Source organism: Rhamphochromis longiceps, linkage group LG16, assembly GCF_057381845.1.
Source record: "Rhamphochromis longiceps isolate RC_006_pf linkage group LG16, R_longiceps_female_GT1.1, whole genome shotgun sequence".
In the NCBI taxonomy this organism is placed as follows: domain Eukaryota; kingdom Metazoa; phylum Chordata; class Actinopteri; order Cichliformes; family Cichlidae; genus Rhamphochromis; species Rhamphochromis longiceps.
Genome location: NC_140572.1, coordinates 24,546,597 through 24,795,692, shown reverse-complemented (window position 1 = coordinate 24,795,692; position 249,096 = coordinate 24,546,597). Strand labels below are relative to the sequence as shown.

The 249,096-nt window shown below is 40.1% G+C and overlaps 7 protein-coding genes across 26 annotated transcripts in view; 3 read left to right on the top strand and 4 right to left on the bottom strand.

Moving 5' to 3' along the window:
* The window catches only part of dap1b (death associated protein like 1b), a 1,912-nt gene extending 61 nt beyond the window's left edge, over positions 1–1,851 (top strand). Inside the window, exons 1-4 of one of the 2 annotated variants that reach the window (XM_085384414.1) lie at positions 1–109; positions 884–980; positions 1,137–1,200; positions 1,316–1,851. The exon at positions 1–109 is cut by the window's left edge and continues 61 nt beyond it. In XM_085384414.1, coding sequence (XP_085240540.1) covers positions 40–109; positions 884–980; positions 1,137–1,200; positions 1,316–1,432 — 348 coding nt within the window. In that variant the 5' untranslated portion in view covers positions 1–39 and the 3' untranslated portion in view covers positions 1,433–1,851. Of the gene's footprint in view, positions 110–883; positions 981–1,133; positions 1,201–1,315 lie in introns of both variants that reach the window. The other variant, XM_085384413.1, reaches the window with a different exon arrangement.
* A 4,507-nt stretch (positions 1,852–6,358) lies between these two features.
* Positions 6,359–123,188, top strand: LOC146651204 (protein TANC1-like). Of its 4 annotated transcripts, none has more exons than XM_085383435.1 (26): positions 6,359–6,501; positions 18,394–18,487; positions 41,560–41,766; positions 52,034–52,138; positions 69,695–69,828; positions 71,732–71,921; positions 76,683–77,009; positions 85,215–85,337; positions 87,748–88,029; positions 88,321–88,475; positions 91,765–91,996; positions 92,107–92,273; positions 98,826–99,433; positions 102,980–103,088; positions 103,326–103,448; positions 104,654–104,890; positions 110,122–110,307; positions 110,946–111,024; positions 115,980–116,113; positions 116,297–116,420; positions 116,523–116,698; positions 116,905–117,037; positions 117,887–117,978; positions 118,454–118,600; positions 120,059–120,159; positions 120,249–123,188. In XM_085383435.1, exons 2-26 carry the CDS (start codon positions 18,427–18,429, stop codon positions 121,837–121,839), a joined length of 5,823 nt encoding a protein of 1,940 aa, XP_085239561.1. In that variant the 5' UTR covers positions 6,359–6,501; positions 18,394–18,426; the 3' UTR covers positions 121,840–123,188. The 4 variants fall into 4 exon arrangements, with proteins under 4 accessions (XP_085239561.1, XP_085239564.1, XP_085239562.1 ...); XM_085383436.1 differs by lacking the exon at positions 6,359–6,501 and adding an exon at positions 6,783–6,802; XM_085383438.1 differs by lacking the exon at positions 41,560–41,766.
* A 2,227-nt stretch (positions 123,189–125,415) lies between these two features.
* Positions 125,416–142,104, bottom strand: LOC146651203 (WD repeat, SAM and U-box domain-containing protein 1-like). 2 transcript variants are annotated; one of them, XM_085385233.1, is made up of 12 exons: positions 141,513–142,104; positions 140,217–140,404; positions 139,598–139,684; positions 135,536–135,629; positions 134,996–135,029; positions 134,787–134,827; positions 134,589–134,672; positions 134,282–134,388; positions 133,698–133,727; positions 130,907–131,083; positions 125,937–126,071; positions 125,416–125,802 (listed from the first exon to the last, which is right to left on the bottom strand). In XM_085385233.1, exons 1-12 carry the CDS (start codon positions 141,908–141,910, stop codon positions 125,612–125,614), a joined length of 1,566 nt encoding a protein of 521 aa, XP_085241359.1. In that variant the 5' UTR covers positions 141,911–142,104; the 3' UTR covers positions 125,416–125,611. The 2 variants fall into 2 exon arrangements, with proteins under 2 accessions (XP_085241359.1, XP_085241358.1); XM_085385232.1 differs by lacking the exon at positions 134,589–134,672.
* Positions 142,105–144,010: 1,906 nt separating this feature from the next.
* On the bottom strand, positions 144,011–199,013 carry LOC146651202 (bromodomain adjacent to zinc finger domain protein 2B-like). Of its 12 annotated transcripts, none has more exons than XM_085384190.1 (40): positions 198,825–199,013; positions 191,809–191,901; positions 173,141–173,290; positions 172,368–172,527; positions 168,976–169,158; positions 168,681–168,812; positions 168,224–168,399; positions 167,873–168,067; positions 166,845–167,510; positions 166,072–166,133; positions 165,543–165,958; positions 165,060–165,350; positions 164,576–164,636; positions 163,527–163,635; positions 163,290–163,391; positions 162,764–162,974; positions 159,594–159,686; positions 159,449–159,510; positions 159,123–159,188; positions 158,311–158,376; positions 158,086–158,130; positions 157,951–157,977; positions 157,179–157,244; positions 153,917–154,054; positions 153,152–153,406; positions 152,200–152,423; positions 150,715–150,789; positions 150,351–150,585; positions 150,202–150,264; positions 149,439–149,583; positions 148,672–149,327; positions 148,194–148,479; positions 147,874–148,029; positions 147,545–147,699; positions 147,189–147,394; positions 146,839–146,974; positions 146,281–146,427; positions 145,835–146,112; positions 145,474–145,617; positions 144,012–145,356 (listed from the first exon to the last, which is right to left on the bottom strand). In XM_085384190.1, exons 3-40 carry the CDS (start codon positions 173,144–173,146, stop codon positions 145,209–145,211), a joined length of 6,642 nt encoding a protein of 2,213 aa, XP_085240316.1. In that variant the 5' UTR covers positions 173,147–173,290; positions 191,809–191,901; positions 198,825–199,013; the 3' UTR covers positions 144,012–145,208. The 12 variants fall into 12 exon arrangements, with proteins under 12 accessions (XP_085240324.1, XP_085240316.1, XP_085240323.1 ...); XM_085384197.1 differs by having other exon boundaries at positions 153,917–154,057; positions 162,872–162,974; XM_085384187.1 differs by having other exon boundaries at positions 144,013–145,356; positions 153,917–154,057.
* Positions 199,014–204,592: 5,579 nt separating this feature from the next.
* cd302 (CD302 molecule) lies at positions 204,593–209,050 on the bottom strand. The gene is made up of 6 exons (XM_085385234.1): positions 208,897–209,050; positions 207,079–207,204; positions 206,842–206,958; positions 206,433–206,615; positions 206,297–206,317; positions 204,593–206,192 (listed from the first exon to the last, which is right to left on the bottom strand). The coding sequence occupies exons 1-6, from the start codon at positions 208,973–208,975 to the stop codon at positions 205,990–205,992; spliced, it is 729 nt and encodes a 242-aa protein (XP_085241360.1). The 5' UTR covers positions 208,976–209,050; the 3' UTR covers positions 204,593–205,989.
* A 2,701-nt stretch (positions 209,051–211,751) lies between these two features.
* rbms1b (RNA binding motif, single stranded interacting protein 1b) lies at positions 211,752–231,875 on the bottom strand. 2 transcript variants are annotated; one of them, XM_085384132.1, is made up of 13 exons: positions 231,537–231,875; positions 228,597–228,772; positions 226,340–226,398; positions 224,082–224,173; positions 220,095–220,252; positions 219,051–219,130; positions 218,371–218,486; positions 215,456–215,505; positions 215,281–215,368; positions 214,945–214,995; positions 214,434–214,499; positions 214,222–214,302; positions 211,752–214,129 (listed from the first exon to the last, which is right to left on the bottom strand). In XM_085384132.1, the coding sequence occupies exons 1-13, from the start codon at positions 231,585–231,587 to the stop codon at positions 214,058–214,060; spliced, it is 1,140 nt and encodes a 379-aa protein (XP_085240258.1). In that variant the 5' UTR covers positions 231,588–231,875; the 3' UTR covers positions 211,752–214,057. The 2 variants fall into 2 exon arrangements, with proteins under 2 accessions (XP_085240258.1, XP_085240257.1); XM_085384131.1 differs by having other exon boundaries at positions 214,434–214,544; positions 231,537–231,874.
* A 10,335-nt stretch (positions 231,876–242,210) lies between these two features.
* Positions 242,211–247,706, top strand: tank (TRAF family member-associated NFKB activator). 3 transcript variants are annotated; one of them, XM_085385386.1, is made up of 8 exons: positions 242,211–242,388; positions 243,328–243,481; positions 243,741–243,849; positions 244,057–244,127; positions 244,793–244,851; positions 244,943–245,061; positions 245,582–245,964; positions 246,643–247,706. In XM_085385386.1, exons 2-8 carry the CDS (start codon positions 243,383–243,385, stop codon positions 246,808–246,810), a joined length of 1,008 nt encoding a protein of 335 aa, XP_085241512.1. In that variant the 5' UTR covers positions 242,211–242,388; positions 243,328–243,382; the 3' UTR covers positions 246,811–247,706. The 3 variants fall into 3 exon arrangements, with proteins under 3 accessions (XP_085241512.1, XP_085241510.1, XP_085241513.1); XM_085385384.1 differs by having other exon boundaries at positions 243,340–243,481; positions 246,643–247,705; XM_085385387.1 differs by lacking the exon at positions 242,211–242,388 and adding an exon at positions 242,396–242,565 and having other exon boundaries at positions 243,340–243,481.
* The last annotated feature ends 1,390 nt before the right edge of the window (positions 247,707–249,096 follow it).

Sequence of the window (249,096 nt, the reverse complement as noted above, 5' to 3'; positions counted from 1 at the left end):
GGACAGTTTGGTGCTTTCACTGCGGAAAGTTTTTAAGAAATGGTGCAACAACTCCCCAAATCTGGAGCGAAGGAGGCTGCTCGGCTGAAAGCTGGCCACCCTCCGGCAGGTAAGCCGTGTCTCTCTGATAGCTGCCTGCTCTTTTTTTATTTATCTTTTAAAACTTTATTAAAGCTTGAGAGTTGTTGTTGTTGTTTTTCCTTTCCTTGACCCAGTTACAGAGTCGTTCAGAGCGAGTCGACCCCGCTGCAGTAACGTAACTTTTGCCGTTAATTTGACACGCAGTATGAAAAAGTGCGATAGCTGGAGCTGACTGGCTGCTGTGGCATTGGAGTACTAAAGTGCAAGAAGCGCTTTTGTTTGAAGGGAGGCCTGTTAGGTGCACCGTGCAGTGCTATTCGTGCAAAGCTGCGGAACAGTAGTTAACTTTGCATTAACAGCTGCAGCTTGAAGCGGTGTCACTCATCTGTTTACGAAGACGATCTGACAATGTGATACTTTCGTTTGTACGAACTTTTGTGCCATTACTATATATGTTTTGGGGTTTTTTTGGACGCCATGGCACATTAATTTTATTTCATATTATGAGGGACAGACTGCAGAAACTATCATGTGTCCAGGTTTTAAGAAAGTACAGAGTGTTTGATAGTTTTTAGGATTATAGGTCACCTCTGCACGATGAAGCGGACAACGAAGTGACTACTTTTTGAATGAATGCTAGTGTTCATAAGCTTGAACTGCAAGTGCAAAAAGTGAGAGAAAAGAGTTGAAAACCTTTGTGGTTTTTACTTTCCACTCTTCTGTCTCAGTTGCATGAAATGCACTGTAAAACACTGCTTTGACACAGATTGTTTTTTGTTTCTTTCCTCTTTTGCATCACTAGTAAAGGCCGGGGGTAAAAGGGTGGCCAAGAAAGGCATGGAAGAAAATGCCACCCATGCAACTCCAGAAAAGGACACCAGGAAGTCTGATAAAATCAGGTATGCTCACACTCTGCAGTAAATGTGCTTGAGCTGAAAACAAATTTAGCTTCAAACATTAGTGTGTAAGAATGCCCAGCAGCATTTCGATCATATAGGTCACTAACTTTGCTTTAAAAGCTGAGTATAACTCTGTTTTAAAAACCTGTGCAGCAGGTCCCTTGCCACCCCCAACAGGATGCAACAAGTTGGCATACTTCTAACAGGAACCCTCGACAAGGTAAACAAAGAATTAACTCTTAAAAAAGCGAGTTAATTCCTTTCCGAGCCAACTGGGTTAGTTGCAGTGCTTCAAAGTATTGTGGATAATAAACCTCCTTCCTGATGTTTTGCAGCTGAGCCACGACTTCCCAGAAACACCTGTGAGCGTGAGGCACAGTAAGGTGCGCCCCGCGGTGGAGAAGTCGCACTCCCCTCGGATCGTTTTCATCCAGCAGCCGAGGAAGTATTGAACTTTTTCGGGCATGCCCTAGAGGGAACCATGTTAAGTCAGCCGTTAAACACCAATGTGAAGTGTTAGACACATGAGGAGACTGAGACTGACAGGTTGCCTGTAAAGTGTTGATGGAGTGAAAGCTTTCAAGCTTCGTTTACTTAGAAGGAAGAAGGAAAAAAAAAAAAGCTCTTTGGGGCCAAGCTTGTATGTGAATACTATAAACCAGCACTTCATGCATCTTTTCTGGCATAATAATAGAATTCTATATTTGTATTTGTCATCTGATTGGAAAACAAAAGCATTTGGTGGGTATGAGTATGTTTGAAGGGAGGGGTTAAGTTACTGAGTTTTATAAGGGTGCTTTTAAGGGGAATCTTCACTTTGTATTGCATGGCAATTGTATTAGATTTATTAAAAAACAAAAAAGCGGACTGCAAGCCATCACTGTGTTATGTCTCTGTTTATTTCTTGGAACAGTTTTCTGTTCATTCCCTCTAAAATGGCCACAAGGGGGCAGCAAATGGCCATTTATAACTTTAATAAACCAGACTATCTGGTCATGGATTTCACAAGTCAATCTCTAAACTGCGTGCATCTATGCAATATATATATATATGCTTATTTATAATTATTTATTTACTTTTTACTTATTTACTTATAATATATGCTTGCTTCTATCCATCTGGCCTCTTTCATATAGTGACTGAACCGTGATATCGTAATGTTCCAGCAAGTCCACCCTCTATGTAGCCAAACTATTTTAATTATCCCAGTATGTGTGTGCAGTGAGTCGTAGTTAAACAGTGAGACGGATGAAAGGGGAAAAAGAAAACTCTTCCATAAAAGCTAGTTTGGTCTTGTAGGATTCACAGAGCTGATCTTTGCTTTAGAACATTTTGCCCCCAATTCCATTCGGAGCCTGTCCATGATCTATATCTTGACCATTTTTTTTGGAACCTTTTCCAGGGTTCAGTATCTCCATATGCATTTGGCAATACTACTGCGTAGTGGTGATTTTTTTCTTTCTTTTAATATGTTGGATAAATTGCAGAAACCACCAAGACTCCACGTGTCTGGAAAGTGAAAGTCAAAAGGGATTGCAGAAGTGTTATTGTTTTTAGTGTCAAGGCTGTGCTACAGGTCACCTCTGTGCAATATGAACCAGACAGGTGCTGTGACTGTTGGGTTTTAATCATTTTCAGGGATGCCTCTTGAATGCAGGCTAGTAAACTCAAACTGCAGGTGCCACATTTCACAAGGTAGATGGGGAGAGAGAGAAAAACAAACTAATCTGCTTTCCACTTTCTGCTCCTCAGGATGAGCTGCAAGAGACAGATGGTCAAACAGGAGTTTGAAACAGATTGGATAAAATAAAAACTGTAAAGAAATCTCTCTCAGCCAGAGTACTGCATGCTGAGCACACACAAGAATGACAGACATTTGTGTGGATTCATGTCAGAATACCAAAGTGACTTAATTGATGTATTTGTTGCTGGATATTTTCAGTTCCATGCAGATTTATTTCTATAGTGCAAAATCACAAAAGTCACCTGGTGCTTTGTCCTCTAAGGCAAAATCCTTACAATATTCTGGAGTAAACAGCAATCAAGTGAACCCACTTTGCGACAGTGGAAAGGAAAAAAAATCCTTTTTAACAGGAAGAAACCTCCAGCAGAACCAGGCCCAAGGAGGGGCAGCCATCTGCCGTGACTGGTTGGAGGGTGACGGGACTTAACGCAATCTAGCGGGGGGGAAAGGCAACATTTGAATGACATGCTGCAGTGGTGTTTAAACACGGGGAGTGCAACGAGATGAGTGGAGAAGAAGTGCTCAGTGCATCAGATGAAGTCTGAGTCTATTTTTCAGGTCTTATTGGAATCTGCACATTACAGCAGTTTCCAAGGGAATTGTGAACTCATAACCGCTGAAGACTTTCACACACCAGTTTCACCCGAGAGCATCATCATCAACAACAACAACAACAACAAAAAACAAACTCGGAAAATAGGTGTTTTATCTTCCTTTTTTTTACTGGAAGAAATGTGTGTCACTGTCCATGTTCCTTCCCAAAGTATATCATCATAACTGCAGGATAATAATACACAAAAAGTATTTTTCTTTTTTGCAAAATGCAGAAAATATCACAATGTAAAGATTTTTTTATGTAAGACCCCATTTTCCACCAAAACTAAGATTTCTGATCATTCCTTTTTCACAGCAGACTCTTGTCACCTCAGCACAATGTAGAACAATTATCATCATATCGCTTTATATTCTTGCTGTTAACGAATTGGTGTTAAAAAAGAACCAAAAACTTTTGCAAGATTGCGCTGAGATTAATGTTTTTCCCTCAGAACAAGCTGCATAAAACAATGTTACCTCATGAGGTCACCACAGACTAAGGTGCACTACGAACTTCACTTGCCACACCAGACTGAGTCAAACCGTATGGAAAACCTTACTCTGGATCTAATTGCAATAATCCAGTAACCTAATTTGACACGTGTGCTGTAGTTCGTGAAATTTTTTATATTTATTACTCTATGTAAAACTAGCATTTCGATCAAGCTGTAATATTAAAATGTTAAAGTCAACAGGTTTATGGTCAAACTATGATTCAGCAGTATGCACAAAGCCAATGAGCAACATCCTGCTTTCAGCAGCCACTAATACAGACCTAAACCAATTAGACTTCATTTACATAAAAGCTCTGACTCACGTTTCAACTTCCCTCCTTCTAATGCACATCGTCGAGGAGGAAATTACACAGCATACTTGCTAAGTTTGCAAACAGTAAGACAACTGGCAATTTAATGTATTTAGCTATCAGCTGACTATGAAAGTTTGGAGATTTTAAATTGCCCAGAGTGAATATTGTTGCTGAAAAAGGATGACCAGAATGACCAGAAAGCATTAATGCAAAGCAGTGTGTTGGTGCAGCAGCCAGCCCATCTGGTGCCATGTTACTCTTTATGTTCTTGGAAGGATTAATGAGGCCATGCATATATTTTACAGACAGTTTAATGTCCACATGTAAAATCGACAAATGCAAAGTAGCACATAGCTGCAATCAGTTATCAGTGCAGAGTAAAACTCCATTTAGGATCTGAAACAAGTATAGTAATATATATATTAGTATATAAAATTGTCAGAAACTGTTAAAGACTGTATAGACCAAAGCATCCAATTATTGCTTTTCTTCCAATTATACGAAAACGAAAAGACCACCCTGAAGACGTCTAAAGCGTAGCTTGTAAGAATACAATAGCTATACACAATAACAGTGATTCAGCAAAATGTTGTGGACAGCGAGGCAAGTTTCATCTGACTAGACACTTTTGGCTTGATTGCAGCATTTTAGGTTCTGCAACTTTTGGTCCACCTAAATAAATAATGGATTCTTCAATATTCTACAACAGATTTATTCCTGGCAATGTGGAAAGAGCTTGGGCAGATTTTGGAACACAAATACCTTTGTGTGGAAAACTAATCTCAGTTCGAGGTCCATTCACTACTTCCAACTTCATCACACGATTTAATTTCACTTAAACACCTTAAAGTTTCATTTTAGAGTTCTCTTCTTTCTACATATATTCCCAGAAGGCTTCTGGAAGAAAACACAGACAGCTGATGCACTTCCTCTGGATTCATCTCCCATTCAAGTGACTTCTTCAGTCTCAGACTGACTGCAAGTTTCTCCAACCAATCATTAAACTGAGCTTGGGCCTCAGTGTTAGGCAGTGGTGCTAATTTTGGCATTGTGCAACTGTACTCTTTATAAGGATGGGAAAAACCTGCATCCAGCTGACTTAACCCTCCTGCCATCCTTTAAAAAACTCACACCCATCACCCTAGGGACCATTCTCAGCCACGCCATAAAAAGACCATATATCCATATTTTATTCCACTTTAAATTAGCCAACCTTGTAAAACTACTTCTCCCTGAAATATTCATGTAAAGTTTTAATTATATTTTCGTTGTTTTAACCCTTCAAATCCCAGTGTTATTACATGAGCGCCCTGTGTTATAAGCCCCAAAAACCAAAAAACGAAACTAAATATTTCCACAAAAAACCAGTTGAAGTAATATGTGATTGTCATTATAAGTAGGCCTTTAGATGGACCAAAGATTGGCACCAACATACATTTTGACCTGCCATTATTTTTTTTGCATTTTTTTTGCAATTTAAAAATTAAAACTTCAAGGCCCTGAGTCTTCATTGACATCCAAGAAAAGAAGAAAAAATAAAATCATATGATGATAATTTGGGGTTGAAAAATAGTGTTTATAATGGAAGTCAATGGGCAGAAAATGGTCCCCAGGGTGATGGGTGTGGGGATTTCTGCTGCTCAGCCATTTTAGGCTGATTTAAGGAATTCACACTGGAATATTAACATTGACAGGTAAAAACTATCCTGTGGCAAGTTTGGTTATATTCCACTGAACACAGTGGAAATGGCAGCCATTTAACACATAGCAGTGGCACAAAAAGGTCCCAAGAAGGCAGGAAGGTTAAGAAGGTGCTTTTAAGACTTTTAAGACAAAGTTGGAGAGGCAGAGCTTAAGATGCAGAGGAGGGATGGTGGATATAGTAGACAAAGGATATTGAAGATAGAGCTGCTTCTCTGAGGAAGAAAACCTCAGAGAAGTGTGTATCTGGAGGATATGCAAAAGTTTGGTGTGACAGAAGAGGACCCCATTGATAGGGTGAGATGGAGGCATATGATCCACTGTGGCGACCTCTAAAGGGAGCATCCGGAAGAAGGAAAATGTGAAGTTTTAGAGAATTTCACACTCCTTAAACTAAATGCTTGCAGCTTGTATCTCTAGCATCCTGTCATGTCCATGAGGCATGCACACAGAAATGAGAGCAGAAGAAAAGAAGCGGAGGAGGAGGAAGGAGGGGTAGATCTGGTTTGTTCTCCGCTGCTGATCCTTCCCACAGATGACCTCATGCGAGAGAAGGAGGAGTCCGACGTCCCGTAGCCTACCTTGGTGGAGCAAGTGGGGATTGAACTCGTGTGGAGATACGCTCAGAGTGCTGGTGAAACTTTTAGGACTTTAATATCCATGACATTTATCAGGTAAGATTTAAAGCGTATTCACAGATTGTTTGTGTGGTCGTCGTCGTTGTTGTTAGTTTGTTCACCAGTTGGGAGAAGTAGTGTTAAAGCGTGAGAGTTTTAGTGGCAGTTTGTTGGGAGGAATGTCGGGACATGCCCATTGAGCAGTCTTCAAAACCAACGGGACTGACAGCAGTCATTGGGATTTTTATTTTCAGTGGCACAGACATATTCAGTCTCTTTGTTCGAGTTGGTTTCTCTGCTGCTTTTACTTTACGTTACTGAGATGCTAAATTAGGTCAACTTTAAGGGAAGTTATTCGGTAAGTGGGTTAAAAAAAATCGCTTTTTTTTAGCAGGTAAAGTTTCCATTCATTTGGATGTTAAACTCAAAGGAAACAACTTTAAAGCAACTAAAGTAAATTTAATCAAAGTAATTAAAAAGATTTGTTTCATAAATACTGACTAAAGAGGTGGCATTTTAATCGATTACTCGATGGCAATAATTTTTAAAATGGCCTCATCTGCAAAAATCTCTAAAAAATATAGTGACTCCATTGCAAAATTCTGAGCACAGTTTTCAGTAAGTAGCAGTAGTTGTTGTTTATTTCTGTTTTCGTGTGGAGAGAATTATAGAAAGGTCGGAAAAGCATCACTTTCCAGGCAGGTTTTTTCATGTCTAAGCATTTTAAACGTTTCTGGTGTCATTCTAAGGCTTTGAATGAAATACAGTATGAGTCAAGGATGGGATGGCCTTGGTCCACACCACATGGTGTGTTCAGTTGATATATGGGTGGATCCCTGGTATAATAATCCTTAAAGTCAGTCATGCAAATATATAAGAAACGGGAAACTAGATGTAAGGACTACAAAATTAATCGGATACAGCAGATAAAATTCATCCACTGGGGGAAATCATCCAACTGCCCACATGTGTGTCAGAATAACCGGGGAAAACCCATTTCAGAGTTGGACTATTCATTGAAGGTGAAGAAAGACCATTGCAGAGTTTCTGTATAGTCGATAAAATGTCAAATGAAAATAAATATTTGGAATTTAAGATTTAATTGGTGCAGATTCGCATGCTACACAGTGTTGAAGTGACCTAAATTACTTTATCACCAGTAATCCGATAAGAAGTGAGGTGAGGGTAGCTATGGACCAGATGTGGCCATCAATGTGTTGTGTAAACACTGTGCGCATCATCTTATGCACTGTCAACGTTATTTTCCCCTTTTAGAGGAAAAGGTTCATGGGCATTAAAAAATGGAGGCAGGAGGAACACTTGAATTCAGGGTTCTATTCATAGAGATTTCCAGTGATAAGATTAACTCATATCAATGTTCAGTGGATTGTGTTTATTTTTTAGACTGCATGTCTGAAAGTTTCATATAGTGGTTCGTGTCTGTTATCAGCTTGCTGAGGAAGAACAGTGATAATTGTATTGTCCTCTCATTAGGACACAGATGATTTCCAGAAAGGTCATTACTTTTCTTATGACCGTGTGGTCTTGCTTGATGCTAATGCTCTGTATTTTCTGATTGGATGCGGTGGTTTTGAAAGCAAAACCAAATCCAGATATAGCTGTAGGCCTAAGGCTAAAGGACTGTAATCTTTTCCACCCACATAAATTGAGTCATTGAAGTTTGACCACTGGCTGGATATGAGTTCTGCTGCTTTCAGCATATTTCCGTAGAGGAATCCTCCTGTAACTAAGCCAGGTCCTCTGAAAATCAAAGTTCCAGTTTTTTGTTTTCACCTCCTCAGAAATTGCTTGTAAATGTCAGGATGAAGCTTTGATCGTTGATCGCATGTGAAGTCATAGATTCAACTTGCTCTCTGATCACTGTCTCTGATAAAGTCTTCATAACCTTAAAGCCTTCAGGCGTTCAGCCTTGAGAGAAGCTGCCACAACATTTGCTATTTCCTCCACTCAGCTGCTTGTTTCATTTTAGCTCCGAGGGCACTTTGCCTCTCTAGTGTTGATTCCCCCCCCCCCCCCCCCCATTTCAGACTCAACAGGTGGGACAGGCTTTGCTGCCGACAATCATGCTGATGGTCAGTTAACGGGAATATGCTCTGTATTAACTTTCCGACATAATTTCAGGCAATTTTACGCTGATTATGAAACCATTAGAGAGGATTTGCATGCCTCTGTGCCAAGGCTAGAACTACCCCAATTGTCTGTTATGAGGTGTTTGAATTGCAGGGCAGTCATCTTATTGAAAGTCCCTCAAGAGTCTGCTTCCCACTCTCTGCAGAGCCTGGTTCCCATGGTCCTCAGCCAGTTGGCTTATAACAGATGCTGGCATCAGAGTCGTATTGTTATGGCTGAGGAGGGAAGGTTACTGGAGCCAGTGACCTGACAGACAGCACACACTGAGCTGGTGCTGATAATAAGGATAATGCTTTTGTCCTATTGAAAGGACCCAGTCCATGGTTCCAACAGGAAAGCCAGATTTTTAGCGGCTTGTAGGGTTCAGGACTCCATATGTGAGCCTACCGGATGGGTTCTGAAAGCCTTGGTGTAAAAATCTGGTGTGAGTAAGGGTCTTACTGCACATTAGCTTGTGTGTAGCCTTATGGGAGTGCCCTATTTTGTAACTACATTAGCAAAAAGTTTAAGAGTGCTACTGTGTTACATATAAGTCTCCATGAAACTCCATCCGTTGTCATGATTAATTGCAACTTATTTTTTGTTTAGCTCTTCCCTCACATGATTTACTTGCATGCTACCAAAACCTTCTGAAATGTGATTGCACAGATTTACTATCAGTGCAAATCAGAATGTTTCCTGTAGCAATAATCTCGTTTCTTGCTTTCAGAATCTGCATCTTCATATACAGATATCTGATTTTAGAGATTACTTTATCCCTAACCTGTTACACATACTTGTCTGTTTTGGTTTGGTGCGTTAAGACGTGCCAAAGCTGTCACTCAAACTGCTGGACAGCTTCCAGTCGACTTGTTTGCAGTTGCAAAGCGAAGGCCAATTGCAGGATTTTGTGACCGTAGCCATGTGATTTCCATCTACGTTTGAAAAGCTTAACGACGGTTTGTGTCTGATGAATGTGGAAACTTTCAAGGAAGGAATCCCCTCTGCGTTATATATCAAGAGGAAGATTATGATGCGCATTGTGTGTGGAATTTACAGAAAACACATGCGAGACACTTTTGCATCTCAAAGCCATTAAAGTGGTTTTAGGGCATGTTGTGACATAATGACATAAAGCAGAAACGGTTACCCCCCTTGAGCTCTTGGAACCTAAACAAAGCACAAATTGTTGCAGGCTGTTATGGAGTTGGTGCCACCCTGTGGGGTAGGCGCTCTGTTGAAGTTATCATAAGAACCTGCAAGAGTATTATACCAGCCTATTTTATGTTTACTCTTTAAAAGATGTGCATGTGTCAGACGCAACATAACATCACCATCAGGAAATATTCTGTCGCATTCTCGGTGCTGGGACGACAGATTATGTACACACCTTTTGGCAAAGTGGCAAAGCTGTGTAATTGCATTAGCTCAAGTTTCATAAAGGGAATGGCAGCTTGTGTATCAAATGACTTTCCTTACCATTTAATTGCCACATTTCCCCTCGGGTCATCTAATAAAACACTGCAGAATCACAGCCATTTATTTGGAGTTTGTCTTGTATTTCAGTAATGCTGTTGACATTTGCAGAATTTTATAGCCATAAAAAATGCCCGGCGTTTCCTGCAGTATAAGTTGAAAGTCCAGGTGTGAGAGCGAGTATAGTGTGTATGTTTTCCCATATCTGAGCATGTGGTTAGGCTGTGTGTGTCTAAATCACATGATTGTTTGGAGGTGCTTCTTGGTGCCAGCTGTTAGTGATTTACATTTTCAAGCTATTTTTGAGAACTCCAGAGATGCGGTGATAAAAAGAGAGAGGGTCATATATATAAACCAAAAGAACGTGTAAAAACAGCACAACACACTATTTGGAGTATTCACTTTATTTGTATTTCAAATGAATTTGATGATTATTTAGTTGACACTAGTTTAGAGTCTGTGGGAGGAATGTGCGATGACCTGTGTGCAATATCTCCTTTGCATGTGTGACTGGTGTCTGCAAATTGCACATAGTTGTGTGAGTTGTACTCTCATCTGTGTGCGGCTTGTTGCTCTCCTTCATTGTAGAGTGGGCTGGACCAGTCTGCAGCAAGCACCCGTGAAGGTTGCTGTAGACGAAGAAACCAGGAAAGCCAAACTCGATGGTTTGTTAACAGTTTTACTGTGGCCATATGTCGCCATTGTGGAACGTGTGCTGTTTTGCACTTGCTTTTATGTTCTCCTGGTCTACATAAATACATTGGTTATGTTTGGAAGTATGGAAGTGTTTGGGTTCCCACAAACCGATGAGCCAGTCGTCAACAAAGAGCTGCTGTGTGCAAATGTTTTGTACCCAGACCAATTGTATTCCTGTCATAACAAGGACTTAGGAAAACAAATCTTATTTGGATCAGTGAGATGTCAGCGTTTACCCGTTTTTGGTAAAACGCACACCTGAAAAACTTCGTCATTTTGGAGCCATATTGCCAACTTACAGAATGGTAACCTGTCTCAAGTGTTTATTGATATTTGTTTGTTCATTATTACTATTTTATGAAAAATGAATGGAAATACAAAAGTGCAAACACGGCGGTGAAGATCTGTCATTTGTAATGCTTTTTTTTGTTTGGTGCACTGGCGCCTTGCTATAATTCTTTTTGTGACTCACTGATTGATAAAACCTTAATAGAGATGTGTTGCGTGGACTTCCTGTAGACTTTGCGCACTGCTTGTTAATGTTTTACTCTTACTCAAATACCAGTCTCTCACAGAAGTGAATACCAAACTTAGTCCAAGTAGCAACGATTTGGCTTTATTTATTTTTACTGCAGATTTTTATTTCCACTTCACTGCTGCAGCAATTTAGTATCAGAGTGATAAGAGAGTTTAGTCATTATTGAGAACAAGAGATGAGGACGGAAATTGACGCAACATTGTTACTCAGTGTAGAGTTACATCGGAGGTGGTCTAACCTGGGAGCGAAGAGCGGAAACCATGCCGGCTCATCCGTAAATTCATAGTACCTAGTGATCTTTATCTAAATTAGTGCTGTTTTATGCAAATTCACTGCATGGTCTTGCCTTACTCTGACATTCCCACGCCAGGTTTAGTTTCCAGACCCCGAAATGTAACTCCATATTCAGAGTACTCACTAGCCCATTAAACATGCCTTAACGCTTCTAGATCAATGGTTCATGGATAAAACCAAACAGGTTCACTCATTTTCACTGCTGACACAGGGATTAGGGGTATAACCGAACACAAAAGGCACTGTTTTTACTCCATTCTTACTAACTGTCCTACTTATTCACTGATGCTAAAGTCAGTTAAACACTGTTTATTGCCATTATGTAATCTCAGGTGATAGACAAAAGGACAAAAGGGGGTAAAACACGCTCTTGAGTTTGAAGCTTGGCACGCACCTGAACTTTCTGTTAATGAATGGTTACTTCAGCTGCTGTAATAGATAAAGTTTTGTTTCTGCTAATTTTTTTTGTTTTTTTGTTTTGCCTGTTGGGAAAGATTTTCTTCTATTTTGAAGCTTCTCATGCCAGTCTTATAAGTAGATCAGATTTGTTATCTTTTTAAGTTTTGCACTAAGCCATTTGGCTCGTCATCCTCAATAAGAACCAAGCTTATTTTGCCCCAAGCTCGAACCTTGGATTTGCCGCGGCCTTTGATGAAATGATGATTTTCTACTGGCTAAAAGTAAACAAACAAAGGAGTACTGACCTTTTTTCTCATTGTTTTGAAACGTTTTCCCATGATATTTGTTAAATCTGCTGAAATGATCAAGCCACATGATATTACTTACAAGCCATGTAGTAGTTGATGTGATGGTATTACTTTGCCCTATTAGTATTATTATTATTAGAAATGTGTAGTCCTTCATTTCCTGTAGAAATGCACGTTGCCGAGTTCTTCAAAGGCTTCTTTGTGTTCTGGGAAAGTTTATGCATTGGAAATATGATACTATAAACCACTGCTTTTTCTGATGCTTAAAGGCATTTCTTGACTACAGAAACTTGAATATTATCTCTAATAACAGGAACATGAGAGCATTTAAGTCCATTTCAGCTACAGGGAGGTAGTAGGTTTGATTTCTAGTCCATTTCTTTGACACTGGTGTATCCTTAAGGCTGCTGCAACTTGTACACATGATTCATTCAGACTATGCAGACCTTTGAATCAAATGGTGACCAGAGTGCACTCATTGGTTTTGCTTCTGCTCTTTCTTTTCTCTCATAACTTGTTTGGCACAAATGGTGTCACCTCTTTGGGTTTCTCATTATTTTTGTATACTCATTTGTCATACTGGCTTTCAGAGTTCCAAGATGCATACATGCATACTGATTTTTTGACATTTGTAAGTTGTTTGATACCACATGCCCATTACAGAGACATAACTTGGTTTAACTTAGAACAGTTTTTGTGTATAGCAGTGTGATGCGGTGACTTTTACAGTAGTGAGGCAATTACTATAGACGTCCTGGTGAAAATGTTCAACTTTAGAACAGTAAAAAAATATTTTAATTTTTTAAATCTCTTTACTAGTTTACTACTAAAAGCTGTGAAAGGGGTGACTTTTTCTTTAAATAATTCAGCTGTTATAATGACAGTAATCCTTAATCCATGGCAGTTTTGGCCCTACTTGCCTGCTAGATACCATTTATGCTATTTCGAATCCCTGAACTAGATGGTCTTGTTCAGGGATTTGGTGTTACTATTTTTTGGAGCATGTTTAATGCTCACAAATTATATGTGCTCATGTATGCTTAATGGTAAAGACCATCAGGCTAACAAAGCATGCTAGTAAGTGCTTAGTACTCCATTTTCTTCTCCAAATATTACCACCTTTAGCTCAGGAAAAACCTGGATAGCAGACCATATGATCACCTGTGTAATTTGTTTGTGGGTTAATCACAATGTTTAAGTCATCTATTAATATTTCAAGGTATTTCCCCCTAATTACAAGATGAAGGCCTGCTTCCTATAGGCTGGTGCAGGGAAAAGGCTGAGCAGGAAACACTTGAGTCAAACCGGTAGAGAAGTGCCATAAAATATCTGTCCTTTTGTTATTTCTCTTCCAGTTGCTTTAGTGTGAATAACAACCTTTTGTTTACAGTGGCTGACACTCAGACTGCGCTTTCCTCTCTACCTACTTCCAGCACTTCCTCTTTCAAAGGTTTGTTAGCTAACTTGCCCCATTGTTTATGGACCCTTGAACTCACAGGCCAGGCTAGGCCTGTTTCCTGCACCCAGCGAATGGACAGCAAATAAAAGAGATAATTACGGATTTCACATGAGAATTTTGAAGTCTCACTAGTTTGCTTCTAGGCTAGCTTGTTTGATAAACCAGCTTGAAGGTCAGCCCAAAGTGAGAATTTCCATGTTGCTATGACAACAGGGTGGAAAACTGAGAGCAGTCAGTCATGTAGAATCAGTTGATGAAGAGAGCTGGCAGGGCTTATCAACAGGAAAGAGATGAACGCAAGGGGTGGAAAATAGCTGTTTGCTCCAATGCTGGAAGCTCATCTGAGCTTGAGGGTGCACTCTCTATTGTTTGCCACTTAATAAAGTGCAAAGCAGACTAACTCACCAGCATCAGTGTTTGTTAAATGTTCCCCCACCAGATGTAATCAGGACAAACAATCCCCTTTCTGTTCTCTATATAGGCATCTTCTCAGATGACTATGGTATAGCGAGCTGGCCCCATTAACCACATGTCACGTCGGCATTGTGCAGGTGTGGATCTTTCCTGTTTCGTAACCTGTCTGGATTTGAACTGTGTCACATTGGGAATGACCTGGAAAACAAATATATGGATAACCCGAGGCTCCTTTTAACCCACCCAGGCTCCAATTTCTTTTTTTTCTAAAAGGGAAGCTGCCTTGACATTATACCGCAGATTGGAGTCAGTTTTATTTTTGCCTTGAGCTTTTACAGAGTAACAGACAGCTCTCGTGTGAAGGTCTTCGTGCTGACATGTATGTTTGGTTAAAATGCTAGCAGTGGGAAAATCATGATGCGGTCTTTTGTGTGTATCCCTTTAGATGGTCTGTTGGAACTTTATGACAATTTGCCTCAAATAAACAAGAGCAGCAGCAAATTTACTGCTTTTTCACTGGGTAAATGTTGTTTCTGCAGACCCTTGAGCCTTGGTGGCACTTGCACTGCTCTGTTTTAATTTTGAGAGGCCCCTAGTAAGGGGCCATGCTAATATACAAACACAGCTTTGTGCACTGGGATGAACCAGACCTTGAAGGCTTAAAGAATATTGATTCCCATCGCTCTGCGTAGCATGCGGTTCGTGCTTCTTCTCTGAGGGGACTGTCTTACAAATGTCAAATTTATAGCCCTGCTATGCTGATCGAATTACTTCTGCTGTCGTGGGGATTAAGCTTTGATTTCATTAACCTTTTTCAGGATTCCCCACAACCAGTGCCAATAAAAACAATGCAAGGCTTAGGCGGCATTAACACAAAATGTTGTTCGTGATTATCCAGAAGACTTAATGAAGACACTTAGTTTGTTATGAAAATCATCCTACTTTGTCTGTTTTTTTTTACATTTTGATCTATAACAGTGTATTCACCGGTCACCTTATTAGGTTGGGCCTTCAGAGTAGCCTTAAGCTTTCATGGCAGAGCACAGTTGCTGCACATCCATGATGAGAATCTCCTGTTCCACCGCATCCTAAAGGTGCTCTACTGGATTGAACTCTGCTGTCTGTGGAGGCTATTTGAGTCCAGTGAACTCATTGTCATGTTCAAGAAAACATTTGGAGATAATTAGAGCTTTGTGACATGATGTGCTTTCCTGTTTGAAGCAGCCTTCAGAACATGGGCACACTGTGGTCTTAAAGGGATGAGCATGATCAGTAACAATATTCATTTACCCCCCCTACTCCTAACCAGGGCCAACACCAACACCAGCAGCAGCCTGAGCTGTTGATACAAGGCGGGATGGATCCGTGCTTTCTTGCTGCCAAATTCTGACCATCTGAATGCTGCAGTGGAAATTTAGACTAATCAGACAAGGCAATGTTTTCACTATCTTATGTTGTTCAATTCTTGTGAATATGTGTGAATTGTAGCCTCAGTTTCAGTGTTCTTAGCTGAACATTTGCTTTAAGATGTGGACTTCTGCTGCTTCAGGGTTTGAAGTGTTGTGCGGAGCTATGCTCTTCTGCATAGCTTAGTTGTAAAGACTGGTTAGTTGAGTTACTGTTGCCTTCCTATTAGCTCAAAGCGTTTTGTCCCTTTCTCCTTTAACCTCTGACATCAGTAAGGCATTTTTCTCCCAGAGAACTGCTTCTTTGTTTTTCAGTGTTTTCGTGGAAAAAATCCCAGTAGATGAGCAGTGTCTGAAATACTCACTCCACTCCATCTGGCACTGATATCATGTCACTTAAATCACCTTTCATCCAATGGTGGAACTTCCCAGTAAATATGGTCATCTTGACTGTATTTACAGTTTGTATCAGTTTCATTGCAGTAAGTCAAATTCATCGAGTTCTTGCCTCATGATTGGACGATTACCTGCCCGCATTTATCAATGAACATGTGAACTGGCCAGTGAGTGTAGATCTAATTGGCACCAATATCATTTTAAGGTTTTTCATTTTTGATGCTTTGGGGAGTTTAAACAAAGCAGTGTTTGTAACACAGTACTTTAGTTTACCAGCTGTTGTTCCGTGACCACCTGTGGCTGTTGCAACCTTGTGTCATAATTGTGTTGGGTTGGCTAGAGTGTATCTATGCCAGTGTCTCGAATCACTCTCCATTACACTGTATGCAGCAATCTTTCTACGTTTTCCCTTCCCGGAGCTAAAATGCTCACGGACTTTTAATAATGCTGTCATCATTGTGCTTTTATTTAAGCTGTCATTACGACAGTGATGACACATGGTTGGCTTTCTTTCAAGTAATATGTACATTGTAACTCCGCACCTGATGCAAACAGCTGATAGACGCATAGCTCAGAATTAGGAATGATTAACTGTATACCATGCCTGAAGAGGTGAACCTCATTCTCTCACTGGGTGCTGACTTTGTGTGTGTGTTTGTGTCCAGTGGCTGTGATGGGGGGGATGGAAGGAATTTGTCATGTTGGCTTTTAGAGTTTTAAGAGGGCGTTTCTCATTTCCTTTGGGTTCACCTGCGTAATGTTTATTGTTACTGTGGCGATGAGCAGCGAGCTCCCACACAGAAACTACCAACTCCTCCTAATTTTGCACTGTGATGTCATGAACTGCAATATCTCTGCCTCTACACATGCGTGAAGTGTTTCCAGCTGCGCGTCCTTTACCCGGAGTCGATTGTTTTAACCGATGCATGAAACTATACATTTTTAGACATAAGTTGTAACGGCCGCCGTTTTCTTTGTGAGTATTTATTACACGGCGTGCTGCGGGGAAAAGCCTGTTCTAACGTTTGAGTCTAAGGTTTATTTTTTTAGCACCTGGCGGCTCTTTTTTTTTTTTTTTAACTTCTCATCCGTAAATAATCTGCTCTTTCACGTGATTCAGTTTATTTTGAAAAGTCTCAACAGGATCCTGAGCTTTATTGTGAAAGGTTTATGTGGAACATAAACAAGCGGACACGCGAAGGTGTTACCCTCGCTGTTGCTAAAGACAACGCATAAAAACAGGCGCTTGTCCGTCAGTAGTGTGGGTATATAAAATATAAGAGAAAGAGAGAACTTTAAGAAATTAATATAGCCACTACAGTGACCATCAGAACAATGAAAAAATATTGTCGTAAACAGTTTATTTTGCGACACCACGAAACAAACGATAGCGTAAAATGAAACAATAGATGTTTTTATATCGTCATCCGATATATATCGTTATATCGAACAGCCCTAGTGTGCACATGTCTTATACTATGACAAATCAGGTGCATTTCTTGTTAAGGTTTGTTTTTGGGTATAAAAAGGTAAAGGATTAAAAAAACAAAATAAAAAAATGGTGTATAGGGGGGAAAAGGTTGATTCAGAAGCCTCTTTCAATAAGCAGTAAGAGGACCTAGATTTGTGAAGCCTGGCCTCTGGGTTAAGAACTATGTTTTGTTTGCACATGGCATATCCTTATTTGGTTGAAACCATTCTTTTCTCTTCATTGGAAAGATTGCTCTGCTGCTATTAATACAGTACTGTAGGAGCCTGTAATGTGTTCAGAGGGATGGTAACCAAAAATCCCACACAATTAACTGTTCTAGGCAACGCTGTGTTATGAATGTTTTTACTGTTGTCCAGCTACGTAAAGACTATAAATAATCCCAAAGTAAGCAAGAACATCCAGGCCAGACCTTGAGTTCATGTTATACCGTTTAACTCTAAGGTTTCAAAATGAACACAGGGTTGGGAGGAACCATGGATATCAGTTGTAAACACCCAAGTGCAGCCCCGTAGCGTCGATTGCATGTGGAATTCAGGACATTCGACCGACTGTTTTCCTGCATAACAAGATAGCAGAACTTGTCCTTTTCTGTTTAAATATTAGAGCATTCTTTCCATGCTCCCCTCCACTGATGACCTGCAGGAGTGGGAGTGCTGTGGGAACACTCCCGGGCGAGTGCCAGCTAAACAGATAGAAATGCAGATATACAGTACACTGTTTTGCCATTGCTGTGTTCCAAGCTTGAGGACACATTTGGCCTGTTTTTTTTGCTTAATTCTTGATTAAAAACAACAAAAAAGGCATCGTGTGTTTAATCTGTTTTCTTATTTGCACGTGAATACAGAAAACGGCCTCTGTTTTGTTAGACTGACAATGGATGCATCTCAGTTATCCTGTTGTGACTGTGGGTTAATGAATGTTTTTATTTGCTTTAACCCCAGGGGCTCTGCAGAAAGGATTCCAGGAATCTTGCCATGTTCAAGGCAGTGCTGAAGAAGAACAGAGATGGAGGCAAGGGGAGCAAGAAGGATTCAGGTATGTGTAAAATCTGGAAGAAAAACAGCTAGGATCCAGGAATCAGATACCCCAAACACCAAGACACTAAAGCTACATTCAGAGTTTATAAATTCATTCCTGACTAAGCTTTATGAAGTACCCTTCACAGATTGCCTTCTAGTTAAAGATTGAGAATGTGATAACCGAAGTGAGTTAAGTGAGCTGAAGAGAACAGAAGAGAAAGCTAAATCTGAAGTGTGCTCTTGGCAAATATACAAAACTGATGGTGGTGGGGCGGGGGGGGAAAATAACTTTTTCCATTTGACCTATAAAAAAAACAAAACAAACCAGTGCTTCATTTCTAGATATCTGTAAACACTGTTGCCATAACTAGAATGGTACTTGAGGAAAAACCTAAGATGTGCACTTGAACTTTAAAGCTCTTCCTGTACTTGTCCTCTATGCGGGGAGTTTTCCAGTTTTGGTAAAAGATGGTGTGGGAAGAAATGACAGCTATATGATCTCACACATTGTAGGTCACTGGTGACACAGCGCGCCATAGACGGAAATCACGCAGCCATTGCTACATCTCTAACTGTGAGATCAGAGCAGGATACCTTCTTTCTTTCTATCTTTGATTTGACTGGAGATGCAATGTGACCGTTGTGTCATAACAGATGTTTCACTTTGGAAGCTTACATCGGGCCTTTCCAAAATGACTAATCATGAGTCAGTCTTAGCAATACATTGTTTACTTGTACGTGCAATGGCTTTCTCCAAAGACGTGTCTTGAAATAGCAGGTTGACCATTTATGCTTATACTGCACCTACCAGCCTAGACCTGCTGTAGCACCTGAGGGCTTGCCTCAGAAGTCTGGTTCAAACAGTCTACAGTGTGCACGGTAGATGTCTCATAGCTCCTTCTATCGTGCTCTATCATCCTTTGTCTGATGTGATTGTTTCACTCAACAGCCGGTGTTAAAATTAAAGGGGAAACCGTGACTTTCTTTCCACAGACACACACACACAATACTTCACCACATCACCTCGACTGCTTTCCAGTACATTAAGGGATTGAGATCTGAGCACTGCAGCCTTGTATACATTTTCCTTAATGAAGGTGTTGCAACCTGTCTAGCCTGTATGAATCACTCAGATAGCGTAGTTTTCTTGTTATTCCACACTTAAACACAGAAGTTACTGGGTGTGTGAAGACCAAGAGCAGCAGAGTTTTATGGCGGGATAGAAGTCTTTATCCCCAGCCTCAGTTTCCCAGTTGGAACCCATCCATCAAGCTGAAGTGGCTCTGCCTCCTTTTCTCATGCTGGGACAATAAAAGTCTTGCCACTCCTTTCTGTTGTTTAGGGCTCTTATGGTTGAGAGGTCAGCTACAACTGCTACCTTTGCCCCACTGTTGTGCCTGCATGTGGCCTGTATATCTGTTATATATCTTTATTTTCTGGGCTTTAACAGTTTATTTAGTTACTTGACCTCAATGAAATGTAGGTAATGTCATAAAAAGTTGCTGGCAGATCATCTCTTTATAATCTTGCCCTTCCTGGGACTTAAAATGTAGTTAGGAATACATAAAACCTGATGATTGGATACACTACGCATTATGTACATGCATTTTTTAAATGATTATTTATTAGTCTTATAAGTAGGGCTGGGCCATATTATACCGTTCACGGTAATACCGGTATAATGTTAGGCTACGATAGGAAAATGAAATATCGCGATAGAATATGAGTAAAACGCGCATGCGCAGTGCCTTTGTTTTCATACGCACATGGCCGATTGTTGAGTGAAACAGATGAACCAGAATTGGTTTGTAAAAATGGTGCAACTTCAGTGATGTGGAACTGGTTTGGTGTTTGTCCGTCAGATACACGACAAAGCACATTTTTTTTGCAGAACATGCAAGCGGCCGTCGGACTAAGATGCCCTTAAATCTGGGAGTAATCTGGGTCCTAAACTCTGTATGCTTCAGGTCAAACGAACACTGCAGCATCACTAAGAGTTAAAAACTGTCTAAATTCTTTCATCTTTAATAAAACGATCAGCATTGCTGCTTTACCAGGTGTAACTATGAAGTTTAACTTCCAGGCATCCATGAAAACAAAAGTTATTACATTTAACGGAGTTATAAGCTAGCAGGAAGCTAGCGGAAGTTAGCTCGCTAGTTTCGCTAGTTACCTAAGCATGATATTGCATGTTCTGACTGAGAGATTTCTGAAAAAAATCAAACGTACAGCTCTGCTATCACTTCCAACATAAATGAAGACAGGAAACTAAACAGCAGTGACGTTTGTAGGGTTACTGAAGTTGGGCTAGCTGGTATATAATTATGTGCTACGTGATCGCTAGCGACACAGCTATGTTAGCATAACATAAACAGTGAAGCTGGAGGACGAACACTAACACTTTCCCACTTATAAAAGTTAACGTTAAGGTTCCTCATGGTTAGAGACAAATGCAATCGCATGGCAGGATGCTGTAAAAGGACCAATCTTCAGTCAGGAGAACAACTGAGATAATCCATCCACAATACGAGGTTAGTCATTAATATACTGCAGCAACATGGGAATAGAGCAGCTGCCAGAGAATTCAACATTAATGAATCAATGGTACAGAAGTGGAGGAAGCAAGAAGAATGAGTTTAATAAAGTTTGATTTATCTGACTGCTTTGTTTCGCTTAATGTGCCTTATAATCCCGTGCACCTTACGGTCCGAAAAATACGTACTGCACACTGCAGTTTAATGTTGCAAAGCACCTCTTTTTAACTTCAGTGGATATTATACATGGTTATGCTCAGGATATGTCAGCCCATTTCTACTGGAAATGCCTTTTGGTTAAACTTTCAGCAAGGAATTTGCATTTGCACTGTTACATTTTTATAAAGCTTTAATGTACATAAAAACCAGCTTCTTGTTTAAGTGAAAATAAATGGAAGGTTGTCTTTTTGCGCTAGTAATGTTGTGGAGTTGTATTTTGTCTCGCATCAATTATATCGTCAGTTATATCGTTATCGCAAATTTTCAAATATATATCGTGATAAATATTTTTGGCCATATCGCCCTGCTCTACTTATAAGTCTGGTTTTTTTTTCTGGCCCTCTAAGCGTCCTTAGAGGCTGGACTCTACAGACTTTCCTTTCTTCAGAAGATCCAGAAGGACAAAATGTCTGTAAAATGTGCTCAGCAGCATATAATGGAAATAAGTGGGAGGAACGACCTTGATAATCGTATAATTGCACGAGAGCTCAGCATATGTTGGTCATGACTTGGTGGCTATGGACTGGAGGCGACTTTAAAACAGTAAAGGAAACTTGGCCCCCATGCCAGATACCACTACAGTCATTAGCTCTCCTTTGGGATCTCCCCATTGCCAAGACCACAAAAACACACAGCTTGCTAATTTAGTCTCTCCATCTTGTGCTCCTCCTAGGTCCTTCCTCCTTCGTTTCCTCCTCCTTCCCACTTGCCTCTCCTGTAGTCAATCTGCAAGGAATCTGTTTGAAATTGACCATGTGAATCCCTTTTTATGGTCTGCCATTCCATGAGTGGGCACTAGTTTGCTGTGGGTAGTTGCCTTTTGATGTTCTCATTTTCTGAGAGCTGGGTAATTGTAGCAGGGACATGCTGTGTATAGGAATCACTACGGTCGATATTTGGGACACTGGGAAAATTATTGCATTATAAAGATTAAAATGTTGTTGTAGCTGGTGTTTGCTGGGAGGGTGCATCCCTCTATTTAAAGATCAGGTTGGTAGAAATAATGATGCTGTCTCGCCATGACACGAGTTTATATGAAATTGCTCTGCTTTGTTCTTTAATTTTTAATATAACAGCAGTCGGACTTAACAAAAATGAATAAGGAGAGTTATGTTCTCAAGATGCTGTTGCACGGTGGTGACTTTCCTTTGGGTGAGTTCCTTGGAGACAACTTTTTGTCTTAGTTGGAGTTCAGTCAAGTAATTAATCAGCTGGTTTTCTTTAGCAGCCTGTAAAGTACATAGTTTGTCACCATGTTTTTTAGATCATACCAAGGACCTTTGTTAAGACATGTGAGTCTACATTTTTCCACCAAGATTTAATGCTTTTTCTGGCAAACTGGCCTCAGTGGCCCATTTCTTTACCCTTCACAGAGGCCCCAGTAGCTTTCTCCTTTTGAAGCCTTACTGTACTGAGAGGAGTAAATAGTTGCTTTCTTCACATCAGTTCGTGCTGATATATCCAGGAAAATTGCATTTTTGGCTCGGCTTTAATTGCTGAGTGTGACCGTGTGTTACCGTAATACCTGAATGAATGCCCACTTACTTAGGCTTACTGCTCCATGTGCTGCTTGAAGCAGCTGCCACACAGTTGTCTGTCTGTTGTGGGTGATGTAGTGTTAATCTCACTAGCTGTCCACTCTTTGAGGTAACAGTTTCAGCTGTTTATTCCTCCGACTCCCGGCACATTCACCAGCCTTGTACACACAACGAATATGCAGTTACCAGCAGTTGCCAGGACTTTTCTCCCTTTGTTTGTCAGTATAGCGACAGAAGCCACACATGCACCTGGCTGGACCGGGAGGAGCTACTCTGTTGTTGACCTGAGACCTGGGGTCAACCCCTGCTTTATGTCCCCACAGATAATGGCCAGCCACTTGCCCTAGTTTGCAAATATTAGGAGGAATTGTGGGTCTAATCATTTAAATGTGAAGGAAAAGCAAACCCCAGATGTGGTTCTATTTTCCAGTTAAACCAATATACGAAAATGACTACGTCCCCCATAAAACGTGACAACTTTGTTCTTTTTTTTTTTTTTTTTTTTTTTTTTTTGTCAAGGGATATCAAGGGACTATTTGGTCACATTACTTTTATTATCAAGGTCTGATACGGCATAGAACGTGTTGGCTCTTCAAACACATGACGATAAGCAGCTTTACACAACAACAAAAATTTGTCACCGGTTCAGTGACTTGCAAAGTTTCTAAGTCTTTTAATTCCATTTCAAAGCGATTCACGGCCTGAGCAGACTCTTTGAATTTCAGGAAGATTAAGTGAAAAATTTATGGAATCTAAGTGATGTAAAAGACCCGCATTCAAAGTACTGGTCATTCTGTGTGTGTGTGTGTGTGTTTGAGAAAGAGAAAGAGAGGGCATTAAGAACTTTGTTGCCTCAGCTGTGGCGGAGAATGGTATGTGCTGTCTCTGCACTTTCTGTGCGCTTCTTGGGTGTTTTGACATAAAACAGTGATTTGTTGCTAAAGGTCAGACAACAGCAAATTGGTTAACAAAGCAGAATTTTTGTTTAGGTGGCTTTCTGATTTTTAAATACTGCTGTGATGTTGGAATAGATTAAATCTTTTAAGGCAGGCGCCAGAAAAGCGAATCGATCGTACTTTAGGGGAAGAGTTTTTTGGTTTGTTATGTTGTAAAATCTCACATCTATTGTGAATTTTATTGCAAGCTCTGCTCTGCATACTCGTGTATCACCTCTCTGTTGAGGTACAGTGTTAGAAGAACAGCTGGCATTGCAGAGATTCCAGGGAGTTCTCTCTGTTACAGCTGCCCCATTAGGATTATCTTACCGTTAGGGGAAGACTTTCCTCTGTAAACAATAACCACAGGTGGCTGAGTTATTTGTCCAAACATAAAGGAGCTTTTGATTAGGGCTGGGCCATATTATACCGTTCACGGTAATACCGGTATAATGTTAGGCAACGATAGGAAAATGAAATATCGCGATAGAATGGGAGTAAAACGCGCATGCGCAGTGCCTTTGTTTTCATACGCACATGGCCGATTGTTGAGTGAAACAGATGAACCAGAATTGGTTTGTAAAAATGGTGCAACTTCTTCAGTGATGTGGAACTGGTTTGGTGTTTGTCCGTCAGATACACAACAAAGCACATTTTTTTGCAGAACATGCAAGCAGCCGTTGTTATTGTCATATTTGTCGGACTAAGATGCTCTTAAATCTGGGAGTAATCTGGGTCCTAAACTCCGTATACTTCAGGTCAAACAACACTGCAGCATCACTTAGAGTTAAAAACTGTCTAAATTCTTTCATCTTTAATAAAACGATCAGCATTGCTGCTTTACCAGGTGTAACTATAAAGTTTAACTTCCAGGCATCCATGAAAACAAAAGTTATTACATTTAACGGAGTTAGAAGTTAGCAGGAAGCTAGCGGAAGTTAGCTCGCTAGTTTCGCTAGTTACCTAAGCATGATATAGCATGTTCTGACGGAGAGATTTCTGAAAAAAATCAAACGTACAGCTCTGCTATCACTTCCAACATAAATGAAGACAGGAAACTAAACAGCAGTGACGTTTGTAGGGTTACTGAAGTTGGGCTAGCTGGTATATAATGATGTGCTACGTGATCGCTAGCGACACAGCTATGTTAGCATAACATAAACAGTGAAGCTGAAGGACGAACACTAACACTTTTCCACTTATAAAAGTTAACGTGAAGGTTCTTCATGGTTAGAGACAAATGCAATCGCATGGCAGGATGCTGTAAACGGACCAAACTTCAGTCAGGAGAACAACTGAGATAATCCATCCACAATACGAGGTTAGTCATTAATATACTGCAACAACATGGGAATAGAGCAGCTGCCAGAGAATTCAACATTAATGAATCAATGGTACAGAAGTGGAGGAAGCAAGAAGAATGAGTTTAATAAAGTTTGATTTATCTGACTGCTTTGTTTCGCTTAATGTGCCTTATAATCCCGTGCACCTTATGGTGCGAAAAATATGTACTGCACACTGCAGTTTAATGTTGCAAAGCACCTCTTTTTAACTTCAGTGGATATTATACATGGTTATGCTCAGGATATGTCAGCCCATTTCTACTGGAAATGCCTTTTGGTTAAACTTTCAGCAAGGAATTTGCATTTGCACTGTTACATTTTTATAAAGCTTTAATGTACATAAAAACCAGCTTCTTGTTTAAGTGAAAATAAATGGAAGGTTGTCTTTTTGCGCTAGTAATGTTGTGGAGTTGTATTTTGTCTCGCATCAATTATATCGTCGGTTATATCGTTATCGCAAATTTTCAAATATATATCGTGATAAATATTTTTGGCCATATCGCCCTGCTCTACTTTTGATATAAGGTTCTCCATTCGAACAAAGGCAGCTTTTTTTTTTTTTTTTTTTTTTTTTTTTTTTGTTACAGGGAGGGAAATGTAAAATCCCGCTTGGTTGTATGTTATCTTTGCTCTGAGATGGCGTCGGTTCAGAATGAAAACACTCAAACAGACTTGCTTTCGCCCCACAATTTTGTTTCATTGTCTGGTTGCAGAGGATGTGTGTGTGATGTCGATGCGTGAGGCCCAGGTTCTGAGGCCTTTGTTCTTTGCTGCTTCGGGTGCAGTCTTCATGTGCGAGTTTAGGATCACAGTAAATTCTTTCACCGTCTCGTGATGTCTAACACTCCACTCAGACATTAACAAACACCACTAGGTGCAGAATCTGCCACAAGTTCCAGTACCTCACTGTCTGTATTTTTCTCACTGAACAGCTGGGTGGCAGGCTCTTCTCTATACATGTTATCCGCAGACATTTGGAGAAACGCTACCTGCTTGGCCTGTGGTTGTGAGAAAACTTAAAGAAAACCTCTGTGAGTATATGTAGCTACAGGAAGTGTAGTTTCCAGAGCTCATTCGCTGTGTGACCATTACAGATCAACCACTTAACAACCAGAAAATAAATGAGTGTCAAACAATCTGAAAATACATTGTTAATATCCTTGGATTTACCCATCATATGTAAAGCTCAGAACATTACAATTGTCTCTTTTGTCATAACCTCTTGATTTTACCACTTAAAAGAAAAACTCTTCCAGGTATGAGGCTCTAGATTGCCTATAGTGATAACCTTCAGCTTTTGTCTGAATAATCTGTGATAAATAGGCTTTTAAAATCACCTCTACAGTTGTGTTTGAATTCGTCTCTGTCTTTTTTTTATTTCAAAGAGAACTGGTGATAGGTGTGAAATGGGTTTTTGTTTCCCATTTTGCTCCCGGTCATGTTTATGTAGTTTTTCATGTCCAGGCAGTTGCGGTAGGACCTGAAATGGTGGAGAAAGAATGCACCTGATTTACAAAGGAGACCATTCAGTGCACAGACCTACACGGCTATCAAAGCACTGCACAGCCAGCAGGCAACGATTAGCAGGGCGTAGCTCAAACCACATCTTTCACTTAGACACACACTCATGTGCAAATGCACAAACACCCAAACACACATGCAGACTTGGATGCCCACAAACCTCAGGTGTATCCACATTAGACACTCCCTGTCTTTCCTTCTGAAAAGCAAAATATGGACTCCAGGGAAAAGCAGTGAGCCTGGTTGGCCCACCTCGAGGTTACTTTTTGCTACAACAAACATTAGGAGCAGGACATTTCGCGTCACATAATGAAGGACTTTTAAGAGTGATGGTTGTAATCATTTTTGATCACATTCCATATATATAGATTTTGGATTGTCAAGCTATTTTTGATTGTTGAAGCTGGCTAGCATTTTCCAGGAAAAGCACATATTAACAACCTGTACTTCAATGACAACCTCAAGTCTGTTGCTTCTCTTTTTTCCTTGCCCTGACACTGAAATGCACAAAATGTAACATTTTTTTTTTTTTAAAACCAAAAAAAGAAAGCTCTCCCCTGCTTCTGCTTTACAATGACATTTTCTCGTAGATCCTCATTAATCCTATCACCATTTAGTGGAAATTACTATAAGTAATAAACTGTTGTGGTGCACATGTGACTGTGGTCAGAAGAAAGACTTCTAGGAACAGCTGGAAGACACAAACTAAGTTCAGGTTATATTAACAGCTAAACAACTGTTATCCTAAACCTGTATTAAAAAAGTTTTTTTTCAGCATATAAAGATCCAAATCGGAGGCACAGACAGTCATAGTCCCATGGATGTCTACCCATGCTACTTGCGCCAAGTTTAAAGTGATAAGAGGTCACGGTAGTATGGCCTTTGTGACTTTTACGTTCATTCGTTCACAGCTTTTCTCTGAAAGAGGATACAGACTCAGTCATCATCAAAAAAAAACACGGTGACAACCTCCAGACTGCTCCACTGACGACTTCAAAATATGACTTCCCAAACTAAGGGGGCGAATTGCCCCCCCCTTATCCCACTCTCTTTCTGCTCACTCCTCACCCTTCACCCATCAGTCGGCAAACAGTTTTTTCTACTTCAAAGACTAGAAAAAACAGTTTATCAGTTAACGTGCCTGCGTGTTTTCACATGGTCTTTGAAGAGGTGATAGTGGCTGTCATGACAGTTCATTGGCTGGAGAGGTCAGCGGGCCACAGGTTTTTCTAATTACAGCGTGACCTTCCTGGGCAGACACATTCCTTCTGTCTGATTTCTTTTTTTTCCTCTCCTCTGTTTTGCTTTCATACCTTCCTCAGCCATTGTCTGTGATTTAAATAAGTACCTAAAGTGTTCCTTTTATGCAGTAGATGATCATGTCACCCATAGGAGATACTACAAAGTGCCAGCTGTTCGTTGCTTCGCTTTGATATTTTTCCCAAGCGTTTTGAGGGTTGGGTTCCTTCTCATCTGCTGCCATCTCTTTGCAGACACCAGCCCATGCTGTCACAGTGTCTGACTCTCAGAAAAGTCTGTGTGGGTGTCTGTTGAGAACTCTGTTCAGTCCTGGGCTCGGCGCCCCCCTTTCTTTCTCTTTAAACCTACTTTGCTCTGCGCTGCTCTGTTCTGCATTTCTGAACACAGATTTTTTTTCTTCTTTCCTTTTTTGTAATTGTGCCTGCAGATGAATGTCTTGCCATCCTTAGCTCAGGAGGGTTTTCAGCAGCCTGAACTAATGACCTTGGTTCCTTTGTGCCCACCCTCAAAGGAACAGAGGATAACTGCTTCAAGTAGGAGCAATTTGCATTGAGTGCTTCCTTTTCACATTTAAAAAGTCTTCTAATAAATGTGTTATTTTTGGATCGGTTTTTATTTGAAAACTCTGTCTGCTCAGAATTTGCTCAAAACTGACAAAAGCATAGAATTGAATTTGGAAGTATATGCAGTTGAAGATCATCCTAAAAAAGCACTGCTTGGTGCCCGAATGGTTTATCTACTTTTAAATATATTATTAATCTTTAAAATAAATGTGCTTGTTGAAAAGTTCCTTCTGTTCTGAGAATGAATTGAGGCAAGATTGATTGAAGCTAAATTTGCACAGATTTCCCACTGACAGTGAAGAGTACAAAGCTGCAAGCTTTTCGCTGGTCCTTGTTTGCTTATGGGATTAGGCTCTTTGCAAGGATTTGGTGAACAGCCTTTGTGCCGCATCCTTGTCCATTTAACATTACCGAACAGGCTGTTGTCCAGAGGTTACTGGTGTTCTCATGACCTCACCTGGCCCCAGATGAAGCTGTGCCTAATGGTCTGTGCTAATGGCAAGCTAAATCTGTTGTTAAACCACATCTCCATGGCAACCTAGGTCTCCAGACCACATTTTGCACTTGTGTCTGAAAATAAACCCCACTTTTGTCTCAGAGTAGCTTCTTAATATTTCTAACAGATAAAAGTGAGAAATTGTAGGTTTTTGCAGAAGTATCAGGGTGGAAAAAGATGTACATCTGTAAAGTCATGTCTATCCCTCATCAGTCAGCATTGTAATTCAACCACATTGCAGCGGTGTGGCTCCCCGAGCTCTGTTCACAGTATTAAAATGATTGATCATAGCTTAGATGCGTGTGCTAGGCTTGTCCATCTGTCCTATGTGACAGCTGTTTCTGCGAGTTGGAGAAGATGCCATTGCAATTAACCCCCATGTAAAACCCGTGCAAGAATTTTTTTATGGCATTACTGTGGAAAGATTAATGGGTCAGTTGCTCAGCAGCACCGCAAATCAACCCTTTTTAATTGCATCAGTAAAAAAAACCCAAAAGAACCCCTTCTGTACCTAGACCAGGGGTCGGCAACCTGCGGCTCTTTAGTCCTTATACTGCAGCTCGGCATGGTTTGGGAAAATAAATTAGAAGTATTTAGCTGAAGTGTATTTTATTTATGTTCATTCTTTTTTTTAACTTGTACTTCTAAATTGGAAGATTATTGTGATATTGAAATGAAAAAATAATAAAATATAATTTTATTTTTATATCGCTCTAAATAAGCGTCACACTCGCGGAAGCCGGTGTACCCGCCGAAATACCGTACATTTATCGAGACTTTCAACCCCAGGTAGGCCAATTATGGATCTTCGGATCCACATTATGTCAGCAGCTGTTCTCAACCGTGAACTATGTTAAAAACAAACACCGCTCACGCCTCACAGATGACAGCTTACAGTCCTGCGTAAACATGAAAGTGACTTCGTACAGCCCCGATTTGCAGACGCTGTGCGCAGAGGTTCAGGAGCAGAAGTCCCATTGTAAACCTATCACAGCAGACCCGACAATGTTTGCATGAACATGCTTTTCAGCATCTCTTTATTGACCACTTTTCATACACGGTTGCTGTACGCATACAGCCGGCTGTAACTTTTCAGCTCACAGCCCGACATATACCACCAACAACAGCATAGATGGCACAGACGTTAAGGCGGCGAGGCGTGATTGCGGGTGCCGCTCAGGTGCATCCGCCTCCCCTGCAGCGTCGCTGCAGACGACGCCCCGCCACACACCTTAACCTGGTAAAATACATATTTAGGCAGAATTTTGCAAATATCTATTTTTCTTTTTTTTTTTTTTAGCAGCATAGAGCTTTTTTTCCAATTATTTTTTTTTAAAAGTCAGGGCTCCAAAAGCCCAAAGGCGATATAAGGGTGGTAGCTCACAACAGTTTTTATTTGCTACATGGATCATTTTAGTTCAGCTGGGTGTCTTTTTGTTATATTTCTTTAAGAGTTCAAAATGTGTTAATTACATAAATAAAATGTAACTTTCTCTGTAGCACTTTCATAAGCAACACACCTTAGTTGTTCACACAAAGCATAAAGGTAAAAAACAATATATACAGTGTTAACTTAATTTTAGATGTCAAAAAGTATTTGCGGCTCCCAGTGTTTTCTTTTGCGTGGAAACCGGGTCCAAATGGCTCTTTGGGTCTTAAAGGTTGCTGACCCCTGACCTAGACCATTGACCAGAGAGAAACATAAGAACACTAAAGTCCACCAAAGAAAATCTCAGTAGACTGAAATTGTCTATAATTATTAACCAGTTAGTTGTGTGTAGCACAGACTACATTACCTTGATATTCTACATTTTGTTAGGTACACTACTGCTTGCCTTGTTGGCCTAAATCGATATTAGACATTAAAAGCTTGTATTTTCAGCATAATAAATTATTTTTAAATTGTTGTTTTATGCTGAAATAATGTCAGCTTTGTTGGTTTTTCAAGTTCAAACACACCGATCTTCTTCTTTTATATGATGCCAATTAGTTTGAAGCCAATGTAATGTAAAATTAAACATTAAACTTAGACTCTTAACAGAGTTTCTGAGTATGGTTGACTCCAAAGTTGCAAAAAGGCAGGGGAGTTCATAAAATGCTTTCTTTCTTTTTTTTCCTAAAGGTGGTCTTTTCCTACTACTGCCAAAGATATCGGCTCAGTCTTACACAGCTATCGATTTAGACCTTTTCTGATCAGTGAGAATTTTTTTCAGGTGAGAGTCTATTGACCAAACAATTGACTGGTCGACCCTGACGCTACAGCTATATTCTTTACAAGTCCTTCGCTGCACCTATTGAATATAAATAATTCATTAAGAATGCACCCCTTGCTGGGTTAGTGCCACTCAAGTAAAAAATTTTAAAGCACAGAAAACAACTTACTCCCTAATGTTCACTCAAAAGGCTGATTAGTGTCATACAAGGATGGATAGGAGGCGAGAGGGATATTTACCCTGTAGTCTGGCAGTGAACAGTGTCCCACTTATCTAGTCTGGGTACTGAGGAGGCCTGCAGAGAGACATTCAAACATGATTCTACCAGCATGAATATCAATAACTCTCCAGCCAAGACTGTCAACAGTGGATGTGCCATAATTTATTCTAAAGCTCTTATGAAATGAGGTCAAACCCTCGACAACTCAGCATGGACACTGGGCTCATTTGGATTTCCATGGATGGTAAAACATTTGCGTTTGTGTCATGTACATCTTTTGTTTTCTTTTTCTTTTGTCTTTTGGATGCATTATGCTAATCTGAAAGAGTGTAATTATTTTTTTTCTTTGTAGGAAATGCAACCAGCTGGAGCACCTGTGAAATAGATTGGTAGCGTCCTTCTGCATTCTGTCTGTCTAATTAGAAAACTACAAGTGGTTCTGTTGTTGTTCTTGGCAACACAATATGTTTCACATCGCAGGATTTAGGTTTGACTTAAATACCCTTTTATTTTCTATGTGCTACCAGAGGTCCTCAAAGATTCTCTGTACGTTCTTTTAACTCAAAAACACTTCTGCCCCCCCCCCCCCCCAAAAACACACACACACACACACAGAATCACTTTGCAGAATCACACCATCATTAATCTGTCAGATGCATAAATCTTTGTGGAGACCCAGACTTGTGCATTGTATTCATAAATTCTAGTGTACCCATTGTCATCTTCTATAAATCTTAATTAATGTGAAATTGCCTGCACGTGCGGAGGCTGATTTCCACCCCTTTTCATATATAGGCAGGTAGACACACATTGGGGAAAGGAATAAAGGGAAATGTGCTGTTTAACGGAACAAAAGCTTCTAAATTGGGGGGGAAAGATAATCAAGACTTTGAAATAAGACCCGTGATCCCTGTAATAGGCATGTAACTCTTAGGGAATGTGTCAGAAGGTGGCAACTGTCTGACACTCGTCACGATAGCCATTCCTGCTTTCACATACCAACCCCTACATGGTACAGGTTTTGGACCAGGCAGTCAGAGGAAGATCACATTCGTGTGTGATTTGCTGACTTCAAACATGATTTTAGACATGCAAGTAGTGCACCATTATCCACTTAGTGTGGCCTCCCTACTCGTTGTTGCACTATATTTAGAATCACTACCACTTTTGTGTCCTTAACAGGTGCCTTTTTTCTTTATTGCATTAACTAACAGATAACAGTTGGTAAGGAAAATATTTGGTCAAGGCAGGCCTACTATCAGCACTGAGTTCAGCTGCAGGTGCGGGCAACATGAGAGACTGGGACTGTTGTGGAGGGCCGCACCGTGTTTCTCTCTTTATAAGCTTCTTGGTGTGACCCTCCACAACAGTCCCAGTTTCTCATGTGGCCACTTGGGTAAATTATTTTCACCTCCCTTGGTTCAGAGCAAAGATCCCTGGTAGAGGTGCAGAGCAGACCATGCGCTCATGTACGTGCACGCACATAAGTGCACACTAACGTAGGCAAATCTGTCTTAGATGATTAAGGATCTCTATAAGATACACTTCAATAAATATTTTTATTGCTAATTTGTTTGTGACAAATAACAGAGCAGTATAATCAGCTGCCTCCCCAGTGACCCTGCATCGCCTCAGCCTTTAATTACCAGCTACAATCTAACTTCAGGAACTTCTCCTGGTGGCACATGAAGAAGTCCTGCACCTGCTGAAGGTTCTAGTTAGTGTTCCCTTCATCCTCAGAGCAAATCAGAAGAGCAGAACAATGAATAAACGCTAGAATTATAACTTTCTGTCCAAAATGGTGAAAGTTAAAGTTTGTCCAAAGACTCTTGACTGGTCAGCCTGTCTGTAGGAAAGCACAGGATACGAAGGGTGAAAGTTACCCAGTGACTGCACTATCAAAATAAGAGTGATTGAATTTTCCATTAGTAAACTGACCAGAGACTGTTTTTCTGTGGTTGGATGATTTAAAAAAAATAAAATAAAAAATTGGCTGTTGTGTTTATGTCAAACATTGTCTGTATTTTGGATTTCCACCTCAGGATATCAGACAAGCTCTGAGACTCTAAGATCTACTTCATTTTAGTATTTCTGCTAATATGTGGGTTGTTGTCTTTCTGGTCTGCTTCTCGGCCCCTTTATTGGCATTCCGGTTGCTTCCCTGTCACAAATCTTAAAATAAAACATGGCAAAGATATTGTCTGTTTCATATCTTTTTCCCATACCCACTTAAATTGGCAATTTGTGAAGAGGAATGGGAAATGTCATGGTGCCTGCCCAGTGCTACCCTTCACCTCCTCCTCCTCTTTCCCCCCAAGACCCACACATACTCCTCCCTTTCAGTCACACTTCCCCAGGGGCCAGTGGGGAAGGCATTCCAGAGCTCGGGCTACTGCAGGGCTGTGTTTCAGAGGAAAGAGAGCGAATCGCACACTCTTAGTGTTTCTAGCTCCAAAACCCTTTGCAGTCTTACTTTGCCTGCAGCATCTTAACATTGCATAAAGCACCTAATTACCAAGTACATATGCATTTAAAGCAAAGCTTTCCTGTTTCTAAAAAGCTCAAACTAAAGATTCTCCTCAGGGACCGCACGGATAGATAAGTAATCCTGTGAAAACAAGTAAGAGAAGAATATCTCTAGAGAGTTTGAAAACTTCATGAAATTTGATGGTTGCAGGCAAAATTAAAATCTTGCGGCATGGCCGTGGGGAGGATGTTAGTGCCTTACTTTAATTGTAGCAAACAGGAAGTCATTGAAATGGGAAAAATCCTGCCAAGATGTCACACATGACACTATTTCAGGAATGAACCTGGGCTGAAATTGGAAAAGCCGAAACAAAAAAGCCATAGCAAGAGAGCTAACAAGTCGGTGGGATTTATTATTTATCACTTTATCAGTCTATGTTTTACAGCCTTTTCTCAGGCTGCCTTGTACAGTATTTTGACCGTTTCTATGGCTACCACTGACTGAGTAAAGTGGTCTGAAATGAGAAGGGCCTCATGGGGAAAGCAATGATGCCTCCTCAGTGTTTCCCAGATTGGTTGCATTACTTTGCCGCAACAAGTAATTTTTATTTTTTTTTTGGTATTGGAAACCAGAAAGCTTTGCGTCTTATTAACATATTACATCCAATTTGTCCTGCGTCACTATAGATGACTTGTACTGAGGACCCTCCCCCCACTCTGTATTCTTTATTGTCTGTCTGTCTCTCTCCTCTCTGCGGGTTTCTGTGTGTTAACCATGACAGCTTTTGTGAGACTGTCACCTTGGTCTCGGAAGTACACAGTAAATCCACATTGGCACTCAGTCTAGCGAAAGAATTCTCTTCTTTGGTGGATTGTTCCATGGTCATCGTGCTTTGTGTGCTGACTGAAAGAATCTGCATTAATTATAGTCTTTCTTCATTTTGTGTGTAGGGCTTAAGATTAACTGGCGAGAAGCTGATACTTGACTGAGTTTGTAGTTTTGTACAGTATGTGTGTGCAGAGGGGGGAGAAAAACGTATCGTGGCTTGTTATCGCAACATACTGCATTGACTTATATCATAGTTTGCACCTTAAACTTTAGATTTTTGGGGCAGGCAAGTTGATAAATTAATAGAGACAATACTGTTTCTTTGGTAAATTGTTTTTTTGTGTGTAGCATATATAGTATAAGAACTGTTCACTGAGAAATGTGTCAGCCATCACATGGTATCACAAGCCAATGAGTCAGTATGCATCCCTCCCTTCATTAGGGTTTAATCTAGTTCATTGTCTGTGAATGGTGACAAGGTTGCTGTGAAAATTTGAAGCGACTGGTGTGGAAATGTCATTGTCCTGTCCTGATATGTTTGGGCATACTTTTAATTTGGTGTTAGAGAAAGGGTGTTAGCACTTTGTTACCCTGTTTAACAGTGAAGTGAACTACTGGATAGTACAGAGTAGAGGCAAATAAGCTACATAAGCAGTATACCTTTGTAGGACAATGCAAAAGGCCCGTGTCTTTCACATGGCAAATGCATTTGCTCACAAGGAGTGACGGATCCGATTTGTTTGCACAGATTTAAAAGGAGAAATGCACTACACAGACTCACTTCAGGTAATTACAAATGAGTCAGCAGTGTAAACAGAAAGGTAGAAGTGGAAATGAGATAGGACACATGAGGGGGGGGGGAGTATTAATTTGAAGTTGTAGTGATACGACTTTGGTGTGGATAATCACTTTGCATACTAGCCTTTGTGCATGACTATATAATGTAATCAGTTTGCATCAGAAAGAAACACGAAGGCCTAAATGATCCACATGCATAATTAAAATACTTTTGCACTTTTAACCCATACTCATATCAGTATTTATTCCGTTTTAAGAGTTTCCTTTTATGAAGTTTTAATGAAAATGATAGTTTTTCCTTCTTTATGGCATTCTTGCAAACTTACGAGTCAGCCAGTTGGAACATTTGTTGGAATAAGCATTAAAGGTTGTCATAGTTTGACCTGGTCAAATAATTGATTTGTATGCTAATGTATATTTATCTAAATCAGTATCTTGAAATAATATTGAACTGTTTTTATGGGTTGGGCATGTCCTCGTGGGCTCTGGACCTTCACTTTGATGAGGACGAAAGAACGTGCAAGAGACTGTAATCATTTTTACATCATCCTGGGCCAGCATGGTATAATTAGAAAGGGCTGATTTCTTGAACCACAGCAGGGGTTGAAATTGCAGGCCTTGCCCCAACCAGGGTTTTGGAAAGTAACTGAAATAGCACTGGCGAGTTTCTGTCCTTGTGTCCTCCTGCGTTACTTGGTATCGCTCAGATGGCAGCGCAGTCGCCATGACACGCTGCTGCTTATCCACCAGCACTGGGATGACACGCTTTTATGTGGCGCTTCTTGTTTTCAGAACCAACTACCAAAATTACAACTTTGTCATAATCTCTTTAACATGCATTATGGCTGAAATCTGTATCGGCCACGACCTGCTGGCAGCTTTTACTGCGTAACCAGGAGCGGACTTTGTTGGAATAGTGCTTCCGTCTAAATGGGGGCGGGCGTGTGCCTTGCCCTGCTGCAGTTATCATTAACCAGCGCAGAATCAGAAATGATAGTTCTTTCATTATTATTTAAAAAGTAAAGTTTTATTACATGCACTGCAACCCTAAGCTTTTCTAGACGTTATGCAATTGGCTGCACAGGAGAACGCAAATGTTATGAAAAGTAGTTTCACATTAAAATCTTCTGATTGCTCACATAGGGGCTTTTTTAAAACACATCTTATGCTTTAACAGTCAAGTTGAAGTTGAAGATTTTTATGAGGAAAGACAATAAACGATAGCTCTGTGGTCATGTATGTGGTGGACATGGTCGGTGCCTTAACCCCAGGCGCACTGGGGTAATTAATTGATGTAGGATTAGCAATAGAAATGCAAGGCTTGTCATATGGTTTGTGTTAAATGCTCCCCACTGGGGAGAAATCAACTTAGCTTCCTTGCATCGTCTCATCTCTGTTTGCATAACCCACAGTCACAGTTATATGCACAAACACACTCCCCTAAGGACCCTTTAAAGCGTCTCTGTCAGTGTGCGTGCAGTGGGTCCCACTCAGGTCAAGGTAACGACAGGTCCTGGCCTTCACTGGGTGACCTTTGAATCATTCACAGGTTTTTTTCCATGTCTGCAGGCATGCAGAGGTGTCATTGCGGCCTTTCTGCTTCCTGTCTCTGGCATTCTTCTTTGTTTAGGAGCCCTTTAAAAAACAAGACTGCTTTTTGTCCCCTCTGGTAAGGCAGAGGCGTGGAGTAAATGGGTCCCTGTTTCTGATTAGCCCAGCAGACCAGCGGAACTCATATCCCCAAAGAGAGACATGGGTTGCTAATAGTAGTTTCCCCTCTCGCAATTGAGTCTTCTGTGATTTCTTCAAACCTCAGGCTACAGACAGGAGTCAGCACTAATTTACTGAAGACTTGAAAACTTAACCGAAGCTAATTGACATTACTGTGGTTCACCACAACGGCAGTTACTATTTCGTTCGGTGTACTGACGTATGATCTGTATTGCTAGTTGGGTATTATCTTGAGGTTGATAAATTCATACATATTAATTTGTGGCAATGATGAGTGGGCAACTTTAAATCTGCAAAATAGATTACATTGCTATTAGCCGGCGCTGTGCCTAGATTGGTCTTTCCATGCAGGATTGGTTTTCACTGAAGCAAGACTTGTTTTTTTCCATTTAGGGATCAAACTCTTACTGAGGTACTGAGCAAAGTCATGGTAGAGATTGTGGGAAACAGTTTTTGTGTATGATGCACAGTATTACTGTGTTTTGATAGGTAAGGAAATATCTAGGCCTACGTGTGAGTTTATTTTTTCAAAATCTACTTCAATTGAAAAACTATCAGTAAAGTCTTATGGGTGCAGACAATGCACAGACTAGGACGGAGACCCCTGGGTGCACGCCCTGGGAGTGTTGCTTGGCAGCCACATGGAGAGTTGAAGCTCACAGCCAAACGTCACACCCCACTGAACGGGATTGTGGAGAGACCCTGAGCGCACAAACAGCAGCTGCAGGTGTTAATAATCTGCAAGCTGAACTAAACAGCCAGTGAGTTTGTGCTTTTGTGCCTCTGTGAACTGCTTTGATACCTTTGAGATCAATTTTAAATTGTGATATTTCGTTTTAAAGGGAAACAGAAAAGTGTGCACAATGCACTTTCATCAAGATTAGAGGCAGCATAACATGTACAGTCATATATTTTCAACGAGGATCGTGTTTTTAATATTAGTCATCAGAGAGCAGTTTAGCTTTTGCACCTATGAAGGCCCACCTGTGCAGGCACATGGTCTCTGGTAAGAGTAAAAAAGCCAGTTTTACCTCCTTGAAGTCTCAGTCTTGTCAGGTTTGGTTTATGAAGCTGCTAGAAACACATGAACGAGGCTGCGACACGTTAACTGAAGCTCTGTGGGTTAAGTAAAAAGTGTCTGACAAGGCTGGATATTTTAAAACAAAGATGAACTACAATGAAATGCGTAATGCACTAAAACCTTTTGAGAGCAGAGTTTTTCATTTTTTTGTTACCACAGCTTGAAATATAGTCATTTTCTTTAGCCTTTATTCCCCTGTTTGTGCCCGTTGTGATTTAGTACAACTGTCGGCCTAAAAACAACAGTTTCCAGTTTTAAACGTTTTATAGTCTTAGGTCAGAGACACTCAGCTGACATAGCTGGTTTGGGTGGTGGGCAACAAACACACTGTAATTAGCTGAGTGACAAAATGAAAGGATCTCAGCAAGATGAGGGACGCAACACTTGTTTTCAGAATAAACATGAAAAATAATAAAGGCTTGTTGTTTTCCCAGCTCCGAATTCATCAGTGTTATAGTCTTGCAGAGAGAAAAAGATAACAGTACAGATAAAGAGCTGGAAATGAAACTCTTGAAGTCACAAGCTTTTTCCCACAAAATACCTAAAATACCTGCAAACAACAGACAGTTAGTGAATTGTCTATTATCTCTACTCTGTGGTCAATGACACGCAACTGTGTTTGCACCACTAACGTAATGTTCTCATCTGTACCATGGTCGTGAGAAATTCTAACAGGCCCATGATCCCTGGTTTAAATATATATTATATGACCTTGTTTTTCAGGCATCCAGGTCTGTTTTGACTTTTTTCCCCCCACCTCTACCAGACATCCTTGTTTGTCGTTCCAGCAACCTTGTGAGAGACTTATCGGTGATGTCCTTTTACTGAAAACCAACAGTTTTCACTCTTTTCCTTAATGTCTCCAAATTTCTGCAGTCATTTTTTTTCACAGCTATTTCTCCTTCAGTCCTTACTATGACCTGAATGGACCCCAGAAATTTCTTGACTGTAAGAGAAAACTGGGGCCAAGTTCAGCAAAACTTACTATTAGTGGGGATGTTGTTTGTCAGTGGAGAGAGAATTATCAGGATTCTAACCAGCACATTTTCTGAAAGGCTGTAACTGTACGTATATTTTTCTTGGACTGTTTGATATGTTTTGTGCATTCTGTATCCTTGCCAGAGGCCTGTGAGATAGTTGAGTTTTACAGTTCCAGGGAAAAAATGTGAATTATTTTAGCCCTGAGATGCCGAAGCCTCTGCAGGTTGTTGGGATATCTCAACTGACATGACTCTTAAGTGTTGCTTGTAGGCTGGAGGCTGTGCCTATTGATTAGCAGATGTGGTGGTTGTCAAAAAGAGGGCTCGAGGGTGGGCTACACTGCTCAGCTTCCTGGGTAAAGCACATTCCAGGGTGCTGGCTTGGATGCAGATCTCATCGGGAAGGAACACTGCACGATGGTTGTGGAAGCTTGGACGTGCACTTCAGTCTCGCAGTGTTTGCCCATCCATGCTACATGTGTCTTTCAGGTTTCCTTGAGTTCCAAGGGAGGGTTTTTTGTTGTTGTTATGAAATATCCATTAGCATGTTATTGGTCTGTTTACAAGTGACAGTAAAATTTAGTGAAAGGCTGACAGCCGACTTGGTCATGAAAGCTTTTTAATGACCATGTTTTAGGCGTTTTTTTTGGCATTGCATTTCCATTCCTTTGATGTAATTTCTAACAGTTTTTGAGTCTTTGAAACCTCATTCATGTTCAATATTTTAATTTCAAAAAATATCAGTGAGAGACCAGAACATTTTTCTATTCAAACCTGTGGTACTTGCCTGTGTAACAAGGTTGCACAACAGTACAATGATTGCCCAGACACAAAATTGTGTGGTCATGATTTTAAAAAAGGGACTTTTGCTTTTCTTGTCAAAAGCTGAAGGATTTTTTTTTTTTTTTTTTTACCTGATAGCTGTATGTCTTTTTGACATTCAAAAATGCCATCCTGTGGGAACCAAACTGCTTTCTGCTGCAGGAAAGGTTGCCAAGGTTTCCTCTGAGGTTTTTCATTTCTGGCATTCAGAGTCAGGAAGGTTTTGGTACATGATTTCATTTGTGTCAGCCCCAAGGTCTATTTTTTAATCTAAAGTGTACACTAAGGGTTTTTTTTTTTTCATTCTAAGATACTTTTTTTAAAATAGCAAATTATAACTAGAACTATAAAAAATACATTTATTGAGCTGTCCTTGTAAAATTTTGCAAAGTTGAGTCTTTAAAACCCAGGAGACATGTACTTTCTAATGGCAAGACACCTTTTCACTGGCCCAAAATAAATTAAATAAGGGTGTTTAATGTTTTAGCAGTAAAACGGGGGTATATTGAAGCAGTATAGTTTAATCAGACAAATTTAAGAAGATCAAAAGTTCAGACATATTGAATATTCAGTGGATTCAGCATTTTTTCAGATCTAAGAGCAAGGTTTTGCCAGATTTGTTTAATGACCGTTAATTTAATTATGTGTATAGTTTAAAACAAAAACGACTACATCTACATGTGGTCAACCACAGAAACCTGTGGTTCTGAATAAAGCCACCCAAGCTCAGAAAATGTGAATTAGTGAGACAAGATGAAGCAAACCAGTTGGTAAACACAGCTAATAGTCGGCGATCAGAGTCATATTGCAATACATTGGTTGTTTAGTAGCCCTCAAAGCTTCAGATCTTTTCCTACACAAAAATCCAAAAGACACTAGCAGAGTAAGAAAATATGGTAAGCCTAAAGTCAGTGGGTCTATGTTGGGTGTCAAACATAAGGCTCAGGGGCCAGAATCGGTCCAGCAAAGAGTCCAGTCCTGCCTCCCTTTGAAAAACTTAAGGCAAGGCATAAATTTGAGCTTTTTAACTGTAGTTCTTTTTCAACTTTTCTTATTGATACAGACGTCCCCCATGGCTGTGCGTACTAAACCAAAGTTTAAAAACAAAAACCGAGCACTTTCTGTTAATTAACCAAATCTTTGTTTAATAGTTACAGGCAGTCTGGGCAACAAGCCAGCGGTAATTTTACACATTTATGTTTACAGTTTAATCGTGCTGACAGATTTCCTCCATTTACTATAGTCTTTGTCATGCAGAAAAACTGAAAGGTACAATTGAAAATGCTCTGCTTTTTCTTATATGAAGGTTTATCAGGGGTGAAATGTGCAGCAAATCCTCTTTACACTGACAAAAAGGGCAGTTTCACTGGTCCATCCCACTCAAGATTAAGATTTGTGCTGATTAGGCTTGACGAATATTGAAAAGGGTTATGAAAATATCAGACTTTGCCTAGATCAAGTCCTTCTTTCTGTTTCATGGCATGCAGAAGTGGTCGTGCTTTGTAAACGCAGTAACAAGGTTGTGGTTCTCCTCAACAGGTGACGTTCATAGCCATAGTGTCCAAAGAAGATTCCCGACTGAAGGAAACCCCCAGCCCCAGGGGCCTGGCAGTGGTCTCCCTAATGCACAGGATGAAGTTTTCAGGTTAAGCCTTGCCAAGGGAGTGTCCATGTCGCTCCCCTCCTCACCTCTGCTGCCTCGGCAGTCCTACATGATGCCCTTGCGCAGTAACAAGCGATCACCAGGTACTGCTTGATTAAATTCAGTGCTTGCTTTTCCCCCTCTACCGTCTAATTCTCTTTCCTAAAAGTTAACTGCATGATGCTTGCCATTTTTCATATTATGAATATTTTTTCAGATCTGTTGTAACCTTTAATGTTCCCAAGTTGAGTGAATTTGGTTATTTTTAGTCTTTCTATTTTTTGAAAACCCATCCAGTCACTTAAAATAGATCACACGTCAGGTTCCTTTGCATAACTGCTGACAGCCATCCAGGAGTGCTAGTACAGATTTTAACATATTTATCTCAAAATATAGAAATTGTGAGCTTTGTCATTCTTGGAAAACTAGGTCACACTGTATCGAAAGTAATGATAGCTGGACCACTCTGGATCCCAGCAGTTACTCTGTGGGCGCAGTCTGTTTACAGAGAGTTGTTTTTTCCACTTCACCCTTGTATTTGATCGCCTTGTGTCGAAGAGGAGGCCTCCTGCGACTTCACTGTGTGTTTACACTTTGCTGGCTGATAATAGGTGTGTGTTTACATTTGATCTAAATCCTCCAAAGCTTCTTCTGTCCATTGCGTTGAGGGCATCTTTGTCAGCGGTTGTGGAGAGCTTCAAAGCCAGGAATACCTAATTGTGGCGGAACTCGTTTTAACCTGAGTCTTTGTATTTTGGAGACTTTGCAAAAGGGAGAGAAATCCTTTAAGTGGCCATTGTGGTCCCCACTCACATGTGGCACTCATCTGTGGGCTATCAAGCCATTGTTTAGAGTGGTTACAGCTTTGATCTATTTAGTGTAAAGATGAGGTGATAGGAAGTTTGTAGGTTGTGAATGTCTCTGTGAAAAAAATAATTGAATAACTGCAGTTTTAAGGGTTGAAGATCGCATCGTATTTCTTTGCATTTCTTAGGAAATCCTGTTTGCTGTAGCATTTTTCACTGTTATGCACATTTTCTGCAATTCTCCCAAATCCCAGTACTGAAATAATCCTGAGACCGCGATGCAGTGCATTATGCAGATGTTCAGTGGAAACTGAAAACAATTGCAAATGTGCTTTCTTGTTTAAAAAACACAAATGCCCTGCGAAGTAGAGTTTTGTTTGTTTAGCTGCCACTCAAGTTAAATGTGTTCATTTTCCTCGGATGACTCAGGATTTGCAATGAGTGCTTGAAATGAATGAGCACAAGGGGATGAAGAGAGCTATGAGGCTGGGTTTGTGAAGGAGAAAATGGCCCAGGGGACAGGGGAAAGGGGACACTCATTAAAAGCATATTCCCTCTTGGGGTGCTCTGAGGCATGAAAAAGGGGGAAAAAGTGGAGGGACAAGATAGGATTTTATGGAGGACCACCAGCAGGAGAGGGCTGGGGGAGGGTCTGTTAATTCTCCTCCACTGTCCTCGCAGATAACTGTGAAAACCCATGGACGAGAATTATTAAACACGCTGCAGGAAGGGTTTCAGCTTTGTGACGATGATGCTGAATTTACCTTTTTGTTGAGTCATCAAGGTGTATATTCATTTAGTACGGATCACTCTTGAAACTAGCACGCGTTCATCTGAGTTACAGTAATCCGTATGCAGATGTTTGTAACAGCAAAGCATGAATTATTGGTAAATTCTGACACAAACATAAAGTTTACAAGCGTCTGGTCCTGTTTAATCAGAGCCAGAGGATGTTTTCATCCAGCAAACACATGTGGAGATCAGTCACTTCACAACAAAGGAACAGTGTTTTGGAAATGTATGCTTGACCTGCAAGTTCACTACAAGATACAATATACAGACGTTTCTTGAAGGCGAGGGGTGTACTGCAAAGTGAGATTACTAATTTACAGCTGTCACCTTAGAAAAAAAAACAGCAGCACTCAGTGATAAAATTGTTCACTTGGATCAAAATGCTTATTTTAATACTCCCAAAAGTAACAATTTTCTGTAGCATTAGTCTTTTGTCTTATCTGTAAAACTGTTGCTTTTTACTGTTGTATTTTTTGTGTTATTTACATATTTTTATCACCAAGTTATAACTTCTCTCATTTAAGTAAGGGACACTCATAGGGATCGTTTTGAGCAGAGGAAGAATCACATGACCTGAGAAACACCTATTTTTATATGAGAGTGCAAAGCACTGGAACACAAAGCCTGGCTTGACTGAAAAAAGTAGCTAACCACCGTTGTGATCCCTATTATCTCCAACTGGGGTTTAGGTTTTTTCAAGCTAGCTTGACAAAGAAAGGCAAAGAAAGCCTGACTGTGTTGAACTTCATTTGTAGTGTGTAATATTTCCTGCAGCTTAACATCTCTTACAGAATAAACTGCTTATTATATACAAACTTTGATAGTTCACATGTCATAGATCGGCTTGTAATGGCTATAATCTTCGTTTTGAAGCTAGATATTCATTTTTTCCTCATCAGAAAGTAATAGAAACAATCCACGAAGCTTCTCTAAACAGAGAGAGTTGCTTTTATTCATGTGGCACAACGGTAGTGATTTCATATAACATGGATTATTCAGTGTGTAGAGACGAGATTGATTAGATGTAATAGAAAACAATGTTGCTTCAGACAGGTGAGCCAACACATTTGATCTCCCCTTTTAAAAAATTGCAGTTTCATGTTTTCTGATCGATTTACTAAAAGGGCATAAGGACATGTTCCTATAACTACATAAAAGAGCTTTAAATGGCTATCAACATATAAGTGCCATGTTAAATATAATAAAGCCCGACCTGTTATATTAGGTCCCTTTACATAGTTGACTTGATGCAAAATGTCCCCATTTATTCTTCCTTTTTCTATCACTGTGGGATTGTTTGATTGAGGTCACGAGGAATATTTCCCATATGTATGACCTATATCTGAATACACAACGCTGCCATTTAACTGATTGATTAATCCAGCGATGTTACCTATTAGAAGACTGAAAAGGGCCAGTATATCTAATTTTATTGATACATACATGGTGTGTCTGATAGCAAGGCTTAGTTGCTTAATATGCTCCATCAAAGATCTTCTGCTTTCCTCTGAGAGACATTTCTCTACAAAACAATAACTTGCCAATAGTGGAGAAAAGCAGTTGATTAATTTTTAATGTTTTTGTTTTTTTGTTTTTTTTTAGTGGTGTGAAACTACTCCTGTCAGCTAGTTCAGGTACACCGCATTCATTTATACATGCAGTAAATCCTTAAGTGCATTTTTTCGCACATCTGTTTGGTCTCCCTCCCGTGCTGCACATCAGCGCTGCACGGGCAGGGGAAGTGGTTTCACAGATTCAGAAAGCATTTTGTGGCTGGCCTTCATTTCCTGACACATTGGATAATCTACTGCAGTTTGGAAGGCCCCAGCTAAGTGGTTGTTCTTTTCATGAAAACTTCACAGGGGACAACAGAGAAACATTGAGTTAATTAGGAGTGTGACGGATGCCTGAGCCGCAAAGTCTGGTGGCGTTGAGTGGCACGGCTTTGATCAGCTAAGCCCAGAGCTTAGCCATGAAACACAGCGCTCTGACATGTGTTGTACAGCACCTAGACTTTACTGTGTGCTTAAAGAGCCACTCGCAGGCCCGTGAGGTGATTACGCTCTTTTGAATGTACCTGTCTTGCCTGTATCCCTCTTGTGCTACACGACTGTCTTCTTTTCAGTTTTATTTTTTTAACATGCTGGTTGAGATAGAAAATTGGGTTCAATTTTGTTCTTGGGTTTTCGGGGGAGTTTTTTGTTTGTTTTTGTTTTAGTAGTTATAAATTCTTTGTGCCCCACCTTGTGACATTCTCCTGGGTATCTCCACAGTGACCTCCTCTGGTTATAGAAGGCTATTGTCCCATTTTTGGATTAAAAATCCTAATGGGCTGCTGATTGAGTTACGGGGGAAACCCCTGCACCCTTGTTGCATATGCAGCAGCTTGCAGCATCTCAGTGTTGGTCACAGGAAGTGTTTGAAAAATCATAAATAGCGGCTGAAATATTTTGGTCCCCATGATTTCCACTGAGAGGCTGAGGAATGATTGAGGCTGAGTTGATATGGACGCTCTTGTTGTACGTGCGGTAGCTGTGTGACCTTCCTGTAGGTAGATCCATGCTTTACCTCTTTGTCAGCCTGCACTGGCTCATAAAACAGCTATTCGCATTATTGTATTGCTTTTATGGGCAGTGGATCATTTTAATTGCCAAATATGCACTGTGGTCCCATGGGGATTGTTCTCTGGTAGGCTCTCGCGTGTATCAAAATAGGTTAACTGTTCTGATGGAACGTTGCCTTTTGGGGGCTTAAGGGATGATTAATTTATTGATTAGCTGAGCAGGCCTGCAAATCACCGCCAGAGAGTATGACATGTATTTGGCATAATCTCTCTACCTAGAAAAGCTTGGAGACTCGTTATTTTCTAACATCCATGTGCGAAGGTCACCTTGCTGATACCATTCCTGCTTAGACTCCTTTGTTTTCTCTTTCTCTACTGAGGAACAGTAGCTTTTGGCTTGCCAGACCTCGTCATGTTGCGTGTGTGTGTGTAGGTGGGTGTGTGTTTGTGTAAACTGATGACTTCATTGCTAGTGGTCTGATCCCTTGGCCTCGTTGTTGCTTATCTCCTCTTTATTTCTATTTTGTGGCAGTAGCTGTGCATCAACAGCATCCAGGCTGCTGTCTCTGAGTGGTGGCTAACCGTTTGAGTCATTGTGCAGTGTGTATTTTTTGTTCCTGTTTTGGTTGGTCCCATAACTTTAGCTCTGGCTGTAAGCGATAATAGCTCTACAGGCCACATAAAAATGTTCTGAAGATTATCTTTAACGTCTTTTCCAGAAAGATCTCAAATACCGCAGACATTAGGTAATGGTAATTTTGTAAAACACTTCAGGATGTCTACATAGATTTGCACGTTTTCGCAAAGCCTCATTGATAGGAAGCAGTCATTAACAAGATGTTCAAGTTGTTTCTGGTTTAGCTAAAACCACCTTGTCTAACAGAAGGCTGTTGTTTGCAGTTATACAGCTGCGGATTATTTTGAAACAGTTTTCACATTATTTTCAGCTTAACACAAATAATATTAAAGGAAACATGAAGGCGAGTACAGGTTTGATATATCAGTCTTCTGTCAAGAGGGTAGAAACTCTCTTCAAAGCCAGCTGTAGCCCTTTTGAGGTGAGCTCTCCTGAAGTCAACTCTGGGGTTTTGACAGTTACCAGACAGCCCTGGGGGAATATTGATGCCTTTCCGAGAGCTGAGCTGTAAAAGACCTTGTGAGGCTACAGGGATCCTTTGAAATGTTCTTCTGATGAGCACGCTATGAGAAGCGCTATCCAGTCCTCCACCTGACTGCACTTGACTACACCACAGGTTTAGCTTCTTATCACATGCGGTCTCCTCTTTCTTTCATCTGCAGTGAAATCTCAACTCACCTACTGCCCCAGAAACCAGTGCTGGATAAACTGTCATAGCTTCCTCTGCTGCTCAGTAGTGCTGAGATGTGTGCAAGATGTCGTCGTGTATTATAATAGATTGCCTTTTATGCCACTGTTCCACTACAGATATGGCTCCAGAACACTAGTTGGCAGTAGAGTGTCTGTTCAAGTCGATCCACTCTTAACAGATAAAAGTAGATGGACATGCAAAGGAAGAACTGATGGCACTAAATGGCACAACAACCAGTTGTTGCATGCCGCACTGATGAATTGATTACGACGCTGTTAAGATGAATATCGATTCTTTAAAAAAATAAAATAAAATTTAAAAATTTGACATAGTCCGACATAAATTCGACTAATATCGGCCAGTATATCAGTTAGGCTCTAGTTTGTGGTGTAGATTTAGCACAGAGGCATAAATTCCAGTTAATGCATATTTAAAATCACTTTGTGAAACAGGATATCTGAGAGTGGTGATGATTAAACATGCAGTTGTGTAGTACAATACAAAAATCATATTAACCAGAGAGGACTAATATTTCTGACTGCTAAAAGAAAAAGGAATCACAAGTTTGTGATTTCAGTTCCTAAAGCAAAATGCTTCTAATACTCTATCAGCTTTGTTGGTTGAGATTTTGGTACGAATATTAAAAAGACTATATTATAAAAGACTGGGTGCATTAGACATGGAGTAAACATGCAGAATTCAGAATACCATCTAGCATCATCTTGCCAGCATATATTCGTTTTCGCTTTTGAGTTGAGCTCGTCGTCACATTTGGAGCATAAAGACGAACGTTGTGGGACTGAGTTCATTCTCCTCGGCTGCACAAAGAAGACACACTGTCTCATTGAGAAGTTGAAATGTGAAGAAGTCAGAGTCCATCTTGAAGAATGCTGGGAAAGCTTCTTGATCACTTCCTAGCTATGAACAATCCTCCCTTTCAGTGGTGTTGACTGGACATTGTAAGTTGTTGGTGATAGGTATTTGACAGGCTGGTATGTGTATAAATGTGTGCATGCGCCTGCTGACTGATAGCTTGCTGGTTATGGATTCCTGTGTCTGATAGTGAATACCAACCAGTGGGTGCTCTGCACTCACAGACTGCAGTCTGTATACTTGCTTTTCCCTGCTTGTTTAACATTCATTTATGTCTGTGAAGGTTCTCAGTCATCCAGGTCATCGTAGTCTAAGGAGCTTGGAAAGAAAGGCGTCTGGTCTTCTTTAAGTTGCTTGAAAACGTTTCACCTCTCATCCGAGAAGCTTCTTCAGGAAGCTTCTTCAGTTCGAACTGAACCCCCCCTGGAAATTACGCCCCTGTTGAGGGTGAGCTAAACCTGGCCTGGCAATTTATCTAATATAGCAAATTAAACCGACATAACATGTTTGCCAGTCAACAAATAAGCTTGAAGTAGGGAAATGTGGTCAGTGTGGTCGTATTTGTTCAATGAATAAATTGTTAAATGTATTCTTCAGATTATTTTTTTTCAGACTTCAATCATCCAAACAAATAAATGGCACCAACAGCAGAATGAGATGTTTGGCACTGACAGAGAAGATTTAGCAAGTTTTTCATTAGCACAAACTCAACTATGCTGCTCAACCCACAAAGTCATTTTCTTTACAAATGTGGCACCATTGAGGCGAAATAAAAAGGCCAACGGTATAACATTTATTGGCCAGAAACAAATTTCCTTAGTTTCTGTGCTAGTTTTATAGAAGTTTTAAAAAAGGACTGTTCATGTGCGTGGGCTCACATTCATCAAAAGGAGACGCAGGCAAGCTCGTTCTCTTCTTCTAATCAAATAAGGCTTTTGTAAGATGCAAATACCTCAATAACCACGTACTTTGTACTTGGATACACAGTTTTAAAAACAGTTAATAGAAGTATGTGTCTTATTGTGCAGATGAACCTGTTGTGGAGGTTCTTGTTGTTAAGAGCTTTGTTCACTGGTTGTAGACTGAATCACCTGTAACTTCATGGAGTCAAAGAAAGTATTAGTGTGAGATATTACCAGGTACCCTCAGAGGTCTTGTGTAGTCCATATCCTAATGGATCAGATTTATTTATTTCTTTTTGTAATGTGTAGGACTATCATGGTTTTAAGCAGGAATGCCTTTGTGTCAATGTCATAATAATCAACCGAGATACAAAGAAAAAGCACTTTTAACAAGATTTGAAAGGAATGAAGGTCAAATGTTGTCATCCTGCTTCTGTTTTATACATAGTTATATTTGGGTGCTGTTGGCCACATGCTACTTTCCACACCACTCCAGTTTCTTTTTTCTCTCCCTTAGTTGCAGCCTCCTTTTGCACCAGTCTGCTGGTTTTCTCTGCTGTTTTCCGAGGGCATCGGAATGAGATGGCTTCCTTTTGTCCAGGGTTCATGAGGTGTTCTGGATTTGTTGTGTCTAGCTCTGAGATGTGATGTGGAGATATAGCGTAGTTGATAGCTCGGCGATATCGCTCCCTGGAAAAAATCATCACATCCTCCCTTGTTATGATTTCCTGTCAGTTTCTTTTTACAATTAATAAATTTACATTTGTGATTAATCATATACCCTTTGAAATTGATGCAAGTCAGAGTGCAACTCATTTTTGCCTTTCTCTTGTTGTCCTTCATGAGGTCATATATCAAAGGGCTCAATTTCTGTGACCTTCTCACGCCTGTTATAAATGGCAATTGCTTCTTCATCAGTGCGGAGCGTTAATGGAAACCTGTTAAATCTTGAGATGAGATTTTGAACCGAGAGGAAATTCTTCTGTGCCTTGTCTGATGCTCAAAAATGTGAGTCATGCCGGAAGACCTTTTACCATTTCTCTGCATTATCAGCCCTTAGATGTGGCCTAAAATTATCCATGATGGGCAGCCACATGTTTGTCATTTCTCGTGTGGATCCTGTGCTCCTCTTTGTAAACTGAATCTGAACTTGAACATATGGTTTAGATTACTCAAACTATGCCCCTTGTTGTTTTATATGAAATACAGTCAGTGGAACATATTAGCCAGTTCACTTTTCATCCAAGTTATTTACCTGAACTAAGTGTGTGTCTCGCATACAACGCTCTCCGTCCCTGTAGTCCCGTTTTAATTGGAGCCATGTGACTCCCGGGTAATAGGTTGTGCCTGACCATCTGCAGATGAATGGAGGTTTTCAGGATACTCTTTGGCTGTGTCTCCCAAATAACAGGCTGACTTTGATCGCTTTTGTAAATGCTTCACTAACCCAGTCCCTTCAGGCTTTAACCCATCTGTCTGCACAAATCTGTAACATCCCATTGCGTTTGAATGCCAATCCTTAGATTATAGTGCTTTTAAAAGAAAAATCATCATCACCTTTAAAACAGTTTCTTTGCTACATGGGACAGCTTCTGCGCAGCTTCTCTGAATGGACGCTCCATTTGGTTTTGGGCTTTTACTTTGAGTTCTTCTAGTGACAGACGAGAACACCCAGATTGTACATACAGAAGCTCATGCGAGGTATCAAAAGCCACCATTTTTCCACTATGCATTTCAAGTTGCATATCCATAGATGGCACTGTGCATCAAGCAGAAGCGGTTTTATAAATTGCTCCATTTGATTCACAGGAATTGTTTGGGGTTGGGAGTGACTGAATGTGGTAATGTGGAAATCGCAGTCTCTGATCTCCTGTCTGTTCTCTATGTTATGACTGGGGTTACACATACAGTTATCTGATAAGAGCCTGGAGGAGGAGGAGGTTTTACTTGCAGGAGGTCAAGGCCAAAGTAGTTGCAAAGAGTCGGGGCATGCTGTTTTATGGATTTACAGATCTAAATAACACAGTCACCTCCTGTTTTCAGATTTATTTATTTATTTATTTATTTATTTATTTTTTGTGGTTACATTTTTGATCTGCTCTTAAGTCTCGGTAAAATGTGAGTTCCAAGTAGAGAACTTAAAAATGTGTTTTAACCAGTGAATTGGCACTTTTAGGAAAGATCAGTAGGCCTTTGCTGCAGTGCTGCTCCACCAAACTGCATGTTTATTCCCAGCAGGGCTGGTTAAACGGCAGCTTTTACTGGATATCGGTTTTGTTTTTTTTTTTGTGCAAAAGTATAAATGTTGCACAAGCAGCTGCGCATCTATGAGGATGGGTATGCCAGTGGTGTGCAACATTTAAAATTGTTACATTAAATATTCTAATAATTTAGTTCTTTGCATTTCACACATTGTCTTACCTTTTATGGGAAATGGGGTCAGAGTACTGTCATGGTGTGAGTGCAGGGAACAGTGCAGCTAGCCAAAGTCATCGCCTTGTGCTCACAATGACGTTCCTCTAAGGGCTGTTCCATTGTCCCAGATACATCATCAGAGTTGGACACTTTGCGGTCAATCTAACCAAAAGATGCAACTATTGTTGCCACAATAGAAGGACACACTTTCAGATAAAATAATGGGGGGGGGGATGCTTTGTCTGTTTGGCAATTTTCTTCTCTTGCATTTCCAACAATGCACGTGTGCGCTTGAGCAAGGATCTTTAGTTCACTTAGAGGCTAATTGTTGTGGTTTCCTGCTGTAGTTTACATTCCCAGAGCCAGCTAGCCGCTTTTTTACCGAGAGTCTCCAGCAATGCAGACAGCATTCTGAGTTGTCAGACAGACCAGAGCTGCTATCAACGCAGGGAGCTGTCTGAGAGTGTGTGAGTGAGTTTTATGTAAGCTACGGAGTGCAGCTAAGCCTGTCCAACTAAGACACCACTACCTCTCATCTCCAGTGCCATCTGGAACATATTAATCCTGTGAGAACTCTCTCTCTGTTTTCCCTCGGTCTCTTCTGCATTTCTTTCCCTCTCTCTCTCTCTCTGTCGGATGCACGCGCTCTCTCACTCTCTCATTCTCCCTGTATCTTCTGTTCGTGCTGGCAGGTCCAGTTAGGAAGCCCAAATATGTAGAGAGCCCTCGCGTGCCTTCTGATGCCATCGTGTCAGCTCGGAGGAAAGCGACCGATAACAAGGAGTCGTCCCACAATGGTGAGTTTTACTTTTGCAAATTTTCTAAATGGCTGTTTTTGCTGGGGTTGAGGGGAAAAGTGCACTTAAAAACTGCCGTAAGAGAAAATTATGCATGTCATTGCCTGGGGTCCTCATTGTTGTCAGTGGCTTTTAAGAGCAGGGCTTTGTTATTTAAGGGTAGCATCAGTTACTGATGACTCAGTTTAAGTACACAGTACATGTGAGCCCCGTGCAAACACTCGGTAGTGCCGTGTTTATTCTAAACTGTGTGTTTAGATTACAGAGGAGTCAGTTTTCCAGTTTGTGGGGACATGTTGTCTGAGCAAAGCGCTGGATTTGCGGATTTCGGGGTATAATGGGGACAGGGGCTTTCATTTCTCAGGAACTATACATGAAAATTCTTGTGCTTCCACATGTTTGTGAGATGTGCTTTCAGCGTTATTACTGCCTATTCTCACTTTTGTTGGGCGTTGTGTTTGTGTTTAGGGGTAATGTTCCCCTAAGTGCTCAGTTTAGATTTCCAGTAGAGAAGACTGGGCTCAAATTCCTCCCATAGGCTTAAGTGGAGATGTAAGATGTGTAATCTTTAGCAAAAGGCAATGCACAAAGAGCGCTCTATTGTTATGCATGGCTCACATAACGTACATAGAATTTAGTAACTCGGCACAGCTGACTGTCGCATACTAAGGCACGAGGGTGTGTCTGACGTTCAACTAACATAGAGCTCAGAGTAGGCTACCAGCAGATAGCAGACAGTAAATAAATATGACCTCGTCAGTTTCCGTACCGTTACTTTTATTTACTAATTACAAAAGAGAGTCCTTGCTTGTGTGACTGAGCAGAAATATATTACTGGATAAGTCCTAAACCAATGTTTTTGAGCACAAATGCAAATGCCGTTCCAAAATCAACACCCTATTTCTTTTCTCAACACCTTTCCACTATTCCCCACGCCTCCTTATCTAATCTTACCCTCTTCCCTCTTCATTGCTTAATGATGCAGTGAAAAAAAAAATGCTCAAGGGGAGGTGATGTTAAACTACTTCAGATCACAGAAAGGACTTGTGTGTTTAGTATGGACTCGTCTTCAGTTTCATGGGAGAATAATATGGCATTTATTTTAGCACACTTTATGTTGTAGATGTGGAAGTTGGCCTTTTTCTTCTTAATAACCATTCAGTAACTTAAAAAATTAAACAGTAAAATCGATTTTTCGTAAAAGCATTAAGGCCCTTTGTTGTGATTGTCAAAATTATGGTCATGTCCTTCCTTTTATCTTCAGTTATTCATAAGTGTGTTTAGATCTTGGCTGTAGATTTCCTGGCCACAGCTTAAAGGTGCACATGTGTATATGAACACCCCACACTTCAGTTCATGCAAGAACAAAAACCTTTAATAAAGTCTAAGTATGTCTGTGGACCACTGTGAGAAAACTTCTTCCAGAGATCTGCATGTTTCCAGGAGCGCAGTGAATCTCAATATGTTTTAAAAAGGACGAAGTTTGGCGCCATCTGGATGCTTCCTTGAACGGGCTCTCCCACCAGTCTTGGACACTGAGCGTGAAGGGTCTTCTTCAGGTCATTTGGCAAAACCCACAGAGCTTCAGCAGTCCTCTGCAGAGATCGAGGGGGGAAAGGATGACCGTCTTAGCCGCAGTTCATCAATCAGGCCTTTATTGTAGAGCAGCTGCACTTTGAGCAAAGGCATGACAGCCTATTTGGAGCTTGTCAAATGGCATTTAAAAGACTCTGAGAGCACGAGGAGAAAGATTCTCCTGTCTGACAAAACAGACACTGAAATCGTTACGGAGAACTCTGAGCACTGCCTGCCGAACATAATCCACAATCAACACCCCATCGGGCACTGTTCATCAGCAGACAAATACCTTCCGTGTGGTTAAGCATGAAGGTGGCAGCATCAGATTAGATTGGGTGTTCCTGTTAGTGGCAGGGGCAAGAAGAGCTGAGGAAGGTATGAATGCCAGAAGCGGGCACCAGAGACTCAAAGTACATCCTTTCGGCACATCGATGAGACGAGATGAACCTTTTGATGCTTCCAAACCATAAACAGTATTAAAGATGGATGTGTTCTTGCAGTTCTTGAACTTATCAAAGTCATCCACAGAGGACAAAACTGGTGTAAAGAAATGGGGTCTATAGGAATTGACTCTCATTTGAAGCAGTGCTAGAGGAACTACACTTTCTTTCTCTTCCACAGCTTTTCAGCTCCAGAGGTTGCCCCTCATTCCAGATGCTGAGCTTTAATGTGTTTGTAATATCTCGTAATAGAGTTCTCTCAGAAGTGGATGTGATGCTTGTGGAGTGAAACTATAGCATAATGCTAGGATTAGATAAGGAAGTTGGACATTTTGTTTATTGGCTTATTGGGATTCATTTGCGTAGTTGTAAAACTGATATTGCTCTGCTGTCTTAAAACGAATCAGAAATATGCTGAACTTTTTAAAGCCTTATTTTTTTTTAAGTTGTCTGTATATTATATACACCCTGGTAAGCATTTGACACTTAGGGAATAAGCCCATTAACATTAAAAAAATGTAGTTGTTTTCTGCAGCACAGATAATATACTCAATACAAGTACTGAATAATGGGTTGAAGACTTTCAAGAGTTTGTTGTTTTTAGGACCCGGTTTTGATTTTAATTTAATTGAAATGCATATTAATGACAAAAATACACATTTTAACCATTAAAAAAAACATCTGTGATGCAATAACAGATGAAAAACTGTGATAGGGCTTTCTGTACTGAAGCTGTTATCTCATGCATGTGGCAGATGTACATGTGCAGGCCTCCAAACTATCTTTTTGCTACTAGATATACATGTATAGAATCATTTTACTGCAAGAAATGAGTTACAACTATCCGATAATTTAACTAAATTTTGCATTATGTTATTTTTTGGGTCTGCTCCCAGTGATAGAGATGATAGAGATCTGGTCAGTTTCTGACAAATTAGAAATGACTGCTTCTAGGACACTGCCCAGTCGTATGTAGTTTATTTTTATTGCACCACATACAACTGTTGGTATAAAAGCTCCCAGGCATTTAAGGCATTTCTGTCTTATTCTGTTCTCTGAGAGTGATTTTTTTTTTTTTTTTATATAAATGTTTTTCAGCTGAAGAAATAACCAGTCCGTTTTAAGGTCAGACATCTACTTACTTCTTCCCTTTATTTGTTCTGCGCACAATTATTCAGTAAATACTGCAGACAATCAGCTGATAGGAAAGAAGAAACTTTCCATCGGGTTCTTCTCGCAGCCGTAGTTGGCAGGTTAAAAAATGTTATAGCTGAGAAATTATAAGAATATAACAGCTCATCACCTAATCGTGCATAATCAGGCACTAATGGTGGCTAATTCTGATAGCCCAGATGCAGCAGAGTGAGGCTCACTTACAGTCTTTTGAATACTTTCTCCCATGTGGACAGAATCATGCATATGCACTATGGGTCACATGTGACAAGGACATTACCCACTATTGCTTTTTTTTTTTTTTTTTTTTTTTTTTTAAAACAGAGCATCTTTCAGCTTGTGTTGTCCTCTACTTCAGACAGAGTAAACTGTTGAAGCAGCATGAGACAACTTCATTGCTTTAATAACAAGGTCAGCATCACATTGTTGAGAGACTGCTGGAATAATGGAGTTTTGCAGGATGAAGACTGTGTGTCATTTACAGCACAAATAAAGTGGGAGCTCTGAAGAGGGGCTTTTACTGAAGGACGCCTGTCCTGAGTGTCCAGAACCACGTCCACATCTGTAGACAGAGACAAGTCTTTAGTGCTGCTGAGGCTGATTTTCAAAAAAGTTGAATGTAATTTTCTTTTGACAGTTTTTAATGCAGCGTGAGTTTTGTCCCTGTGTTGCATGGTTACTTCACTTGTTCGTCTTTTGGGTCGGGCTCAAAGCGTTGTCATTTTTCATGCTCTGCATTGTGGCTGAGCAGGATGGGCTGCAGGCTAAGAAAGGAAACATGCTTTTGACCTACTCAGGAGTCATCTCGCATGGCACTGTCTTTGAGAAAGGGTTATGTTTCCTGTGCCTGCGTGTAACTACAGAGGGTATTTTTATTTTGCCCGAGTGTCCGCAGTTGCCTTTGTCTTTGTTTATGTATGTGTGTGTTTGCATGCTTGAGTGTGTTTGCAACAGGCAGCCAACAGTCTGGTTGACAGAATTGTTTCAGCTGTGCTCTCGGAGTCCCGTCTCTGTCTCAGTCAGTCAAGACTGAACCGCAGGTCCTGTCCTCTCCTACAATTATGTCTCTCTTCAAATCCCTCATTTTACAACTCCAGTAAGACCAGTGTCCGAACACTTAACACCTGTTTGTTCATGTATTTATTATCTTGTCAGTGTTAAAACAATGGTCAGGCTTATTTGGCTAAGAATTATGTGAATTTGCACCTCCTAAACCATCTGGTTATAATATTAAGTTTGCTCCATTTTAAAATAAAACAGTAGTAATCTTAGTCTCGTTTCATCTGCACTGTGTGTGTTACTCATTTGTTAACACTTTCTGGAGGCTGTGTCACCCTTTGTGGTGCTCTTTGCACTCTATTATTACTAAACCAATAAATCCCAGCTTATGCAGTGGCTAAATTTAATCAATTATGAATACGCTCGTGAAATTGTATAATCATGGCCAATTGTTCCCAGTTCATAATGATATTCAGCCTGTCATTGTTCATAATTTGCTCTTCAGGAGAATAGTAACTTTGAGGCAGCAGAAATTAATGCGATGTGATTTTTGTTTTGGCTGGCACAGAGTGATAGTTTTGCGCGTTTCTGTAGCCAATCATGTTAATTGTTCATTCACTCTTTAGCTTTTTGATTAAAATCACCTTTTCACCGTATTTTTATTTTTTATTTTTCCTGCGCTAAATCGTAAAGCTTGATTAGGGTGGTCTGCTCATCTCTGCAGGATCTTTACAGCACAATCTCTTTGGCCCAAGGGGCTGAATCGCCATGTGAGGAAGCTTCAGCTCTGTTGGTCTAATAGTTAATGAAATGCCATCTGTATCTGCCATTGCAGCAACATTAATAACAGCTGGCGTATGGTGTCCAGCTGAGATGCCAGTCACACTATGATTACTACCTCTATGCCGTCTCCCACCCCAGATATGCTGTTATCTATAGTCTTGATCTCATGTAATGTCTCGCTGGACGCTCCATCTGCGCCTGCAGCAGATTCTAACTCTGGAATGTGCAATAAGACCACTCAACTTGCTTCAGGGGGGCACGTCACCTTGTACTCCTGAACTCAAATGGGGAAGCAGGATGCATGTTCTCATTGAGGGTTCATTAAACGGGCTCCACTGTTGTGGTAATGAAACTCCAGCTGCTAATGAGCACCGGCTGGATTGTTTTCTTGGCAGCGAGTGAGCTAAGGCAGCTCCGCAGATCCAGTCTGTTCTACTGATTCCCCCCCCCCCCCCCAAATTCCTCTGCTTCTCCTCCTCCTCCTTCAGTCTTCATTCTTCTATCAGGGAACCACACGGCTGCTATTTCACACCTGCTCATAAACTTCCTCCGGCAGCAGATAACGATGTTGCTTTGTTTTTGCCTCCATTTGCTGTACAGTTACCGGAATAACAAAGTGGTTCCAGCTACATCCCTGGTTTTCCATAACTCCAGGGTAGCGTAAAAAGTAAAGGACAAATCTGATGCTTTACCTAGAACAGGGAGGGTTTTCTTCGGCTAGCCATTTTACTTATTATCTGCCTTCCATTTAGATAAATAAAACTATTTGCCCTGACGTGTAACTGACAAAAATGTCAGCTGTCATATGACTGGAGACCTAGTGTGGCTCCCCTTTTGTACATAAAATCATAAACTTAGATGAGGTCCGTCTAGGTGGTACCAATTAATAAACTAGGTTAATAAAGTCGAGAAGAGTTAATAACAGTCTTGAGAGTAATGTTCCTGACTGACTACAGGCATCATTTGTGGATGTGATATTAGAGCCAGTGTGAAATTACTGGATATTTGCTATATTACAGCCAGTTTTATTCCATCTCACCAACTATTTTACATCTAGGCACTCTATAGCCTTGTTAGAAAAGTTAGAACTTGGACTCTCCTAATAGCTTTTTATTTTCTTTGTATATACAGACTTCCAATTAGGACTGTAGTGTAATGTAGTGTGAAGAGGTCCCATCCACTGGATTACCCCAAAGCCTTTTTAAATTCTCCCTTAAAGTACCGTAGAGTTGATGGAATAAATAAAATGTGCGTGTTTGAGGTGTGTGTGTGTGTGTGTGTGTGTGTGTGTGTAATGATAATTGAATGTGAATAATTGGTTCCTGCTCTAATTATTTGTTATATTTTAAAGTTGTTGTTGTTGTTGTTTTTTTAAAGCACATTTGTCACCCTAGAGTTAGACTACTCCTGTAATGTGGGATTATTAGGGTGTTGCCGAGGTCTGCAAATTGTTTCACTCTTCTAGGATCTCATTATTGGAATAATATAGCACTCTGAAACAAATTAGCTAATTATCATTTTGTTTACCTCTTTCCAAAGGTTTTTCTTGCCTTTGCACCTAAGTTATAATTGGCAGAGCTTAGTGATTATTAAAAGTGTCCCGATAGATAGATAACCTGTATTACTCTGGCACTTATCTTTAAAAACACATTTATTTGACCTTTCAATTACTGATTTATACCGATCAGACATAACATTATGTCCACCAGCCTAACACTGTGTTGCTCCCCCTTTTACTGCCTAAACCACTGAGGGATGGACTTTGCAAAGGTGTTCTTTGGTATCTGGGACTCAGATGTTAGCAAAAGATCCTTTAAGTACTTTAAGTTGCGAGGTTTGGCCTCCATGGATCAGACTTGTTTGTCCAGCAAATCCCACAGATGCTCGATTGGATTGAGATCTGGGGAATTTAAAGGCCAAGTTAACACCTTAAACTTTGCTGTGCTCCTCAAACCATTCCTGAAGCATTTTTGCCTTGTGGCGGGGGCCCATTATCCTGCTGAAAGAGGCCACAGCCATCAGGGAATATGATTTCCATGAAAGGGTGGTCTGCCTCTCTTGGCTCGCCTTCTTCCCATAGTGCATCCTGGTGCCAGGTGTTCCCCAGGTAAATGGCGCAAATGGTCATCCACTTGCCCATGTTTCGTGCTTTTTACACATTAACTTTGACGACAGAATGTTCACTTGCTCCCTGATATCGCCCACCCACTAACCACGACGAAGAGGTAATCTGTGTTATTCATTCCACCTGTCAGTGGTCATAATGCTATGTCTGATTGTGCCATGTTGGCATATTTCTGTAAGGAGGAGGAGAAAAGAATAACTCGTCTATATATTTGTACATCTTCAGTATGTATTTGGGATACATGTGTGGTTAACCTGGTGTACCCAAATAACAAAACCAAGCAAAAGAGCATTAACACGACACAAGACCATACATAACATTTGAAAATAGCAAAGAAGACTAGCAACAGTCCAGTTATCTTCTAATTATATCAACTTGACACGGAAATCAGAAGAACTCTGCTGCTGAACGCATTTAAATAATTAAGTCATAGCAGTATGTTTTCCTTGAGAATCTGCCAAACCACATTTTGACCTTCTAAACTATCCATCCATCCATTCGCTTCCGCTTATCCTTTTCAGGGTCGCGGGGGGCGCTGGAGCCTATCCCAGCTGTCATAGGGCGAAATTCTTCTAAACCTTCTAAACTAGTCAGTAAAAAGTCCTTTGTGAATTCAATAAGCTTCATGACATAATTAACAATGAGATGCAAAAATTGTCTGTGTTTCACGGATTTTAAGTATCTCAAATTGAAAACCTTTGGCAGGGGTCACAGAGGATGTGAACCAGGAGTTATTTTGCTCTACACTTGCTGTCAGAGTAGAATGGAGCGGTTGTCAGATTTCTCACTACTGCCTGGGATCACTTTCCTCAGGTGTGCCATGCCACCAGTTTCTCATTATCTCATAACATTACTTCATGTTTTTGCATTCTTCCTCTCCTCATTATTTTACAGATACTACAGTAACACTCAAATGAGCTGAATTCTGGATTGTTACTGAACAGGAGATGTTAATTAACTTCAGCTAGTATCTAAGTGCATCCTACAGCTGTCACAACAGTCCACTGCCTGAACGTTAAAGATATTTACTGGTGTTGGCCAGAGGGGCCGATGGCGCGACATGGCAGCCTCTCTTCTGTCAGTCTGCCCCAGGGCAGCTGTGGCTACAACCGTAGCTTGCCTTCACCAGTGTGTGAATGCGAGACTGAATGAATAGTGGCATTGTAAAGCGCTTTGGGTGCCTTGAAAAGCGCTATATAAATCCAAACCATTATCATTATTATTATTATTATTTCATGTGAAATGAATGGGAAATAATCAGTAGTAACAGTGGTTATTTAAGTACTTATTATGCCTCCAATAACATTCCTTTCAGGTTTATTTATTTAGTGTCAGCTCATTGAGACTCTAGAGCATGGGTGGGCAACTCCAGGCCTCGAGGGTCGGTGTCCCTGCAGGCTTTAGGTGTGTCCTTGAACCAACACAGCTGATTTAAATGGCTAAATTAGTTCCTCACCATGTCCTGAAGTTCTCCAGAGGCCTGGTAACGAACTAATCATGTGATTCAGGTGTGTTGACCCAAGGTGAGATCTAAAACCTGCAGGACACCAGCCCTCGGGGCCTGGGATTGCCCACCCCTGCTCTAGAGTATATCACGCTAAAGGAAACGGCTGTCCTGTAAGGCTGTAGTTGCTGTCACGTTAGAGCCATTGGAGAATGTAGTTTATAACGGAAAGGTGGCTCATTGCATCCATGAGCAGGCTTGACAAATCAGGAAGAAAAACCAGTGGCACAGCTGAGATGCCCTGGAGCAAGACACCCAGCAACAGATAGTACTTCCCCGTAGCTTATAGTTGAGCAAGTAAGGGCAAAACAGCACATCCGCTGTTTTTTTCTTTTCACGAGCTGCATCAAATTGTTTTGGGATTTTTTGTTTTTTGCCTGCCTGTCACATTCGTTGACATTTTTTCGTGTATCCATGTATTCGTCTGTCACTTTGTCAATGGTTAATTGACAAAATGTTGAGCATGATGAATAGGTGGTGATGACAACTATGAAAATGAAATGGAGCTGGGATTTCCTGTTTCGTATTTAGAATGAAAAGTGAGTAAAAGAGGCCATTCAACTAGAATCCATTTAAAAGTTGTTGACACGCTAGTGTAATCAGCAAACCTTCAGCTTTATTAATGCAGTAAATGTGATATGTTTATGTTTATTCATAGATGCATGCACATGATGGACGATGTTAAAACGCGCTCGCAAAGTGAAGGTTTTGTGTCAAGCTGTGGGTGAAGTTGGCTGTGCAAGTAAACAATTTTTTGGCACAGCGTATTGATTTTTCCAGAGAGACCACGGGTTAAAAGGGGTTTTATTGATTTGGCCCGTGAAGTTTTTATTTGTATGTGCTATGTCGTATCATTATGTCAGTCTTTCTGTCTCTTATGATGTATTCATGTCAGGTCTTTAACAACCCCGGCGCCATTCTGGAGCTGCTGATTGGTCCTCAGAGGCGTGTGGTTTTAAGTGGCTTTGAAGAACCTGTGATGGAGTGGTCTTGTCAGGGCAAAGTAATAAAGAGCCGGGTGATCGATTTAATCCAATGACGGAAAAGAAAAAGTTGCGAAGGAAAAACTGAGTCAACAAACAGGATTAGTTTCTGCACTATATTGTGGTTACGAGAAAACTTTGTAAACCCTTTGGAATTGCCGGAGTTTCAGCGTTGGTCACTCATAACATGTACTCTGTTCTTCATCTCACAGTTATGGACAAACAATCTCACTAAACTAAAAAGCACACACGCACTCTAACAGCTGTGCTTTTCATGTCTGTATTAAATACACGAGAGTAATCATTCACATTGCCGGGAAAAAGAGCAAGAGAAAAAGGGACGATGTGCCATGAACGAGGCAAAAGTCAAGAGATTTGGCCAAAACAATGCTAAACATCTCATTTGGATTTGTTTCTACACACCAGCAACCAAAACCTCATCTGAAGTGTTAAGCATGCTGGAGAGAACATTTTGGTTTGGGGCTGTTTTGCTACTTCAGGGCAGGAAACCTTTGGAGCGATCGAGGCAACAACGAATTTAAAATTGTATGAGGAAATTATACAGGAGAATGTCGGGGGAGAAGCGTAGGAGATATTGGATTATGCAACAAGTCAGTGACCCTAAGCATACAAGAAAATCAATAACAAGAAGGTTAGAAAAAAATATATATTTTACAATAACAAAGTCAGGGTCTTGACCTTATCCCATGAGACAGATGAGTGCTGCATGACCTGAAGGCGGCTGATCAATGACAGCATATATTGATAGACTGAACCATTTTTTGTTGGTAGCGATGATCCAAAATTGGTCATCGTTATTCATCTGGAAATTTCTGATGGAGGTTGTTGCTGCCCAGGGAGATCCTACATGTTACTAAATTGATGAGTTTTTTCCTCAAGTTTAAGTCTCTGACTGATTAAGCTGGTTTGACAGATGTATGTCTGCAATTATGAGTAAAAATCAAACCAGATTTTATGAGAAATTAATTAGATCCTATCGATTCCAAAAAGAAGCTACTTTCGGTTCCTACCGTAATCGCAAGGGGTTACCACAAGGGTTTGTATTTAAACAAAGGAACTTGTGTCTCCTCCTGGAATTGACCCGAGGATCTCTCGCAGTCCACAGCTTACATCATTAAAGCCAGAGCTCACAAAATACAGTTTTGCCTTTTTTTTTCTTTTTTTTCAGCAGCCAAACAATGTTGCACTAATCTCCAGAAGGCGAAGATTTCAACTATGTTTCACAGTCGTTTTCTCTGGCATGTTTCTAGTTGCCTCACATGGTTTGCCAGAGGTGTGGACTCGAGTCACATGACTTGGACTCGAGTCAGACTCGAGTCATTAATTTTATGACTTTAGACTTGACTTGAAAAAATGTTGTAAGACTTGTGACTTGACTTGGACTTTTACACCAATGACCTGGGACTTGAATTGGACTTGAACCGGTTTACTTGAAAAGACTTGATATTTCACCCCAAATATAAAATTTAACATGCATATTATATAGAGATTGAAAATGTGACGTCATTCACGGGTAGAACCGCAAAGGATTCTGGGAACTCGTGGCAAGAGGTACTAGCGCACGCAGGCTTTCAATTGAACTCAGTCACACAGCGATAAAAAGAAACACAAAAATGTCAAGAAGCTGTTGTATTATTAACTGCAATAGCCGGTCGCATGACAGCCACGGGAAGCCGACGGGTAAAGAGATCGGTTGTTATCGGATTACGTCGTTGAAGAGAAATTGTTCAAACCATGTTTCCGAAGTAACAAAGAGGCGAAGGGTGGCCTGGATTGCAGCCATTCAAAGACCAAATATAACGTCCCAGAACACTCCAGCTCACAGGTTAGTCTGCTCCAAGCATTTACACGAAGGTCAGTCTGCTGTTGTAGTTAATGCGTCATTTTCATAACATAATTGGTGATATAGGTTACAAGCAAGTCTGGCGCTGAACAGAAATTGTCGCGCTATGCTCCTTTATTTATTGTGCATAAATAGTAAATTGTCCTGACACAATATTGCGTTTCGCTTCTGTTATTATGGTACATTGACAAAAACATATGCTTTTATTCACAGGATAAAACAGGTTTTTTGTATCACTAATTGCCCAGTACGATTACAGCATACAGTATTATTGTCACTGCTACATTTCTGTGATGCTACCAGAAATTATTTCCACTACTAATTAATTATTGTTGAGCTCAAAGGTCCTATTAATAAACGGTTAACGAATGTGTATTTATGAAGACGATTTGTGAGACTGGTAAACTTATGATACGTACGATGGTCTTTCGTTCTACACGGTGCATTTCAAGGTCCTGCACCCATCCGTCGGTAAACTGTACCTGGGCTTGTTGCAGTGACCTGAAGTTACTAAACTTCATGAGTGTATGCACTCACTCCAAGAACCGTATAATTATAAATATGCATATAAATATGCTACAATGAGATAGCTGACTTCATCTAACTAGCAAATGTTTTCCAGGCTATGTTGGTGATGCAGTTTTTTTTAATGTGTATGATATTTTTGTCATGCGATTTTAATAAAGCCGGTCCTACAACCGCATCCAAGAATAACATGCGGCTTATCTCAGAACTGTCGGTGAAAATTATTCTTGGAGCTAGGTTTAATTGAGCTGCATTTTAAAGAGGTGCAATTTCACAATTTGTGTATATTTTCTAAGTTCACTATTTTGTCATGTGTTGAGAAAAACACAGATTTAAAAATTACATGGTCTAATATTTACATTTAGCATAACTGCAACATTATTTTTTCATTTTTTTTTTTAAAGACTCGAAAGTACTTGAAATTCAAAATTTCAGACTTGTGACTTTACTTGGACTTTTACACCAGTGACTTGAGACTCGACTCTGACTTGCCTGACATTACTTGAGACTTGACTTGAGACTTGAGGATAAAGACTTGAGACTTACTCGAGACTTGCAAAACAATGACTTGGTCCCACCTCTGTGGTTTGCACCTGTAAAGCTGTTAGTCTCGTAGCATCTTATTCCTAGCTGTTGTGGATCTGTGTTGATAGCCACTATAAAAGCAAAAGACAAGACTCTGACAGGCTAATAATAAAAAAATCAACAACCTGTCACTGCCTGCTAATGTACAGTAGCCATAAATGTGTGATATGCAAGGTGCCCCCTTTTAAAGACCCCAGACCCATTACCATTTTATTGCCAAATGATTAATATCTGTAACCATTAGGGGTGCAACGATATTCGTATCGATATTGAACCGTTCGATACAGTGCTTTCGGTTCGGTACGCATATGTATCGAACAATACAATTTTTTTCAATTTTTTTTTTTTTCAATTTTTTTTTTTTTTTTGTGTCCCGTTTGGATCTATAGCCATCAGAATTGTTGTCTTGAGGCCAAGAAAGATGCCAAGAGGATTTATTTTAAGTGGATCATCATATTGGTCCATTTGATTGACCTTTATTATAATTATGAATTTATTTTATTTTCAGTTGCAAACGGGACAGACATGACTGTGGGATAGGACAGGGGGAAAGAATGAAAGAAAGAGGGGGAGAGAAAGAAAGAAAACCAAAGGGGAGAAAAAAAAAAGAACAATACAAAATTTGTAATTTATTTTATCAACTTTCCTTCTGACCATGCTGTCTGTGTTGAGCGCTCAGTGAATCTGCATTTGACTACTCCGCCTAGGCTCGAGAGTGCAGCCTAGGCGGAGTAGTCGAACGCAGATTCACTGAGCACTCAACACAGACAGCATGGTCAGAAGGAAGAGCACAGGGCAAGCTAGCGAGACAGAAGTGGACCTCCCCACCCTCATTCAGATCTGGCGTTTGGAATTATTTTGGTTTTCATGTGACGTATGACCCTGAAGGTAAGCGAGTCATGGACTAAAGTAAAACAGTATGTTGGATGTGCCATGCAATGCTCAATTACATGGGTGGGAGCTAGTGTGTTAGCGCAGTTAGCTCGTTCAAGGAGATAATAATAATAATAATAATAATAATAATGGATACTTTATTGATCCCCATGGGGAAATTACTTGTTTTTCTCTGCATTTGACCCATTCACTCAGTGAAGCAGTGGGCAGCCCACTAAGCAGGCGCCCGGGGAGCAGTGTGTAGGGACGGTACCTTGCTCAGGGGTACCTCAGGGTAGCCGTTAAGTGGATTCGAACCGCCGACCTTCCGATCATGGGGCGACCACTTTACCTACTGAGCTATCCCTGCCCCAACCTGAGATTAACCTGAAAGCACTAGTGGGAACACAACGAATATGACTGCACATTTACACAGACATCATCCTAGTGCAAAGACAAAAACAACAAGCATGCATGCTACAAACTTTAGCCGAGTCATTTAGATAGCTGTTAGCACAGGATTCTCCTTATGGAGACCTGATATGTTTAATATGCTGCTGAGAATATAGCCCAGAAGAAGCGGATAGTATAGCTTTTATTTTGGAAAGAGACATTTCTCTGTAATAAACTCTCTTTTCCAAAGATGAGTGATTCCTCAATCAGATACAGGGCTCGCAATATCGCTAGCCCGACGTCCCGGGGCTATCTCTGCCCTGCCTGTCGGGCTATTGTAGGAAGGAAAAATATATGTCAATGCTTTTGCATTCTTTCAGAAATGTAGCTGGGTAATTATGTCATTGGGTGAGCCACTGTCAATATGTGACATATTGAAATCGTGTTTGAATTTGCGCTTGTTTTTTTGCTTTCACTTTGCAATCGCGCGAACTGTGTATAGAGAGCGACAGCACTGATCTGTGAGTGATGATAATTTGTGCACCAATTCCTCTGACATCGTCTTATTAATTGTTAGCTTACTATGCAAACATGACAAGTGAAATCTCCCGCAGCTTAAACATGTGAGAGGTTGATCGCGCAGAGAATCGCTGAGCTTATGTGAGTGCGGCAGGATATATATTTCACTACGATGACCTGGATGATTGAGAACCTTCACAGACAGATATATATTTTAGTTCTGCTGAGCCAAATAAGACAGGTCAGGGTGAAGAAGTGACAGCCAAAGAAAAGCTTACCACAAAACGGAGAAGTTATGACAAATCAGACTATAAGGCAAAAAGAAAGTGCAGCTTTATGGTTTCATGGACAAAAGAATTTCTGTGGCTGCAATATGACGAGCTAAAAAACAACACGCACAAGGGTTAGGGTTAAATTTAAAAACTGTACTTTTGTGTTAAAATATATATTTATAATTTTAATAAATGACAAATTAAAAAGGCATGAACATTTTTTTTTGTATCGAAAAAATATCGAACCGTGACACCAAAGTATCGAACCGAACCGAACCGTGAATTTTGTGTATCGTTGCACCCCTAGTAACCATCTACTAAAAGTTGATGAAGCGCATACAATATGTGGATGCATGCTTGAAATTATTCGACCACAACAGGCTCTCAGCATTGATGATACCCGTTCAGAGTGGGGTTATCAAGTTGAATTGTGGATGTGGGAAATGATCTTGTATGTTATTTTCTTTACACTTGATAATATTGCTGGGTGAAGGCTCAGAATTGACTTATATAATCATTGCGATGTGCATTCAGGACTGAGCTGCGTCTTTGCCTGAGCGATTGTAAAAGGCTCCCCTCGAGCATTTAAATGAGCTGGGTGACATTCCCTATTAACAATGGATTTTCAATGCATAGCGTTCCCACTTCATGGCATTTGCAATGGAGATGGGGTGATGCGAGTACAGCACGCATTAGGTTAGCATTCTTTGTCTGCTACTATGTGGACAAAAGCTTGAATTTATTCAGTATAGAACTTGTAGGCTTGTGGGATAAGAGAATTTTTATTTATATTCATTTATTTATTTATTTTAAGGCTTGTAGAATGTTTAAGTTTTTCTAAATTCAAAGTAGTTCTAAAGGACAGAGCAACTTCTCCTGAAGGCAGTGCCAATAAATAAATGTATAATAAAATAAATAAATGCATAAAAGATACACTTTAAAAAAGACAACCCGGTGGGCAGATGTGTCAAGGGGGGTAACATAAATCTTCTGCACAGCCTAAAGTTATGGATACTGTATGAACTCGTCTGGCAGTACTTGCGATGCATATATATCTTGTTTAACACGTTTTGTTCTTGGCTGAAGGAGGCAGGCACGCGACTAAAGTGCCAGGCCATAAGGGCTAATTCGGTTTCGTACCGAAGCCTTTGATAAATTGCTGGCATGGGGTGTTCTTTGACTAAATCCTTCTTGTAGTTACAGTAACACCAGCTGCTTGCATTTTAATTATGATTACATTTCCAGGGAAATTCAAGAAACTTTAGCGTTTATTAAATCTGTATTCGATCTGTTGCTGCGGTTTGTGCATTTTCCTTAATTGGGCACGCTTTGCATGTCTGGAGTAAAAGGTTAGCCTCTTCTCAATGATAAAAAGCCAATCCAGCTAATGAATTAGAAGTAGTCATTACTTACTTTATTGATTAATCTACTGATGATTTAAAAAGAAAAAAGTGAATTGTTTAACATGTCAAGAACAGTGAAAACTGTCGCAAATTTGCAGAATTTGGGTTCATTTCTTCAGGAAACTTATTTTGTTTCACTGAGGTGAAGCAGGATCATGACATCATTGAGTTTTTAGGAAAACAATGAACGCTCACTGAAGGAGCTGATTATTTTTCTATCGATCGACTAAGCAGTAAAGAGTTCCTCTAGTTAAGTATGTAGTGGGTATGACTTCAGGATTGTGTGACTGTTTATAAGGCTCAGTGCTTGAACTTCAAACGAGATAGAGAGAGATTGAATTTAGGGCGTTTATTGCCAGCCCCACACTTCACTGATTAGGCCTTTTTCCAGTTTTATTTTGGGTTGCATGACCCAGTAATTTCACCAGGTTGGAGAACTGTATGACCTTTTGATTGCAAGACTGGCTATTATGACAATTTATTTACTTTAACAGGTAATGCATTATCTGTGTATTGGCATTTGTATGCTATTTGCATGCCAATGGTGTTTGTCTGGTGGTCTGATTTTGACTTGACTCGGGCTTGGCAGCACATTATGCCACAGGACTTGTTTGTGTTTAATCAGATTCACGGTCAACATTATTAATAGCTGCGGAAGAATGGAGGTAAAGGAGAAAATGAAGTAGAGGAGGAGAAAGAGGTGCTGCCAGAGAGATGAATAATAAGCTTTTTGTATCTCGGACATTCTCACTCTTTCTCCCGACATCTTCATCATCAGTGTATGCTTGCCTTTTTGACATCACTAGATTGCAACATCCACATTTGAGTTGCTATCCACAATGGATTTTAGACGATAAACCCAGTATTTTGCATATACTGTTATTATTTATCTGCCTGGTTTTTGGTTTAATATGTAAAAAAAAAGGTCTGTTTGTGTAAACAGAAAGGTGATTACAAGTTGTCTCTTCCTTGTTGATGGCATCCCAAGCTTGAAATTGCAATCTAAAGTAATTTTAAGGCTTGAGAATGAAGACCACAGACAGTTCAAGTTGTGTTGCAGGAAGCAGAGGTCCACTCATTGATATTCAGAGGCTCTATAAGTGAGAGCTGTAAACAACCCGAAAGCCCTGGAATTGGCGCTCGAGGCATGTTGTAGGGCGCGTACTCACTCACTCACTCACTCACTCACTCACACCCAGTCTCTGCTTTCTTACAATGCTGGATATTCACATGTATTCACTTTCTTTTAGAACACTCACACACCAGCCGTGGCCGCACACGCTCACTCTCTCTTTCCTCTCTTTCTCGCACTCTTGCTCTCTTTCCTCACCTTCTCTGGGTCTGCACCACATCAGCAGCAGCTGGGAGAGTGCAGCATAGCATTTCAGAGCAGTGTTGAGGAGGGCAGGGCCAGCAGCGTGGCCTTGTGTGGGGCATCCAGTGTAGAGAGGGAATCTGCCTGCTAGTGTTAAGCATTTCTCTCTCTCTCTCTCTTTCTCTCTCTCTCTCTCTCTCCCTCTCTCTCTCATATCTGTAGATCTGCAAGCGGAGAAACAGCCAAGCTCCTCCTCCCCTGCCACTCAGGAACTGATGACAAGACTGGGCTTTTTACTGGGAGAAGGGATCCCGGGTACGGCACGCATACCTATGGACGACAAGAATGAAAAGAAGGTATTTCATTTTCTCCCTCCCCTCCAGCTCCTCACCGCACTACCAACAGCAGCTGCTGCCATCGCTGCAGCACACACAGAGAGATAGAGGACAGAGAGAAAGCACAAGGGGAGAAGCTAGTTGTGACAGTGTTTCACTTGAATGGATTTTTTTTCTTTTCCTCTTTTTTTTTAAATTTTTTTGCAGCTTGATTTTTTTTTTTTTCCCCGTGTTCGTTATGGACGGGGTTTTAAGAGGCACCTCTGGAACTTGTTTTCTTGGGACCTCAAGCAACGGTAACTGTCACACTGTTTTGTTTGAACTGTTCAATCTGTCCTGAAGAAAAGTAACTGCCTATTCAAAATTGGCTGCATGTGATTTTATTCCTGTGCATGCTTTTCAGCGCGGCATGCTAGTCTCCCAGTAACTTGAGTGCTATTCCAGGGGCTCTTGAGTGTGTAACAAGAGTGTCTGAGTCCGGGTACAGAAATAGAGTTGTGTTAGGTCTGAGCCTCAGTTTGTTTGGCTTTACTAATTAAGCTGGGCTGTGTGAAGAGCAGAACCCACCACGTTAGGTTTTCATCTCGTGCCTTGGACTGTTTTTGACACTGAAGTAGCAATTCTAGGAATGCAAAGACTTAGAAAGCATTTCATGAATTGTGTTCAGTAGTTGGGATGTAAAAATAAAGAGTTAGTTGTGAATTTGACCAATAGCATTATTCTGCTGTCAACAGATATCAGGAAAATTCTATTATAGTAAATATTTTTGGCCACAATAATTGTGTTGTGTATAAATATTGTGACAACCCTAGTTGGGGAAATACACATGTTATTTGCACCTACTTGCAGTAGCATGACAGTAACATAACTGTGAGTAGTATAACAGTCTACTAGCAGTATATTATGCTTGTGAAACCAACTATACCTGAAAGCCACCCCACCCCCCCCAGGCAACAAATAAATCTCCAAAAAAGGGTTTAGTTTATTCTACATGGGGAATAAACCAAATTGAATTTTATTATTTAATTCGAGCAGTTCTCACAACAGTAGGAGTGTTTTATTCATGCAGTGAATGATAAAATGTCTGCATGTAATTATTTCTCTGATTTGGCTTAGAACCCAACAATCTTTGGAGCGCTACTAAGCTGTATTAGGGACCATCTTTTGTGTGTTTTCAATTGTAAAGTCAGTGCTTTTGTATGCTAAATAAATGGGCCTGTGGTGAGAAAAGTTCAGTTTTCGTAATTTTGTTGTGAGACTAGGGCAAAACTTGCTTTAAAACCTACAAAGTCATAATCAGTTGTTGGAAGGTGTTGCTTTGCATCTCATTGGGGCAATGATAAGCTACACTGTATTGTGTTTGGATCCAGTTAAAGGAAGATGGGGAAACTGGACAAACCAGCTTTAATTTGGATTTCTACGGTTGTCGGTTATCTCAGACAAAGATTTAGCTGTTGTATGGTTGTCAGACAGGCTGGATGACCTAAAAAAAAAAAAAAAGGGTGTCTATTGTGGTCACACAAACTAAAGACTACTTCCCTTGTGAAATACTCTTCAGACTTATTTTGGTTCCTCTAGACATATGAGTGTGTAATTTTTAAGCCTTGCTCCATTTATAGTGCTTATGGCCTTCGGCTTGTGTGTCATGCTCGCATGTAAAGCGCTTGTTTATTTGCAAAGGAATTTTTTGCATTGCTTTCACATGATCCAGGTCAAAGTAGACAGTGATTTTTCTCAATACTCCTTCCAAATAAGGTTGGAAAATTATTTTTTGTTGCTTTTTTTTTTCTTGTCTTTTCTTGTTCGGGCTACAAAAAAATGTGAACTTGTTGCCAGCTGACTTCATTCTCCATTGACATATTTGATTAGTAAAGTACATTCTTGGTGTACCTTAACCCCCTTTTTTCATCTCTCTTCTCCGCAGTGCTCTCTGACTAGCCAGGGCATCAGCCCCTGCTCCACACTAACAAGCAGCACGGCGTCTCCCAGCACTGACAGCCCATGTTCCACCCTAAACAGCACCGCGAGCCGTCCCCCACTCAGCCGCTCCAGCCCCTGTGGGACCATCACCAGCCCCAGTTCCACGCTAGAGAGCAAGGACAGTGGGATCATAGGTGAGGAAGAAAAGCCTGTTTAATAGCTCCCACATTATTCTCAGATTGCAACTTTTATGGTACAAGAAAAAGGTTTAGTTTTTAATAACAATGCATGCCATACATGTCATCTAGAAATATAATTCAGTTTATTTAAACTAATTAGATTTTATTCAAGTAAAATCTAAGTCTCATTTTTGCATTTTTGATTTTTCTATCATCTTGGGATTTTTAGACTTTAGATTAGCTGTTTGTGTCGTCAGTGGCGAAAATGCTGAATGTCCATGTTTCTGTGCTCTGTAGTGAACAATGGGTAACAAGCCATTAGTAGATCCAGTCAATCATTTCTAAGCTGCTTGTTTGAAAAGAACCCCTCGTGCAGTTTATCCTGCAGTCGCATTACCACAGCTAACTTTTCCCCTTCTCGTGGAGCAGTGGCATCTTGTTCAAGTTGATTGAATTACTTGTTTCTTTCATTGTTTAGTTTGAGATGATTCACTGAATTCTTTTTAAAAAAGTTTAATGTGAACTTTCTTTTTAAAAGACTGCTGCCTGTGGGCGTTTGCCATTTCTACCTACTGACACAGCTCAGGTCCTCAAAGGTGGCCTGTAGAGTTTTGACCTGATGCTGATCTGTGAAGCAATGTTTGCATAAGTGGTATTGCACTGATGCCTGGCTGCACTAATGTGCAAATTAATATAATGTTGCTCCAAAATGTGTATGCCAGCTAAAGATGTAACACCATTGTAGTTATTAAAGATGACTGGTTTTTTAAGGAAGCAAAAGAAGATCAGATCAGATGAGCATGATGTGTCTATTGGAAACAAGTTCAAAGAATTGCCTAATGATGAGTTGCTGTGCATCCACACTGCCTGACATATTTTACCTTTACAAATAAAGCAGGTACAACAGATTCATATACCAAAACAAATGTCAGGAACTTCACCAGATCACAGGGCATTGATCCTTTCTCTCTCTCGCTTTTTTTTTTTTTTTTTACTCATCTCTGGAATTTTTCTTTTGTGTTGATCTTTACTCATACCAAGGCTGCTGGCTTGGGGCTGGCTATGAGCTCTGGATAGCTTTAACTTTAACAACATCTTCTTCTTCCTTACCTTCTTTAAAATATTCAATGTTCAGCTGGGTGAGGGTGATTTAAGGGTCTGTGGAGTTTGATGTTGGAAACACAGTGAGGCGGTTTGCCTCTAACAACAGGTTAGTGTGTGTCTGTGAGTGTGTGTGCCTATATGTCTGTGGCACTGTGCACATATATGAAACTAGCTGGCTTGTAATCAGACATACTGGAAGCTGATCAGCCAGTCACTACTCCATGTCGAGAAGTTGAATATCGTCTGATTCCGATCCCTGGCCAGTTGATCGGTCCATTTGTACTTTGTACTAAGGATCTGACAGATTAAACAACATTTAATGTCGACTTTGAAGGATATTTGAATACTCTTTACGGGGTAATGTGTACAGAAGTTCAGGGTTGCGCTGTATGCATTTAAAAATGTCTTACTTTGTTCATAATCTAGCAGCTATACACAGGTCAGAGGTGGAAGTAGGTGGCACTTAAATTTCATTTAAATGAATGGTCTTTGATTAAACTGTTACTTTTCACATCATCTCTTTTAATCCAAATTAGATAAATCTAAAAAAGAAATTTTCAGTGAAAATAATTTCTTTTGTGCATAGCTCAGAAATATGGCCTCACCATTGCCTCCTCATTTAGTTTGCATGGACCTGTGCAAATTAGTCCCCACCTCACCCTTTCAACCATGTGTCCTGCATGACTGAGCAGCTTGGTGCGAGATGCACTAGTAGCACAGCTCATAGCAATGACAAAAATGTAACACCAGCCTCCAATTTATCACTTGTAGCTTACCAGTGCCTGCACTGGTTTCTGGGTTTGATGAGAACATTAATAATACCAACAGCTCTGCTGATTCCTTAGTAGTCTATTAGTTTGCACTTTAGCATGGACACCCAGTCCCCTTTGCAGCATTGCTTATAATCACTAATCACTTCCTGTGAAGCTCTTCTAATTTTAATTTGCAATCTGACTTGCTTCATCTGCACTATGAGTTAGAACAAAGAAAACACACCTGTGCAGTGTCAGTCACTACTCGTTGTGTGAAACCTTTTGGGATCGAATACCATCTGTGTCACATTATATTCATCCTTCCCCATGTACGTCATTGGGTTTAGACAGAGCTGTATCGGCATGAGACGGCGTTAAGGTGACAGTTGCCACAGTGTGACGTTGTGCTGCATCTGTAGTAATAGCCCTAAAAGACGCCAGGGGATTTACTCAAGCTGACAGGAAGATGGCATAGTCTATTGATGCATTAATTCAACTGCCGTTTCTACTCACAAAGCCTCCAGTGCCTATAAAAATGCTGGGATTCCATTCTGAGTGAGGAATGAATAGCAAATTGTAACTCTATGATGCTGTATTTATCCACTGTTGAACCCCCCCCCCCCCCCCCCCTTTTTTTTTTTTTTTCCCCCTGACTGCACTCCTAGACTAGAGGACAGGGTGCCAGATTTTAAACTTTTCCCTTGCCCTTATGTTTGTCTGATATTCTTGAACTAATAAGAATATCGGACTTGCTGATGAAAATTATAGTTATGCAGGAGAAAGTAATGCATGCCAAAGCAAGATCCAACACAACAATTTGGATTTCCAATACTCCAGAGTTGACATAAATGATTACCATGATTCAGTCATTCTGCCCCCCAAAGCAATATCATTGCTAACGTGCTGAATAATTTATGTAAGCTGCGATATAGTATCTTCCAGCTTGCAGCTTTGACACCACCCAGGATAAGATGTGCACTGGTGCCAAATGTGTTGCTGTCAGTTGCACGCAATTACGTTACTTTAGTTAACTCAAAATGAGTTTTGTGAGAGAATGCCATCTCTGCAAGTGTGGTTGTTAACTTCAGTAAGCAGGTTTCAGGAAAGTTAGCGAAACAAGCTGGTATGAAGTAAAGTCATGCTGCATAAAACCCAGTTCTTAATGGAAATCGGTGCCTCCGTCTCTCTCAGCTCTTTGCTGTGGTCACAGACAGATTGCTGGGAGGGTGCATTAGCTGCTCAAACCCACAGACCCACACAGACATGCAGAAAGTAACACTAGTTGTGCATCAAAATCTGTCAGTAATGAAGACGTTATGAGCAACTATCAAACACCTGAACTTTGAAACGGACAGAACACAGTTTTGCAGAAATGCAGCATGTGCTATAACTATGGTCAGCTTGTTTTCCTTTCTTGATCCCTAATTCTACGACCCCTTTATTGTACACCCATTACAAACTATGAAATGCCATGTGCATGTAATTTTCGAGTCTAATTAGCTGTGTTTAGCTATCCTTTGAAGCTGTGACTGACTGGCTGCTTCACTGCTAACAGCAGATTCTTGAGCTGTATCTGCAGCAGAGGGCTTTTAAATCTGCAGCAGAGCGATGTTAAATTAAATTGTTACATCGGTGACTATGGCATGCTAGTCTGCTATGTACTTGAGTGGGCGGGTGGAGTGTTTTTGGGAAGGGGGTGTAAAGTACCACTGGTCTACAACATCCCACCCACACTCCTTAATAAAATTGTGCAGGAAGGAAAAGAAAGAACAAAGTCACAGTGCGTCCACAAGTCAGACTGATGCCTGTGATTAATGTTCTCTGTTCTTTGAAGTTTCACTTTGACTCTGATTTCAGAAGCACATTAATTTGGCTATGTTTTGCATTAAAAGCTCCTTGATGGAATTAGTGAGACTTTGCAATGTCTTAACATTTACAAAACAGCTCCCTCAGAAGGTCCTTCACGAGGGGCCTGGACTTGACTGCATGTAGTTGTTTATAAAATAAAAATTCAAATTTTCACTAAGCTTGAATAAATAATTACATATTCTTCTTAGCAAGGTCCTGTAGTTTAGCCAGTCAGATCACGATGACTTTTAATGCCGTGGTCCGAGCAGGGTTTATCGTGACTGCTGCCATGAGAGGACTTCATGTTTGTCCAGGAAACCAGCGCAGGAATCACAGGGTCCAAGATGTGTTTGTTGTATTAATATTAGTGGTGATGCAACGTGCTGCGCCATTATGAAATCCAGATTAGTAGTGTGTGATGCAAACATGGCCAGCTGGCTGGCCGGCTCCAGTCCACTAACAGTGCTGATGTTCCTGTATCCAGCTGCCTGTCATCATGGAGAGTTAGTCCTTTCCTTTGCTTTTAAGATTGTGGTAGGTCGCTGTGTTGGCTCGAGGGGAGATTAAAGGAGTTCTTCTTCTAGAAGAGACACCTGTCTAAACTGAAGGGGTAAAAAAAAAAATGTCCATGTTTGGTTTTATATTGTTATTCCTGCTCTTTTGCATTTTCCCCTCCGACTAGTTGTTGCAGTTGCTGTTTGCACTGGATGATTCCAAATCATTCAAACGCTGATTCTTAACAATAACAATACATTACGTTCTATAAATCTGTGCAATATTACTTTCCGAGTTTCACGAGTATAGGAAGACGATCGCTGTAAATATAAAATGAGCTTCTGAGAACTGTTGATAGGGCAATCAGCAAAACCACCAAGCCACTCAAAGCTGAAAGTTCCATTACAGCTCGGTGTCTCACTAGAGATTAAGACGGATAAATGTTCATCGCACATAAAGACCATTACTCAGATATATCTTGTGCCTCTTCCCCTCATTTCACCTCCCTCACTTGCTGAAAATCCCTTCTCTCTCTCTCTCTCTCTTTTTTTTTTTTTAAATTTAAATCTGCTCTCAGCCACCATCACTAGTTCTTCAGAGAATGATGACCGCAGCGGCTCCAGCCTGGAGTGGAGTAAAGATGGCAGCCTAAGAGGCAGCGGTCGCCATGGCCTGGCACAGAGCGTGCGGGCGGACACCTGCTCTCCTGTGGCCGAAGAAGACTCCAGCAGTGCCACAGCAACACCTGCAGACACCCCATCCAGGACAGACCAGCAGCACCCTAACATATCTGCGGGTGCTCCAGGGCCACCACACCCTCCGAGTCACTCACCTGAGGGACCCATTGCGTACCCGCCACAGACATCAGCTTCCCTCATGATGCCGAGGCCAAACTCTGTAGCAGGTAAGACTCCTTGGTTTTTGAGGTCTTGACATCTGGAGTTCAAGAAGTATACAGGAAATGCTCTGTATACTTTTCATCTGTGACTGCATTGTGTTGCCTGTCAAGATCGTAACCGTGAGATACGACCTGTGCCAGAGGCTGACATGTGGCATGTCAGTTTAATCCAAGCGAGTGACAGACACCGAAGAGTGAGAGCATCTGTAGTAGGTTTAGAAGAAATAAGAAGTCAATAGTTCAAAGAACGGACTGTGCTTTTCAGAACAGGAGTATCAAGGCAGAAGTTTGGGATTAGACAGCTGCTGTGTGGTGTGGCTCGCCACTGCCTCGCCATGTCAAACCTAAGCACACGCTCCGGTCTGGCTGATCTGTTCTGCATTCCTGCCCTGGAGCCTCCCTGTTGTGGTTCAGCTTACCATATCCACACAGCTGTCACAGTTGTTGATATTTCCCCCTTCACCCCCTTTTCCCTTATGTCTTTTCACCCATACTATTCCCAGGTCTCCTCATACCTTATTGCTTTTGACCTCGGCCTATTTTTGGTGAATCAAACAGCAGTACGTTTAGCATTTTCCTATATATAATTTTGCCTAAATGCAGTTTGTAGCTAAGCTGACAGTATGAGTCATGTACAGCTTTTATCATCCACTCACTCACCCACCTCCCTTCTTTACTCCTTATCCCATTCAGGGTTGGAGGCGTTGCCTGCAGTTTATCCTAGTGGGGTACGCCCTGGACAGGTTTGACTAGAGATGCGCAGGACCCCCCCCCCCCAAAAATTACCTTTCAAATGCAAAATATTATTTTTTATTACAAAAGACATGATCAAACTTTCCCTCAAGTAAGTTGCAAGATCTTCTCACACTTAGTTGAAAATAAAGTGCTCTGCTATTGCAAAGAGGCACAAAGAATTATACCCAGCTTTCCCTGACATACTTCACACTAGCAACATATTAGCATGTAGCTATAAGTTTGATTGCGACTATTTGCCTGCACCGCCGTGTACATGTTCCGCATGGACATAGACTCGGTGCATCTGTATTTTGACACGTAAGTGAATCTTGAACTAATCAGGAGTATATTTTATGGCTCAAATGTTAATGCAAGCTTATGCTAATGATTTTACTCCATAATTAGCAGGGCTGCCCATGCTTGTTGATAGAATGAATGTACACTTGAATAAACGTTGACGGACCAGAGTGGTATGTTAACTGTAAGGCTGTAGAAACAAAAGAGTGAGACTACATTAGAGTCCAACTCAAAGGAGCAAACAGAAAGAGAAGAAAAGACAAACAGTTTAGAGCACAGATGAAATGTTTGTTACATTGAATTTTGAAAGCAGACAATTCTGCCAGTGAGGGAAAATCACAGCAGGGGCAACCTGGGCTGAGCTGTGAAAAGAAGCATAAAAACATGAGTGACTCAGGTCAAACACCTGGCCTAGACAGAGACGACTCAAAGTTTAAAAGACCTCATGAGACTTTTTCCTCTAGAATCTTCCTTGAATATGTTGTTTTGCTTTACCTCTTTAGTCTGTATGTAGCAGCTGCCAATGTTTTGAAGTTCAGATACTTGACTCCTGCCTCCCTTAGGTTTATTCTTGATGAAATATAGTAACAGTTCCCGTGTGTCTACTTCTAGACTGTTTTCTCTCTTTGATAAAATCTAGTCCCAGTTCCTATTCAACATACCAGAGAAATGCAACTGTGTAATGTCCACTCTAGGCCCTTACAATTAGAAGCAGGTAAGCAATTTAACTTGTGAAGGCAGTAATGGAGTAAGATGGGATGAGGACAAGCTATAGAAGAAGTAAGGAGTAGTACATGGTAGGCTCACGGTACTGATATTTCCTTGCATACCATAGCTCATAGCTTGCGCATGTATTTTACACAGTGGCCACTGCTTTGATATTTTCTGCAGCCCACAGTTGGATGTGTTGTTCCCTGATGATTCTATTGTTCCAAGAGTCCGTACCATTTTTACATCTCATCATTATTGTGTGTGACATAAACCTGGACGGTCCAGGCGCACAGTGGCTCATAAAGCTTAACAGACCAGAAAATGTTTGGCTGTTTATGTGTGTTGGTTTGCGTGTGAGCACCGGTGTGCTTGTGTCTGTCTGTCCTCCCAGAGTTTATGGGCTGATGTCATAGTTATGCAGTGTTGCCCTCTGAGACCGGCAGAACACGCACCTTAGATTGGTTCAGGCCATAAATGAAGTTGTCTCATCGCGTCCTTGATGCTCTCTCCCAGGGTTTCGTCACACAGTGTAAAATCTTTCTTGGGGTCACAGGATAGCAGAGACGGCACTTCTGTTCAAGGAAATTGTATTCGGTAAAAACCCCCAAAAAGTAACGAGTCTAAAGAAGCAATGAGAGAAAAGAAGCTACCACGGCGAAACATAATATGTATTCATCATTAGTGCATTCATTCTGTGCCAGAACCTTGGTGACTATTGTTTGTCCTGTGTTTGTGAAACAGCATCTGAGATAATGAGCTGTCTGGTTAATCTATAAATTTCTCTTTATTTTATTGATAGATATTAAATAGGAGCACAGAGATTAAAGGCAGAAGCAAACAAATAATCATGAGTTCATTTAGGGCATAATTGCTTCATGCTACAGTATTGCTATTAGTTTTTAATTTTATCTTATGATTATCTCCACCAAAAAGACAAGGTGCTGGAAACATTCCTCAGAGTGATTGAAATTATGGCATGATATAGTTGCTGCTCATCCATGATGTGAATCTCCTGTTTCACTACATCCCAAAGGTGCTCTATTGGATTGAGATCTGGTGACTGTGGAGGTAGAGTGAGTACTGTAAACTCGTTTTTATAGACAGAAGATGAGTACACTTTGGACACAAGGGATCGACATGGTTAGCAACAATACCCAGGTGGCCTGTGGCATTTAAAACCATGTTCAGTTGGTACTAACAGGCTAAAAAGTGCAGAGAACCACCACCAAGAATGGATCAATGCTTTCATGTTGTTTAAGCTAAATTCTCACCTTAAGCATTCAAGTGTCACAGCAGAAATCAAGACTCACCAGACAGTTGTTTGTAAAATGGCTCGTTGTTGGACAAAGGTCACACTTTCTTAGTGTCAGAGTGTATTTTGGCCATCTGTCTGATGCCGATCAACAGATGCATTGCTGGGCCTCTTGAAGTCTCCGTAATTATGTAGAAGGAATGTCTGCATATTGCTGAGAACTGTCGTTTGCACTGCCTTGATGTTGCATGTAGCGTGGGTGTCCCTAGGTTTTGGTGGGAGCGCCACTTTTTGGTGCCAACATGTCCTGTGACAAATTGCACAAATGTTACAAGAACAACATGAATTCATTTAGATTTGTCTTTAGCAGAGCTTTATATTAGGGATTGTATATTACTGTCCACCTCCTAAAGGAAACTGTTTGTTGCTGAGGCAGATTTAAAAGGTTGTTAAAATTGTTACTGATTTTCATCTGGCATCGAAATATTGCATTTAAAGATCTAATACGTGAAATAATCTACGTGTAATCATGTTTACAACAGCTGTTCATTAAATCTAACAAACGTGGCAGGTGCATTGGGTGTAAGATGCACTAAGAGCCTGAAATAAATGGGAACAGCTTTTTCCCGGGCTTCCAGGTGCTTTGTGAACTTCTCTATATCAGTTTCTGTGAAAGTGAAGCCAGTCTGCCCTGTTTCCCCCAAATAGTTCCATCAAACCAAAAAGCAGTGCTGTGGTAAATTAAACTTGATGTCAAATTTCAGCATCAGGATTAGTAATAAGCACTTGTAAATTAACTCTATGCTCTGGTGTTTTCTTTGTTTTATTATTTGCAATCCACTATTTACATCTATCTGTCGCCTCTATTGTAAGATCTTCTGTATAAACTAGAGTTGTTGATGGAATTTCACCTCCTCTCTGAGGTGATATACTCAGTTTATAAGAATCCTAATTTTGAGTAATTGGAGTTGAGCTTTTTTCTTTTTTCCTCTATAAAGGCTTACAGAGTCAAAGGGCCATATTAGTGTTGGCCACTGGAATTCCATGGTTTTGAAATCTTAGCCTGAGCTGCTTGTGGTTAGGTTTCTCAGACAGGGAGATTTGAGTGAGGGTCACCGTGGCGGAGGAATGGCGCTACAATGCTTGTGTGGTGTTTAGCTATTCAGCAGAGCTTTGTGGTTTGAGACAAAGTCAGGTATGGCGCACTCATTGCTCGCTTGTACTCCAAAGTCATACATTCCTCTGGCAAAGCTCGTGCGCCGGGCTCTCTTCACGAATGATAACGGAGCCAAGACTGTGGACTGCAGGCAAATTCGAGGATATGTTGTTTGTCTACTAAAACACTGATGAGGTAACATCTGAATGCTTTTGTGTTTTATTAGAACGACTAAAATCATCTTAACCTTTTCCACATAAATACAACCTATGATTTAAAGATGTTTGCAAAGGTCACACAGTAATTACAAACTCATAAAGTGGCGTAGCCCTTAAATTTAATAATCTCACACTGATTTATCTCATTTGCTCTCATTTGCTGTCTTTCCCGGTAGTTTCTGAGACCATGTGGTCTATTGTATTGTTTTAGGCTGTGTGATCATGTTTAAAGACATGCCAACAGTGTGTGCGATGTCTCCAGGTAGACACGGGAGTCACTTCTGCTTCTGGCTTCATGTATATATTGATCTGTTTAGTGCAGAGTTTAAAATGAAAACAAAAAGAGGAAAGAAAGCCCATTCATTTTCTCGAGCATGAAAAGGTCACAGAGAAATCTTCTAACGTGCCCTTTTTTCAGATAATTGTTTGGTCCAGCTGTCACAGCAGGAGAAAAATAAAATCTGTTACAGATCAATCCGTTTGAAAGCCCCTTTTAAAATTGTGCTCGGCACTCCATTGACAGATTAGGGCTTATCAAATGCCCAATCTTAAAAGGAACAGAGCGTTAGCTAACCACAGAGGCATTTATATATATGAAATAGCTTATGGAGCAGTTACAGTGGTGGTTTGTTTTTTTTAAAGTAAATGTTGTTGATCTTAGCATAAGGCTATGCAATTATTACAATAATAATTATCCCTTAATATTTACCACATCACATTTTGGGTTATTTAGACCAAAATACTCAATTCTGCTCTACAAGGGCCTGATATCCACTTATGAGGACATTATACTGCTACTGTTCTCTCAAAATTTTAAACTAATATCCTCATATGTGGCTCTTATTTTTCAAAAAAAAAACAAAAATAAGGTTAAAAAGAAAATCTGGTAATTCTTTGTTTTTACATTCATCGGGCCCCAATGTGACCAAATATCAAAGAGAAATTAAAAATGCATGCCGTGGAAGAGTTCGGGTCTTAGGAGTAATAGGCAGACAAATGGACCAAACATCAGTGCGTGCTGATATCAGCCTCTTTGCAAATAAAACAACGTTTATTGATATGAGGGATCAGATTTTCTCATTTGTGTCTGAATGTTCAAACGTTCGTCATGAAAAGCTATTAAGGCATGTTTATACCAGCAAAATCAAACCAAATAAAAGGAAAATGGGTATTTGCATTGGCTATAAGCCGAGAACAGCCAAGAACTGATTTATTCATACAAAATCACAAAATGGGTAAAGTGTAACTGGCTACTATAAAAACAGGAAGATATGTGAAGGGAGTATTTGACTCCCTTCTCCTCTTTAGTAGATTCACCTTGTAAGGAGGCGAGAGGGAGTCAAGTTGGGGAGGGAGGGTGGGGGTGGTTAGAGCAAAGGAGCTCAGTCCTCTTCTCTGTTCTGTCATGGGAAACACAGAACAGGGGGTTTTCAAAGGGCAGATCTGCCCGAGGAAAAAAGAATCCCATTTTCATCAGAATACAGTCTTGACACATTTGTGCAGCTTCAAAGTGACTGCAAGTGCAGACTTCAAGGTATCATATGTATGTTTTATCAATGAGTAGAGGTGAGGAAGAATAGGAGGGAACTCGGGAGTAAAAAGAGGAGAAGAAATGAAGGGGAGGATTTGAGGGATGAGGAGGAATCGTGTGGGAAATCTTGGCCTTGGGAAAAAATGTTGATAACGACTCAACAAAAGAGAAATGTAGTTATGGTGCTGGGTGCGCTGTCTGCCACGGACGTGAATCAAGGAGTCTATGCAGCTATGCAGCTCCTTTAGCAAGTCAAATTCGGTATTACGTGTCTGTTGAATAAAGCTCTACTGTGCTATTTCTTTTATTCCATGCAAAACAAAGAAGGAAGGGGGGAAAATAGACTGACATCTTGCGGCCCTCCTATGTCAGCATGAGGATTTAGTGGCGATTTGTTGCATAAAGCTGATTTTTCTCTTTATTCTCTTTTGAGTCTTGTCCATACCTCCCACAAAATCCACGTGATACTCTTTGTTGCACTCATTTATGAGTCTGCTGCTTTTTCGCCTTCATTTTTTTCCACATTCCCCTCTTTTAACCCCATCTCTGTGCAGTCTGGATTGTTGATTAATACTGCAGCCGTTGGATAACAAACTTTAATCAACCACTGCGAAGTGAATCTCTTGGTTTTCCGTTTATATTTCCTCTAATATTCTCAATTTCCCCCTCTGCTACTTGCATACCGAGTTATTTATGTGTGTGTGTGTACGTGCAGCATGTGGACAGAGATGATGTACGCATACGTGTTAAAATTGTAGAGAGGGTGATGCTCTGTTGGAAGGCAGCGCGTTCATTTAGCAAGTGCCTAATGCTGTGGGTGCTGTGACTGACTGAACACTAGAGAGGAAGCAGCCAAGCACTCGGCTCGGCTGCCAGAGTGCCGGCATGGGAGCACCGGGGTGGAGGAATCGCTTTTGTGCCCTCGTCCACTGGGAACACTCTCCAGAGATTTAGCTGTGAGTTTACACCCTGCCTACTTGACTGTATGCCTGCCCAAGTATCTCGTCACTGGGGAGATAGAGAGGGCTTTGAGAATTCCCACCATCCTTCCTTGCTTTGGTCTTAGATGTAAGTAGTTGTAGCTGATGAAAAGTGGCATTTGCTTTACAGCAAAAGGTCTTCCAGGTCATGCGCGTTTGCTTTTATTGTTTTCTTTTCTCTTTGTTTGCAATTCCTTAAGCTTTATCCAGTGTAGATGTTTGTGTATGCACAATGCACTGCAGTAAAAGTAACATCAGGCCCTTCTCCTGTTCCAGTCAAAGTTGCGTTGATGGCAGCTTCCTCAGTTCCCGTTGCCAGCAGACCGGTTTTAATTAGCGGGACATTCCGGAGAGTAAGTTAGCGACCGAGTGAGGGAGTGAAGTGAGCGTTAGTGACAGTCTTTCCCAGCTGATATTGATAAAGAAGAAGAAGAGAGGCTTTGATTCTGCTCTTCACTAAGCCCAGGAGAGCGTGGATCGCAACGGCGATAGCATAGTTGAAAAACGAGCAGCAGTTGGAGGAGAGGCCTCGCCGCACTAATGCACATTTTTATTATGTTAACAGACCGTGTCTTAGACTTCAAATTAAAAGCTGAGTTGTAATCACTGGCTCATCAAGTGGTTTTAATCTGTAGACTAGTAGTTTCAGGAGATATCCTGTGTTTGGGGATGGAAATCATTGCCTGCTTTGAGACTTGTTCTCTCTCTGCTTCAAAATGAAGCTAAATCCTAATGAAATCTCAGTAGATTTGAACTCCATAACAACTCAAGTTGTGATCTGGTTTTAATTAATTTTATTATTTCATTTCACGTCAAATGACTTACAGATATTGTAGTTTGTAGTACACAAAAGTCCTGAGATTACACCTGTGCGTCCTGTAGATTGACAGTGATGAGTGCCAAACCCGCGGTGAAGCATTTCTATAACTCGTTGTAGTTTTATGAAAGGTAAAGGTAATCTGCCCTCTCCGTACAGCCTAGCAGGCGTGCTTGTGGGGATGGACCTCTCATTGCTATATCGTGTCCAGCTGTCAGCTCAAATCAAAGAGAATCGGTGCATATTGCTCTTGACTTTAGAATACTGCTATTCTTCCTGCCACAGTATATGCTGGTAGCTGCTCACACTGCCCCTGCAAATGTCAGAGCGCACTGGCTTTGTTCTTTCCTCACTCATCCACCCTCAGACATGGCATAAGTGCCACAAGGTTTTACTCTAGTGTGTGTTTCTGTCTTTCTCTTTATAGTTGTGATGACAAATGTACTCGGGAGGTACTAGACTGTCAGCTTCACTCTTTGTGTGTGTGTGTGTATGTCTTCTCTCTTGTCTACAGCCACCAGTTCCACAAAGCTTGAAGACCTGAGCTTTCTTGATGAACAGCGCAATACCCCCCTCCGGACATCCATTCGCCTACCCTGGCATAATACAGGAGGAAGGCCCCCTCAGGACGCTAAAGGTGACTGGGCTATTCATACTACTGCTGTAGGCACTCAGGGGAGATATTTGTAAAATAAACGTGTAAAATATCGCAGTACATAGGATAATGTTATGTGGTATGACTCTGAAAAACCCTGAAGTTAATAGGCAGCCAACGGTAGTTCTGAAGTTTCCAAAGTACCACGTCTGAGTGCAGAGCCAACAACAAAACTGTGCAAATACTTGAACACTGCAATGTAAACAATGCAGCACTTATGGGTATTAACATTATCCTCAAAAGCCTTTTTTTGGCTTTTAAATCATGCCTTTTTTCCCAGCTAACTTTTATCCTGGTTATGTGTTTTGAATCCTCTGAGAGATCCTGCAGATTAAATATTTCATGGGAACATGAATTACTGAATAAGTCATCACTGGATATATACTCAGACTATTTAGTCTTCCTTTTGAAAATGTCCTCTTTCATTTTCACTCAGTCTCAAACATGAAGCTGATACATAAGCATTTGGTCAGTGGTTCTGAGCAGGTTTTTTCTACATGAATTCGTACATACGCAACAATCTTAAACAATTGGATTCTTTTCTATAAATTTTATGGGAGATTCAGTTCAACTCAATTCAGTATTATTTATGCAGCGCCAAATCACAACAACAGTCGCATCAAGGCACTTTATACTGTAAGGTAGAACCTACAATAACGCATACAGATGAAAACCCAACAATCATATGACCCTCTATGAGCAAGCACTTTGGAAATAGTGGGAAGGAAAAACTCCCTTTTATCAGGAACAAACCTCTGGCAGAACCAGGCTCAGGGAGGGGCGGCCATCTGTAGCAACCGGTTGGAGAGAGAGAAGGAAGACAGGATAACATACATGCTGTTGAAGAGAGCCAGAGATTAATAACAAGTATGATTCAGTGCAGAGAGGTCTATTAACACATCTTGAGGGAGAAAGGTGACTGAAGAAGAAATATTCAATGCATCATGGGAATCCCCCAGCAGCCTACACCTATTGCAGCATAACTAAGGGAGGATTCAGGGTCAGCTGATCCAGCCCTATCTATATGATTTATGGTATTTGTTTTTCAGATTTGGGTGTGATGGCACCACCTTTACCTAAATTTTGCAACAGTAGGTCAACATTTCAGTGCAGTTCATTGCAGTTGTATTCATATATTGCAAAAATCCCAACATGTGCCATCTTAGGAAACTCAACCTAGTACGCTGAGGACCTTACAGTTCTGATTTGAGCAACATTTAGTGACTTCCTTTTTGACTGGGCGAACCCTCCGACAGAACTAGACTCGGGATGAGCAGCACTCGTTTGATTGCCATGAGAGGAGAGTGAAAAGAAAGGGGGGAAAAAAAGATGAGAAGGAGAAAAGCTTCAACTGTGGGAGAGAGAATACACAAACTGACATGCATGAACAATGAAATGGAGAAGAGGTGAGGATGTCGGTGCACCATGTGAGGCCTCCTGAAAGCAAAGGCCTGTCGCAGCATAATAAGTAAGGGGTGATTCAGACGTTAGCTGAGCGAGCTTTAACTATAAATCTATGAAAGGTTTTGAGGCTAATCTTAAAATTAGAGATTGGGTTTGGCTCCCAACCCTAAACAGCCAGCTGGTTCCACAGGAGCGAAGCAGCTTTAGCCTCTGCTTGTCATTCCGGCTTAGGATACTGAAAAAGCAAGTCATGGTCATTAGGGGCTTTATATTCAAGAAGATGGATTTGAAATCTAAGGGGATCCAATAAAGAGAGGTTAATAAAAGATAACTCTTTTTCTAGTTCCCGTCGATACTCCTTTTGCTCAAGTTAGTTTTTCAAACACTGTACTTATTTTGCTGGTATAGTAGAAGGTGGTGATCATTTCAAGTGTCTCAGAACCAGCTCGTTCGCTTTTTGGTTTCATTGTAGGGCACTAGAAACATAAACAGACCTACACCTGCCAATATAAACACTCTCAACTGCCCCTCCAATTACAATAGGCTTTTGTGAACACAGGCAAACTCGCAAGGTGAAAACACTAGCAGCTAACAGCAGTGATAGTTGTAATGTTGAAAGGCGCATTAGCACTAAAGGTAGCAGTCATTTAGTGATGTTAGTTAACAAGTGTTATGAGATCTAATTAGTGCTGAAGTAGACCAGATAAGAGTCCTCTTTCAGGTCTTCACTCTGATTCCACTTAATTGAAAATGTATCCTCTACAGTGTTCAGGGTTTTTCATGTATGTGGCTCCTTCTGGGAAGAAGAATGCGGGAGATGCTCAAAGCATGTTTGTAGGTTAACTGCAACGGAAAACGATTTATTACAGTAAAGTTTCCAGCATTTAAAAGAAGTAATCATTTGTTAACTTCCCGGAGACATGGGGAAAAAAATAGAAGTAGTGTAAACAATTTTAATCTGTTTCATTTCTTTTCCCGTTTCCTTCAGCGCGTTTTGCTCCCTACAAACCCGTGGACATCATGCTCAAACCTTTGCTGTTCGAGGTTCCCAGCATCACCACAGATTCTGTGTTTGTGGGCCGAGATTGGCTCTTTCAGCATCTGGAAGATGTCCTGAAGGCCAGCGAGTCCACAGAGAACCACGGTGCTGTGGTGGTGGGCAGCGTGGGTTATGGGAAGACGGCCATCATCTCCCGACTTGTGGCGCTGAGCTGCCATGGAGGACGCATGCGTCAGATCGCCTCCAACAGTCCCAGCGCCTCCCCGAAAAGTAATTAGTTTTAGTATTTGCCTTTGGATGTGAGCACTACATTAACTGCTCGTGTTTAGCTAATGTTATTATAATTTCATTTCAACATTAGCTTGCAAAGTGTGGGAGGGAAGTAATTATATATTCGTTGGCAATATAAAATCAAGTTGACTAATATTACATTTACCTTACAAAAGAATGCCCTCACACACAACTAATGTTATTAATGCTAGCATATACATATATAGAGAGATGTTAGTTTATATTAATGTAATAACTTTATATATTGGTGACCATGTGCATGTCTTCCAGCTGGCCCAGGACAAAGCACAGAACTTCCTCTCAGCCAGCCTCCACAGCCCACTCCACCATCCAGTGCTGCCAACACACTGAGGACCAGCAGTTGCCCAGGAACTCCCGAGATGCAGCGGCACAGGGAGGAGGCTGTCAAACGCCTGGCTGCAAAGGTGCGCCTTTCAACATCTAAGAGAGCTCACAGTAACAAAGAAGCAGGAATCAAAGAAGCTGAAAAAAGATTGCACTAGTTATGGTGGTGTTTACTCAGGGAAAAAATGTTTGGTGTGTGCACTGGATCAAAAAAAGTAATTTTAACAATTTTCAACAGTGAGTAGATTATTTTTTGTTTTTGATGGATGGATTTGTTGTTTCTTCCTTTCTTTTTTTTAAAAAAAAAAAAAAAAAAAGGAAAAAGAAGGAAAATCGACCAAAAAGCATCTCAGGTTTTACCAAGTACTTCTACAACAGCTTCAGTCTGACTTCTGAAAACTCCTCTTTAATAGTGACCACAGATAATTGTGATATATTCTGTTGAATGATGCATAAAATTATACATAACAATAAGGGTAGGTTGCAGTTTACTAGTCAGTGATTAGAACCTCCTCAGGGAGCAACAACCCACAGCGAGCCCTGTCAGCCATGACCTGAGAGCACAGAATGTAAACACACACCAACGTCAAACAGAGCCAGCTTCATCAATATTAGACGTCATTTAGGAATTTACAAACATCAACACACGTTTCAAATAGCAACACCATTTATCTAGGCGGCTATCAGTTATACCGACATGTATGGCACTACTACTGCTTAATTACTGGTTGGTATCCGTTCCTGTGTCAACTTCAAATAGGTGCTTAAATATATTGTAAGGCCGCCTGTTCAAGTGTTGAACTGGGATGTTTGAACATGATAAGGATCCTCAAAATTCCATGAAGCGGAGCAACACTGACTACTGAGGACAGTGCTTACTTTTTTGACAGATGAATATTCCATCTGTTGATTTTTCTGGCGTTACAAGGATCGCAAAATAAAGTCGTAAACTTCCCAGAGAGGCAGTATTTAGTGTCAGCGCTGTTGAGCAGAAGATTAAGTGTTTTCTTGTATAAGCTTGTCAACATTTTTCACAAGATATAAAGTACTGCACGGTAACAGCTTTACGTGTGTTCTGTTACTCCCCCACACCGTCAGTAACATTGTTAACCACTTGTCTGTGACCGAAACCCCCCCCCCCCCCCCCCCCCCCCCCCCAAACATGCATACCAGACACTGAGCATATTTCTGCACATCTTTCTCTTTCAGACTTGTGAAGTGGACAGACAAGTCCTCGATGTTTCACTTTAAAATGTTCCTCTCTCGATGCACGCCAACTAAGCAGTGTGCGGTTTTTGCCTACGACTCTTTTATTTTAGTTTTGGAATTGTTCGCTCTGTTTCCACTGAAATTTCTCTGTCGATTTTTCACTCCCGCATCTTTACTCGCACCACCTCTTCTTGTGTTGCTGAGGGTTCAGTCACATAGCAGGTGCACGTTCACTACATTTTGGAAATACTGCTTGCTAAAAGCACCATTTGATGACTTTGGCACTGCTATTGCCTTGTAGCAGGTCTAATAAAGATGATTGGGGGCCACCGGGATTCAGAGAAGATTTGTGATCCACTGTTGTAGTCAGTTGAGTTTGAATAGTGCTGTGATGGTAGGTTGTAAGGTAATTTAATAGGTGGCAGCTTTGTGAAGGACTTTCTCAGTGGATGTGACGTCTCCTACTGATTCTGCTGCGTTTAATGGTACTGATTACAACCTGTTGTCCTTCTAACACCTTTAGAATTTAATACTCTTATCCTGTCAGGGAGGCCTCCTAATTAGTGACCCTGTCAAAGGGGACAGTTCATGCACCAGACAGCTAGGGTAATGCAGTGAGCTTCATGTAAATGTCTGTGAAACTCAAGCAGTATCTCTTGAGCCAATTATGGTGAAAAGTGTTTCCAATAGGCGCCTTCACAGGGGCTCTGTTCCTGTGATGTGTGATGCACCGCTGAGCAGCTTCTGTCAGATTCTGCCAGTGCTTTTTTAATCATTGATTTAAAAGTGGTCTCATAACAGGAGCACTGAGGCTACTACCCTTTCTGCTTTATTCTTATTATCGAGACGTGCCTTTAGGTAACATTTCTGAAAATGCATTTATTGTTTTGCCAGCAGATGAGCTACCGAGGTTTGACTGCAGAGCCTTGCATCATCGTGTGTCGAGATTCGTATTGCTCATTGATGAGGCGGTAGTCTGCGTGACTTGTATGCTAAATTAAATCATCACTGCAGTAGGGGGCTTATTAAGAGTTGTGTTCATGCACACAGCAGGTTACTTGACTTTGTACAATAATAGGCATTCAATATATCAGTTTCCCTCTTTGTTATGTCACATTTGTGATGAAGCTCAAAAAACGTGTGACGCAAAAATGACAGAAAGGAGTGTTCGGACTTCTCTCAGACGTTTGCTGCTTTTAGGGTAAAGCATAACATCAGAGAAAAATTCTGGTGGTCGTGATTTTTGACAGTTTCTGGAGAAGATGTGAATCAGTGGTTGTGTTATTGTTTCAGTTGGTCCATCTTCTGACTGGATGTCACATGTTTTCCTTACTAAAGATGGGTTATATACATCCAGGGAGTTCAGCTATAATTTTTAAAATCTTACCTCCCTCTTTTCTAATTTGCGCTAGCTTTAATTGTGCCTTTATTGGCATGTGAGTTATATGTTATTATTTGAAAAAGAAAGAACCATAAATATGCATTTAGATCTGTGCTGTGGGGAGAAGTTTGGGTCCAAAACATTTATTGATGCTAAATGTTAAAAAAAAAAAAAGTCTCATATCTTGAGGCTTTAGTCATTTTTCTAGAAGCTGGTCATCGGTTTTCTGTGGAGAACTAAACAGCAACAGCTGAGGTTGAGCCGTCAGAGGAACCGATCACCTGCTCCTCCTCCTGTGGGCCTGGAAGTGTGTCAGCTCCTCCAGGTTGGACTGTAATTAGTACAGTCATCTTCCTTCTTCTCCACCTCTGTCCCTACATTTTCCTTTTAAATCAGACCTCCTTTGAATGCTGCGGAAACCTGCTCAGGTACAGAAGATTCTACCTTTAGATATCCACCTGGGATCTACTCACTTCTTTTTATAGCTTTCGTTGCCCAATCTCTTCATCATCCCTTCTGTGTGAAATAATGAAAGGATAAAATCATGTCTTTGACATTGTAGAGATAATATGTAGTTTTATGGAGGCTTGTTGGTATCAAAAGCCTCACTTACTTACTTTGTCATGGTAGTTTTTCAGTCACCAGAGATGTTGGTGTTTGTAAACGCTTTAAAGTTATCAAATGTACCCATCAGTCAGTGAATCATATTTTTAATTCTTCCTGATTCTCAAAAAGCAATGGCTTCACTCGCGTTTGTTCTCGTTCCTTTTGTCTTCCAGGTGGTGGCTTATCATTATTGCCAGGCAGATAACACGTACACTTGCTTGGTCCCAGAATTTGTGCACAGCATCGCAGCCCTTCTGTGCAGAGCTCATCAACTGAGTGCGTACCGGGAGCTGTTGCTGAAAGAGCCCCACCTCCAGAGCATGCTCAGTCTGCGCTCCTGTGTCCAAGACCCCATGGCTGCTTTCCGGAGAGGAGTCCTGGAACCGTTGGCCAACCTTCGGAAAGGTAAAACACTGTAGTTGTATATTGCACTATTTCATTTTCATCGTGTATGAGACCACTAATCTCATTTCATAGTATTTTAATATTTAGTTTATTTGTAAATGTCTTTGCAGAGCGAAGGATTCCAGAGGAAGATTACATAATCTTAATAGACGGGCTGAATGAAGCAGAGTTCCACAAACCAGACTATGGAGACACCATTGCATCCTTCATCACAAAAATCATTGCCAAGTTCCCCTCCTGGCTAAAACTGGTTGTCACTGTTCGAATCAACTTGGTGGTAAGAAAGAACTTATAAAGCATGGCTCTGAGTTCACTCAGATGACAAAATATTCACTGTTATAATCACCTCGAGTCAGAATTACAGATGTCACATTATACTGGTGATGAGTTTTAGTTTTAAAAAGTTTATCACTCTTTCTTCCCTCTCGGTAACTACTCGGCTTATCCGCACACTTTACGGCTGATTAAAGTAACTACTGCTAATGGCATTCACTCTTCTGTTGCTGCAGCTGCTTCTCTCACACACTCAGAGACTCGCTTCCCACAATGAACTCACACAGGTGCAGTTTGGCTGTTACACTGTTGAGTGAAGTACTGGATACAGGCAAGCTGTTAAGGGCTTGATTCTTAACTTAATTACCAGTTTCGTGTCTGCTCTTATCCTCTCCTATCTGCTTTCCAAGCGCTCTGAGCTGAAGCTTATCAAAAAGTTTGAACACTCAAGACTTCTGTTGTTATATTTTTTTTATACAAATTGAATGAAATTTGCTCAGGCTGGTTTAACTAAGCATCTTTAACTAAGTGCTTTTACAGTCTTACCTTTTAATATATTTTAATGTTATTAGTGCTAGTTTTCACTTACTTAATATACTGTATTTTTCGGACCATAAGGCGCACCGGATTATAAGGCGCATTAAGCGAAACAAAACAGTCAGATAAGTCAACTCATTTTTCTTGCTTCCTCCAATCCACATTGATTCATAAATGCTGAATTCTCTTGCAGCTGCTCTATTCCCATGTTGTTGCAGCATATTAATGACTAACCTGGTATTGTCGATGGATTACCTCAGTTGTTCTCCTGATTGAAGTTTGGTCCGTTTACAGCATCCCGCCATGCGATTGCATTTGTCCCTAACCCTCGGGAACCCTCACATTAACTTTTATGAGTGAAAAAAAGTTAGCCTTCATCCTCTAGCTTCACTGTGTTTATGTTATGCTAACATAGCTGTGTCGCTAGTAGGGTTGCCAACCGTCCCTTAAAATACGGAATCGTCCCGTATTTCGAAACAAAAGTACACGTCCCGTATTGAGCTAATAAGGGACGCACTTTGTCCCGTAATACAGTGAGAATCAAAAGTAGTCTATAACTTTTAATGGAATTAACGCTTTGTTTGAAAACATAATTCCCAGCCCCTCTCCTGCTTTGTGACCAATGAGCTGACAGCACACTTATGACAATTCGAGTATGACAATTCAGATTACCGCTAATCTCATTGGTCGAGGAAAGGTCGCTTACGGAGAAAATACCGGAAGACAACAGATGACCACAACAAGAAGCATGGTCAACAGGGAAACAAACGCCGACACGGCGGTGCAAGTCTCGGACGACAGTACACCTAAAGCTGGGCAGACACTGTGCGATTTTTTTCAATCGCGTTATTCAGCTCCTGCTCAAACTGCACGATTGACTCGCAGGGGTTAGAAGTTGGTAGGTCACGATGTACTCTCACACTATACCGCCCGATGCTCTGATGCGACCTGAGTGCTCACACTGTGCCTCCATAACATGAAGGTTATAACAGAAAATCTGTCGCTCTCTCTCTCTAAGTCTTACACTCACACAGACACACAAACCACCACCATCAACTTTGCTAAATTGCTAATGAAAAACACTCATCAGGCAGCTGTGATTGAGCAGCAGTGTAAATCCAACTATTTTCACGGTTGTTGTGGTCGTGATAATTTTGTGATGCCACATCGAAAAGGCTCGGATGAGCTTTCCAAAGTTCTACAAGTTGTGCCTCCGTCGCTTGTGTCCAGATCACACGCTGCACAGCCGTGCTGCTCCATCTTTTACACCAACGTTTACGTGTTTGCGCGCGAGCAGTGTGAGCGGCTGTGGTGAGAACCTCACGAGCGATTGATGATCGGGAGCTGGTCGTGAGGTGTTAATCGCTTCTCCTTACCCCACGTATACTACACGATGCACGATGAAGGCCAAAATCGGTCCGATCACTCAAAAATCGGCTCAAAATGGGCCTAAAACCGCACGGTGTAAGCCCAGCATTAGAGCAGCAATGTTTGTTCCCCTCAGAGAAAGGGAAGAATGGGAAAAGGAAAACACCTGGCTGGAAAAAGTTAATATGGGCATGTGCAATGAATATCAGCGCTATGTGGCCAGAAGTGTGATAATATAATTTATTTTGTGTAATAAACAACTGCAAGGATAGATGATTACAACAAATTGATGACTAATACATAAAAGTAATACATAGATGAATAATGATGATGAGTTATGATGCGTAATCATGGGAACAAGCGGGTTTACAAACAGGAGCAGCTGATTAGCATTAGAAAAGCTGAAATAATACCTCAACTGAAGCCAATTGTACTAAATGCACTAAATGTGCACTGTTACAAGAATGTTTTTCTTTCTATTGTTTTCTATTATTTTAAGTTAAGCAGGACAGAGTTCTTTTAAAGAAAGATTTACTTATATTCTCAAAAGTTAAGCATGACAGGCTTCTGTTTAAGAAGGAGACCTGTTTTATTGTGTTAATGTTGTCATTTTGAGCTAAAAATAAATGGCTAAATGATCATTTGTTTCACATGTGTTCATATCACAAAGAATACACATCTACTTAAATCAAATTCAAGTCAAAGGGTTAAAAAAATAATTTCACACACAAAAAAAGAGCTAGAAAATTCACCACACTGGGAAGGGTGAAGACAACTGGGTCGCCCGGCCCTGGCCACGAGGTGTCCCTTATTTATTTTTCAGGGAGTTGGCAACCCTAGTCGCTAGCATATCATTTTATACCAGCTAGCCAAGCTTCAGTAACCCTATAAATGTCACTGCTGTTTAGTTTTCTGTCTTCATTTATGTCGAAAGGGACGGCAGAGCTGTACATTTAAATTTTTTCAGAAATCTCTTAGTCATGTATATCATGTTTAGGTGGAACTAGCGAGCTAACTTCTAACTCCGTTAAATTTAATAAATTTTGTTTTCATGGATGCTTGGATGTTGAACTTAATAGTTACACCTGATAAAGCATCAACGCTGTCGAATTTTGAGAAAATTAAAGGATTTTAAGTGCGGCTTATAGTGCAGGAAAAAAAAGTATGCCGGTTGTAGCCAACAGTCCTCCTGCACTTACAGTTCACACTGGCCCTGTGTCCCAATCCATAAAACACTGTAAAACACATTTATTGATTTGTTGACCAGAACATTTCATATCCTAAATCAAAAAAATCTAACACTGTGGCAACCCTAGAAAAGAAATGAATCAAAATTCTCTCATTTTAACAAATGTCTAGCTGGACATGCCGTCACCTCTCTAGGCACTCACTCACTGTCACCAGACCCTGCACATTTTTACATTTTGACAAGTGTTTCCTGAGCTGCTCCCGCTTGTTATTCTACTCTTTACAGAGTCAGGCATATCCAGCAACATTCAGGAAAGAATTGAGACACATGACCTGCAGGGCAGGAGAGAGATGAGTCAGTCACTTTGAGCTGACACTAGGTTGACCAGTTCCAGAAATGCTATGGACTTGGATTAAATTCACGCTGCTGACAACTGAGGCTTTGACACTACTGATGAACTACATGAAAACTTATTTTCCTTGCTGGGGAAAAAAAGAAAGCACTGAGCCTTGGATAATAATGGGGTTTTTGATTGACATCTGGAATTTGAGTTATTATTGCTCAGTCAGAAGCCAGGGTCGAGTGTTGTCCATCAGTGTGGGCTGTACTATATAGTGAATTCAGCCTAGCTATTAAGAATTCAGGCAAGGCCCTGTCAGTGTGGTGAATCAATATATTGTAGCGCTGATATTTTGTATTCACCTCTTATGCTCTTCTATTAATGCATTAGAATTGGTTTTTTGACGTGGAAAGATGTTCCAGGTGACTGCACTTAAAGTAATACATTTCGACTACACTGCAACATCCATCCATCCATCCATCCATCCATCCATCCATCCATCCATACATACATACATACATACATCCATCCATACATCCATCCATCCATCCATCCATACATCCATACATCCATACATCCATACATACATCCATACATACATACATACATACATACATACATACATACATAAGCAGAACACTGCAACATATGTGTTGTAATGTCTTCTGACAAAGTGAAACAGTGTTTAATGAGAGGGAGTTACTGTTTGTGTGAATTTGCTAGGGTGACGTTTTTAGCCACCTGGAGGCTGGCAAAGCAAGAACAGCAACAACAACAAGGTTGCAGTCGGTTATCGGAGATGTGTTTTTGTTGTCCGTGTGGTAGATTTCATAGTAACAACTGTGCTGGAAAGGAAACGTGTGGTTTAAGGCATATGTAACAGTAGCTGTTTTTTTTTTATAACCTCTGTTAGTGAATCCTGTGCACATGCTGGTCTGTGGCAAAGGATAGCACATTGTTAACCATGCCATATGTGTCTTTTACTTTCTTGTAATCATATTTTTCTTGTTATATTTCTGTTTTGTTCACATTCCCACTGTAACCACTTAGCAGTTGTCTGCAGTAATGAATCGAATGGCACTGTTGTTTTAATGGGAGCTATATGACGACTTCGCATGTGAAAACCTCGGAGTCGGTTTGACAATGTTTTTGTAAATCAGGCTCCTATGATGTTCAGTAAGTTCCCTTTAAGTGCAATGGAAAGGCTGTTAGTCATGAAAATGTCTAATTTTCCAAAAATGTAACAGAAGTCAGTTAAATAGTTTTTAAGAGAGTTGGCAGTCTTTTGCAGAAAAACCCTGTATGTCCTCTCTTTTTATTGTTTATTTTTTGGGGGGGGCCTACGAGTCCACATATTTGGGTAAGATGCAGGAAATGGTTGCAAAATCACAAAGAAATTCCAAAATTGAATTCTCTATGTCCGGTGGGACGTGATGAGAAATATTACAAAAGCAGAATTCAAAATGAAAACAATGAACAAACAGGGCTGCGTACAACCACATGCCATGACACATAACGACAGCACAATGCTTAATAACAGAATTAATGATAAACTGAAGATATTCTACGATAACTGGACCATGCACAGCATTCAAAATAAAATAAATAGAGAAATAAATACAGTAAATAAAGAAAATGTATATAAAATGTTGTTTGGACATGATGGTTGTCAGTCCTGCTCCATGCAATAGACTATAATGACCATACACTTGCATTACTCAAAGGTTCTTGAAACTGAAATATGAGCTAATGATGATGGTTCCTACTTCCTTCAAAAGTTTTTAGAGCAAGTTCCTACAAAAGATCAAAAGCACAAACTGTACACTCCATGCTGTATTCTCATACCGTTTCCCCTAACATTAAAGCTCTGGACACAGCAGTCAGCAGCATTGCCATTCAGTGCAGACAGTGGTTACATTCGGCTTTGTAAGTTATCTGAACCATTTGGCCATCATTAATATGCAAAAGCCATCGGTAAACCTGCGTCTGTGTGTGTATGGCTTTGCTATCTAAGCTTTCGGCTACAAGTTCAGAAACTCTGCAGCTTAGTGTTTGTATAAGCTGCAATTTAGCTTGAAATTGGAAGCACTAAATGATCGACTTTAAAGCATTATCACTTCATACTTGTAATATTATGCGTGTACATTTGTACTTGTCGCTTGTACTCAGGTGTCTCTTGCAAAAAACCCCTCAGTGAATAAATAAAGCTTATCTGCTTTACTGCCTGACTAACTCGGGGCATAGCAAAAATGAATCATGGAAGAATAATCAAGATAGCATTGTTAAGACAAGAAAATATGAAGGCATGAAATGTTTCTTATTTGCAGACAGAATCCGAGTTGTGCATAGAGATGAAATTGTCACGCTATTGTTTTGTGCTTTGAACAGACAAATAGCATCTCACCTCGGAGGAAGGGTTCGATATATTGGCCCTTGCCTGCTAGACTAATATCTGGACAATCTCTGAGGTGTTGTTTGCACCCCCTCCCCCCAATCTTGTGGATTGTGTTCGGTATGTTTTATTGAGCGTGTGCATACATGTGCTTGTGTGTGTTTGTCTGTTTGCGCTGCCTTCTCATGATGAGGGAGAGGAAAAATGTTATCTTGCGGAGGCAATGTTTCTCTAGCCTCAGACAGGCAGAGGATTGGAGGATTAAGGTGCATTGATTTCTCCAACCCCTGGGACACAGATTGAAATGTGAGCCCTAGTTCAGACCTCTGCTTGCCCGCTAGCTACCATCCCATCCATCCCCTGCCTCTTAATACTCAGTTTCCCCACTCCTGTTTTCCTCACAGCCACATTTTGAACAGTAACAAGTGTCTGCTTTGGCCTGATAGCTCAGCATGCTTGCTTCCCCACTGCTCAAAGAAACTCCTCTGATAATACACGTACACAGGCAGATTTTGTTTTTCTTAATGGCAGCTCAGGATGCAAAGAATATTTTTGCTTTTAATTAATTAAATTATTTATTTATTGGCTGTGGTATTGAGTAATACAGCTGTGTCTGTAATGCAAACACTGCACCAAATTACTTTTTTTCATGCATTGACACTTTAATAGTACATTGAAGCTCAGATGTATGTTTTTATGTCACGCTCTGTCTTTATCTTGTCTTCAATAGGAGATCACCAGCCTCCTGCCCTTCTCCAAAATCTCCCTGGATGACTTTTCTGACAACAAAGAGATCAGCAATGACCTCAACGCATATATCCAGTATCGTATCAACGGCAGCAAGGACATCATGAACAATATTAGCCTGAACGGCAAGGCCGATCCTATCACAGTCGGCAAGCTAAGTAGCCACCTGATCTCCCGCAGCCAAGGGTCCTACCTGTATCTCAAACTCACCCTGGATCTGTTTGAAAGAGGCCACCTCGTGATCAAAAGTGCCAGTTACAAAGTCGTGCCTGTTTCACTGGCAGAACTGTACCAGTTACAGTGTAACATGAAATTCATGACCAATTCAGCCTTTGAGCGCTCACTGCCGATCCTCAACGTATCGCTCGCCTCGCTGCACCCCCTGACTGACGAGCAGCTGTTCAACGCCATCAACGCGGGGTTCGTCCAGGGGGAGCTACAATGGGAGGACTTTCAGCAACGCATGGAGCTGCTCTCGTGCTTTCTCATCAAACGGAGGGACAAGACGCGCATGTTTTGTCACCCTTCCTTCAGAGAGTGGCTGGTGTGGAGAGCTGATGGAGAGAGTACGGACTTCCTTTGTGACCCCAGGTCAGTTTTCTGCTAATGCAATAACTTCGCAGCTCTCAATTTGGTTTGCAGGCTTCTGTAATGCATTTAGAGTTTGCGTATGTTTCAGTAATGCATTTAGAAAAGGTTCTTGAATTGCACAAATAGGCATGTAGGACAGTAAGAAAAGTACAACTAATGCTGCAGAATAATATGATAAACGTGTCTTCATGTGAATGAAGTTTTGCATCTCAGAGTGCTTCTGAATTAGTTGTTTTAGGTCTCTGACAGCTTTAATCATGCCTAAATTTGGTGTCCATCCTGTCGGTTGTCACAAAGTTCTTACCTAAAATGTTTAAAGCAGTGTCCTGCTTATTTCCGGTCCTCAATTTTAATGCAGGAGAGCAGAATTTAACGTGGGATATGTCTGCAGAAGGGGAGAATAGCTGGCTCTGGATGTATTAGAGGCAGTAATTCAGTGTTTTTCTTCACATATCTGCGCAGAAATCGGTCCATAATAAACACTGCAGACTGCACCAAAGCTTCCATTTGTAAATAAACCCCTTTAGTCAGCAGTTTGCATACGCAGTCCTGCAACATCATAGATCAGATTTCAAGCAGGCTGTTTCACTTCTTCGAGTCGTCTTCTCTTGCATAATGACTCCATTGCATAACATTTGTGAGAATGTGAGAATACAGCTGTGGAAGTGAAGCATGTTAGATTAATGCTCGAATCTTGCAACAATGACATTCAGGCTTCACTGAATGTAATTTGAGATTTTGCAGAAACATTAGACTCCCTGAAGTCCTGTTTGTTGGTGTCAGCTTGTTGCATGCCAAAGTCTTCCTTTGTCTCGGAAAAAATACACACGGCATGCAGAAAAAAAATTGAGTGTGAAGTGATGTGATGATGTGAGCATTTACAGACACATCACAGCACTAAATTCATTAGCACAAGGCCTGTTTGCGACGTACAGCACATTCAAAAGGTCATCTCAGAATGCACCTTTGATACAGTGAAGCTGTTTGTAATAAAGCAGCACCTCTGCAGATAAATCCTGTGCTCTTTTGGAGCTGTCAGGATTCATCCGAGTTCAGATGCCTGACTGCAGACTTCACCCTCATATCAAACACATCGATTCTCCTTCCACTGCCTCTCCCCGGTCTGAATTGTTCACATGTGCTGGTACCGTATTATAATTGTCAAATTTCAAATAACAAGCCGCACCAGCGTTGTTAGTAGGGCTGGGCCATATTATACCGTTCACGGTAATACCGGTATAATGTTAGGCAACGATAGGAAAATGAAATATCGCGATAGAATGGGAGTAAAACGCGCATGCGCAGTGCCTTTGTTTTCATACGCACATGGCCGATTGTTGAGTGAAACAGATGAACCAGAATTGGTTTGTAAAAATGGTGCAACTTCAGTGATGTGGAACTGGTTTGGTGTTTGTCCGTCAGATACACAACAAAGCACATTTTTTTTGCAGAACATGCAAGCGGCCGTTGTTATTGTCATATTTGTCGGACTAAGATGCTCTTAAATCTGGGAGTAATCTGGGTCCAAAACTCCGTATACTTCAGGTCAAACAACACTGCAGCATCACTTAGAGTTAAAAACTGTCTAAATTCTTTCATCTTTAATAAAACGATCAGCATTGCTGCTTTACCAGGTGTAACTATAAAGTTTAACTTCCAGGCATCCATGAAAACAAAAGTTATTACATTTAACGGAGTTAGAAGTTAGCAGGAAGCTAGCGGAAGTTAGCTCGCTAGTTTCGCTAGTTACCTAAGCATGATATTGCATGTTCTGACGGAGAGATTTCTGAAAAAAATCAAACGTACAGCTCTGCTATCACTTCCAACATAAATGAAGACAGGAAACTAAACAGCAGTGACGTTTGTAGGGTTACTGAAGTTGGGCTAGCTGGTATATAATGATGTGCTACGTAATCGCTAGCGACACAGCTATGTTAGCATAACATAAACAGTGAAGCTGGAGGACAAACACTAACACTTTTCCACTTATAAAAGTTAACGTGAAGGTTCTTCATGGTTAGAGACAAATGCAATCGCATGGCAGGATGCTGTAAACGGACCAAACTTCAGTCAGGAGAACAACTGAGATAATCCATCCACAATACGAGGTTAGTCATTAATATACTGCAACAACATGGGAATAGAGCAGCTGCCAGAGAATTCAACATTAATGAATCAATGGTACAGAAGTGGAGGAAGCAAGAAGAATGAGTTTAATAAAGTTTGATTTATCTGACTGCTTTGTTTCGCTTAATGTGCCTTATAATCCCGTGCACCTTATGGTGCGAAAAATACTACTGCACACTGCAGTTTAATGTTGCAAAGCACCTCTTTTTAACTTCAGTGGATATTATACATGGTTATGCTCAGGATATGTCAGCCCATTTCTACTGGAAATGCCTTTTGGTTAAACTTTCAGCAAGGAATTTGCATTTGCACTGTTACATTTTTATAAAGCTTTAATGTACATAAAAACCAGCTTCTTGTTTAAGTGAAAATAAATGGAAGGTTGTCTTTTTGCGCTAGTAATGTTGTGGAGTTGTATTTTGTCTCGCATCAATTATATCGTCGGTTATATCGTTATCGCAAATTTTCAAATATATATCGTGATAAATATTTTTGGCCATATCGCCCTGCTCTAGTTGTTAGTGGATTACTCGCTCCCTCATCTGCTTGTTTGCAACCCACTAATTTGCGCTGCTGTTGGCAGCTTGCATTGGTCATCGGTAAAATGAACTGCTGCGTCTGTGCTCATGAATTTGTGCTTTGTTAGTAGATCACCCGCACAACTTTTGACTCCTGATCAGTGCTTTTTTTTTTTTTTTTTTGTTGTCTTGCAGCCTCACACTGATTTGCCCTGTTTTAATAAATAGTGCTTTTTGTGAGGGAGGGGGGGGTACTGACCTATGCATTTTGCAGATATTGCATGTTGCAATGCGAGGCAGGCTTATCTCTTTTAGCAGTACTTGCAGTGCTTACCTAATTGAAATGCTGGAGCCACACGCAAATGAGAGATTTCAGTCATTCACACTTCATAAATTGAATGATGTCACTTTTTTCCTCCCTGTTGCTCACCTCTGCTCACACGGCGATGCCTCCAAACGGACGAGAGCTGAGCTTCGTATTCTGGTCATTCACAGCCTTCCAGCTCCATCATTAAAAAAAACAAAGGCTTGTAGTCTGGTGCAGGAGATGCACAGAGAGACAAAAGCCTCCTGCACTGCCTCTCTGTTTGTGCCTGGGCACAACTAGAGAGGATTTTTATCCAGATCAAAGGGATTCCCAATCATGCATGCCTTTTTAATGAAGTTCTGCATTAATTAGTGCCTCAGTGACACTCTTCCCCCCTGTTGTTCAGAGGGTCATTGCCAAACATTTTTAGCTGATTCACACTAGCTCCAGAATACAATAGTTCTCCATGACAGTGCCAGGCTCCTCGTCATCAGCAGAATGAATCAGTACTTTCATGTCGTTTGAAGCAGAGGAACAATCATTCCTACTGTTGACGACTGAGTATCCTATCTGTTCCCTTGTTTTCTAACCCAGGACCGGTCACGCTCTCATGGCTTTCATGTTATCGCGCCAAGAGGGGAAACTGAATCGGCAGCAGACAATGGAGCTGGGACACCACATACTCAAAGCACACATCTTCAAGGTATAGATGTGGAACCTACGTGGTCTATGCATTCATCTTTATTTGAAATCCATCCCTTGCAGGAATTTCTTGGTGTTCACTTTCTCTTGATTTATGCACTGTGACAATGGTTCACCAGAGGATAAGCCGTGGGATGTGGAAAGCAACATTGACAGCTTATGCCCCTCAGATTCGCTGGTTTTTACATATGTGTGTTTGTGTATTTACTCATGCATTTATGCATCGGCGTGCGTGCAGGGTCTGAGCAAGAAGACAGGCGTGTCATCCAGTGTCCTTCAGGCTCTGTGGATAAACTGCAGCACTGACGGCCTTTCTGCAGCCCTGGCCTCCCTGAGGAACCTCTACACACCTAATGTCAAGGTAAGCCTTTGCTTCAGGTTTGCTCCTGCGCGTCTGTTGAATGCAGAACAATCGGCTTATTAGCTAACGATGAAAAAAACACATTATTGATAACCTGAAATGCCTAAATGCAACAGGTTGCTTTTGTTGAAATGCAAAGTAGAAGCTTCTTGAGGGGATATAGGAAACCTTTAAACACTATATATTAAACACACAGTATATGTATCCAATTTTCAGCATTTTCATAACCCTTTTGTTACATTGGAGTAATATAATCATATACACTGGTTAGGTCATTTTAAAGCAAATGCATCTCAGAAATAACTGCAACTTTCTTTAGATTTTAGTTACACTTTTAATCCCCGAATGTTGCTCCACGCAGAGAATGTTTTATTAATAACCGCTGTCCTTTTATATTGTTAATGTGTCCAATTATAATTTGACAGGTAAATGTTAATAAGCTTCGCGCACGAGCCAACTTCCTGTGTACTGCTTTTCAGTCGTGTTTCGAAGGGCGATAATCATTTGGCCTTTCCTGGAAAGGCTGTTCTGCCAGCATGATGCATTCTGGCTCGAAGAAAAATTATCCTCCGTACTTCTTTGCCGTTAGTGTTATTGTTTCAGAGGGCGTTCCATCACCTGGTGTCTGTTTGTGAGTTATTGTATAAATGTGTAGTATTAGTCAAACAGACATTTACAAAATGACCTTATTCTCTCCTCTGGGGGAGGGGTGGGGGGGTTAATTATGCTACAGAGGATCCAGAAAATAACACACACTTTCATCTCCTGTCGTCAAACACTCATTTCACTCTTTGGTTTTGTTTGACTAGGCCTTTATTATTGATTTACTCGTAATGAAAGCGAATACCACACTTGATAATTGCATTCGCTAGAATGTGGCCGTTTCATTTGCCGTCTGAAAAATCTGAAGATGAGAATAAGAAGTTTGATCTCTGTATGAGCCATAAAATGAGTAATGGAAACAATTCTGCTGCTCAAACATGGGTGGTAGTTCACATTTTTAAGTGTATAATTTAGCCAATAAAGAGTAAAATAGTTAAACAGTCATCTCTTCTTAAGAGAATAACATTTATTTTTAATTCAGATTTCTTTCACCTTTAAGTACATGTGATAAAAAATTCACTTCTTTGCAAAGACCTTGAAATAAATATTCAAACGTGAATGCTTTCTGCATTTTTTATTTATTTTTTTGCTTGTATGATCAGGTAAGCCGTCTCCTGATGCTGGGAGGGGCAAACGTGAATTACCGCACAGAAGTACTGAACAACGCACCAGTGCTTTGCGTCCAGTGTCACCTCGGTCACCAGGAAATTGTCTCACTGCTGCTCGAGTTCAGCGCCAGCATGGATGTTGTTTCAGAAAACGGCATGAGCCCCCTCTGCTTCTCAGCTGCTGCAGGACACTTGGGACAAGTCATGCTGCTCTGTAAAAAGGAGGCTAAGGTGAGGACTTTTCATATTGTGACTACTTGACAACTCTACTGATGTAGTTTTCTTGTGATCATAGACATTTGGTTTCATTTGGCCATCTTTCTGGATTTCTGGCTTTTTCATATGCAGGGTTTGTATGGGTGCTTGAAATCATTAAAAAAGGCTTGAATTTAAATATTGTCTTTTCAAGGTTTGAATAGTGCTTGAATTTTAGATGTGGTGCTTAAACGTGGTTGAAACCATATTTCATTCACCACAAATAACTGAATGAGTCACAAAGTGTGAAAGCAAAATTTCTCCATCTGGTCTGCCTTGCACCTCTGCGTGCCAGTCTGTTTCAATGTGTGACCCCGCCCTCCCCCTGGGGATGAGTGCACTAACTTGACGTTGCTGTTTTAATGAGTGTTTGATGGAAAACGACACTGGTGGAATTTGCACTCTGAGTCACATGACAGGTGAGTCCTAGTAAATAATTTTCGAGTATGTGTACATAACACATGCTAATTTTAAAACTATTATTATTATTTTGCTAGCTATCAAACGTGCTGGAGAAATGCACTGAGTGTGATAGTACAGTAGTTGGTTATGGCATGGTGCTTTATGGTATATGCTGTAAACATAGCTAACATTACTTAGCAGTAGCAGTAATGTGAGTTACTTCACTCAAGTAAAAGCTTTAAACGTTAGTCTGATACTTAACTAGCCAACTTGAGGCTTAAGGGAATAATGGTAATAAGAGGGACTGATCCATATGGGCACAGAGAATAGCCACTTTTTGTGGTACTGAAGTTCCCGGGCTTTCATTCAAAATCTGTTTATCGTGAGCACCCACCCATTAAACATAAAAATTATAAATAGCTTCAAGCTATTTCAAGCTATTGATGCCTGTGGGCACTATCAGCCACTGAGACAACAGACAAATTTTAGTGTTTTAATGAATGAATATTTCATACATTAAGGCTGCCTGTTTATTTAAGAGAGGTGAACAATACATTATAATTGTACATAATAATATCACAGATGATAGACTAAATAAATAGATTTTACTTAGATGCTTGTTCATTCTTAAAGTCTTATATGTTGAATTGAACTGAATGTCATCTGTTCAAAGGCTCTCCCAGTCAGTGCTGTTCTCCATGTCTGTCTTACTGTACATGATGTTATTAGCACAAACACTTTAAAAGTTACTGTGACTCAAACATAGAAAAATAGATTTTTTATTTCCCTCACCTAATATTTAAAAGTATTTTATAGCATATAACACCTTTGAAAATATGCTTTGGTTCACATTTAACTCCAGAAAATCATAAATCAAAATATGGATATTACCTGTCCACAGATTCATGGTGCAGTAACTGCTCTTTTAACTGTCTGGTGTCTTTGCTTTGTTTGGTGTTTGTAGACATGGTTTACATGAGTTTTTAGCTGAGATTCAGAGGTTTCTGTGGACACTACTCATGTCAGCACTTATATTTCTGACCTCGTGTTATAATCGATTAAACGTGATCTCCTCCCTTTTGCCCCCATTTTTGATGTTGTGGGTGCAAATGATCAGGCGTGACATTCTCATAATAAATCAGATAAAATACTGCAAAGAATTAATCCTGCGTTTGTGTGATTAAAATGTGTGTGCAGTGACACTGTTTTAAAGATTTGGCCTAAATAATTCTGGAGTGAATGAGCCTAAACATGATGACCTGACTAATGACACCATATCACCTGTGACACTCACACACGCACGTATGACTTTGCCAGTTTCAGCTGAAACAATTTCAGTGTTTCAAACCATGTTCCAGAGTTTTTAGTTCACCGTTCATGAGGTTTCAAGAAGAAAATGAAAGACAGATCTGAATGTTTGAAAGTGTTTTGGAAAAACTCTGTAAAGAATAGATGAACAATACTCAAAGGATAAATTCAACTGTTTTATTTTGTTAGATAAGTTGAAAAAAAATTTAAACAAGCAAGTAAATAACGAAACAAGGTAAAACGAAGTAAGTTCAAAAAGTTAACAAGTAAATAACGAAACAAGGTTAAATGAGGTAAGTTCAAAAAGTTAACAAGTAAATAACGAAACAAGGTTAAATGAGGTAAGAGCAAAAAGTTAACAAGTAAATAATGAAACAAGGTTAAATGAGGTAAGTTCAAAAAGTTAACAAGTAAATAACGAAACAAGGTTAAATGAGGTAAGTTCAAAAAGTTAACAAGTAAATAACGAAACAAGGTTAAATGAGGTAAGAGCAAAAAGTTAACAAGTAAATAACGAAACAAGGTAGAGGAGAGAAAACCCCAACAATCCCCTCTGAGCAAGCACTAGGCGACAGTGGGGAGGAAAAACTGCCTTTAAACGGGCAGAAACCTCCGGCAGAACCAGGCTCAGGAGGGGGCAGTCAACTGCCGGGACTGGTTGGGGGGGTGAACAGAGGTGGAGCAAGACGAGGCTACATCAGTTGAAGAAGCAGTATTGTCCCTCTACCGGAAAAAGCTGAAGAATCTTTTCTTCTTTTTCATGGACTTTTCCACGAGCGCCTTTTTGTCCAGGATGAGGGTTCTCAACTCATCGATGGTTTCTGTGTTTTGCCTCTCTAGTTTCTTGCATGTTTGTTCCACCTGTTCTAATGTTGCTTGTGTTTCTTCAAGCTTTTCTTTGAGGTCTTTGGATGTTGCCTCCTGTGTCAGCTTTGCCTTCTGCAGGTCTGCATTTCTCACTTGATCTTCTTTGTGCAGGCCTTCTAGCTGCTCATTTCTTTTCTGGATATCGCGGAGCGTACACTGCAGGTCCTCATGCGTTTTGTCTTGTTTTTGCTTTTGGGCCTGCATTTCTGTGTTTTCCCGCTTCAAGTTGTTGAATTCCAACAATATCCCCTTAATGAGCTCTGAGTTGTTTTTGGCCATGTGATCAATCTTTTTCTGCATGTGTGAGCATCGTTTTTCTAGTGTTTCCTTTTCTCCCTCCAGCTCACTTGTTTTGACCTTCAGTTCATCACAGAATCCTTGCAACTTTTGATTTTTACTCTCAAAGTCCTTGATAATGCACTTTTCTTCTGGCAGTCTTTCTTTCTGTTGCTCTTTCTCTTGAAGGAGGTCTTTATTTTGGACCAATGTTTGTTCCAACTCTGCCTTCACCATTCTGTACTTTTCCTGCATGCCTTGGAGCTCGCGCTGCAGGTCTTTTTGCTTTGTGTCCTGTTGTTCCTTCTGTTGGAGGACTTCTTTATTTTTTTCTTCAGCTTCATCAAGCTTTCTTTGGAGCAGGTGATTCATTTGGTCCATGTATTGCAGATCCCACTCCATTTTATCAATCGTCGCTTTCCTGCCTTGAAGCTGCTCGGACATTTCTTTAACTTCAGCGCTCTTTTTCTTGTTTTCTTTGATGAGGGATACAATCTGCTCTCTGGCTTGAGCAAACTTGATCCCCCAGCCCTCATTAATAATGTTGATGTCGGGCTGGCGCTGTAGTGTTTCTTCCAGGTGTTTGTTTTGTGCTTCCATCTGTAAGCACTTCTTCTCCAGGTGACGTTTTTCTTCTTCAATTTGTCGAATTTTGTTCTGGAGATGGTTGTTTTCATTCCTACTCTCCTGTAATGCCCTTTGGATGGATAAGAGGCCATTTGGAGAAATTGGCCGGCCACGCGTGGAAGGAGAGGCGGCGAAATCTTTTTGTCTCGGTTGCCGTAATCTTGGATACATGTTGGCGTTTGTATCCGATGACTCTGAGAGGTTTCCAAATTTTTCTGTAGTGAACGTTTGAAGGCTGCAAACACAAAGGCTGCGAAGAAACGAACTGAAAATTGCTGTTTCTCACCCCTATTTATAGAAAAACTTCAAAGGATCCTTGTGACATCCTTGTGACATCCTTGTGACATCATCACTCCTAAGCCAATCAGATTGTCACATGACATTTTGGAATGTGGAATGGGGATATGTTTTTTTTAAACAGTTTTCAAATGTAACTTAATATTTAAGTGTTTCTTACTTGACCCGCTTAGTCGATTAAAAAGTTAATTGCCACGAACACCCCTAATGTTATATAACAGACCACAGAAAAAAGACAGGTTTTTTTCTACGTGACAGAGCTATAATAAATGTTTTGTTTTTTTTAATTATCCTACTTTTTCTAAAAGGGAACATTATTTAAAGAAAATGTATTTAATTAAAAACTCTGTATTCATCTAAAGGGTATACCAAGAAGGGTGAGCTTCCTGCTTGAAAAGGAAATGACCAAAATAAATGTATTTCTCTGCAATTACAAACTCTGTGTAAACAGTCTTGGTGTCAAAATAAAGCTAACACTGGTGAGATGTCATCAGAGCTGTAAATATTACTGCAGATGTTACTATGTCAAAGTTACTGTGACTCAAACATAGAAAAAATGATTTTTTATTTCCCTCACCTAATTTTTAAAAGTATTTTATAGCATATAACACGTTTGAAAATATGCTTCGGTTCACATTTAACTCCAGAAAATCATAAATCAAAATATGGATATTACCTGTCCACAGATTCATGGTGCAGTAACTGCTCTTTTAACTGTCTGGTGTCTTTGCTTTGTTTGGTGTTTGTAGACATGGTTTACATGAGTTTTTAGCTGAGATTCAGAGGTTTCTGTGGACACTACTCATGTCAGCACTTATATTTCTGACCTCGTGTTATAATCGATTAAACGTGGTCTCCTCCCTTTTCCCCCCATTTCTCTGGGCATGTGTGCTTAACTAGTTAAAATAACAAACATCTGTCTCCTATTTTTGTGTCACAAAAATTATTAATTATTATTAATGATTAAAGACTTATTAATTTGTGCAGTTTTCTTGTTTTGTGTGGTTGTTGTTTTTTGTCAAGTGGAGATGAATATCTTTAAGTTGATTTGTTCACATTTGCACATCTTTCTGTTTTAAGAGAAATATGTGTTTTGAGTTTGTACACTATATGCATATAAATCAACCATTTCCTTTTTCAGTGTTTTCGTGTGGTGCATTTTTCTCTGTTTTAACAAAAGGAGAACAAAGGACTTTTAAGTCGACCTAAGATGATTTGTTTCAATTTTTACATGGTCTTATTGAGGTAATGCAAATTGAAACATTCATTCTTTTTTTGGTAATGTACTGGAAAAGCTTGATAATGGACTTTGAAAGTGCGTAAAAATTACTTAAATTTGAAAAATGCGTCTGAACCATGCATACGGTATATTTACCTCACAGGTTTTTGCTGTTTCTGTTTATTAAAACCAAGAATCTTCTTTTTGCCAGGTTGATCATGTAGATAAGAGTGGCCAGTGTGCTCTGGTCCATGCTGCCCTACGAGGACACCTTGAGATTATCCAGTACCTGCTGGAGCTAGAATGGAGTGCTGAGGGGCAGCAGCAGGACTGCTCTCTGAAGAGCAAAGCTCTGCAGCAGGCTTTGATTGCAGCCTCGAGCATGGGGCACACACAGGTCTGACTGACACACATGCATGTATTTTACCAGATCCATAGACATAAATGCCCTTTTTTTTTGTACTGTTTCTCGCTACAAAAGAAAGAAAACATGGATGTACAAAAAACATACTTTAAGCCACACAGGATCCTGGTTTTTCCAGTTTTAATAGTGAGACAAGACCTTTTCTTTCTTGCATGGTTTCACAACAGCCTTCACAAAGAATTTCTGATTTATTTTTTTTTTTAAAGATCAGAAGGAACTATAGATATATAAAATAAAAATGAGCACACAGCGTTCTCTGTGAATATGACTCAAAGCCAGAAGTACTGTTCAGAATTGCATGTAGATTCACAATCGATAACAGTGCAGCACCTTCAGCTGCCCCGGTGAGACGTAGACTCAAGGTTTAGTTTGACTCCCTCGTTAGCTGGAATTGGCTCCCAAGGCCTGGATTAGAATAACATAACTGGGCCAAGTGAAGTCAACCTGCATGCAGAAAAGACCCTTTTAAAGTTCAACTATTTGAATGCGCGTTTTTGTTAATGTTTTTTAAGATTAGCATTTTGTATACTGTAACCTCTCAAAGGTTTATTTGATTTTTTTTTTTTTCTGCTGAAACAGCATGTCATTAATCTAAGTTTCTTTTTTGGCAGGTTGTGAGAGGCTTGCTGGCGTTGAATAATGAGCACGCTGTGCAAATTGATAGTCATGACACACTGTGGGGAGAGACAGGTATGTTCTCATCAATCTTTTTGCATTACACGGCTCTTTTGTACTATCACCAGCTGTTTTTGCATTCTGAACCACACTGCTGTAATTGAATGCTGCAGTGGAAAGTCCTGTATCTGTGCTCTCCACAGTAATGCTCTCTGTTTGATGCAGAGGTCGCTCAACCCAAATGTGGGTGCATTTTAATGGCTGTTGTAAGTCCTCCTGTGCTGTACTTTCTGGTAAAAGCATTACTTACTCTTGTCGTGTAGCTTTCTGCTTGGAATTCAGTCCACACAGTATTTTCCTTTTTTTTTTTTTTAGAAAAATTGTCCCACTGAATTTTAGGAACAGTATTCCCTCGGTGCTTTATGTTAAAACAACAGCGTCGACTCCACAGTTGGTTTTATACGCTGCTAGTCCCACTCAGATTTAGAATGAGTAGTAGTTCCTGTTTTGTTTTTCCTGAAAGGATTATTTTGGACTTTTTAAAAGTTTGTCCTTCCCTCTGTGGGACAGTTTGTTTTCATTTGAAAGTGATTGAGGAGTCAAAGCAAAAAGCCATGTGGTGCTGCAGGAAACGGCATGAAGTCGGAAAAGCAGAAGGTGGCTGTCAGATTTAAGACGGGTTACTTGAAGGTTGTCTGACAGAAATGATACAGCAGACTGCAAGGCTGCATTGGCCGGGAAGCGTTCATGCATCATAATTTTTAGCCATTAAAGCATTACTACTTTGTCTTTAATGCAGTATTTTAACGGTAACTCATTACTTTTGCTGAACTCAGTAATCGCATTAGAGTGAGTACTTAATCATGTTATTACTTGTGTTCCACGAGTCTTCAATCTGAATAATGGCAGGGAAAAAAATCATTAAACATACAATTTCATCACGTGCACAGCATGGTAAATGGCCTGTATTTATATAGCGCTTTACTAGTCCTTAAGGACCCCAAAGCGCTTTACATATCCAGTCATCCACACATTCACACACTGGTGATGGCAAGCTACATTGTAGCCACAGCCACCCTGGGGCGCACTGACAGAGGCACTGACAGCAACCACCTGACGCCATTTTTAAAATACGAGACGAAAAAGATTGTCTTCAGTTTTTAAGTGTTTGACGTTTTTCGAATGTCTATAATCTGTGATGGAGAAAGGGAAAAATTTTATGTACTACATAAGATTTCTATTTTATGTCACAGTGCAGAGATCCAGATGTTCAATACAGATGGTTAAAAAGCACAGCTATGCTTTATTTTTCATTGATCCTAGTAATACTTGTGATGCATTATGTAAGAATGAGACACATGTGGTGTTAGAGCTTCAATATTCCTCACAATCATTAGTGCAGGTTGTGTTAAAACATTGGCCACATTTTTGTCATCATCATTATGAACATCTGCCCTGAGAGTCAAGTGTCCAGATAGCATTAGACAACAGTATTAGTTGTCGCTGCAGTCATAGTAGAATATGTATAAAGAAGAATTCTCTTTGTGTGTCTCTCAACTCTAACCCAGCAGGATTTAGCATTCAAAGTTGGCTGCTTTAAGAATGTAGGTCAGCTTCTTAGTGGAGAGGTTGTCCAAAGTGTGGCTAACTGCTGCTTGTTCTCTGTTAAATGACTGCTTCAGATGATTTTGCAGTGCTGGCCTGGGACAAAGATCTTTCCCTCTGAAATATAGATTAGATCTGCTTGGAGCAAAGTAAAATCCAATAGTACACGTGGCTTTCCAGTATTTGACTTTCAGCTCTTTTTAACAAAGTGGATGTTTAATCATTGCTATCACCTCACCTCTTCCTTCTAAAGTAATAACATAGTGGGTCACAGGTGGCAGTAGTCAGAGCTGTGGCTCCGCTGACCTGAAACACAGTGAGTCTTAACCCCTTGACATGACCTTGAATTAACATATTTTTGCACCCACCTGGCACTCATTAAAACTGTGATCCTGGCTCATCTGTATTCAAGGGGATTAAATCTGTAAACAACAGTAAACACAGTTATGACCACAATGTAGATTTGTCTGCACTCAGTCATGCTTGGGGGGGAAAAAATGAATAAAAAAAGCTGGAATTTTGCTGCAGACATAAATTGAATATTTAGTGGTGGAGTGGCTGCACTGTCTAGAAATGACTAGATACAAACACCAGAAATTATTAGCGATGAAGCAATATTTGAAATCCCTTTGCTGCTATTCAGCTGCAGGTTTATTAATCCAATTGTTGTGCTGTGATGCAGAGAAGATGGAAAGCGAAAAAGAAAATTCAGAAATATCCCCTTGAAAACCAGCCTTTTGTCGTTGCCTCAGAAACGCTCCTCTCATAACGATGTGTGAAATGTTATAGCGTGTTTAAAATTCATCGGAGTATTACATCTCACTGCAAATAGACCTGCTGTCTCTTGTGTTTAAATAGAAGAAGATTTGATTGTACATCTGTGCAAACTCTATCTTTTAAAGTCCCCTCTTAGGATGCAATAAACCTCCCTGTTATGCAAAGAAAGGCAATTTACCTGCAAAGAGTCATTCTAGTTGTTGTAAGCATGACTGGCTTGTGGCAAAGAGCCACAGCATTGTTATTTTGCATAAAAGCAATTTTTGTTACATATTTTGGTCTTTTTTTCTATAATTGCAAATGAAGTAGATACTACCGTTTATTTGGGAAGTGAACCCCCAGTTCCTTGGGTGAAAATCTTGCAAGATCCTTTCATCCACCATGATGTTGTCCCTATGTCGACTTTATTTAAATACTTTTTTGTCTAGCACAAGCTTTAGTATTTTGTGGTCTTAGTCCCTGAATTGCAAAGCTATGATCAAACAGCAGGATTCTTGACCCCAGAGGGAAGATGTTGAAGGGGCAAAGCGACAAGGACAATATCAGTTATCCAAGAATCAGGAAGTTTGGTTTACTTAAAGAAATACAGCCGGGAATTAAGCTACACTTTCAAGCTCGGTCTTCATGAAGAAATTGTAATCATTTGAGTAAAGTGAATTCATTTTCATGTTCAAGAATTTGAAAATAATTGAGCTTTGTGACACAGCATGTCATCCTGCTGGAAGCAGTGTGATCATAAAGGGATGGTCAGCAGTAATACTCATGTTTGCCGTGTCGTTACTCATGTACGGTGGGTTGGGTCTCACCATTACACCACCAGCAGCTTAAACTGTTGATACAAGAATGGATGCATTCTTGTTGTTTATGCCAAATTGTGACCCTGTCGTCTGAACGTTGCAGCAGAACCAATTTTAGTGAGAATCTTGAACCTCTGTTTCCTGTTCTTAGCTGGCACATAGTGTGGTTTTCTGCTGCTGTAGCCCATCTGCTTCAAGGTTTGACACGGTGTGTGTGTGTGTTTAAAGATGCTCTTCTGCATACCTTGGTTTTAAGGGGTGGTTATTTGAGTTGCAGCTGCCTTCAACAAGCTGTTGAACAGGCAAAACCAAGTGATAATTGTTCAAAACCATTGTCTGGATTGTCTTTCATCATTTTCCTGCAACCGTGTTTTTTTCTTAAATTGACAGTCTGTCAGGTTTTTTTAATGAAACTCTGAACAGTTCTTGTTCTGAAACTATTACAGGCACAAGCATGGACAAACTGAAATATTCCTTACTGTGGTTAGAAAGGCATTTGGCATTGTTTTGAGAAAAAATTTAAAAAAAAAAGAGTTCCAGCTTTTTTCTTTTTTTTTTTTTTATCTGCAAAGCTTTGCTTAAAATGTCAGGTCACGACCTCTCTGTTGTTGGTGTGTCTTGAGCTCTGCCAGCCTGGTTGCAGAATAGGGCTATTATACGTTTACCTAGTCTATCAAAGTGATTTAAAGACGCTTTGAGGTGGCTTGTAGGTGGTCTGCACGGATAGGAAGAGGAGAGGTGAAATGCAGGAGAGCTGAGATGAATAGCTTTCAAAACACAAGATAAGGAAGGATATCTTTGCAAGTCGCTCTAAAACAATAAAAGTTAGAAAAGGAGCTCCTTATTCTGTGAGTAGGAATGTTGATAATCTTCTGTAGAAGCTCTTACTTTGAAGGTTCGAATAAATACCCTCATCAATATATGGAAAGGTCTCTGAGGATGAAGAACTTCTAAGAATAACGTGTAAAAACATGAAGAGTGCAGCTCTTGAGCTGCTGATTATATGTTCATTGTAGGCCACTACCATCCCCACTCTGGCTAACGCCGCTCCCTTGAGAACAAGCACAGCCTAAGTTTAGTTCCTTAGAGTCATTGTTCTGCTCTGTGCCGTGTGAGAGGATATCCATATTTTGAGCAGATGGAGGCTGGGATTGGTTGGCTCTGATGACTGTTCATCCAGATGGATGATGTCAGAGAGACAAGAAGGCTTAGCGGCACCTTAAATCTTTGTGAGAGCAAAGCTGCTCCGATTCTTAACGTTGGATCCCTCTTTGTTTGGATAACCAGCACTCATTTAAGACCAGTCCATCTGCTGACGAACTGTAAGCATCCAACACTTGAAGAATCTCTTTTCTTTACAAGCATCAATTAATACAGCGTTTGAGTTCCTTTTCTTTAAAATTAATTGGCTAATTCCAGTTAATCTCGGTTTGAGGAAGATACAAAACGTAAACAAGAACGGGCATTTAACACAGTTGCTGGATTTTTCTTGTCTAATGTTTGTCTGCTGATGCATGAAATGACTGAATTCTCATCTCTTTGTCCAAGGCCGGGGGAACTTGAGGCAGGAATTTAATGAGTTTAATAAGCATAAACATAATTATCTGATTTAAAGTCAATTAGTAGCACGCTGCAGCTTACACTCCTTATTTTTCCAGAGATTCTGGAGTCACTGTTTCTGAGCCGTACACAGTACTTCAAGGGTACTAAAGACATTGGATGCCTCTTTATTAGCAGCAAACAACACTGTGTACTGGACACATTTTGTTCGCTTTCAAAGTGTTTCTTTTACGATATATTAATAAGTAAATGTGTCTGAAGAAGTGCCTGTGTCCCCTTTCCTCACTTTAGCCTTGACGGCTGCAGCCGGTCGTGGCAAGATGGAGGTATGCAGCTTTCTGTTGGAGCAGGGGGCGGTGGTGCAGCAGGTCAACAGGCGGGGGGTGTCTCCTCTCTTCTGCGCGGTCAGACAAGGACACTGGCAGGTGAGAGTTTCTGAGTGGTTACAAATAACAACACTGCTTCCAACTACAGTTACACAGTGGCATCTTTCTCCAAACGTGTGGCATTTGATTGCATTATGTGTCCTGCCCTCACAGTCTCCTGCTTTCTTAAATAACGCTGCGCGTGAGCTCTGTATAGCTGAACCTTATTCGCCTGTGTGTTAGATTGCAGAGCTGCTGCTACAGAATGGTGCTGACATTAACATCAGTGACAAGCAGGGCAGGACCCTGCTCATGGTGGCCGCTTGTGAGGGTCACCTGAGTACTGTGGAGTTTCTGCTTTCTAAAGGTGAGCGGTGCACCAAAGCATCATATGCCAGTTAGCTAGTTGTAGTCAACAGTGTGTTCATATGAAACAACTGTTTGTTTGTTTTTTCCATTGGTCTTAAAGGTGCATCTTTAACGTCGATGGACAAGGAGGGACTGACGCCCCTGAGCTGGGCATGTTTAAAAGGACATAAGAATGTGGTGCAGTTTTTGGTAGAGAAGGGTGCGGTCATCGACCACACGGACAAAAACGGACGAACTCCACTGGACCTCGCTGCCTTCTATGGAGACGCAGAGATTGTGAGTGAAATTGTTTTAAATTTGCTGAAACACACACACCCCCTCCAATATCCTTAGAGACACAAAAACACCACACGTCCCAATCTTTATTTAGCCTTAATTAACATTCCACTAAGGTTATTGAACACATACTGTTGTGAGTTAGCTGCACTCTTGACTGCGGATGCATTGTTCATGTTTTCTTAACCATCTGTGGCCTCCTATAGGTCCAGTATTTGGTGGAAAGAGGAGCAGTGATAGAGCATGTGGACCACAGTGGGATGAGGCCTCTGGACCGGGCCATAGGTTGTAGGAACACGTCAGTGGTGGTGACTCTATTAAAGAAAGGAGCAAAGCTGGGTAAGAACTCTTAAAAAATGCCTTGACTAAGGGTGAAACTGCTTAAAGCTGTATTTCGTATATTTATTACCAACATGTCAAATTGAGACTAGTGAGTGAGGGAAACCAGTACCAGTTTGTACAACCCTCTTTGGACAGCTTTACGCCTGTGGTTTCTACAAAGTGCCCGCAGAGTACTGTCACATCTCAGTAAACACAGAAAGACAGTATTTTGTTACGTTTCTATGTCGGGTTTGTTTCTGCCCTCTTCTGTATCTCATGGTACTAAATACAATCAGACAAAATTTGTGGAATGTCGTGGGAAAACTGTTTCCATTCCTGCTTTTCACTCACTGTGGGCGTGCGTGCGTGTGTGTACCCTAACTATAAAGAGTATGTCGGTCCCATTTCTCCCTGATGAGCTGCTTGGCTAATTTAAGAATGTGACTTATCACCCAAATGACATTCATAAAGCTACATTTCTGCAGCTTATCTTCAGCGCACTCTGCTGTCTTGGAGAAAAAAAATAGAGCTGAACCTTTAAATTTTCCTCGGCGCAGTCAGCGTGCATTTACTGATGAAAATGTGACATCATTTCAACTTAAGTGAGCCATAATTGTATATTGTCACACTGCACTTTGTAACACAATTTGCTTTCGCTTCAAATAACAACCCTTCCTGTCGCATGACCTCTCTTCTCTTCCTCCTAACTGTTAACTGGCCTCAATAAACTTAAGGCTACAGAACGTCTCCTTATGATCGATCAGGTACAATCTTTAGGTAACTTTACCTTGTACCAAATTAAAGAGAATACGATGTCCGTCTGTTCAAGCTGAAAACGGCACCATGAATTGCCTTCTGCTTCCGCAGGGAACGCTGCTTGGGCCATGGCTACTTCAAAGCCTGACATCCTCATCATCCTCCTTCAGAAGCTGATGGAGGAAGGAAACCTGCTTTACAAGGTATCTGAAATAGAAACTGATTCCTCTCGACAGTAAAGATGATTTTCCTGTTTTAATGAAATGCTTAAAAAAAACACAGACATGGCTCCTCCAATCTTTTTTATAAAAAGGAGTGGAGAAGGATGGTTTTTTCTTGCTTAGATAAATGTAGACAATGAATCGATGTGCATGTTTCATAGCACTCAACAAAGGTGCCGTGATCGATGTCTGACATTTAACAGATTGAGTTTGCAGCAGAAAGGACAAACCTGTCATGTGTAACTTGTTAGTGTGTGTGTGTGTGTGCGCGTCTTATCTGAGCTTGTCTGTTTGTTGTATGTGTGATTGATGAGAAGGGAGGACTTGAGCCAGAGAACAGCTATTGTGGGAGTATCTGGTGGATGCCTTGGCCTGCTTCTCTCCCCTACATTATTCCGCTTTTCCTTTGGTTCTCTCCTCTTCCTCACCACGTGTTTGCCCTTCATGTGTCCTGCAGAAAGGGAAGATGAAAGAGGCAGCCCAGAGGTACCAGTACGCCCTGAGGAAGTTTCCCAGAGAAGGCTTCGGTGATGAACTGAAGGCATTTAAAGACCTGAGGGTCTCCCTGTACCTCAATCTCTCCCGCTGTCGCAGGAAAACCAATGTACGTCTCTCAAGAGACTTTGATTTCTTCTTCATTCATATTTATTTATGAATGTGTAATAATATTGTTATTGATATACTGTGCAAATGTCGTGAACCCTTAATCGATATTTCAATTTTGGGCTCAAATCAATGTAAAGATATCTGTGGGAGGTCAGGATATTTGTAAAACACAGTGAAAGCTGGGTCGTGGTTTAGGGCTGGATTTCAGTCAGTATTTTCTTGTCACAACAAGTTTTCATCCACCATGTAAACCATGGCAGCACCCTGATTTTTTTTAGCATGACAATGATCCCAAACAACTTACTAGTGCAGTAAAAGCATGCCTGGACAGAAAAAGAAACACCCAGTGGAACTCAATCAGTCATGGACTGGCCTCCACAGAGCCCAGACCTCAACAAGACTGAAGCAGCGTGGGATCATCTTGACAGAGAATGGACCAAAAGTCAACCAACATGCAAAGAAGAGCTTTGAATGATCTTCAAGAAGCCTGGAAACTGCATTCTTCAACACAACTTGAACCTAAGAAAGTTCAGGCTGTGTCGAAGAATAAAGGTGGTCACACCAAATGTTGACTTCAATGCTTGTTTCCTTGTGTAGTTGCACATGTTTCAATCAATGTGCACATTTCTCTATTAAACTATTAAAAAAAATAATAATAAGGCCCCACTCAAGACCTTTGCACAGTATTGTATGCATATATTACTGTATAGAAAGGAAAGGAGGAAATCTGTGACTCTGCTGTGGTTTGAGTATGTGCAGACACAAGAAGGCTTGTTAGTGTTTAGCTGGTAACATGGGTGGTAGGGGTGGGAGAAGGGTGCAGATGTGCTCTGTAGGTGACTCAGACCCAGACAGTTCTAATGTCAGCTTCTCCGCTCACTCATGTTTTACAGAATGATGGAGTAATATTTAAGCTGGGATGTGCATTTTGAAAATGACACCAAAGAAAGCATGAAAATGTGAACATATGAAAGGTTTTGGGTTATTTTCCCCCCAGATAATAGTTTCTGCAGATTTAGTTTTGTTTACAGTCCAAAGCCCAAGTCTAGCAGGAAGACGTTTGTAGTGAGCCAGCTGTTTGTGCAATTACATGCCGCAAGCAAGAAGATATGAGGGAAACAGGCGGCACAAGGTTGTGTGTTTTCTACAATAAACTAACTACCTGGGGTGCCTGCCAGGCATTTTATCACTTCACATGGGGAGTATAAAGTGTGAGAGAGATGTTGCGTGGATCGCAGTCAGCCGTCATATTGTGTGTGATACAAAACAGACAAAAAGGGGAAAAAATGCACTCAAAGCAAGAAAACTGTGACATAAAATGAAGTAAGTCACAGATGTTCTACTCTGTGACAGGAACTAAGTAGTGTATACTGGTTTCCATTATCACTATAGCAAGAAGAGAATAACAACTGGTTCAAAATCATTTATCCGTTTTGTTTTTTTGCCTCGGCTGTAGGATTTTGGGATGGCTGAGGAGTTTGCAACAAAAGCGCTGGAGCTGAAACCCAAATCCTATGAGGCCTACTATGCCCGTGCCAGAGCTAAAAGAAGCAGCAGGTAAGCGGTTCAGTAACTCCAGACCAGCGTTGTGTTGATGTTTTTATTTTATTTATGCCTCGGGTTACAATGCCTCTCTCCATTCGCAGGCAGTTTACAGCAGCCTTAGCTGACTTACATGAAGCAGCCAAGCTGTGTCCCAATAACCGGGAAATCCGCCGTCTGCTGGCTCGAGTGGAGGACGAATGTAAACAGATGCAGCGAACTCAGACCAAAGGAGGCCTCGGTGGGGCTGCAGCTGCATCCAGCCAGGCATCAGGAGGCCACGAGTCTGACCAGGAGCAAGACGAAGGGCAGGACGACCCCTCAGAGCACAGCCTTGCTAGGAGTGTAGAAGGCCAAAGAGATATTCTTGAAGAGGAGGAAGAGGAGGAGGATGCCATGCAGCATGACAGGACAGGTGAAGCCTGCTGGTCCCAGAGCAGTTACTCTTTTAACAAAGTCTTACCCTCTGAGTCAGCGGCTGCCAGCATCAGTGTGGGACACCAGAATCAGAGTCTGAGCCCCAGCTCACCCCCAGGCCCCAGCAGGCTTCCTCCTCACAGGTACCCTCGTGAGCACCGGGATGCCCTGCCTCAACAGGGGCTGGTCCTGCAGCCAACCAAGCAAGCCCAAATTGTCAAGACCAATCAGCACATGAGTTCCATGCAGACCGGGGGAGGAGCCGTGGGGGGTCGCTCGGCAGGGGCCAAATCTCAGTACGCTCCCTCCAGTCCGTTACCCAGCCGACACATGTCCAGCATGCTGAAGCCGGGCCCAGGTATCGACATCGGCCCTCTGCCCACCCCAGCTGACGAGCCCATGTATGGGAACCGCATGTTGCTGGCAGCTGCCTCCTCTTCCATAGGTCACAGTTGTGAAAGTGAGAGTCTCCACTCCTCTCAAGCCTCTTACTCATCCTGCAGCAACTCTAAAGGTCTGGGCCAAGACAGGCTGTCTGCCCACTCCGCATCGTCCTTGGATGGCTTGGCCTGCTCTGGTCCTGGATTCCAGGGGAATCACTCAGAGTCTGGAAAGGAAGGGATGTGCGCTGCAGCGGGATCTCAGGGAGGCGGTGGCAGCAGCAGCATGCGTGTGTCTAGTTCCACCAGCAGCCTGGCATCAAGCAGCAGCCTGTCAGACAGCGGCAAGCTAGGTCCTGACGTTCGCACCAAGATCACTGACAAAACAAAGCACAGCCAACAGGGCAGCGCCGCAGCCGAGTACAAACCCAGGCCCTTCATGGGCATAACCGACAAGACAGCCCGTTTTCAGCAACAGCAGCAGCAGCAGATTCAACAGCAGCAGCACCACGGCTTGCAGAGTCACCCGAGCCTGCAGTCTATCGGTCGCAGCTGGCTGAACCACTCCTCCGACGGCCTCGTGTGTCACAACATGTCGACAATGGGCCTGCAATCTGTCGACGGCAAAACGGCGAGCTCATACCAGGAGCAGCACAAACCTCCACCACCTCAGGGTGGTATGGCGATGAGTAGCTTACAAAATGGCATGCATGCCAAGGAATTTGCAGAGAAGTTCTGCCAAGCTGCCAACTGTTACAAAGAGTCCAAGCCAGCACTGGCTATGCCACACACGTTAATGGACAGTAAGCCTAAGCAGCCTGGCCTAGCTCGAGATAATCCTGCCATTCACGTAGCTTCAATGAAACCAAAGCGATCATTTATAGAGTCGAATGTGTAGACAAGCGTCTTTTATCTCTCTTACAATCCTTAACGCACACGCGCACAGACACAAGGAAAAATCTAAAGTGAGAGGGACTTGTTTCATATTTTTTAACCAACCCCAGAGTGCAGTCTGACGTTAAGTCTTATAAGGAGTACAGTTTGCAAGCTGTTTGTTTTCCCGGGAATTCAGGCACCAAGCAGCGTGCAGAAGGCTCCAAATTTTTACTCGTCCCAATCTGCCGCTTCTGGCTGTCAGCTTTTGTTACATGACATGTCCGTCGTCGTTCAGCCAGGCTGGAGACAAAGCACTGAAGGAAGTATCCAGACATGTACTCTACAGTCCTGATCAACAAAACGGTGGCAATGAGCACTTTACACAGTTAGCAAGTGCTTAAACAACATATTCAGTTACAGCTTAATGTTATTACAGAGTAATTCATTTACGTCCATGGTGCTGAGAGCAAAGAAATACGGTCTCTTTAAAAATGATTGAGAACCCTTTGTTTTCTGCACACTTTGCTGCAATTGCTTTTAATTCAATTTGAATCAAATTGTCATTTTACACTCAGTAGCCCAAAAATGACAAAGTGCAAACACATTTGCTGAGTTCTTTGTAATTTCATTGAAAATCAGACACCGAAGCCTCTCATTCATCTGTTTAAATTTGCAAAAGAGCAAAGTGTGCACAAAATAAATGGATGTGAAGGAAGACGTAGTCCCCGGTGAAACGTTCAGAGGGTTTAAGGGACGGGCATTCCTGTGTTTTACGAAGGACGTTATAGATCCTCATGTTGTGTATATTATATAAATATGTACTTTTCCTTCTTTTCAGTGAAGGTCCATGTTAAGTGTATTGACAAGTTCCGACTTGTGTATCTCGAGTTTTAGGCACAATGTTGTTCAAATGGTGTTAAAGGTTCTAAAACAAAAAACAAAAAAGCATTTGTTAAATATGTTTGTACATTATATAAAATCACCATTAACACTGAATTGAATTCCTTTCTGTATCTGCTTGTTGTTGCTGTCTAGTTTAATTTATTTACAGCGCCAATGGCTTGGTTAATTGTAAAAGCAATATATTTTATATAGTTATTTTTGCACAGCTACTAAGACATTTTATGATTCTCAGTGTTGAAATTTAAGTGCATGCTTCAATTGCAGTTTATATTACAGAGTGGAAAAAAGTCTATAAAAGCAGAAAAATGGTTTGGGGACTCAGTGCCATCAGTTCTATTTTATTATGTACATTAAATGCAATTGTTGCCATGTTTTCAGTATTGTGAGCTTTATTAGCTGTGATCACATACTGTAATTGAACGTTTTTGCCATAGCTACCATGGGAGAGAGAAATAAAGACCCACTGAGGAAACAAAATTGCTCTGTTCACTTTTATCCTTTGGGCTGATTTGGTGAAGCATCGGTCATAAAGATCTACAGGAGTGTAAACATAACTCTACCATGTGGTCACAGTTGAAAGCAGTTCAGCAGATTAACATAGCTCAACTTGTCCTGGTTGCACTATACACGCCATTTTCCACATACATTAGCCAAAGAATTAAAAGCTACTACAGCCAGTGAGACTATTTCCATAGAAGCTGAAGATTTTTCCTCTTCTGAATTTCTGCTGTATTTGCTTTAGAAGCTCCACACTTTATCAGCCTAATCAAAAACTGAAGCTGCACACGGGAAATAAGCCAGTGTACGGTGTTGAATGAGGACACTGAATTTAAAGATAAGGTATAGAAAACGGTTGCAAAACAGATTCTTCAGGACGGTAAGTTTCTTCTTCGTGCATTCTTTTATTGCAGCATGTAAGATTTTAGCAGTGCTCTAATTGGAAGCTATTGTACACAAATAGTAATTGAACATTCATATATTCCTTTCAAAGTATTTCTTTTTATATGTGGAGTAAATTTAGTGAAATATCTCTGAAATGCAATGTATTTACATGGAGCTAGGATTAGCTTAGCTTTACCTGTAATGTGTCAGTGTCCATCAAGTGTGTCATAGATGCGTGCGTAGGACTGGTGTATGTAATGTTAGAACAAAAAAGAATTTTTAAAAGACAGGGTGGGAACCTAACTAGAAAACAATTGCCGGTTTCCCAGTGATGGTCTTAAATTGTGCCGATTGCAAGCAACTGGCAACCAGCCGGTCGCTCAGAGATTGAGAGCGTTGCATGCTTAACTTGAGTGACCAAGGCGATCGCACAGGTTTCCTGGTGGAAGACCAATTATCTCCAAACAATTATGGTCTGACTCAGACTGATTGCAATCGCTTCAGACAGACTGGCAAAAGTTTGCAAATAACTGCAGTCTAATTTATAAACGCTGACAGATTGCCAACACTCAGTTGCTTGTAATCTGGTTATTTTCCTATGTAATAGCAAGGTGAGTGTCATTTTGCAGTAAATCACCATCCTGAAACAGCTAAGTCAATATTTGTGCAGGAATTCCTGTTTTAACTCAATTAGGTTCTGGTTGGACTCTGAATTTAAACCGTTCATATGAGTTTCTTGTCCATGTAGAAGGCAAAAGATTGATCATTTTTGCTGATGTATCACACTTGTGATCACTCTGATCACAAACCTATCGCACACAAATGCCAACTTGGTCCTACTACGTTGCAAACTGACAACAGGGTGCTACTAACTTTCGATGGCCGTTTTATCACCTTCTTGAAATCACTTTGAGGACATCAACTGACTGCAAGTGGGTGTAGACCTGGCTCCTGAATCCAAACAACCATTTCAAACTCAAAAGAGTTTAAGTTTGTTGCACACAATTGCAATACATTTTAGTCATGCCACGGCCTCCGGTGGCCGTTTTCCCTGTGGTGACCTAAGCTTGTAAAAGTACAGACATTCTGTACAGATAGTAGTGTTAAAAATAATATTTGATTACTGAGTACTTGCATGTAAGCTTTAAATTTCCAGTTTATCAGATACCACTGAGCAATCTTTACCTTTAAAAAGAAAATGTAGGGAGTAAATGTGAAAAGATGCCAGAAAAAGAACTAGTCAAGTAAAATACCGATACCTGAAAATTGGGCATTGCAACTATTGCATGTTTAAGATGCACGATCTTCACCACTGAAACCAAGAAGCTAACTCTATGGTTGGTTAGTGGGGGGTGAGCTATTGGTTTACCCTCGTGGGAGTTTCATTATGACCCAACGATGATTTTTAAACAACAGCATTCAGTTTTACATGGCATCTTCCAGAATTACTGAGCTAGAATAAACCACTGCAAGCTGTTAGTAACAGAGTAAAGCTACAGTAGGTTTTAAAATGTCACACTATAGTACTTAGTAAGTAATTAATAACTGGAGTAAGATTATATAAAGGTTGCTGAATATTAGCCAAATAATGACCGATTTTTGATAATGCTAACTCAAGTCACAGTCAAAAACACGTGATGCCAGTTGCACAGATAAATGCAGTAAATCTAAAGTTCTAGCATCAGCCTCCATTAGCGATATGCTAATAGTCATGCCAGTCCAAATAAGGCTGTGAAAGCAAACCCATTTTATTCTTTTTATAAAAAAAAAAAAGGATTGAGTTGTACTTCACTTTATTTTTTTAAAGGCACATTAAAATTGCATAGTTACAGTGTTGCTTTAGAGATTCTCTCTTTAAATACAAGTATATTTGACAGTTATGTAAAATATAGCTAAAAATAATAGTTATTTACTGTATAAATATCAGTCAACTTCTCTGGGATCTCAGATTCTGATCACTTCGCCAGATGTGACTCTTGAATAGCACCCTGAACAAATTCATAATTACTTCAATCAGCTTTTGTTATCAGATGTTGAGCTACTCTGAGCTCCTGGTTCGACTTCCACCGCGTTATAGCCATCTTCAGAGACCTGTTGGGGGTGTGGAGTGTTGTCTGCAGAGGAAGGTTTGTCATGGGGCTGGTTTTATTCTTGCCTCTAATCCAGCTCTCAATAGATTCCCGCTCATAGGAATAGCCATCTGTGGAGCACACATACAGTGACATCCCAAATACACTGAGATAATACAAGTAAAAATCTTTATAGTGAAGCTGTCCCCATCTTTGGCTCAGTTTAAGACGCTAGGGACCAAGTGCTTTTAATTTGTAAACTAACCTGCAGCAATGACCGGATCCTTCATCAGCTCTCTGGTGATTGGGCACAGGAATTCATCTGGGGCTTCTGAACCATTCTGCTCTGCCTTCAGGGCCTCGATTCTCCTCAGGAGACGACCACGAAGGCCCACCGACTCTAAAAAACCAAAACGCCGTTCAGTGTCCTTTTTAGCCATGATGGTGATTTATATCGAGTACCGTGCACCTTTTGTTAATTTTCAAATGTAGTAAAAAGGCTGGTCTCAACATTTCATTTGGCATCATTTAAACCTCATTATCATTACCTTACAAAGACCAACCAAAGACTGTTGTATGTTAATGGTATTCAATAGCGATTTCAATGAATTTGGGTTGACGCAGCGAGGCAGCAGGCACTGAACAGACTGACTTTGTTCTCTCTCAGAACAAAAGGGAGGATAAATCTGAACTTGCACATGATCACTCTGTACTGAGACACAAAGAGCCAGACACCTCGCTGTGTCATGATGGCTGCTTAGCTAACGTCTCTCATTATCCTGCTCGGAAATTAAACTCAAACAGGTCCAAAAAGAGGAAACTCACTCTGCACACAGCTGCATGTCTCTGCCCACTGACAGCCCCCAGTGAATTTATCGTCAGCTGCAAATTTCACCACCAGCTAAAATGGAGTGATGACCTATAGAGCCGCACATGATTAGTGGTGTGTCGGCGTATAATGGCAGTGCCGTGGAGGTGTAGGTCTCATTCAGACAGAGAGAGCAGCTGCAGTGACATTTTCTTTCACAAGTCCTGAAGATTTGGTTCACATATGGTGACAGCCAAAACAAAAAGAGAGAAAAAGCTCATTTATTCCTTCCTATCGCTATAGGTGACTGCTAAATCATCGCATGCATCCAAAAAATTTTAAGCTGACGTCACAAAAAATACATTTTCAGGAAATTTTATGCAGTCTTTATGGTTTAACTAACACCAAATGTGGCCCCGAGAAAGTTGGGATAGGCTCCAGCGACCCTGAAAAGGATAGGCAGCAGAGAATGGATGGATAATTCATTTTTATATTTATGCTTAGTGTGAATTTTTAGGGACATTACAGTTTTAAGTAGCTGCAGACTACCACACTCTCTGCTAATCTGAGTAATTGCACCAGACCTCTCAGTCATGTTTGTGTTTCTTTAATCCAGTTGCTTTACAGACAATCCAAGAAGTGTAGCATTTTATTTGTATGTAATGTAGCACAAATTATAAATAATATTCATCTGTATGATTTAAGTCTAGAGATGAACGTTACTAACTAAAACAAAAAAAAACAAAACAAAAAAAAGTAACTCCAAAACCCATTGCTGCATTGGTTTTGTCCATCTTCGATATACAGTCTATAATAAAACTCACTTTCAAACAAGTTGGTGCACAGGGTGAAATGGAAATAAAACTGATTTTAGTGATATGCAAATCATATACACCTTGTATGGAAATTAACCAGTATGAAGACAACATACCAGACATGTTTGTTTCAGCAAATTTGGAGAATATTTTTTGTTGCCATCAATTCTGCATACTGGAATAAGGTTCTGTTTGGAAAGTAAGATTTTTTTATTTATATACTGGCCTGAACTAAATATATAAAAAAAAAAAAAAAAAAAAAAAATATTTTATATATATATATATATATATATATATATATATATATATATATATATATATATATATATATATATATATATATACACACACACACACAGTTTTTATAACCTATGCAGAGTGTTCTCTTACTTAAGAAAAAAATTCAATGACTTGACCTTAGTGTCTTCACAGGGAGATACAGGCCTGGATGAGTGAATAAGAAATGTTTTCATGAGCTGTACTGAGGTTTATCATTGATGTGCCAAGGTCATGTAATACTGAGTTTGGATGGCAAAGTTGCAAGGATTTTTGCAACTTTTATACAACTGTGGCTTAAAGTTGTTTCTAATGATTACACTTCTGGATAGTTTGTGTGTAGTTTGGTTTGCAAATAGCGGCGTGTGCAATAGTTGAAATTGAATTCATACTGATATACAGTATGCGCTCTAAATTTTTCTATCATACATCATGATGTACTGGTGAATATTTGATCCATTTATAGGATGCAATCAGCCTCCAACAAACTGGAGAGGTCTTCACAATCAGCTAATGCTCACAGGGGACCAGTCACTTCACTTACTGGGGAAATTAAATGTTGTGAGTTTGTCTTAATTTTGCACTCATTCACTGAGCAGGAAGCAGAGATGGAGGGAGGAAAGAATTCACGCTCACATTATACAGACTGACTCGCCTTTACCATTAAGTCTGTGCCTTGAAAACGCTGCATTTAAGTTGAAACGCAGATGAAGCAGGGAAGACGTGCTGTCGGAACAACAAGTAGTTCAGATCCTATTGGAAAAATTGCAGCGTCCAATCAAACGCCTTCTCACATTGAAACCCCCCAAACCAATCTGAGTCATCCAATAAACGATTCTTAGATGGAAAAACTACACTTAACAGGGTAATGCTTCATTTAAGATTTCCATAAGTTCCCACACATCTTTTTCGTGGAGACATAAGCCATTAGAACTATAGCGTCCACTTTACATTTAGATAGATAATTTGATGCAGGGCTACAATAAAAGTGCAGAATGAGGCTGTTTCCACAGAGATATGCCGAATTATATTGGAGGAACTTTTCCCCCCTCCCCTTACTCAAAGATTCATGAATATTTCATCGAGTAAAGTGCGCTGGAATCCAATTTGCTCTGTGTGTGTCTGCAGCATGTGTGAGCGACTGTTTGTCTATGCATGTGCATACATTTACACAAGCAGCATGGATGGAAAATGATAGTTGTTGGTTGTGCAGCACAAAAAGGCCACGAAATGTGGCAATCTGCCGTTTCCTCTGTCCTCATTCTGTGGTAATGATGAGAGCTGTCCTCCATACCAAACACATGGAAAAGACATAAGGCATGCTTTGCATTACTGAACAGCAAGCAGGGGGAAAGTTGGCTTTAACGCTTCTGCTACTGTCCAATTAAAGCAAACCCAACAACAGGCAAGAGGGTGCTTTTACTGTGATTAAGGGAGAGATTGTGATTCAGCTGATTACAATTGGCACAAAGTACTCGCAAGAGGCAGGATTTCTGGGCGTTATGGCTCCAATGCAGCATGCAAACTGCAAATTTCCTTTAAAACTGTGTGTTTACAAAAAGAACTCCAGATAGGACTTTACTAAGCTGACATACATAGGAGGGAAAAGGGGTAACAGCCTGACTCTGTCTGGCTACCTATTCTAAAATATTTTAACCTTACAGTGTGTGAAGTATTTGTCCCCTTCCTGATTTCTTATTTTTTGCACATTTGACACACTTACATGTTTAGATCATCAATCCAATTTCAATATTAGACTAAAATAACTTCAGTTAATACAAAATACTGTTGTTAAATGATGACATCTAAAACTTACTTGGTCCAAAATTTAAAAGTAATCACCCCCTAAACCTAATGAATTGTTGTGCAACACTTGGCAGCAAGAACTACAATCAAGTGTTTGAGATAACTGGCAGTCTTTCACATCGCTGTGGAGGAATCTTGGTCCACTTTTCCTTGCAGAACTGTTTTAATTCAACCACACGTGGAGGGTTTTTGAGCATGAACGGCTCATTTCAATTCAAGTCTAGACTTTAATTGGGCCAAAACCTTAATTTGGGGTTTTGTTTTGGGGGTTTTTCAGTTTGGATCATTGACCTACTGCACAATGCTTGACCTTCATAGCGTGGATATTCTCCTTCAGGATTTTCTGGTAGAATGCAGAACTCAAGGTTTTATCAATTACAGCAAGTCGTCCAGGCCCCAAAGTAGCAAAGCAGCCCTACACCATTGACTACCACCATCATGGTATGATATTCTTTTTACTAAATTCTGTGTTAGTATTACACGATGTGTAACTGGACTCAGACTTTCACCTTGAAACTCTCCCAAGGATCCTATTTTTCTTTTGAGTTGTCGATACATTGCTGGAGTAATTTTGGAAGGCTGGCCACTCCTGGGAAGGCTCGCTGCTGTTCCAAGTTTTCTCCATGTGTGGCTCTCACTCTGGTTCGCTGATAACACAAAGCCTTAGAAATGGTGCTGTAACCATTTCCAGACTGATAGATGTCAATGACTGTGTTTCTCATGTCTTCTAAAGTTTCTTTTGGTTGTGGCATGATGTGGCATGTTTTTTGTGGTGATTTCTTGATTCAACAGATCTGACAGTAATGAGATCGGTGGCTAGTGAACTGGGGCAGGGTGACAACTACTTTATCGCAAAAGGCCAGATAACTTTTTTTCTCTTAATAAATTGAAATCATTCACAAACTGCATTTTGTATTTACTCATTTGGGTTATCTTCAACTGATATTCAAATTTGTTTGATGATCTGAAACGTTTCAGTTTGACAAATATGCCAACAAAAAGAAATAAGAAAGGCACTGTAAATTTCATTTTTGAATTTGTGTGAATGTTTAATTGCTTCAGTGGAGATAATAATGCTGACATTTGCACATTATTTGCAGCTGTACTGTGATGTTGCTGCCTACATGAGTTGTGATTTCTTTTTTTCTGGCCACAGTTTGTATGGAGCCTTTCTGCACTGTGACCTTGGTCGAACCTGAGGGGACTAATCTTGTTGTCAGCAGGATTATCATTGTTCCCGAGGTAAAGGTCATCCAGCAGGGTACTGTCATCCCAGCGTGATTTGCGATTGTATAAGCAGACAGACATGCTGCTGCTTCACGCCCTTAAATCACATCACTATTTGGGAGGAGTTTTTGGAGGGGAAAAAATAAATCAGAGCATCAATAAAAGCAGCTTACATCATGCTTTCTAATTCAGTCTTGTTATGTGTTAGGATCAGGGAATAAATCCTCACAAAAGCACAGAATCCCAGTGTGTGTCAGTGAAGTGTACACTGATGTTAGTGGTTGCTTTAAATTCCATCCTCACCAATTCCAAGCTCAGCTGCTGTTTCCTTGTTCAGCTGGCTAAGCTCTGGTCCATCAATGTTGTTGGCTTTAAAGACACCGACGAGCTCCACTAGTCCCTCGTCACGCAGCCAAGTCTGCACATCGTCCTCTGACCAATCAGTGAGCAGCAACCCGGAGTGACCTGGCAACTTCCTTCCTGCAAAACACACAACAGGGAGCCAGGAAGTGCTCTGTGATTATTCCCCTAACTCCTGCAACAAAACATACCCGTTGTCAAACAAACAGATTCCATTCGCACTCCACAGTAAAAGGACATGTCCCCTCTGTGAGTGATAATTACTTTGATGCACACTCAAACATGCTGAGGACATTTACATTAATCTTATGCTAACCTTACACTGAGTTGTCATGGTGTAGTTCAGTGGAGACTTGCTTTTTCCCCAGTGTTGCTGAACAGTAGCCCCACATTATGAGTATTCCAAGCACACACACCTGACCTCACACACAAGTATGTGATCTCCCAAAGGAAAGAAAATGAAACCCAGGGGTGTGTTATTTCAGGCTCCGCCAGCATGTAGCTCGTCAACCTTCGCGACACTATGTGGCCATCATTCATCATACAACGTGGCGACAAACTGGCCTGTTGTGCATTGGCCCCATTAATGAAACCTCACAGCAGCTTCATAGTTCACATTGGCAGTCATTAACCAGGATTAAACCTGAAGACTTGAGGTGTGTAGCTCATTACTACCTTAACCATGTGTTAGGTTTTCCCCTCCACCTCTTGCTGTCTCTGCTACCCTAAAATAAAAAAATAAAAAAAATCTTCCACATAAAATTCTGCTCTTTAATGCCCACCTGAAAACATGTCTGTTGCTGGACTGCATTTGAATCCAATCAGGGTTATGTTTAACTAATCTAATCAAAATCTAGACATTAAAAAAACAATAACATAAGAACAGCTATGATAATGATAATAATGATAATAATAATAAATGATAAATAAATAAAAATAGTAAATTATTTAAGCTGTTTTCTGTCTGACTGTGGAAAAAAAAGAGGGCTTTCTCCTGGAAACTGAATGTTAAATCTGAGGTGATGCAAAACCTTCCATAGACCCTTTTCAAAGCTGAATTCTTGACTCGTCACAGTAGTGAAAGCACAGGTGGAATTAATGATAGCTGAGCTCCATTAAATTTCAAGTAACCCATGACGGTCAACCAGCGTGCACAAAAGCAGGAGCTCCTCTCTGCAGCCCTGGCAGCAGCACCTCGAGTCTCCAAGTCTAAGGAGCTGGTAACACTGTGTCAAAGCATGGCAGTTGACTGAAATAGCTCAGAATGCTGCGTTTGATTACTCAGACAGATTCACATATGAAGACTTCTTCATCATTTCCATTCTCTACATCTTATAGACTGGCGAGCTTCATTTCTTCTTGTCAACAAATCCCAACAATAAATCAGTCCTACATTAGCCTGCAAAACCATATCCTGAAGGCACGTTTTTCTGCAAAAGACTCTCATTGTTACTGAAAAAAAAAAAAACCCAAACTATCTACACTTGGTGACACATTTCTTCGCTTCAAAAAACCTATTGGTTTATTTTCAGGTCAGTTCTCCAAAGCAGCGGTCCCCAACCCCCGGGCCATGGACCGGTACCGGTCCGTGAGTCGTTTGGTACCAGGCCGCGAGAGTTGAGGCTCGGGTGTGAAATGTATGGTTTTCAGGGTTTGTTTTTTTTTTCAGGGTTTTTAGCGTTATTTTGTTATCGTTTTTTATCGTTAACTCTGTTTTCCTGGGTCTTTTCACGTGTGTTATGAATGAATCTTCTTTTTTTTGGTACCAGTACTAGTTTTATTTTGTTGTATTTATCCGCGACACTTTAAAGGCCGGTCCGTGAAAATATTGTCGGGCATAAACCGGTCCGTGGCGCAAAAAAGGTTGGGGACCGCTGCTCTAAAGACCTTCCTGTTCATTCATTCATAATGCTCATTAACCAAGAGATGAGGCAAACACAGACTAATTACTCTAGGAGCAAGTTTTCATTTATGACCACTACTATAGTTTTAGAGAGTATTCAACATCATACACTTCACTCCAGGCCACTATAGTCAAAACAACACTTCTTTAGTTTTAACATTATGGCTCTGTTTTTGGAAATGATTGTGGGGAAAAAAAACACTAGGAAAACTAAGCTGAGCCCAGCTGCAAGGGGAAATTTGGCTCTTTCTTGGTTCTGGGCTGCATTTCAGCCTGTGTTGTTGGAGATCTTGTGAAAATCGATGGATTTTCGATGGAATTATGAACAAAAACAAAAGAACGATCAGATTCTGATTCACCATGCAATACTATCTGGGAAGTGTGATTGAAAACAGATTCATTTTTGGCATGACAATGGTCCCAAACACACCGCCAATGCAGTAAAAGCATACCTAGATATAAAAAACACACACAATGGGACACTACCAGTCAGAACAAAAGGCAGCCAGCATCCAGAGAACTTTGAAAGTCCTTTGCATATGTTTAATAATTCTAAGTTTGGGTTTACTAGCAAAATATGGAAAAATGAGGGTCGGCTCGAGACTTTTGTACAGTGCTGCACAATAAACGACAAACAAAAAACCATCACAAGTAAAAACAAAACAGTAGATCCACAAATTGAATTATCCAAGCAGCTGTACTAGATGCTGAGACCTGGACCATCCATAAAGAATGTGAAGAATTAAAATAAATCAGCACTGGTTTAAGCTGAAAGAGTAGCTGAATAACTGAAGATTTCTAAGGGCAAAACAGTGTGATGCATTTATTTACCTTGACACTGTGTCTCCTTTGATTCAGCTGCTGCCGAAAAACATAAAAGGGAATAGGTTCAATGTGTGAAACGAGAGAAAGAAACAAGATTAAAGGGGAGATAGAGAGAGGCATAAAAAAAGGCAGATCTTCATAGAGATGGAATTTACTTTGTCAACATCAGCCTGACTAATGGCAGATAGGGAAGCTGCAATGATGAAGCTTCAAGGCTTCCAGATGTCTAACGATTGCACCTTTTCATTTAGTATTCCAAATATTTTCTTTCATGTTGTGGTATAACCTTTTTTTTGGTTTTAAGCAGTGTTTGCCTCCATAGGAACAGCCTTCCAAGGCTCAGTGGTACTTTGCCCTGCTGCACTAATAAACATCAATCACAATTCCTCCTCTAGACACTGCAGCCAGACAGGAGTACACATGTAATAGGAGCTTCTCTGGCTGGACAACTCCCAAAACACTCTTTTGGGAATCTTTGGCGCTGCAAATGGCTTCTGGGCTTTGTACCACTGCTAACATTTTGTTTTAAAAAGAGGAGTGATTGTGCATTTGCTGGTGCCAACTTAAACAATCCTCTGCTGAGTATTTACCAGTGCTGTCATCCTCATCTCCAATTCTCCACACGTTTACCGATCTGTCCATAGAGCCCGTTGCAATCCAGGGAAAGGTGGGAGATAGCGCAACGGTGGTTACATACCTGCAGGAAGGAGCAAGAGGAACGGGAATGTGAAAGGTGTGTGTGTGTAATTGACTGAAACTGGCACAGGAAGAGAGCGGCCTTAAAAATCTGGTTCCCTCGACACTTACGAAAGGAAAAAACCCCCCAAAAAACTAGCCTTAGATCGTGCAGCATCTTAAACTCTTTCAAGGACATCAAAGCGGTGTGCTGCTTCTTACCTGTGGTGCCACATCAATGACGGTGCAAAAGCAGTGCCGGGGAATATACTTTTGCACCACTGCACCCGGTGCTTCTGGGAAAAGCTAATCAAGCAAAAATCACACTTTTTGATCTGAAACACCAGGACTCCTATTCTGCTGTTTGTCTAATAGCTGCAGAGATTGCATTGCGGTGGGAGGTCAGGCCGGGTCATTTACCTGTCATGTTGTTTCAAAGTTTGGAGCACGGTTCCCAGGCTCTGTACACAAAGTCCAAACACACGAAACGGGAATGTTTGACATCTGTGTTTATGGACGCTGTGATTTATTGTTTAGAAGTCCTCGACCACAGTTAACTATAGCAGCAAACAACAACAAACCTCCCCCCCAACCCCATATTATGGGTGGCGTGTTTGCGCTTTACTTACCGCATCATATACTGCGACACTTTTATCCACGGAGCTGTTGAATATTTAGAGTAAACAAAGTCAACTTCATTTGCGGCGTGCATATGCGTGCATTCACATTGTAGAATAATGAGCAGAAAAAAGGGATTCTTTTCTAAAATAAACACACACACACGAAAACCCACCACGCAGAGCACAGATTAACCTTCAGCGTGTTTGAATTTCAGCCAGGGACAACAGAAGGACCGAGCAGAAGCTATATGATAACAAAATGCACTCCTCCTGTGGTCGACTGAGAGAACAGCACGATCAGTGCTCACCATGGCACGGCCGTTTAAAGCGCAGAAAAAAAATGCAGACAGAAAAAAATGAATTTGAATATGAATTGTATCAAATTATGATAGGAACTAATAACACAAATAGAATATTAAACGTGACCTGAAAGGTACAAATATCAATAATTAGTTGCTGAAGCAGGGGGAATTATGGGATGAAAACACTGGAGGAAGTGATTTTCATGTGTGTGTATGTTTGTGACAGAGAGTGTGATTAGCGTCTTACCCCGAGACAACCCATTCTCCATCAGAGGAGAAGGCACAAGACAGAACTGGGGCCGTCTGGCTGGTGAGAGTCTGAAGCAGCTTCATGGTACAGGCTGGGGTTCAACACACACAAGCAAGATGAGACCAAAGTTAAATTGTGTCTGTATTCGATCTCAGCAGTTGACTGAAGTCCAGAAAAAGAAGTAGAGGTAGATGACTTTTTTCCCCCTTGTAGCTGTGCCCCCTGCTGACAACTACTTGGAAACAAATGATTTTTATTTTTGCCAATAAACTCACATCGACTGCATTAATTCTTCATGCTAAAACCAACTGATCTGCAGCAGCATTTATATAATCATCCTGCGAATACACATGCATTAAGTCAAACCTTCTCCCCTTTTTCTCTTCAGCAATAAAACATAAACACACCATTTTCTCTGGGAGGTTAATGTGTTATTTCCAGGCATATTCCTGATTGATGTGAAACACCACAGTGGAGTAGAAAACCGTAACGCCTGATTAAACCCGACAAATTAACTATACAAGTGAGACCAAAATAAACTAAACAAATGTGACGTGTGGATTGGAGATGTCAGCAAGTGTTGATAGGTGACTTGAAGGGAATGCTTCAGATCTGACAGCAGACTGCAAACACAATCACCGAGAGCCCTTCTCATAATATCAGGGGACTTCAATCATGCCTCACTGGACTCCACACTGCCCACCTTCACCCAGTATGTGACCTGCCCAACCAGAGTCAATAAAACACTGGACTTACTGTATGCCAATGCAGAAGAGGCATACAGTTCATCACCTCTCCCTCCCCTGGGCAGATCTGATCACAACCTGGTGCACCTTGTCCCTGTGTATGAGCCCTTAGTGCGCAGGGAGCCACCAGCCACCCGCACAGTACAGAGATGGTCAGAGGAGAGCGAGGAGGCTCTTAAGGATTGTTTTGAGTCGACTGTGTGGGAGGTGATTTGTGATGACCACGGTGAGGACATCGACAGCCTTACTACATGCATTACTGACTATATAAACTTCTGTGTGGATAACACCGTACCTACCAGGACTGTACGGTGTTTCTCCAACAACAAACCTTGGATTACCCCAGAAATTAAAACCGTCCTCAAGCAGAAGAGGAGGGCCTTCAAATCCAGAGACAAAGAGGAGTTGAAAAGGGTGCAGAGAGAGCTGAGGGGACTGATAAGGAATGGGAAGGAGAGCTACAGGCAGAAGATGGAGAACCAGCTTCAACAAAACAACGTTGGTGAAGTCTGGAGAGGCCTCAGAACCATCTCGGGCCACAAACAGCAGAACTCTCTGCCTGGGAGGGATGTGAGGTGGGCAAATGAACTGAATCATTTCTTCAACAGATTTGATTCAACCATGAGACAGTCTACAACATCGGCTGCAGACTCACCCACCCCCACTGCTGCTGTTCCACCTCAGACACTTCACACCTCCTCTATTCACCCTGCTCACTCCTCCCCACCCCCAACAACAGCATCCAATACACACTCAACACAAGGCTCCAGCCTGTCTCTCTCAACCACCCAGGTTAGGAGGGAACTGAGGAGGATTAATGGCAAGAAGGCAGCGGGCCCAGATGGCATCAGCTCGAGGGTCGTCAGGTCCTGCGCGGACCAACTGTGTGGGGTGATGGAGCACCTCTTCAACCTGAGCCTGAGGTTGGGAAGAGTCCCACAGCTCTGGAAAACCTCCTGTGTTGTACCAGTGCCAAAGACTTCAAGCCCCAAGGACCTCAACAGCTACAGGCCGGTGGCTCTGACATCCCACCTGATGAAGACCCTGGAGCGGTTGGTCCTGGCTCAGCTTCGGCGCCTAATAAGCTCATCACTGGACCCACTTCAGTTTGCCTACCAGCCTGGCATTGGAGCGGATGATGCCGTCATTCACCTCCTACATCGTTCCCTCGCTCACCTGGAGACCGCTGGAAGCACTGTGAGAATCATGTTCTTTGATTTCTCCAGTGCCTTCAACACCATTCTTCCCTCGGTTCTAAAGGACAAGCTGGTGAACTCTGGAGTGGACCATCACCTCACTACCTGGATCCTGGACTACCTCACCGACCGACCACAGTATGTGAGGACTCAGGGCTGTGTGTCGGACAGGGTCGTCTGCAGTACGGGGGCCCCACAGGGAACGGTTCTGGCTCCGTTCCTCTTCACCATCTACACTGCAGACTTCTCCCACAATTCCACCCAGTGCTTCCTGCAGAAGTTCTCTGATGACTCTGCAATAGTCAGCCTCATCACTGATGGGGACGACAAGGAGTACAGAGGACTGACTCAAGACTTTGTGGACTGGTGCCAGCTGAACTACCTCCAGATCAACGCCAGTAAAACCAAGGAACTGGTGGTAGACTTCCGCAGGCACAAGCATTCTCCACTGCAACCACTGAACATCCAGGGTATGGACATTGAGGCTGTGGACAGCTACAGGTACCTTGGTGTTCATCTGAACAATAGACTGGACTGGACTCATAACTCAGACGCCCTCTACAGGAAAGGGCAGAGCAGGCTGTACCTGCTGCGGAGACTCAGGTCGTTTGGAGTGGAGGGCCCACTCCTGAAGACCTTCTATGACTCTGTTGTGGCTTCTGCTATCTTTTATGGCGTGGTCTGCTGGGGAGGCAGCATCTCTGCTGGGGACAGGAAGAGACTGAACAGGGTGATCCGAAGGGCCAGCTCTGTTCTAGGATGCCCTCTGGACCCAGTGGAGGTGGTGAGTGACAGGAGAACGGCGGCTAAGCTGTCATCCCTGATGGACAACATCTCCCACCCCATGCAGCAGACTGTGACAGCACTGAGCAGCTCCTTCAGTGGGAGACTGCGGCACCCACGGTGTGGGACGGAGAGATTTCGCAGGTCTTTCCTCCCCACTGCTGTCAGACTCCATAATAAAGACTTTAACTGATCAAGCACACACATCCATACATATGCAATAATACTAAGTGCAATAATCCTTTCTGTCATCGTTGTATATAGTATTTGTATTTGTATTCTATTTTTATCTTATTGTATATTTATTTTATTTTATTCTACTGTATATAGTATTTTATTTTATTCTATTCTGTACAGTTGTGTACTGTATTTATTCTTATTGTATTCTAATTTTTGCCTCATAACTTTTGCACTGTCCACTTCCTGCTGTGACAAAACAAATTTCCCACGTGTGGGACTAACAAAGGTTATCTTATCTTATCTTATTAAAGGCTCGACCCATGGAGCTAATATGCAAAGCTGGAATTAGAGATTTTTCCGTGAACACATGGGGCTTGTACACACTCACACAAAAACAAAAGCGGGGACTAGAAAAAATGTTCCATTTCGACAGCAATCTCAGCTTTGAAATGCGCCCCTTGCTTCCCTAAATCACGTACACTTGAGTCTCTTTTTCATAAAATAGTGGAAGAGAGGTTCGAGCGCACAGTCCTCATGCCAAGACAAGATAAGTGCACATTTCAAAAAAGGCCGAGCTCAACCTCCTTCACATCTGAGGACAAAAAAAATAAAAAAAATCTAAAGCATAATGAAATGAGGACAGACATTGTCTGGTGTCCCTCGGAGATAAAGGAAAAAAAAAAATCTCCACGGACTTGGGTCACCACGTGGGACACATCAAATCCTCCCAAGAAATGGCTGTTACCATAGCAACACATATTGGAACCTAACAACATGGTGTGTTCACATACATAACGAAAAATACAGTCTGTAGCCGGGGTACGTACGTGTGAACATACACAAATGTTCCTCCTCTGCTGCTGCTTGTACAAGATGTAAATGTCATCATGGATACATGCAACTGATTTCCTTCCAACTCTTTCTCACACACTCACACCTCTGCTGCTGTATTTCAGCAGAATGTCTTAAAGTGATCCATTATTAATGAGTCAGTCTGCAGCTGATTTACTCCACACACTAATAAAATTCTTCTATTCTGCAGAGAGGTTTCAAGGTTGAAGCAGTCAGCACACTCTCCCTCCCTGTCTCTCCCGCTCGGCAATCGAGTGAGGGAGCACTCAGGTGGGGAAGCTGGGGCAGAGGGGTCGGCCTACCTGCTCCTTCACGCTGGGAAACAATCCATATTTTCAGCTGGCTGTCCTGTCCGCAGGAGGCCAGTCGAAACTCCACACAGCAGCCATCTGCAGAGCCAAAGAAGCCACATCCCCTTTTTGTTAAGATTCATGCTTGAATGCGTCTGAAAGCAGAGGGCGGCAAATATCATCTGACAGCCTGCTTTTTAGCTGCAACCCATTCATTACAGCACATACAGCAGTAACACTAACATAACAAGTGTCTTTATTGGAGCCAGGTACTTTGCTTCTAGGATTACATGCAAGTTGCTTTTAAACTGAAAATTGTGCAAGATGAACCTAATGCAAAAGGAACTAAGGAAGGAGAGCAAAAGCAATGAAATTGCAAAAGAGTTTTGATGAGGGAAAAAGCCCCACAGAAAATGAGGTGAGTAACTGAGATGGTCAACTTTTATTTTGAACAGGAATCTGTAGTTCTAAAGATTTGACTCAATTTACCAGCACCATTTAGATGAAAAATGTGAGAAGATAGATAGAAATCCCATTTACCCTGACGTAAAACCAATAAACGCAGCTGATGTCTCATATTTTATTTTCAGATGAATTTCTACAGCAGTAGTAACAAATGAAGAGAACTTACTAACGATGAACTGGGCTGCAAAGCAGCAACAGGTGACTCCCAGGTCGTGAGCGTCCTTCTCAGCGTGCAGAAGGCTGGTGTAAGCATCCCAGAGTTTGAGGTCTCCACGGGTGCAGCCGGTCACAAACATCTGGGCACACGGAGAGAAGCAGCAAGCCACGACGCTGGCCTCGCTTACGGTGGCACATCTGCGAGGGGGGGGGGGGGGGGAGGGGGATGTTGGCACCAACTTGAGTGTGACTCGCTTTAGACTTCAAGGTTTATCAGGAAGTGTGTAAAATTCGAAGGAGGGAAATTTAATTTGTTTAGGCTGTGGAGTCCTGCACTGAGTTTAATGATTTAAACCACCTGTGGGTATTAATCAGAGACACACAGCAGGCCTAGGGGTGCTCAGAAAAGCTGTTCCAGAGCACAAAAGTGAAAAATCAGAGGATTAAAACACAAAATAATCCTGATAAAATGCTTTTTTAATTGGCTTATTTAATCAGAATTACTGAGTTGGCTGCTTCCGTGTTTGTCTAGCTGGTTCCTCTGTGATTTTGTTCCATCTGTCTGTGATGACAGAGCTGTAACTTGAAGACGAACCTGCAATAACTTTAAGACAATTACTCCAGTCTGTTGAAGATTAACAAAGCAAGTTTCAAAACTTTATTAGAGCTCAGTTACTTAAAGATCCTGTAGAAAGATGTTTTATGTATTAAGAGATCCTTTCCTTTATGTCAAGATCATTTTTTTAGTTTATTTTCTATTCCCTTCTCACCGTTTTGATTTGTGTGTCTAATAGAAAATTCAAGTTACATTTTGTGCAACATGAAGTAAGAGAATCTGAAGAGACACTGATGTGTGCGATGACTCCATCTGCTGATAATGGCTGAGAGAGGTTTCTAAAGGTGGAAAGAGTGATTCAGACTTTCCCAGTTCAATTATTAACCTCCAGTCTCAACTTGTACAACTGTTATGTCAAGACCGCACACAGAAGGGTTAAGAAAGCACTCCATGTTCAGATAGCTGACATTTATCAGTAAGCAAATATTTTATTGACTCCGTTATTGGTTTTGAACAAAAATACTGAAAAACATTTTTCACGTGTGAATTTGTAGTTTGTTTTTTGTTCCAGTCACGTGGACAAAAAACTATTTGGAAACAGAGAAAAATGACCTCGGATTGGATTAAGAGTCTGACTAGTTAGCTCTTATCTTAATATTAACTAAGGCATATTTTGACATTCATATTTGGAGAAGATTACATTAATTATACTAAAATTGTCACTGTGACCCTGTGTGATGCTTATTGTACCTGCGTAGCGTTTTGGAGCGGAAGTCCCAGAGGGCCGCGGTGCCATCGCAGGCTCCTGCCAGCAGGAGAGAGGAGTCTGGCGCCAGTGCGCAAACTCTGAGAGGACTGCGGCCTGGGTGCTCGAGCGTAGCCTTCACCTCACCTGTTTCGGCGCTCCACACGATGACAGAGCCGTCTGTGGAGCAGCTGAGCAGGAAGCTGCCGCAGGAGCTGAAGCAGCAGCAGTGGACCCCGTAGCCGTGACCCCTGAGAGGAGAAAAGGGAAGCTCCGAGAAGTCGGCCGTGGTATAAACACGGAGCGTTTTATCACCGGAGGAGGTCGCCAGGAGGGATGGAGAGAAGGCACAGCAGGTGACCTCATCTGTATGATGTCGGAGAGTGCAAATTAAAGACACCATTTTGTGACAGATGTGCTGTTGGCTTGGAAGAGGTTGGCTCACAAGGTGGCGCAAAATACTCAGATATTCCTGCACGAAACCAGCTGATTTCGCCTCTTCTCCCTGCTGTCCTACCCGCTTCGCCCAAAGAGAGCAAAGTCACAAAGCTGTCACCACAACCTGTTGCTCCTTATGGCTCAGCAACTGCTTCTCGACTTCCTCTTTCTACTCGGCTGTAAATCTGTGTCTCTCGCTGTTATCGGTCATGTGATACGGAGTTACACAATGTTTACAGTCAAGTGTTTTCATTTTGTATAATTTAATTGACTATAACCTGAGATTTTATATACATGCATATAAATAACATTTGCATATAATATGTATGCAGTGAGGCAAGTTAGAATTTTTTTTGAGTACCTCTAATAGTAAAATAAATGAACATGTAAACACTAGTATTTGGATGCATCCAAATCCTTTTACATATAATTTAAGCACTTTTCCTCTGCCCTGTAGTGCTGTTTATCTATCATATGACTGAAAGACTCCATACTTGACTCATATATATAATTTTTTTTTTTAAACATATACACATGTATGTTTACATATCTCCTGTCCTCTGTTGCCACATAAACGAGTGTAGAGAGATCTTCTTTGTCCTAGACTACAAATAGTGCATTGTGGTGCTCAAAGTGGACAGAAAAAAAATCCTACAGTTTCCTTCTGGAAATGACCACATCACCTACATAAATCTGCAAACATTGGGAGGATTTTCTTCCTACCAAGTGACACTTGCCAAACAGTATGACTCTAAAGAGATAGTCCTCCCAAGACACTGGACTCATGCTGGTGACAGCCAGGTAATACAAACTGCAGGTATATAGATAGCCTTCTCAGTGATCGATTGAAGCCTTGTCTTATCTGTTTTTTTGATCAGTGGAGAGGAAGTAAAGCTGAACATATTAAGTTTATTCTCTTTTTTGTGAAAAAGGAGCAGGTCTCAATACGTGTTAAACTTCCACCTACTCCTGTTTGGGTAGAGTTTGTACATAATATGTAGCATTTAAGATGATTTCATGTTGTTTCTTACACACTGTACATTGAGTGTAAGCATTTTCACAAAAGACACTTAGATTTTCCTTTGTTTTCTTGATATGAAAGCATCCAGCTATGCATACTATACACAGAGGAAACCAGCTGCGGATTAACTACCTACAGGTTTAACAGATTTTTGGGGGTTTCTTTTGTGTTTTTAAGCGAGTAATAAGGTCATGACTTCAGACTGCATTATATAAAATGACATCACTGCACTGTAAACATTGTCCACCTCATCATCACATGACTGATAACAACAGCGAGCGATACAGAGATTTATAACTATGTAGAATGGGGTCACTTATGTAACAAGTTTTGCTGGTTTAATAACAATGGGGAAATATTTAGCCATTTTAACACCAAAAATATCGACTGACTTTCATATTTGTAACAAAAATTACAACAAATATCTTGTCATTAACACATTTCATTGTAACTTTGGACATCAGGTATTAGGCTCAATGACTCTACAGCACTAAATCTGGCTTATCTACCCCATCCACCTGTAATCATTTTTTAAAAATTTAAATTATAACTATATTTTTTTTCCTCCCATTCTCTATAATATAAATATACAGCTGAGGTCATAAATTACCCCACAGTCACTTGAACATAAAGTTCCAGGTACATATAGAAAAGAACACTCTTTATTTGCCTGTACCTCTTGTTTCCTGCTCTGTCAAAGATATGATAATCCTCAATTCATATTTATCTGCCTCTGTGACATTCAATGTGGCTCCACAGTCTTCTGTGTGTTCTTTCAATCAGGAAAGCGGTCAATACCCTCACAGCAGGAAGCAACAGAGCTGAACAGCTGGAGGAGGGAAGGAAAGCAGCGAGGGAAAATGAAGTATTAAGCCATCTGTGATACGAGAGCTCATCAGTGAGGAGGATGCCAGCAGCAACAGCGCGCCAAACAAACGTACCAAGGAGGTCAAAAAGAGGAAAGGAGACGACAGCCTACCCAGCTCCCAGACAAAGTTTGACAGCCCCATCTACTGTGCAAAAAAAGCCAAAACCCACAAAGATGACAAAAAATGTGCTGGCAATATGCCGGTACAGACGTGTGTGTATTTAGTGCATGCATATGAATTTTTATTATAGCTTTAGCAAACTGATGAAAACAAACAATTAAAATATGAGATATTAATAAAAGAAAAATGTACCTAAGAAAAATATTAACAGCAGCAGCGAGGGCTTAGTGTTGCTATTTTGAAAAACCGGTTTATTTAATCCATCCACACCAGTGTTCAAAAATAATATTCCTACAAAAGTCACTACTCATTACACAATTTTCATAATAAAATGCAGTTACTTCAAGTCTTCTGACTTCAGCTGTCTTGAGATGCCTCCAGCGGTCCGTGACACTGACTCCCCGATGGATTAAAGCTCCAATGCAGGTTTCACGTCAGTCCACGGGATGTCTGACAAGGCTCTGTTTGAAGGAAACGCTTGGAGATGAAACACTATGCACCACATTTAAGAGGAGGAAAGCTCCTATTACAGCTCCTGCAAATGTTTCCTACGATATACTGTGCAGGACACATACAGTACACACACTGCATATAGAAAAAGAAAAACATCCTCCTCAGAGTCAGGCACTACAATTCTGAGGAGTGCTTTGAGTGGATATTCAGATTAAGTGCTACGACCATCCTTATGCAATGATATCATCTTCATCAAGACCGTGCAGTAAAAATACACTTAACATGTAATAACTATGACTTGAGTGAAAGAATTAGCACTTAATGTGTCAGTGATCCCTCTTTGCATTACTCAGTGAACTTGTGAATGCATTTAGACAGAGGAACTGTTGGTACGGTTAGTAATGCTTTTTTCATTTATTCAACAGTTGTTACATTGTAAGTCTCGTGCCTCTGCTTTGAAAAGAATGCAATGTAAAGTAGGTGAGAAAATAAATACACATACAGCACACACAGAGATATAACTTAGTACCGATGATAAAAAAGTAAAGTCCCTGCTCAATATTGTATTTCGCACAAACAACATTGAGCCGAACAGTCAGTGTGTTTCAATAAACAAAACAGTATTGCACTTGAAGATACAAATCCATTAAGTGTTTTGCCTACACTTGCAGACAGACCACAGTCCTGTCCTTCAAACTGCACATTGATTTATTATAACCATGTAGTCACTTGGGGTCACAGGTGAAGAGAAGGCCTCCGACACCCATGAGAAAGTTGGACATGTCCACTTTGGAATGTGTTCACTGCAAGAATTCAGTCCATCGCTTGTCGAAGAATCTCCTCATCCTGTGGCCGGCTCGTCCGATTTCAGAGTCATCTTCGTTAAATCTCTCACAGTTATCGAAAACCAGGTTCACGTCGATGATGAATGTCTCCAAGTTTAAATACCTGTAATGATTAGAAATGGGTTTAATTTCAACTCATGAGCACTGTCCGAGTCATAAAATGTAAAATTAGGAATAAGATATGTTATGAAAACATCCTAAAAACTACAACAACACATACTGGTTACTGGTTAGCTTCTCCTTGATGGTGGAGAAGTCCATCGGTTTCTTGATGACTTTTCTGTATCCAGGAACAGCTCTGTGGTTGACTGGGGTGAGAAAAGGCCAGGCATCCTGATGGGCCTCCAGCTCAGCCAGCAGCACTCTGCAGGGAACAAAGAGCAGACACAGCTGAGCTTTTTGCATTGCAAATATATGACTTTTCACTACAACGGTCTGATTTGTTTACCCTTTAGTGATTTAAAATGTGAATTCTATTATAAAAATGTGTCACAGGAGCCTAATAATTTTAAACAATGACATAAGCTATATTATCAAGCTTCTAGGATCTAATTGCACAGTAAGTATATGCATGTGCGTACCGGCATATTCCCAGCTCATCTTTGTGCGTTTTGGCTTTTTTTGCACAGTAGATGGGGCTGTCAAATTTGGCCTGGGAGCTGGGTGGGCTGTTGTCTGCTTTCCTCCTTTTGACCTCCTTGGTACCTTTCTTTGGCACATTGTTGCTTCTGGCATCCTCCTCACTGATGAGCTCTCCATCCACAGATGGCTTAATGCTTCGTTTTCCCTCGACGCTTTCCTTCCCTCCTCCAGCTGTTCGGCTCTGCTGCTTCCTACTATGAGGGTATTGACCGCTTTCCTGTATGAAAGAACACGCAGAGGACTGTGGAGCCACATTAAACATCACACAGGTAGATAGATATGAACAGAGAGCTGAAAAATGAATAGCAAAAAACCCAGAACAACAACACACACACACAAAAGAATATTGGCTCTATGATCAATCCCTCAGGGGACACTGATGTACCTTTGACTCACAAGCTGGACAAAACCAGTCCCCATCAGGCACTGTATTGATCTTGGGTTTATGGCAGTAAGTGTGGCAGCCTCTATCACAGCCATCACAGAGTAAGAGCAGCTCTTCATTATCTCCTTTTTGACAGAACTGGCAGTGCTGGAAACAACAGCAACAAACGGTGCAGGAAAATGAGCATCCCTCTTTAAAAATTGTAATAGATTACCCCAACTGGTTTAATTAAAGCTAAAACAGATTAGTGAGATACTGAAAAAGATTATAAAAAATAGTGATTTATTGTGAATGAGATATATAACTGCTACCAAATCTTTCCTGCATTTAAACCTTCTCCAGAGCTTTAACCAGCTATCTGTGCCATCCTGCGTTGGTATCCTTGACTGTTTTTAAGAAGGCTTGTATATTTTTAAATTAGTTTTCATGAAACTGAATGAGAAGCTATGCAGCTTATAAGACTGCATGGTGACTCTTATTATATGCGATCAAATAAGGTAAACAAATCTGTGATGAAGAGAGAGAGAGAAACGTGCAGTGAAAGCAGGTGACACCAACCACTTTCATGATGGCTCGTTCCCAGGCAATGGATTTCTGCAGCTGCTGAATGCAGAGTGACAGCTGAGCTGAGCTGCGGACTTGACCGAGGGATTTGCGCCACAGTCTCATCCCAGGAGCCACCTCCTCCTCACTGCTTAAAAGGTCACGGGAAGTAAGACCACTTGTAAAATTAACTGAGAAACATGAGAACAAGTCAATTGTACAAAAAAAAAAAAAAAAAAAAAAAAGAGTTGCAAGTTCTTCTTTCTGGTGTCCTGAATCTTGCATTGTTATTTTCTACTTCTAATACAAAGACAGGCAAGGTGGCCTGTGTCTGACAAGTGGTATTTGAGGATCTCGTAAAGTACCTTCGCTCAATGTTCCTCTCAAGTTCTGCCAGCCTAGTAACCGCTATGTCAAGGGGATTGTTGGGCCGCCGCACCATAGAGCCAGGAACATCTTCTTGACTGGCGTCTCTCTCTCTTTTGTTTTCCTGAGCCAGGGAAGAGAAGGGCTTGTGCTCATGATAGACCAGATCCTTACTGTCAGACTGGGGCTCAGGGTGCATCCAACCCTGACAGAGATATCAGGGAAATATGGCCATCACAACACCTTATTTTAATCACACAGGTATATATATTAAAGAAAATTTCAATGGCCTTTCCGAGGAAATAATTAGAATAAACACTGAGGTTTTCTAAACAGCTGAAATGCTCGTCACTACCTTGACCTGCAGGCTGGCGGAGATGACTTTCCTCTCCAGAGCTTCAACCTGTCGCAGCAGGCGAATGTCCACCTCCATGGCCTTCTCCTCAACACACCAGCTCTCCACTGCCTCCTTGCTTACCTCCTGCTTTTCCATCCCTGTCACACCAATAGCTGCCACCAAATATGTATGAAAACATTAAAGCAAACTGCTTTCTAAGGAACGCTTTTAAAAAAGAAATTCCATAGCCAAATGTGTCACATCACATTAAAAACTCAAATAACAATACTTTTAAAAATCATGAAATGCTGAATGTCTGCCGACTCTCAAAGGAAATGTGAACCCACCATCTTTGCTGTTCTCACAGAGCTTGGTCATATGCTCCATATGTTTTTGGATCTGTTTCTGCAAGGCCTTCTCTCTGATGCCCCGGCAATGGAGGGTCTTGACCAGACTGTGCAGGTTCTCCATGTCAGACACACTCCACCAGCCATGCAGCATTTCTGGAAACACACACAAATTGGAGAAGTGACTGTGCTTTTCAATTTTAGCAACATTTGTTTGTTCGACTGACAATCACCACGGCATATTCTGTTGCTGTCTGGGCAATAGATATGTTCAGTCCAGCATATCTGATTTGTGCATACTGGCAGCGTGCCGTTCTTACCCTCTGGGATGGGCCGAGGATAAGGGTAGTCTTGGGTTTTGGCCCCCTCTATGGCAGCATATGAGGCACAAGTGGACTTGTCACTTGGGGACTCTGAGGTCTCGCACTTGTTGATAGAGTTATTTTCCAGAAAAGAGGCCTCATTTCCATGACCCTCTGCATGCTGTGAAGCTAGATCCACCATAGGGGGTAGAGGTGTGCCAGAGAAGGGCAGGCTGGGACTTGCCACTGAGCTAGACATGTCATGCTGTGTCAGTCTGCCTTCATGAATGCCAGACTTTACTTGCTGAGAATAAAAATGCATACACTCAGAATTATGATCAGATTACAGTTTTATTCCAATGCCACATGCATGGTCCAACAAAGGAAAAATTGTGATGTAATATGGACTAATTCTTGCAACACTTATCAGCGCTCTAAAAACTCATGAACTGATCTTTCTATCTGAGATGGAGATGCATTATTGTTATCCACCAACCTGAAAGATAGGCAATTCTGTGTTACTGATCCCAGGAGTAGTGTTGTAGCTATCTGTAGCTGAGGGATTAGTGGAGAGGAAAGAGGGGGATTTGGTTCTGATGGGTTGTGGAGAAGATGAGGAAACTGGTGGACTGGAACCAGAGGTCACTGAGGACTCGTCGCAGGGAGAGCGAGGAAATAGGCTAAACCACTGGCTGCTTTTTTCAGTCAGTGTCTTGGACAGCTGGTCATAATGAAGGCTGGACTGAGGACTCTGGGTCACCCAGTGAATGCTTTTCAGCTGAGTAGCACTGAGCAGAAATGGCACCGCAGTGTCCAATTTATCCATCAGACCCTGCTGAGTAGGGACTATCTGTGAGGCAGGATACGAAGGATAAGAAGCCGTGGTGGGGACTTTAAAAGAATGACTGTTCTGTGTATTGATGTCTGAATCTTGACCCATTTTGCCTACTTCTAGAAGTTTGCTGAGCTTAGATAAAGAGCCAGGTTTTTGGAGGAAGAGATTGTCTTTGTCCTGCTGGCTAGCTGTATCATTGTCTGTGCTCTGTGTGGAGCTGGAGACCACCGGATTTGTCTGTTCCAACTGCTCCCCTTTTACTCTGATCACCTCAGTAGCCCACTGTCTTCTTCTCTCCTCCTCCTCCACTTCACAGCCTAAGTAACATAAAATGAAAACAATGTTAAAAACAAAAAAGAAATCAGTAAGGATTTTGATCCTAAACACACTAAACAACGACCAAAGGAGACATTGGTTTTGTTTTGCACCTTCACTGCTCTCAGTGCCTTCAACAAAAATGCCACTGCACTGTGGAAGGACCCAGTAGCGCCGCTTGTATCTGTCCTGGCCAATCATCACAGAGCGCAGTAAGTGGGAGGAGTCAAACAGCTTCTGTCTAATCTGACTCTGTTGCTAGAGAGACACAAAGTTCAGGAAGTTATTAACCCACTCACACAGAACCTGGGAGTGGTAATAGAGAGAAAAAACATTATGAAGGCCACATTTTACTACACTAAGCACACAAAATTCCAATTGCATGTGTGAATTTCAACAGGACTCTTCTAATTTGTAACCACAAACCAAGTGTACAGGGAGACCCATGTTCCTATAGGAAACTAAAGGCTAATTTATGAAAATTGTTTTGTTGCTCAGTACTTATCTTACTAACAAAGTTTTGCTTATGAGTCATTGCTGTGTTAAGTTTGAATCACTGAACATGTTTGCAGTTCAGTGGTCGATGCTGTGCACTTCATGCTGGTTTGTTATAATAGATCCTCATATTACATTTTATTTCTGGCAAACAAATCAGTCAAAATATGAGAATAAAATGCATCATGTGACTGTTAAGTACTCAAAATAATAATCTGTAAATTGTAACCAATTATTTCCTGCGTTCACCTAGTAGCATTTCAACCATTCAGTGTAGTTAAATGCTACCTTGATGTGTGCACATCTTTTTATTATTATTTTTCTACCACTCCTGGGTACTTTACATTTATGAGTAATTCTTGAGATTGGGGTTTCATTTACCTTGTATGTTTTCTCAATCTGTTTCTCAAGTTCCTCGATGCTGGCAGAGCGTACACTGTCATCCTACATGGAAAAAAAAGTGGACTATTGCCATAATCAGCACAGATTTAGTCAGAGGCTCAAGTTAACAGCATTATGTTTCCACTGACCTCCTCTTCACATATGTCTGTTTTCTTTCCTCTTTTTCCACCTGCTTCTTCTTCCTCCTCCTCCTCGTCATCTCTTTGGTCTTCACTGTCATCGTCCTCATCTTCCTCTTCTTCACTGTCCCCTTCTTTCCTCTTGGATTTGTTTTGAACACTGACGAGCACAAAGGCATGGTTGTTCTCTCCTGCCCAACTGTTGTCTTTCTTCCCCGTCTTCTTGGTGTGGATACTCCTCAGTCTTTCAAAAAAGGAAGAAAAAAAAAGAAGAAAAAAAAAACAACATAGGAAAAAAGTAAGTGCTGGTCACAAAATGTCCAAGTGCATGCACAAGAATCTTTGAACAACAGCCGAAATCACGTATACTTACTTCCGAAGCTTTCCCTCAACAACCCACTTATCCTTCCTCAGGTTGGTCATATAATCTATGTTTTTGTCGATCTCACTGAAAAACAAATAAAAAATTAAAAAAAATGTCGAAACCGACATTTCGGTGACCTTTTTGTGCAAGAGGATGAGGCATTTTCAATGCATTGCAGTGTGCACCAGATGTGCTTCAAAGTGTAGAGCTAATAAAAAATTGATGCCACGTAGTTTGATGCAACCTTGTGAAACTGTCAATCAGGCTACGATTTGTCATATTCCTTTTAATGCTTCAGCTATTCCATTAAAACTGAAGACTCCATGAATAAAACAAGCCTGAATGTTCCACTCTCAGGCACAGAAAGAAAATTAACACACACTCGTCTGGCTGAGTGTTGCGACACAAACAACCTGCTGCTTAACACTGAGAAGACCAAGGAGCTCATCGTGGACTACAGGAGGAATGCTGACCCACGTCCACCCATCTACATTAAGGGGACGGCTGTGGAGCGTGTGAGCAGCTTCAAGTTCCTGGGAGTTCACATCTCCGAGGATCTCATCTGGACGACCAACTGCTCCAAGCTGGTCAAGAAGGCTCATCAGCGCCTCTTCTTCTTGAGGACTCTGAGGAAGAACCACCTGTCCTCAGACATCCAGGTGAACTTCTATCGCTGTACCATCGAGAGCATCCTGACCAACTGTATAACAGTCTGGTACGGGAACTGCTCTGCCTCAGACCGGAAGGCGTTGCAGAGGGTCGTGAAAACTGCCCAATGCATCGCCGGAGCACCACTTCCTGCCATAAAGGACATCTACAGGAAGCGGTGTCTGAAAAGGGCTGGGACAATCATCAAAGACCCCAGTCACCCATCACATGGACTCTTCACCCTCCTGCTCTCTGGGAGGCGCTACAGGAGCCTCCGTACTAAGACCACCAGGTACCGGAACAGCTTCTTCCCCACAGCTGTCAGACTCCTGAACTCTGCCTCCTGACATCTGACCCACGTTAACACATGGACTGGACATACACACACCCACAACCACCTACACACACAATGGACAACTGTACCCTCAAACACACAATAATAACATGCATATACAGCCTGTACATACTTACAGTTATAGCATATTCATAACATACATAAGTAACCTACATACTTCATACCATGTACATTATAACATACCATAATAGACCCATTTCTATAATATACTCACATATCGATATTATTGCTAATATATATTTGTAATACATCTATATCATGGCTAAAGCACTTCTGGATGGATGCAAACTGCATTTCGTTGCCTTGTACCTGTGACATGTGCAATGACAATAAAGTTGAATTCTATTCTATTCTATTCTATAAGATGCAAACCCTTAAAGGAAGCATTTACTTCAATGGTTATTAAGTTTACTATTTATGATTATTTTTTTTAGGTGGGGTGAAATGAAAACACTGACATCATGAATTTCAGTTGGAGGCAGGGCACTCACCTGATCACAGCCTTACTGCAGCAAAGCTCATTTACCAGGAATGCTAAAACAGAGGCCTTCTGTGACGGACTGTGGGCTTGGAAAGGCTTAGTCCTGAGACTAAAAGCCAGCATGGCCACCTCTTTCTGTTCAGAGTGACCCTCCATGTAGATCTGCAGAATCTCAGACACATTGTCCCGGTTGATCTCCACATTAGTCAAGTGGTCCCCCAAGATGGTTTTGCTCTTTAAAAAAAATGAAATAAAAACAAAATCAGTAAGCTTACATGAGACTTCCTTTTTATGTTCTGTAGCCTTACGCAAAAAAAAAAAAAAAAATCAAAAAAAAAAAAAAAAAAAATCACAATATTGTATGTGTCTGATAGAAAACTGTCCTTTCAAGCAATTATCCCTTCCTGATGTTAAGTGCTTAAGTGTCTCACAGGATGTGTCACATCTGGGATGTGCAGATTATTAAGTCACACTCTGTATATCTCTCTTGGCATGCACACAACAGCTTCTTAGGAGAACATTTAAGTACAGTCAATCAAAGAAATGTTTATATCCAACTACACAATAATGTGGAATGGTCTGGGGAGGAATTAAATTTGTGATTTAAAACTAAAATGGGGCATAAGTACAATAATTACCCACCTAAAGACTTTAGATCTCTGAAGTTAAAAACACATATGGAGCAAATAGCTTGGGTCTTGTTTACAAGGTAAGCTGCTGCCAACATTTCCTTATACATTTATACGTGTCTACTGTCACTGCTGTCAATTCTTTAGTTATTACAGCTCACTCAGCATTGTAATAACCAAATCAGTGAGAATGCAATATTTAAAAATCAGAAACACCACATTTTAAAGGGACACAGTAGCATGTCTGTGCTGTATGTCTGTGTGTGTTATTTACACCACAGGAAGCGTTTACACTTCCAAAAATCCAAACTGCAATTACAACAACAGATTCACCTTGTGACCTGCAGGTACCCCAGGATCACACACAGCTGCAGAGAGCATGGTCACCAACAGGTCCTGGACCTTTTCCATATTTTCCGCAATGTTCAGTAACCCTTCTTGAAGGTCACCTATAGTGAGCGGGTCTGAATTTAAATCCAGTCCCAGCACCTTTCCAAAGCTGTGCAGAAACTGCAAAACCATCAGGCAGTTAGAGAAGGTGCTTCCTGCTAATACCAGACCAGGGATACGGGACAACTCTGGAAGAGGCTGTAAAGAAATGCAAATAAAAACTTAAAGTATGATAAAACCTACACAGAAATTATACACAAAACTATACAACTATAATAGTTACTGGATTGCAGTTTATAAAACATTATTGCAAACTGCTCTGATTTTGAAATTAAAAATGGGGTGCATGTTCCAAGACATATTTTAGTGAAGGACTAGTTTGAACACTTGGTCAATGTTATAACACGAGGAGCCACACGGTGGCACCGTTTTAACCCTTTTCATGAATTCCAGATGCTTTAAATGATCTTAAACATCTGTTTTGTTACAGATTGTGAAACAATTATACCATAAATCACCAAAAGCAGTTCTAATCTTTAAGGATGTGCACAGCTCCAATAATGGTTGGTTGATAACTATATCAAAATGATCACTGGACTGGTGGGAAATCTGCTCTTTCAGACAAATGGACACTATTCAAGACGGATATATGAACTCTTATTTCTATTTGCCAACATCTCAGCCAACATTAACACAGAGTGTGTATACCTTATGATCCGCTAAACACATGTCCTCATTTGGCTTCTTCAGCTCCTTTGCTTTTTCCAGTTCTAGTCTTCTGAGCTCCAGTTTCCTTTCCTTGTTCAACTGTTTCTCATCTTTCTTTTCTTTTTTCAGACGTTCCTTCTCCTAAAGGAAAGTTAAATCCTTACAAACAATATACTTATATTTACACTGATTTACAAAGTGAAGAACAAAAAAGAAAAGAAAAAAGAAATGCTTTTAGGATCACCATGTGCTTTCTTGTACTGTGTACTGCATTACTGAATGAATGAATTTATAATTTTGTTTTCATGTCTGGTCATTTACATGGCCAGTTCCTCATGAAATTATTCAGTCATAAACAGACCGCACATGATGTTCCACGAGATGCTCAACAAAACAACAAGCACAAACACAATCCAACAAACACATGAGTCTAAGAATGAAATTTATTTTATTCTTCACCTCTTATATTCAGTCACACCTCATGTTATGTGCACACAGAGGGACCACAACACCATATTCAACAGATTTCCTCAACCCATCTTTGTGTGCAGTTAGTCTAACACAGCATTTACACTTCTCCACATCCTTCTTCTTAAGAACATGTCTATTCTGACAGGAGTGGTCTCATCCAGGATGATAACACTCTCAGCCACAAGTCAAAAAGGGTTACTAAATAATTTAACCATGATGTAGACCACATGGTAAGGCCTTCAACAGATCTCAAAATAACGGGACACCTGTGAGAGATTGTTTCAAATAATAGTGCACAATCAGAAGAAACTGGAAATAAAGGTTGTTTTTTTGGGGGTTTTTTTTATTTCTCTAAAAAGAAGAACAGATTTTGGGAATCGGTGGCAAAACTAACTTTTGTTTTAAAGCCCTTCTGGCGTTATGTGATACTAGGGGTGCAACGATACTCATATCGATATTGAACCGTTCGATACAGTGCTTTCGGTTCGGTACGCATATGTATCAAACAATAAAATTTTTAAAATTTATTTGATCAACTTTTCTTCTGACGATGCTGTCTGTGTTGAGAGCTCAGTGGATCTGCGTTCGACTACTCCGCCTAGGCTGCACTATCGAGCACAGATCCACTGAGCGCAGCGCAAGCTAGCAAGACAGAAGCTAAGCTCCTTGCAACATGGCAAATTGAATCTCCTGCACCCTCATTCAGATCTGGCCTTTGGAACTATTTTGGTCTTCATGTGAAGCATGACCCTGATGGTAAGCGCGTCATGGACAAAAGTAAAACAGTATGTTGGATGTGCCACGCAATGCTCAATTACATGGGTGGGAACTAGAGATGGCACGATACCACTTTTTTATGTCCAATACCGATACCAATATCATAAATTTGGATATCTGCCGATACCGATATGAATCCGATATAGTGTTTTTTAATCAACAAAACTGTTTTTTAAATATCTTGCTGCATTTTGTATAAGTTCATACTCAAGTTTAAAACAACAACTACACTAAAGCTATTCTGTTATACCTGTATGCAAAAAAAAAATATTTCATAGTTCAGCAATACTGATCAATCTAATAAACTTAAACCTACACCATCCTCCCTATTCTGGTATTTTAAAGAGTACTTAGCGTAAATATTAAGCAACCTAACTAATAGGGTTCCAACTCCCAGCAACAACAAAAATAAATAAATAAAAAAATAGGGAACCACCCCTCACACTCCACCTCATGATGCTTAATCAACGTAATCAACCTTAATTTGATGCAGTGTGGAAAAAAAAGCACAGAAATCAATTCTTTTTCAAGAAATATTAAATAGATTCAACATCTTTCTTCAACAAAATTGCAGACTGCACAGATGGTACCTTCCCAAAGGAAAAAGTACTATAGCTTACTAGGGTATATATATTAGACTTAATAGTCACTATATACAGTAATGGACTTCTATTCATTTTACATCAAATTAAAACTTTGGGTGTAAGATTCGGATAATTATTTATTAAAAGCTAGACATTTTAAATGAGAATAAGAAAGAAAAGTATGTCTTTGTGCCCCCTTTTCCCTGTTAATGCCCTATCGGCCCCCCTGGCTAAACTTTGCTAGATCCGCCCCTGCACAGTTACCAGCCGTCAGCTACGTAGAAAAAGATCCTCGAGTAGAAAGTAATAATAAATAAATTCTAACAACAGCTGATCAAGCTTAAACGTGCTGCTGTTGTTCAGCCGCTGGTTTCCTCTTTCTGGTGCAAAGTGGGCCAAAAACAAACCAGAGAGACGGACTCGCGACAGAAAAGCCGATCAGCTGATCGTTAAGCAGTTTCATGATTGAAGTAGCAGCCAGAAGAGGCAGTCGCTCCATATATCGTTTGGTAAGCTTAACGCAGGAATGCTTTACAAACATTCAGAGATGGACTTACACACTTGCTTTACTTCTCTCGGGGATAACTTTGTCGGAGATGAAATGCCGGGTTGCTAGCGAAGCTCCAAATGCTATCCAGACCACAGGTCCCGCATGCCACAGCCGCTCTATCACGTGATGCATACTGCTCCGACTGCTAACGTTCTGAGGTGAGTTACGGCGTGTTGCAAGTTTTGTGAGGTGCTTTCGTGATATTTAATGGATCGGATTACATTTTTTATTTTTCTCCGATATCCGATCCAGTAATTTAGGTCAGTATCAGACCGATACCGATACGTAATATCAGATCGGTCCATCTCTAGTGGGAACTACTGCGTTAGCGCAGTTTGCCCCGTCCAGCCCCACGCACGGGGCGATCCGCGGTAGCTCGTTAACGGAGATTTGCCGTGTTGTGGCGTTAACGTCATTTCAGATTAACGCTGACAGCACTAGTGGGAACAAAATGAATATCACTGCACATTTACTCCGACATCATCCTAGTGCAAAGACAAGTGGAAGCAGACAAAAAACAACAAGCACGCATGCTACAAACTTTACCCGAGTCATTTAGACAGCCGTTAGCACATGATTCTCCTTATGGGGACCTGATATGTTTAATATGCTGCTGAGAATATAGCCCATTTTAATAAATTAATTTTAATAAATGACAAATTAAAAAAGCATGAACATTTTTTTGTATTGAAAAAAATATCGAACCGTGACACCAAAGTATCGAACCGAACCGTGAATTTTGTGTATCGTTGCACGCCTATGCCCCTGTACATATGGTACTATGTCCCATCATAGCAGACTGCTGAACTTTCCTTGTTTCACTCATCCTTCCTTCAGCAAGTCTGCAAAAACAAGCTGTGATACATCAGCAGTTACTCACCTCCGCCTTCTTGCGGGCCTCGACAGCCTTCATGAGTATCATGTGCTGCCTGCGTCTTTCCCTCTCCTGGTAGAACACAGACGCGCAGATTATATCATTTTCAAAGAAAGACATTTGTTCACAGATGTCATTCCTGATGACACGCACAAAGACGTAACAGTCGGCGCGTGTTGCACATTGTACATTGTATGGAACGGTTAAACAAAATGGGACACGGCGATAAACAAAAAGCAAATGAGGGCAGTGATGCATACACAAAGCATAAGCTCAGTGTTAGACACAGCCATTACAAAATTAATCTGAGCGTGTTGGCGAGAAGCAGGCTGAGAGTTTTAACCGCAAGCAGCAGATATTGTTTTGCAGCGACGAGCAAAATAATGAATGCATCTCCACTAAACTGATGAACCACATCATATTAAAGTACCAAGACATCATGGAGATTATATATTATTATTGCTGCATATCTATACAATCATATACGCATAAAAAGGACGAAAGCAGACACATGACATCGTTTCAAAACAAACAGTGCAATAGAAATATTTATTAGAGTGCGTTGCATTCATTCGTGATCATTCTGGGCAGATAATGGATGTGTGTATCTGAGAGATCAATAGTGCAGACATAAGCGGTGCACTGTACTGGAAAAGCCATGCAGACGGATGTTGTTTGACTACAGCAAAAACTAGGAGTTAACCATTGTTGCGATGGCAGCCATATAACACAACACATTCACAATACGTTGTCAAAACACACAGAAGCATACTCATACCATATCTAGTCTATGTCTCTCCAACTCCTGGCAGAAAGAGTTGTCAAAATATTAAGAAACAGAAAAATTACACATTACAAAAAAATTTAAACTAATATAAGAAATTTCCAACGCGTGTGACTTAGGCAACAATACCTGGTGCTTCAGTATGACGGCTTGTAGTCTTCGCATCTCCCTCTCCTTTACAAACAAAATTAGTTCAAGTGGAAAGGAAACATAACACACGTAATCATGTGTTCATTTATACATGCGTTTGGAATGCAGTGCTTTTTAAACTACAAGGCAAAAACCAAAAACATTACGTAAGCAGCGACAGACGTTCAAATCAAAACAAAGGTTAGCTCATTAACCTCCTCTCACCTTGTTACGTTTCTCAGCTTCCAGTATCCTGGCACTCGCCGCCGCTTCCCTTTTTTTTCTCTTTTCCTGCAAGCGCAAAACAGACCCGATGCACTCATTCAAGCACAAACAAAAGATGCTATTAACTGAAGCAAACCTTTGAGATATCTATCAAATGCTTTTGACTAATATATTGACTCATTTTCAACTAAGACATCACACAGAGAAAACTTTAAAACTGAGTGATTTCCTTGTTACATCCAAGATTGCCGTTTGTCAGTCTACTTAAAGCCAGCGGCTCCCTGATAATATCAAATCTAACAGACTGAAATCTTGAGCAATGAGATAATTATTTCCTCCCATTAAGACTGAAAGACAAAATGGCAGTGGTTATTATTAAACACCAGCAGGCAGTGAGAATAAATTAAGCAAAATTTCTATCAGTAATTATAGCCCCAATGAAATCCTGTTAAGAGCCACTTGCCAAGCGTGTCAACTGAAATTTGATTTATGAAGGCTAAAATATTCACAGCTTCTATTAGTGAGGGAATGCAAAGTAGGTATTTCACCTAGCCACGGTAAACTCTGGTCCACCTCTTTCTTAATGAAATACTGTATTTTGCATTAAGCTCCAGCATGGTCTGAGGAGATTTTCATATTCAATGGCACTTTTTGCAAAAAACCAATTAAGCATTAGTCACATGTACTGACTAAAAGTAGGACCACATAATTTAGGAATAGCCTTTGGTTGCTTTTTTTTTCTTCCTATAAATCCTATCAACAGCAGAGAGGAAGTGTTTAAGAATGTTTCTGCAATAACTTTCAGGACAAACCTCAAGAATTTGCTGTGCACGGAGTTCTTTCTCCATACGAATTTGCTGAATGCGCTTGATCTTCTCCTGGTAAAAGGATGAGGGCGAGATCAAATGAATTAACTATTAAGTCATGCATGTTATAGAGCGGTGGAGGGGAGCACGGTGCGGGGGTGAAGACGTACAGTGGCTCTATGCAGATGAGAAAGGTGCAGCATTGTGGAGAACAGCAACTTTCTTGTACGGTTTCAAAGCTATTCAAGTGTGCTTAAAACCTTTTCACCTTGGAGTGTGTAAAGAGCAGAGTGGCTCAAGCTCTGCGTGGAAAATTAAACATAAATCCTTACTTGCTGTTTAAGAATCTTCAGCTGTTCCCTCTTTTTCCTCCTCTCCTCAGCAGCCATTATTGCTGAAAAACACATGAAAATCTGATCTGCACAAAGCACGTCATCTAGTGTTTCAAATGAGTCTGATTTGACGACAGAAGTTTACCTTGTTGTTTCTTTGCCTCCTTTGCGGCTTGCGCTATAGCCTGTTTCTCTAGTTTTCTCATCATTTTGATCTGAGCTGCCTGTCGTGCTATTTCTGCAACATGATGAAATATAAAATATGAAGCATGAAATCACACGTGCCGTAAGGTCCTCAAAATATTAGAAAAACCTGACCTACACATACAGTGGGGCAAAAAAGTATTTAGTCAGCCACCGATTGTGCAAGTTCCCCCACTTAAAATGATGACAGAGGTCAGTAATTTGCACCAGAGGTACACTTCAACTGTGAGAGACAGAATGTGAAAAAAAAAAATCCATGAATTCACATGGTAGGATTTGTAAAGAATTTATTCGTAAATCAGGGTGGAAAATAAGTATTTGGTCACCTCAAACAAGGAAAATCTCTGGCCCTCACAGACCTGTAACGTCTTCTGTAAGAAGCTTTTCTGTCCCCCACTCGTTACCTGTATGAATGGCACCTGTTTGAACTCATCTGTATAAAAGACACCTGTCCACAGCCTCAAACAGTCAGACTCCAAACGCCGCCATGGCCAAGACCAAAGAGCTTTCGAAGGACACCAGGAAAAGTATTGTAGACCTGCACCAGACTGAGAAGAGTGAATCTACAATAGGCAAGCAGCTTGGTGTGAAAAAATCAACTGTGGGAGCAATCATCAGAAAATGGAAGACATACAAGACCACTGATAATCTCCCTCGATCTGGGGCTCCACGCAAGATCTCATCCCGTGGGGTCAAAATGATCATGAGAACGGTGAGCAAAGATCCCAGAACCACACGGGGGGACCTGGTGAATGACCTGCAGAGAGCTGGGACCAAAGTAACAAAGGTCACCATCAGTAACACACTACAACGGCAGGGAATCAAATCCCGCAGTGCCAGACGTGTTCCGCTGCTGAAGCCAGTGCATGTCCAGGCCCGTCTGAAGTTTGCCAGAGAGCACATGGATGATACAGCAGAGGATTGGGAGAATGTCATGTGGTCAGATGAAACCAAAGTAGAACTTTTTGGTATAAACTCAACTCGTCGTGTTTGGAGGAAGAAGAATACTGAGTTGCATCCCAAGAACACCATACCTACTGTGAAGCATGGGGGTGGAAACATCATGCTATGGGGCTGTTTTTCTGCCAAGGGGACAGGACGACTGATCCGTGTTAAGGACAGAATGAATGGGGCCATGTATCGTGAGATTTTGAGCCAGAACCTCCTTCCATCAGTGAGAACTTTGAAGATGAAACGAGGCTGGGTCTTCCAACATGACAATGATCCAAAACACACCGCCCGGGCAACAAAGGAGTGGCTCCGTAAGAAGCATTTGAAAGTCCTGGAGTGGCCTAGCCAGTCTCCAGACCTCAACCCCATAGAAAATCTGTGGCGGGAGTTGAAAGTCCGTGTTGCTCGGCGACAGCCCCAAAACATCACTGCTCTCGAGAAGATCTGCATGGAGGAATGGGCCAAAATACCAGCTACTGTGTGTGCAAACCTGGTAAAGACCTATAGTAAACGTTTGACCTCTGTTATTGCCAACAAAGGTTATGTTACAAAGTATTGAGTTGTATTTTTGTTATTGACCAAATACTTATTTTCCACCCTGATTTACGAATAAATTCTTTACAAATCCTACCATGTGGATTCATGGATTTTTTTTTGTTTTTGTTTTTTTTTCACATTCTGTCTCTCACAGTTGAAGTGTACCTCTGGTGCAAATTACTGACCTCTGTCATCATTTTAGGTGGGGGAACTTGCACAATCGGTGGCTGACTAAATACTTTTTTGCCCCACTGTACCTGCCAAATCACTCTAAACAACCTACAGAGACAGTTTTTTGTGACAAGCTAACTGGAGAATTTAAGCACTGCCATAAATGCAAACAACAGAGTAGGCTGATTTTAAAGGTGTAATCACAACTGGAAGTTTAGGTCGGAGACTAAGAGTCAAACCCATTTGTGGCTGTCCAATAAGACAACAAATCTTGTTGACAGCAAATCAAACAGCAAAACACTCGATATGTCTTTAAGCATGAAGTAGGAACAGTTACCAGGTTTATAAAGGCATATAAATACAGACAAAGCCTACTGTTTTCAAACAAAATTTTTGATGTGAAGCCTGCCTCGATCACGAGATTTTCAAGCATTTTTAAAGACCTGAAATTTTAATCTGTCAAATTTAAGACAAATGGTCCAAAAAGATGGACAAATTGAGGAAATGCAGGACTGTTGCCATCCATCCCAGGCATGAGAGCCTTGCGAAGATCACACCAAGATCAAAACACGCAATCCCTGAAAGCAGTAAAAAGTAAAAAGCAGTCGAAGGGTAACAGGCAATACCAGCAGAAAACCACAAATGAAACCACTGGACACCAATAAAAACACAGCAGTGCAAAAAGCTTAACTGGATGCTTCACATTTCTTTGTGTACATTCTGTGTAGAAAAGGCCCAACTGAGGCAAAAATGTCTCAGTTGTGACAAAAAAAACCCCAAAACAACCCCTTTTTTTGCACGTTATCAATGTTTGGAGGACCAAATGCCATTGTGCACTCCCAAATGTGAAACATGGTGAAGGGAGCAATGTAGTCTGAAAGCTGTTCCGCTACCTCAACTGGAAAAAGGAAGATCAAGGCACTTAAATAAATCAAACAGAGACTGAATGGAAAAGAACCATGTTCATATTTTGGAAAGCCATGTCAGCGTCCTGACCTCAACCCAGCTGAGATGCTGTGACATGAACTGATCAATCAGAAAATGCTGATGAACTCTAACAGTTCTGCAGGCAGGAATGGTCAAACTTCATCCTCACTGTTCTGGAACTAAGCTATAAGAAAACGTGATGGAGGCCTTTGCACCTAAAGGACATTTTCCAAATTAAGACATTCAAAGTTTACCCACTTCTTCCAGCTTGCACTGACTTTAAAACAACTTCTAATGCTAATAGTTATTATCAGTAACATGGAAAGCTGCATGAAGCTGCATAAAGTCTAATTTAGTTAGACTTTAACTATAATTTAAACTCTGAAGTTAATTAAAATTACTGTGAAGAAATTTCTGATAAGAATTCTGGGTTCCCAAAAGGTTATCAATGATTTCTGAGTCTCCTGGCAGTCTAAAGCCCACCTTTAACAGGTGCCATGGAAACATTTTTCCACGTTAACTGACCTTGAGCTTCCAGCTTACGAAGTAACTTGGCATCAGAGACATCTTGGAAGTTATTTTCACCACCATTTAGAGGATAAGGTTTCCACTGTATAGCCCCAGTGCTATCACCTGTCGGCTGGTGCTCAGACTTTGTGCGCCGGCTGCGCCTCCCATCCATCGCTATGATGCTGGGAGCAATCTCATCCTCAGCCAGTAGGAACCACTGTAAACCCTGGGTAATTTGAAGTAGATACAAGCAAAAGGATAAAAATGGCTAGCTTAGCGCTATAAACTCCATATACAGGGTCATTTTGATTTTAATCCATTTCTATAACCTTCCAAAGATGCTGGGTTTAAAAATGCAACTTTCACATAAATTTATTTGCAATTTTCTGATTAGCTGAAATGTTCTGCAAAATCAGCACTGAGAGGCTAAAATTAACAAAAGCTACTAACTGTACACCAAAGATTGCACATATAATAATCACTGTTGTTACTGTGAGCTCACGTCTGTAAGAAACGAACATGAAAAAGTAGAAGCCTTTACCTCGGGCCCTTCTCTGGCTTCATAGAAATCCCCAACTTTAATTTTTGTACTAAAGCTGAAGTTGTCTCGTGAGATTTCAGTTATTCCATTCCTGATTAAGTACTGCAGACAAAAGAATAACACACACTAATTAATCCATAGGTAGGAACCACCAAACGTTACATAATCCTTCAACAGTCTGATTAGTACATGCAATCATTAAAAGCTCTAAATCCACTTCTCAGAAAATACCACTACCTTCACTACATCAGGATACTGTCGGAGCTTTTTCCCACACGGTGCAAAGTAAGCCACCTCGCCTTGTAGACGCCCCGCTACAGTCCTGATGCGTGTCTCTCTCTGCCACCTGAATGGAAAAAAACAAAACAAAAAGACACCGAGTAAAACATAGTTAATATAGAATTGATGCTCACAGTGTAGTCTGTGGCCTTGTTGTTCACCAGAGTGTAAATAAATGGTCACTGGCTAGCCCAGCAGTTCCCATGAGCTCCACTGGACTACAGCTTACAGAAAACACATGTAGGATCGTATCCCAGACAGCAAAACTAGGCTGAAATATAGCTTTGCGGCCTCTGCTTCCTGTGAACCTGGTAATGAAAAACATCCCTACAAGATGAAAGGCTGTCCTCGTTCAAGCCTGCAGAATTTGTGGGCAGGGAGCTGCTAATGTTGCATGTCTGTTTTGAGGCTGGATGCAATTAAACCCCAACTGACAGGCCTCATTTAATTTCCATCCCACTATGATGTATTACTCACAAAGTCCCCAAAGGAGAGAAGGTATATTTTTGTGGTCTGCTTCTATTTGGATATTGATGAAGATGTCACCGCATTCAAATCTGGAAGGTTTTTTTGAGTACCAGCTGCAGTCTTTACCTCACGATTACCACTTTAATCTCCAGTGTGTCTTGTTTACACAAGTCAGCAAAATCTTAAAATTACATGGTAAAGGAGAGAATGATTTGTTAAAAGAATAAATATGTCATATTAATTTAGGTTTAACTGAAAACTCTAATATTTAACTGATGTGGCAGACCTGCAAATATAACTGCACTGTCTGTTGGTGCCCATACTGTGTGTTTTAAGCTGCTCCACCAAGAAAAAGCTAGCTGCAGCTGATGTGCGAAAGGTCACTTTTCAGCCATCAGTGAGCTGACATTTTACTTTAACACCTACAGCCTAAACACCAACACTACAGCAAATATGACACTGAGAACAAATTGGGCATGGTCAGAATATCAAACCTTTATCTGGCTCTTTTGATACAAAGTGCAGGCTCAAACTCTCACCCAAACTCAAGAGGCAATCGCAGAACTCTCTCATCCGTAACCCTCCTCCTCCTCCCCGATCCTAGAAAACAGGAGAAATGACTCAGCGCTTTTCTCGCCTTCTGAGGGACCTGAGCAGACCCGCCATCCGTTAAACTATAAATCCTGCTTCAAGGAGACATATTTGATGCCTGTTGTGGCTAACGGTTTTCAGTATTAAACTACAGTCCGCATGTGGGTATCGATACGCAACACCACACAAAACAGCATTTTAATGTTTTGTAGGAGGGTGCAAACCTCAGATGCCCCAGAGGTTCAGCAGTACAAGTAGCATATGCAGTATTGAGTAAAATATGCTATATTTTTACTTTACAAGTTTGTTGACAAGATCGTTAATTATATTTTACTTCAAAATGCGTCCTCTCCTCTCACTGAAGCCTGAATTGTAGCTGAGTTTCATATCAGATTGATATTTCATCTGGATTATGGATTTATTATTTATTACCTGGCTGCGAAGCAAATGTGAAGGGTGGCGATGGTGCACTTTGTTTGCCCATTGCTCCGGTGCTGGTGGTGGGGCTGAAAAAACTACTATGTAGACTTGGAGGTTTGGTAATCTGGATGTTGAGCAGGGAGGGGGTGGCTGAGAGGCTCGAGGAAGACTTTTGAGTAGACAATGAGGTTTGAGCTAGTTTCAGAGGACTTCTTTCTGCATCGCTATCTGCTTCTGTCTCAACGGACTCCTTGACATCATCCTCAAAGGCATCAGAGTCGCTCCCCAGGATGCTCTCTGACTCTGTGGGGGATTCCAGTGTGCCACATACAGAGAGAGATAAATTATTACCTAATTAACAGTCCACACACATTCAAACCACACTGAGCACAGCTAATTTCCAGGACCTACCTCATATTTCACAGCTTCTATCAGCAATAAAGTATGATCATGTTATTCTTTATTTAATTAAAAGACAGGTCTAATTAATCTAACCTGAAAAACTGCTCCCAGAATCTTCATCCTCATCGTAATCGTCCCCTAAAGAGTCGTCCGAGTTTTTGCTGCTGTGGATATCAGGCTCACTGCCTCTGACCAAATCTACAGGCAGACAGGATGTGTTGGTTCTGGTGAGGCTCCTTCCCGAATGCACCGTCTGGGTAGTTTTCCTTGATCTGGGTTCCGATGAAGCAGAAGTCTTAAGAGGGGAGGCGGAGCTGTCCAACATTTCCTTGGTGCCAGTGCTCAAGTTGATAGGCATGGAGCAGGGAGGACTGGTGGCTGCTAAGAGAGGCTTGCTGTTGGGGGTGCTGCTCTGGATGCGGGGCTTAGTGATGAGGGCCAGAGGGGCATCCTGAACTGCACCGTTGATCGCTCCGTTAGGATAAAGGTTCAGGAACATGTTGCTACTGCTGATGTGGAGAGAAAACAGCTCACTGATACGACTATAATTCAGGTGGTGTCAGCAACAGTGAAGTGGACGCTTAATTGTGATTTTCTGTTTTTGTTTTCTTTTTGTTTTTACCAGCTTTGGCTCTTTGGTCGCTGAGAGAAAACTTGCTTCACAGAATCCGTGGAATTGAGGGGCTTTATAAATAAAAAAATAAAAAGGAACACACAAAAAGGAGGAAATAATTACACCAACTGTCACTCATATTACACTGCTGTGGGCTGTAAATTAAGGAATTTAAGGTGTAATAAGTGACAGTAACAATGAAGAGATGGCTCGAGCCTGTCAGAAACAATGAAGAAACCCGGGCGGCTATGGGAAAAATATTTTCAAATTGTTTGGCTTACAGCCATCATGAGACATTAGCTGTCATCTTCTATTTGTTGCCATTGTCAAAATCTGGCAATCAAAAGCATGCATTTAATGTACAGCCATCATCCGAATTAAAACCCCTCTTGTTACAGATTGCTACATTTCCCTCCTTCTTAGGATAGCGACAATAACAGAGTCCTGCAAAAGAGGACAATTTCTCTCTCTTGATAATAAACAGCCCAAAGCATAACAGAGCTAATTGCTTGTCAGTTTTGTGAAGTATTCCCACAAGAGCTAAACACACTGTCACTTCTAGTGATGTAGTGGTCAGATGCTCACCAAGTATGATAAAAGCCCAGATAAAGGCGCGCGAGCATTTATTCTCTGTTGTGAAAGAACAAAATCATTTCATGACAGAAACCATGGTGGCTGATAAACAAATAAAAACAGGATTATGTGTGCGTGGATGCGGAGGAGGAAACGCTTTAGGCTTCATTGCTGTCATTTATTTCATGTGCTTCGATACTGTAACTCACCTGTTTCGATTTAGAAGTGTGTAAGAGTAACAGGCTTTGATCTGGGAAGTTTCCACTGCTGTCCTTCGTGTTATTGATGGGATGTCTGTGTTTGTTAGAGGGCATCAAAAATTTGGGCATATGGGACTCTCCTTTTGAGGCCAGCAGTGTTTGTGGTTTGGGTAAAGACGACGAGAAAGGAGTTTTGGGTGAACAAAGAGGTTTCAGTGGGGAACACTGAGAGAGGGACTTTTTAGTGGAGCAGAGGGCAAGAGGTTTAGGAGAAGAGGAGACAGAAGCATGCTTTGGCGAGGATGAAGGATGGAAGCGCTTTGCTGATGTTAAAGTGGCCAAATGTTTTGATGAGTTGGAGAAGGAGATGGGGCTGGGAGAAGATCTAAAAGGCAGAGGACAAGCCGCTCTCTGGGATTGTGGTAAGGGACTGTTGCTAACTGCCAGTCCTGTGGCCTGTATGACACTGGTGTGCTGCTGGCATTCCTCTTCTGAAGTCCTGGGCCTCTGGAGAAACAGTGCTGCAGACTGAAGCAGGCCAGCAGGACTGGAATAAGACTGGGGGTGATAAAAGGAAGTCAAACGAACACTGTTACAATGTCCGTCTTGAGTTGAGCTGCCATCAACTGTGCAAGGTCTCTTCTTTTTACTCTCGGGAGTGTTGTGTGTCAGCCGCTGAGTAGGAGGATGAGGCAAACAGAGAAGACAGAATGTCATTTCAGCTCCTACTGAGAGAGCCTCATGGTGGCAGCTCTGTCAGCTAGCACAAAGCCTAGTTTGACACCCACCAAAGAGGCAGCTATTGCCAAACCAACTACCATCTAATCAACAGAAAGCATTTTTTATTTTTCAAATACAAATTAACCTTTATTTGTTCTTACCCTAGAAACAAACTAAAGCAAGCTTTTTCACATTAATCAACTATTAGACTAAAAGGAAAATATTTTGAGAACGTTTTCAGCAAAAACTGATCTTAACGGATTTTCAGAGCTTAGCTAAACACACTGTTTACAGAGCAGTTCAAGAGACGCACTTACTTTGACTTTCTGCTTAGCTGGACTCTGTTTTTCATAACCCGACTCTTCACTGTCGCTGCTCTGGTCATCATCATCTTCCTCTTCCATATCGTCAGGGTCGCTGCTGCTCTCCTCAACCTCGCTGGAGCTTTCTGACTGAGACTCTGATTGGCTGCCACTCATGCTCGATGTCTCTAGTGGTCTTTTGTTGGGTTTCTTAATGGTAATAATACAAAGTCAACATTTTTTTCATTAGGTTATAGAGGAGGGACTAAACTATAAACTTTCAATAGATGAAAACACTAAAGTGAGTTTGCATGGAGTGGAATACACCGCTATCAAAGGCTCTTAAGTGTCTGACCAAATATTAACCTTTTGGTTTGCTTTCTCAACGGCTTTCTGATGTAGCTGGCCCGGCTCATGACTGTTGGCTTGAGGTGTCTCCTTCTTTCCCTTTGCTAGTAATGAACTAGTGTTCATAGCAGGAGCGTTCCCAGCAGGAGAGGAAGCACTCCTGCCATTCACTGTTCCATTAACACCTAAAGAAACTGGCATTGCACATTTATTTTAGTGGACACTTATGAGAACAAGTAATATGACTCATATTACTATCAACATGTTAAGAGGACAATTAAAAGGAACAAGAAAAGTATATGAGGTTAACGACCACACAGTAATTGCACTTAACAAGGCAAGTTTTATATTAAAAGCAGTATGTAATTTGTGCATACGCTTTCCTTGTTAATCACTTTTAATTTACACGTCCTTTTTATTGCCTAATAGGGCACAAAAGTAAGACTAGGGAATAATTTCTCACGAGATCTTTTACCCGAAGGCCGTGACTGGAAATCAACAGGATCGTGGCTCTTGAAGGTTGATAAAACAAAGGGATGCAGACCTAAAAGAGGGGGGAAGAAGGCTGCAGCTGCTCTGGTTTGTGTCTCAGATGTCCGCCACCAATCTGAGTGCAAGAGAAAGACATTGTACAGTTAGGCATTAATAATCTGTTAGTGAACTAGTGGAGAACTGGATTTAACAGCCCTATTTCACAGTATTCACTAGATTCACATCCATTATCAAAATGAGAAAAATATGAAATATATAAGTATCTTAAGCATCATTACCTGGAAAAGTACCAAGCTGTGATGGAGCAGCCAAGGCAGACAAACCGAGACATCCTAGGCCTCCAAACTCAGAGCAGCTTGAACTTGATGCGTTGAGCGTGACAGGAGAGTTGGCTAAATTCAAACCATTGGGGCTGACAGACATATTTACACATTCATCCTCCATTATTCGCAGCGAATGACCTGGAGAGCAAAGTAAACAGTTATAAGAATCACTGAATCTACTGATCACCATCCAGCTTCCTATCAAATCTTTACACGCCTACATGTTGATACAATATATTCCCAATACAGTGACTATATTGTTAAAGAAAGAATGTATTACCACACATCACAATGGGCTTCATGATGACATGTAAAAGAAAAATATCCAATAGACACAGATCATACAGATCATACAATTCATACTTTTGAATTTTAGCCACTGACTTACTAAAACAAGTGACTAGAGAGTTAAAATAAAAGGATGACTAATCATCATCTCTGCTTGCGTTGCAACAGATCTAAGCTGGATAAAGCAGGATCAAATTAAACACAGGATCTGCTGGTCCAGAGTCTGTATCTGGTCACAAGCGATTTAAAGAAATCACAAAGCCTTAGAAAATGAACTAGGGCTTTGCGCACCTTTGGGACTGACACATGCATGAATAACAAACTCCCTTTTTCTTAAATCAGAATTAGCCTCTCAGTATTTAGTTAAGTGTAGACTGAAAATAAATAAATAAATAAGAGGACAAAGAACAGAACCTCGTAGTACAGTGAATACTGACAGTGGCCTAATAAGTGTTATCAGAGACAGGAACAAATTTCCATTAATCAAGAGAGAGAAATTTTATTTCTGGATAGTTGAATAACATTTAAAAAAAAATTTATTCTTTGGTCTTAACCTTTGGACTTCATATGTCAACAAAGTAACAAAGGGATAAAATATTTCACCAGATTAAAAATGTAAAAAATGACCAAAAAGAGGGCAATTTTCTTAGATATCAGTATTGAATCAGACACTTGCTCTTCCACTGTTAAATATAATAGGTGGTGCTGAATAAAACAGTTCAGAGATAAGCTCACAAACTTAGGAATGCTCGACTATAATTCTGTTCAAAGGAGTGTTGTCATCGGTGGGCTTGTGATACGTACCTCCCAAAGGGGATGAGAAATCTTTGAAGGAACTCAATTTAGTTAATACTCTTAACAATGATGTGACTACAGAGGTGCGAGTGCGCTTTCAGCATTTACTGCTCAGTGCAAAATAAATTATCTGGGAAATTTCTATGCACGTTGAGTGTAAGGATGCAAAAATGAATTATTTATGAGAGTGTCTGTTCTTTATTGTGATAGCATGGTGATAGCATGACACACACACACACGCACAAAAAAACACCAAAGCCACAACTGGTTTTGCGGGCATCTTATCATGAAGGAAAAAATAATTACAAACCAGGATATGTAAATTTGCACATTATTTTGCGGTCACGGGGCATCTGACAGCTTACACATCACTGTTGCTTAATGCATAATAGCTTTGGCCACAATTAGTATTCAGAGAAACCAAGAGATGTTGGTGGCTGTACGCACAGTGTGAGGCCGACAGACGTGTCAAATCACACAAAATAAACGGGAACTAAAAGTTGTCAAAAGAAATCCACAAGGACACACACAGCTTTTTAACTGTTGACATTCATTAATTCAATGGCCTTTTCATTTCTATCAAAACTATAACATGTTAAAGACTGGAGGAAAGGTGCCTTAAATCCTCGACTGCATTGTGAAATTTGAATTCAGTTCTTCTGGAGAATTTAGCTGGATGGCTCCTTTAAATAAATTTGCATTTATAATTTGTGGACCGTCTGAAAAGTCAGTCAGAATGATGGATACGTTTAAAATTTATATTCATAGCTAGTGAACTGAAGACTGCGGGTTCTGCATGCAGCACTGCACTATTGAACTTCAACCTCTCTATTATATATTTTTACTCTGTCTGAAATATGAGTAGAATAACTGAATAAATAATTAATTAAGATCTGAGAGTGATCTAATTAAGATCTACGCTCCAGTCTGTAAGCCTTTAACCTTTCATTCAAGGGGGTTAACAAAAGTACTGCATTGACAATTTCAGAAATTTTTATACATAGTTGAAATAAAAATATAGATTCAGAAGGAATTACACAAACTAACAATTTTAAACATAACAATTGTTTTCAGTACTTGGATGAAACTCCTTTGCAGTCAATTACTGCCTGATGCCATCTTTTTCCTGCCTTGAAATCTTCTGCCTTTGGCTACCACGATTGTGGATCTCTTAGCCTTCAGTTTTGTCTTCAGTAACTGAAAAGGATCTTCTATTAGATTAATATCGGGTGATTGACTTGGCCATTGAAGAATATTCCATTTATTTGCCTTAAGAAACATTTGCATTGCTTTCGTAGTTTACATTGGGTCCATTTGCCCTGTGAAATGTTGTTCATTCAATTTTGCAGGATCTGAGCAGAGAGTATAGCTCTGTACATTTCATAATTTATCCTGGTACTTCTATCAGCAGTCACATCATTAACAAAGATTAGTAATTCTGTTCCACTGGTAGCCAAACATGCCCATGCCATTACATTGCTTCCATCATGTTAGACCATGTTTTAAGTCTATGCTGTTATGCTTCGGATCAGGAGCAGTTTCTCTCCTTCTCCCTACTTTTTATACTTCCATCTGGTTTCACCCAGCCAAAGTTTTCTTTTCTTGCTGTTAACCAGGACTGGTAAGGTGTTTTACATATTTTAAGATGTTTATAATTTTGTCTTTCTGTATAAAGAGCGGTTTGTTTCCATGGTTTTTCTTAACCATGGAAATAATTCTGTGATCATGTACTTTAGTTATCTTCTATGGCCTTTTGGTGTTGCTAAGCCAGCAAATGCTTTCTTTCTTTTCTGATCTGGTCACTTGTAAAATTGCTATCTCTTTGATTTATCTGGTTTATTTTGATCTTCCTGCTTAATGATGGCATCCTTGACGTGCAGTCACATCTTTTTGGATATGATAAAGAGAGTTTCAGTGAACGTCTACCAAATGCAAAATCGACTCCACATGTAGAACTGTAAGGGAACAGGCCTCATCTGGCCATGAAACTGTTCTGTAAGGCAATTGTTTAATTTAAGCCTCTATAAATGGGACTATGTATAAAACTGTCAGTATTTATTTATTTATTAGTTGGGGGGTTTTTTTGTTTTTGTTTTTCTGTTTTTTTTGTTTTTGTTTTTTTTTTTTTTTACACACAGCTAATGCAATACTTTTCCTAAACCACTTGGATGAATGTTGAAAGTCTTACTAACTGTAACCTTGTTATATTACTTTGAGCACATCTAACTAAGTCTAATGTAAAGTTTTCTACTGTCTATACATACCAGAAATGGTGATGGGAGAGCTGACTATAGGACTACGGGTCGCTCTGGACTTGGTGTGGAGTTTCTGGGGTGGAGCAGGGGATGAGCTGGCTTTAGATGAGGCCATATGAAGGAAGAACGGTTCAGGTGATGAAGCCAGGGGTCTACCAGACTCCATTATCTGTCAAACACAATTTACAACATAAGATACAAAGGAGAAAAACCTGCTTATGGCCAACATACCACTGAGACTCTTATAAGACTTTATAGGCAGAATTACCACATCACTTTAAATAAATTAGAACAACACTGGACTAAAATTATTACTATATATGTTTTGTCCCATGCAATACATTAAAATGGAATATAATTCCTTACATCAGTAAAGAATTTGCATTTGCATTCTGATACCTTAACAGTGACGTATCATTAAGTCAAATCTTGGCACATAATCCATTTGCAAGCAGACACAGGCCTCGACTATACTTGTGACAAGTCATTCATATCGAAAAGGTCTTCAAAGCTCTTTAATGTGAAACTAGTGCAATATAAACTGTGATCATGAGAGAAAATTGAATTTTTTAGCCTCTTAGGAAACCCATTTTCAGTTTTCCTTCTATAACCTTTACATCAAGTCCATACAGATGAATAAAAGAGTGGTAAAGTAATCTCTACAGTTTTCTCTCATGACCCATAGACTTTTGTTACCCCCCCCTCCCTGCCTATCATCCAAATCACACCACAGAGATTCACAAAGAGCATGGATTTTCCATTAAAATCTTTTTAATACATACTTGCATATTGTGTTTTACAGCCAGCCTTTGTTACGGTATTTTACATTACACCAACGATTTCTCCCTGGTGGTTCTCAGGCGCATCTGATTAATTTGAGGAGACAAAGCGACCCTCTGAATATCAAGTATCATCCGTCACCAGGAACAGCACTGATGAGAGATAAATGACAAGAAAGCTTCAGCCATGCTTCATTGGAAAGGACGACGCTCGCTACAATGGCTGGCTGCGAGTTTGTGTAGAACAAAGGCGCTTCCATATTTATAAAGCATTATTAGGGGGGAAAAAACATTTACTTTGACCTCACTACATTATACTTTTCCCTTCATTCTATGATGTTTAGTACGCTAATGAAAACAATTCTCTCCATCAATTACCTATGAATCACTTGTTTAAGTAAAATATAAAATTCAACATCATAGTTGATTCTGAGCAGTTTTACTATACTATACTATACTCAACAGTAGACTTTAATTACTTTGTTTCTTCATGTTACTGCAACATGCTGCAGATACTGTTTGTTACTAGGAATTTTTGTAGTGCAGAATTAACCTGTGTTTTCCCTCAATACAGCAGCGAGTACAATATTCTGTTTTGTTTTTTTTAATGACATACCTTTAAAATCCATTCAGTGAATTTGGTTTAAGTGTGAGTGCCAGAGATGACACGCAGTACCAAAAATGGATAGATAAATAAAAACACCAAGTTCCATGGATGCAGATAATTTCAATTGGTTCACTAACTAAATGCAAATAGCAGAGAAAACATAAAAGCAAACATAAAACATATATGCATATATAAACTACATTAATATATATTAAAGCATTTACTTCATGTACTCCTTATTTACATGTTACTTTTGCACAACAGATGGCTGCTGCTAACAATTATAAATCAGTAACAGTCAACAGCATGGATCAGCAGTAATCTAACTGCAGAGACAGTGTCGTTTTCAGCTAATGGAAGGCACACTCTAGAGACAAAAAAGGTAACCAACAACCTGAACACCATTTAACCAGGGACAGAGCTGAACAAAACAAAGGTGCTCTACATTTTCTTTACCCATCTATGAAGAATGTGGAATGAGTATGTAAAAGAAAACAAAACATTTCTGGTCCCCTTCTAATTAGCATCAGCTCACAATGTTAAATCCATCTTGTAAGACATTAACGTGCCATCCTTTGCTTCAGAACAATACATTTCTTGTGAATGTTTGTTTTTGGGTTGTTGTTTTTTTTTTAACATGGGGATATAGGGAAATGTAAAAGCCAAGAGTGATTGAAACCTTCACAGTGGCTGAAATTAGTAGAGAATAAATTAAAGCCAGTTATGTGAAGCTTTTCTTAGCCTACCCCAAGTATATGTACACACACAAAATGTGGAGATGCTGTGCAGACCTTTATGTGAGAATGTCAGCAGTCACTGTAGGTACATAACAAGTGCAGTGGTACACCCACAGATCAGTTGGAAGTCCATACTCCTATTAGTTTCAGTCAGTTCCTCATTCCACCCATGTCGTCTAAATACAAGTTATGGTTCCCTGCCTCGACTCCCACTCCACCCGAAGAATGATAAAGTGCCATGTGTGACCAATACCACCAGCTAAGACGGAATCTTCAGCCTAACCTACATCAGGTGCACATGGCACCATCTCCAGTATATTACTCATACAGTAAGGCAGATAAGTATGTTTGAGGCAAAAGATTGCCTGCTTGGTCTGATAATCATACAGTACAAAATATATCAATCATCATTTCTCCTCGAAAAGTAATAGAAATAAATCAACTGTGACTGATTATTTAATTTAACTGACACTACAGTGACAAAACTATATTTTGCATAAATGACAGTACTGAGCAATTTTTTGCTTGTGATAGGTGTGAAGCAATGAAAATAGTACATGTGCGACACCACTCATTTGGCTGCAGTCTAGACATCGGAATAAGGTGATTATTATAATTAACTAAATTACTATGATGCCCAATCTAAAATATTCTATATATAAACCTGCTAAAACATCACTGGTATATGTTATATGTTAAGCGTGGCATCATGACAGAGGAACTGTGCAGTCGGTACATAAAAAACAAAACACTGCACTGCTACATTATCAATAGTCTGCAAGAGCAGGGTTACTATTCACCTCAGGTTTGCAATGACCCCTTTTTTTATTGGCATAGTGGGAGACAAAAGAATCCATGTGCTCTCCAGATGTTGTGTTCATCAGTAAGGGTCAAGTTGGCATAAAGAACAAACAGCTCATACAAAACTTGTGGGTGTGGATAAATAAGACAATTATGGAGAAACTTGTTGACAAAACTGACCAGTGGAGACAGACCCAGAACAGACTGCTCTGTGACACTGCAGCACTTGTCATTACGATGACACACCTCAAACCACCATCACCACCACCAGAAAGTCTGTGTGGTCAGCAAAAAGATCCACCCGCATCCTACTAACGGCATAATAATCCACTTTTTGCTCTTGAGAAATGCATGAGGGGGAAAAAAAAGAAAAGAAAAGAAAAGGCACAGGGATTTTATTATAATTTTGCTTGGAACAGGCAAAACAAGAAGCCCTTGTTTTACCTGTGCCAAAAAAGGGGGAAAAAGGCCATTTCTTCTAGTCTTGACTGTTTTTAACAAGTATAGAATGCTACACGGGAAACAGTCATAGTTAAGATGGCAAATTGACTCTGACGAATGGCATGAGGCCTTAGCATGACAAACGATTCAAATGATACATTTGTCCTTCACACTGTGCATGTGGATCATTATCGTGAGGAGTGATCTAGCGCTGGGACGTGAAGCCGAAACAGGAGTCCCACATGTTCTACACAGTCTGACATCCATCAAAAACACATTCCCTGAGCTCCTGCCTTCTGCTGCCCCATCAACAGCAAGCACTGGCAATAAACTGTGTAGCTGTGCCTGCAGTTTTTAATTAGACGCATACAGAGAAAGAGGAAGAGAGGGGGTAAAGAGAGAGAAAAGAACAAATAATTTCATGCACCTCAGATGCTATTAATCTGTTGTTGGCTAGGACAGGGAGAATGCCATCCAATTACTTATTTTTCTCCATTGTGAATTGATTGTTAAAGCAGTATATTTTACAACATTAACTTACAATTAATGAGGGCAACTGTAAAAATTAAAGATACAGTATGCCTGTTCATTGCCTAATTATCCTTAACATTCCAACCATATGCATGTCTTTATTTTGTAAGGTAAGCCAACTCTTATTACAAACAGTCACATGTACACCGTTGTTTTGTTATTGAAAACCACATCCTCTATACTTAATCGTTGTAATAATTCCTTCAGCAAATAATGGTGCAAAATGATTATTAGATTATGATAAACTGAGATGATATTGTGAGCATATAACAAAAAGATGTAAAAATTGTTGATACTTTGCAGTTTTTTTGCACACTTTGCAGAACACGCATTTAAAATAGCATTTGAAATAAGGCTTTCCTATGCAGTTTCACTTGGCTTTAGACTGACACACAAGTCTTACAGGAATTCAGCAACTCAGTCAGTCAGTTAATTTTCTGAAAAGGTGCATAAGCCATATAAAGAGTGGGAAAAAATACTGAGAATATAAATCAGGTTCAATTATCCAACAGGAAACAACTGTAAAAATCTAACATGAGCACACTGCTGCTACAAGGCTTGGTAAAATAATTGCTTCAGAGTAACGGATGTCTTTTTTATTCCACTGAACAAAAGACTCCCCTGCTATTATGATTATTGCTTATTTACTCAGTAATCAACTGTAAAGGGATCACGTAGTGGATTATTAGAAAGAACTTGCAAAATCTGTCTGTATATGTAAAAAGGTTTTGAGAGTCTTTATGGTTTGACACTGCATTTGCAACAACCTGTATTTTCTAAATAAGAAACAGCATTTAATAAATGTGAAAATATGAGGCCTAAGAGAGTTTTTAAAGCCTTTGCTCCTTGCTGTCAATGTCCAAGAAGAAATAAAAGGCAGTCAAGATCAAGGTAAACAAAGCTATCACAGTATTTTCACTCCCAGCTCCCGTCTGTCTCACTCTCCAAAGAGCACAACATAAATCACATGGCAACCGTAATGGGAGGTGGGACTGTAGTGTGCCAAATGAAGCAATAAAAAAACATCCTGAGTGTGCCTTTCAAGGCATTAGTGACACTGTGTCCGTATGTCCACTGTTTTATTGAAGCAGATGATTCTGGTTATATTCAAACCAACATCTGTGCACATGCTGAATGCCCTATATGAAGGTCACAAAAAGGGATCCGTGATTTTAACCTTAGAATGTGACACTGCGATAATGAAATTTCAGGCTGTAAAATGAAAACATTAATTTTAATAGCTGATCTTCTAAATCACCATTCTAATGGACATGTGAACACATCTCTGCATTAGAGTGATGCAGAGAAACCAAAGAGCCCTCAATGTCGCAATGTCAGGGAGAGCATGATTAAGAGGTTTATAACAGAGCACTGATCTTCCAGCTTTCACACATTCAAAAGACACTGCAGTGGGCACATGAAAGACGGAAAGACAAGAAAGCTTTTAAAAATCAGGCTTCTTATTTTTAAAGGACGTTGACTAAAGGTTAATGCTTACTTTATTTTAGTTAGTTATAGTCTTCCTCTTTTCAGTCCATCTAAAACCAAGTTTGGTGGTGAGCCACAATTTTTCGAGCACTTATCTTGCTTAAACACCTCTGAGGTAATTAAAGTCCAGGGGTTTTAAATTTGATTCATATCTCCATAGCCAGCAATGTCTGGTGCGATGTTTATGGTGATGTGAACACTGTACTGGTGTGTTGTGGTGAAGAGAGAATGTGAAAGTGAAATTGTCGAGCTACGTTCCCACCCTCACCTGTGGTGGTCATGAACTCTGGCTAATGGCTGCAAGAATCAGATAGTGAGCACAAGCAGCGGAAATGAGCTTCCTCTGAAGGGTGTCTGGGCTCAGCCTTGTAGCCAGGTTGAGGAGCTTAGTTATTCAGGAGGAGCTCAAAGTAGAGTTGCTACTCTTTTACATTGAAGGGAAGCTACTTGAGCTGGTTCAGTGATCTGACTAGACTGGACATCTCCTGTGTGAGGTGTTCAAGGTACGTCCAAACAAGATGACCCAGAGCAAACCCAAGACACACTGGAGAGATTGCAGTTGACTTGGGAAGGAGGTAGACAAGGAGATTGAGGTCCGGACACCTCTACTTAGACTACTGGCCCTGAAATAAGCAGCAGATAATGGATAGACAGACAGATAGAAGGACAGATGCAGCAAAAACAACTAGTTCCTCAAACCAGAACACAAAAGCAGCCTGAAATTGGGCAGAAATGTCAAACTGTTTGACTCATGACGCTCATGTCTGGTTGTGATGCAAACACAAAAGGGTTGACTCAGCAGTGACGATATTAAATAAGAAAATTTGAAAGCGATACAGAATTCCAGATCACCTCGCTGTGTTTTATTACACTTTAATACTGAGCTGTGGCTCTGGTCCCATTTCTGTGTCTTCTTTCCCATTAATAAAAACATTTCTTCCACAAAGTCATGCAGAAAAGAGTACAGATTAAAAATTCTAAAAATTCCCACGCCTGTGGTGGGAGCGTTTCAAAACCAAATACACAAATGATTACAGGGTAGTGCAGGATTAATAGATTCTGCTCAGAGACTTTGCTCACACAACATAGATCTCAGTGACTGGTGAGGTCATCTTTTCTAAGACAGTTTGGCACAATTTATGATGTCATTTATTGCAGAACATGCTTAACAACACTTGTCTTTTTGCTCTGTATAATGCAAAGCAAAAACACAAGGGACAATTAAAACCCACTAACAGCTATGTTATGAATTAGATTAGTTTTAAAATAATAAACCAAAAACGTGTGCAGTTAAATCACATAATATGAACTCACATGGCTAAAGACCCTAAGGTAGCTAAACTGGTCGTGCTTAGAGTAATGAATGAGCATCTAACTTGAATTTCATCATTGAAATGTGTTTATATTTTGCATTTGGATAGACTAAGTATATTTTGCTGTAGCTAAGTCCAGGAGCATAATAAGCACAGGAGTTCTGACTTATTGCTAGGTATGAAGGAAAAGAGTAAAGACGTATAGTTTTATTTAGTTCACTCAAAATGGGACTAGCACCGTTTCCCCCTAATGTAGAATAAAATGAAGCCAAAGAAATCATAATTGCCTACTTCTGTGAAAGATGGGACATGGAATTAACAAATTAAATGAATGCTGACATTTGAGTTAAGCCTCATTATATATTAGATTGATTATTTAAGCAAAATATTATTGTAATCCAAATTCCAAGGTTCAGTCCCGTGACAAGTATTTTCCTACTTCCAGATTTCTTATTTTATTGCATATTTGTCATGTTGGGATTAGAGCTGGGCGATAGAACGATAACGATATGTATCGCGATATAACTTTTACTCGATAGAGAAATTAAGCTATCGCGATAGACCTCGCCGCTCTTGTCCTCTTAAAAAAAAAAAAAAAAAAAAAAAAGGTCAGCCGATCCAAATTCAGTAGCGCAGAGCTGAACCAATCACAGCCGCAGCGTCACGTCGCGTGACTTGCTACGTACAGCACAAGTGCCAAGCCGCACGTGTGTTTGTTTGGGAAGCAGCCAGCGCATAATGGAGGAAATGAGTGTGCCGACTAGAAAAATCAACCGAGCGTGACCGAAGAGAAAACCGATGATGGTTCCAATGCCGGAGAGATTGTCGAACGGAAGAGCCATAGAAATTCCGTAGTTTGAAGGTATTTCGGCTATTTCAAGTCTGACAAAAAACAGAGTAGCGTGCACTGTAAATTGTGCCGAAAGCAAGTCTGGAAATACAATAAACTGGTGCATGCGTCACACTGTGCGCCGCGTTATTGTTTCGGTGAAATGAATTTCTACAATACTGTTACTGTTAATTCTACTCTCTGCAGTGTTTAAATGCTTACATATACACACAGTTACTGTCCCTCCACACATACGACTCGGTTCTGCTTCTATGCCCCAGCTTTGTTTACTTTTTCCCACCGAGGCTTCTACACTTCTGATTGGCCAACATTTCTGCAAGGTTAGGAATCTAGCGCCACCTGCTGCTTTGGCATGTTCATAGCAGCGTTTTCCTTCATTTCTGCCTTTATGTGTGGACGGGATTATTTTTTTAAAACGAAAACGGAAAATCTCCGTTTTCAAAAATACCCGTGTACGTGTGGACGTAGCCTCAGTCTCTGACTGGAAGCGCTAATTCGTCATTCGGCTTTTGTCAGACTAAAGTAACTGTTAAAACTGTTTGAAAAGCTAAGCTATACAACAAGGAGAGATTGAGAATTTCCTTTTAGTTCTCAGTTTATTTGATATTGACAAAAGTTAGTCAGTTTTGTCTGTTCTTCTGTAAAACAAACTAAGATTTATTTTTAGAATTAATATTTTGTTTCTAAGTGGAATTGACAATTTAGTCTGTTTCATTTGTTCTATTTTGAAACTTAAACGCTTTAGCGGCTGCCTTTTGTGTAGTTTGCAATATTTGCCTTTATTTATCTGAAAAAGTCTCATGTTCCTTAAGTACATCTACCCTGTTGAACTTATTATGGGAAATAAATATTTAAAAACAAGCTGCTGATTATTTCACATTTTACTTGTGAGCAACGGCACATTTAAATCTTACAAATATAGTTATTTGGCTTATATCGTGATAGATATCGTTATCGCCTGAAATGAAAAAAACATATCGTGATATGAAAAAATCTCATATCGCCCAGCTCTAGTTGGGATGATGTCCTCTTTCAGTAATGCTGTCTTAGTTTTACACCAGATGTAAAGGGATACAACTTTTGTCTTGTTAGTCCACTTTTTCCCAAAAGTCTTGAAAATCATCTAGATGTTTTTTTTGGCAAATGTAAGATGAGCCTTTGTGTTCTTTTTGGTGAACAGTGTTTTTTGCAGGAACGCTCACCTTAACTGACATAAATGAGGTCTCTAGTTCTTTACATTTTTTTTCTGGCTTCTTTTGCGACCTCCTGGATGAATCGTCAACACACTATTAGAGTAATTTTGGTAGGCTGGCCACTCTTGGAACAATGGTTAACCTTCCCAAATCCTCCACTTTTGGATAAACCCTTTTCAGACTAGTCAATGACTTTCTTTCTCAGCTGTATTTGAGTGTCTTTAGATCACTGCATGATACGTTGGCTTTTGAGATCTTTTGGTCTACTTCACTTTGTCAGGGGTTTTATTAATTTTATTATTCATTATTTAATAGTTCTGGCAGTAATCAGGCCTGGGTGTGGCTAGGGAAACCGAGTACAGCTTTCCAAATGAAAAAACAAAACAAAACAAAAAAAGAGAGAGAGAGGGGGGGAATATTAGCACTGAAAAATGGTATAATTCTTGTCTAATATTAAAATTTGCTTGATTATCTGAAGCATGTGAGTTGTGACAAATATGGAAAAAATAAATCAGCAGATATATGTGCAAATATTCTTTCACGACACTGTACATTCTATATATATATATATATACGCCAACATGCACTTTATTCCCTAATGCTCTACCAATTCTGCATGTCACTGTCTGGGGCTCCACAAGAGCAACAGACTGAACACAGACAATCCCTGTTGACATTCCACTGCTGTGAGCCATTAAAGCAAAGGTTATCAGAGAAATGGTGAAGGAAAATATCAAACAGTTTTTCCATTCAGAGTTCTTTGTTCTTGGCACCAGGATGTGCCTGGCTTTTAACATCATAATTTTAGGAAAACTAACAGGGAGAGGTTACAAAATTAAAAAGGGCATTTTATTCTTTTCAATATGGTACTTGTAGTGAAATGAAGCAAGATAATGGCTGTAAGATGAGGAACAAGAAAAACATTTGGCTTCTTTTATTAGCACTCAAAACACCTGAAATTCATTGGAGAGTTAATACTAAGCTCACGGTACATGCAGCTGTGCCTTCAATAGATCCACGAGAGTCACTTGGGATACTCAGACTATTTTTATTTTGATGAATGTGCAGCAAAAAATAACTAATTTCCTGTCTGCCTCAGAGCCATCTTCACAGAAAGAGCTTCTCCTCTGGAGCTGACTGCACATTTCCATCACCTGCTTGCACTGCCATATAACACCAGCATTGACTTTGGTACTCAACACTACCGGTAATAGGTTAACGTTTAATAACTCTGAATTATTACCATACCAGCAATCGTGCCAACAACCAGTGGCTAATTTCTATAACTAACAAATATGACAAGTATATAATTGGAATGTGGGCTTAAACATGCTCTTGGTTTAGAAGCACTGCTGCTGTCATTGAGTTAAGCCTCGCTGTAACAACAGCTTGTCAGTCCTTCTACTGTTTGAGCTGAAAAAGGTTAAAAAAAAAAAAAAAAAAAAGGCCTTTAAACTACTATACATGTGCAAAGTTTCACAACATCGTTACTTCATTAACAGCTGAATCCAGTGAGCCTACGGCAGCGCTAAACAAATGACATGCTAATTCACGTTACGAACAGAATAAGCACAGTTAGCTACTTCTTTACTATGGGAAGGAGCAGAGGTATATGCTTGCCACCACACAGCTAAAACTATCAAAAACCTCTACTAGGTGCACGTGCCGTAACAACAACAAGATGACTGACATTTCCCATTTGGATTTCTGGCTCTTTAGGGTAAGCTCTGATTTGCCCCATAGATTGTTGATTCAGGATTCTTTGCTTTGAGTCAACAGTGACACCGTATGCAAAATTAGAAAGACACCTTGCGATAGTGTGCAAATCAAGTTCCCGCTCACCATGTTTGTCCAGACTTACAGATTTACTTTAATATAAGCTTTGAAGAAATGCAATAGATGGGCACCAAATATTTGTATCCAACCAAATGAGAGTGTTGTGGTTCAGAAAAATGTCAAAAAAGTGTTTTTGCAGAACATTACAATATAACTGTAATTATGACCTTTGATCTTTTGGCCAGGAAGTCTCATGACATCATCACTTTATACACCAATTATAACAAAATTTTGGCCGATAATTAAGAGATAAAGTTTTCAGATATGGCAGAAAAGCTCTTTGTGCAGCCTCGGTGACCCTGACCTTTGACCACCAAAATCTAATCAGTTCTTTCTCGAATGCAAGTGATGGTTTTGTGTCAAATGTGAAGAAATTCCCCTTAGGCACTCCTGAGATATCGTGTTTCTGGGAATTGGATGTGGAGGATCAGACAACGTGAAAACATAATGCCTCTGGCCACAGCTGTCACTGGTGTGGAATCATAATGAAACTAATTGACGCCTACAAAGCAGGACAAAGATATAAAAAGATACCAGTGCCTTCCACTGTCACATAAGAAGAACTGTGGAAGTGAAGAGAAGACAAGATCCGAAAATCTTTAGATAAAAGTGCACTCCTGCAGGTAAGCAGGCAAAGCAAAAACAACAATATGACTACACACAAGTGCTGCAGGAGGGTTGATGTTTGGTGCTCTTTTCCCCTGAAACAGCATTAATGTGCATACAATCTCTACATGACAAAAAAATTATTATGGTTTAAGTAACACTAAAACTAAATAATTTGAATTTGCTCTTATCACACACAAAAATCCACTAAATTTAGGACTCCATGAAAACACCAAAAGCCTTTTTGCACCACAGCTCAAAAAATCCACACAGATGTTTTATTTGTCTTTGATATTTGATTTTAATTTTATATTTTCAGTATACGAAATCAAAAGCTGTTGAAGAAAGATCAATTTGATGTATGAATATCAAATAATAAATAATTACCATGACAGCAATGGACCCTTTGCTTCCTCCCCCCCTCCCGAAGCATGCCACTTATCCAAACATTTCCTCCTGGACATTCAGGCTACATGAATATAATATTCATTTTACTGCAGGAGGACAGTCAATGCATAACAATGAGATCTGCTAATGAAATCAACCATCAAGCTGAAATCCATACATATTAAACTAGTGTCTCAATGTCATTTGCTTTTTGCATCGTTTGCTCATTTTCCTCATTTTTCCCCAGGTCCACCCGATATTTTATGGCGATTTGTTTACAGTCAAGAACAATACGCGTGTAGCGCAGTTTTATTCTGTGCATGTGTGTTATCCAAGTAATGAGAGGAGCCATTACCACATTAATATAATTTGCATAAACATTCTAATCATTACAAACCCTTGCACCTTAGCAAATTGTTTATTTTGTGTCACGTAATGTTAATGAAAACCAGCTGCCAAATAGATGCCATTCATACCCCTGAGTAATCACTGCCCATTAACTGTCAAAATATTTTCAGTAATTCTATAACAACAATGGTCTTCTATCCCCTCCCGCACATTTATATAAATGCTATAGAGCTGTACACAAATAATTAGGTATTCATTTGCTGAATAGTTATTAGGTTTTCAATTTTGGGTATTTACTGTAAATATCCTTTAAAATGTCAAAGTTGTATATTGTAAATCAGCTTGGACCTAGCCTGACATCCCTCATATTCAGCGCAGTGATCATTTAGGCTTCATTTAGCCTTATTTTTGCCAGCTTATCAACTTTGATTCAAGAGCTTCACACAGCACCAAGTTAAAAACACTAACAAACAAACAATAATTTCTTGACAACCAAATCTTTCCATCTGCTCAGACAGGCATACCTCTAACTGTACTGTTCGGTGAGCTGCAGCATCAAGACTGAGTCTGAGCAATGTGTAAGAGAGGAACAACAAATTAAGCCTTTTCTTTTTTTTCTCCCAATCATTTTACATGAAAATAAAGCTGAAATCACAACCCTTTCATAAGCCTTAACTTATGTGTTCTGTGATTTTTTTTTTCAGCCATTGTCTCAATTTGGCTGCCAAAGCTTTGGTTGCCAAGACAAACAGGTTGCATACAGGACAGCTCTAAAATACAGTTCATTTTAAATGTTTCAAGGATGCAAGTGCTTGCTTGTTCACTGCCACCAATTTCCCTCATTATGCACATACACCCTGCTTAATGATTACACATTTAATCCCCCTTTAAATATGACATTTAAATCCTTTCCCACTAGCTTAGAGGAGAGATAACTGATCAAGTGCTAGGGGATCTCCGTGAGCGACAGAAGGTCACCGCCGCCAGCAGAGCCGATAGGGAAAATGGCGTTGATGCTCCCTAACTGCCATTTTTCTTCCCTGACAAAGACTCCATCTGCCACCAAGCCATTTGCAGCCTCGGAGTTTGAATTTCAATGATTTCCTACCATTCTACAACTCAGCATTCACCTTGATGTCCCCTCCAAACCTTCCTGAGCGCTGACACCACAGATCCTCTGTCCAGGCCCTGGAGGATGCCGACAAGACTCATTCTGCTAAGTGGTATTTGTGCTATTCAGGAATGGTAAGCATTTCATTACCACTACTTATAAACAGAAATAAGCGAAGAACGGACAGGGCATACTGTTTTTTGCTATCACGTCACATTACGTAACGACAGCAAACTTCTGCTTGGTTTCCTCTAAAAGTTACAAATTATAACTTTCTACATAGAGGGAAATTACACACTTAATTGCTGCACATGAAACTTAAAAAAAAGGCTTGGATAAACCTGACTTAGAGCTTCCATTTACAACATATGCCACGTGCCAGCACTCAGGATCAATAATGTAAATGGAAAACATGACACACTTGGATAAACAACATTACCAGAACTAACCCAGAAAAAGCCTGACCTCACCTCCTCACAACCCACAAATGAATCACACGGATCACACCTGATGTGATGTAGTATAAACAGAAGAAATAATGATACAAAACACATTTCACTATTTTCAAAACATCTTAATTTATACCAGCCGTTCTGTCTGGCAACAATACAAGAAATTTACTGCTGGGCCTTTTAGGTACACTGAAGCTTATTGGTAACTGTTACAATAAATCCTTGAGGGATTCTACCATATACACAGATGAAAGGGAGAGAGATCAGCTTTAGATGAAGATGGGATTCCTGTGGTGAGGCTCATTTTGCTATTGCCATTTCAGCTCAGCTTGTCTGCCGTGCCTCAGTGACCCGTGTCTTTCTAGGGTCATCCACAAAAAGTCAGTCATTTCCTCTATATCAACAAGGGGACTGTGTACATGTCATGAATTTCATGACAAAGATAGGTCTGTGCGGTACGTTGACTTTCTCACTATATAGATATTTTGACTCATAAATATTCGAAGAAGATGAAGTCAGAGCCATAGATGTTGGGACAGTGATTTATTTTTTTTGTGCAATTGCAACTAGACTTTCAGTTTTAATTCACGAGGTTTGGCAAAAATATTGCATTAAATGTTTAAGATTTAGTCTTTTTAAAAAAAAAAAAAAAACTTGTTTTACACAGTCTTTCAATTCAAACAGCTAGTTGTTGTATTTGTAGCATTCCATACATGCCGCCAACAAGAAAGTTGCAGAGTGCCCTCTGGTTAACAACTATGTAACATCAACACTCATAACACAGTTGAAGGGTGTTTTTTCTAGCGCTTCTTTACTTTTTAAATTTTAATTTATTAGCCATTATCAGCCACCTGAAATACCCACACCACTAAATTAGCAAATAACTAATATCAGGCTCTACAGATGACTGATCAGACATTTAAAAAAAACAAAACAACAACAACAACACAAAAAATCCATTCAAATGTGTTGCTTAAAGATGCTCTTGGATTGTTTTCCATGGCCCGTTACTAATGTGTACTACTGTGATGCACCATCCTATCAGTTTGCAGCATCTGCCTAAATCTAAGGAGGCCGTATATTTCTATATGCTGCTTTTTTAGTCACATCATCAATAAACAACAATGCCCCAGTTTAACTGAGAGCTATACATGGCTATGCTATTATATTGCCTCCATCATTTGTAAACAGGCTAGTGTGTAAGCCTTTGCATTATGAGACACTATTTTCCTTTTCCATACTTTCCTTTTGCCATCATTTAGAACAATTTAATCTTGGTTTCATCCATCAGTATAGGGGACACATTTTTCAGATGTTTACCAGCAAAGACTAAGCTGCCTGTGTATTTACTTAATGAAGATAGAATTGTAGACGTTTGCTAAAAGCCTAATAGGTATCACTAAGAAAGAGATTCAATGATCATCCACTTTTGTTTTCTTATTATTAAGACAAGATTATGAAGTTATCTGGACATTTTTTGTTGTTATCAGTACTTTTTTTAAAGAATGGACCAAATTTTTTATTTTGCCAATACTCAGGGTTTTTTTTATTTTTTACTAATTCTATGACTGGTCTCATTTGCTTTAGTTATTCATCATGTCTTTGGATGACCTACTGAATGACTGTCCACACATAGGAAGCGACTAGCAGTAATGTAGGAGCTGAGACCTAGAAATCAACAGCATTCAACAATGTCAAGTGACTACAAGCAAAATAACCACTGGCGAAGCAAAGTAGGAATGTCATGAGTTTTCCTTTTCTCAACTTAGAAGCAAGCGATTGAAGCAACTACCGATGAGATCGAAGGATACAGCACTGCTACAATTTTATGACTGTCACTGACATTCCATCTTTTTAGGTCACAATACCGCTGCAAATCTCTTCCTGTCTTGACCCCAGTTCAATCAGTCATTCATTAATCCGTTTATTGTGTTAGTATACAGAAGCAAAATTGCAGGACATCTGTCACTGTCCAAATACCTGACTGTAGGATGAGACAAGAGGTTTGTTTAGAGAAAGGAGTTTTGGGCCATATCACCCTGTTGTGGTTGGAGGCTAAACTAAATTCACACCACTGTAAATGAAACATCACATCTTTCAGGAAAGGTATGCATTGATCACCAGTGTTTTTCAAGTTACTTGAAAAAAGTAATCAGTAACTAATTGCTGATTACTTCCCCCAAAAAGTAATCCCGTTACTTTACTGATTACTTATTTTCAAAAGTAATTAATTACTTAGTTAGTTTTTAAAAACACGATTTACAACCTGAATAGGTGATAAAGCGATAGATCTGTCAGGCCAATTCTACTTTTTCTGCATAATTCATCATACAAAATGTAATCAAATGGAAAAGTCTCTTTTTTTTTTAAAACTTGTTTTATCCGTTTTGATCTTTAACTTTATGCATCAGGCAAAAATTTAATTATATGCACCATTCTCTGACTTGAAGAAATTAGTTTAACATTTAAACCTATTTTCTGCACATTCCAGCACATAAAATAAAATATTTTTTGTGTTTACACTCAGTCTTTCAAATAGATGCAAGTAAAACACAGCAGAAAATAAATAAAGTCAAAGACTAGCAGTCCTGTTGCTCTATTTTCACCTGTAAAGCAGGAGTGGGGTAGGCGGAGGTGTGCTCTGGTGCAGGTGTGGCGCAGCGGTCAGTGGAAGAATCCGCGAGTTTCTCTGTGAATTTCCCATTACGTCGTAGCGCACTCGGAGCTTGTTTAGGGTTACAAGTAACGCGTTACTGCCCATCTCTGTTGATCACTGAACTACATCTGATTAATTAATTAAAAACTACAATAAAAAAATAAAAAAAAGCCTGGAATATACACTAAATGAAGTATTAGGCCACCTACACATTACACCTACAGGAGTCTTCATGGAATTTGCCTCTAAATAGGCATTATTATGGAGCTGGTCTTCTCTGAAGGCTTTCTGCAAGATTTTGGGGAGTGTCAGTGGAAAATTTTGCCCACATATCCAAAAGAATGTTCATGAGGGCAGACACTAATATTGGGTGAGATGGCCTGGGTCACAAATGCCATTCTATTTCAATCCAAAAGTGAACATGGCTTTGTGCAGGCCAGTCAAGTTCTCCCACACCCAAAACCATAAAACTGTTCTCACAAAGTTGGAAGGTGAAATTTGTCCAAAATGGTAAGCTGAAGTATTAAGACTTCCCATCACTGAAATCAAGAGGCCGAGGCAAACACCAGGAAAAAAAACCCATAGCTTGTATCCTTTCTCCACTGAACTTCCCAGCACAATGCAGACGTGCAAGTAATGCTCTCCTAGCATTCGCTCATCTCAATACTCAGACTATCGGGTAGAAACGCACGATTAGTAATTTCACTGAACACTTTTCCACTGCTCCAGAGTTGATTGGCAGCAGGGTTTGCAGCACTCCAGCCAATGCTTTGCATTGTGCTGGGTGATGTAATGTGAGGTTTGCAGATATTACAGCCATGGAAACCTGAGAAGCTCACAGTACACAGTTTCGGTGCTGATGTTTGGAGTGATTTTGATGATGGCGACTTTTACACATTATGCACTTCAACCCTCTGTGACTAAGCTCAGTGACTTTACTTGATCAGACACTGTGGCAGAGTTGTGATAATTCTAAAATTCTTCTAATTTGCCGTAACACCAATTACAGTTGACTGTGAAATATCTAGGAGAGAAGAAATTTCACGAAATGACTTGTTGCAGCAGTTGCATTACAGTGCCACATTTCACTGAGCTCTTCAGAATAATCCATTCTTTCATAAATGTTTCTAAAAGCAAACTGCATGGCAAGAGGCTTGAATTTACACACCTGCGGCCTGCCTCATGAAACACTGATGCACAACAGAGAAAAACTGAAGTACCTGCAAGCTTGTAATAACTCTTATAAATTACCATCAGGCATTGCGGTCAAAGAAAAAAAAAAAACCCAACATTTTCTTATTGTACCTCTAATTAGCACTAAGTGATATACTTGCTATCTGATGTACTTTCCAGCTCGCTGTGAAGGCAGCAATTTCAATTTCTACAGGAGCTCAAAAAAAAAAAAAAAAAAAAAAGGATATAAAGCTACTATATGTGAATCCCAAATTAAATTTTAAAACAGAGGCAAACAATAGCTCCAATAACACCAATTACCCCTATTTGGACCATAGTCATTTAAATATACCCCATAGTCAAAAAAGTTTTTTTCCTCCCCCAAGAGATTTAAATATGCTCTAAAGCCGTAACACTTTAACGCAAAGACAGATAGGAATTAATTAGATACACACAAAAAATGAGAGCAAAGCATAAAGCAGCACAGACTAATTTCATAAAGGAGGACTTTGTTATATTTCAACCTAATTGGAAAAATCTTAATCCCATCCCCAAATAAGACTTGAAAATGAGGCGATCCACATAGTTCAGCATGTCCATTCATCAGTTACATGTTCCAGTTTTACAAAGCACAGGCTTGCTTTTCTAATTAAAAAAATATAGGAATAAAAATAAGCATTTCAAAGAGCCTAACAGTGGATGTTAACAATGGGCAGTCAATGCAACAAAATACTGTATAAGACTTTCCTCACTGCTGTGACATCGCCACTCGCCGCCTTAAATACAAGACAACAACAACAGTCATTTATTGCTTGATTTTATCGACTTACCCATTCAGCATTCTTCCTATCTGGCAGCCACATGAAAATGTAATAAAAATGATAATATGGACCCCTGGGGAAATTTTAGCATCAGTAGAAAAATCAAGCTTCTACTCCTAGAGACAACAGAGGGCAATGGGACATGACAAAAACACTTAAGATATTGGATTATGACCTACTGTGTAACAAGAGTGGCTTTGGAGCTATGGTGCCAACATTTGGATTTTACAGTGAGTCAATAATTATAATAAGGAATGTATTAGATCAAATCAATGTCATTAATTTAAGCACACTAAAACTCCTCTGGCAAAGCAGCGAAAATGATGAGAATTACTTTCCAACTCTTCTATTGATATTTCTGTTCAGAAACTGAGACGCAGCCACTCCCTTGGTCCAAAGATGTTTAACACACATATGTTAGGAACTGCAAATATTTCTAACCAGTATCCTATTCATGCATTACCATCTGGCTTCATTTTGTTTGGAATGTACAGGAAATGAAGACCCAGACCTGCCTGAGTCTGAATCATTTAAATCCTTTCAAGTCTTAGTGTGGCAAGTGTTAAAACCACTAACATTTCTAGAACTCTTAAGTAACCATTTAAAAAGCCTAATCATTACCAATACCATGGAAACATCAAAAATAATCGCTGAGGGATCTAATATTATCCTCATTTAGCAGGAGTATGATATATTGGGGGTTGGCGGCCCCTTGGAAATCGCCAGTTGCTTGGGAAAAATATGAATTCTCAACTGAGTTAAATTGACTTTGAAGAGGTTCCACGTCAAAAACATCCTTATGATTGCTTTGATTGTTAGTAGATCACAGCAGTCACCTTGAGGTTTTGAGTTAAAGATGCTGACTTTTTAGCAAATATTAAGAACTACTCGCCGAGTGGTAGTAAACGTGAAAAAGTGCAACGCAAATAAGAAAAAAAGAATGCTCTGCTACCTTACCGTCGCAACCAACACATTTCCAGGTTGCAACCCGTTTCCCCAGGCAACTTATGAATATAGACTGGAGATAGCTTAATGTGCCCTGTCAGCATTTCATGTTGAAAAGTTTACACAACTTGAAATGTAGTCATGTTCTGCTACACAATACTTTACAAGTAAAGCAGCCATCATATTGAACCTCAACACCTTTTCAGTTGTAAATCTCTATCAGTAGGCCAAACTTTATAATTGTGGGTCCAAAAGTCAACTTTTCAGAGTTTTAATCTATAGCCTACTTCTTTTTTTTTTTTTTTTAAATGTCACCATCCAAACTAGCCAACAGTTCAATAACAATTTGATGAAAAGAAACACTGCTCAATTTACCTGTTCCCATGGTGCATTCTGGTATTGAAGGCCTCCTATTTTTAATTACCCAGCCAGACTTAATCCAAGATAAACATAATTTAGTCTTTTTATCTGTAACAGAAAACAAGTAAAAAAAGTTATCAGTTTGTTAAATCTGCTTTCTGAAGCAGACTCTACGTGAACGATCAAGCAGACCAGACTAGCGTGCTTTAACCACAGCTCAATTGGCTAATTAGCATACGTAACATGGGATTAATTAGCATGTTTCACAATCTATATTTATACATAAACCTTCTCTGCAAAACAGGAAGATGGAGCTATAACACCAGATACAGATGTTGGTGAGATATCTATTTTTACCCGAAGATGTTTTTAGTTTGTTTGTACTTAAATTTTAATGGCTAATCTTAACAAAAATGGAAGACATGTTCTTAAAGCTGACACTTTATTTACTTTATATCTGAGTGGACTGCTACTTGAGATGGCTACCTCCCTGCTCTGTTTTTGAAGATCAGCTGTTACAGGTATATCGGGTCCATAATGCAAAATTTTAAACATTCATTAAAACACAGAAAAAGCTTCAAAATAAAGCTGGTGAGGTAAAGATCTAGAATGAAAGAGCTAATATGTCACTTTCATCCGCCACATTTTCAGATATACAGATGCTGTTACCCTCCAGTTGTATTCGCTGCCAATAAAAATGAACTGTATTCAGCAGATCTCTCATCACCTGCACTTGACTGTACATCACGTACTGCACATCATCTCACCAGCTGTGCCACTGTGTGTTCTGAATACTAGTGGACAGACAGAGGTAACTTTAATCAACAGCTTCTGCAGGAACTATGTGAACTACTCCAAGCCTGAGGCTACTTGGGTTACTCAGCTATTCACCGATTTAGCTTCATATGATTTATTAAAAAAAAAAAAAACAACAACAACAACAAAGAGCTGCTTACTAAGTCATGGAAATAACAGTCACAGGTACCCTCTGTAACAACAGACTCCTTAACTGCCCTACACTGAACCATGCTACTGAGCGTGCGCCCTCTTGGCTCTAAAACACTAACATCTCCTTGTCAACATTTTCTCCTTTAAATACTTATATCATGAAGTTATATTATCATTATGTTTGCAATATTCATGTAGTGCAGCATGAGCGTTTGCCTCACCCTACACTGAATGCGCTGCTTATTTGGATTATCATGGCGTGTATCCACTCTTTTTAGTGGTTACACTTGCAGTGCATGTTCTACACAGTGCTGTGTGACTGACGGGCGAAACATGAAGCTGGCCTTTTGTTTTGGAATTGCTTTGTGTCTTTATGTTTAGGACCTGTGCTGTCAAAATGAAGGTATTTCACAGATGTTTTTTGTAAAATGGGTAAGTAAAATATCTACATATTCCAGCCATAATAGCAAAATAAAATAAAAAATAAAATACTGATGCAATTCCCATGTTTATTTAAAGAATCCTGAGCACTTTCTAAACTGTGCATATTTAAAATGACTGTGCCCACCTCCATGTGAAAAAGAAAATACAGAAAACAAAACAGGTGGTATTTTTTAACGTTAAAGGAGCAGCCCTCTGCAGCATGCATGCACCAATTACTCGCTGCCCTCATGCCTGCTGAGCACGCTTTTATTAATTATAGTAGAAGCAGGATCTGCTCTGCAAATGGTGTGCATATGTTATTCTTCTGTTTGTGTCACTACTCTGTCAGTATAGATGTTTATGTCTGAATATCACAACTCTTAAAGAAATACTGCTGGTATAACCTCTGGTACTATACCTTTATTATTAAGCATTGTTGTGTATTAAGCACATATATTATCCTTTTCAGCTACGCTGACAAAATGTCATTAGTGTAAAATACTGCTATTCTGTTAGCACCTATTATTAGAAAATACCAGAAGCAACCACCAAAGTAAATAAAGTTCTATAATTACATATAAGTATTTACATATAATTAATTAATTACATATAATTATCCATCTGATAATTTCTTAGCTGATGTTATCTAATGATAAACGTTTTGACAATTTAAACAAAGAGTACATTAATGATTAAATATTTGCTTGCTGAAATGTGGCATTTGTGGCATCTTGGTTTATATTCATAGTGTTTTTTTTCTTGAAAAGTATTCATTTTTGTTCTGTCAGTAGGAAATGCCTGTTAAGTTCAAAATTTTAACAACCCCATTACTTAATTTCTTTTCTCAACGACGTCAGATTGTGTATTGCACGTCTGCTGTAACTCATTCAGTGCTTCCCTTTAGTTGGGTGGTCCACCCAGAGGTATTTGTGTTTGCACAAGTATATGCGGCAATTTATTGTATTAATCTCAGAATGCCGTCATCCGTGATCAGTTAACTAGCAGGAAATTCCCTTGCTTTTATTTTGCGAGCTCAGTCAAGTTGCCCCAGGCCTTCCCAGCTTATATTTTTCCTTTTGTATCACTCGTTAGCCAAGGCGTGTTTGATTGTGGCAGTCCAGAATATCAACTCACACCAGCTTCTCCCTTTAGAGAATCTCATGAGGTCATATGAACTTCCAACTCCACTGTCTTGGACTGCAGCTGTGATTGCTCTTATTCTGCTCTACAGGTCAATGCCAAACTGAAAAACAGCTCGAATCAGATTCTGCAATCCATCAAGAAGAGACTTCTGTGTTGTTATGCCAAACTTACTTAGGCTGCAGTGTCACGCCTTGTAATCTAAGATTGCGTCCATAGGTTAAGAGTATTATTAAAGAGGTAGCTGATTATATTGCTCGTGTATTTGTTACAAAAAGCTTGGCAGATAAAATCTTTGATGAGAAGAAACTTAGAAATAGTCCTCCTTAATAATTATAAACAATAAACTGCCCCCGCCCCCTCTTCACAACACCACAAACAGACTTTAAATCTGTTTGAAACACTGCATGGCTTACTTCAACATAATCTACTGCACCTGATCTATAGGAACAGCATAAGCTTTAATTCACACCTGTTAATAATAACAAATAATCACTGGTTATGCCTAAAGCTGAATGGTATTTTAATTTAATGTTGCAGCATACACTCAGTGGCCACTATTTTAGTTACACCTGTTCTATTGCTTGTTAACACTAATATCTAATTAGCCAATCACATGACAGCCATTCAATTAATTTATGATAGTAGACATGGTCAAGACAACTTGAGGCTCAAACCAAGCATTATAATTATGGTGATTTAAGCAACTGTGAACGCGGCAGAGTTGGACTGGTCTGAGTTTTTCAGAAATTAGTGATCAACTGGGATTTACACACACAGGCATCTTTGGGGTTTCCAGAGAATGGTCAGAAAAAGAACAAAAAAAAAAACAAATAAAAAAAGAGCAAAAATGCTTGTTGATGTCAGGTCAGAGGAGAATGGCTAGACTGCTTCGAGATGATAGGAAGGCAAGAGTACCTCAAATAAAGACTTGTTACAACCAAGAAATACAGAAGAGCATCTCTGAATGCACAAGATGTCTAAACTTAAAGCAGACAGGCGGAAGCAGAAGACCAGACTAGGCCCCACTCCTGTTAGGCTAAGAACAGCAAACTGAGGCTGCAGTTTACACAGGCTGACCAAAATTAGACAACAGAGGATTGGAAAACGCTGCCTATTCTCACCTTCTTAGCACACTTAAGACCTATTACTACCAACTGAAAATTGGTTAAATACCACAGCGTACTTAGTATTGTTTAAATGACCATATTCATCCCTCAATTACCACATCTTCCTCTCATTATCCTATGGCAGCTTCTGGCCACAAAACTGATCTGAAACTGGTTTCTTGAACATGACGACAAGTTCACTGCACTCAAATGACCTCCACGGTCACCATATCTCAGTCCGGTAGAGCTTTAGGATGTGGTGCAACGGATGCACAGCTGACAAATCTCAACGTGGATGAAAATCACTAAGGACTGTTTCCAGCACCCTGTTAAATATCATAGAATTAAAACAGCTCTGAAAACAAAACGAGATTCACACAAGCGCTAATAAATGTACCTAATAAAGTGTCCAGTGAGTGTGGTTTCCTTAGCAGTGTCATTTAAAGAAGGCAGTTATGTTTACTAACCCTTTCACTTTGGCCTCTGCTGAGCCAAACGTTTTCAGGAATGCATTTCTTTTTACAAGTTTCTAATAAGACCAGACAATGATAAGGGGGAAAACTGAGTGCTGCAGCATGCTTAGGACAGCTAAAGGGGGAAATATTTGTGGCAGCAGTGAGCAGATTTTAAATGCACGAGAATCAATAAAAAAGGTGGCTGCTGAAGCACAGTCTTTGCATAAGAGTGGAACACTTCACAACAGCAGTGATCTAAAGGTCTATATTCATTTGTAATACTGCACCTACCTGACCAAGAAGTATGAATATGGAGTCAAATCATTCATTCTCAACTGACCTATTTTTGATTTTATTTTTTGCTGCAAAGGGGGTAAATAAATACTAAAGAGCCATCAGCCAATTAACACAGAAGGCAGACATCAAATCCAGAAGCGTCAGTGGTTCAAATTAAGCACTGCGACAAGCATCTCCAGGCGCAGGAAAAAAAAAAAAAAAAAAAAAAAAAACAGACCAGGAAGATGAGTGAAAAAGAGTAATCTCCCCGACATATTCCTAATAATCCACCTCCCCTGTGCCGCTCCCCTCGAGCTCACCCAATCATAAAGTGTCAACACTGACCTACAAAAAGGGACTCCTGTCAAGGCTTACATGCTTGAAAACATCAATCACGGCAGACAAAGAGGGTACATTGAATTATGCAGCATTAACCTTCGGGGCTTGCATATAAAGACCACAGATTTATTTATGCTTGTGTGTTAAGAGCCTCTGCACTGTTCCTTACAAAGTGCTGCCTGCCAAATTGATGAACCTGCACCTCAGCCCTCAGCTGGAGTCCAGCATCTTTGATTAATGAGTGCAAACTTGTGGAAAGGGCAAGAATAGGAGAGACAGGGTGAAAATGGGTGAAACACAAATATTATAAGACCCTGGTTGTTGTTTTTTTTTTCTCCACACTTGCTTTTAAAAGGCCATTGAAACAGAAACGGAAGATAAAACTATATATGCGTTTTTAAATCATATATACGGTAGTACACCTAGTAGTCTAGGAAAAGAAATAAATTATACAAAAACTCACTCTGCGCCTTGCACTAATGTATATTGCTAATGGAAATTTAAGTGTGCTAAGCAGTTCTTTTAGACAACTTGTAATTAAGTGAATGATTGAGTTGAAAATCACGAGCTAAATTTGCCTTTGGAGCCCAGACAGCAAAGCCCTACAGTCTTCGTAGCACCCAAATGCCAAGTTGCTGACTCTATTGTTTTCTCTGTGTTAAAGGCTCATATTAGGAGCTTAACAACACTGCTCTGTGTGCAGAGCTCTTCAAGGGCATGTGAACTGAATAAATATGAGCCAAATGAGTGACCTTCTACCTGTGTTTTGATTCACTGGCAGTTACTGGATGCATGCATAACACATCAAGGCTGTGATCTGATTTATCTCGCTGCCTTGGCTACTGAAGCCATTTAAATGATGAACTTTAGCAGATCTAACGCTCGCTGCCATTTCACTGAGACTGTAAACGCGAAGGTCACATCCTTGTTTATTAATATCAATTATATCTGTGAAGGCAAATCTACTCAAGTGTGCGGCAAACAAAAGATGTGCAGTGACAGGATAAGCTCTATGGATTGCATTGAGGGGTTTTTGTTTGTTTGTTTTTTTAAAGAAGTGGGATAAATATTATCATGATAAAGTCTGAAGGGAAAGATCTGCAACAGTTGTTTATGTTTTCCTAAATTTCTGCTGTGATTGATGTGTAGTTTTTCCAGATAGGCAATATTTGTGTTTACTCACAAGAGGACAAGATTTTCCGAATTAAAAGCAAGCTAAGTGTGTTTAAAAGTGTGCTGCAGGAAACAAATGGGGACAATGTTATAATGTCCTGATTTCTGCGATGGAAGTTAGGCCAAGTTGTTGTTTGTGCCACCCGATTTATAACATTCTGCAAGGTTAAAAAAAAAATCATAATAATAATTTAAATTAATTTAAAAATAAACAAAAACAAGCAAGAACTGAATTTCTATGACTTCCCACATATATGAAACTGTTTATTAAATGTCATTAACAAAAATCTAACTCACCTTAACTCCAAAAAAGCACTGTTTTAATCTCACTCAAAACAGGTAGTTTTTTTCTTTTTCTAAGACTCGTTTACTATCATTACTGTAATAAACACAAAGCGTCTAAATAGAGGGTGCTATTTTAATAGCCCAACATGGCGAATGTCTTGTGGTTAATATGAAAGCTGGCACAAAAATGGAGGGCATTGTCATAATCTCAAAGGTTACATTTCAGCGCAGACCACAGCTGCAGCGTTAGCTGTGCTTTTCCTTTTAAGAGGAAGAAACAAAAAACGAAGACAAGAGGCGGAGAGCGAGCAGCCCGTCTGCCACATTAATGCAGAATCATTTATTATTAGCTAAACATTACGGAAGCTCATTTGTGTTATATCCAGCTGTTGGACAATTTCATGACACGCCACGAGCTTAAACCCACGACAAATACCACACAAGCGGGCAGTCAGACGTTACTTTTAAACATGACACACTCCTACAAGAAGCGTAAAGTGAGCTATAAATTTAATAGCTAACTTTCCAGTAACGTTTGCGGACTCGCGGAGAGCAACACCGCCGCCAGGTACTGAACATCACTGTTAGCATTAACCGCTTACCGAAGTCTTCTTTTTATACACAAGTTCCAGTGTAAACATGATAGCAGTTATATCCTTAACAAAGTTTACCGCAGCAGCATTTATAACCGCTCTACATACTTTTAATACCAACTTTTTCATGTTTTTTTTTTATAACTCACCGAGCGGACACAGCTTCACTGAAGGCAAGTGTACGGTAAAAGGATGCTGCTGGTGAAGTTAGCTTAGCCATCCCAGACGAGCGAAAGAGTGAAATAATACATGACATGCGTGAACCTAACGAGCGAAGGTCGTCAACTCACCTGATTATCGTCTTGTATTCCTTAAAAAAAAGGAGAAGCGGAAAGGAAAAGGTGTTCATTTACGTCCCGGTCAGTTTAAGGGCTGTTGAAAGAGATGAGTGGCGAAGTGGTCAGTGATTGAGTCCGGCTGGTCGGTAACGCGCTGCTGAACGTGTTGATCTCTGATCGCAGATTGAAGAGCCTCTCCTCCTGATTCACTCTCCAAGCAACTCGAGCGAAGTGACGTCAGCTCCAGGGTTCGGAGAGGCTACCATGCAAAGTTGTGTGGCATCGTAGTCTCTAAGATGGCAGCATTGCAAACATATACATCTAAACATTATGCAACACCAAGCTCAGTAAAGATCACATATCGTGGACCTTGAGCATCAGTATTAACAAGGATACAAATTATAGTAATAAACAAATAAATACACATTCAAAGTAAGGTACCCAGTAAAACAGTTCATTTAAGGGGGTTGCAATTGCATCAATGCCAGTAGTTACATGTGCATCTTGTCAAACTTTCCAAAAGTCTGGACTCCTATAAAGAAAATATGAGCGTACTATTGCTTTGATGGTTCCTGGAATAAAATGTATAGAAAAGCGATATTGTCATTCAATAAAGTGCTGCATTTGGTCAAGTATGTGGCCGTCTGCTCACATCTCAGTGCATTTAGGCTTGTTTAGACATGACTAAAAACATCCTGCAAGTTCAAACTGAGCATCATCACACGGTAGAAAGGTGATTTTAGTAACTTTGAACATGGCGTACAGGTTGGTGCCAGACGGGCTGGTCTGAGTATTTCAGAAACTGCTGATCTACTGGGATTTTCCCACACATCCATCTCTAAGGAGACTATTCACTGAGTGACAGTACCTCCATCTGCCTCTGTTTCTAGTTTTTCTGATCACAGCGCACAACTGGCAACAGGAAACAAAGTGTTACACTCCCTAGAAAGAATGTAACTATAGGGAAATGTGCTGCTCATGTCTACTAGTACTGTAGATTAAGGTTATAAAAATAAGGATAAAACCATGTGATTTGAAATTCCAGCTTGTTTCACACACACGCACAAAATGGGTAGTTATCTTTTCGTTTGTTTGTTTATTAAAAAGAAAAAAAGAAGATACATTGTTTCAGTTTCTGTAAGCCTGGCCAAAAGCATGCTGGCATATGAGTTCCAGTTAAACACAATAATTAAGGCACAAAGGCATGTTTGAATTAAAGATGTAGAGAAACAAACCCCCTCATCAGCATTTGTAATCTATAACATGTTTCTTTACCTGTTCCACGTCCCTTGCGGCCATTGATTTTCCTCCTTTTAATTCTGCCATTATGCAGCTGTCACAGAAAGCACCAAATGGACAAACACGCTGAAAAGATTTTATACATTTGTCCTCCGAGCCACAGCATAGCTGGGCTTTTTACTTTTACAGCGACGATAAAGGAACGTCTTTTTCTGGCCACAGTCTTTCATATTATAAAATTAAAATGTCATCCTAATTGTTAAAATAAAAATCCCAGTCAGTGCCTGCGGTGCAAAGCAGCAAGCGGGGGGAAGGGCAAGTAGTCAGTCCCCTTTACAGAGTCTTGATTAGAAAGTATAATTAGATATCAAAGACGCAGCAAAGATGATGTCTCGAAAGATTGATAGAAAACAAGATGTGCGTTTGTTTTGTTCTTATTATTATCACTTCACAGAAAACACAGAATGCCCTCAAGACACAAGAATTGGACTCACTGCCACTGTTGTTTTTCTGTCATATTTAAATCATTTAAATTATGTCAGCGCACAATGTTGTGATCCTTTTCACACCTAAGCCTTCCAGCACATACATTTGATTTAGCATATTGCACAGTGCGGGCTAAAGTGGGCTAAACCTGTACATTAATCTCTTAAGTTTGCAGCTATGTGTGTAAACTAAAGCTGCATTGTGATCATTTTCATTTATTTTTTTTAGCATTTAGTTTGGCTCTCACAACAAATCAAATCATAAGGTATGTGGTACTGCATGAAGTTTATATGAGAGTAAACACATGCAAGATGTAATATAATTCACATCAGTCCTGTGGGATACAAATAAGTGAAGTGACTGGTCAGAAAGCAGTCATTTGCATAGTAGTCTTTGTTTTCTTCTGTTAATTGGAGCATGTTCCAGGATAGTAAATGGAGGAGAAACATGAGATGACCAGAATGAAGGACAAGAGAAACAGATGCTCTGTATACAGGCACCTTTCCCAGGAAGGACAGGCACATGAATAGAAAACGAGCACAGACAGAAATAACTGACATCCAACACAATCGTGAGAAAGAGACATAAGGTTCAACCAAAACCCGTAAGGCAGGAAACGGCCTTAATGCATAAAGAGTCAGTGCTCCGCTGTGTGTATTTGTATTACTAAGCCTATGAGCAAGTCATGGATTTCATTTCTGTTCCATATTTTATTGATACATAAGTTCACTCAGTGCATGATGCAGATATTTCTTGGCTTCAAGTGTTTTTCTGTCACATTACTGTATCGCGTATTTCATTCACACGTACAAGTGTTCATTTTAATTAATCATTCTGGGTTGACCTCTTCCTGCTCTGAGCAGTGGTGTGGCAGAAGTGTGAATTCAATTTGTTTCCTGTTTGTAAGAGAGAAAATCAGACAGTGCTGCTTTTGTGATGAGAAAACAGAGCAGTATATGACAGCAAAATATCTACAGTGTATCTAGAAAGATGGATTCTGAGGATATAGCAGTATGACTAAGCTAAGTTTGGAACTGGAACTGTAAAAATTAGATTAGTGATCAGTGATCCTACTGTAATAATTGTTTAAAAAAATTAAGACACTGATTCAGATCACATTTCCAGCTGAATCCTTGCATTATAGTTATATATCTAATAAATTATCTTATATTGCATGTTTTTAACTCACTACTTGATTGTAGGATAACTAATAAATATGAATATGGACATAGAGATATACAGGATTGTAACTTTGAAAGACCTGAGCTATAAATTTATGATGCTGTTTAACACTCCAGTAACACATCAAAACCATCACAACCAAACCATGACTATGCAGTTAATGCTGTTACATTGTTATCTAGTGCACTCATGTTATAGATTTGACACACCCTTCAATGTGGACTTACATATGTCGGTAAAGCCATTAAAAAACAAAATCACAGATTAAGTTAATTCTACTGACAAAATATGAATTATGCAATAGCTAAATACTTCACTGGACTGAAACAGTACATGGCCTCCCCTTGCTTTTGTAATAATGAACTAGTTCAGTATTCGATACCGGATGTCGCCCAGATTAACAAGGTTTGTGTCAGGTGTTGAGGAACCAGGACACACTGATGAGAAGAGGGCTACTGGAACAAGGAGGCATAAGTGGGCAACAGACAAGAACAGGGCGTTGATGGAATGCTACTGGACAAGTAACCCCAGCAGAAGGGCTTACATGAAGAGGACTTGGGACCTACAGAATCTTCGATACCCAGCATCCAAACGGATGTCAAAATAACTAGTAGCTCAGTGTTCCAACATTCGGAAGAAGGAACTGCTTGATGAGGTACAACACAAATGCTACGGCAAGGGGGGGGGGGGGTGGTGATACCATCACCCAGACCATGCAACCTCCCTAAATAGGATCCAGTAACTATGACAGGGTCTCCAGTATGAAGAATGGGACAGCATGAGGAAGAAGCATGAAGAAACATGAGCATCTGGCTGCACAAATGAACCAGCTGCTAATGGACGGGAGGCTGAACTGAAGGCTGGACCAGTTTGATCCAACTACCAACCAATAGCCTGCCTCAGTACCACGTGGAAGCGAATAAGATACCTGAGTGGGGCACAGGAAGAAATTGGCAGGTAGATAGAGCACCAGAAGGCAACATTGCAAACATTGAGGACAGCTAGAAGTACCTGTGAATCCTACAGGGAAATGGGAACCATGAACAGGCCGCTAGGAAAGCTGCAAGCTTCAGAGGGTAAGGTAAGTCCCGAGGACTCAGCTGAATGGAAAAAACAAGATCCAGTGATCAGCTGGGATAATGAAGAGGAGGAGACATGTCAATGGCTTGTATGTCCTCCAAAAGGTGTCAACACCACCAACAAATGCAGAAGAGCATCTCTGAACACACAACATGTTGATGTAGCCACTGCTGTAATATAAGGAAACTTTGGATACAGTTTGCAAAAGCTGACTAACATTGGGCAACAGAAGATTGGAAAAATGTTGCCTGTTCTGAGAATTCTTGATTTCTGCTGCAATATTTGGGCATTAAGTTGACAATTTAACATAAAAAAAACCCTGAAACCATTGATCCATCCTATTCCATAACAGACTTTAGGCTGATAGTGGTGTAATGGTGTGGGGGATATTTTCTTGGCACAAACTGAGACCTTTAGTACCAACTGAACATGGTTTAAAGCTTACCCCAGTAGTTTTGCTGACCATTCAGTCCATTTATAACTACAGTGTAGATCTGCTTCCAGCAGGATAATGAAAAATGATTTCTTCAGCATGACAATAAGGTCCTTGTACTCAAATGGTCTCCACAGTCACCAGATCTCAATCCAGTAGAGCACCTTTGGTATGTGGTTGAATAGATGATTCTCATTCTGGACGTGCAGTCTATAAATCTGCAGCAACTGTGTGATACTATAATGTCAATATGAATCAAAATGTCTGGGGAATGTTTCCATCACCTCTTTGAATCTGCCACAAAGAGTTAGGGCAGTTCATAAAGCAAAAGTAGGTCCTGCCTGATACTAGCAAGGTGTACGTAATAAAGTGTCCAGTGAGTTTTTTTTTAATTAAAATGTATTCAGATTTAACATTTATTAAATTAATAATCCTTTAATTTCTCAGTGTTTTGTTACTACAACAGTTTAAAATCAAGAAGCACACATAACCTGTGCTGAACAATACTTTATTCTAATAGAAATCTTAAGAGACATGCTAGAAATCATTCTTATGAATTACTAACACAAGCTGTTTAAAACTAATGTTTCTAGACCTTTTTTTTTTTTAATTTGTGGAAGAAATGTTCTATTTCCCGTAGACTCAAGATACATTTGTTCCACTATCCCACCTTGTGGCCAAATCTAGAAATTACCTCGACTGCCAGGAAGAAAAGAAAAGGTGTTTACAAAGACTCTCTATCAATGTGCTGCATCAGTAAATGCTGGTTCACAACTGCTTTTAATCATTCATTGTAAAATGTTAAAAAAAAAAAACATATCAAGAACGTGTACTTGCCCAGCAAAGAGGCATCCGTTGACAATTTCTGAAGAAACTTTGATGGATTGCAGGCTTCTTGGAAATCTGAAATTAGATGTGCATGAAAGTGAAGGATATCCTGCTGACTTCTTTCAATTCGGTTTCATCTCAGCTTCACACTAAAATGTCAACAGAACCGATGGACTCTTACAGGGACAGACACCCTTCAGCTGACAGTGATTAAGAATGATTTTCACAGACTCTGATTTTGGTAGTCCAGGTCATTCTTCCAGTCTAATTTATGCAGTGACATGTAGATATTATATATCTAGCATAAATGGGAAATATAAGACAGACTAGAAAGTATTCCTATTTTCTGAAATGGCATTGCTAAAAAAAAAAAAAAAAAGCAATAGGGTTACTTGTTGCATACTATTAAAAATCATACCAAATGAATCTTATATATTATGCATTAGTGCTTTAAAAAGAATGTGCTGTGTATTTGAGTGCAATTTTCCATATTCCCCTGATTACCCATTATTACAAACACAAAATATGGTTTTAAGAAATTTGTGCAAATTTATTGGAGAAAACAAAATCAGCATCATACAAAGGTTCCTGCCATTCTTCTGCAATATACTCATTCCATATTCACATCATGCTTTAATCCCCTATAATCATTCACATTCGGTTTTCTTCTAGAAATTCTAATAGTAAGATTGTCTTTTCCACAGGGCAGCAAGTAAACATTTAATCCCACAGTCTTTTAACCCTTTAAACTATAAAGTGTGATACCCATTGAAATCCTGGAATGAATTAACAGTTTAAATATTTACTGGCTGTATAGTCGGGACAGAAAGGATTCCATGTGCTTTCCATAAACGAGAAACAGCAGAGGAAAACAAATATAAAAGCATTCTGCCAGAAAATCTCATAAAGTTACCTTAAAGTCTTATAATGTTACAGTCATTTTTATTTTTGTGGATTTTTGTTCACCTAAATTGCAACATCATTGTGCATGAAATAACAAGGTGGCTCCTCATGCTTTCTTGTTTGGAGGAAGCAATTAAAAGAGTCCTCTAACTATTGGAAGAAATACTGGACTTTTTTTTTTAAGGCAAGTTTAAGCTTTTTATTTGTTATATTCCAGTATGGCTCATACAGAGCTCTGTTAACACTTAAATATATAAAACGTAACCCTGACCGGGTTACAAGGTTGTCTTAGCTTTGGCTTGAAGATTACAGGAGTTTAATTACAGCCTATTTTACACTGTAGAGTTTGAATAATCTGAACAATTACAACAGAGACAAGGTATTCAAAAAAAAGAAAACATTATTGATTGCATTTTAAAAAAAACAACAACAAAAAAACAAAAAACAAAAAACACATGAGATACATATATCTCTTGTGTATAAAGTGGCAAAAATCCCCCCAAAAACTTGTTAATATCCCTTCTTGTTCACCCTCAAGTTTGTGGGACTCCAAACCAAGCTGAATTAACTCTGTAACAAAAATTCCTGCATGCACACAAAACACGTGAAAGTCACACTCCTCATATAATCTTGCACACCACTTAAGGAAGCCATTAGTGCATTTGTTTCAATATGCAAAATAGGAACAGCTGTTGACCATTCTGTAGTGTCTGACGTGTAACCTGACGTTAACGCCCAGTGGTAGCTGAGGAAAATGCACCAATCAGAGATATTTACAAATGATCTGTTGTTAGTGCAGGTGACTAAAAAGCATGTAGATGTAAAAGAAAAATGCTTAGCATCACATTTCTCCCAAACACACATTATTCTGAGTCATGCCACTGACATGCGTTAATCCCAAACTGCTTGCGTAACAATTTTAAGAGTGGACTTCTCTTTGAATGGGAAGAAAAAAAAAAAAGATAAAACAGCCACCCATGGGGAAGGGTTTGGTGTTTCTTATTTAGGAAGAGAGCGAACGTTCTCCTATGGTGTGCTATCAGTCTCCTCAGCCTCCACCAGGCACGACTGGTCTGTGTCAGGGACTCGGAACGGAGGGTGGTACTCGAATGGCGTGACGATGCCGGAGCCAAAGTTGTGCTTCTGGTGCAGAAACCAAACAACAGCTGAGACTCCCACGATAGCCACCACGCTGAGAATGACGAGGGCAGAGAGCACTGCGCTAGGTTCTGAGGGAGACGATTAACAATATAAGGGAGGTCACAATTAGTACCAAAAACCACAGGAATAAGCACAGAAACCGTGAGGAAATAAAGCTCAAAGGTTGACTTACTCCGCTTGGCTTTCTCTTTATCTGAAAAGTAAATAAAGACAGAAAACACAATGTGAGGCACCAATCGCAGCCCTGTTTTCTGAAGTGACAGATTCAAATTCCAGTGCAACATAAAGAAAAAGAAAAGAAATCTCACCCTGGGCGGCTTCACAGATTACCCCATTCTCCAGGTCATCACTGCAACTGACAATTTCCCACTTTCCTGTGTTTGTGTGCAGAGCTGCACATTTATCCATGGGCGCGAGATCTGACGTCAAAGAGCCATCCTCCCAGTTAGAGAAAGTCACCGCGTTGTCGTGAAGCCAGGTCATGTTTTGAGCTGACCAGACACATGAATTGTTATTTCACATATTTAGAGGTTTTAGGGCAACTATAGTTAAAGAGTATATTTTCATTAAGCTTCAGCATTCCTCTAGCATTCACAGACAGACACAGAAGTGATGTCCATCTTTTTGCCCTTAGTTTCTCAGTTTTCCACCTAGTGACCTCCAAACAACGCTGTTAATTAGTTATGAAGCTAGCCGAAAGGTTTTCATGAAACTTACTGTTTGAGTCGTAATACATTCCAAGCCACACGATGACCGGCGGGCTATTTTTCCACACTTCGGGGCTATAGTCGATGACAAATTTATTCTCCTCCTCACTCTGGATCGTCAAAAGTTCTAGGAAAACAATCACAGTAAATATGAACGCGTAATCACACGCGTTGATAATGCAGTCGATTTGACTTCTTGTTTTTAAACACAGGAAACATTTGAACGTAACATGGCTCGGTCATCTACCGAAGCCTTTGCAGTGAGTTTTTGCATCTTCAAAGCTGTAGCTTTTGATTTTGTCTTCGTCTCCGTGGACAAAGTGGTAACATCTGTCCTTAAAGGGCACCCAGGTTCGTCCATCTGCAGGGCAGCCTGAAAGAAACAATGGAGAGCCACCCTGAGACCTACAGTTCAGGACAATTTAAACCAACACTGTCAATGAAGTGTGTCGGAGAAGTGCCCCAAGTTTGTAGGGTTAAAACTACCCGAGGCTCTGGATCTTCTTTAGTGTTCTTTGCCAGGACTTCACTAATGCAGCCCACTGTGTGGTGTACACAGCCAGACTAATCTCAGTCTTCATGATATTCCACTTTGTGTCACTGTCATGAATCATCACGTGACCTATACTCCAGCAAACCTCTGTTTTCAATCTGTTGCTCCTGTCTGCAGTGAAATCAATGAATGCCAGGGTGACACGCTATTGCTAGCTATACATGTTCCACCATGTTTGATGCTGCTTTACAACTTTCATCTGTTCACTATTTTGATGCCATTTGTTTGGTGTTACGCACTACAACTTTTTTTTTCAAGGTTTTGAGAGCAACAACCTCACATTTTTGCTTTTGTGCATCTCAAACCATTTGCATCTAGTGCAGAGCCTCTGAGGATTGTGGTTATGAATATGACTGAAAAGGAAACATGTACTTCTATCACCTTGCTGTTCAGTCACAAAAAGCCTTGTGCCTTTCCACAGATTCCTAAGCAGGGGTGGGCAATTAATTTACCCAAGGGGTCATGTGAGAAACTGGGCCCCCTGGGTAAATGAATTACCCACCTCTGCTATAAACACACTAATGCTTTACTTGAGTCTGATTATTATCCTGCAGTGAGAGACAACTTCACCTCAATGAAAATGACAATCTATTCTAAGCCACACGGGCTCCTCTTTGTCCATGTGGCTTAGAATAGATTGCTATAGATGTCAAACAGTCATTTAGGTGCCAGGTGTCCAATTACTTTTGGGTATTCCGCTTAAAGAAAAGTGCAAGCAAGCACAATTGTTTTGGCATCGTGATAACCTAATCAAACTAAAACTGAGACCTGTAAAGCTATGTCCATTATTTCATTTCAAACCGATGCCCTTAAAGCACATTAATGAGAACAAAAATGGGAAATCAGCAGTCAAATTCATAAAACTTGAGACGCTTTGCGTCATAACCCAGTTGGTTGCTTCCAACTTGTGACCACAGTTCCTCTTTTATTAGTGTCTCTATTCTGTGTCTGGCAAATGGTGGCATGATTTTATTTATCAATTTATTTTTGGAAATAAGGTTATGTGCTAATATGGAGTTCTAGTACAGCATAGGCGCAAAAACTTGTGTTTTCACTTCAAATCTGCCGTGATTAGCCACCCTGAGGCGAAATATAAAGAATGCAAATGCAGTAAGCACTCAGACAAGGTTAAAAAAAAAAAGAGGTGAAGCCCTGATTCTTTCTTTTAAAGAGCCTTTGGAAACAAACGACAGGCGTGCACTTTCACTCGGATACGTGCACGTACGCAGTGTGCTAACGGTGGTTCGCAAGTTACGTGATACAAGCAAAATACAGTGTCGACATTCAGGAAAGTTGGTTAGGTAACATTAATAAATGTATTTACATTTCTACCCGCAGTCTAAAAACACGAACCCCTCCAAACCCAAAGTAAACACACACCAGAGAGCGCAAATAACACAGGCCTACGCACTGTTCAACCCAGCGGTGTAACGGCCTGACAAACCATAGCATGCCTTTAAAACATATCGCTTCCTTTTAGCTTAGAGCTGAGGTTCAGTTTTAAGACCTTACCTCCCGTCAAAGCCAGCTGAACACACAGCACGAAGACACACCACAACAGCGAGCGGTGACTTTTCTTCAGCGACTCCATGTCTGAAATCTTGTAGCACCAAACTTGTTTTCTGACTGTTGCTCGGTCCAGTCAGCCGCAGCGTGAGCAAAATCCCACCCACCCACACACCCACAGCAAAAGCACAGCACACGAGTCACAGCACGGCCTGAACACGAGTAAACATCGCGGTTATCAGTGGGAGATGGTGAAAGCAGCATTTATTTGGGGTCGTTATTGCTGATTTCAATGGCTTGAACAACGCGGAGAACGATATAAATATAATCTCCTGCGCATTGTAATTACAAAATACGGCACGTCGGCAATTAATGCAAACGGATGCAAATTAATGGAAAAGTTTCATCTTCCGTGCTTCTGTGAATATAATTCGTTTGTGTTGTCACAAACAAGTGCAGTCCACTCGGAAGAGCTTTTGCAGCACGATTTGCACATACTAGCCTTTAGATGGCGCTGTAGGTCCAGTTTCCACAACAGTTTGGGCAATGTACTGCTATTGCTTCTCACAAACATACGATAAAAGGGTCTCTCTGAGTTAAAATTGCTGTAATTGTAGACTTCCCTTACTCATTTTGCTGATGTGGTGAAGTATTTCAGATAATATTGTTAATTACTGTATTCAGATTGTCCTTTGAAAAAGGATAATTAGTAATTATTAGTAACAGTAACCCACCATGTGACAAAATGTGTCAAAATGTAAATGTCAAAAGGTTGTTGGTTCCTATTTTACATACTTTTATTTTAATTATCAGCTCACATATAGGCAAAGGTGCATTTATTCAGACATTCTTATCGATTTGTCGTCCCCTCCCTGCATCTGAAAAATTGCTTACTGCTTAGAAACTGTTTAAATCATGCTTATTATGCTTATTCCTCTGTATTTAACCACTTAGTAACCAGATTAAATTAAATATAAATATTTTTTTAAATTAATTTTTAAAATTGTTAATTGTATATTTAATTGCATGTTTCAAAACTAAAAAGAATTCGTCACCATTATTTTGTCAAAAGCAAAACAAAACAAGTTTTTGAAGACGGAGCCTTTGCAATTGTTTTGTTATGTAAACATGAACAATTCACTGTCTGTCTGTCCTCTTAAAGAGGTTTAAATTAATTTCCTAGTAAATTTAACATCCTAGTCCCTCCAGATATACACATATAAAATTGTATTGTATTTAATTTTTTTAATAAGTGGTTTTGTTTCATAAGTATTTGTACTGTTAACTTCAGAACTTTCTGTGTGATACCTATTACACTTGTTTATCACAGGGTTCACTGATCCATGGCTTTTTCAAAATATAACACACACACACACACACACACACACACACACTATATGGTTCCACTCTTCTTGCAATTTGAACACCCTGAGCTGGTATAAGAAAACAATGCACTGCATCAAAATGGGTATGAATATAGGATGCCTCCAATGTAAGCAAAGAAGAGAGTGGATATGAGGGCCTCATTTAGGCAAAGAGTGGTTGTTGTTCGGGGGGAAAACAAGGTTTCAACTCCATTGCTTGTAGGCGCATGTGGCAAAAACACAGACAGCTGGAGCGTGAGTTTTGCTCCTCGTCTGGAGCCGGTGGCTTCCCGTAGGGTGGCTCAGCACTCTGCAGGAGACTGCGGGGACCCATCTGCCATGGCAAGGCCTGCTCACAGACAGTCACATCCAAGCTTCTAGAGCGCCCCAGTGCACCCACTCACCCCGCCCAGGCCATGCATGTTGTCAGAAATACCATGTGACAGAGTTAATATCTTTCCTACCAGGTCCTCACCTTCTGGGCTCAAAGCATAGCAATTCATAAATATTGGTAGACCATCTCAACAAGAAGCCTATTGTCTTCCTCTTATATTAGTGTCAGAAAGTCAGAGCTTCAGTTTAGCCTGGATATTTAATATAATAAAAAAACTGAACTGTCTTATAGTTACCTTAAGGTAAAAATACAGGATATATTTCATATTACACCACATCTTGGAGGCCTAAATGATCACTTCTGATGCATGACTTTTTTATATATATATATATATAGTCGAAGACATAATATTTTGAGCCAGCTGCATGAGATAATAATGTCTCATTAATTCAGTGAGTGGCTATCTGAAAGACTGATTAATGTGGAAGGAAGGAGATGTGCATGGTCACATTACTTGAGTGTGTTTTCTGGGAGAAAACTGACAGCAAAGTGACCTTTATCAGCTGCTGTGTTGACGGGGGAACTAAACAGATGTTCGTTTTCTTGCATTTTGTGCATGCGTGTTTTTTTAATTTTATATGGCTGCTGAAAAATGTCAATCCACCAATAATTTATAAATGACTATAAAGATAATTTTAGGATATTTATGCATATGCTTCTTTTGGCATGTATATTTTTTTGTTTGCCAATTTGAGCTAGATTTTCTTTTCTTTTTTCCAAGCTGTCTGAGAAAAGGTAACTCGTTAACGCATATATATTTTCCAAATTCTAATAAGGCCAGTTTCCTTATAAAACCTCAATTGGAAGTGAGAGACTAAGTGAGAGACGCTTTGGATTTCAGCCCTCTGAAGCTGCAGCCAAGCTCCAATAACAACCATCATATTAAAATTTATTGTTTGACTGTTTTAAAAAAAATATTGTGCTGGCAAACCGCACAAATTACGTATTTTACATAATTAACTAATGCAAGGTTACCAACCAGTAAACTCAATTAAGATTTGTATTCAAGATTCACCATATAAAAAAAAAAAAAATTAAAAAAAAAAAATTATCAGGTCTCCTTGGAAATAATGAGGCAGAGTAAAAGTAGATTTCTTTTTTAATCCAAAAAAGTCAAAGAAATTAACAGAATAAAATTTGGGCAACAATCTACTAGGGTGGAAAAACAAAAGGAAGTTTGGGGCTTAACAAACACAATAAAACAGCACAATAAAACAGAAATAAAGAGGAGAGATCCCTTAAACTGTACAAACAAGTTAAGTCTGGCAATTGTGGCACAAGTTAAAAAAAACAACATGTAACTCATATAGCTCTAGAAAATCTCTTATTACCTAAAGCCGTCTGTACAAAATAAATTCATAAATTAGAACTTTTTCATATAACTTAATGTCTGTTCACTACGGTGGTTGCTTATACGAGCAATTTTTTATTGATGCACCTCTTCGACTCTTGACCCAGATACTATGGCACTTGGTTCAGACACCGCTAGCAGCATTAACCTCACAGGACAGTATTACTCGTCAGTCTCAGGCATTACACAAGAATCTCAAGTAGAATTGGCCCTTTGTATCTGTTGCACAACCTAGCTAACTACAGAGGAAATGCTGCTCTTTGTAGATTCAACACAAAGTTTGTATAAACGAGCACAGATTGAGTGAACACCACAAAAGCTATGCTGTCAGTGATAATCTGAAAAGCCTTTACATTTGCCTGTGGAATCTGCTGCCAAAAAGGCTATGAAACTGAGTGAGTGAACGCAAGTAGAGCTGTCCCCAATAGTGATTATGTTATTCCATCTTAATAAGATAAAAAAAAAGAAAAGAAAAATAAAAGGAAACAGGTTTGAGGAAAATCAAAAAGTATTTAAAAAAAAAAAAAAAAAAAACCCTAAAGGGAAACAGCTGTTTCCTTTCAGGCTGACAGGCTCCTGAGTGTGGGATTTGGTCTGGAAGGACGGGCTGGACCTGCTAACCCGGCCTAATACAGAGGAGAAAGAAAACTGAGGTAGATAACTGCTCTGACTGACAACCAGGTCGAATCACAGGCTTACTAGAGGACACCTTAGTTAAAATGGTTCAACTATTTAACAAATTGCCACTTATTTTTAAAGCACTATTTCATATCAGATTGCTTCCGTAGCACTCCATCAGTTTTTTTTCCTTTTAAATGAATCTTTACTATAGTGTTGCACCATCCCATTTTTCCTGTTACCATGAAAGTCATCTGTGGCACTTGCTGGAGCCTTCCTTCATACTTGTGTGTGTACTGAACTAAATGTAAATGTACAAAAAAAAAAAAAAGAAAAAAGGCACACTGTCCAATCTACACTCTTTTTTTGCATGGTCACCTTTGTTAAAGAGACAAATGATGGCATTTCCTCACAAGCTTTGGTGACGTAAACTACAACTGAAAGTGCCAAGTCTGATTGCTTCCTATCAAAGAGTGAGGCGCAATAAAATACACATATTCATCAAATTTTTACCCTTCAACTCTTGCAACATTTGGCCAAGTTCTATTTTAAGGCTTTGATTAATTAATTTTCCACAATCATACGTCCATGTTTCCCGTTTTTGCAAAGTGAAAAATACCTACCTCATCAAAACGACAATTAGTAATACCACCTTTAAAAAGAGAAAGCACAGCCAACAAAACAAAATTACACCCACCCCACCAAGCTTAATTTTAGCTATTCTAAAAAACACATTTCAACATCCACACGAATGCACAGCCTTCTTTCTAAATAAATATTCCATCCAATAAAATCATCTTTGGAAAATTTCTTTTGCTGCTCTAGTAGGTTTTGGAGGAAGGGAGCAAAAACACATGTTCCATTAAAAAAAAAAAAAAAAAAACAGAAAAGGAAAAAAAGACCGCCTGCAGGTGAGAGCTCTTATCAAATTTTTTTTGGCTTATTGCTGCTTTGTGGTGGTCTGTTCAAGAAATGTATCAAAACTATTAAGGCAGATTTTCAGACAGCAAGACTGAGTTCTAAGAAAAAAAGAAATCACTTTACAAGAAAAAAACAACAACACTAAACACATCACCATATCAACACTCACACAGCAAGCACAAAAAGGTTATTTTCAAATATTTGGCAAAAAAAAAAAAAAAAAAAAAAAAAAAAAAAATCCTCAGGAAAAAAGTGAACAGAAAACATCTTTGCACAACTGGACACGTGATTCTTTCTTGTGTCCTGTGCGACCCCTAGTAAAAAATAAACGTTCTAGTATGAAAATAAAACTTCTTTAAATAAACTTTGAATCCTTTGATGAACTTAGGTGTACGCTCTGAAAACGATACCCGAAATAGTATCACTTTAAACATTTGAGCAAAACAGTGAAAGATCCTTAGCGTCCGCTGCGTTTGTAGACATTGTTGTGTGGGCTGTTGTCCAAAGGTTACCTCAGCACTACTTGGTTTGTTGATAGGAATAGGGGGAATGATTGCCGGATGAGTCCACATGTGACTGTCCACTGTTTTCCTGAAAGAAAGAGTAATAACTCAGTTTTTTTTTTTTGGGGGGGGCAAAATATTTTGCTAAAAGTGAGGCTGCAATTTTGTTGCTGCACATACTTCCACAGGAACAGTGGCTGTCGGCAGATGTGGATACTGTGGGATATATGCTCCTTGCATAGCTGTATTGGGAGCCATAAACTGCAAGAAAATGGAAAATGAGACTATTCACAAACCAAAATAAGCATATCTTAATAAATTTTTTTTCCTCTAAGACAAAAGTATAATGAGTCAAACAATCTCTCAGTTAATCTCATGCAGGTTTCTCTCACCGTTCCTGCACTACCCAAGGAGAGGTGACCCATCTGCTGAGTGAGAGGCGCCATCATAGAAGCAGGCTGCAGTGACAGAGATGGGTCAATAGAGGGCGATATCACTGTACCCTGCAGAAGTAGCAGAAGGTGAAATTTACAAGTCGAGCAAGTTGGCTATAAACATCTCGACTGGCCTGACGCATCAGACACTGTTTGTATATTGTTGCCAACTCATTTCAAACTAAGACCATCATATTTTAAATCTGTTAGAAATCATTTAGCATATGTCATTAAATACACAGCTTCATACAGTCCATTCAAAACAGTCATTTAGACACCCATAGACAAACACCTTGCTCAGTCCTCAAAAATAAATAAATAAATAAATAAATAAATCAGCGTCATCTGTGTGTAACTACTACTTTATGTGTCCGTCTGTTTACAGTAAACCAAAGACATATTTGGTGACTAACAGATTATGATTAAAAGAGAAACAGCAGAACAAAATATGGAGAACTCCTGTTCTTACTGGGTGCTGCATGATGTAAGGTTGATGAGGCATCCAGGATGGGTTCTGCATCTGGAACATCAACAAACACACTCTGTAAACAGTCTGACTCAGAGCAAATGCTATTTCCAGAGATCACGTCCTACTGCGATGGCACATAAACAAGCATAAAAGGCTATACCGGCATTTGTCACATACTTGACCCCCCCCCCCCCCCAAAAAACTATTTCAAATCTCAAAGACACATGTTTTACAAATATTTTTGAAACTAAATCACATATTTCTATTACAATGTTCATGTATTTTACATACATATGTTTTAAAGTGCATATTTATCAATAGAAAAAGTATTCAAACCTGATATGTGGAAAGCGTAGACATGTAGGGAGACATGGAAGTTTGAGTAATCATCCTGTTTGACATACTGTATGGTGCTGGAAAAAATCTGTCAAAGTGTATTGAGAATATTATATTATATGACGTAAATATATTGAAACAACAACAGTGCATTATACATGTTAATCTAGTTTACCCATTTTGCATAGCAGCTGAACTGGGATCATATGTGAGTGTCATTCCAGCCTGAGGAAAAAGAAGACAGGACTTTAGCAACTTAGATGAAGTCTGCAACTTTAAATAACATAAAACCATCAGCTGTGGCGTGACACTGGGTCTATATACACACACTTCTGTTTGTTGGGAACAGAAGATGTTCATCTTTTTTTTTTTTTTTTTTTTAAATAAACACTGTTTGTACTGACTGACCAAACACAGTCAGCTGATGGTGGTTTGTTTTGTTTTGTTTTCTCAAAGTGTAAAGCACTAGACCTAGCCAGAAATTATTACCACGCACTAGAAATGCAGTGCCTTGAACAGCACATGCTGTGGACTAATAATGTCACAGCGTTTATAGCTATAACTTGTGCTCCGTGAAGTGGGGCGCACATTGTATGAGGTATCAAGGAATCAATTGACACTTCTATCCCAGGATTTAAGAACCTGTGATGATGAGTGTGCTCCAGCCTTCACAAACCAGATGTTAGATGGCTTCTTTTTGCAGATGAAACCGCTTTGCCATTAAGAAACAGACCAACAGTGGTGTTGTACTTTGTTCCTCTTTTTTGGGAACAGAAGTTGCAGTCATTACTTATAATTCCCTTTTAGTTCATTCATTTGGTATAGCACACACTGTATGACACATACATTCATGCCCTGTAGAACAGGAACTAAAAGTAGAGTCGGACCTTTAGCCCAAGTTAATGTTGAGCCTAGGAACGAAGACAGGATAATCTGCTGACAGGAGTGTTACACCCATACGATAAAACAAATGAGTTCAGTGGTGATCAGCGACACGGAAATTGCTCTTTAAAAAGAGCTTATTGATATAGCGCTGACTGAATGCAGACTGTACAGTCTATGTACAATGAGTAGTACCCACAGTAGAGACAGCAGAAATCTGTGCAATCTTTCTTGCTCTGCAGCTTAAATACCATGGAGTTGCAAGAAATGGATCATCCTAACCAGCTGTAGCATTTTGAGTCAGTCAGTGCTTGTTCCAACAGTTAATGAGAAAAGCCTGGCTGGTAAACCCCCCCAAAACAAAACAAAACAAAACAAAACAAAACAAACAAACAAACAAAAACACCCCAGTTTTCGCAGAACCAGAAAGCTTTTCTGCAACGTCACCAAGAAGCCCTGAGCTTGAATGACAGAACTAGCTCGTACATTTGCATTTCTCTGGCACTTGCCCAAGGAATCCGATTATCTTCACAGTGTAATATATAAATACATTCATCTTGAAGGGGTGCTAATGCTCAATTGACACATTTTGTGACTGTGCAAAGGGTGAATGACAGAGCAAACAAGTTCACCATGTTTGAGTATGCAGTGTGGTCATGTGTATTATTAGTCTCTGTGAAACTGATTGAGGAAATCCATCTCCTAGCCTACTATATACATTTTTAACTTCTGACATTTTTAATGCTTGCAGTTCTAAAATAAGACACAAGGAGTGTTTATTACACTGCTGCAGGTTTCTCTGAAAGGACTGTGTGATAATAGTCACAAAGCAAGGTGGTTTGATGATGATCTATGAAGGTACTTCAGCTACTAGTTCACCTTGTGTACTGACCAAGGGTACTACTTTTTAGCTTTCCTCCATATAATAGTGCCATTGAGATTAGACTCCACAGATATTTGTCCTCTACCAGCTCTGCCTAAAGCATCACCTGAAGCACTGTCAGTGAACTGAGAGAACTATGACATAGGTGGACACTGAATATGATCAGACAATTTTACAGGCATTAATGATTTGGAGGGGAATAAAAAAAAACCTCGGCTGGCAGTGATGAGGGCTACTAACAGGCTTAAAACAAACAAACAAAAAAGTCAGTCAGTACATGCAAAAGAAGTGGCTCCACAGTGTAGTGATTTACACATTTCCCTAACAAGCAAATCCCAAGTTTGATCCTGGGAGGAGACAGAATTCCCTTTAGGGTTGCGTCAGGAAGGGCATCCGACATTTAAAAAAAAAGTCTGCCAAATGAAACATGCGGAGCTCCCCGCTGTGATGACCCCTCGTGAATAATGGAGCAGCCAAACGTTTCTTTTCTGAATAAGCTGAACACAACATTGTGAAATGTGACAGCTTTTACTGCATGCCTTTATCTTACTCAGTGCCATCTCCATAATTAAACCCAGGACTTCCCAAACCTAGTGATCAGTGAACTGATGGGCACAGCATCACAAAAGCTTACAGACCTGTAAGCTGCATAAAAACAACAACAAACAAACCCAAAAAACAAAATGTAATCTCAAGCAAGTGAGCAGCTAAAGCAAGGAAGAAAACATCAAGGCACCATTAAGGCAGAAATATTGAATAATGTGTTGTTTAGATGTATTTTTATAGTGTATCACAGATTTTGTCTTATTCGTTGAGCCGCCCCTCTAGCTGGTATACTATCCAAATTTCATGGTAGCAAAAGAAAAAGAATGTAACATTTAAACTGGCGAGTAGGTTTATCTGCAAATCTTATGACGTTAATGAATACAAGACTTTAGTGTTTTAAATGTGTCATATAATTATACAAAGACCCATAGAACAATAGGCCTCAGTCTTTCCACTGAGAATCTGATTTCTTACATAGATACCCAAGATTGACTCTTAAGAGACCCTCTAAGGAATCTGCACCAAAATCCACGGGATTTTCTAGGAATAGTGGCGCTATTTTCTGGAGCAGATGAGTTTTCAAGTTAAATTGTTATGGCAAAACATATGGCAAAAACCAAACTATTGTCATGAAACAAAAACAAGCTACCAAGTAAATCTGAAGTTACCATTGCTGAGCTTCAAATCCTGCTTCATAGCACAGGCCTCAGATTTTTGGCCTTTATTATTATTCCTATCTGCCCGTGGATTAGTAGCTGAGACTCATTCCATCAACTTACCAGTCTAGAGTCACCATCCCTTCCCCAGTATCGACCATTCTGGCCAAATTTATTCTGGCTTTGTCTCTTTTTCTGTCCACCATCAGCAAACTTGCAGAGCAAAGGTTCAGTTGGCGCTAAAATGAAAAAAAAGAAAGAGGCATGGCAAGAGAATGAAATATGAGATTTGTGTTTAACAAACACTATTGCACAGACTCATTGTTCGCCATTATTTTCTGTGTAGTCAGTCACTCTCTGAAGCCTAGGAGTACACATTTACTAGCCAGCCTGGGAACACAGACATCTGGCAGCTGTGGAGCTTTAATCCCCTCCCCTTCCTGACCAAGGCACGGCCAGCAGAGACTACTTCAGTCTAATAATCCAATTAAAACGCTTAGAGAGGGAGTGAAAGCCACACAGAGCAGCTCTTTCGTTTTCTTTGTCTATGCTCTGCCTCTTCGGGCTGAGTGTATATGAGCTCTTTACCAGCAGACTCACTGACTCCTGTTGGAAGAATGAACCACTGAGCCAGTCACTTCATCTGGCCCATACAACTCCACCCAATCTTATGCAGACTAGCCCTAATAGACTTTATTTTCTATCACATCTTTTTGTTAATGACATAGGTGTTAAACCTTAAATGCAGTATTTTGTACAATACACACCACCAAATATAGTATAGGTATAGTGTATGTTCTTACCTGCTACACCTGGAGGTGTCTTAATGAACTTTCCATTGAAGTGTGAAATGACTGCATCACATTTTTCCGTTGACTCCATCCTGAAGCCCAAAAACAGAGTGAAAAACAACAGAAGTGACATTTGCAGCAACAAGGCGTCAGGTGCTTTCCTAAAATGACTTCTTTATCAGTTAGTGGAAGCGGTGGTTTGTCATAAGTGATTTTTATCTACAAGTTCATAGCGTGCATCTTTTGTAGAATCAACTTGAATGGTTTTGGACATGCACAAAAAGATTCCCGTGATGCAATATGATAATTTCTGTTTTGCCAGTCTTGACCATGGCTTTGACTGTCAGGTATTTTAGTTAAATGTCAGGTTACGCGAGTACGACTGGCGGAAGCTATTATTATCACTGCAATTAAATAAACCAGTCATTGTGAAACTATTTTTAAAGGCGTTTCCATTTGTCCATACATGAACAGTTTCTTTGTTAATCGACAACAGCCCCAGTGTATGTGTTTTTTAGGTATTATTTTTAAGAAGTGAAACAAATTCTGAAAAGGGCATTGAGATTTTTACAACAAGAATGTTTTTGTTTTTTTTTTTGTTTTTTTTTAGTGATATAAAGATTTATTTCTACTTTATGACTGGTAAAAATCAAGTAGAACATAGCAAATGTGATTAAAACTGTGGCATTGTTAATATCAGACTTCCTGTTGATTTTCTTGCCTGTCTGGAAAGGCCCATGCCACATGTTTCTATTCCTGGCCTTGACGACACTTGTGTTTTAGTGGCGAAAAGTAGTCTCTTCCCATTTACAGTTGTAAAGATACCTCTTTTGGCCAGGAAGCAATCCAACAATTTTTCAACAAAAAATATACAATGCTAGGTAGAGGCCAGAGAAGTTTTTCAGTTATTTCACATGCTTATTTGGTTTAGTCATACCAGTGCGGTATGCACAGGGGCGGGGGGGGGGGGGGGGGGGAACAACAACAACAACAACAACAACCTCTCAATACCATTTCAAGTTCTATTTCTGACAATAAATTACAAAAGAATCCAACCTTGCAAAGCCCACTCCTCTGCTGACTCCACTGGAGTCCCTCAGGATGCGAGTTGATATGACCTGGCCAAAATGCTTTAACATGTTCTCCAGTTCCTGCTCATCCACAGACACAGGCAAGTTGGAGATGTACAAGTTTGTTGGGTCTTGTTCTTGTTGCTAAGAAGACGAAGAAGAAGAAGACGAAGAAAAAAGAACAAAGCACAGATATATCAAAACATTGTAATTGCAATACCAGAAATGCCATAAACACACCTGGAAAAATATTCCTTTGTAATATCACATCCACACTGACTTTTTAGTAATGTGTAGACGGAAGAGGAAAGGAGCCACTTCCTTAGGAATTCAATATTATTTATCCTCAGTAATGGGGGAGTTTTCAGTAATAAGGGGTTGGCTAAGAGCACTGATAAGATGATATTTGCATGCGGCTCATGGTGGCTTAAGGCTCGCAGCTGGCTTCTTGATGTATTTTAAGAGCATCAGCAGAAATGCAAGAGATAGCTATGAATCCCTGGGGAGAGGCCTCTCACTATAGGCATCTGTGTTGTGTTTTTCATAAACAGCAACAATAACAGAAAATGGAATGACAACAAATTAGCTGCAGCTTAAGCAACACCAAACAATAGCAATGTGTTCAAACATAGGATTTAACCCTCAAAACTGAATGGTTGCTGGTGCCAGATGGGCTGGTCTGAGTATTTCAGAAACTGTTGTGTGGGAAAATCCCAGCAGATCAGCAATCTTTAGGGTTTACAGAGAATAGTTTGAAAAGGAGAAAATATCCAACATACTGTTGATGCTAGAAGTCAGAGGAAAACGGTCAAATTGCTTTAAACTGACAGCAAGACCAATTACAATCAACATATGCAGAAGAGCATCTCTAAACACACATCAGCAGCAGAAGCAAACAGCGGGTTGTACTCCTTTCAGCTAAGAACAGGAAGTGAAGCTAAAGTTCACACAGGCTCTGCTGAAACTGTTAGATCTTTGCCAGCAGAGTGGACACCCATAAATCAATAAATAAATAAGTGAGCTTCTTTTTATGGTTGTTAGACATGACTTAATTGTAAATATTCACGGGGAATTTTGACCCAGTACTTACCGTTACTTATGACTTATGTAAACAGAAGTTAGATTGAGGTGAATGACCTCATTTTAAAGATCCAGTAAGTCGACTTCAATAGCTTATTTCTATCTGGATTCAGTTTTGCCTTAATGATCCAAATCGAAGTAACAATGACAATGGTACGCATATAACGACGTATCTAAAACCTTAAGAAACATTTATTTTTAATGTTTGTATTTAAAAAAAAAAAAAAAAAAAAAAAAGCATAGTGGTTGGAGCAAGATCCCATTGGACCGCAGACACGGAAATGACACAGGACACTTGCTCCTTGCTCAGTGTTGTGTGGGAAGGTGAACTATTTTTTCCCAGACAATCCACTGTTACCAAACCAACTCTCAATTATTCATTTCCTTTTTTGAAAGATATAAAGCCACAAGTTAAATAACATGACTTCAGAGGCCACCATCGAACCATCTGTTATTTTAATATTCCTGTATATTCATTTAACAATATTCAAAACTCTAACTTGAACTGCTGTATAAATATACGATTATATTGGGAGATTTAATGAAAAGTCTTTGAAGTGGGTAGAATATCATCAGCCTGGGCAGACATACCGTAGGAGCACATCAACATGGATATACACGAAGTGATGAAAAATAATCGAGCTGTGTCACCATCACCAATTTTACTCGCAGTACTACTTTTTTTAGACAATAGCAATTTCAAATAAAACATTAAATATTAAAATATTGTTTAGAGCTGTAATATAATCTGCTTTGTTTTGCTCAAATGTAACATGAATTTATGGTCTGTTCTCTAAACTTCCACAACCTTCAGTTCCTTTTTAAGTGTTTCATTCAAGTTAACAGACAGAGCTGCTTCTGCTTCATGTATTATTGAGTGGGGCCTTTTCTAATAAACTAATCTAACATCCTTTATAAAAGCTGAAAATAATGTTTGTTACAAAAAGACCACCAAAGAATTTTATTTTAGTATTTGGTATGACCTCCTAGTGGTTTTAATGATAACATGTACGTGATCTGATATGTACTCTACAAAGCCTGATGATCCAAGTCATCCCACTACAGTTTGAAAAAACGTCCTATGATACGAGGAATGTATTCGATTTCTCTCATTAATTAAGTGTCCCCATAAATATTCAGACGGGTTAAGGTCATGTAATTGTGGAGTGAAGTCCTCCGTGGTCTTCTTTGGTGTTAAAATGGTTCTTGCAAAGTGTTGACTATATTTTGGAACATTGTCCTGCTGTAGTATAACTTCTTGAATACTGCCAAAACAATGTGTCACAAAGTATTTGATACACAGTAGTACCCTTGACTCCTTATATTTACATGAGAATTTGGCTTCTCCTCTTTTTAAATGCAGTTTAGAGATCACTACTCACATTCTGAGAGCCTTCTGTTGATTTTTGACTTTTTATTTTGCTAATCATGCATCTGTGAAAAAAGCTTTATGTATCGATTTCGTAATGATATAGTAACTTCTGGTCTGCGTCACTGCGATTTTAGTATAACTGATACTGTTTCTCCAAAGTGCACTGGAGTTTCATGCACCTTTAAAACTTTCAGTCAAGCCCTGAGAATTTGACACAGAACAATTTGAGTCACTTTGTCCTGATGTCATGTTTCCCATCATCACGGCGCTACTTAACGCGCAACGCAGTTCACAGCCATATTTATAGGAGCTGAGCAACAACTGCAACTTGATCTACTTGAACAAGCTTCTGATGAGTAGATCCAATCCAGCTGAGCATCAACTGATTGCAAGCTTCAACAGAAGAAAAACAAGTCAAGGAAATACTGACCAATCCCAGCAAACATGTCACAATGTTGTTTCTTTAAATGTTTAAAATCCTCAAACTTTCAGATTATTTTTAAAGCTCAGATACAAATTAATTTTTTGGAATGCTCTCAAAAGCAGAAATGTACTAAAAAATGATAACAAATGTTTTCTAGTTTTGTACAAATGAGAACCAAAATGGAAACTGATAGAACACAAGTGAAGAAGACTATTAATGACAGCAAAAACGACACCAGGGAGAAAGCTGCAGGAAGAGGTTGGAGATTCAGCAAATGTCTTGGTAGAGTCCTTTTGACAGCAGTCAAGTAAAAGTACTTACTTTCTTTTGACAAGACATGAACTATGACCTCCAAGATCACTGAACATCAACTCCTAAATCACGTTTAAAGCACACACACACACCAGAAATACCTGTTACACATTAACCTACCATTTTGTTCATTAATAATTACTGCAAATGGAACAACTGCAATCCAGCAGAGTACATATTCATTAAAACTCATTTTACATTGAGGGCCACATACAGCCCACTTTGATCTTGGCCAGACAAGTGAAACTTCCCTTTCTGGCAGCGTAAAGACATTTACCTGCACATTTAACCCCGGAGATATGACAATAAAAGCTAGTGTTTCTACATGATAAATGTATAAAATTACAGGAAAAAGTTCTGGTAGCTCACTGCACATTGTGTCCCATATTCCTGTTTTTCCTGTTCCTGTCCAGTAGCCCAGATTGGAGAATTGGCGGCCAATTCTGGCCCTTGGCCCTTATGTTTGACAACCCTGCTACAAGTAATTGTATAATTCACATGCAGCAACCTAGAGGCTGCCACAAACTGGTGCATGGGTTACTTTTGTCACACATACAGTAATTACACAAATAGAGACTGTTCTCAGCACACACTTCCTGTATGATTCAATTCAGTGATCAGAGCCAATGAGCATACTGGTTGTGGAACGTATATCATGCAATCCTGCTATGTAATACCTTAAGGATTAGTTTTAAGTTGATCAAGTAGCCAGAAGGAGGACAAAGAGTGAAGCTGAGTGATTTGTATTGATGTGATATCAGGATTAGTCTGCAATGAAGCCTTACCTTTGCCATCTGAGCCTGGACACCGCTTGTCTTCAAGGTAGCCACAGCTTTCTGAGCTGCAGCGGGGCTATCAAAGTCAACAAAGCCATATCCTGAGGGGATAAAACACATAATTAGGATGACATTCTAGACCACAGACATTACATGAGGAGAAGACATGGCTCTCAACAAATTCTGAATAACTCTACAGGGGACCCTCTGAGCCACTCAGCAGTCAAACTGAGAAACATGTTGTTGACAGTTTAAACTGTGTGACATACAAAAAGTGTTTGAGCATGAACCAGCTTTTTAAGGTCATGCCACAGCATCTCGGTTGGATTCAGGTCAGGACTTTGACTAGGCCACTTAAGCCATTCAGAGGTGGATTTGCTGGTGTGTTCTGGATCATTGTCCTGCTGCAGAACCCAAATGTGCTTCAGTGTGAGATCACGAGCAGAATTCATGGTTAAATTTACCACAGCAAGTCTTCCAGGTCCTGTGGCAGCAAAACAGCCCCAAACCATCACATTACCACCACCATGTTTCACTGTTGGAATGATATTCCCTTTCTGAAATGCTGTGTTAGCCTTCTGACCCTGCCAAAAAGTTCAGCTGGTCTCGTCAGTCCACAGAGCATTTCCCCAAACGTCTTCAGGATCATCAGGATGTTTTTTGGCAAATGTGAGACGATTTTCTACATGAACTCTGCTATCCATGCCATTTTTGCCCAGTCTGTTTCTTATTGTTGAATCTTGAACTCTGACCTTAACAGAGATGTGAAGCCTGAGGTTCTTTAATGCTGTTCTGGGTTCTTTTGTGAACTCTTGGATAAGTCACTGATGTGCTCTTGGAGCAATTTCGGTCAGCTGGTCACCCGTGGGAAGGTTTACAGTGCTCCAAGTTTTCTCCAGATGTGTATAGTAGCTTTCACCGTGGTTCAATTGAGTCCCAAAGCCTTAGAATTTGCTTTGTAACCCTTCCCAGGCAGAGAGATGACAGTGACTTTCTTAAGTGTTTCTTTAGATCGTGTTATGATGTGTTGCTTTTTGAGATCTTTAAACCTCCTTCACTGTCAGACAGGTTTTATTAAAGTGATTTATTGCTTCAAGTGGCTGCCAAAAGTTTTTTTTAATAGTTTGTGCTGGATTTGACTTTTATGCCCCAGTAACCACTGAAATTAAACCTACAGCCTTCTCCTCATTCATTTAGAAGGGGTCATCACAATAACTGCCCAAATAACTACTCAGAGGCATTTCAAAGATCGATGTCAAGTGATGAGACTTGCTCTTACAAGGAATTTCTCTATACCAGGAACAGATAATGATAGAACCACCAATAGCTATCCTTGAGATAACTATTCATTCTATATTTTAAGATGTAACTTTAAAATGTGTATTTTTGTATATTACATGATATAGTTCTTTCTGTTTGTACATATAAATATGCTTGATTTGTGCGTGTGACAGCATGTTTTTCGAAAGTAGGGGGGGAAAAAAGTGCTGAGGCTGCAGATACCAGTGGGTCAGTTCAGCTCTTTGTAATGGGGGTACAAACAGGGTGTATACATAGTTTATAGCTTCTACTGCTCTTGATATATAGAACACATTTAAAATGAGTCATGATGAATGTATCAGAACAGTTCCAGCTAAAAAAAATGGGTCACACTGTTTTAAAAAAGCCAGTAAAAAAGCCAAATAAGGCAGTTTTTAAAGTGGATAAATAAGGTCATCGCAAAAGCCTGTTCTATTTAAAATTCAGTCAGAGCCTCGCAAGGTCTTTAATGGTTTCTCATTTCACTGAAGGACTTTGATTTACTGGCATCTCTATAATCCAGTAGAGAGTGACAAAGCGATCTCTTAATCCCATTACCCCTAGAGATTCAGCAAACCCTGCTTTAGTCAGGTGAGCAATCTACTAGAACTGGAATAAGACCAACAGTGTCACTCAGCAAGAAGAGGAAGAGTTGGGCGCGTCTTCCTCCTAGGCAGCGTGCATGATAGCGACAAACCAGCGACAAGAGCCGCTGCTTAAAATAACACGAGCTGAGAGGCAGCTTTAAACAGCCTGTCTGTCTGTTTCCTGAAATGATCTGAAACTACATGTCTGCTTGATTTTTTTTAATGACAGAAGTCACACCCTGGATGCTGCAGTTTTTGGAGAATTTTAGGAATGTGTAGGTGCTATATATCTTGCGTGGCAGTTTCCTTTCATGCATATTGAATCTCAAGAGAGATAAAAGAGGGCAGTGCTGGTAAGACAAAAAAAAGAAGATGACACACCTTTGCACTTATTTGTAGCCTTGTCCAGGATAGCTTTTGTTGATACAATTTTGCCATACCTATGGGAGGAGCAGAAAGGCGAGGTATTGTTAGCAGGTTTGCGCACCAGACAAAGCCAGTTATAAAACACTTTGACTGAGAGAAGAGGTTGAGCAACAATCCATGACATCACTGTAAAAACATGAGAAACAGGAAGTGGTTTCCATGTGGTGCTGAAAACCCCACAGTGCTGCAAACAAGTAATCTCCAATTTCAAATAGTCCCTTTACCTAAACCAGTGTTTTAAACTTTTAACAGTCTCATTGTCTCTTGCAAGAAGGAGGGTTGCTGAAGGGCAACATCCTTGCAAAGTCTATGTGTCACAGGCTGTTTCAAGATTATATTTAGGCTTAGTAGTGAACTATATACACATTAAAACCGTCTTCACAGAAGACTTTTTCACTGACAGATTTCTCTAAAGTACTGACAGACCCATGCCTCATGAAATACAAAGATTATCGCATTCAAATGATTCTTTCTTGGCATTAGCCGTCTTTCCAATCCATCGCTTGAAGGTTTAAATTAGTTTAGTAAATGCAAAGTGGTTTACTTGACCATTTTGCATTGCATGTCATGCTTACAGGTCACCACAGATTCCATTCACTACATTGCTCCTATGCTTTCCCTTTTAATCAGGATACCCTTTTAAATTTCCATGTTACTTAAGACAAAACCCTAAATTGCTCTGTCACAAATATTATGTAATAGAGATAAAAAGTGCTTTTGTAGGTACAACGTTTAGTCCTCTTCAAACTAGAAAAGGGTTAGTAATAAAATCTGTGACCAAAATGGGAATAACAAGACAAAAGGAAAATCTCCAGAATCTTTATTTAGTTTTGTTTTTTTTAAATTGTACAGTATTTTCCAAATCTGAAGGGTTTATATGCCCTTGCTTCAGGACACAATGTAACCCGAAACAAACTGGAGGATATATAAGCTACAGATGCTAAACTGGGTGAAAGAGCATGAACTTATGACCCCTCTTTCTCCTGAACATTAATTTTAATTTACTCAACTACAGATCCTGTTACTTCTCTTACAGAACCATCAAAATGCAGAACATTTGCATGTACCTAACACGTAACCGCTTATCACAACTTTCAGATCATTCGCTGTGATCCAGTGAGGTATTCTGAATGCACAAGTCAAGTCTTGTTTGCTCCCATATTTAAAAAGGAAGTGGTAAGCAGCACGTTTGATGTGATCTCTGCGATGCACCTATATACACCACGACAAATAAAATGATTCCAACTACATCCTCACATGATTCGGAAAAACAAAAAAATCCCCAGGGTCAAAAATTTTCTTTTGGACCCGAAATTTACCTATAAGCCTCTGCATACAAATGAACCGCACATTTTTCCTTCTTATTCACTGTCATATTTTTAAGATGGGGCCTCAGAGAGAAAAGGAAATGAAATTACTGATGCGCCATGGTCTGTCTCCTTGGTATATAAAAAGCAATCAGGATGCAAAGAGGGCTGTGAATGAGCTCAGTGCATACCTTTTCTTTTTTTCCCCCCCACACATACGATATATGAAATCTTTGACTCTGTGCCCTGCATGCTGTCAAGTTGAGTTATGTTCTATTTTTCTCTTTCCATGTACAGTCCTTGAGATAACTATTAAATCAGTATTGAAGTGTATCCTTGAATATTGCTGTTATATTGCTAAAATGACACATTTACCTCTTACGTCAACCTGTTTGCATTCTCATAAATTTACAGTATATGAACAAAAGCACTGGGCCACACCTCCTAATCTTTGAATTCAGCTGTATAAAAATAAAGCAACAAGCCACGCAGTCTACCTTTACAAGCAATTGTAAAAGAACTGGTTATCCGATACCACCCCTGCAACAGGTTTGTGAAATTTATTTCCTCCTGGATATTCTACAATTAACTGTAAGTGTAAGCACATCAACTCAGCCATGTAGTGGCAGACCACGTAAAGTTAGAGAGCCAGGTTGCTGAGTGCTGAAGTGCACAGTGTGTAAAAGTCGTCAACGCTCTGCTGACTCAGCGACGGCAGAGTTTTAAACCTCCCCTGCATAAACATCAGGACAAAAATTGTGCACTGAGGGCTTTCATGGTGCGATATTCCAGAGTGCTTTTGTCCATATAGTGTTTTTCATTAGTCACAACCAGTGCAAACTAAAATAAATCAATGAATGATCAATGGCAGATAATAAAGGACAGCGCAGGACGGTGGTACTCACGGCTGACAGAGCTTGACTAAGTCATGATCTGTAGTTGAAGGGGACAGGCCTCGGATGTAGAGGTTTGTTTTGCTGAGCTGCTCCCAGCCTGCAGTGCTACTGCTGCTGCTGTTGTTGGTGCTGCTGTTGGTGCTCGGGCTGGGTGGAGCCATGGGATGTGACAATAGAGCAGGTTGCTGTTGTACGTCAGGGAAACAATAGGTTAGACTCGTTTCAAGGGTTCATCAAAAATCAAACAGGGTTTATTATCCATTCATACATGTTGTTACAATAGACACGTACAAGGGGAAAAACAAGGATCTGTCTGAACCCTGGAAACCATCATGGAAACATGTAATGTCCAGTGTGAGAATTATTATTATTATTTTTTGCATACCACTGATTCATAGATACAGGGCAATCCTCAACATACCTCTGCAGTCAGCATAATCAGCCCACACAGCCACCTGTAGCTTTGACATCAGCATCACACTAACGTCACAATGCCTCAGGGTGTCGAATAAGCTATCTGCAGCCATCTAAGGTGTAGCTCTAAACCCTTTAACCTCAATATTCTGCTATAACATGCTTTACTTATTTAGGGACGGCTTTTCAGACTTCAATATATATGTATGACAGTCTTTTCACAAAGTGAACCAACGCTTTCAGTGTCAGCATTGTGTTTGTTAGCTACTGAGCCTCTTTATCGAAGGCGGGGAATATAAAAAAAAAGCAAAAGTAAAAGTCCTCTGGCGACTGAGCAACTTTGAGCTTTGTGTTTACAAGACACAGATGTCCCAGTCTGACAGAACTTCTCCCCTTGGGGATTTGTCTCCCTCCTCGCTATCTGACAGTGATTACCCCCGACCTCCAATCCCTCCCCCCACCCCCCTCTTTGAAGAATCACACGCTGAGAGGAAGCTGATGGCATCCCAAGCACGAAGTGGTGACAGGATTGAGCAATCCAAATCTGGACGTCAGCCTAGAGGATCTTCTCTTGTGACCAACTGGTCGCCTGCCTCACATGCCTTCACCATGAAACAAGCCTGACCTACTGTTTTCCCACTGACTCCAGGCAAAAGTCTCTATCTCCCTCACCCTTAACCACCAGTCACCCGCTTTTCGAAGCATGGTGAGATTGCTACACAATTTGAACAGAATGAGATTAATGAGAAACAACTGATAAAAGTCAAATTATTAATTGCCTAAGATGGTGTTTCTCTTGATAACAGCAAACACAGAGTTTTCACATATTGTCAGGCCAAAAGATGTAAACAATAATTACCTTACTGGGATTCTGCAAGTACCGTATCATACACGTTCAATCTTAACTAGCTACTACACCTCCTGTATCTTTTTTTTTTAATCTTCACAGTTTCATTAAAATACACTATACGTAATCCTTTTATATTCCTGTGGATGGTTATGGGAGGACTTAAGCCTGTGGGTGGCTACACCCTGAACCAGTCACCACTCCATCACAGAGCCAACAAGGCCATGCTTACGGTCAATTTAGCATCACCAATTAACCTAACAAGTATATTTTTGGACTCTGGGAGGAAGTATCGAGAGAGGCACAGGGAGCGCATTCAAACTCCACACAGTCAGCAGATACAAAGCAAGAACCCTCTTGCTTTGATACAACAGTTCAATGTGCCACCCAAAACCAAGAATAACAAATAAGACAAGTCTTATTAGGCAAGGCAAGGCAAGGCAAGTTTATTAAAGCTAAATTCTTGGTCTCTCAAAAGACAGACTCTTAAGCAGACATGAATCACATCCTGGAAAAAAAAAAAAAAAAAAGCATAGCTGATGCTATCTCTGGGTACATCATTAACAAATATATTTGTCATATTAAGAACTTAAACAGTAGGAAAGGAGATGGAGCTTTTGGTTGTTTTTCTTCAAGTTATATCTTTAAAACTTATATCTTTAAACTTGGCAGAGTCACTGCTGAATAATAGTTTTGTTTAAAAAAAACAAACAAACACTCTTTTCAGCTCTAAATGCCACGTAATATAAAGTGAGACATGCCCTATATGCATGCACCTCGGTGACTGTTTATAACACCAACACACAAGGCAAGGCGATCTTAAAAGAGGATTCCGGCCACAAAGACCACAGCTTCATGTTTCAAAGCCTGGGACTCAGGTGGCTGTAACCTCCCTTTTTCTGTGGGGCTGAAAGTGAATTTGGCTTTCAGACAACTAGCTGATGCAGGAGTGCGAGAGACTGAGATGGGGGAGAGGACGACATCTTATCAGCCAGCTACAGACCAGCGGAGCCCGTCATATCCTAGCCGGAAATATACACAGGGTTTCCAGTAACAGGCCTCACCCATGGAGCTCTAGCCACAGGATAACAGCATGAGCAGCGCAAAGTAAATATGCTTATTCAAACCATTGACTCAAGGGGTGTTTTCGACATCTATATGTAACTGGCACAAAGTAAATCCATCAGCGGGCAATGAAGCATCCATACTGTGTAATTATACGCTATAGAGGGGAAGATCTGTAGCCTTCAGCAAGTAAACTCAGTGAATGCATTTACTCTCGAATAGATAAAGCAGCCAGTGGCTTACTGTGCTGACAGAGAGCGCACTGAAACAGAAACCAAACAAAATAGAGACTGGTGCAAGTAAACATGCACCCTAGAAGTTGTTATGCGGGGTTTAGTTTATGTAAAGTGGTGTCGATGGCCAGTTCATGTTGTCCCTACTACAGGACCTGGACCGCAGCCCAGGAGCAGCAGGTATTCTCATTATTCATAAGTAGCCTATGTGGCGATTACATCACAAAACGTGAACGCTGCCACTTTAAATAACAAGTAAAAAAGTTTTCTCGGTTCACATTCGGTTTATGTGCGCTGTGCGATTCTGTCATACAGACTTATTCCATAAGGCTGCCGACGAGGCAACTTTACGTCGTAAGCCTGGTCTTTAGTAAATATTTGTTTATTTACCTGTTTGCGATGAGGAGTCCTTATCGGGTTTCCAGTATTGGCAAAAATCATCCTCAACTGGACAGTGGGTGTTAGTTGTTGCTAAAGCTACAGATTTCAGGTGAAATGCACCAAACTCCAAGTACAAGTAGAATATATGTTGATAGATATCCTCCTTACTCCGCTAAAAGACAAGAAAACTGGTTTCTGCGCATATTCGCTGTATACATATCCTTGTTGTCGTCGACTATCCGGCAACAGAAACCTCCGCAAATTGTCCCAACTTCAGTCGCCCAGCCCCGTCTCTTTTCTACTTAGCGACTATACGGGCTTCATTGATTTGCAGTCAGCGCCGCACAGGACAGACGCCGCTACGGTGGGAGAGACCATTTATGCTTTTGGGCGTAGGGGGGTTGGCGTTCATGAAAGGTAGCCACAATTAATTCCAGCTACCACATCTTTTGTTTAATGAGTATTAAATATATGTCATGTATTATAGCTGAACTGTTCTTCATGTGTGCGAGACTATCTGTAATTTCCTCGTTATCTAAACACATAAAACCAAGGCGCTGTTTCTCCCTCTGTTGTCGTTATACGTATTCAAGGCTACATACCAAACGTTCCACTGTGCACATCCACCGTCCTGGATGTGTTACCTTGGTGTTGTTCTACGTGAAAAACAAAAGGGCAAAACAAGATCTGTGCTATTAATTGTTCAGGTGCAGCCACCTGTCATCAAGGTGAAATCCAGTGTTTATGGGTCATGCGTCACCCTACCTTAAGCAGCACATTTATTAGCCATTAGCCAACTCTACAAGTCACGGTGAAGAAATTGGGATACACTAATAAAAACCTGAAAACAAAATACTGTGTCTACCTACAATCATAGCTTATAAGGTCTCTCAAACACTGTAGCTACATATCTGGCTTGAAAATACTAAAGATAATATGTTTTCTCTCATGTTGGTAAACTGACCCTTTAACCCTCAACCTAACCACATTTTTTGCATACATGGAATAACACTGGGACCCTGGGGGACCCAAGAAGAATTTACTATTAAAACCAAAAATATAAGAGCAAAAAAATGCAAACAAAATTAACAAAAAAAGAAATAATAAAAGTATTATCACATATGCAAATAATGAAATCTAAAGATTATTTTTCTTTTTTTTTTACAAGTACAATCAATTTGCAAGTTTCTTAAAACTAAAATCTGTACTTTTAAAAAAAAAAAAATTATATAGCTTGCAGCTTTTATGCAAAGTGAAATCCATACTATTAAATAAAAGCTTATTTACCATTCTTTGATTCTGGCATCACTTTTGATTCTGGTATAAATTCGTTTTCAGTAATTTCAAGTGTTGTATTTAAAGGGGGAAATCAATCCATCTTTTTTGACCTCAGTGTAATTTAAATAAACATGCAACCAGCCCGCCCAGAGATGTAATCTCTACCGCATGTTCCTGGTCTGCTCCGGGGCCTCCATTATGCTTAATTTATGCTAACGTGGTAGTGTCCATTTGGAGAAGTATTCGCCTACGGAAAGGGGTTTTCAGCCACCACAAAAATGCTCCTCTGCAGTTCTCCAAAGTCCCAGCAAGCATAAAAAAAATACAAAAATACAAAATGGATAAACAGTGGCTGCAGTGGATACTTTTCATTGTTTAACACTTGGTTTCAGAACTTAACTCTCCTCCCAGGTTACCTGATGCACAAACAGCAGCAAAGCAGGAGTAGCCCACAGACTGGTTGTACCACTTATTTTTTGATATTTTAGCCCATCTGGCAACAGACATTTTCTGCAGGTTGATGGTCAGTATGAAGCTGCAGATGGACTGCATTGATACTTTCCTGTCTGTGATTCAGGACCAAAGGTAGCAACTTTTTCCAGCAGATCATCCAGCTGAGCATTGGACAGTCACACCAGCAGGTGGTTTTCCTCACTTCCAGGAGGGCCATTGCTGTGCAGATTGGGGTGCGTGTTGTAGGACTATCAGCTCTCTTATTTTGTGTGCGACGTAACCAGGTCATGTCTAAGCTCTCAAAGGTACAGTAGATCCAGCAACATCTCCAACATTCTGATAACACTGAGCTTGGGAAGGTCCCCATTCAGATGATGAAAGCAGCAATGGCATCTGAGTTTTTCTTTAATGAAAGAGTGCACCTACATCTCCTGGATACTATGTGTTCCTTTAGTTTGTACTTTAATTTAAGACTAATTGTACACATTAGGTGAATAAATAGTTCCATTTATTAAAACTGCATAGGTGGAATTGGGTATTTTCACACAGATCCTGTGGAACGCCAAAACTGTGTATTTTTAAAAGGTACTAATCAAAACAAAAATAAAAAACAAGAAGCCTGCCCTTCTTTGAGGTAAGAAGGGCAGGCTTTGGTATAAAATCAAATCAATCCACCTAACTGTCACCAGCTTCTGATTGGAAAACACAATGCTTTTGGGAGAAAGTGTTATGCTACAGCCGTTGTACAGATATGCCTTTATAGGCTGCTTAAACAGCTTTCTTTCATGGTCTGGATTTCAGTTGGGTTAGGCTAGCAGCTGTTTTGTATTAGGTGCGCATGGTATTCTTTACCAGTATCTCATCAAAATGCAAATTTGCAAAAACGAGAGACATACTGTGGTGGAGTATATTGAAAAAGGTCCCCAGGGCCTGAAGTCACTGAAGCGATCCTGAATCTATGATATCACTGTCCTTTTAATGAAGGCATCTATATTGATAAATGTAATGTGCGGTAAATATTCCTTAATGAGACCAACCAAAGGTCACCGGTAATGTAGAGAGGCTCGCCAGGCCAACAGAAGTCAATGGTTCAGCAGTAAAAGAAACAGAGAGAGAGGTCTGATTCAGCAGTCTACTCAGGACACTGGAGGGGGGTGGGGTGGACAGAAAGTCAATTGAATACCACTTTTTATGAAACGGTGAAAGGAAAGGTTAATGCAGCTTCCTCCTTGTGAGTAGAACTAAAAACAAACAAACAAACAAAAAAAAAAACGAAATTAACTCTGTATCTTCAACTCCATTATTTATAAGAAAACTATTCTGAATTTATTTATACCAATCTATTGGTTAAAGACGGCTGGGGTAGGGTAACAGTTGCCCAGAGTGCATGTCACACCATTAGCCATGGGGCAGTCTAGACTGCACATGCAGATTCACTCAAACAGGCTCAAACTTGCATATGAGCAAAGATTAAAAGATCACATACAAACCTTTATCCGCACAGATAGACAAGCTCAAACTCTCTCTCTCTGACTCTTTCTCTCTCTCATACACACGCAGAGACACACACTCACACTCACTCTGGGTATTTCCAAGGGAAATAAGAGAGTGAGGTTATTTTAGGACATTGTGCTACTTGGCTACTTGTTCTCGCTCTTCCCTGAACTCATGAAAACAGTCTGTACCAGCAAACAAGGGGGATATAAGAAAAAGTGTTTTGCCCTCACAAATTCTAACAATAATTACAGCCTCACAACTCGACCTGTGAAAGCCAGAGACACGTTTGTTCTCACTTCCCCCTCGGTGTTAGACTCCTGACAAGTGGCACTGCACAAATCAGGGTTGCATGGAGTTTTAGCAGCTCCAGGAAGCTGTTAGTAACAGCTCTGTACCTTCCTGCCTGGATGCATGGCTTGGGTTGAGGTGGGGGTGCACAAACTCTCTTTGGTAGCAACAGAGTCATTTCCCCTGACTCTTGGCTATAAATTAGCCACAGGGAAAAAAAGAAAGAAAAGCTGACAATGCCTATGTGTGTTTGTCTTTAATTCAGGTGCTGGCAGGGGTGGCATTCCTGACAACTCCTATCAGTTATCCCAAAATGACTGAGTCACCCGCTCGGTAATGAAAAATTGAGGATGATCCTTTTTAGCGGCTAAGAATGACATCATACATTATGGTTCAGTAGATCATACATTAAGATGTTTGAAATGTCTTCCCCACTCCTCAGTGACCCTCACCATATGGTACATATCTGTGTTTGACTTACAGCATTATAAAGGACTTGGATTATTACACAGTTTGCAGCAGTGCCATTATTTGTCAGGTCCTTTGGTTAGGTGATCCTTTAGTTGTCATAGAACATATCTGTTTATGTATGAAAGAGACAGATTAAGGACACAGTTGTTTAACATTTATTGCACGTACAATGCATGGCAATGCAATGGATGAATCAAGAATCCAGAATTGAAAAAAAAAGTCACTGCAGCTATTTCTCAGGGAAATATTCAGTGTTAAATCTAAAGTACTAATAGGTCATGATAACTTAAAAATTATAGCATAAAAATGATAGCGTTTGCAAATAAATTATAGTTTAGTTGAATTTTTTTCTGGTGTGACCTTTTCCTTAGAAGCCACAATGAAGTGATGTAAAAGCATCATAAAGATAGAATTGTAAATACATGCCTCCTAAAGACCACACATCATCTCTTTATATGTGTCGTCACATAAAGGGTTTGTGTGTTCACGTTTGCCACATTTCCATATATATGCGAAGCTTTTCTTAATGCTTAAAAATTTCTAAGAGGAAGTAACTGCAAGTGAGGTTAAATTGTGGAGTTTGAACTTCATTTTGTTAATGTCAAATGTCCTGCAGTAGTAAGCGTGCAAAAGGAAGTTCTTTCATGCCTGATACTCATATAACCATTGGGCTGCTCCATTGTGTGCATTCTGCTGCCAGGCAACTCTCAAAACTATATTGTAAACATTGTGTGGTGCTGTTCAGTCTTTGCATAATACTGTTGTCTGCGGTTCCACCTCATGCATTCGCCTTGACATTAAAGTTTGATAATTAAAATTTAGGCTGGTGGAGTCTAAGAGACATTTACAATAATTATTAACAATAAAAAATGAGAAGCAACAAATGAAATTTAGGGAAATTCAAAGACTTGGATACAGATGGCAGGTGCAGTTCTATCAAGATCACAGTAAGAGATTATTTTGCACATCAATTGCATGTCACCATAGCCTTTTCGCACTTTACACACTCATTGTTCTTTGTTTTATTAAACACTCTGGTGATCTCAGATACCAGTCCTACCAGCCATCCATGTGTTTGAGGATGTAGAAATACACCTAAAAGCATGATTTTCACAGCTTTCATAATATGATAACTAGCAGAGTGAATACATGCTGTGTTTCCTCTTGCTCGTAGATATCCATCTGGAATCTAAGTCTCTGATAAAATTTTCATGAGCCTGAGTAATGAGGAGCACTAGAGGGCTCTTTATGTGAGCCGAGATGCCCACAGGTCAACAAGGGACTTTCCTAGCCATTCTAACCTCATATACCCTTTCATTTATTTAGTTTTACTCCATGCACACTGACTCTTTGTACTATTTTATGCTACAAGCTGTATGCTTCCCACCAGGATTCTTAATATTCAGTCGGTTTCTTTAATGTTTTCACTTCTGAAAATGAATCATTGTGCCTTTGAAGATGTTATGAAAGGACATGCTATATTTATATCACAGCTGTAACATCAAAACCCAGCTTTTTGAATTCATGCAGATAGTTTTCAGGGATGTTCCACATGCCTCATCAGAGGCAAAAAAATCCTTTGAAAACATACAGTACATGCAACCAAATACTGTGACCAGAAATCCCAGAAATTTGAGAATGTTTTCCCATGAAGAAAGTTATTCAAATATTCCCACTGCATCAATATCATTCACAGCTCCCTCTCACAAACCAAAGTGACTCTTCCTTTCCACGTGACTATTGATTGTGGGTTTCCAGATTGCTTTATCTCAACCTGACAAATTAGAAATCTGAGCACAGCCAACAATAAGTTATTGGCTCATCTTGACTGTTCAGGATCACTTATTTTAGGATAAAGTTAAATAAAAAGGTAAAAGTAATAGATAAAAGTAAAATATGATAATTGTTTGGGTTTACCACAGTGGTGTCAAAATCTATCATCCAAAGTAAAACAAAACTCCAGATCTAACAGATTGAACGATATTTAAAGTTGGTAAAGTCTCTAAAATGAAAATATTCAGGGATGGCAGGACTTGCCCATAATGCAAACTGCATTTTGTTCAATGAGAGCTTTGCGGTCTTGCTCTGAAGTATACAGGAACAAGGAGAGAACTTCCTCTCACTATCAATCAGGAAATTCTATCAGCATACAGGAAAGTATTGTTGCAGCATTTCTGCATGGTGCCAATGCCTTCTATACTATACTGTGCAAAAGGTCTCGAGCCACCTGCCATTTCCTTATTTGCTCAAGAGTTTTGCTCTGTTCTATGGACCACAGTGTGTGCAGAAATAAGTACTGTGATTTTTACATAAATTAGATCACATTCCTAGGTTAGTCCAGGACGTTTAGGACATCTCATATTTTCAGCTTGCATTGTCATGTTAAATAGCAAGGATCCACCTGGAGTTAGAAGAGTACTGCCTGCAGAGTTTCATCATTGTTATTATTATTGTTATTTTAATGTTGTGGTTTTCTTGAAAGACAGGTTTTTTTTAAGTTCTCTTCACCTCTTCTCAGACTTCTGAAATCTGATCTGGGTGTTTCTCCCCACCCCCCTTTTCCCAACCTCCTGCATGCCAGAGTACTTGGCTCTGCCCTCAGTCTGGTCTCAAGTTTCTGCAGACCTACAGCAGATTGTTTATTTTGCTGGACATGGAGGAAACACGGATGGACCCTTCACTGGCTCAAGATTTACTGTTAAGCCAGGCTCCCGTGTGATCTGTATTTAGAACAAGACTCCCTTTAACAGCAAGCTCTTTATCCTTTGCAAAAATGGCACATTACTAAGGACAATGGGATTGTCTGCTTGGGTAATGTAATGCTAGGGGATTACATCATTTGATACAACATAGCACTGGGTAGACAACAGTCTACTAATCCTGCTCGCTGAGGTCATTTATAATTCATTGAAGCACACATACCATCATCCTATTTTGGACAAAGGGCAGAAAAATCTATATACCCTAGTGATGGTGGAGAAGGACAAAACATTTCCCCGGAGATCATTTCTGCTAAAATTTATGAGGTTACTCTTCACCACTGACACCACAGTGTAAGTGCTGAGGTCAGGGTATTAGGTAAAAATAGCCTTAGGAAGCACATGCATTGTATGTCTGTATTAAATAGCTGCATGCAATTAAAATGGATTACAGATATGAAGGTAGCAACACTAGCGTTTTCCTCTTTTACTTCTTTTAAAACTTTTCCATCAGTAGCTGTGGGGTTAGTGAAGTACGTGCAAATACTGTGGTCTCACCATCCAGGAAATGCATATCTTGTTGACAGAAATTCTTCCTGTGAAATTTGAAATAAATTATGGTGCACACGCCTTTCATCCTAGCCATCAGAAATGCACAGTGAAGCTCCTTTAGAGGCAATTATGATTTATGGGACACACAAGGGAGAGGGAAGAATGTGCATTCAGTACTTTGGAGGAACAGAGAAGCAAAGAGAGCAAATTGCAATGTGAAAGAGAACTGACTGCTCATGAACCGGCGTCTACAGTTTTCTCACTTTAAGCGTGGTTTACTTTCACCCCCAGACAGGTCATGAAGAGTACAAATGCTTCTTACTTAATTTCATTTTGTGATGTTTTTGGTATCATGTCCTGAGCAGCCAATCAAGTAATACAATTTCCTCAACGGGAATTATGAACAAAGAGTGAATTGAGGCCTGAACAGAAAGAGAAAATGGTACTTGAGGTGAATGATTGTGTGGTCAATGAAATGAGTCATATGCTTTTTTTCAGTATTTCGTTGTAGCTACACTGCTTATCAGTATACCACAGTCTCAGTGAAAATTTTCTTTACCAGAACCACAAGACTAGGGTTATGTCAGATTACTATGAGTTCAATGCAACCATGAAAAAAAAATATGTGAAAACCAAAAAGACATGATGTTTTCTTAGAGGAAGTTGGTGCTATGAATTGAGGTTGTTTGTGGCCGTCTGGGTCTGTAAGGCAACTCAGCAGGAGCAAAGGTGGAGGTTGGAATGTCAGTGAGGGTCAGAGAAGGTCACGGGGAAATGACCTTTTGGATGAGTCAGGAGTCCATTCACTGGAACCCCAGCTGTGATGGACAGGTCACGTGGAGGTCTCCACCAGTTCATACGCAGACATGCTCATACAGTCACCCTGCTTTGTCATTTGTAGACATTACAGACCAAGATGGAGAAAACTTTGACGGCTCATTTAGGACAAGATATACCTCCCTTTGTCAAATAACATATAACTTTTGAGTAAAACAGTTAGACCTATGGCAAAACTTGAGAGAGCTAAGATAAAATATCTGAAGAGATACTTCAGTAGATTCAAAAAAGGTCAACCTGAGAACTGACCACACTGTTCAACTAACAACAGACTGCTTAGCTTTATTTGCTAAAATTATATCAGAACCCCCCACCCCCACCCCAAAACAAACAAACAAATAAATAAATAAATGAATAAATAAATAAAATAAAATGAAATAAGTAAATAATTTAAAAAAATGACCGGCTATGTTTTCTATCACTTTGGCCAATGAAATACACCCAAAATACAAGTAAGGCAAGATGAAGAGAGTCATCCTTCACTTTATGAAAACTAAAAGGAAATAAAAATTGTACAATTTTTAAGACCTCATGTGTGCTATTATCATGATATTTTATGTGTAAATATCATGGTTATCTTCAGTAGTGACAACAAACCTGTTTACTATTTTAAAAAGAGATTATTACTACTACTACTATTATTATTAGTATCTCTATTAGAAAAGGAAACAAAATCTGCCTGTTCTGAACCAGTTTTCAAGGTAACGTTATAGGTGTTCCTTCCAAACGATAACAATACAAAAACTCAAAGCATACAAATGGACCAGGCCAGATAGACAACACAATTAGCCTTATCTTTATATTAACTCATTAAAAATCAAAAAACAAACAGAAAAAAACAAGCAAACAAACAAAAAAAAACTATCCGACTTCACTGGCACATGTATTTATCTTATTTATTCTCTCTCTTTCCCTGCTTCACCTTTCGTTTGACAGAGGAAGGCTGCGTGCCCGTGTCTGTGTGCGTCTTTGGGGAGAGTACCTGCGCATCACAGGCATATATAGTTTGTAGGCGACGAGTGCGTGACTTCTGAGAGCCCTGCTAACTAAATTGCTGTGTTTTGTTTTTTCATAGTATCGCTGCTTAAATGAATTGTTCACTGTGGGCCAATCAGAACAACGGGAAATGCCTTGGTGCTCCCGGGGACAGTTTACGGACTTGTATCCATTGGTATAGAAGAAAAACTGTACGTATACAGCTTCACTGGGTTACAAAATATACTGAACTTTCATCTCCCGAGAATTTTCACTTAATTACTTTATATTGTCAGAGCAAGAAATTAAGAGCGTCATCTCAGTAATTCACTCTCAGCTGCCATCTACTGGTTGTTCTTGTATTTGTTTGGCTTCACTTTCCTTTGGCCAGCCTGGGAGCGTTTTGTCAAGGCTAGAAGTAATGTAGGTCAGAACATTTACTCCAAAAATATGTCACTGCAGTCATATGCAGTTTACACAAAATAATAGGAAATGTTATAGGATGTACTTTTTTCAAACAGGAGGGACTTTAAGACAGCAGGAAGTACTATAAATAGTATAGCTACAGTCATATTTTGCTGAGAACCTACTTGAAAATATGTCATATATACATATTGAATTGAATTTGATAGTTTTAGTGACTGTTAAAATAGCAATGAGCTTGACTCCTGATTGAATAACTCTTATCCAAGGCTCAACAATGTGTTAATGATTTTGCTATAATTTTGCATCACATTACACAGTAATTTAATTAGAAAATAACCAGCATGCATTAATTTTGGGCCTGGTGAAGGATCAGAAGGTCTTTACATATCTCATAGCACATCCAGTTTATGTATTTTTTCACAAGCACTGCTGCTTGAACATTGTTTAAACCCAGGTAGTACTCCAGGACTATTATAATGTGCATTTTTGTTGCTGTTGTTGTTGCAATGCCTCATTTCCTTCTCAGTGTTATGCAGTACATTTTGAAACAGCCTGTAGTTTGAAGTGGTACACACATGCATTGCATGTTTTCAGGCCAGAATAACCAACTAAGCAGGCCGAGCAGGCAACTGCTCAGGATTCCCAGAGGTCAACCAAACCCTAAACCCACTGCTTCCCAGTTTACTGAATCAATTATGTACTCATTTATTAAAGGACTGGGGTCTCTAAATGTTTTATTTAATCCATATCCTGCTTACAGTGTCATTTGACACTGTAGCCTATAAAGAAAATGGAAGCTTACAATAGAGGCCCATCAGTATTCGTTGCAAGCAGTCCCTTCAGAACTTTGTTCTAGTTATAGACTTAAAAACAAAACAAAACAGGCTCAGTTCATTTGACAGAACCTGTTGAATATTCAGTAACATTCAGTTTATGTATGTGTATATATATATATATATATATATATATATATATATATATATATATATATATATATATATATATATATATATATATATATATATATATGTATATATATGTATGTGTGTGTGAAAAGCAAAATGAGCACAACTTAACTCGAGTTTGGGCACAGTTTTCACATGCACAACAGTCGGTTTGCAGACGCGTAGGCTGGAAGAACCCTCAACCAGCTAACCACCCAGCTCTCCCGTGAGCTCCGCGCTGATTGGCTAAAATCGAGTAAAGGCGGAAGTCTACAGTATGAGGGGATTCCCCGAGGGAAGTTCCCAACTCAACTAGGCTATGTAAAACATACATTGCCATATCCTCTCCAGCGCTTGGTAACTTTGCATCTCAAGATTAGGCGACGACGCTGCGGTAGTGTCAAAACAATAAATTCGACTTCAACAGTTACTCGAATGAAGGTAAGAGGACACTCGCACTGGCAGCGAGGTAAACTCATCTCAGGACTTCTCGCTCAGTCGCTTTATCCGACGCCGGCTGAAGCTACGGCTTGTCAGACACTTACACTTTAAAGAATACGGAACTGTTTAAAGAAGATTTTGAGCGACTCTTTTAAAATGACCCACGGCTGTGTCCCGGTAGGCTTCAACATTAGCGTTACTCTCCTTTTACTTACTGAGTCTGTGGCTACAGGCTACTACTTATCCAGGAGCTGTTGGAGTGTAGTATCGCTCACAGGTACTGCGTTACTATGGCATTTATTAGGAAGGCTGTTCCGTAATTGAGCGGCTCTTTATGAGACTGCTGTCAGGAGTTAAGATAATGATAGGCATCACTTTAGCTTTCTGACAGAAGTGCAGTCGTCCCAGAATTGCTTAATGCTGTCTGATGATCAGTACTAACAAGAAGGAGTGTCTGTTTCACCAGTGTTATACTCATATATTACACATGCACTGAGTAACTTTATTTGTCATTACTTTACAATACTTGATCTTCATCTTCAGCTCTTATAATTCCTTACAGAACTAGAACAAGGCTTTAATGGTTGAAATATGAAGGGAATTTTTAATTCTACCAGACCTGCCAACATTCATTGGTAATAAGCAAATATTTTGAAGATTGTTTACTCAGTTTTGGCATGGTTTTGTCATTTGGATCAGTAGCTCATTTAAAGCAGCCAAAACAATTTGGCAGCACGTTAAGGATTTCTTGACTTTTTCAAAAAATATTTTTAAAGTGCACGAAGACTAGTTGACAGTTGTTTGTAAAAATGTTATAAAAATGGCCGGGATGGGGATAAAAAAGGAAATCTTTTTAGTTTTATAACCGGTCTAATAGTGTTCACGGGGTCTTTTGAGAGTGTTTTTCCTTTTGTTGGCATGTTTTACAACATTTTGTAGTTTCACTCGTAGGGCTCATGTGTGCTGTGTCAGTGATGATTGTGGAGCACAAGGCATGGAAAGGAACATCGGAGACCAGCTCAATAAAGCATTTGAAGCTTATCGTCAGGTCTCCATTGAAAAGGACATTGCTAAAAAGGAGCTGCAGAAAGTGGTAATGATGAAGAGCAACTTTTTAAAAACTTTGTGCAGAATGGACCAAGAATTAACAATATACCACAACACATCCCAGAGCAAATTACATTGCTAGCTTTTCAAACAAATAATGTTTATTCTAATTATGTTATTAAATGGCATATATAGAATAGCATTATTATTAGTTAGGTTGCTTCCAGATATGAAACTACAACACAGTGCTTAGACCACAGTGGATATGCTGGTTCTAGACAAATAACAGTACCTCCATTTTACAGACTGAGTATTATGAGCAATATACTCGAGACCTTCAAAAGCAGATAGAAGATCAACAGCAACTGATTTCAGAACTTGAAGCAAAGTTGTCAGCAACAAGGCAACCATCAGGTTAGTGATGTGTTAGTTTGTTATTGACGTGTTAGTTTTACTGCTTTTTTTCCCCAGCTGGTGTACCGAGTAGGGATTTACTTTACACATTGCTTTCAATTCTGTGGATTGAGATGTAAACAAAGCGATGGACTATCAGACTATATTGAGAATTCATTTGAATTTCCTCTTTTATAAACTGGTCATTTTCATTGTTTTCATTTTCAGGAGAAATGAAATGCGAGCCATGTAGTCATCTTCTTGACGGGGCCAGCACTTATAGGAAATTACAGTACCCGGTATGTTTATAGTTATAACATGCTCTTTCTGCATTTAGGCTTTATGAAAACTACAATATTGTATTTCCAAAACAGCTTTCCCGTTAGGAAATCAGAAATGTGATCGCATACGGCTTCCTCTCGCATATGTAGAAGTTGATGGTACTTCTGCTTTACTATGTTGCATGTGTGTTAAGGTAAAGGGATGTTAAAAGAACACTTTGTGCTAGTACTCAGTGAATACAGTATTAACTGTAAAGCTTAAACTATTGCTTATTCAGATTTGTCACTCTAGTTGTGTGACAGTGTTTATGTGTCAAGTTTACATGTACTTTAAAGAAAGCTAAGTGATATTCTATAAACCCTATCAAAATGATGTTTTAGTAATTTTACATAGTTCTGATTATTTGTTTTCCTGTCGTTCAGGCATTCAGGCCTGCTTTGCTACTGTAATAGTATTTACTCTCTGTTGCTCTCCTCACTCAGTGTATCCACTTTTACTTCACCAGATGGTGCTAGAGGATAATATCGCTGCACAGTTCAGCAGCTTGAGTTTTACAGTTATTATTATTTTTCGCTGGGAAATATAAATGTGTGATGTTTAAATAAAGCTGCAGATGTATGAACAATATTCCCTTGTATAATTGCTGTAAATGATCACTATAAATTTAATGTGTCTTTTTCAGGAGATTATGGGCTCTGTTGCCGTTGCTCCTAATATGCCAATCAACAGCAGCGTTGACTAGTATGTGTCAATCTTTTTTTAAAGCCATGAACATTATGGTAAAAGAATGGTTTTTCTTTTGTTCCTTACTCCTGCTTTATCTGTTTGTCAGTCAGGAAATGCGGGAAGCATTTGAAGCCATTGAAGGGAAATTTCGACAGATCCGGTCTTTAACCAAAAGACAAAAAGATTACTTAAAAAGATTCCATGGAGGAAGTGATGCATCAAATGGTAATATTAATATTTACTGACTATTACCTTCTGTTTTTCAGTGTCTGAATCTGAAAGCAATTGTTTTCTCTAATTGGTCACATAAAAAGCGTGTTTAATTTAAATAGGCTTGTGTAGTTTATAACAGCTTACGAGTTTACTAGCTTTTTGTCTTGTTGTTTAATTGGATAGCGACACCATGACACGGACTGTACATGAATGCCTGATTGCCCTACGAACCTTAGCTGGCCACCTCTGAAAAAAGGTGGATAAACACATTTAATAATTCCACTGACAAAATGCTTAATGCCAGTTCTACATAATGCTACATAAAAAAAAATAATGTGGTTATATTAAACATATACCTCTAAGTGCTGAAAGGCCAACTTGGAAATGGGAATGCAAAAACAAACTAGGCATTTTTTAAAATGTGTGTAACTTGTGAAATCGTTGCCAATTTCAAATGTCCTTAAACCACATCTATGTCCGCGAGTTGACTCGGAAATAAATAATAATCTTTATTTTTCTGCCTTCTCAACAGATCAGCGGTTCTCCATGCCCATCCAATGCACAGACCGTACCGCAGATTCAGAGGGACCATTTTCCTCAGCTCTAAGGACAGTGGATATCTCTCCCATGTCTACCTCTCTGGCATCCCGTGGCACCAGCCAGGAAGACAAGGACTTGGTAGAATCTCTCACCAAACTGAGCGTCAAATTCCCGCCCTCTGCGGACAGTGAATATGACTTCCTGAACAGTGCTCCGGATAGACAGATTGGTCTACCCATGGCTGTCCCGCGACCTCTCAGTAATGTCTCCTCCACACTGACAGAGAAGGAGTCCGTGCCTTTTGTCTACCCTAACTCCCCCTCCCACACAACATCATCTACACTCTCCCAGGAGAGCGTGCGGGGACCCCAGCAGGTGAGAATCACAGGAGAAGGTCTGAGAAAACTAGTAGCAAATTATCAGTTTCTGATTGGTCTTTACTAATGGAGGAGTGAAACAGTGTGAAGTCCAAAAATATCCCCTTGGCTAAACTTGAAACGTATTACTGTGTAATGTGTGCTGATTCTTTTTTTACTTAAGCATGGATGCTCTAGTTATATTTGGCATCTTTGCTGGAAAGTGTGAGCCAGATGGAAGCACATTACAGTGTCTGAATGTGATTTGAAACAAGTACGATGGTTAAGTGGGATTTTATTGCTGATGTGTCTAAATGCCTAATAGGGTAAAAAAAAGTGAATGACGTGCATTAACGGCTGCAAGTTGGTCCGGTTTTCATTATATGATTCAGTCGCTGGATTACACCAACACAGGCATTAATAATAGGTATGACTATTTGGATAGTTTGAACACAGTATTCATAAATAGTAAGTTAATTAAACACTTGAGAATAGCATTTTGCCTTTACTTTTCTGCCTAGTATTTGTTCTAACTATTGGGTTAACAGGGGACATGTGTTCTTTAAAGCAACAGATACCGCAATTTTGAGGCCAAGTGGTCCAGCCTACTTTAGTAGTAGGCTGCGTAGAGTGACTGTAAGGACAGTTTAGAGCATAAATAATACATTTGTTCCCTTTGATTCATCTTGCTCTGCAGTCTGTCTGGATACCGGATCTGTGTGATGCAGCTGCTGTGGGGACAGAGCTGGAGACACCTCAGAGCAGCACTCCTGAATGTGCTTTCTGCAATGCTGTGGTTCCTCCAGACCAAATGAACAGCCACCTCTACTTGCATTTCTCTCATAAGAATGAAGCAGACAAGTGACGGTAGAAGCAGAGACTGATGGGAAGAAGCCACAACTATTTCAAGACTTTACTGTTTTCATGGTGTAGCCGTGCCTGCCATGAAGTACAAGCGCTGTACTGGACTTCAAATGACACTGCAATAAGACTTGAATTCATTTATTTAATACTGAAGAATTAAATGGTACATTTCTTTGCCCATTATATTTTTCTAAAACCCCACTGAGATTTTACAGTGATGCGTATGGTATATGTGAGCAAATAAACACATTTAGACTCGTAACATTTTTTATTACTTGATTTGTTTTCAACTTGCAAATATATAATACAGTATGAATATATAATATATAGATTGGTATATGCATCCATTCATAACAAAGAGTGCGTGTGATATTACTTCATATTATATCTTTAGCACGTTTATACATTTTTATTTTAAAAATAATGAACTTTCAAAGATATATCACATTTCTAAAGCTATAATATTTCATACACACACACACACACACTTTTTTTTTCTGAAACAAGACACCTCTCTCACTTTATGGTGGGTTTTGGATCTCAAGGAATAATAATATATTATGTATTAGAAATGCCCATCATCTGTATTAAATTAATCAAACATAAATTATATCTGGAATGATTAACGTAGTAATTCTCGTCATTCCTCCCCATTTTTCACTTAAGCCAGAATAATATAAAGCAGCTGTTTATCTCGGTGTAGAAACATTTCCAACTTTCAGATACTTTTATGACCATATGTTCATTAAGATTGTCCACAGAGATACTCTCACTCATTAGATGGCAAATTACCCTGCTATCTGCTACTTATTGTTTTATCACAGGCAATATTTAACTGTTTATATGGGCGCATTTATTTTAATGATTATAGGAACGTGATATGAGTCTTCTTTCATTTCAACTGTGCTATTCAAAGTAATAAAGTGACTGAAGATGTGCCAGTTTTAAATTACGTTACACTGCTACACCGCTACGCTGTCATGTGACTGGAAAACAACGGCAGTTTTTTTTCCCTTTGATACGTTAAAAGAGACCGAACAAGGAAACACAGGTGTTTTATAAATACACGTTTATTTTTTACAGTGTGTAGCGATCATTTGACTAAACCTGAATCATTTTTAAACAGCAGCATCATTTCATGACTACCGCAGCATTTATTCACACCTTTGCAAAGATTGCAGTGATTTTCACCATTCAGTGTGATGATGTTTGAGAAAACGGGGACACTGTGTTGGAACACTTTGTTGTGCAGTGAGGCCCTTGCAGACCTTCAGCTTTGGGTTGGTAACACTTGTGCTGGATAGATGAGCTGGTGTGAAGACTGCAAACAACATTTTTTTCTCTTTTTACAAGTGCTGAATATTAGAACTCACTTACAACAATCAAGTACCCCTAAAAGACCGACTGATTTGTTAGTTCAGATTTAACCTCCTAAGACCCGAACTCTTCCACGGCATGCATTTTTCATTTATCTTTGATATTTGGTCACATTGGGGCCCGATGAATGTAAAAACAAAGAATTACCAGATTTTTTTTTTTTACCTTATTTTTGTTTTTAATAAAAATAAGAGCCACATATGAGGATATTCATGTAAAATTGTGATAGAACAGTAGCAGTATAATGTCCTCATAAGTGGATATCAGGCCCTTGTAGAGCAAAATTTAGTATTTTGGTCTAAATAACCCAAAATGTGATGTCCACAAATGTGGACGCCAGGTCCTAGGAGGTTAAATGATATCTGCTGCTGAGCCTGTCTTTGTATTATATAAATAGCTCCAAAGGGTGTAAGTAAGTGATGTTATAATGCTATTAACTACCCTGAACTAATGAGTCATTAGACTAATGCAATATTCTCACACAATGCAACCTTTCTGTAGAGGGAAATAATGAAAAGACCAGCCAACTGGAGTATTACAAACGTGAATATTACCTACATATTGATCTGACGTAATGTGTCAGACATAATGCATGTTTCTTTTGGAGTGATATAAACCGCATAATTCTTCTCACATCACATCATGCGAGCCGAGAAGAGAATTTATTCTCTCCTTTTTTTTTGGCAAATACATATCCCTAATGATCCTCTCTGGTTAATCTGTGAACAGTCGAACATTGTGCTGCCTGCATGCTTTTCTCTCTGGGATCATGAACAGCTGCTTGCTCATAATTATGTTGTCATTCATTGTTATTTGGAAGAGGAAACTCGTACCGACAGCTATAATTTTTTATTTATTTTTTTTGATAATTCCATACACTATATTTACTCACGGGTGTATACAGCAATGT

Bases quoted from the DNA above. Each gene is read 5' to 3' on its own strand.
- LOC146651204 (XM_085383435.1), top strand. From the start codon at position 18,427: ATGTTCAAGGCAGTGCTGAAGAAGAACAGAGATGGAGGCAAGGGGAGC. The intron at 117,038-117,886 runs GTAAGAACTCTT...CTGCTTCCGCAG, and splicing joins AAAGAAAGGAGCAAAGCTGG to GGAACGCTGCTTGGGCCATG. The intron at 120,160-120,248 runs GTAAGCGGTTCA...CTCCATTCGCAG, and splicing joins AGAGCTAAAAGAAGCAGCAG to GCAGTTTACAGCAGCCTTAG.
- LOC146651203 (XM_085385233.1), bottom strand. From the start codon at position 141,910: ATGGTGTCTTTAATTTGCACTCTCCGACATCATACAGATGAGGTCACC. The intron at 140,405-141,512 runs GTACAATAAGCA...CCCCCCTCGCAG, and splicing joins CGCTCCAAAACGCTACGCAG to ATGTGCCACCGTAAGCGAGG. The intron at 134,828-134,995 runs GTAAGTAAAGCG...CTTTGTGTACAG, and splicing joins GTGTCGCAGTATATGATGCG to AGCCTGGGAACCGTGCTCCA.
- LOC146651202 (XM_085384187.1), bottom strand. The intron at 158,377-159,122 runs GTTTGTCCTGAA...TTGCGCTTGCAG, and splicing joins GTGCACAGCAAATTCTTGAG to GAAAAGAGAAAAAAAAGGGA. The intron at 146,428-146,838 runs GTTGGTGTCACC...TGTTGTTTCCAG, and splicing joins AACGAGCCATCATGAAAGTG to CACTGCCAGTTCTGTCAAAA.
- cd302 (XM_085385234.1), bottom strand. From the start codon at position 208,975: ATGGAGTCGCTGAAGAAAAGTCACCGCTCGCTGTTGTGGTGTGTCTTC. The intron at 206,959-207,078 runs GTAGATGACCGA...TTGTTTTCCTAG, and splicing joins AACTCACTGCAAAGGCTTCG to AACTTTTGACGATCCAGAGT. The intron at 206,318-206,432 runs GTGAGATTTCTT...TTTACTTTTCAG, and splicing joins AATCTGTGAAGCCGCCCAGG to ATAAAGAGAAAGCCAAGCGG.
- rbms1b (XM_085384131.1), bottom strand. From the start codon at position 231,587: ATGATTTTTGCCAATACTGGAAACCCGATAAGGACTCCTCATCGCAAA. The intron at 224,174-226,339 runs GTGTGTCATCTT...TTATCCCCTCAG, and splicing joins GGCTACAAATAAGTGCAAAG to GATATGGCTTTGTTGACTTT. The intron at 214,303-214,433 runs GTGAGAGAAACC...ATTTTCTTGCAG, and splicing joins CCTTGGGTAGTGCAGGAACG to TTTATGGCTCCCAATACAGC.
- tank (XM_085385386.1), top strand. From the start codon at position 243,383: ATGGAAAGGAACATCGGAGACCAGCTCAATAAAGCATTTGAAGCTTAT. The intron at 243,482-243,740 runs GTAATGATGAAG...TCCATTTTACAG, and splicing joins AAAAGGAGCTGCAGAAAGTG to ACTGAGTATTATGAGCAATA. The intron at 244,852-244,942 runs GTATGTGTCAAT...TCTGTTTGTCAG, and splicing joins ATCAACAGCAGCGTTGACTA to TCAGGAAATGCGGGAAGCAT.